Here is a 288358-nt window from a genome sequence, read left to right as displayed (position 1 = left end):
TGCTTTAAAAAGTAAATAATAAGAATCAAAGAAGCTAAGGCCAAAAAAATCAGTACTTTTTAAAGTTGTGATAGCAGATTTCAATATTTTTAGGCTACCATTCCAAATACAAAAGATGGCTCACCATAAGCTTGTATAGTGACAATTTTAAGCTTGGCAGTTTGGAAACACTTTGCTTTTAAAAGGTCATAACTCAAAGTCAAATGCAAGCTTTTTCTGAGTTACTGTAGCTCAGACATTGTTTCTAAACTTTGAAAAGCTTGAAGGAATTGTAAAATCATAGTACTCCTTAATCTTTGCAAGTTTATATACATTTTTCACAAGTACTTTCCCTAGTGTCAAGTGAATTTCAGTGTAATATTATCATATAGATAAAAGCTTTATGTAACAGAATACATTAATGCTAATGCTCACAAAAAGCTCCCAACACCCTCTTTTCCCACCCTGGTCATGCTGCTTCTGGCCCCTCTCACTGCTCCAGGGATGCTCCTATTGGGTGGGGGGATTGGCCTCCATTATTCCTTACCCAGCCCATGCTTCATCAGCCTCATGTTGCCAGCCCCTGGCAGATCTCAGAGCTTCCCCCACCATGCACACTGCAATCCTCCACAGGTGGAATGCACCTGCACCAGAGATGATCACCTTGGCAAGGGATGCATGTTCGACTGGGTCCTTTTAGATTGGACATTAGGAGGAATTTCTTCACAGAAAGGATGACTGGGCTTTGGGGTGGGCTGCCCAGGGAGGTGGTGGAGTCACTCCACTGCTGGTGGAGTTTTTAAGAAAAGGCTGTATGTAGTGCTCTGTGCTGTGGTCTAATTGACAAGGATGGTGTTTGGTCATAGGTTGTACTCAACCACATTAAAGACCTTTTCCAATCTAGTTGATTCTGTGGTTCTTTACTTTACATTCCCTGCTATTATTGTCCTGTTTTAGTTGGGCTGTTGGAAATCATAAATAATGCCTTTTAGCTTCATACTAGTCCTTGCAGTAGGTATTTAATAAAGATAAAGCCTTTTCAAGAAGTTAGGCATCTGATGCTAGGTTTTGTGCAGCCACATCGCCTGCTGATTTAAACTACAAGTAAAGAAATGCCTATTGTATAACTTCAACTGAATGACTTCTACATTTACATGATAATAAATTTTGAAGTTAAGATGATTTTGTGCTCTCTGATTTGTTTCCAATCAATTGTTTTTGAAGAAAAAGAAGAATTTTTTGAATCATGAATAAAAGTCAGTAAGTCTCCCAGTCTGTGCACAAAAATACATTTAAAAGACAGAAAATTACTTTATCTTCTCAAAACAAGAGAAACTGTTAAAATATCCAAAGACAGAGAAAACATCACTTTTTAAAAACAATTTTCTCAGAAAATTCTTATGAGAAAACCCTGACATTATAAAAGCTTTGATTTCTGTTTCAGGAACTCTGGTGTTGATTCCACTTTTTGAGAGGTAGGAAAGAAATAAATCTTCATTTGTACTCATTAGAAAACATTATTATATGAATTTCACTCTCACTGTTGTTTAAAATGGCAGTGTAGCTGCGCTTAAAGCAAATTCAGATTTACATCCTAAGAATTCTGTATTTAAAAAAATTCTTTTTAAGATCCCAGTACTGCAAAACTGCTACATTGGTAGTTTTAAATAGATGTAGTTATGCCTAGCATTATCATTGGAACTATGATAAAGATTTGTGTCAGAAACAACTAGTTTTATTAAGTGATGGTATATAGTATAGGAAACATCTTTCTAGAATAGCTTTGGCTTTAAAAGATTAAATACTACTTTTAAAATAAAAGGTCTAAAATCAATATTTTCCTGCATGTACACTAGGTTTGCAATGGAAACTTCCATGAGATTTGAAGCAGGTTGCTTAGTTTCCTTGACTAAGCAGGTTGCTTAGTTTCCTTTACTATTTATACTCAAAGACTAATTATCATTTTTGTATCATTTTTTTTACCCCAGGACAACTAAGAGACAGCTTAGATATGTTATAGTGCTTATAACTAATAGATTTGTTTCTAAGCATACATCAGAGAGTATCCCACCTCTACAGGCTGTTGGTAGTGTTTCTGCTTTCCTGGCACTTTTTTTTCAGTCCCAAACATCATGACCAAATTAACTACCATTGACAAGATACTTTTGTGTATTTTAATAGCATAAACTGACTCAGTGCTGATCTATTTGCAATGGTATCAGATTAAAAAAAGTATCTTTCAAAGTTTTGTGTATGAAAAAATCTCTCATTTTAATTGGTGGTATGCTAGAGACAGATAAATATCTCCCTATAATATCTTTCAAAGTTGGGAACACACTTTTTTATCCAAAATTATATATTTTAAGTATCAAAACCAGAGTGAAAATATTTTTTAAATCTTCTTGAAGTTATTAATTATCTTTATGGTTTTTTCTCTTGGTAAAATAGATTGTAGCTTGATCTGAGAATATTTACAGATATATCCATATCATCATTAATGACATTTTAAAGCATCTTCTCCAAAAGGTTAATTACATTCTGAGAGCTTTTAATATTTCTGCCACTTTTGTTGTTTTTGAACAGAATGCTACTTGAAATAGTCTCCCTAAAACTGGAATTTTCACATTAAAAAAAAACTTCATTATTTTAAATGAAATCTGAGTTATGATGTAACCTATCATGTAGACATTATTCACACACTACCAAATTAGGAGAAAAAATGCATAACTTTTCTTGATGGAGCACAAATCTGCTTTTATTTACATTTGTTAAGCCCAGCTTTTTATGCAGTAATATACATGTAAAGTCTGTCTTAAACTTGATAATTGCAAACCTTACCTATTTTCTGTCAGCACAACAGTGTGTTTTCTCCACTATGAGGATATGGATTTGAAACTTACTCAGATAAAAGAAAATCCTCCCAGAAATATTTTCTTTCTTGTAGAAGAGGAAGCTGAAACACAAAATTCAAGCGACAAGGATGAGATTAGGAAGAATAAGGAAAACCTATGTGCTCTAGGGGAGAAGTAGAAAGTACAGGTTTAAACCTCTTTTTTTCGTTTCTGATTTGGCACCTGATGTCACTCAGAAGAAACCAGAATTCTTACTTTAGAAGTTGAGCCAGAGTTCAACTTGTACAATTTTTCTTTAAATCCTGGAGTCCATATTGAGACAGTAAGGTCACTCATAGTTTTTTGAAAATAAGGCCTTATTTGTTCCAGAAGCAGTGCTGACCTGAATCGTGAAGTCCTTTGAATATATTCTGGTTATTTTGATGCATTAGGCTTAGTGCAATTTGCTTTCTTAAAAAATAACTTGAATTTACAATTCCCTTTATTGATAAAAAATCACTGAAATTCAAACAAAAATTTGTGGTAATTCTTTAAAAAAATTCAAGAAAAAGAAAAGCAAGACATGTTTCTGTATGATGAAAAATGTATATTAGATCAGAAGTAAAGAATGTGAGTGTAAATTTGGCAGGTCTGTTTGTATGCATCAGTGCACAAGACAGCCTGGAGGGCATTTACCCCAAACAGATCATATTAAAGTCAATTAAATCATCATCCAACAGTAACTTGGAAATTACAAAGAAATTTTTTAATTAAAAAAAAAAAACCTCAGATGGAAAAGTATAAAAATTTGTATCAGTAAATAGTTTTCATAGTGGAAACAGCACTAGTCAATAGTTGGTACGACATTGTCAGAAGACCCAATATTACTCTGCTTTATCCAGAGAGAGACGAGCTCCCACTGGATGCCACAAGCTCCCACGAAGACAGCACTCTGCAACTTATTTTTCTCATTCCCTTCTTCCTCTCTGCTGTTTCCTGGCCACTACCACCAAGGGTGTCATCAACTATTACACCCCCAAGTAGTTCTTCCTTTTTAGGTATCATGGAATTATTCCTGGCACTCTCCGTTTTCTTGATTGTTGGCATTCCACCATGTATTCCATTTAGAAGGTATTGGAAGGATTAAAACACCTCGTAAGAATAAGAATTATAGGTGATTCTTGAAACACAAATGAAGAGAAGGAAAAACAAGCAAACAGATAGCTGGCTTCTCTTAAAGATGTAATGATTAAAATTCCTTTGGATCAATTTCCTGATCTGAACAGTCACCTGTTTTCTGCTCCATAAAATCTCCAGTACTTGGAGAAAGATTTGGACATTGGCTTCAAAGAATATTGTGGCAAAATATCTTAATCTTCCCTTCTTTTTTAACCAGCTTTCTTCTGAGATTCCATAGCAAAAGTCAAGGCACTCTCATAGACAGCTCAAATAAGACATGTTACACTTTCATCCAAGGCTATGATGGGCCCCAAGAGGTCATAGATGCAGAGCATAATGACAGGATATTGAAACTGTCAACAAGTTATCTGGGCATCTCCAGGCACAGCAAACTGTCCTGCTGAAATAGCAGTCAGTTCTGTGACTGTGAGCATAATATGGGAAAAGAAAAAACTGAAGCTTAGCAGAAAAACTTTAGTGCAGTGTGGGAGATTGCTCGAAAGACAGAATAGGAACAGAAGAGACAAGAAGGAATAAGTCTGAGGAGAAGTATAGAAGTGTTTTTGCTATTTTAGTTTACTTGTATCATATCCCTTGTCTCATGCCCATTTTTTACCATTCTGTTTCCCATATCCAGTGCTTGGAAACCATTCTCAAGCACCACCCCCGAGTGACTGATATTTATGGAAGTTTTGTTGGCTTACTTTTCACTTGGAGTGACTCCTTGCTGTGCTATGTGTATAGTGCAGTGTGATGACTCTTGAAAAATGAGAAACATCTAATGATTCTACTTTGGAAGCAGTGAAAAGCTTAGTTCCCTGAGAAAATGAAACTATGGCAGGTAGAGACTGATTAAAAATGAAAAACCAAGTTTGTGAGAGGACTTGAATTGTAGTGGGAGCAGAATGTGAGCATTTGTGGACAAAAGAATTACCAAACTTTTCCAAATGTTCTCCTAATATTCTCACAGCCCACTCTTGCCAACAATCTTCTTTCTCAGTATCACAGCAATAAGACAGCTGAAAGTGTACAAGTTAAATTCAGGCAGTCTTACTTTTAAGACCCTTTATATTTTCTTCTATTCTTCACAGAAAAGGGAGCCTCCTGCTCCTGCTGGTCCAGATTCCCTGGAGTAACATTTGCATTTTAATATTAAGTACTAAACCAGAAAAGCAGGGGTCTCCAAACACTGTTGTATGCATTTGCTTCAGTAAAAAGAAGTTTCCAGCTTGTATCATGCCTTTTCTGTTCTCCAAATTACATTAATTTCTCACTTTCAAGAAACTGCTTTGTTTTGACTTGCCACAGTTGCAGAAGACAGCTCAGCTGATGTCCTTTGAAGGAAAAAGGTCTCACTGGAGGGATTTCTCCCCTTTCTAAATCTATATTGAAGATGGACTGTCCAGTGCTGTAATAAACATACCAGCTTTACAACTTTCACAAAGTTGTGCAGTTTTGACTATCACCACAAAACACCTGCACCTGCCATGCTCATTGTTAATACTTTGGAGTAGAAATTGAGACATTCTGAGGAGGAGTCATATATTATTTAAAAACAGTTAGATGGCTTTTTGCAAAACTGGCTTGCACTGGCAACTTCTTTGAATAAACAAAGACTCACCTTGTGATTCTACTTAGTGAGAGGAAAAATAAACTTTTCAGAAAAGAAAATAAAATCATACAGAGAGTGCGAAATGCAGAAAAGCAGAATGTCAAACAATTGAGAAATAAATGAGAAAAAAAAGACAATTGCTGCCCTTTCAAGGAATGTCTGTGACCAAATGAGGTAGACACTACAATTTGTGTTTAGACTGTTGTTTTCCCAATGGGGAAAATGACCCTTCAGTTTGTTGTAGGACTGAACCCCTGAGGCACTCCTAGAGTCAGACTTCAGAATGACTCATCTGATATCCACCTGTAAGGGAAGGGGGAAAGGCACCGTTCAGCCACCCAACTCTGTCACTTCTGACTTTGTCTACAAAGTCAGTACCTCTGAAGCATTTCTGAATTATTTTTGTTGTCTCCAGTAGACCACCTCTGAGCATAGCCTTGAGGCATCTATGAAGATGTTGCTCTGGTTTGTCAACTGAGGGAAGAAGCCAAGGCTAGAAAATAAATGCCTTGCCACATCTATTTATGTGTATACAATTAGCAAAAAGAGAGATGCTTAACTACTGTTTCACAAAGAGCTATTAACAGACCAACTCATATTGGCTGGAAATATTTCTTAGTAGCGACAAGTTATTTTTGTTATCTAGAGAAAGATTAAGAGAAAGGACATTGAGCAATATTTGTGAAATGCATCTTTGTTAGTGACTCCTTGACTCATTCTAACTGAGAGCTGGGATAACTGCTAGCACAGGTATTATTCAAGACTTTAGGTATTGTCATGATACTATGAAATGTTGAATTTTTTTAATTGCAAGCTTTAAAATGTACATGGTTTAAAGTGCTTTTTAAGTAGGAAAATATAAATCTAGAGAACTAATGGAAAATTTTATATAGATATTTATATTTTAATACCATATCCCACAATGACTATAAAACATTCTTTTTCATCTCTATCTCAAAATGCAATGAAAGACTTGTTGCTTAAACCAACATGAAAACTTTTTGCCCTTGGACATGCATATTGATGAATATAACAGCTCTATTTCTTCAAAAGATAAGAAATATGCTATTGTGCTGCATTTTAATGCTCTGAACTATGAGGTGTTCACCCTGGAATTGATTATTGTGGATTTGATTTAGATATCCTGGAGAGAAGGTGATTTGAAAGTTTGATTAATTAAATGAACCCATAGTTTGTCACCAAAGAGTGATTTTTTTTTTATTAAATTGGTTTTCTACCACCTTCTTTAGAATTTTATTTCTACACTGTTCCTACTTATTAAAAAATGATAATATAAAATTAAATAAAAATTAAAATAAAGGAATAAAGGATTATTATTATAAAATAAAAATTCCTTTGTCCCACTTTTATTCTTTTGTTGAAAATGTTTTCAGTGAATGAAGAGGTGTCTAATAATTGTAAGATTTAGAAAATTCATGGTATTTACAAATCAGAAGAGACCTAGCTGGGAACTTGATAACTTTGTTTCTAGTTTTACAACTTGCCTGACACTTTATCTTAGCTGTGATCTTTTAATTTTTCTCTTTCCACTTGTCCTTTTGCTTTGAAGTGGGAATAAGGACACTGAGAATCTTTAGAAAATGTTGTGGCACATACGGATAAAAACAAATGTAGTGGAGTTAGGCAATATTTTTAAACATAATGCCATCAGATCCCAGCCTGCACAACTAAACCTTTGTGCTTCATCTTTGATGTAAGACTAAGAAGATATCAGAACCACAGGAGCCTGGCTGGTTTTTGTATTGTTGTCATCCAGAAAGTTTTTAACAGTAAAAGAATGAGAAAATATGTGCTCAAATTTTCTTCATATTTTTGCCCTTTACTTTATACTTTTTCCCTGTGATACTAAGAATGCATTGTACACCAGATTTGCATCCTCAGAAACCAAATAGCCAAAGTCTTGAACTACTTGCAAGAGCAATAAATAAAGTTTAAACTTGGCAACATAGGCTGCTGCTTTGAAACCTGCAATGCAAGAATATGCATAATATGCATAATACACATAATATTAATGTGTATTAATAGCAATATACAAGTATATTTTAAAATATGTGTGAAACCTTTTCTTTAATGCCCCCTAGCAACTTTCATGTAAGAAAGACAAGTGAGAAGAGATGCTTGCTAGCACTTGTAATCAGATTTAATATTAGGTGAACCAGATTACAGAAACCAGAAATCAGATTACACGGTCCAGCTGTAGATTATTACTTTTTCTATCTTGCGTTCTGAGTTCTTTCCTTAACCATCAAATTATATATTTGTCCAAGGTACAATATTGGAAAAAAGGGTATATGGCCTGAATCACCCTATAGAATGAGCAATGCTGAGAAAGTTTGTAAGTTAATACAAGACTAAGTACAGAGGGAAAAGGAAAGAAAATTAAAGAGGGGAGGGGCAGGGACAGGATGTGACATGACATGACATACATGAACAGAAAGAAGAAATAGAAGAGAAGAGAAGAGAAGAGAAAGAAGAGAAGAGAATAGAAGAAATGAGAAAGAATAGAATATAAGAGCCGATCCGATACCGCTCTACCTCTCCGTCGCCTCTACGATCCTCTCCCTACCTCTCCTCTCCTCTCCGTCTCCTCTCCTCTCGCTCCGCTCCTCTCCTCTCCCTCTCTCCTCTCCTCTCTCCTCCCTCCCTCTCCTCCCTCTCCTCCCTCGCCTTGCCTCCCTCCGCGCCCTCCGCAGCGCGTGTTTTGTCCTGGTATTGTTTGTACTGGCTCCAAAAAAAACACCTCCACCTCTTATTTGCCATCATCTGACTGAAACTTATTGTCAGCTGTCTGAGATCCACCCAGTACCAAAGCAAGGGCAGCAGCAGCAAAATTCCCCTCCTGTGTTTTATTGCTAAGCATGATATATTATGATATGATATGATAATATGATAATATGATAATATGATAATATGATAATATGGTAATATGATAATATGATTATATGGTGTGGAATATGGTGTGTTGGTGCCAGCTGTCCCAGGTGTGTCCCCTCCCAATCCCTTGTGCAGCCCCAGACCCCTCACTGGTGAGTGAAGTGAGGAGCAGAAAAGGCCTTTTCCCTCCATAAAAACTTCTCAGCTGTGACTAAAACATCCATGTGATTTCGAAGCTGTTTTCATCACAAATCCAAAATATTTCCCCATTCAAGCTACTATGAAGAAAACAACCTCTAGCACAGCTAAAACAATACAAAAAGACTTATTTCCTAGGTTCCTGCCTTATAGGAAAGAAACAAATATTTGCTTTCAAAAGTCAGAAAAGAAATAAATAGAAAAGAAATAACTGAATAAAAAAAATTAAATGCAAGGAATTTACACTCTATCTTCCCCTTTAATTATTGCTATCATATGCATTTGCACAAGAACTCAAGTTCTCTCCCTCTCTTTGCTGATAATACAGACCATGAAAAGATTATACGTCTCCAACTAAATTTCCAGCACAAGAATGTAAGGATGTGGCAACAACTAAGAGCAAAGTAGTTGACATGGCAACAGCAAATAGCCAGAAGATCTTGTGCAGTCTCTCAAGATGGAAAAGTTTGATTTTTCTCACTAAGGGAAGAAGGAAAAAAAAATCTCTACATATTTTGTTGCATTCTAATACAAAAAATTGAATTGTCTCATGGCCTGTTTTAGGATTAGCAGGGAGTTATAATGAAGAGTAGTGTTCACATTGTAAATGAGAAGTTATTTACTTAGTGGGCTATGTTCATTACCATGGTTTGCTGTTGACTTAGGTATTTGAGACATTATATTTGCCTTAATCTCTAAGGAAATATGGAAAGGCAATGACAGATGAAGATATTAGTCTTCTATGCAGCCTCAAAACACTTACTGGACCATTCTGTACTGTGCACATTACTCCTTAATTCTCCTGCATTAAGGATTAAAAAATACCTTGCAAATATTAAAAAATGCTGTTTAATTCCTTTTCTGTCTGTGTAAAATTTGAAAGTCTATTCCTGAATAATGTGTATCAATTTTACTGTATTAAAATAAACTTCCTTTAATGTAAATAAAAGAGTAATCTTAGAATGCCCTTAGAATGATCTCAAATGTCATCTTTTGCCATGATTGAAAATGTTTACTCATAAAATGTCTCCCTTTTTATTTAATTAATCTGCAAATTAAGATACAACAAAAATAACATTTTAATATCCCAAGGAAAATCATATACCTACTCCAGGTTCTGATGCTCACATTGTGTAGTCCTTTCCTATAAGCTTGATCCAAGTCCCACTGAAAGTAGTGGGATACAGTGGATTAAGTGTTTGCTAAATAGTTCTATTGATTCCTGAAATGTTGAAGTTCATCATTAGTGAAAATAGTATCTTAGACAGAATTCTGAATTTAAATAACATCGTGGTGGGTAAAAAGCCTGCAAGCAAGAGACAAATGTATTTACCTTCCTGTTTTTGCAGTACCATTGCATTTAAGTTATATTTTTTAATTGTAGAGAGAAACTATGTCCTTGCCTGTTGTTGTTCTACCTTTTTCTACTCAGGGAAGTAATTGTTAGTAATTGTCATTCTAGCCCAGTTTCCTCTTTCTTTTAACCAGGTACTGTTGGGTTTTAGTCCCCCCATTTTTTATGAAGTAATTTTATCATTATTGCTAATTTCATTATAAAACTGGCTTTGAGAAAACCAACACACACTCCAGAAAAGACTGGAATATCAGGTGTTATGCAAAAAATACCGCAGTTAACAGTTTTGCATTTTTGCAATGTAGTGAATAAATACTAAAAATTCAAACCTTTTGAGTGAAACATAATTTCAGGAAGACTAACAACTCACGAATTTTCTGCTGCTGTCACTACTGTATGCTGTGCTCATTTCTGTTGCTTCTGACAAGGATGATTTCTGGACAGGTATTGGGAGACCCAATATGTCCTGAATAGAATATCTGCTCCTGACTATGTAATGTAAATTTATTTTCAGTGAGAAATACCCCAAAATGAGGAGATATTGTCCTTACTGAGCAATGGTCTGCCACATTTTAGCAGAGAGATTTGTCCATTTCCGTGTATGGATGAACTCTGTTTTGCCCATATTTGAATGTTCATAGAATTGGGAGCTTCTGAATATGTAGGACCCATACCTACACATAAATGATGGTTTTTTGCACAGATAGCAAGTGACCTTCTGAAAATCAAACTCAGGTTGTCCATGTAGTTGCATTTCTAAACTTACTGGACAAATTTTTATCTGAAATCAAATAGTGATTTAATATTTCTTACATTATAGTGTCTATATAAATAATTCTCTTTACTAATGTGTATATAATTATGTATATATATGAATTACATATAAAATTTGGCATTTATATTCACTATTCTACTATTTAGTGTGCAATAGACTAAGTTGACTGGAAAAGGAACAGCTACTGACTGCAAATTTTTCTTCCAAATTCTTCCAAGTGCTTGGCTAGAACCAAAAATTCTTATCTATACTTTTCTCTCCTATCATGTCCTCTCCTTTCCTCCACTGTCCTCCCTTCCTATCTCCTCCCCTTTTCTTCTTGTCAATAAATTAATACTTCATTCTCCCATGAGGAGCTAATTTTATTAAAACAGATACTTTGAAATTCAAGATAAAATAAACATGTGTAATTTATTTAGGTCTGATATCTAAATAGAAAAATTATTTCACAAATGCTTTTAGAAATTGCCTAAATAATTCTCAGTAATATCTAATGCTAGTATCGAAATTGATACAAAATAAGCAAAAATTACTAAAAGTGAGACTTAAAAAGAAACACCTGTCCATGGTGGTCCTCCAATGACATGCTTTGATGAAGGAAATTTTTGTTCACCATGAAGAGATCAGTGATTCATCTCTTGTTCAGAAACTTCTTGCAAGAAATTACTGCTTTATCAATTTGGCAAGCTTCAACTCTTATCTGAAAGAGAATATCTAACATCAGAGCTCAATGTTGCTAGTTAATACTTCTTACTAAAAATTAAAGGGTCAGACCCACTCAGCTTCAGTTATAGCAGTCACTGGCACCTGAAATCCAGGAGCTACTACTGACATTAAAAAGACATCATGGTTGCTATTTTTAAAATTAAACAGATGAGATAATAATTTTTTTTTTATTTTCATAACTGTTCACTATCTAGGATTTGCAGAAAGTTCATACAAAAATGAAGATTTTAATATATATTACATGGTCTTCGGAGGACAAGTTGATTCTCACCAGGGTTTTAGTTGTACATCTGGGGAAAATTGTACTTTTGTGCAACATCTTCATTCCTATGCTTCAAATCAAAATCCTCCATGTCAGGACACATGGATCCGTCATAACTCTGAGCGCTCAACATCTATAAAGGCCATCCTGAGCATTGTGAAATTCTATGTGCTTCTATGGCAACAAACAAATTGAAGCAGTCTTTATATAGTCCTGATTGCAACTACTTGAAAATGGGAGTGCAAAGTAATCCTATGTAAGGAGAAAATCTTACAAGATCTTGATGGGCCACTGTCATGATAAGATACCACCTTCCAATTTTATAAAATTATTTTAAGTTACATTTTCTGGCTGGTCCCTGAGAAACCATGACTCTGACATCACCTGTGAGATCTTTTTCTTTCCTGTCTCTTCAAGTCAGCTTCTTCTTCCTGTCAGCTTCACTCCTTTCATCTCAGAAGCAGATTCCGTCAGACTGAGGCTGTTTATGACTCTGATGAATAGTTTCCGTGGACCATTATTAACAAAGTTAAAGAGGGAGAATATGACAGCTGCAGACAAATCTGCATTTTCCAGTGGGCCTGGCCATTGAGTGGTGTAGATTGAACAGCTCAAAAATTGTCCTTCTGTAGACTGTTCTTCCTCCTTCTCTTTATTTTATCAAGAAAATTGTATATGTTAGAAATAGTGTACATGCAAAAATGTTTTCTCAGAACACATGAAGAATGGAATCACTCATCAAAATCTACTACAGTGCTCTGTGCACAGACTGAAGTGATCGGTGCAGCCATAGAATTACAGACTCACTTACGATGAAAATGAACTCTAAGATCAACCATTAACCCACCACGAAACCATGTTCCTTGGTGCAAATCTAGACACCTTTCAAACATCTCCTCAGATGTTCAAAAGTGATTCCACTCCACCATTTCCCTAAGTAGGATGGAATGTGTGTTGGTGAGCCCTTCTGGCAGCTTTCTCAGTGCCCTTGAGAGGATCCCATCTGGCCCTCTAGACCTGTGTGTGACTAAGTGGTGCAGCCACTGACCATTTCTCTTTGGCCTATGGGGCTTCATGCTGCTCCCTGTCCCTCTCTTCTACCTAAGGGCCTTGGGAAAACTGGTCTTACTGTTAAAACCTGAGTCAAAGAAGGGCTTTAGCCCCTACTCCTCCCTGCATAGCCCCACTACACACTTTTAGCCCTCCTGAGATGCCAGTCCCTTTTTCTAATGGCCATAAACTCTCCTTCTTTTTTCCTGATCTCTGGTCACAGACCTTTGCACAGCCTGGCTGATCTTCCTCCACGCTGACATGTCTTTCAGCACATGCAGACTTGGCTCCTGGACCTTAAAGATTTCTTTCCTGAGGAATGTCCAGGCTTCCTGATCTCCCCTGCCATTCAGGACTGCCTTCCCAGAGACTCTGCCAACCTGTTTTCTAAACAGGCCAAAGTCTAAACCCTCCACAAGTCTAGGGTAGCAGCTCTACTGATCCCTCTGCTGACTCCTCTGACAATCAAAAGCTCTACCATTTAGCAATCACTGTGACCAAAATTTTCTCTGACCCCCACATCATCCACAAGTCCTCCATTCACAAACACAGGTGCAGTGGACCACCTTCCCTAGCTGGCTCTTTCAGCAGCTGCATCAGGAAGTTATCTCCCACACACTCCAGGAGCCTCCTAGGCAGTTTCATCTCTGTTGTGTCGTGTTTACAACAAACATCCTCTAAGTTTAGTCTCCCACGAGACTTCTCCCAGAGGCGTATAGAACATCTACCTCTTTATTTTGGTTGGGTGATCTATAACAGACTCCCACTTTGTTGCTGCTTTGCATTTGATGGAGGAGAGTTCCTCTGAACACCATATCTGAATCCCTCTGGTGTATTTGTGTCCATTTGTCTATGCAACAGCCTTTGGCAGACTAAAAAGTTTTAGTTCAGTGGTTTTCCTGCTGGTTTGCATGACATATTTCCAGATGATTTACCACACAGCTTCCTGTAGTGTGATGAGGCATCATCTGTTACTCTTCAAGCAATTGTACTTCATGCTGGTTGCAACTTCCTGCTGGGTTTCTTGACCAACAAAATTGTGAAGATTCTGAAAAAAATCCGTAAGTGTTGTCTGAGTGTTATTGCTTTATATCAGATTAAATTGACTGTGATTTGTGGGTTGTCTAGGTAGACTCATAATGGTAGATGAGCTACAAAAGGAAAAAAAAAAAAAAGGCAGCAACATACAAAATATTCCGGTAATATTAAAACAGAGAGAAGTAGACCAAGAAGAGAAGAGATTTTTTTTGATCATAGTGAATTCAGAGTTGTTCACAGTGACTGAATAAACAAAAAACTAAGATTTGAAATCTACAATTCAGAATGCAGTAATGCCTCCAAGGAGCAATTGCAAATACAGAATTAAAATGACTCATTGACTCCTGTGTATTGACCTAATATTGACTTTACTAAAGATTAAGCTTCCATAAATTGGCTGGGGAAAGAAATGGAAGCTTAAAGATTTCTACCTGGAATATTTCTGTGTATGCATGAATTCAGCAAAACACTGAATGCTGTTTACCTTTATGCAAAGTTTCTCTGTATCAGTGTCTCGGCCTCTGATGAACTAAAAGAGATTGTTTCTGAGCAGATGAGTTCCTTTTGGTCTGTTGGTGTATATTCAGAAGGGAAATATTTTGAAAGAGAATCCTTATTTTGAGAGATTATCTACATTAACATCCTCATTTGAATGACATGCTGGGGATTTTCAACAGTTCCTTAAATTATTTGAATGAGAATCACATAACATACATTTGAATCCTTAAATAATTTACAACATCATGAATACTTAAATCAGTTAAAATTTAGGTTGGTTTTATTGTTTTATTTATTTGGTGATAGGGAACACGAATTCCTTTATAAGAGTCTTGTTGCATGAGGAGTATACACAACCACAATGAGAGACACAGCAATCCTGTTTTCAACAAAACAGTTATTTCAATAAATGCATTGGAAGAGCACTTAGAAATCATGTGTGGTAGGCAAACTGTTAACTCAGTATGAAATTATTTTACATTTTTTGGTGGGTATGACACTGCTGCAAGCTAGATATTCAAAATCTGTAGCAACTGCAGCAGTGTCCTGGTTCTGGCCCATACCAGCAGGAGGGAGTGTGGGAAGATATCCTGCTGTTCGGCACTGCTTTATGTCACTGCCAGAGGCAGGGAAAAGGGACTCTGTTCTCTTCTCTGGGAAGGAGGTGTGTCCCTTTGTGGTGGAACAAAGGCATGGTAGGGTGAGAAACCTGTTGATTGTTGCTCGTTGTGTTGGCCTGTGTGATGGGCATTTTTGCAGGTAAAATTTTTTCCTTTTTTTTGTATATTTCTTTATTAATATTGTTGTTACTACTGTTAATTTTCTTATCTCATTGATGTTTCCAGTAAATTGTTCTTATCTCAATCTCTGATCTTTGCCCTTGGTGCCAACAATTCTCTCTGGTCACCCTCCCAGTGGGGGAAAGGGGCAGAAGAGGCAGAAAAGGGAGCGAGCCAGTGGTGGTGTGGTTTGGAAAGTCTGAGGGGGAGAACTAAATAGGGGAGCAGCATTCCTAAATCACAACATGCAGTAATTGTTACTTTGAGTGTATTTTACCATATGTAAAGATTTATTTATTTTACGCTTTTCCACACTACCAGAGATTTCTTCATTTTGCTCAGGATGGCACTTTTCATATTTTGAAAATCAAGCAGTATAAGAAATACTGAATCAACTGAAAAACTGAAGTCACTTCTTCATAGTGGAAGGGAACTGCAGTGATTAGTGAGTTTGCATTCTATCATTCAGTTTGTTTTAGCTAGGAATTGCTAAATAATGAGGGATTTAGATGAAAGTAAATGGAGAATAAAGAGTTCTTTATTCCAAAGGTCAATATGAGAGCAACCCTAAAACACAGAAATGTTTAGAAAGAAAATGAAAAGCTCAGTCAGCACAAGGGATTTGAAATAGATCAGAGAAGGAGAAATAAAAGTGGTCGAATGGAATTTAGCTTCATTCATAGTGGAGAAATCAGGTTTATTTTTAGGCAAAACATAAAAGACATCAGAAAAAAAAATAATGTGGATTAAGGTGCAAAGAGGAGATTGCATCAGAGCTACTGTTTACAATAAAAATGGTAGTAGGCCATGAACTCCTTAGCCAATGAGCATCACACAGGAAAAAGTCAAAACTATAGAGCAGGTTGCACATTATTATGATTATCTGCAGACTTTTCCACTTCATAAAGCTACTGTTATAATGTACTGTTTAATAATATCTCTACCATAAACTTCTTAACTGGGGTTACAATACAGTTTATTTCCTCTAAATTTGTGACATTTGCTGTTTACTTCTCTGTTCCTCTACTAGGATTTTGGTAATGGTTTGTACTTTACACCTCTTTTTCCACTCATATATGATGAAGGTTACCACAAATAACAATGTCTGTTTTTAGCATGCATCCTCTTCATAAGACATTTCTCTCAAGACAGGTAAATTGCCATTTTTCATTACTTCTAGAAAAGTGTGTGACTACCCAAAGTTGCGTACAAATACTACCAAATAATCCAGCATGATGTTAGTAACTTTCCTGGGATCTGCTTTTCAAAGGTGACAGAAAAGAAATTTATTTATTCAGCTTTCTTTTTTTGTTGTTTTTTTAATGCCTAATTAAGCCACAAAGTGATGATTTTGACTTTGCAATAAGAGTAGCATCAAAACACCCAAAATTTTACTAGCTGCTTCCACCAATTTAAATTCAACTATTATCTGTCCAGAAGAATGTGGTTTACTACCCCAGTAAAGACAAAACAGATGCAACAGCATAATGCATCCTTGTTCAATGCTAGTACTGTCTAGGATGTGATGCACAGGAGCTGTTGAACTGTACATTACCCAAAAATATTAACAAGAGCACAGTTGGTTTATTCTAGACCCATAAAGCTGAATTCCTAGTAAAAATACCTCATCTATATTTCATCAGTATCAAAAGCAATCAAAGACTAATCCTATCTAAGGGTACAGAATGACATTTTATTCAATGTCTTCAGATCATTAATTCACTCAATCCTTTTCAGTTTAAAAAATCCTGAAATATTTTTTTGCAGGTTCTTAGCTACTTAGCCATATGGCATTCAGTAGCAGGAAGCTGAAAATATCAGTGTATGTGTCAGTACCCATCATTAAGGGTTAAGGAATTTTAACCATTTATCATATCTTATGCTATGCTAAAATTATTGGAATTACTAAATATTTTTTATATCTGACAGTAACTATGTAAAAAAAGGAACCCTGTAGCAGACAACAACTAAAATGACAGCCAGTTCTTTCTATCATGTGCTTGTGACCAGGCTGACTTTGCAAAGAAATACTGTGTCCACTTATAATGAGAAAAACCCAAGCTGATAAAATGGTGAGATGTGTTAGGCAAAATTGTGCTCAACCATTAGTTCACGTAAACTAGTAAGAACAGGATTTCTTTTGAGGAGTCATGGAATACCTGGTATTTGGAATGCAGTATCAATTTGATCTTCAGATGTGTACACACAGATTACTGCAATATAAAAAGAAATTCCTTCAAGAAATCTTTTGACGTACCATTGGACTGACATAATTCAATGTATTTCCTGACTTTTCACATCAGGTATTACACACTTTAAGAAACAATGTCAGTCACAGAGATGATACAGGAGTGTTTTATCTTTAAAGAAGTCCTTCTCACACTGCGGCAAACTTTCTTTCTTGTTACCAAGACGCTGCTTTGATTCTTAATTGACCTTTCTGCAGGTATTGTGTCTGTATTCTTGTGAGCTTTGTGCAGCTTCAATGTACCAACATGCAATATTAAATTAGGATGTCAACTTGTTCATTTCTTTCCTTTTCTGAGCTGTTCACAGAAGAATAATTCCATTGTGAAACACCCTACTAAAATCTTAGAGATGATTTTAAGGCAGAAATTAATCGTTTTTATTATGTAATCTATGTCATTCTCAACAAAACCATGACCACAATTATAAAAGGACCTTGCTTTTCAGTTGTGTTTTCTTTCTTGATAACCTACATACTGCCTTTTGGGTTGAAATGAAGCATGCTGTAAATTATATATGAACTAAACCATGAAATTCTGCTAGAAAATGAGTTTTGGAGGGAGAAAAAAACCTTATTACTAGCATGCTTTAAAGAAGAAAAAAATTAAACTTATTTCTAGGATTTATAATGCTGTGAATAAAATAATGGTACTGGGAATATAAATGAGACTTGATTAAGTAAATAACAAAGAGACTTAAAGCAACTTCTGATGAAAAAATATTGGAACAGATGACATTTTAATAGAGACACCTATAATAGGTATGAAAATATAAATTACTCTACTAAGTATTATCATTCTTTATTATTTACATGGTAGAACCAATCCTAGTGTGATGTAGCTATTAAAAATTGTACCTTCTATAGTTATACAACCAGAGTATTGCTTTCTCCATTAAATTCCTTTAATATGCAGTTTCAAAGAAATTGTAAAAATTATTATAAATTATTATCAAATTATAATAGTTGCTATAATTAATTATTACTAATATATGCATTATTATTCATGCTGTATTACAGCTTTAAGTAAAATTATAGGAAACTTCAAAATCATTTATACTTTTAAAAAAACACTGAGTTTTTTCCTTTTACCTTTACAGGTGAGTATTTTATTTAATACTAGAAAACTATTTTTTAGCTCTTAATGAATACCTAAAGGAGTTGAATTTCTCTTTCTTAAATATGATTATTAGTCTATAAAATGTGCATTTGGATCAACTGAGCATGGCGAGCTTAGGCTTTCATGAAAGCTAAAGTGACTGGTGGTTGAAATGTTGATTGCTAGGTGAAAGTTTTCCAGCTAAATGTTTATTTTTTATACCATCTACCATATGATGCATGTACATATTAAACTCACAGTTTATTACCTTGGCAGGAATGAGGTGTCATGTCAGATTATTTTTCAAAATGGATGTGCAGACTGAATTTTGGTTTAATTCCCATATTTTAAATAAATGATATAATGTTTCACACAATATACTTTCTGTTAAGTTAAACAACATTTACAAACTTATAAGCTAGAGACATGAAGGTGGTATTAATTCTTCTTTTTGAGTATCACAAAATGTAAATCAACACATCTCAAGCTCAAATATGTCTTAAAAAGATACAGTCAATTAAGTTGATTTACCTTCTCAGTGCAGTAGTTGAACAAATTAACATTAAAAGATTTATCACTTAGTTATACCATTAACTGAGAACTTGTTTTATTCTATATTTAAAGAAGTATCTTAAATTTATTCTGGTTCTGAAATAGCAAAGTATTTAATTATATAAGCTTCTCAATACTTTTATAACTTTCTAAATGAGTAACTAAAATATTAGTACTGGAAGGTAGAAGTATAAATATCTATATAATTATTATAATATAATATAATACTATAAAATACTATTTGAAGTATAATATGCATAGGGTTACTTTTGAAATGCCCAGCAACATTATCTGATGTCTATTTGTATCGTATGGCAAAATCTACCCCTTCAAAAACTTAAAATAATAAATATTCTAACTTTAATTCAAGCATTGATGTGATAAATTGTTGACTGTAATAATTTGGAGTACCACAAAACATCTGAAACACTTCAGCATGTCTGTACTCAAATTTCTTGATTTCATTAAGATATGGTGACTTAGCAAATTTCAGTTTAATGCTGTTTAGACACATGATACTGACTCATAGTTAAGCAAAGTGGCTCAAGACGAGTTCACATGCATAAAATTTTATTAAAAGCGAAGCTGTGTTGAAGGAAAATTAAAAACAAGAACTGGGTGAGAAGGTAAGGGGAGAGAGAGGAGGGAAATGCTGTTGCTGCTGACTGGAGCATGATCAAATCCAAGTCAGGTTCTGCATGCTGCAGCTGCTGACTAGGAGATCTCTTACAGCAGCATTGTTGCAGGTGCAAACTCAGGGGAGTAACAGCACAAGAGCAATTGCAGGAGAAAGCAGGGGAAAAACTCATCTTGGTGAAGAGGAAGCTTGGGTGAAGGTTTATGGAGCTGCACCTGGGAAGCAGCCCATGGATGGGCTGATAGAAGGCTCTTACAACACAAAAGGCAAAGCCTAAGGGAATGGACAGCACATCTCAAGCCAGTGGGGACTGGTTGTTAATGAAGCTAAAGCTGTTCCTGAAATAATTCAGATTATCTGCATGTGATTCCTGGACAGTTCATGAACATATATACAGGGTACAGTCATTTTAGTCAGTGAGCTTGGCTTAGAAGCTGTGGAGAAGCAGAGAGGGGCAGCAGGTCGCACCCCTTCCCTACAGACCCATCTCCTCAGCTGTGCCAGCGCTCTGACCTTTCTTTTGAGAAAGCAATCCTCAAGTCTGTTACATATAAGAAGCCTTCCCATGTGTGTGGACGAGAGGTGACTGATTCTGACATTACATTCACTGTCAATAGATAGAATATCTGATATATAGAATATCTGATTTCACTAAAAAATCCTGTCTAGAAAAAACAAAGTATACAAAAAAAACATCTTAGGAGTAAGTGACTCAGCTACATAATCATGTCCTGGTTATAAAACTGACAGTGTTTAGTAATGGATTATAACAAGATTTATTTGTTTTCTGCTTTAAAACAAAAATTTAGGGCAACTTGCTGCAAGGATTTGTGGAAAACAAATGCATCTAATGGTCTTCTGGGAAAAATGTAGAAAGGCTGTTCAAGCATGACATTATTCTGTTATTTTGGGTGATGATACATCCATAAAAGAAAAAGAATCAAAATGCTTATGAGTCTATTTTCTTTAAAACACTCAAGTACTAGTTTCCAAGAAAAATCAATATATCTATACAAAAATACCTGAAAATAGCAAGTCCTGTTGTCTCAATTAAGTTGCAAAAGAGATTGTCATGTGTATTTTCTGTCAAAGTCACTGACATGAGTGATTTGCTCTTTTAGTAAATGAGAAAGCGTGAAATAGGTTCTGAATGTTCAGTTCATAGGAATCAAGACATGTTAGAATGAAACCTTCTGCATGCCTAGAAAGAATATTTTGCTGGTGGGTATAGTCTTAACTCATCATTTGAAATGGAAGTGGAAAGGGACAGGTGAAACTGGAAATTTCTCCCAATCAAAACCATGGGTTTCTGAAGCTGTTCTGCCTGCTAGGAGGTGACCAGTGGCCCAAAGCGCTGCCCATAATTCCTCCCTTCATCAAGCAAACAAAACCAAAATGAGATTAAAAAGCTTTGCCCAGCTTAGTGCTGTGCCCTGAGAGACCCCCCATGGAACTTATGAGACCTATGGGGAAAGGAGGAAAAGGATTAACCCTTCCTGAGATCTAAAGAAGGCTTTGGATTGTTAGGGATTTTGTGGAGGCTGTTTCCGACCTAGGGCTGCAGAAGTCCTTTTACTCTCATGGTATCACATTCAAAGTTTTATGGGGCAGGTCAGGCTGACAGGGATGCTTGTGTCCATCTGCAGCACAACACCTTCTTGAGCTGTGGGCTTATGCACTGGAGCCACCCTAAAATTTTCAATTTCATATGTCATTGCTCAGTGCTGATCCACCAAAAAACAGCTGCTCAGATGTGATGGATGAAAATGGGTATATATATGATAAGGACTGGTCCCAGGAATGATTAACTCTCCTTTTTTACGCTGTGAATGGGCAGTATGTGAGAGAGCAGATCATGCTGCAAATCCTGGTTACATTCATGTCCATGATCTCTGTACTTCTAAGGTTCCAGCAGCCACCCTTTTGCCTGTATCTGAACTTCCCCATTCCAGGAACTCCTTGGTTGCTTTGCCTTAGACAGTGAAATAAGGTGTGCACACTGGGGAATTGTGATATCAGAGAAGAACAGAAGAGAATTTCCTAAAGACAAGAATACAAATAGTCCTTAGTCCTAATTCAAGTAAGCATCTTCTCAAAAACAAAGTTGTAAAACCAACACTGTGTCTTCTAATGCCATCCAACAATACATTGTTCCATGCTGGTTTTAAATAGTTGCTATTTATTCTTTAAAGAGTAAGAAGGAAGGCAATTGATTTAATAATGACTTTAAAACATTTAACAAATATCATTATAGTCATATTGAAATGTGATGTTCAAGTGATACTAACAGATAATTAGGACACATATATGGGACTTTTAATCTACTTTACAGGTCACTTGGACTTAAAACTTGGATTAGATAATTATACTTCAAATCTCTTCTTGGACAAGAGTAATTTTATTTTTGGCAATGACAAGCAAGCTGCTTTTTTAAAAGAAACTTGCTTTTTTTCCTAACATGGGGAGTTGTAAGTTGAATCTTAAGAAATTTTCTTTGACAGAAACTGTCCCCTCTTTGCATGCACATCCTAACTCATATCCTAATGCTTTTCTTGCACCTCTCTGTACAGTTAGATAGCAACAGAGAAAACTGATTTCTTAGAACTCCCTGAATTAGTAAAATTCAGGTAATAAATTATCTGATTATAGTCAGATAACAACTTTTAGCTCTTTTCAATTCTTGAGAATAGACTACTTTTCATTTTAAATTTAGGGATTATGGTGCTTATGATGCTCTGGAGTTTGACTTCTGTAAGATCAGAGTATAAATTTGTGCAGTAAGTGCCACAAACCTTCTGTCACAAACCTTCTGACTATCATAAATTTACAAGGTCAATTTCTTTCATTTAATGGATCTGACTTCTTTTGAGTGTGAAATGTTTTGGCCTAGCTGAAGCCCACTATTACAGCTGAGAATAAGAATAAAAATATCACTATACCGCTTGGTACTTTTTAATAGTGTCTTTCACACTGTGAAGAGCCTAACAATCTTGAATTCCTGTGTCCTTCTGACCTATTCTGAACTACCTCACTCCCTATTTGCTCCTTTAGTCCTGTACTTGTTAGGTGCAATTTTGTCATTTACCAAGGATTTACATATCCATACTTAAATTTCTCAGAAATTAAATTAAGGTCAGGCCCCACAAAGAAGATAGTTTTAGATCAGCTATTTGGAGTAAATTTTTCACTATGAGGATGATGAGACACTGGAGCATCATGCCCAGAGAGGTTGTGGATGCCCCATCCCTGGAAAAATTCAAGGCCAGGTTGGATGGGCCTCTGAGTAACCTGATCTAGCAGAGGGTATCTCTGCACATGGCAGGGCTGCAATTAGATACTTTTTACAGTCTCTTCCAACCCAAACCATTCTATGGCTCAACTATTATCAAGAATTATTTTCAAAGTGGACATAACTCAGAAGTGGACCTGCATTTCTCAGTTCTAGTGCTTTTTTGAAAATCAGTAGGTATTGTAATGGCAAAAAGTATTTTCCATTGTGCCATTTTGCTTGCCGTATAACATTTTATTTGATATGTAAACCAATGCTTAATTTTTCAATTGTTACTGTTTAAAAAAAAATGTTAATACTTTTGCCAATTAGTTTAGTAGCAAGATCCATTTAAATAATATTCAGTGAGAATATTTGTGATTGAGAATCAATATCACAAAATAGAATCCAGAACACAGTAGTTGGAAAGACTACCTCATTTCTCTTCTCTTCATCTTAATTTTTTAATTAAGAATTGTGGCAATTGGTTAGTACTTTCTCTAATGGCATTTTATCTTTACTTTCAGAGTTTAAAAGAACAGGAAATTATTTTTTTTGTCTGTTTGTTCTTTGACTTCAAATATAAAAGATGCTGTATTTCATTTATAGAACCTCACAAAAGGAATGTAGAGTTATAGCAAATGATTATGTAAGTACTTTTAGAAAGAGTAAATCTTGTTATGAAAGGATTCTATGAGATCTTGATATCATGGGATATAACAGCTTTTCAAGTCTCTACCAGCTAAAGTTATTCAAATGTCCGATTAGCATGATGAAATACTATTTTTCTTTTACTTAAAATAACAGTTTTTAAGATTTTCTTAACAACAAGTTAAGAACAGGTTAAACAAATTATGTGATGTATGTTAAAAACTGTGAAAAGAAAATTATCTTCAAAGAAGGGGAAAGACGTTTTATAGCAATGTCCTTCACAATGTAAATACTCAAAATTATGGGGAAGGTGAATGATCCTTCATTTTGGGAAATTTTTATAGGCATTATTTTTCCATTTGCTGTGACTATATGCTGAACCTTTTACTCTGTGCTTGCACTAAATGAGGAATCTGAATTATATGCCCCATGAAGCTTCCTTTAAAGCTGTTGTCACATCACTTCATCTTTTTATGAACCAGTTTTCTGCCTCCATAGAGCCATGAAAGAGCTCATACAGACAAGAGAGGATGTCTCTTAGGACTCGAGTTATTTTCAAGAGTCAAAGCTCTTGAGTAAATATAATGTGTTTTAGAGACACCTCTGCTAAGCCATTTTTCCACCTACATAGTATAGAATGGGAGGAAGATTCTTATGGAGCTGGGAAAAAAAAACATTTAATACAACTAGCAGGAACTCAGAAGGAAAATATCTTCCTAAGGAATCTTTACAGAAACGTGGACTTGCTGTGTGAATCTGCAGTGACATGTTTGCAGTATGTTTATGTTCTAATTAGTTGCTTTCTGTGATTTGTGACAAGCAATTGATGATCAGGTTCATGCACATATCTGAGCCTTAGAACACAACGTTGAGAGCTCAATGCCAATGATCATTTTACAAATTTCAAATTTTCATAGTAGGGATAGAGACAGGAAAAGCAAATCCTGCCTTCAGAAATCCATCTCTATATTAGCACTGTATATTAACTAACCAAAACATACATATGAATGTATGTTTTGGTTAGTTATTAAAAATAAGCCTATACTTCCAAAGTAAAAGGAAGAACTGCTTTCATATGTAATCTGTTTTTCCTGAAAAAGGAGGGGCACCAATTTTATGGTCTAAATTTCATTCTTTAAACCCAAAATTTAGCTATTTCAGAGGTATAATAGCAATTAGGTTCTTCAGCTCTTTTCCTGACTATAAAATGTAAGTATCAATGTGTAGTGATATGAGATGGAATAGGAGAAAGATGAAGTAGAGAAAAATAAATATTAATACTAGAAATATTTTCTTATTTTTTACCATTACATGAAATACCTGTCAGCAAGTAAAATTAATATTTTTTTACCAGAATCATTACAACATTTGATTAATTTTCTGGTCTTGCTGTCGAATTGTGAGAACAATATTTCTGTAGTATAAGTGTTGTCTGCATGGGTATCACACAGAAGCTGTTCACTTAATTGTTCTTGAATAAAGAGAAATAGAATCAAAGTTATTAAAGTTGTATAATATTTTATTCATGCAATAATGACCATATAATTATAACAGTTATGTAATTATATTTGTATTTGAGCTTAGATTTCATGTAAGTGTATGCAGTAATTCAATTTCTTCTGTATGATTATGCAGTGTCATAAAAATTGAAATAAATATGCTACAAAGCAAAATGTGAATGATGTAAGTTATTAGAAAGAGAACTTGTTTAGTCCAAAGTTGCTTAATCATCATATGCTTAGTTTATTACAGCACATTTCCCTTTTATTACTCCCAAGAAATTAGAACAAACTTTACGGGTTCTCAAACCTGTGATTTAGTTTATTATGTAAACTGTGCTTCATATCCATATTCTGTGGACTTTCATTATTAAACAACTGATTCTTGGATTTAATAAGAATAATTTCTTGGGAACATCTTCATGAGCTGTGCTGTTGAGGATGCAATCGTTGATCATGTTCATCAGCATATTGCAAGAAGGTGTGGAGTAAAGAGAGATGATGAAGAAGTCGTACTTTCATTGGACAAGTGTAAGAAGCTGTGGGGTATTTATTCCTGTGTAAACTACAGAAGTTAAAAAAAAAAAAAAAAGTAGAAATACCTAAATTCTGTAGACAGCATAGGCAAATATATCTCTGTTTCAAATTATTTTCATTTGGAAGCAGGTTCAGAAATTGCCTCCTGAAAAGGAATGTTATGTTGGAGGCTCCATGAGCAAAATAAATTAAGAGGTGAGTAGAGCTCAGCGCATGCTAAAACAGCTAACAGGATTTTTGGAGATCATGCTTTTGGACAGCTAAAGTTTGAAGAAGTCCAGTGAGAGTGGTTCAGATGTACCAGCTGAGGAAATACTTCTTCTTACTCCCTTCATTCTTGTTCAAAAACGACATAGTTGAAAGCACATTACAATTAAAAAAAAAAAAGAAACAAAACAAAAAACTTTAGAAAACAAGAGTGAACAGAAACAGAGTTTGAGGATTCTATAAAAATATCAGAAAAAAGAATGCAAAATTCCTTTGTCCTTGAAACAGTTTATCTAGAAACTGATATAAGTGAAGGATCTTCAACATGTTTCACTATTCTACCAAATCTCTACAGATTTCTTAGGAGATATTCTGCAAATATAGTGGAAACATTACGGGAAAAAAAAATCTGAGGCATAAGGACTCTCTTTTTTTTTTTTTTTTTTCTCACAGCTATGATTTTGGAAAATATTTTAATTGACTTTGCTTTAATTTAGCTCACTGCAAAGACTGATCACATTCAAGTAGAGATTCAAGTCACTGACCTTACTAGACTTTCATAAATGTTCTTCTGGTTGTGTGTAACAATTATTTAGAGGGAATTTTCATTTCATGTTGTGATAGATTTTTAAAAATGGCAGTTAATAGCTATAGGGCAGTAGAATTCCTTCCATAAGAATAGTAAAGTGGATCAATTTAAGGTCATTATACTAGAAAATTCTGATAATACTTTCTGTTATTTTACTTATTTAAGTCTTTGTCATTACTTTAATATTTAGAATGTATTATATAATGCTTTTTTATCATATGGTAATTTTTGAGTGTTTGGCTTTGTAATTTGGATTAATATTCTTTGAAGATTCTTATTTGTGTATTGTTTGCCTTATTTTAGGAAAAGCTGCCTGACAATAAGTAATTCCATGGATTGACATCAAAATACCTTCTATCAAAACCATGCCTTTTTTTAGGAAGATCCACCCTTGCTACTGTGCAAACTAAGCTGTTTCCGGGCTTTTGGACCACTGCTGAAGACACGTAAGAGATTCCAATTACGGGAAAAGTGTTTGGTTCATGCAGCTTAAACAAAATTAGAAGTGAAGTGTTTTATTGATTTCTTAATGATACATAATTAACCTACAGACTGTGGATGAGGATGAACATCAACTTAGCAACACGGTCTTAGGGACTTGCAAAGGCTCAATAAACACCTACAGATTTGCAAATCGTGCTTCCATAATTATTTTAAAAAAATTGTAATCTCAGGCACATGCAGAATGATGCTAAATCACTTCTCCTTCACAGGAGAAGTTTAGTTCCTCACTTCTGGGACTGTGGTTTTGCTACTTGCAGATGCCTCCTGTGGGAGACATTAATAGTCTCATTTGTGTCAACCTGTGCAACCTAAGCACCACATCTACATGTTTCTTGAACATCTCTGTTCCTCTGTGTGTGTGTGTGAATTGATAATGGCATGAGTTTTGTAATCAGGAATCTGAAATTAAGACACTGTTATAGCAAATCTCACTGAATCATATTATAAATAGTTACCTGTTCAATGATTAAGAGCTAGTAAACCCTTTTGCACCCTCAACTTTTTTTTTGTCTGTATCCTCTGTACCCTTGCCCTTTTGCATTTCTGGTGTCAGTGTAAATCTTTCTAAATTGATTCTAATCTGATTTTCCTAAGTAATTCATCCAAGTACTAGTAATTAATAGAGTGAACCTCAGCATCTAGCTCTGTCACACAGTTGCACTTTTGCAAATTCATACTAAAACCTGCTTTTTTTGTCAATAGCTGTGATGAGGACTCTTTAAGTAGTCTAACACCTCCATCATTGAATACCCATGGTGGACACTGCAGCCCCTTTCAACTCCCTCCCTCCATTCCTGGGTCCTGTCCTGACCACACCCAACTTTAGTATTTAGACTTGGTGCAATCTTTGAATTAGGCTGAACCAGTTGCTAAAATATCAGGAAGGATTGCCTTATGGAGTGTTCAGTTTTTTATTTTCTTCCCATTTTTGAAGTCCCTAGTTGTGAGAACAGCAATGGTGTTTTTGTTTGTTTTTTCTCTGTGCCAGAGTGTACCAATCATTTTAGGAAGTACCTTCTGCCACTTTAGTGACTGTCACAGATTGAGAAACACTAACTCACCTGAAGTGTCTGGCTTCTGGTTAATTGGGGTCCCTTAAACCCATCTGAACACTGAGGTTCAAAACTTGCTGGTTTTACTCTCAGGAAATGTTTTCCTGTTGTCACCTCATAGAACAGCAGGAAACTCTGTACTCTTTGGAGTTTTTAGCGCAGTGAACTAAGAAATCTTTTATGGGGTTAGTATGGACACAGCAGTCCAATATTTAAACTATTAAGGCCCAGGAAGACATTCAGAATGGTGATCTGTTTATCATTGCAAATTTGATTAACCATGATGGTGCTTTAACAAGGTTAACAAAAGGTGTAAAGGCCAGCTCCTGGCAGGGTTTCAAGTTTCTCCTTGGACTGCAGCAGTGCATAAAAAAAGACAGGACTTTCACAACAGAAGAACAATTTTTAGTATACTTAGCCTTAGAGTGACAAACCATTTTGGCTACACTTGAAAGCATTTCACAGCCTTATTTGCAGGTACTGTAATCCACTACCTATAATCACATTTATAGTGTCTTCACTCTGTTTATCTCTATTTGTTGCATTAACACCTCTAATTGGCAAACCAGGCAATTTTCTAGGCTCATCTGTTTGAGCTGAGGAAGAAACAGTTAGTGAACAATTCATGACCCTCTATCAATAATTGGAAGTGTTAACAACAATTAAAGGTCAACATTTTTTCCCTATAAAATCACCTGCAAAATGGCCAAAATAAAATGACTCAGCACGCTGTCATTTCAAAGGGTTGTTGAAAATAATGCATTGTAAATGACCCCCCTGCTTCAGAAAGCACAATCTCATGCCTTATGAAAAAGATTCATCAGAGAATTTCTGTGATTAGTTTTAAGTTACTCTGAAAATGCTCATCCATCTTTGTAGTTACTCTGAAAATGCTCATCCATCTTTTATATTTTTCAGATTCTGTGCTGCTTCAGTGTGTAATTCTGAGCTTCATATTAGGGGATAGTAAGCTTTCTTCACAGAATAGGCAGACAAAACAATTCCTTCTCTAGCTGGGGACCAAGGACAATTGATCCAAATCTCAGGCCCAGGAGCACAAACAATGATGAACTGAAGAGAGAAAAACAAGAAGGATGGGACTTCATAACCTGAAGCTATAATTGGACAATTAACTCCAATATGCAAATGGACCAGAACCTATAAAAGTGTGTGACCCTGTGACCAGTTGCCCATTTTGTGACCATTTTGGGTTCATTGTGGCAGCTCTTGTGCTGCCCAAGATGGACCCATTGAGGTCTTACAATAAATACCTGCTTTATTCTTTAGCTCTGTCTAGCCTCTGTTCTAGGTCAGCCTTCACAAGGCATCACTTTCAAAAATGTAACATTATTTCTTTTAATTAAATTTAAGATTCAAATGCTACATGAGACAATGTTTAATATTTGTTTTTGGTTTTTGATTCATTAAGATAATTTGAATAAGAAGAATTTTAAAGGGCCTGACTTTTACTCTAAGGTTGTGTTGCTAAGAAAAGTGATTTTCCATGTGCTCATTTACTCCCATTTTACAACTAATTTATTCACATTCTTCTTATACAAGGAAGCATAAAGCATAAATGTTCAAACATCAATGATTGCAATTGACATTTTTCATATATCTGGGAAAATTAATACTTTTTATCCATGTGTAGTATATTTTGGAAAAAACATGCCCTTGACCAGACTTTCTGTTTCTAACATTCATATTTAAATTCCATTTGGGATCACAGTCTTGATCACAGTAATCTGTTGGAGATAATATACAAAATTTATATATTGGGGCAATACTGTACTGAAAACAAAATTTAAAAGGAAATAATACCATCAGAATGAGGAAAGTTTGCAATTTTGGCCTGCTTGTTAAAAACATCTGCCAGCAATGAATCAGGACTAGTTGAAGCCTGTGAATGAAATTTAATATTTCCGTAGCATAATTGGTATTTGGTTTGTTTTTTTATTTTCAGAGGTGGGAAAATGGCTGATGAAAAGGACATGAAACATGGTGTGAAAACTTAGTATTATTCCCTGACTGCATTCATAATAACCTTCTGAATAGAGGAACATTGTTGCAGTGTTTTTTCTCTGGGTTTAAAATTCCTAAATCAATTACATTTATTTGCTAGTATGCTCAGATCTACTCCATTATTGCAAGGTATAGCAATTAAAGTATAGAACAACCAATAACTTCTCGTATATAAGCACAGAGTTCAGATCTTGCAAATCACAGGTAAAAGTATACGTACAGTTACTGTGCCTTTTTTAATTCTCTTAAGTTTGGGTTTTACTGGCTCAATGCTGTCATTAGACACAAGATAGACAACTTGGTCATATTATGTTCCAAGATTTTTTCAGATATCGTGTAATAGTTATTTGTGGACTACTCTTTTGTTTAAATCGCATCAATATTCCCTACTTAAAAAAAAAAAAACACAAGCCAAACAAAAAAACCCAAGCATTTTTATTTATTACAGTAGGTACATGAAATCAGTGTTTAGGACTGAGAATTCAGTTATGAATGGGACAACATTTCAAGACACACATGACAAATCCTTACTTCTTTCTTCATGTAGGAGCACAATATGCCAATACTACAATGCTATTCCCATTCCAAATGTGCACATCACCCAGGGATACCAAGATTACCACCTGCTGCACTGGCACATTACTGTATAAATTTCCTTTCACCTTCTAGAATTAATGTTCATCAATCACAAGTGCATTTGTTACAATGTGACCAATGAGTTTAGGTGGGTCCTCTGTCCTTCCCTATATCCACTAATCCGAGAGTAGCACAGAAGCAAACAAAACAGGTAGGCAGAGATGTACTCAGCATTAAAACTGAAGTGATATTAACTCTGTGTTTTTCACTTCAGATGAACTCCGTTCTGAGCTGTCTTCTGAATTCAGTTGAGTAAAAGGACTATTTTCCCTGCAATTATTCTTACTTGATGAGTCAAAAAGTTGTAAGTGTCATCTCTAGATTAATAGAAAATGTTTAGTTACACACCATGTGTATTTTCTCCATCAGATATGGAAATAAAAATAGGCATCAGCAAAAGGATAAGTAAATTCGATATCCTCCAGGTGCTGGTTTTGTTTGGGGTTTTTTCCCCTTCTGTACATAGCCACAAAATCTATTTTAATTTTATAACTCAATCTACATTTTAAAGGTTCTATGTGAGAAAAAGAAAAATCACCGAGCCTGTAGGTAGATGCACAAGACTCCAGGAATGGAAATGATTCCTCTTAAAAGATAAGAATTTCTTTTAATAAATGCCACAGCTGACTAACAGTTATGCATGAGAATACAGACAAAAAAAAAAATCCAGAGGAAAACATCCAGTCTTTACAATACCCTCCTTAATGTGCATGTAACTGGAGAATTTGGAATAAACAAGCTGCCAGTGATAAAAACATATTTTGGCTTACCAGCATCTTGCTGGTATGGTGATTACTAAACACTCACCATCATCTTACATCTATTCAGCCCTTATCCACTCTTCTAAAGAAACTTTAAAATCTGAGCATGGCAGAGAATTGATTTTAAGGTGCTGCATTAAAATTTTTAATCAGATAACTTTCACATGCATGTAGAAGTGCTTAGAATTTTACTGTTAAGTAGCTCACCAAACTGTTGAAGAACAAAAATAAGGACCACTATGGCAAATTAATGTATTCCTTAGTGATTTCAGCTCTCACATTTTTCTGGGTTTGGTACTGGCAATGCTAAAAGAAATAAAAAAGTACAATATATGAGTGACTGCAACAAGGACTGTAGTAACAGAAAAGTAGATTACTACCAAGACAAGAATATGTGTACATTACATTTTGGGAGTGTAATAGAATTCTAAGTAGTAAACATACAAATGTCTACCCACAGTATAAGAAACTTGCTTTATTGCTACATTTAAAAGTTAGAGGAAGAGAAATCCTGAAGATGCTATTTCATTTATACAATGTAATAAATAAGTTTCTAGCAAGGTATACAAGATTAAAATGAAGGTGAAGATTTAAAAGAACACTGATTATGGAGTGGCACACTTTCCACCTGGAAGAAAATATTAGTTGAAAAGAAACTGAAATTAAAGACAGAAAGACAAAAACATTTGATTCAGAATTCTGGGTTATGGTCTCAAAACTACAATTGTTGAAAGGCATGTGGTTCAACAGACTGTAATAGGAATCTGCTGATTTCTATCCATTAAAGATTTGGTACATAAAGTTAAACAGCAGGTTGTCATAGAAAAATGAAAAATGTTTGTCTGCTCCTTTCCTCTTGCTCTTACAGACATTTGATGTTGATAATGAGCCTTATGTGAAGTACAACAAATAAATATTGTAACCAGCTCCTTCTAAACAAAGATAAAAATTGCTACTCTTTCTGGGTTGTGTGCTTTTTGAAACATATGGCTCAGGAATTCAGGAGTTTCAGCATGCTTACTTGTCTGAAGGGTACTAGCAAGGGTAAATCCAGGGGGATGTACATGAGTCAGTTGTTTAAGACAGTGTCCAATAATCAGTTTTATGATAGCAAATATGTCAGATTTTTTGTAATTTCCAGTGCTTGTGGTTCTTTCTTAAGTGATTTCAATATATGATATCAATGAATCATAAACAGACCACTGAGAGCAAACACATGGCCAGAGCATGGTCTTGTAGGTTCTCTTCAAATTCTGTCCTGAAACCATGACACAGGTAACAGGTGAGCAAAGGGAAGCATGAGCATTACCGGTGATCTTGATTTTTTTAAGATGAAATATACTGGGGTTATTTTTCATTTAATATATTAGTGATTCCTCTGTGCCTCAGGCAAAGCCCCAAACACTTATGTCAAAAAGGAGCTGTGTGGTATTTTTAATTTTAAGTATTTTCCAGAGATACATAATTTTCCTTAACAGGGCATGTTTCGTTCTCTTTTTCCTACTTCTTACTAACCACATCTCAACAAGCTAAATGAGTGGGTCCATGGGAATCTCATGAGGTTTAACCAGAGCAAGTGCAAGGTGCTACCTGGGTTGGGAAATCCCCTACTATCAAGAGGGGCTGGGGGAGTAACAAATCAAGAACAGCCCTGCTGAGAAGGACTTGGGGCTGCTGGTGGATGAGAGGTTGGACATGACCCAGCCATGTGCACTCATAGCCCAGAGAGCCAGTCTTGTCCTGGGCTGCATCCAAAGCAGTGTGGACAGCAGGGGAGGGCGGGAATTCTGTCCCTCTGCTCTGGTGAGACCCACCTGCAGTGCTGCATCCAGCTCTGTGTGCCCCAACATGAGAAGGACATGGAACTGTTGGGGTGAGTCCAGAGGAGGACCATGAAGATGATCAGAGGTCTGGAGCACCTCCTGTGAATAAAGGCAGTGGGAGCTGGGATTGTTGAATCACATGAATTGCACACAAGCTGTTTCTAGAACTTGCCAAGATCACTTTGGATGGCATCCAGTCTCTCAGGTGAGTCAGCTGAACCACTCAGCTTGATGTCACCTCCAAATTTGCTGAGGGTGCACTTGCTGCCAATGCCTCTGTCACTGATGGAGACATTAAACCGTACTGGCCCAGTATGGACCTCTGAGGGACAGCACTTGTGGCTGATCTCCATCTGGACATTGAAACACTAAATTCTTCTATTTCATTGGTTCTTCTGTGGTAATTGGAGGCCTCAGACACACCATTTTCATCCAAAATTTCATTATCTTCTCTTGCAGGAGAAGATAACATTTCTCTGACAAAACACATTCTATCAATTACTCATCAAATAATCTCACAAACACTACTTCATTTGCTACTATGATCATTTGTTATATGAAAAACTAGAACAAATTTCACAGTATAAGTGAAAAACTTTTTAGTAAGACCCCTTCCATTATTTTTAATCTTGTGGGGTGCTGCAGGGCTTTCTATCATTTCTTAGCAACAACAAATATTTTTTTTTTACTTTCTGAGAATAATTTCATTTTTGCTCTCTTTCTGCATATCCACAATCAACTGAGACATGTCTGTAAGTACTGATACTTTTGAAACACTGTAGTAGATATAACTGTTCCCCTCTTAAGTACTGAAAAAATAGTCTAAATCCTCAATCCTCTTTTTCCTAATGAACCCTGAATTTAGATAAATTACTATCTTTGCAATGAGACATATTTTTCATTAATAATAACTGCAGTGCTTATATTTGCAATTCTGCAGGTTAACCATTTTTGAAGCATTTTTCAAATACACTTATTTAGCATTTGTCTGCAAAGCAGTTTGATGTAGTATTATTGTAGCACAGTGGAACATACTGATGGATTCTGATGGATTTATTTTGTATTTTTGTCTTTTTCATAAAAATTTATTGTTTTCAACTGAATTTAACATTGAGAACAAAATACAGCCTCTTGTTACTGTAGCTAGTCTCTTTTTCTAAAAAAAAAAAATTAATATAGGCCTTCAATTTTATACTAAAAATTAAAACATTTAAAACTTGGGATTTCAGGAGTATAAGTGAGCAAGACACTCTCATTCTTCAGTAGAAACAAGTAATCTTGGAAGATAACTCCACAATACATAGAGCAAAGTATATATAATTTTAAAAGTACTTTGGATATCTTGAAAAACATAACAAATTTCCTGCAGTATAATTTACTGTGTGTGGCTTACCACAGAAAAAGGAACAGGCAGATCTAATAATCAGTGTCATCACAATTGAATAGCCCTCAGCAGGTCTGAACAATGTAATTCCACAATTTTCTGTTTGGGTACGGTTCTCAGACTAAATCTGTCAACTTTTAATAACAATAATATCCCTTTAAAGCAATTCCCAGCAGAGATAATTCAAACCTGTATTTTTTGTGGACTTCAAGTCAATAAATCCTGATAGCATGACTTGCAATTATCTTTGGTGAGCCAAGAAAGGTTTCACCCTGAGAACAAAGTATCTTGCCACTTTATAAACCAACATCATTATTTTTCCCAAAGGATTCAAGAAGAACAGAAGCCATGACATTCCATACATTTGTGAATATCAGAAAATCTGAAGTGGTACTAAAAATGTGCAATTTGTAATTAAATGTATGACATTTAACAGAAAATTTGCCATTCACTTATAGAATAGCAGGTCTCCACATTCTTCTACTTGACTAATGAAAGCCCCTAAGTTCAAATTGTACTTAGGAAGCTTTGTATTGACACCATCACATGATTCTAGTTGATAAATTTCAGCATCAAGACTCTTAGCTTTACACTTACACAATCTATCTTCAAAAGAAACTTAGGAAAGCATAAATTCCTTTGCTTACGAAACAAGGAAACAAATCTAATATTGCTGTTTTGCCTGGTTCTTGGAGTAACTCTTGCCACCACTCTGGGTAATTCCACACTGATACATTATTGACCCTTTAACTGTCAAATAATGTAAGTCTGGGTTTTGCATCAGGGTTTCATGATTCCTTGGGATTTGCTGATTTCCCATTTTTCCAGGAACAGATAGTGTGTACTGCTATAGTGAAAGAAGCAAGTAATTAAAGATCCATACAAGCAATGAAGAATTGTTTATTTCACAGCATTCCAATGGTACGTTGAATAAAGTGATCCATGTAGGAAAAGAAAAATTATTTTACATAGAAAAAACAGCTGGAAAGTTCAAACCCATTGTGATATCTCAAAAACCTCAAAACTCTTCTGTTGCACTTTAGGAAGAATTGCCAGGAACCGAAATAAATTTTTACAAAATATTACATTGCTTCTTGAGGGTGGAAATCATTGCTGGTTTCATTTTTTTTCTGGTGTAAATGTGCAGCTTTCCTCTTTTCTAAGGAATTGAAGAAGCTTTGCTGGAAACATCAAACTTAAAGACATAGCGTAGAGTGTTGACATTTCCAATTTGTCTTCTCTTTTTATTACAGGATTTATTTATCTACTATTAAAATTCAAGAGGTCATGGTAAAATTTTCTTCTCCATCATGAGATACAATATAAAAACCATATTCTAAGAGGTTAACATTAGGATGAAAACTTGTTATTAAATGGCATGTTGAAAAGTATGCAGGTAAAAACTGAGATCCCTCCTGGTCTCTTTTTCTCTATCCTTTTACATGAAACCTATTACTGATAGGCAAGTAATGCAGAAATGACATGGAATAGTATTGTGAAATCACTGCCTTACATCTCCAGATGTAATCCAACAAAATTTGCTGTTGTCAGACAAACAGATATTTGCTTCAGGATTTCCAAGTGAATTTAAAATTTACTGTGAGAATAATCAGCTAAACATATGCACCATTAAGAAGAACAGCCAATCATATGCTGAATATTTTCCATGAGCAAGAACATACCAGAGTCTTCTTAAACCATACATGTCCTGTTAAGTTGTTCAATATGAGAATTACCTATCATTTCAAATTAACAGAAGATTGAACTGGCTGTAATGTTGGACCAAACAAACTTGCATTATATTTGAAATTCAGACATTTACTCAGGAATTTACTTAATTAATATAATATACATAAAATATGAAATATTTAAACAGAAGATACTTATTCATAAAAAGAAAGGTTTTTTAATCTTCCAGTCACAGATTGGAAGATTACAAAAGAATAAATGTGGAAATGAAAATTGATTGCTGTGGGAAATATTGATGCAGCAGACAATAGTACAGTAGAATAAGAAAACAATAGAATTTGCAACACGAATGATACCAGAAGTTCAGATTCTTATCTTCACTTGAAATTACAGTACAAAATTTAAAATATTAGTAGAGCAGTAAGTTAAAGTAGGTGAAATTTAAAGAATTCATAATATTATATATCTTAGTTTATATAGGTAAGAATCAAAAGTTAAGCCTATGAGCACACTTGTGGACTATTCTATCATCCCCATTAAGAAAATTAAATATTCTTCTTTGGAGACACTAAGTAAACAAAGCTTAATAAATGCGGATTTCATACTGAACTGAAAGAGACAGCCATGGATCACAAAAAACATAGAAAAAAAATGGATTTTAAGGGCTTCAGCCTTATAGAGCAGCTTGGTATTCACCCTGATGAGCCAAAGCTGGTGGAGCTTTTAAGATGACACCTCCAGAGGGTGCAAAGCACTGCAGTCAGAGAGGTAAAGCTCTGTCTCCCTGCTGAGTGGGAACCCAGTCACCTCTTTCAGAGTCCTTCCTTGTAGAAGTTCAAGCAACTATCTTAGATGAAATGCCTTATTTTTCTTCAGCTTTCTCCTGACTATATTAACTGGGGCTTTTCTAAGTATGGACGAATACTTCTTGCATGGTTCTGCCTCTTGAGAATCCCCTAGGAGCTATTTAAATTTCTACCTCCCTAAGCCAGTAGGGTACTATTTTATCATACTTTCACACTATTTACTCTGAGATTTCACTGAATTTCTATTTAAAATTCAGATAGTGCAACTATTTTTCTTTCAATCCAAAAAGTCTGACTAGATTTTAGTTAATCCTACTAGATTTTAGTGAAACTGGTGTCTCGCTAAACAAATGAAAAGAAGCAAAGTCTTGTCTTGGGTAATTGCATGCCAAGAAAATACAAAGAACACAGTAAGCCTATGAACACAGTAAGCCTATGAAGCCTGTGTCCAGTTCTGCAACCAAAGAGCATCTAGAATGAGAGCATGAGTATTTATGATATCAGCAGAATGCATACAAATACCAGCTATTGGAAAACCTCATAATATTAAGTGATGCACTTTTCAAGGATCTATGTCAGAGTAAGGAGACTTGAAAACCAAAAAATGTTTGTTCTTTCAACAATAGGAAAGAAAAACTGTATTATAAAATTGTGGTTTAAAACTTGATATGTTATTTTAATTGGGGTTTCAAGATTTTTTTCCTAACTTAAATTTATATGACTTTTAAGCAGGATTTATGGTTGTCCAGGTTAAAACACAATTCTTTCTAAAGACCAGAGTACTTCCTAAAATACAATATTTCCACCTTTTTTTCATTTAAATCAAAGCAGCAAATGCAGTACTGTAAACTCATCCTTGTAGTTCAAAAAGTTCCACCAGAAACAAGAAACTGAGGCTACAGGGGTAGCAAAACATAAGCAATTACATAGACAGCAATTATATCTTAATTTAAATGCTAAAATATTCTCCTGCTATCTTAGAAGCAAAATTATTTTGCAAACATCTGTTCTCTACAGGACAGAACATGAATTTTGGTCAGATTATATTTCATTTAAGTGTTTATTATGTGTTATTTAGTACAATCTGACTCTTTAGGAAATGAGTTGTGCTACAGCACTGATTTTACATAGATGTTTTATTTCTTTATTCTATAGAAGCTTCTTTTATTCTCTCAAATTTGCCCTAAACTAGGACTCTATGTGAATAAATGTAAACTACGATCTTGCTCAAAATTAGAAGAATTGAAAATGCAGTAGTGTGTTTCTCAAGTCAGGTAGCATTTAGAATATTGGAGGCTGCTTTAAATTAAGTCCTTCATCAAAGCACTCAAGGTACCTAAAGATCTAGCCAGTCTGAAAAAAAAACTTACAAGATGTATTCCAAGCCTAAGACTGGTGTTAGACAGGATTTAGTTCTTCTGAAGAAAAATTTAACTTGGTTGCTTGTCATAGATGCATAAAAACTTAAATGTTAGAGAACTTTGATACAATACCACTAAATCTCAGTTAACTTTGCAAGACAGCACTGGAAGGTAAAACCAATCAGGATATATTTTCTTAGGTCTGTCAGTGTGAATTAATGGATATCTGATATGGCTTCTCTTAGTCCATCAGAAAAAGATAATTTAATAGTCCATTAAAACAAAATGGATTGTTTCAAACTTTCCATGAGAAAAGAGTATTCATTTGTCAGTTGAGTGTCAACAGATTCTTTTGAATAGGAATCAGTATTGATATGAATTCACCCAGGTAAATTAATTTTAGTTTATATCTTCTGAACAGAGAATGCCAGCATGAAATTGACCATATAATTAACAAACATTGCACTTTACAGAATCAATCAGCTTTTTAAGAGGATCTCTTATTTTATTTTTTCACTTGTTTGTACCTTCACAATCAGAAAATTAACGTGATTATACCAAAAGCACAGCCTCATTAGTCCCCTCTGGAAATTAATTAACCTGTTTTAACTAGGAAACAACAATAACCCTCATAAGCTATTAGTGGCTGTGTTTAATATTGCCATGTCATTCATTATATTTTTTTCAGTCCAAAAATGTAATGAATGATTAAGTCATGGAAATGATGGAACAACTTTATCTTCTGTCTGAATGAAAGCAGAGACTTCAGAAAGTAAAAATTGTTTCCTTTCAAAGGAGGATATGCATGAAGGTATATAATATCCTTCCCATATAATATTTGAAGAGTTTAACAGAATTTTATTACTTAACTCCAGCTGCTGTCAATTTCATAAATCAGTAATCTAAATTCGTGGGAAAAAAAAAAAAAGCTGGTTTATTCATTATTTAAAAGCTTTGGAGGAAAACTGAAAAGCTAATAATTTTGCAATATTAATTTTGGGTTCTTCCCAGAATGCTTGACCTCGCTGAAGGTTACCTACATTAGGTAGGTAACAAGATGTGAGCAAACAGTCCCTGCAGAACTGTGCTTTGGCCAGTGTAGCATGCTACAGAACCCCTCTCTTTTCCTGGGCAAAATAAATTATTATAATTTACTTAATAAAATAGTTATTTAGAAAAAGGGTAAGCTTAGCAGTGGATAAGATGAATCTTAAATCTTTGGTTTCTTGCACTGTGGAGAAGTACAAATTATGAAACCTCAAACCAGAAGCAAAATAGTCACAGCAGCAGAAAGATGTACCTACCAGTATTTAGTACCTATAGCCCCCTGCCAATGATGTACTGTGGCAGAGCGCCTTGCTTGGCACTAACTTGGATGTCATCACTCTGTGCTTCTCGTTGTTACTGTAGAGGAATGACCAAAAGCAGCACAACTTGCTCTGAATGACAGCATAAATGCTGAAACAGGTGTGGATCTAAAATAAAACAGAGAAAAGAAGAACTGAGACAGAAGACTTTGCTGGCTTGTGAGCAACTGGTTGTGTAGGGGAAAATGCATGAGAGAAGAAATGAAAAGGTGTCCAAGCATCAGAGCAGGAAGCTGCACAGTTATACTCCCAATTCAAAAATCAAATTTTAGCCAAGAGCTCATTACAGCCAAGATGTCTACCAGGAGCTGTCACCCCTTTGACAACTGATGATGAAAGTACAGTTATTAAGTCAGCTGGCATTCATAAATCTCCAGAAAATTCTACTAGCTTATCAGGTCCATGCCACAGGGAGTTCTTACTGCCTTCTTTACAGCAATTCTAGGAAATAATGAACTCAGTTTCATTCTGGTGCTTTCACAGCAATTTTTGGTGTCCATTTCTAAAGGCATAGAAAGATGCAACGTGCATAAATATTCTATGACTGAATTCAAGTTGAAGAACTGTGACTCTTGGCTCAGGCTAACATAAATATCATTCATATTTATAGGCAATTCTTGATCACCCATCTAAAAGCTCAACTCCTTTTCTTCGAGATCTGCTAGTATGGCACCATACAGACACATCTGTAAAACCTTATATTGTACCTCACAGTTTATGTTCATAGTACAAGCAAATTGTGAAATACTTCCATTCTGAGGCTGCATTTTTTATAAATTTTCAAATATTTAATCCCATAGCTCCAGTAAATTCAGCCAAGTACAGGAAACCAAACACTCAAATACTTCTGATACACGGAAAAAAATTACCACTGAATCTTTAGACTGCATTAAAATCTTGCTTGAACTACTGCTAAGAGTTAAAATGATGTTTAACTTTATTTACATACAATGTCACTCAGTGTAGACAAAATTCGAACCTCCTTATTTTTTCTCTAAAAGCATCCATCCATGACTTAGTTGTCTAGATAATCTACTTTAAATTCATATACAAATAATTTGAGTTAAAACTCTTCACACTGTTTAATTATATATACTAATACTTTTCTTTATTTCTTTCATAAATTTTAAAAAGCAAGCTAATTAACCACCACTTGACAACTATGTTTCATAAGCACACATATATACACATTTATATTAAACTGCATTTTTTCCTCTATTAATAAATAAGAGAAAGAAATAAATCTCGTGGACTAATAGCACTGATATATTACCTGTAAAATTCCTTTAGGTGTTCTGATTTCACCTTGAATAGCATTTTCAGGATTGCAGATATCTGAAAGAAATGGTGTATTCAGATTCATTTCTGGAGTTAGTGTGCTTCAGTGCTGAAGCCATAAAGCTCAATTCTGATCCCTAAATTAGTGTGGATTTCTGGAAGCGAATTTTCACAGAGAAGAATCCAGCAGTAAGTGGGGCAGAGATAGCTATTTCCAAATGGAGAAATGAGCCCAAAATAGAGCTAGTAATTAAAGCTCCATTAGCTCGAAACTTGTTGTGCCATCATCATTAGAGAGTTTATAACAACAACAAAGAAAATTCTGTGACCAAGAGCCCCATCGGTGTTGGCTTTGAAAAGTAGCCCAAGGTAGCATTTGCTCAGACACAATCTTTTTCCTCTAAACAAGAGTGATGACCTCTTCAAGAGTAGACTCATTTGTTCATCATTAAGATGGCAAAAATTGCACCAATTATTCGTCCTGTTGCAGAAAGTTGTCATTTTAGTCACAGCAACTGCAGCAGTAATCACAAGCTCATATAAACTGTGTTTATCTGAGTTATCTGTGAAATGATATATTAGATTGTCTAATAAGCTATTTACATTTTTAAAACAAATAAAAAAATAGATGTGAATGTAAAAAATTAAATATCAAACATTTAAAAAAAAATTTTCTTATTAATAACTACAATTAAATTTATTATCTATCTCTTCCAATAGAAACTTAAAGGCAAAGCTGACAAAACTCAGCTTTGAATAGCAGGTTTGATGGTAATAAGAAATAAAAAGAGGAATAATAAAAAAAATCAAGGGAAAGCCATTGTTAAACCTTCCCTAGTGAGGACTCTGCCTTAGTAACTCATTTATACTGTTCTACACTGATGTTTTCTCCTATTACAACTCTGTTGGGAGACTGTTTAGCATGAGAGTGGGTGGTGATATGCAGCACTTTTCCCTTTTTGATTCCCTTAAGACTAGGGAAAACTTGGAGTCTCTTTGATCAGTCTTGATTCATGTGCAAATGACAGCCCTCTATCATTCAGAATTCATTCATTCATATCACATCTTCATCTCCTCACTGACATTAATATCTGCACATTAATGTTCAAAAAAACCAACCTAATAAATGCACAGGCTTTGTGTATGCCACATTAGAAATTTAACAAATGTTAAATTCACTTACATAAAACTGCTAAGGACTTTCTAAAGAAAAACTCAATTAAATTAATATGAATTCCAGTTAGTGATCTAGCAAGCCCTTGAACCATGCATTTTCTCAAAAGACTTCCTACGTCTCTACTGATTCTGAGACACAAGGAAGTTCCTGGAAGATAATGATCATAAATAATGGTGATTCACTAATCTCCACTAAGAATAGCAACTAGTTTTAACAAAAAAAAAATTCAAAAGGACATCAGAAGAATTCCAGTAGAATATAATTCTTCACATTGACATAGGTTGCTGAGAGAGACTCTGAAACCTCTGCCCAGGAGGATTTTCAATGCTCAACTGGTTGACACCTAGCATGATTGATCTTACTGTGAAGCTAGCCCTGGTTTGAGCAGGGGATTGGTAAAGATGACGTGCTGAGATCTCATTCAACTTTTTTTCTTACTTCGAGTCCTCTGATCTGTTTTTTTATTGAAAAATACTGAATAAGTTTTAAAATAAAAAAAACCAATAAATTGAAGAAATTGACTGTATATGAAGAAGTAGGTATGTGTGCAAAGCAAAAATTTTCATTCTTAATTTCCAATAGAAATAGCGTGTTTTAATACAAAAATAATCCCACTGCTGACAGCTGTGTCTGAAACAGAAGTTTGAATAGCTACAAACAGAAAAGAAGTGTATGTACTGCTGCAAAAGTTGAAATGGTGAGCATGAAAAAGCAAGAATTCAGAAATCCATTCCTATTCAATATATGAAGAAAAAAAGTAGATCTAACTAAACAGACATTTCTGCAATAGGTGAATGGAGGAATATGCATGTGTTGTAGACTGCTTCATAGAACTGAGCTTGTGAATGAAAACATGGAAATTGAATTAATATATGTGATAAAAACATGAACAGACCAAAGATAACACTTTACTTTAAAAAATACATTTAATTGAAGTAAGGAATAGTAGAATACCATGGACTATGTCATGTCAAACTGGGAAAAAATATTAAATTTAAATAAATTGTGGGAGGCAAATAATGAATTATATAAGAAAAAAAGCACTCAGACTTTCTGTTTTCTCTGTTACTCAAAGATTTCTTTTTCACAAGTATTTTTTTAAAAGGGTCAGGGCATTTGCTGAAAGAGCAGTACCAAACTCCTCTTCATCAACTCATCATGATGTTGAGCATCAACTGATACAAGTGTCAGAGCCTGAATAGAAGAGGACATAAAATAAACAGAATGAAAAAAGAGATAGATATCAACGTCAGCCAACATGAGTATGCATGAATGCCTGCTCTTGAAGCAGTGGGAGTTAGCTAGCACTTATTCTAACTGCATATTAGGACATCTCTCTGTCTGTTGGTAAGTGTAGCACATATTTTTGCATGAAGTGTATGTAAACCAGTCCTATCCCTTTTAGTATGCATCAGCACCTTCCCCTACACTTTGCTTTCCCAGGCTATCCAGATCTAGAAGAGAAAGAGGCTGGAAAGGTATTTAGGCCAATTTGGTTTAGGTGGCATGTGTTATTTAATTCATCTGACATATGCTACGCTCAGGGCAGTAGCTGTGTTTCAGGTGTCTTGACCTAATAAATTTTTATGCATACTTAGTCTTGGCCTAGAGTTTCAGCAAAAACTTATGCTCTATGTGAAAAAGAAATCTAATCAAGTGCATTCACTTCTTAAATGTATATAACCTTATTAAGGCTTTATTACCAGCTGCAGGTTATTGTCAATAATCTTGAACATTCCTAAGACATTCATGACTAAACATCTCTTAAGCTGTAAGTTGATTGCTACCAATCAGCAAGTTTGCAAGGGGTATGATTTCAAAATTTTCAATAGGAATAATAAACTCTTCCCTGAGATCTATAATTACAGAGGTAAAGTAAGCCTCCTACATAAATGGCTTTTATTAGAACTTTTAAAAAACCCTCGCAACCCAGTAGTAAGATTATCATGTATTGCTTTTACTCAGAATAACCCAGACACTGAGAAAATAATTAGGTGGTCTTCTGCTCTTTTACAGTATTATCCTCTTTCATTATACATACTGAATATTGCATTAAATGTAAGGGGAGTGGTTTTATTTTGGAGTCTGTGGAGTTTGGATGTTTCTTTTGTTTTCTCTTACCATACTTGCAATGCATACATGTGTTAAGGAATTGTTCTTTAGGATTTTTTCTTTTCTGCCTCCAAAGTACAGACAAGCAAAACTCATAAACAATTCACAAATGGGGAACAAAGCATAGATATTTTAGGCTACTGTTTGCAGAACAACTATCTCCCTTAGGTGGTTGCCAGGATGAAGAGCTAGGCCTTGATATTTTGTTTTCTCTGTTTTTTGTATGTCTTATTTTCACTGGTTGTATATTTGATTACAATTTTAGGCATTCAGTTCAGCCAGTACAACTGCATCTCATATCAAAAACCTGACCCAAAAAAGACCATTAGCTACAGAAAAATTAGGAATAAATCCTACTATTCTGGACAGCACATGGCCCTCTGAATAATATGAAGGTCCTTTCTCTCTCTAAAACCTTGTGCTTTTCATGATATGTACATTTCAAGTTTAGCAAAGAGAAAGCAGAAGTCTTCTTTCACATTATAGAGTCTTCTATTATCTTCAAAGCTGATCTAATTTATCCATTATAAGTGAAGCAGAAAAACATGATATCTGATGGTCTAATTAATATAATCACTTCCTAATAACATGGTTTTGCAAGTTCAGAGTTTACTTTCATCATCCTTTGTGCAAATAAATTTGATAGATCAAATGTTGACATGAATCCACAGAAATGGTGATCTAATGAAAGCCTTTTAAGCAAGTCATGAATTATCTGCTTGAAATCTAATCTTGGAGGGAAAAATTCTGCATTTTTTTCCCTCTTTCAGGATGTGAGCTGAAAGCAAAATGAAGCAAACATATAAAGAATTGTAGTTACTGTTTTCAGCTGTCATTTTTCACCACTTAATGCTCTGCATTAAGTGAAAAACTATGAAATAGCCTCTTAAAAAACAGAGGAAATGCCATTATTCATTTGAAATAGTTCTTAACAGAAATAGTTGTACTCAAGTTCTAGTATGGCAATGTTGTAACCAGCCTTTCAAATTATATTGAACACAAACTTTACACGTTAGATGCATCTTGGATACTTAGTCATCTTCTGAAACTTCTACATCACATTTCCAACTCTTCCCAGGCTTATATAAGTGAAGTACTTTGCATAAATATATTCCAGGAACTGAGGGAATTCTGAGGAGAACATTCACTTTGTTATCCATGTATTCCTTTGACTGTCCAAACTCATCATTTTGACTCAAAAAGATCCACATGGTATTCAAACAGTGGCTGTCATGAAATTACACTTTAATGAAACTAATACTAAATTATTTTAGTCAAAGCAAGGAAATATATTTATTTTTATTAACCCTCTGTCGTTGTTTAACCTTAGAGAGCAACTCAGTCCCACAGATTTGCTCGTTCACTCCCCAAGCCCAGCATCCACTGATTATGTATTCATAAGATTGTCCATGTAACGTCCATGCCTTATAATATTATAATAACAAGATTTGCAGTTAGTGAAGACTGCCTGCCTTTGAGCTATTATCAAGGTAGTCTCAAATTACTGTGAAATAATACGCAGTGACAAGGAGAGAAGAGGCTGGGCAGACCGTGATTTGTGAATGAGGCCTCCTATTCTGAAAATCACTGCTTCTGTTCTTCATTCTTTTCCTTCTTCCAGGACTACAAATGAGCATAACAAGGCAGGTTTTAACAAACAGCTCCTTCAAATATTTGTTATTAAGGCCAGATTACCAAGGAGAAAAAGAAAGGTAGCAGGGCTCTTTAGAGACCACCCACTTTCTCTGAAACATACCTGGAACTTACTCTAGGTCACAGTCCTGCCTGCACTCTGAGGACACATTCATTTGAAATGTCCTTACTTTACTGTGGCAGGCCACTGGTCTCTAGCATCTTGACAATCAGATGCACGGAGCTGTATCTGTAGTGCAAAAACAGGTGAAGACAGTACCTCAGCTACAATAACCTATTTCTCAAATTTTAATGCTTCATGCTCCTTCTTTTTCCACAATGGTTTTCATTGACACAAGGAATTAAATAGAGATTTTCCAACTTTTCTCAAATCTGAAATTTTGTGTTTACAGTCCCTCTCAAGACTTAGATTTTATACATAAAATGTGTGTTTTATACAAACTTTCAATGCAATTATAAACTACACATAGATTCTTCTAGTCCCAAATCTCCACAGTAATTTCAGATTCTGCAAGAAACTTCATGCAGCTCTTTTGACTCCAGATATAACACATATCATAGCACCAAGAACAAGTGCCTTGTTGAAAGAGACCAAATTCTGACGTGTCTTGGGTATTCCTCATCTCTTTAACTACTGTCATATGGAAATCCAATACTATTCAGCCTTTAGGAAAGGTTGACATATTTATGTCTTCTTCATCTAACATTAGTTTTATTTCACAAACTTTTATTTGCTTTTCATGAATATTTCATTAATTTTTCATGAAAGGGAAATAATGGAGAAAACTCTGTCAAGTACATAAGGCTGTACTTGACAGCTGTTACTTATTGACAATATTGACTGCAAGTAAGTCAGACTTATTTGCTCAGTCAAAAGCTGAATTTTGAAAACCATACGAGCTGCAGGATCCTGTGATTGAACTGAGCAAAATGTAATTGACATGGATCATTTAGCAACAGAGAGTTACAGCACTTCAATTTGCAGAAAGGAAAAGGACTTTGATTCTCAACACAGCAAGGCACCAAAAAAGCTTTACTTACTTAGGGGTCAGGAGGCACTGAGGTCCTTGATAGTTCAAGTGATTTTTTTTTTTTTTTTAATCCCTACTTCCACTAGCCAATGCATCTAGAAGATGCTTTTCTTCTCCATCTTTAACACTGGAAAGAAAACACATTGCTCTCAGAACAAAAACTGTGTCCAGAAATCTTGAATATATAAGAGAGATCAGGAGAAGAGCTTAGTAATTAACATGAGTATGCTGATGGTTCATGGCATGAGAATCTACTAGTAAACACAAAATGACAGAAGCTATTGGCACAGGTCATGTTTTGACAGTATAAATGAGAAAATCTAGAATCTCCACTGTCTTGTATCACTGGCAATACAAGAAAATGGACTAATTACCTTTCTTTAGAAAGAAAATAATAATTGCAAAAGTTTGTGGAGCTCATTAAATGCTAGTTGATCCCCAGGAAGCCTTGACTGGCTTACAAAACTTTTGAATTCCTTGAATGTGCCTACAGGAAGGAAGAGAAAGCAGACTAGATAGATAAATTTAAATCTATTTTTTCTCTCTTCATGATTATTGGGGGGGAAGTGGTTTTGTTTGTTAGTTTATTTTGTTTTTCCTATGCCTTCGTTTGTGAGGGCAGCCAATGTTAAGACCACTGCTAATGACCAGTGCAAATGACAAGTGCTACCTGTTAATGATATTGTAAGAGCCTTTTACAGCTGCAATATTAATGAGTTTTCCTTATTTTTGAAGGCATTTGATATCTCCCTCGTGCGTTACCATCAACCCTGAATGTTTGGAGCCATTTGTACCTCAGACCATATATCTAGATTTTTTAGAGTGCTTTCAGGGCCTTAGAGGTTTCCTTTTCCCTTTGAAGATTCTGGTGTGTTAAAGACAAATGGAAGTTTGGGAAAAGGATAGCAGTCAGAGTCTGAGCCAAAGCCCACAGCCTCATTTAAATTTGGTCACAGACCTGGTCCCTGACCAGGTCTAACTTCTGTCTCTTTCCAGGCTCTGGTGTTCTCCCCCTTGTCAGCTAGTCCACTTTAAGATATGCTAGTGAGGCACACTACACAGACAGCAAGACCACACAGAAGAGAGTTCAGAATAGAGTTTAAGAATATAGGACAGAAGCAAGTTAAAATAGGACTGTGCACTTTTGTCCTCCTTGTTTCCATTTTCCCATGCTTGTTCCTCCTCCAACCCACCTCAATCTCTGCCTTTTGCTCCACCCCTAACATCATAGAATAATTTTGTACATTCCTACATTGCCCCTATAACCTCCCACTATAAAGTTCATATAATCCCACAAGCCTTCTCAAATATCTCAGATATAAACTTCCCTCACTTATTCACAAAATATTCATCTCCAAGACTTTGAGTTGCTCCCTCAGTTGTGTTTCCTCAATCCCTCATCTGAGATGTGCTCCTTGATCTCCCTTATCTCCTGTGCCTTATTGTCATGTATCTAAGTGTGGTTTATTAGTCCTTCTTTCTGTGGTCTTTTTTTTTTTTTTCTTGACTAACTATTAACCTTATATGTCCATAAACCAGGTAGTCTTACCTTCCAAGTATCTACATATCCTTTGTATTCTGAGTGTCCATAAGATTTTTAGTGTCACCTGAAAAATGTACTTAAGACTAAGAAGGCTTTGGTAACATCTCTCACTCTGGTGACATCTCACGTTTGACACATAATCTTTAAATACCCATTCCAGGTTTGTTGTCAGATGCCATGAAGTTTTCCTAGGCCTTTGTGAACTCAAAGTCTGTGATTTGATATGGCACACTGACTTATAATGCTATAGCATTCTTTTCTGCAGGTATCTGCTGCAGACAGAACAGTGATTTGTACAAGGATGTGAAACAAGACATGGAGATAATACAGAGAAATAAGGTTTGCCTTAAGCAAGGGCGAGTAACTAATATACATACCAAAACAGAGGGAAGTAGGAATATCAAGATGTCATAAGGCTGAATGCTAGAGAAAGCCACAAATTAGGTCTAATTAAAACAGGCTCAGAACAATGCAGTGTGTTACAGGGCTGTACTATTATCACTGCCATCAGAGGCTCTCTGCAGGCCTGAAACCAGTCTTGTGTTTTACTGTCTCTCCACTCAGTGTAGAGATTGATGCTGTAGGATTTCATTAATCAGAAATAACCTCAGAACACTCTATCTTTCATATAAGAAATGTGACTAACACAGTCTCAAGTCCAATTTGCAAACAGGTAAAGGAGGGCTTTTAGCAACTAAACTTGAACTTGATGATACTAATTCCATACCCAGAAAACTCTGATTCCCACAGTATAACCTTACCTATCTTCTATTTCCTCAGCTGAGCCCACTAAGCAAAATGACTGAGTGCTCCTTTGCTGTCTGCAGTTTCCCAGTTGGTGGTTTCAGTCTCATGCTACTCAGTGCAATACTTCAACCTCAGCATAAGAAAAGTTGCTTCAACACTTTAATGTCTTTCATTCCCAATACATTCCTAGCTCAACAAAAATACCCTGTGACTGTCAGTATTTCAGTCCTGAGAATCCTGCAGCACTCCAAAATGTTGTTGTTACAGTTCATACCTTGCTGCATTACACATCAGACAGCAAGACAGCAAGCATCTAAACAAAGTCAGAAGCCACAGATATCCATCAACACCAAAGGCAATATTGGCCCCAAACAGAAGGCTGCCCAGAGGAGTTACATTTTCAGGTAACACTGAGTCCAAATTTTGTCTGAGAATTAACTAATGGGGCATTAGGTCCAGATCTGCCAATGCCTTTTTTGAGAGGGTAGTGCTGGATAAGGTTTTGAAAAAATGGGCTAATCTGCAGGTGCCTTTAACCCTCTGTGGTCCAGCTGTAATTGTGGATGTATACAGAATGTATTTCACAAAGGCCAGTGTATAAATTGAGTGCTGGCTATCTGCAGGTTATGCCAATTCATTCCTAATCAGATGCATGTTTTGCTATGTCCGTTTCAAGGGCATAGTCATCAGCATGCATGATTACCTTAATGATTCTGTGGAGCACTGTAGTCCATCAGGATAATTGGAAGCACATTCATATTCTAGAGTGCATTCCCTCACTATAGAAATATTCTTCAGAACATTTAAGAAAAAAAGAACAGTGCTGTATCCATCAAATGCCTTGATTCAAAAACTGGAAGAAGATCAAACACCACACACTTTGACCTTAAATATCAGGGGATGGAAGAGATTTATTTTATCATAAAAAAATTCTGTCATGGAACTGTAAAACACTGAAAAAAAAACCTATGCAATAAAAAAATCCTTTTTTTGGAAATCACCCTAACATGATAACAAACTGGAATCTTTATGCTAAAAAGTATATTGACAGCTATCAGAAGGGAGTAGCAGGAGTGGGTTGCTCAGTAAAGAGAGGCGACCTGGCATGTGAGTGTGACAGCAAGCCTGAAAGGACAGTACCCTCACTGGCATAGGCACAGAAAAATGGTACCACATGGTACCCACAGAAGCTGAGCAGAGTGGGCCTGAGGATGGTGATAAAGCTCAGCTGAAGGCCAGTGATCTCCAGGGAAGCCCATGGTGATGAGAAAAGTCTAAGGCCAGCCAGGAAACCAAGGTGCAGCAAGGCCAAGGCCAGACAAAGGCACAGCTGCTGCATTGCTCAGACAGATCCAGTGGGAAGAGCCTGAATTTAAAAGCATTGCACAAGTGAAGGGGACACAAAGCTTTGGAAACCTCTTGCGTAGATCTGGCAGCTGGAACAGAAGGATATGGAAGAAGGGTGTTCACTGTCCTGACAGGTACAGTCAAGAGTAACATAGTGCTGTTATTTTCCCAGTTGTCTCTCTTTTAAGCTAAACAGTCTATGACAATAGTTTAAAAACCATTAGGAATTTTTTTGTCTTCTATAAACTGCTTTTGCTAAAGGCAGAAGTGACAACAAAGCATTTCCATCACTCTGGTCTTTTTTAAAAAATCCTAGACCTTCCTCTGAGAAACAGGTGCTGTAGATTGGGCAGGACAGAATATTTTCTAGTCATTCCAGTGACTGTTTACCTAACAGAAACAAGAAATATAACTACTCTGCTGGCTTCAGTTGATACAAATGTTCTATTCAACACTTCAAGACACTAGAAAGCAGGACCAGTAACTATGATTTCTCAATTGTTCCTCAGACCAGCACTACTAAGAGTCGATATTAGCATGTAATTAACATAAAACCAAATAATTTTTATTACAGTAGCAATCACTCCCTTAAACTCATACATACCACAAGATAGCAAGATGATGAGAAAACACTTACTTTGTTTCTTCTTCTTCTGCCACTGGAATCAATATTAATGTTGTCCCTTGAGTAGGGATTCTGTCAAAAACCTCTAAGAAAGCTAAGGGATCCCTAAGAAACTTAAGAAGCTCCTCACAAGCAGTAGTTTACACTGTTTTTATTACCTACACAGTATAAAATTGTCCAGAGTGGTCCACTCATAATCTATTCACTCATACTGTTTGCAGCTCTTTGACCTTTTCATATCCACTACTCCAGCTGTTATGCTTTGAAATTTTGACATCATTGTACCGCAGCCTTAGATTTCCCCCAGCATTCATATGGCAGTTAGTGACTGTCATGAATTCAGAGTTATACAGCCGAAAACAGCTATCAAGAATTTGATTTAATTCAATCTTTAGAGTCTGAAAAGACTATTTTTTCCCCCTGAGTTTAAATTTGTGCCACAGTAGAAACCTCAACACCATGTAAGCTTTATAAGCACTACCAATGATGAAATTAAATAGGATGTAAATATTGTCTCTAAATGCATTTAGAAATGAAGCTACTCCATCAAACAACAAAGAAACAAGCAAAACCAGCCAAGAATTAATTTAATATAGAACATGTCATACAGCTAACCATCAGAACACTCAGGTACCAGAACAAATTTGCATGGGGAGAGGCAATACAAAAATACCCCATAGCTTTTGAGAAGATCATAAATTAATTTATTTAAACAAACATATAAAACCTGACTGCATAATAAAAACTGGATTTAACTGACAGGTGAAACTTTTGAGTCCTGTCTGACTAAAATATCACATAACACTCTTCCCAATTTCTGACAATAGTGCTGGAGAATTGAGTCCTAAGAAAATTTCAGGCAAGGAGTGAAGGGGCTTGTCCTCTTAATATTTCATCTAAGTGGCTAATGCTGACCCTTCCTCTTGCATGCATTAGAATACCTCTAATAGGCTTATTTTAAAATTTCTATAGTTTTACAGAAATGGCTGAAAGTTTTAACTCATTGTGAAAACAACTGTGATTTACCCTTGACTCTAATACTATCAAAACACACATCACCACAGCACTATTGGCTTTAAAGTATGACAGTAACTCTGAAAAAAATGAAAATTTCAGGCCAGTTTCCTAATCCAAACTGTACATAATAACCTTCCTCCAAATCACCAGTGGCTCAAATGAGATAACCAATGTGTATGTTCCAGTCCATTTCCATAAATATATACATTCTTACAAAACCTATATGAATATTTCCACTTAGATATATCTCCATTCCTCCACTGAACTTTCTGTTCCTTTTGGCAAAAGTAGATGATGAAGGTCAAAAATGATGCTCCTAGACAATACAGTATTTTTCCCCTGTAGCTGTGCAGGTTTCACAGCATTTTATTAAACCTTCAAAATATTTAATGTTTGCCTGCATCTGCCAACAATTTTAAACACTATCAATTTGTCAAAAAGTTTACACTATAAATATTGGAAATTGAGGAACCAGAAGAGAAAAAAGTAAGAATAGTTTGACATTTCCCACAAAAGCTAGAAAAATTTTTAATAACATAAGGCTAAAACTAAATTAAAAGGTAATACGACAAGTTATTATTAAAGCATTGCACCACAACTTCAAAATTTTAATTTTTAATCCTATTCTTCACCAACTCAGCTAACAGAAACCAAAACCGTGGCGGCATTATGAAGGGATGTCGTGGTTTGAGAGGAAATGAAGTTTTTTGTGATGGTGTGGTCAAGCCAATCGGTGTTCAGATTTTAATATTGGCACCTGGTTTGTCCACTGAGGGCATGGATACGCCTCTGAGAACACAGGGGGTAAGAAACTGTGAACTCCCAGGGGAATTTCTTTTTGAGTTCCAGTTTGGGACTGAGCAGACCCTCCCTGCCCAGCTCTGGCTGGGCAGGGGGGGAGGGGAGCCATGTGGCCGGAGGGAGGTAGGCCAGGCCTGGGCCCAAGGGTGGAGGAGAACATTGCAAGGGCTTCGGGCAGCTATTCCCCATTTCCCCCCCTGGAGAGAGGGAGAGAGCCAGAGCCGGTGCCTGTGATAGCGTGGCCAGCGTGAAAGAGAAGGGGGGGGGTGGCCAGCAGGGCAACCAGGCGTGGGAGTTCATGAAGCAAACCGGCAGAGCCTGGGACTTTTAACCCTTCTGGGGAGGATGGAAACCTTGCAAATGCTGATTCCTCCTGAAGTTGATGAGATTGAGAGGATGTTGAGAAGAATCCTAGGTGGGAGGAGATGATGGAGTGGCCTTTGGCTGGACTTTTCTTGTATAGCCACAGCAGAACCACGGGTGTTCCCATGACACAGAGACTGCATTCTAGGGGGAGGCGATGGCTCAGAGCCAAGAGAGTGCTGTGATGTGGAGGAGTGTGAACAGAGACGATGGGTGAGGAGGGTGGTGGTGGTGCCCTCCGTCTTCGAAGAAGAGGAAGAAGAAGATGATCTCTGTTCAAGAGACCCCTCGGCCCCAGGGGGTGAAATTTGGGGGGGACAGGTGTCCCAAAAGGAGAGGGAATGTGCTCTTTTTGGAACTGGACAAAGTATCCTTAAAAAGAAAAATCCTAGAAGCAGCTCTGATCCATGTGCAGTGGTGAGAGCACTGGACATGGAAGGAATGTGGTGCAAGAGGGACTCCTCTCTTCTCGAGGAACTGAGAATTGGTTATCTAAGGGTGGTAATGAAGTTGGAAATTTGGTGGGGGGAGGAGGAAGAATTTGGAAGGTTTTCATCTTGTGTTCTATGTGTTTTGTGTGTTTTCCCTTGTAGTTTTAGGTTAATAAAGTTTTTTTTTCTCTTTCAACCTCAAGTTGGAGCCTGCTTTGCTCTGTCTCTGATCACATCTCACAGTGGATGCCAGGGAAAGAGATATTCTCGTGGGGGCACTGGCATTACGCCAGGCTCAAACGATGACAAGGGACAACAATCAATCAAAGTCTACATATTTAAAAAACAATAGTATTTGAAAATCAAAAGAAGCCACAACCTAAGTAGAGTTCAAGCAAAACCTAAGACTCCGGAATTTTAATTAGAGATGGGAAGGTGGAGAGGGTCCTTGTTCACATTCCAGACATTCATGTCAAGCTCTTCTGAAGCAGCCAGACAAGTTCACCACCACTTAGCTGGCACGATGCTTAGGGGAGCAATAGACTGCTGGAAATTCATCATGTTGTCCACAGTGAAATGCTAACATCAGACAGCCATATGCTGCCATAAAAAGTTTGAGAGCCAACAAGTGCTGAACAAAGCAGAGGGAACACGAAGTTTTGTTGCAGCAGGCGTGTCACAGGATTCCGAGACATCGTGCACCTGTGATATTGGAAAACAGTGCAGGATGGAATAATTACATCATTGAGCAAACCGTGCAATGCCAGACGGCCATAAAGGAGCATTTCCTCTCCTTCCCCATACCTCTTCTTCCCTCTCTTCCCTTGGGAAAATTTACCATTATCTTTTGCATAAAACTCCAACTGTTTTATGCAAGATACAGCAACAAAACAAGCTCCTTCTCTCATCAAAAAATATGGGCTTCAGCTGGTATCTAAAGAGAAGATGAAAACTCCATTTCTAACTGAAGTATCTGCATTTACTGGAGCAGAACCACCCACAGGGCAAAGTTTTTAACCAATCCACAAGAAGAAAGCCACATTTATAGCAAGCCCAGCTGGTCTCTATTAGTGGCATTGCCTCTATCTGCCCTACTTTAATCACAGGGGTTCACAAAAGTTGCTATTAAAAACAAATCATTAACATTTGACACAAATTATGATGCTTATTTTTTCAGACCATTTCCCAGAAGACACCAGGCAAAGCCACAATTCTAATTTTCCTTTTAAATTGCAATGTCATATCAGTCAATGCAGCAAGCAAGTCTAACATTGGATCAAAGTAAAAGAAAACCCAGAATTGCTGCCTTTACCTTGGTTATTGAAAGAAAATTTAAAGTAAACATTTAAGTAAGCAAACACACATTTTAATTATTTTAAGAACAAGGAGCAAGAGACAAAAATCTCTGTGCTTTGTGGTTCATTAGAGGCTGATATCTGAGGGGGATTTTTATGGCTTCTATTTTCTTTGGAATAGCACATAGCATTTTTGCTTGAGTAATTATTGTTTGCAAGAAGTAAACTAGGTATCTGGCAAAATAGGGAAGCAGGAATAAGTGCTGAGATTCTTCAACAAAACAAAAATCTAGTATTTTATGTGAAGATTTAGCAAGTCTTTTTGTATTTAAAAAGAAAGAAAAAAAATATGTTTATGTCTCTCTATTGGGGTTCTAGAAAGTTCTTTTTCTGAGCTGGCTATCCAAGAAGCCATTGGCTAAAACCAGCACTTGTTTGCAGATATAATCTGTGAAGACATTGAGGTCTGGACACTTGTCTACAGTTTTTCTTATTACGATGTTCCTAGAATCATCATGTTTAAAAATAGGACTCTGTGAAATTCCAAGGATCCAGTTCCATACATAAACCCCTTAAACACTGATTACTTCCTAGATGTATAAGGATCTCTGTCTTTTAATTCAGAGTTTAACACATGGCAATAGTTATACAAATATAGAAGATATTCACTGCTCTGAGAGAAGAAACAACAAAGTTGACACAGATCATAGAATTATTTAGGTTGGAAGGAGCTTCTAAGATCATCAAGTCCAACCACAAACCTAATACTGCCAAGTATAACACTAAACTATGACTGTAATTTATCTACACGTCTCTTAAATACCTCCAGGGATAGTGACTCAAGCACTTCCCTGGGCAGTCCCTTCCAAATATGTTATAAAAGAACCACTGGTAGAGCAGCAAACAGAATAATAGGTGCTCTAATGTCAGCAGCATAATACATGGGAATTTAGGTCTATGAACATGGCAGAGGAGTTAATCACAATCTCTAATCCTGTGCATCCTGTTATTTCCATGTCATCTATTGAGATACTCATTCAAATTCCCCTCTATGTCAGGCTTCAATGTGGGATCATCAGGTAATTACATTCCTTCTCTAGTGCTATCTTTGTAACTATTATTCTTTTCTGGCAATAAGTAGGAAATGGTTTCTTTTTAGTCTCCAAATATGGTTTATTAAAATTCTCAATTTTCCATACTATTACTCTGCAGTTTCATGTGTTTGTTGGTTTTCTTTCTGCCAGGATATTAGCCTCATCAGTTTGAATTCCTAAAAGTGAGGCAAACAAGATACAGTACCACTGCTAAAATGATGTTTTTTTCATTTTAAAACAAAACTCAAGTTATGTTGATTTAGCTAGAGAAGAAAATGAAATAGAAATGCTGCTACTCTTCTGTGTAGTATTCTGATTAACTTCAGGAGGTGTAAATTCTTACATTTCACTGTTGAGAGAGGGTCTTCATGTATCAACCCAGATAACTCCATTGATTGATCCACATTGAATTAGCAACTTTTGAGTACAGCAATAGCAAAACACTGATGAAAAAAACAAACAGAATTTGTGGATTAATCAAAGGTAATTAATGCTGAAAGTTATTGTCATCAAAAAAGGTCAGGAGAAAGGCTCTACATGGAGGTGTTTTCTCACAGGACAATTAAACCAACCTAGCAGGTAGCTGCTGTGTAAAGTGGTGGTCCTGCCCCCTCACTGTCCCACACTCCCACCAGGAGATCACCCCATTTTCCTCATACTTGCATAGGTATCAAACTGATTGTATGGCAAGACAATCCTGGGAGCTAAATTATGAAAAACTGATATTAAGAGAAAAAAACAAACAAGCAACAACAAAAAACTCAAACAAAATGAAAAAGAAACTTGATAAACAATGTCTTCAGAAAATAATTGTTATATTCTATATATAGGCTTTGTAACTTCTGGAAAGATTGTTCCAGATGATCACATGATTTTTCAAAGGTCTTAGGAATACAGACAGGTCCCAGCTGACTGGAAGTAAATGCCCCAGTTTTCAAGAGAAACAAGAAAGCTGACTCTGGAAAATACAAACTTGTGTCAGTCTCACTTCAGTAAGTCTTGGTGGAAGATTATTCTGGGAATCACTGAAAAACACCTGAAGGTAAGCACAACAATTTGTCACAATGCAAAGTTTGCCAACAATATGAGTTGGGTGGAGCTGTTGACTCCCTTGCAGGCAGAGAAGCCCTGCAGAGGGATCTCAACAAATTAGAGAGGTGGGCAATCAACAACCATATGAAGTTTAACAAAGTGCCAGATTCTGCACCTGGCATGGGGCAACCCTGGATATATGGACAGACTGGAGAACAGGAATCTGGAGAGCAGCACCAGAGAGCGACCTGGGCAGTCCCAGTCAATGTCAGGCTGAACATGAGCCAGCAGAACCCTGGCAGCCAGGAGGGCCAACCCTGTCCAGGGGTGCATCAGGCACAGCATCACCAGCTGGGCAAGGGAAGGGATTGTCCTGCTCTGCTCTGAGCTGGGGTGGCCTCACCTTGAGTGCTGGGGGCAGTTCTGGGTGCTACAATATAAAGATTACATTAAGCTCTTAGAGAGCAGCCAAAGGAGGGTTAAGGTGGAAAAGGACCTTGAGGGGAAGTTGCATGAGGAGTGCCTGAGGGCACATGGTCTGTTCAGCCTGGAGAACAGGAGGCTGAAGGAGACCTCATTACATTTACAACTTCCTCATGAGGTGATGAGGAGGGGCAGACACTCATCTCTTCTCTGTGGTGACCAGTGGCAGGACCTGAGGGAACAGCATGAAGCTGTGTTAGGGGAAATTTAAGATGAGCTTTAGGAAAACAGTCTTGTCCCAGAGGGTGGATGGGCACTAGAACTGGCTCTCCAGAGAGGTGGTCACAGCACCAAACCTGACAGAGTTCAAGAAGAATTTGAACAATGCTCTCAGGGACATGGTGTGACTCTTGGGGATGACCTGTGCAGGGCCACAAGTTGAATTCAAGAATCCTTATGAGTCCCTTCCAATCCAAGGTATTTTATGACTCTAGTAGAAATTTGCAGCCTGGTGACAGAAGTTGAAGCATTGCTTCAGCAAAGAATTGACACTCAGAGTTCTGGCGAATGCTGATGTTCAACATCTAGGGCAAAATGCTATTAATTTATCTAAAAACACCCTAAGAACAAATATTTTTATTATTTTCAGGAAAGATCTGGCACAAAGATTTTCAGAAACCAAGTTTTATGCAGTAAACTGTTTTTATTAGAGTATGGTGGATGAGTTCACTGAAAAGATTTGGAATTACAATGAGGAACATTTTAACTCATAACCTTTTCTTGACATTCTGTTTGCTCTTAATCACCTATACTTCATTTAATATCAGAACTATGCTTTCTTAAATATCATGCTGCATATTCTGTGGGGGAAGGGGGAAAGAGAATGTACATTCTGAAGTGAACTCAAACAGACACACTGGCATTTGCACAGAATGTCAGATGTTGGGAGAAATCAAACAGTACATTTCTTCTTCAGCTGTCAGCCTGGTATTGGTACTGTTTCTGCTGTAAAGATATTTCTAGGAAGTCTACAATTCAAAAGGAAGGGAAAGGGTGAAATCATCTTAAAATACATGAAGACTGTGATAATCAGATATTGGTTAGTCTAAATGTTCCTGCCTCTGTTTTTAGCATGGCATTAAAAGTCACAGGGGGCACATTGGCTGTCACAAGCATGATTCTGCTGGTGCAGAGTGCTGGGCAACAGAGAAATCAGCTATTGCTTGGCCACATCCCTGCACAATAGCTGCTGATGGAGATTCTCTTGCAGGAGATGTTTATCTTCATGTTTGTTGTACCTGGGCATTAGTCAGATTGTCAAAACGACTGGCTACATCTAAGCTGCAGTGATAGAAGAGGTTTCTGTTCAGCCACTGAGAAAGAATAATAAATGAGCAAAAGAAGAGAAACATGGAACTGGCTCTCACAGATTACCACAGCACACTCAGGCTGTCAGACACGGGATGATTTGCCTTATTAAGTATTCATTAAGGTACATGGGGGGACTTGCTGGAAGGAAACTCAGTTGGACAGACAATCTGCACACACTACCTGAAAAAAATGCCACCTAAATTCTCAGCAGAATAGAGAACTTGGAATAATAAATTGTTGTTTACACATAATTTCTTGTATGAGTGATCCCAATGCCTGACAGTCCACATCCATTTATACATTTACAGAATAAAAGGTGATAAAGTACTTTTGTATGCTATAAACATTTGCATACAAAATTAAATCAGTGGATGATAGAGAAGCAGTCCAAAGGATATCACTATTTTATCTCTTTTAGTACTTAATTGCAAGAGTATATACAGAAAATATCTCATGTTTGAAGCTGCAATTAAATTGCTCTAAATGCAAGTAGTTAAAGGATTTGTTTTATTCTTCTTTCAATAATTTGGTGGTTAAAAAATGGTTCTCTAATAACGCTTTTAAGGCAGTATTTATGGATATATGAGTACAGGTTAGTACAATATCTTAACTGCTACTGACACAGATGACCAGAGGCAAGGAAGCCAACTTCTTTCTATTCATCCAATATTGAAATTTGAATATTCAATATTTGTACTTGACTACCTTTCACAAGGAACAACTGTTCTTCCCTGAGGCCTCCAGCAGCTTTGCCTCAGTTCTATACCAGACATCCCTGCTCTAGTTCTCAACTCCTCAAGGAATTACAGCTTAAATGAACTGAAAGGCTTAAAAGAAAACTTCAGATATGTATCACCATTTCTCTTGCAGACCCCTACAGCTATTATTCCATATGGTTGCTTGTTCTATAATCAGACATGCATGCACTAAAATTACTGTTAAAACTGTTTTCAGTGCCTCAGCAAATTTTTGCTATAAAGTTTGCTGTTCAGTTCCATAAATAGATAGTTCACCAGATACAAAGAACTTGCATTTCCAGTGCAATAACCTAAAGGATTCCTTCTAATAAACAAATACTCACACATACCCCAAAATCTTAATCTATCTACATAAACCTAGTATTCAGTAACTTAACTATAAGACTTGGAAGAGTTGCAGAAAGTGATATCCTGCCATAAGAATGTTTAATTGTGTCTTGAAAACAATTAAGATGCCATCTGTCTCCTACTGAAATGGCTTCTTTATTGTTTCCTCTATTTTTCCCAACATTTAAGTTGGTGAAGAGAGGAAGCAGGGGTTGGAATGGCTTCTTTGATTAATTTTATACCAGCATGTCTTAGGGCGTGCCCTGATCTATTGAGTTCCTTCCTTTTATGATTTCAGCTTTGCTCTTGCAAATCATTCCCACACTTTCCACCAGTGGAACAGTAACCTTTAGCTTTTTTAGAGTAATGCTGTACAGAATCAAAGAACAGGCAGCAGTCAAACACTGCACTGACATTTAGGAAGCAAATGACACCACTGGGAAGCAAAGGCCCTCACAGCAAGAGTAATGCTGCTGAAGTATCTCTGGAAAGCCACCTTCCAGCCACTTTAAATGGATAATCCTGCCCAAGGGCATGGTTGCCTGGACTGTGGTTACAGCAAATCTGTGTTAAACCATTATCACACTGGCTATCTCTCCTCAACACTGGTGGTGGCTGCTCCATCATATCTGTTTCACCATTCTCTTGACACAGGGCTTTGTTGTGGTTTGTTTTTTCTTCCAGTCAGTTCATTTCTGAGAAATTAAGCTGCGAACTGGTAGACAAAGGTTAAAGATAGGAAAACCAAACATATTGAAGGGACATTGTTTCCAGTGTAGCACAGAGAAAAACAGGAGGACATGGGAAAGGAAAGAACAAAAATTACCTTAACTATGTCTGTCTTATTCTTGATAGAATAATCCATGCAAGCAAAGAACTAAATCTCATCCGTGAAATTGTACTTAATATGCCCAACACTTCAGGGAAACTACTGGGCAATACATAGTCCCTTATATTTTCCTAAAATAAATTACTTTTAACTGTTTCTTTTCACAATATACAGAGATACAAATATTATAATCTTATTGACTATGGTTCATGTCTGAGTCATTAAAGAACTACAGCAATATTACTGAAAATACACCTTTCTTCTGCCAATGGAAGGAACATGCCTGTCTCCATATCATAAGCTGCATCTTCATGTTCCAATGGCTTTTACAACAGTAAAAAAAAGAAATCCTTAGTGAGAAGACCAAGATTTAACATTTAGTAACCTCCTAAACTGCCACTAAAAATTTTACAATAGTATGGCACAAGACAGAAGGAAACAAACAAAAAACCCCAAGCCTCTATTCATGTCAAAATATGTACAAAGGGCACAATTTGTACGCAATCCCCTGATATTAAAGTGCCACCTTTGGTATTCCACCACCTTGGAATATTAGGACACTTTGCCTAGTTTTTTTATTCACTCTAAGCAGATAGACAAAGGTTTTCATGTACAAACTTCCTTGGAAAGCACTAGAATAATATTTGATTTAAGATTACCAGTCTACCATTTAGTCCTCAGAAATTAAAGAGCTCTTGTCAAAATCTGTTCATTCAAAAGCTTGGTAGTTATGAAGAAGTCTTGCAATATTTATATTACTGCAAGGCTGTTAGTCAAGTGGAAAAAAAAGAGTTAAAAACAGGTCTGGGAGAATAATAAATCATTGCTTGTCAGTAGAGGAACAAAAATTGAGAATGACCATGCATCTTTAAAAAATACCTTTTCATTATATGCAAGTTTCTTCACGTATGTACATGTGAAGGAATCCCAGGATTATTTGCAACTGTATTTACAAATCAGTTGTCTATCCTCTTTTCTTTTCTTTTCTTTTCTTTTCTTTTCTTTTCTTTTCTTTTCTTTTCTTTTCTTTTCTTTCTTTTCTTTTCTTTTCTTTTCTTTTCTTCTCTTCTCTTCTCTTCTCTTCTCTTCTCTTCTCTTCTCTTCTCTTCTCTTCTCTTCTCTTCTCTTCTCTTCTCTTCTCTTCTCTTCTCTTCTCTTCTCCAATTTTGGTCAAAGGTGACAAAAGAGCAAACACTGTATAAGGAGATTCATCTAACGAGCAGATGTATGTGAATTTACTCCAAAAATGGAAGAAGTTAACAGAAACTTCTCCCTGGAAAATCCTTTTTGACATCACATATAGCAAATGAAGTTTTTTCCAGTCCGACACACGCACAAAGCTTTTGAGTTCTGCAGATTGCTAGAATTGTTAGAAACTAAATACCTTTCTGAGAAAAAAAGTCTTTTCAAGTGAGCCTTTCTGGATACACAGTGATATATGATTATCCATATGCACTGTACTTTTCTGGTGTTTCTATGAAATTCTTGGGAAATTAAAATTTCAAATGGGACAAGTATCCATTTACTATTTGTATATTAGCCAGTCCTTTCATACAATTTTCAGGCTTACCTTAAAGTTTTCACTCATAAAAACAACAGGCTTTTACTTACTCAGGCAAAATCACCTTCCTAAAAGTCACATACACAAAGTCACAAACTGCATCCAACTCAAAAGACAGCAAATCTTCACCTATCCTCAAAAAACACTCTTTTGTAAAAATTATAATGTTAGTTTAAGAAAGAATTAATCCCATTAGAATACATTTTAAAAGTTACCTTTTAGCATCCTGAAAGGAGCATCCACAGACACAAGCACTGAGTTTTCTGGAGTCAGCAAATGCCTCTTGCTGTAACTTCCAGGTGCATAGTTAGTGCATGGAAATAGGGCAGCTCTTCTTTTGCAAAGTTCTTCAAAAGCTGTCTAAATCATCATTATCATCTTGCTCTCCTAACTGCCATCCACAGCCTCATCAACACTTCCTAAAGTGCACACTTATCCCTCCAAATTAAGAGGATCAGAGTATTGTCTCTAGCTTTTTTGCCTGCCATCTTCCCTTGACTCTTTCCTGTCTTGTGAAAGAGGGCTCCCACATTTCAAGTGGATGAATCATTCATGTAACAGCAAGTTGAAGCTTTTATTCATTGTTTCCCATCCAGAGTCACCAAAGCCAAAACAATACCAATGATTTTTCAAGGACAATGAGTTCCTGAACGAAAGAGATTCAGCAGTAAGACCAACTAAATCATATTAAAAACACACGCACAAAAAAAGCAAAATTAAAATCACTAAACTCCTTCCAAGATATTCTGATCATTTTGGTAAAAAGTAAGGAAAGGAGAGTGCCTGCATAAGATATGACAGCTATGTTGTACCTTGTGAAATATGAAAAGTGGCATTCAGCCTTCCCTAGATGTTGATAGATTAAAAAGCAGCATTTCACATCAAAATGGTTAATTTCAGTGACCTTTCCACATTTAGAAAGAAAGATGAAAAAGCCTACATGAAATACACTTGTGGGCAACTGACAAAACCAAGGTTTTCATTTTATGAAACTCCAGTAGCTTTCTTAACATGCAATCTCCTCAGTAAGGATATGAAATTCACGACATTTGCTGCCATTTCAGGAATTAAATGACAGCAGCTGCAGAGAGAATATCTGTTTCTGTACTTTATTAAGGTCCAAATCTAGAGCTGACACAGTGCAGTAAGCTCTTGACAAGAGATGAAATTGCAAGGGTAAACCAGCCAAGGAGCCATGTCTGTTTGCTTCATTTTTCCAGGGATGACTGCTGTCATGAGTGGATCATTTTGTTCTCCTATCAAACTGAGTGGCAGTGGGATGCCTGGTTCCATATGTGGAAGATGTTCACACTGGGAACACCAGCAAGCCACAGCAAGAAAATATTAGCTGTTACAAAGATTACAAAGAAATCTGGGGGGAAAAAATGGTTTTTTATCACAGTTATACTTTTAATAGCTACCTCATATCAGGCATAAAGAAAAATCCAGGTTATTGCTGTATTGTATTATGTAACAAGAAAAGTTTGTTACTTAAATACAACATCAGAAAAGAAATTAAATAAAACCCAAACTGATGATGTGTCCCAGTCCTTCACTTAGAAAAAAACACATTTGTGCATCTCAGTCCTGAAATAATCATAACAATTACTAGGCATAGTGTAAATACGCTGTTGATAGCAGAACTCTCAACAAAGCAAGGAAAAAACTAAGACTGGAAAAGAGTTTGTCAGAAACACAGGCACTCACACATACATATATATGTAAATAAGCACGGAACTTTGACTACTGTAAAAAACCTCTGCAGCATTAATGGATGACACAGAGTACAGCAAGTACTGTGAATGAGAGATTTGGCACCATTAGTAAATCAACAGGTCATACACTCTACATTAGAAAGGGCTTGTCCCATACAAATTTCAGCAGTAATGGTGACTGAAGTGTTCAAGTCCATAGATTCCCCCAGTTCAGGTTCAGTTCCTGTGACTAAGCTCCCCAGAAAAGACAATCATGTCTGTAAAAGCATGCTGCCACCAATATGTAGTAGAAATTCAGAAGTTACTCAGGAAAGAAAAAGAGATATCTCCTACTGCTCAAGAGGAAAGTATCAATACTGAGAGAACAAAAAGAACTACATAACTGTTTCTCTTTCCCTGACATAAAATGGCGACTTTATGAACTTAGTAAACTTCTATGTGAACCTTTTTTCTAAACTTTTGTTTGAAACTGAAATCAAAAAATCTATCTTCTCCACTCTGATATACAATTCTTTAGAAAATCTGTCAGGAACAATGCCAAAGTTAATTTGCATGCCATGGTTCTCATAGTACAAGTATCTTCCCTTTTTTTTAAATTTGCCATTGCCAGCAAAACAAGTATTAGCATCCCTGCAAAAGCCTGTTTTAAAATAATAGCTACCTCATCCTTCCTTCCTTCCTTCCTTCTCTCTCTCTCTCTCTCTCTCTCTCTCTCTCTCTCTCTCTCTCTCTCTCTCTCTCTCTCTCTCTCTCTCTCTCTCTCTCTCTCTCTCTCTCTCTCTCTCTCTCTCTCTCTCTCTCTCTCTCTCTCTCTCTCTCTCTCTCTCTCTCTCTCTCTCTCTCTCTCTCTCTCTCTCTCTCTCTCTCTCTCTCTCTCTCTCTCTCTCTCTCTCTCTCTCTCTCTCTCTCTCTCTCTCTCTCTCTCTCTCTCTCTCTCTCTCTCTCTCTCTCTCTCTCTCTCTCTCTCTCTCTCTCTCTCTCTCTCTCTCTCTCTCTCTCTCTCTCTCTCTCTCTCTCTCTCTCTCTCTCTCACTCTCTTCCGCCACTTCCTTCCTTCCGCCTCTTCCTTCCGCCACTTCCTTCCTTCCGCCACTTCCTTCCTTCCTTCCTTTATTTTTACTCAGAAAGGAATATTTTAGTCATTGAATTCTGACCTCTGCTGCTCCCCTCTCATGGACCAGCTGCCATCTGCCTGCTTATTGCAATAGAGCCAAAGATGTTTTTAAAAATGCAGCATACTTTAACTGTGGAAATACATGGAAAAAGTAGAACAACACTTGACATTTACTTTCCCTCCATGGGTCCATTCTACTGATCAGACAAATAATTATTCCAACTAAATTACTGGAAATGATCATAAAGCTGTTTTACTAGCCATTCAAACCCCCTGTGACTGCTAACATGTTTAATTAGGTCATTTTGACCACAGATGAAAAATCTAGTCATTTTGTTGAGATTGCATATAGCTCAAAAGTGCTTGTATCCTGCATGTTCTGTGTGTTATGTCTCTGAAAGGAATGTAAGCAGCATCACTATTAGGCTTCTGAAGAGAGGCATTCTCAGAAACACTTCAACACAAGGAGGAAAAAAAAAGGTCAAAATGGTTAATATACTTTTTTTTTTTTTTAAAAGGAAGCAGGTAAATGAAATATTCAAAGATATAATGTCCAATTATATATAATGTAAAACCTTACTAAATCTATAATAACTAACTAAACTCAAGTTTAAAATATCCTAATAACTTCTATCACGTGTGCTGAGTGTACCAGCTCCTCTGGGATGTCGTTTAAGTCATGTGATCTGTAATTAATGGACTCTACAGATGTTTTAGATTTCCTAGCTATTTTTTTGCACAGCCTTCCTCCCCTTATACATTCACCCATACAACTGGAACATTGCAGTTCCACAATAGTTCCCTGCCTAACTACAAGGACAGATATTAAGTATGTGACTTTTCTCCTGTCATTTAAGGCATTTTATAGTCACTCCCACAGCACTCCTCTGCACTATGCAAAGTCATAGCTTTCCTTTTTTTGAGGACAGCAGCAGCAGTTTCACATTTAAAAGCTGCAGATAATGAAAGAGGACAGGTGGTGTATCGTTGAAATAACAGAAAAAATGTTCTACCTTTGAGATAATCCATATTTTATCATAGGTTTAATGGGCTTATATATTGTTTTTAGATAGGTACTTAGTATGGACAAGATAAAATATATGAGCATATGTGGGAAACACTCAAATTCCCTCACTAAGCAAGCATATTCCAAACCAGACAAAGTTGCTATGGAAGAAAAATTAAAAAGTACTACAATGCATTTTTCTGAAGTGACTGCTTTCAGCAACATGCAAGAAACCCCTACAGCAACAGTAGTTCTGGGGTTAGGGTGGGAATGGAAGCCTAGGAAACATCTTCACCGTTCAGCAAGGTCTGTTTATGAATCAAGGAATTGCAACCATACCTTAAACCCACTCCCAAACCCATGGAGGGTATCTGCAGTTTTGGGCACATCAATATAAGAAGGACATCAAAATATTAGAGTGTGTCCAGGTCAGCACAGACAAGGTGGTCTCAAGGACAAGACTTATGAGAAGTGTCTGAGGTCTCTTGATTTGCTCTGCCTGGAGAAAAGAAGGCTGACAGTGTCCTCATACAGTGACACTGTACTCTCCTTCCTCTGTAGGTCTTTGTGAACCTAGCTAATGCCCAGCTGGACAGGAGAGAAGTACAGGGAGAGTTTTGAGTACCATCAAAGTGCTTTCAAAAGCTGGATCTTGGCTCTGAGGGATTTGAGGGTGTGGGAGAACAGCTCCTGGACACTACCAGCCACTGGTTCAGCTATGTGCAACACCAGACACCTGAGAGTCATGATGTGCATGTGTGTGCAGGTTGCAGCTGGAAAACTCCAGTCTTGCTCTGATGGAATTGAAAAGCTCCTCTAACAAACTCATCTAACATGGAAGCATGTTTATGATAGTGCCATGGTTATGAGGGTGCAGATAAAAGCACTGTTCTCTGTTTAAGTCTGTGTGCCCAGTCATAGGCACAGTTTATGCAGGGGAGGGGGTGTTTGCCTCACTACAGCCTGAAGAGGCAGAACTGCAAAAGCCTTATTGATACATGAGGAGTTCCCCAAGCCCAGACCCCTGTGGGCATGGTTACCTCTAACAGAATACAAGACACATGAGTAAAAAGGCAGAATATAGAGATGAATGGAGTCACAATTAAATATATTCTATAGAAGAGCCAGAGCTGTTCTATGCCAACATTGCTAAAATTTGGAAATGCATATTGCAGCCAAGCAGCTTCACTTTGCATACCACTGGCAGTGAAATAATCTTCATTTACCCAAAACAGCTGCATAACAATGTCATTCCTTACAGGATACCAACTTGCATCTTGAAAAAGCTTCTGAAGTGTGGTTAGGAGCAGAAGTCAGAGACAGATTGGGCTGGGTGTATGCACCAGGAGTCGTCCTGAGGCATATATTAACATGTAGAAAATCAATGCTCAAACACTTGGGCAAATATGTAGAAAAACACCCTCTGTTTCTAAATATATGGGGGTTTTACAGTCACTTTAAAAGTGTGTATGTTTCATTTCATCTAATTCTTTCAATTGTATTCAGAAATATGAATAATGAATAATTTATCCAAAACTTACGTATGTTGACTGAGGAATATATTATAAACTGGCATTAAATCGTAAGTATGGAGAATAGATTTGTCAATTGAACCCTTTATAACAGTAATCTTAATCTTTAATCTTAAATTTTATGAGAAGTAAATTAACTTCCTAAGTATAGTGCTGTAGAGTGAAAATTTTAGGTCTTTAAAATCTGTTTTGAACAAAACAGCTCATTCATAATGACTTAAAGCTTTTTTGGCATACAGAAAAGTTTATGTTAGTGGAAAGAAGAAGTAAGAGCACATGGAAGCGTTTCTATGTCTTGTTTCTTAGGCATGAGTAATGTGTGAGACAGCTGAAATAAACATTTTGATGGATTTTCCTTTGTGCTGTTACAGTGTCTTGTCACTTTTGCTATTAATATAATCTGCTATACAAAAAGTGAAGGCAGCCACACGGACGTTTTTGTATCTCTGCAACTTGTGACGACCCCCTGCCTTCAGGCTGAGTTGAAGAGACAGTATTTAACATTAATGCATCTTTATTACACTACATTTATAGAGTAAACCAAGTGGTGCTTAATAAAACAAAGCAGCTGAAGCTGAGGACTGGAAACCCACCATATGCATTAAGGGGACTTAGTCTAGACTAACTCTAGTCTGATCTGCAGTCCAAATTGGACTGCATCTTCTGCTTTAGCCCCATGAGAAAGAAATGCTGCTCCCCAGTAAAGCACAGAAAGTGCTCCAAGGCATAGAAAGCGGGGACAATCAAAAGATTTGTTTCAACTGCACAGCTGTGAACTGATCTGAAACAATAAACAGGATCTGCCTTTGAAATTCTTCAGTTAATGTCAATGTCCTGATAAGATTTTTTTCTCTATGATGTGGACAGCAAGCCTGTTTTCCATTGAAATGAGAACATTTTCTGTCCTGTCCTAAATTACAATATCTTCAAGTTGTCATTTAGATGGGATTCACTTTACCTACTTTTAGTTGAGTGAGATTAATTTCCTAATATCTGTCATCCAGACTCCGCTGTCTGCTAGAGAGAAACACACCTCAAGATGGAGATTAATTTTAGGATGGAATGGATCACTCTCAAAGTGCTGCTTTCTCTACAGGATAGAGTGGGAGCCTCAGCCTGAAGATTTCTAAATTTATAAGGGTAGGTCATGATGAAAACATTTTCATAGTAAGTCATCAGAGCCAGTTTTGAAATCCTTCCTTATTATAATAGTTTAACATTAACTTGCAAGGTAATCTTTGTTATTTTCTTAAATTAACTTGAATTATTTATTAATTAGAGTCATAAATTCATAGAATAGCACAAGTGGAAGGGACACATACTGATCATTGATACAACTCCCTGCTCCTTGCAGGACCACTATCAACAAAAAAATATGACCCAGAACATCATCCAGACACTCACTGAATTCCAGCAAATTTGGTGCCATGACCACTTCCCTGGCAAGCCTGTTCCAGTGACCAACCACCCTTTCAGTGAAGAACTTTTTCTTAATGTCCAGTCTGAACTTTCCCTGACACAACTTGGTTTTATTTCTTTGTGTCCTGATGCTTGTCACCAGAGAACTGAGATCAGCTCTTCCCCCTTTACTGCTCCCCTTGAGAAAGTCACAGAACACAGAATTAGGATTGAATGAGAACATAGGACAAACAGTTCAAGCACAAGAGCTGTCACACAAGTTTACTAAGCAGCAAGCTGTTCAAACATGACCAGACCTATTTAGTCCTTGACCCTCTCTTTTCCCATGCCTGTTCATCCCAGCCCATCTGGATCCCTCCTCTTCCAACTCTTTGCTCTTCCCTCTAAGCCTCCCATAATTCACCATGCACTCCAAAATCCCCTTCCATAAAATCCCCAGATTTATGACTGACCCATTGAAAATTGTTTTTTTTTTCCCTTGCATCCCCTAGCAAATCCTATTTGTCTATAAGCTGTCAGTTTAAAGGGTTCTCTAAGGAGAGCATTTCTGTCCTTATGTCATCCTGGGGGATTTCATAACATTTTTTATTCCCTCTAGTAAGGTGATACTGTGCCTGTGATACTTCCCATGTGTTTGTGTTTAATTTCCTTAGTAAACAGTCAAATAATTGTAAATATCCTACTGCCACTAACTGCACAGCCTTTTCCACACAATCACCAGCTTTAAATGCAATCATGTAAACCTAGCAACTGGTGGACCAGCTTGCTGTAGAGTGAGATGCAGCTCTTCGCTCTTCATGGGCTGTTGTCACAGTGGGTGCATATTACTCAAAAGATTTTTTTTTTTCCTTTTCTAGGCTCCTTAATTCTAATGATCAGATATTGAGCAGCAAAAATCCCCACACCAATCCATATGACTGCTGCAGCATAGGCTCCTCATCTCTGACATACTACACCACAGCACTTTGAGTTTGGGAGGAGCTTGTGAAGGCTGTCAGGGCTGGCTGCAGCATTTCAAAATCAGAACATTAAGTCCCATTAAACTTCAGGAGGCCTTCTGAGTGCAACCTTTCTGGTTTGACTGACCATGACTATTTATTTAAGATTACCAATAAAATTTGTTCAACAGAAGCTAATCTTGGCATTTTTATTTTTAGTATTTTGAGGTTTTTGCTAAAACAAGATCAAACAAGTGAAATACCAACACCCAATTCACTGTCCTACCCAGCATCTTCCTCTTACACACTGTCTTTAATTCCTAATTTACTTTATCAACTCAGATAATTATTTCATTGCTGTGGAGTCTGACTCATTGACAGAACATATATCCCAAAATCTACATAACTTTATGGTTTATGATCAGCTAAGGAACTTTATTTCACTTATTCCAAGGTTGAAAAGACATTGTGAGAATGTCTTTTACATTTATTTTCATTAAGACATCCTGGAATAAATTACCGATATATCTGTATAGTGCAGACGGGTATTTTGGCTTGAAAATAGTTTTTCAAAATGAATCTGCATAAGCAAAATAACTATTTATTTTACATAGTTTTATTTCATGGTGGATTTTTAAAATATAGTGTTCTAAAAATGAGATTAAGTGCTATAAATTAGGGTTTCAATATTTAACACCTCAACAAAAAAAAAATTAAGTAACCATGGTTAGAATTACATATAAAACTTATGATTCATTCGAGTAAAATCCTGTGTAATCACATACTACAGCATTGTACAGACCTTCAGAAAATATTTTAAAAATACAATAGTATCTTAATTTTAAGATTAAAAAATTTCCAAGTTTGGCAGGGGGTGGTGGCGCGGAGAAAGAAAAAGAAAAAATTAAAGCTCTGAAAGACACTAATGTCAGGGTCTAGCTTTGTATTGAGATATGTGTTATAAATACAATTAGCTCAAAACCTCTTTTTCCAAACAAACCAGACACCACCTTTTGTTCACAGTTATTTTGCCTATAAAATAACAGTATTAATGATCATTCTCTACGGGAATAATATATGAGTTGATATATACAGCCACACTTTTCAAAAAATAATTGTTTGAATTTGTATGTAATAAGGAATTTAAAATTAATCTTTGTACTTGCTCTTTTCAAATGTTTTTTTAATGTGGTACTTTTTCTTGTCCATCTGTAGCAGTTTTCCTCACCAAAAAAAAAAAAAAATGTGTGTATATAATAAAGAGAGGGACCTTGCTTTACACTATAAATTTCACTAATGCTGTTGAAGACACGCTTGAAAAATTGTAGAGAATTTTTTATTCCCCTATAAAAAATAAAAAACAGTACCACAGTTTAAAACTGAACATTCAAAATAAATATTCCATCCAACATTTAAGTGATCAGCCAACCGAAAGTTTTTATCATACTTGTTTCAATGCTTTAACTACAGTGATTTAAATATGAAAAGGAAAAAACTTCTGAGATGTGATTTGGGAAAACATCAGTCAAACTATTCTGACTGCAGAGATTTCAACAAAGTCAGATTCTCATGGTTTTCAATCTTCCACCAAGGTAACTTGCCTCTCTCCCAAAAATATTGTTAAAAATGACTGATAACATTAAAATGTGCATGCAGCCAGACTGTTTAGCACAGGGTTATGCTTCAAGCATCAAGCAGACATACATGGTTTTACCTAGGGTGAGCCAATTGTTTTATGATAATGACAATGAAAATGCTCCAAGAGTTCAAGACTCCTCTAGGAAAATGTTGATACAGCAGGAAGTTGCAAAAATGCTCAAATAGGACAGTTCAAAAACAATATTTGACCAACCTTCAAGATGACCAAGAATGGGAGAAGCTTAGAAGGCAGCTCTATGTTGGAAGAAAGGCTACAGTCAAGAGGGCATTTTGGAACAAGTTGTCTGTGCTGCCATTGTTGCACAGCATTCTGTTGGCCACTGCAGTCATGGATTTGCACATGCTAAGATTCCAATGCAGCAAGAAACATTTAAGCTTTTATAGCCACCTAACAGCTGGTGCAGCTGAGAGGTGTGAGTCATTTCTCAGCTATACAAACACAGGCTATAACATGGAAAAAATTCACCCAGCTTAGCCTTCTGCAAGGAGCTCCCAGATAAGCTGGGTAGTAGAACAAAAACTGACTAAATGACGTATGTGTGGGCTTCCAGCAGGCCAGTTTAAAATAAAGTGGATGACACCACCTGAGGATGGTCAGGCCAATAAGCTGGGTACAAGTTGCTTCTACAAATCCTCTGAAAAACCATTATAATTTCCCCAGAAGCATAATGTCAAAGTGCTGTTGTTCCTGCAACCAGCCATGGGCAAGAGGTCATTTTACACACCATGCTTCCACTTTAGTGAGCGAACCAGCCTTAAGGCAAGTCCTCCCACAGAAAACATTAAAAATTCATGAAAGTATTAAATAGGGGATCAGACCAGGAATAACAGAATCCATAAAAGCTTTCATTCATTCATTCATTCATTTATTCATTCATTCATTTCAGTCCCCCTAGTTCCCCAGTAACTGCCCTGTGCATTTGTATAATACATATTGTTTTGATATTTTTTTAATTTTCCTATAAATATCTTTGGTTTTAAATTTTTAATTCTGTTCTGTTTCTTTCAACATCACAGCTAAATTTGTAGAGATTAATAAATAAAACGAACATATAACATTTTCAGCTTTGATTATAGTTTTTCCAATAAATATACAGTGGGAAAGAAATCACCTAGTAAATCTGTCTTTGTTTTCATGTTAGTATATTATTATTTGCAATTTTACTCAGAAATCACTAGTAATAGGTCACACCTATTATGTCTCATTATTTGAGCCACAGTTTCATTCAAACACTTCCCCCTTCTCATGCTCCCACACAATCAACAGCCCATTCCAACTTTCACATTTTTTAGTCCTGCACAAATTGTTCAGCTGAAATTCACATTAGTTACCTACATCTAATTTTTCATGGCTAGGATTTGGGTAAAACTAACACAAACAATCCTAAACTCAGTGAGCTCAGCAATATATATCTCAAAAGAGCTATTAGTTTGTGAGAATATGTGTGAGGATAGGCCTTACACTGGAGCCACGGGTACTATATACTTCTAGGGCTGTGAACAGCCTCATGTCAGGCTGAGAAACACAGGAATAACAATTATGTAACTATACTAATTACAGTCATTTAAACTGCACTTTCAAAAGTAATGGACAAAATAGCTGCTGCAAAACGTCTTCCATCTAGTTAGTGCACCTTCCTTTTTACAAACTTTCTTGTAGACTGATTCTTTTGCATTATTTCAGTGGGTATTTGGATGGTATTTCACATTCTTGGCAGACACAAGACTCAAATTCATTTATTAGAACACATTTCTGACTTGTATTTTATCCAATAATACTGTTATTCATCTAAGATTCTTGGATGTAACAGTCATATATAATTCATGAATCCTCACCACTTCACTGACTAGAACTGCTGCAACAGTAAAAAGTCCACATTGGATATTGCACACATAATCCAAAAATAAAATGGAAGAAAAATTCAAGACGCATAAGGAAGAAAAGGTTCTTAGAAAGCGAAAGGAAGAATGCATTCTGCACCACTATTTATTAAAGGTCTGCCAAATCTATAGAAAAGCAACAGAATTTTTTTTTTCTGGGTGGGACTGGGTAGAAGCTAAACACAGGCAAAAGACTAAAATACTCCCCCTGCTTCCTAGCAGTTATGCTTTTGCTGAGTGATAGACTCAAAACCTTTTTTATGTGCAAATGAAGAATGCCAAGAATGATCACCAATGATCAAGCAGGGTGAACTTACATCAAAACAAGGGGGAACTGGAGGGTCACCTTTGTTTTGGATATTTGACTGTTCCAATGAGTCACTAGTTTCTATAAACTGCCTTTCCTGAGATAACGAGTAGAGAGCAGGGTCCTTCAGTGGGTGACCAACCTGGTGTGTGCAGGGGAAACTGTGTATATGGCTCAGCCCAGCATAAAATATAAAACTGGACAACTAACAAAACAGTCTTTAAAAACAACTAAATTTGGGCTGACTTCAACTATGTACTTCTTGCCTGTGCCTGGAGATATCCAGCATCTGGTCACAGAGATGGAGAATAGGAGTCACATTCTTATCATCATTAAATTATTTATTGTGATTGTTATATTTTGGTGTGCATTGCTGTATGCCTCTGCTAAATAAAAATTCCATGACATGGAAAATATATCACATTAGTAAATTTTACAGTAAACATTAAAACCTCTTTGTGGAACATCTAAAAGAGCCTAATCTAAAAGAGACAATTCCCTCTGTTTGTCAACAGCTCAGCCCTTACCTGGAAAAATTGGATGAAGAGGCAAGGAGTCCCAGCAAATGAAGAACAAAAGAGGGTCAATGGAAGAGAGAGCCAGGCCAGCAGCTCCTGCTGAACAGGGCAAAACCCTCAGTCTGGAGCTGCGGGAGGAAGTGAGCCGGCTGTGGGGCATCAGGGAAGTTGAAGGGCTCAGGACCAGCACAGCAGCCCTGCAGAGATGAACCCCTCCATCCCCACAGCACAGCTCAGAGACAGCCAGGGTCTCTGGCCCCGGTCCCTGCTGGGCTTCCCCGTGGCAGCAAGGGCATTACCAAGCTGCAATGAGTGCCCAGCAACGTGGGCAGGTGGAGCACAGAGCCCATGGGGAGACACTTACAGAGCTGCTTTAGATCAATCTGGAGAAGAAAGACCAAGGAGGCTTCCTCAGCTACATGCTCTCTTCAGGTACCCTGGGGAGTGCAGGAAAGGACACAGTCAGGATCTCTTTGCAGCCACGCATTAAAAGCACAAGAGATCTTCACTGCACCAAGGGCAGGACTGTGCTCCTCATTTTCCCAGGAGATGAATTCTGCGTTATTTTACAATTTTCTAGAAATTGCTATCATATTAGAGAAGATGCAAAATAAAATCACAAAGGTTTTTTATTCTCGAAAGCATTAAAAAAAAAAAAGTAATTCCCTTAATTTGAAAAACTGGACATGAAATTTCTTAGATCTGAAGTCTCATTCATCAGAAAGCATACATCCCTCTGGAACTGCTTCCCAGACTGCAACATCAAACTTAAAGAGTCTTTCCTAGAAATTTACCTAATATGCTTACATCCTTCCGTATTTCCTGAAAACCAGAGGACCCTTGATCAATGTGATCAGGGTATCGACTCATGAGTCCCCTGCTAGGGTAAGGCCACCTGACAAAACACTGGTGACATGCAGAAACATTTCTGAAGTGCTGATTGCCTCAGTAACTGGCCTCTATTATGAGTTAGCTTGTCAGGGCCTTTATGGGGCAGATATATTCCTTCTGGATAATCTGGTGAGAAAAGGAGACATTAATCACCTCTGAGTTTATGAGTCTCAATACATACATTTTTCATGTCATAAAAGTCTAGAAATACTTATACAAACACACTGGCGAAATGAAACTCAGCTAACTGCTGCTTTCATAGTGAGACCAGACATAATGGGAAGCAAGTGATTTATGGGGTGACTGAATGATGCACATAGCTGCTCAGGACTCCCCAACTCATTAAGGAGACATTTCTTTGGGAAACTGAGCAGGCTGAAGAGAAAGCTGCCTAGAAGCCAGGAACTGCATCACTCTGTAGTTAGGTTCAAACAGAAACAGAGAGCGTTGGCAGGACCCTCCTGCTCCCCTGACAGCACAAGGGAGCAGCATGGCATGAAAAGTGACAAACAAGCAGGCAGGCCAGTATCTCCTGAGAGCAGAGAAAAAAATCAATATGTTCCCAGCAAAACAGTTCCTCAGAATCAGAAAGTGTTTTTCTTATGGAAGGTTTTCAGTGGTTCTTCCTACAGTGCCAGGCCATTAAATTTGTCATATGTTCCCTCACTGTTTTCACACACAAAAAAAAATTCCAAAAACCATTTATTGTAGTTATTCCCTTCTCTCCTTCTGTTTTTACCCTCCCTTCCTGGATCTTGAACACCTCTCTGTATAAAATGATTCATAAATATTTATCAGAGGAACTACATGGGGAATGAGAGGACAGTTAATGACTCCTTAGAGAAAGATCTATCTTATGGGAAAATAAATTATTTCATTACATTATTATTACAAGTTGTTAAAATTAAAATTAATTTTCATGAGTATTCTTGCAATAATAAAACAATGTCAAAATGTGTTTTCTTTGCATTTTTTTAATACAGCATGAAAACTTATAGCTAAAATGGTCTCTCCAACACCAAGGTGTGGTTTTGTGCTGAGAGAACCAAAATTTTTATATAGATGCTCATGAAAATGCAGTGATTTCCAACAGTCAGGAAAATGCCAAAAGTGTATTTGGCAGGGACTACCACACATTTCCCTTAAAAAACCTATTAAGTAGTGGACTTAAACTCCTTTCTATGCAGTCAATCAGAAGAAAATCTTTACCAATATTCTGGAAAAGAAAGACAGTATCAAAAAGCCTATAGACCAAAGCAGAGGAAGAAAACACAATATTCCATTTTTATTTACTTTATTAATAGTGCTATTGTACAAATCTCCAGTAGTAAAGAAAAAGAGCTAAACCACAAGAAATTTTATTACTCATTAAACAGTATTCTCACTCAAATTCTGATCCATCAAGCCAGGTCATAGCTACAGTTAGCAAGTACTCACTCTCCTGGTCCTCCAAAAAATACCTCAATCCTATAGAGGAGTCATCATTTTTTGTTACTGTTCACAGAGGATTTTGCTCATTTACATTGCCACACACAAAAACCTGTTTGCATTGGGAAGTCAGTTTGCAGAGAACACATGTTATGATGCACAGCTAGAGAAGAAAGAGCATGGCACAACAGACAGAGTCATCCTGAAAGAGATCTGTTTCTACAGTTTGTCTCAGTAGTGAATGAAGATCAACATTGGAAACTCTTCTATTTATACATGGCATGACACTAATTTCTAGACCAGAAAGTAAGAAATATTTCTGGTAGAAATATCCACCCAAGATTTACAATGTCATTGTTTGCTGACAGAAAATACTGTGAGACAGGGAAAAATGAAGAAGGTGTGATATTAGGCTACATGGCATAAAGAAAAAAAAAAAAAAGAAGGGAAACAAAAAAAGAGGCAAAGAGAAAGAAAGAAATGCATTTTAAAGAAAAATATAACAGAAGCACAACTGGCAGCTTGTTATGCTACTGTAAACAGACAACTCTCAAGCATTCAGGCTGAAAATCCAGTTGCTCTGCAGCAGCAAATGCTATCTATGCTTATAGTTTGCATTTCCACTGAGATCATACTCCGTTTTTTCTTTCCTAAACTACATTTTCTAATCTTAAATGTGACTCCAATGTCTTACATTGTTTTCCAAAGAAAAGAGGATACTAAGGGAAAGGTTCACTCTTATATAGTTGTTTCTTTTGCTTGTTAGTTTTCCAAATTTAATAACTAAAAATAATCTTCCAACAATTTCAGCATTGCAAAGTCATCTTATAAAATCCTTTTTCTTCTGTTAAAATTTGATACATGTTTAGAGTACAAATGCAGTCAGTTCAAATCAAGTTATCTCAACTCAAATCAGTTAATTCAAGTTCACAAACTGCTAATCTGACCTGAGAATAGGATGATGGAATAGGGATGACCTTGAGATAGGACATTTTCTAATGGTTTCTCTGACTACAGAAGTTCTATGTATTTGAAAACATAACAGCTTGAACCTAGCATGCAAGGACTATATGCATTTTGCATATAGTACTTCTTATTATTCATAGAAGAAATTGAAATTATGCTGACAAAATTAGGAATAATTAGTCCTCAATGTAAATGTGCCTATGTCAGCAGCTACAAAGACTCTTGTTCCTAGCACCTTACCTTCCATGACTTTTATGACCCTAAATGTATTAAGGATTTTTGGTATTTAGCTGAATTCAAACTGACTTCCAAAACTTCCTCCATAGTTACTTTTCACTCAAATGCAGCAATTCAAGACAGAAACAAAATTACTAAAAAATGCACATATACTCTATGATCACAATTCATTGATACTGCAACAAGGCAATGTCTTACTCTATTTTCCTTTTTTTAATCCATGAACTTGCAATGCAGTTTCCATAAAGAATGAAGTATTACTATAAGAAGTCTTTGCATTGCAAAGGGCATTTTCACATTATCAATATTTTCCTGTCTGACTCAACAGTAAAACATCATTCGACATCCCACCAAAATCGGTTTTATAATACTCATATATAAGTGTAGCCTTTCCACTGAAAAATATTCTGCAGTGCTAATAACAAATAATAACTTCTCATACTTTCAAAGAAGTTTTAAACCTTTGTAATCAGAGAGCAGATAGAGCCATTTTTTGCATCTTATTTACTTAAAGCAATATTTTGATATAAAGACCTACTTGAAAAACTTTTTATTCATATGATCAAATCAAAACCAAGATATCTAGGACTGACTCTGCTAGTAATGGTGAACACTGCAATATCTGCTATTGAAGCAACAGAAAATAGCAGACCAGAAGTTTGAGTTCTCAGAAACATGACCAATTTCTCAGTAATTTTACACTTACTGCCAACTGTGGTTCTGGAGGGAAAGACTGGTGTGATAGTTAATGGTTTTAGCTTTTAAGTGGCAATTTAATATTGGGGCACACTTGTCCTGCTGAAAGCATGCAGTAGCTTATGTCATTAATTTGAAAGGCAAATGGTCTTGCAGTTACTGGACGGTAAAAAAAATCCACAAAGGCAGCGCTACACTATAGCTAAGGGACAGAACACAATATTAGAAACACATTGTTTCTAATGTTCCATTAAAGTTTATGACAAACTTTGCTCATTGTCCTTTGCACTCTCCTTTTCTCTGGAAAAAATATTTTCCTTTCCAAAGTTCACACTCAGGAATTAAGAATTAATAACACTCAAAATCCTGTTGAGTTTCAGGTGGGAGAACATTGAATTAATGGGGGAACATCTTACTCTGGTAACAAACTCAGATTGCTTCTAATTAAACATGATTTGACAAGAAGACTAATTAGTTGACTAATCTGAAATAAATAAGACTTGTTTGCCAAATAAGAGAAGCCATAGGAAGTTCTGTCTCAAGAGGCCTCAATGGCATAGACCAGTGTTCAGTAATTTTCTTACTGCAAGGAGGTAGTCCACTCTAAAATAATGACTATATACTTTAAAAAAGTCCCAAACAACAAAAATATCACCCCAGCCTCAGCCAAAGACATTAAAGAAGAAGCCTGAGGAGATTCATTATTGAGTATGGTAGAGTCACTGGTATCTGTGTAGCCAGTGGCAGGATGCATTTAAGGAATATATTTCATTTAATAGAAGAGTTGCTGAGACAAACCAACAGCTGCCCTGTGCAATTCCTCTCCAAATAAAAGTGTGTATTTTGGTAGGGAACTAGGTACATTCAAGTGCTATGAACTTTAAAATCTTCCTTTTTACTTTTTTTTACTAAATCAGTATTCCCAAAGGCATTTCCCTCTCTTTGTTCTTTCAAGCTCTCATCACTCATCTCCTGTGTAGAATACATGAAGTAGTTCAAGAAAACTTCCACAGTGATTGTAAACAGAATAGAAAACACATACCTATAAATTGAAGAAAGCCACGACAGATTTTAAGCTGCTAATGAATCATGTTCTTTACAGGATGGGACTTGAAATAAATGTTCCATTTAGTAAGGAGCTTCACTTATCTCAAATAACTGTATCATGACCACTTTGAAAGTGAGAAAGGGGATGGAGGAAAAACAACACAATTGATTTGGAAAGATCACTTTCAATAAAGGGCAGCAAATTTACTGGTGTACTACACCTTTTGCTTTTGAGGGTGTTGTAGGGAGACAGTATTGAGAAGTGAAAATGAAATTCTGAAAATGAATATTTAAAAGATGGATAAATATAAAATTGGACTTCATTTTTTTACTTCAAACAGGCCAGATATTCAGGGAGTTAGTCAAGTTGAAATTCAGAAAATTAAGTCTCTTATCTGGACACACAGACTGCAACACAGGGCACAAATGTAGGGAGTGATGTGGACTCCACTACTCAACAGTCAAAGTACTGAATATTGCTCAGAATCAACTATTTGGTGCATGAAGATTTTCTTTCCCACTATTCACTTAGATTACAAAAATATAAATACCCTGTCCCTTCATCAGCACAAGCCACAAGGGCAGGTTTATAATTTTGGTATCAACAAACCTATGTTTTTCTTCTCTCAAGTCACCTTGTTAATTCCCTTTGAATATGAGCTAAAATATGCAATAATGTTTCATTCGTCTGTAACTCATTACAGGATTCTTCATAGCCTGCACAGAGCCAGTCTATTGGCACAGATCTGACTCTGTTTGTCAGCAGCTTCTGCACAGCATCCCAGCTGCTGTTGTCAGCTCCTGTGTGAGTCTCTTCACCCATTCAAGTCAATAGTCACATAACATAAAGCTTTAAATATGTATTAAGATACTTCTCACACTACACAACTCCTCCACAAACTGTGTCAGGTTCTCAAATGTCTTAAAGACATTAGCACAACATTATAGTAAGATGCACTTATTTAATAGCCCTCCAAGGTCAGTGACGTGGGAACATTGCAAATTCTGAGGCCACTGTGCCAAAGAATTCTTTGTGCTAATTATTTATATGTTCTTTCAGTTAAAAAAAAATATATAGGAAAGAATCAGCTTTATCATGATCTAGCCATTAGTCTCATAATAATTATTCATCTAAGTATGGGGATTTTTTTAAAATAAATCAGTTTACTGGCGACTGGGTTCCAAATTCAAATGAACAAATGACAGATCCAGATCACTTGGTAAGTTTATAATTCATTCATTTCATTTCTACTGATTCACTCACACAAGATCTTCCTCTGTGCTAACAGAGCAGCATCACAGTCATGCCAGCTCATGCAATACAAACTGCTCACCTCAACAAGTTCTTGAAGAATAATTGAATTTTGCTTTTGTTTTCTTTTCCCATCCAGCACGAGGAAACATAAAACATGACAAACACCATATACAACTCCACATACTACTTTTCATCCAGACTCTGAACTGCTGTATTTTGCTTTGGATCTCATTTGATAATACTTTATTGTAACATTTTGGATTTACTTTACTAATGGAAGAACCAGCTATTAGTAATTTCACCTATTTTGTCACTGATTAATTATGGTCTTTTCAGTGTCCTCAGAATTTTATACAAGAGGCTAAAATAACGTGAACTCCAGTTGGCATCCAGGCTGTTAAAAGCCTTCAGTTGTCAGTCTTTTAATATATATGACATCATTTTTTATATTAATTTTAGAAACATGGAATACATGTTGCATTTTTGCAATGCCTATAGCAATTACCTTCAGCTCAGTAATAGTTTTTCTTACTGAGCTACATGAACATTATTCAAACTGAAGTGCTCCAAATCCTAGCTCTTGTCCCTAATTCACTTGATGGCTGTTTTCCTTCCCGCTGCCACCTGTTGGTTTTAAGCCCTACATCAGTTTTGATTCACATTTAAAGAGAATTAATGTTCCTGTGGGACTTTTAAAAACTGTATTCTTTTCCTTAAGCTATTTACTTCATTTATGTTATTATTGGTAGTACATTCTGTTGAGAAATAATTCAGAGACAAAAAATCAGATGGATCTTCTATGCTGTCTGGATTTTACTGGTCATTTTGAGCCTCTGCACAAAGGAATCTTCCAGATAGCTTCCTACAAGCTGCCTTTACAAATAAAATGCCCTTGTTGTTGTTTTTTTTTTTTTAATTATCAAATCTAAAAAAATAATAAATGATAGTGATTTTTTTTAATTATCAAACCTAAAAAATAATAAACATTAGTGATGACAGGCCTTCACAGAAGATGAAAAAGCAAATGTTGCTGGGTTTCATAGCCCAGGAGGAAATAATGTGAATATGATTGCTGCTGCTGTGAAGAAAAATAGCTAGAAATAGGCTGCATGCACACCAGGTACCAGCACAGGACAGGTGCCTTTGCTATATTGAATCTGGAAAACTGTATTGATTCACAAGTGGTGCAGAAGAAAGGCAGTGGGTCACACAAGCTGCCTCCACAGAGAACAAGCACAAATTTAATACTGTGTCACTATCCATTTGAGAGATAAGATTTTGAAAATTAATTCGTTGACTAATTAAAACAAAAAATATGTGTCTGATACTTTTTTCTGGAAATTGGACTTTCTCACTCTCTGAAATCTTACTTTGTGATCCTGAAGGGAAAAACAGAACATTAGGACAGTACATTAAAGAAATGGTAAATGCTAGTCAGAGTACATGAATTTAGGAATGCCACCAAGATTTGATTATTATAAAGAAATTGCTGAATTCTCTCACATAAAAGACAGTTCCCTGCATCTAAATTTTCCTCATTAATATAGCATGATTCAGTAGCCCCCATCCTGCTTTTGTGCCACAAAGTAATCAGGAAAAACATACTATGTTTGGAGGAGAAAAAACACAGTTTCTGCTGGAAGAGCTTTTTGTTGAGAAGTACCTCTTTAGATATGCAAGCCATACCTAACTGTACTCTAATGGAGACTTATTTATAAGTGGAGCACAGACAAGTAGCCAGAAAGATCAAAATGTATATTAAATACTTCCTAGATTTGTCACATATCTCCTAAAATCATACATACTTGAAAACAAAATGTACAACTTATTTTCGTAAATATTATTTAAAAAATCAATAATAAGATTTAGTAGACATATATTACTATTTCTCTATCATAATCTGGTCCCAAGAGCCACAACATGAAATTTAGACAGCTTTGGAAAGGAAGCTATTGTAAACATACACAGACTGAGAATGTAGTTTCCCTGGCAACCAAAAGATCTGAGAACTCATTCCTTCAGGTTGCAATTCTGATTATGAGCTTCCACATCTGCTTGCATAGGAATGAGACACCTGGGAATACATTTCTAGAGCGATGAGTGAGAAATTAGAAAACAATAGACATTAAATAGCTAATTTGGTGCAGTGATGAAAATTAGTCCTCTGTTGTTCATTGCCATGGACCACCCAGAATATCTGAGGACGACAGTATTCATACCCTGATTAAGCATCCAGCCTTTTCCCTACTTCCCTTGACAGGAGCAACACCTGTAAGGAAATCAGTGCAGATGCTCTCCTGCTTTGTGCTAACATGGGTTAATGGACTATTTTGTTTAGGAGATTGTAAGCAATCTTTTCTGTTAAAGCAATATATAAGCCAGAGAAAGGAGGAAATATTGCACATTAGATGGTGATCAGGAAAGAGCAGGCACTTCTGTTGGCTATTTCCAAGAACAACAGCTGCACAAAAAATTCATTTCCTGTAAAATTTAATTTACTCTCAACATGAACGAAGCTACAACTCAGATGGCTTAGATGGAGGGAATTACTGCAGCAGGATGCTTTTATTCCCTAATGTCTTCTCTACAAATACTCAGTGTTTGCTATATGCAAACGACTTTTTATGGATGCTGTCACACCAGCAGGGTTATTTTGTTCAGCCCAATATCTACAGGGAAGCTACCTCAGCTTAGCTGTGACTATTGTGTCTGAGAATTTTCAAGACTTGTATTCAACATAATTGACGCACTCAGACAATCCTTCATTAGATCAGCTGAAGTTATTGGATTTGTTATCATAATATCATAAATATTTGATTTGATATCATAATTATCTTAATGACTTTTACAGACAAAACAATTTTTGAAGGGGTTGTGGCTTGGTTGGTTTCTTCCAAGTTCATTTAATTCTCTTTCATGAGGCAAGATGGTTGGAAAAATTATTTCAGGAGTACTCCTTTCTCTACTAAATGTGTTCTGCTACTCTCTGAACACTTTTTTGTTGTAGATTTCTAATGTTGAGAAATGTGTGGTAAGTTTTTGAATATATGACCAGAATTATCCAAAGAAACTGTCTTGTGAAAAGTATTATCCCTAAAAACCATCAAGGTTTGCTTTTTAATTTCTTTCACTTCTTTTAGTCCAATTTATAACATTTTACAAAGAGTTTTTGAAAACTGATGCTAAAAAATATTTATGATAGCACCTGTGAAAGTTCAGCAGCAAGTTTTCTAACATACACAGCCTTCCATGCACTCTACCAAAATGAAAAGATGACCACTGAAAAATCCACATAGATTTATAGCATGATTTAACATGACTTTGAATTTTACTCAATAGCATACCCTAAGTTTTCCCCTACTTTCATGCTCAGACCGACTGAAAATTTCAGATTTTCAGAGTAAGAAATGCATTCAAACTTTAACCATCAGTAAATCTCCACTTGCCACTCTACTTGATGGCACGCATTGAAACTGAATACTGATCTTCTTTCCATGCAGCAAGTGGAGCCTTGCACACAAAGCCCAAAGTTTATCTACCTGAAGGTGCTTATCAAGTAGTTTTTCCTTCTTTGGCCATAAATACAAATTAAGTACTTACAATGAGAAAAATGGCTTCCCATTATACAGACTACACAACAGTGCTAATAGAAACAATTTTTTTTTTTTTACAACAGAATAAATATTCTGAAAATTTGACTGCTTCACATTATGCACCAAATTTTGCTTACATTCTCAATATTTGAACCTCCAGAATTTGTTTCATAGAGCAGTGTAGCTCATGTCAATGTGGGAGGAAAGGCAGCTAAATCCAAAATTTCTAGGAAAGACTGACCCAAAAACTTTGCAGGCTCTCACACTGAGCCCTCTTATCTGTATGCCACTTACATAACACTTCATAAGCTAAGAAAACACAAATTCAATCAACACAAAAAATTAACACTTCTGGTTTTTATTCTCCATCTTTTAAAATCCTATTTCTCAACTATACTGCCCAAAAGTGTAGGCAAACTTAAAAGGAAGAAAAAAAAAGATTCTTAATAGGAATCCCCTTAAGAATGTTGTCTTAACATATTAAGCAATTTAAAAGGAAGAAAATAGTTCACTGTCCTCATTTCAGCCAGGATAAAGTTAATTTTCTTCCTAGCAACTGGTGCAGTGCTGTGTTTTGGATGTAGAATGATCATGATGTTGATAACAAACTGATGTTTCAGTTGGTGCTGAGCAGTGCTTAGCCTAAGTCAAGGATTTTCCAGGTTTCCATGCTCTGCCAGCCAGGAGGTGCACAAGAATCTGGGAGGGAACGTGGCCAGAACAGCTGACCTGAACTGGCCAAAGGATGTTCCACACCACAGATCAACATGCCCAGTGCATAAACTGGGAAGGCTCAATCACGGCTCAGGGAAAGGCTGAGTATTGGTCAGTAGGTGCTGAGCAGTGATGTTGTGCATCAAGCATCTCTCTGGAGTTTTGTTACTCTCTATTTTTGTTATATATTTTTTCATTACATTATTGTGATTACTGCCGCTGTTATTATTATTATTAAATATAATTTTTATATACATAATAGATTGGTGACAGTAATTGTGACCATGTAATGGCACAGGACATATTTGCTAGCTGGGTTTAAATCACAAAAAGTTCAATCAGCTCGGGCTGAGTATGTGAATAGTTCAAATATTATGTCTAAATTTAGTACCTCTAAAAAGAGATACTTTTGTAAGAGCAAAAAGATTTTTAAAGATTGCTTTTAAATGTGCAAGCCTTTGAAAGTCTCAAATAAAACCAGGAACATCTAACACTGAATATATTAATACATATATTCATATATTATATAATTTTTATATAATTTATTTATATATTATTAGATATTTATGCTATATAAACTTATGCTATTACATTCATTTCTGTAATAATGTAATATTTTTATCATATATATAAATATATATCTATATATCAATATTTCAATTTATACATTGCAAAGAACTGCTCAGAGCTTAATTTCATTCTTTTAATTAAGCTGAGATAAAATATTTTTTTTACCAGCAGGAAAGAGCAAGAGGAGTACTAGTAAGGGAACATGTGAGGTTCTTGGCACATTAGACAGATGGGCACACATATTGCCTGGGGAACATTGAAGTCTATGCTGAAGTTTGGAAAAACTACAAGGTATTATAAAATGAATAAGTGTTAGGATGGCAAGAAATACCCTCTAGGTGCTCCCTTGCCAGCACTGGGGAAATCATCCCAGGCCCCTCCAACCTTGGAAGTCATACACAAATGTGGCTGGAAAAAAAAACAGATGTTCAGAATACATTTATCAGATACAGGACTTTCAAGCTATAGTACTTTTCATCTCAGCCCTCAAACAATTTCACGGTATCAACTCCATTCCTTCCCAAACACAGAACACATCCATTTCTCCTTTTTCCAGTGGCACTCGTTTGGTTGATTTTCTAGCATGATCGGCTATTTATGATATGAATTGAATGTGCTGGATATAAATATTACCCTATGAATTTCTGTCCTGGACATTAATTTTTCTTAGATAATTGCCCCCCACCCCCTACCTCTTGTTGTTTACAGTATCCTGACATTTTTGGGTCACTATCTTGTTAGTGATGCCACAGGTGAAGGTGGGTCATCTGCACAAACATGAGTCTGCCTTTTTATGCTACAGCAACCTGAAACTCCTCATGTTGTTACCTTGTTAGTTGTGCCACAGGTCAGGGTGAGCCATCTGCATGCAAACCCTAATCCATTACTCAAACAAGTTCCTGGATTTTAGAAGCAAATAAAGGCAAATTTTAGCAATGGATGAATTATTAGTGACAAATGCATACTTTTTAATGACTTTTCTGATAATTAGATATTATGCAGGCAATATCAAAAGATTCAACACCTCAGTGTAATCATTCCTACAATGGTTTGTTTTTCCAGCAGATTTGTCTTACTTGGTCCTGTAAAAAACTGCTATTCCTTTCCCTGCTTAAACACAACTTCCTTTAGTTATATCAAGTGCAAAGATCCATCTAATGCAAAAATCTGTTCACATCATGCTGAGTATGGGACATACCAAAAAGCAATGCTGTTTTGCAGCCTTTGCATTTAAATTTAGGGGTGGTTTCTAAAGTTTTGGTGACTGAAATCTACCTGCTTTAGGATTTCTTCAACCCATTTCATTGAACTGCTAATAACATTTTTTTTTTTACTGCAAGCTGAGAAAGTCTTCTCATTATTTAGAGAGCAGAGTTTAACTACAGCTTTGGTTTTCATGGCTGCTTTTTAATCACCATTTTAATCATCTATCCTTGCTCTCTACCAACCTGTGCACAAAAACCTCAACCTGAAGTTATAATCAGCACATTAAAAAAATTTGGTAACAAACAACTAAAATAAAATCAATGGACATGGCAGAAGGTATCAGTCAACTGCTGCTGTCCCTGGGCAAGAAGAAGAATTGTCTGCATACCTGTCAAATCCTGTGCATGCCATCATAACAGCTAGTGTTGTTACAGAAACTGAATAGGTGAATTTCTTCTTTTGAAGTGTATCTTTACTTCCTTCAATATACATGTTGCTAAGTTTCAAGATCTGAGACATGGGATAACACGAGGTCCTCAGCTTTGGCAAATCACTCTAATTCTTCATATTCAGGGAGACTGAAGGTAAAGCAAGTGAAGTCCACCAAAGAGATGTCCACAAAGAACTTTGGTGTTAAAGACATCTAATTAAATCATTAAGCCCTTAAATTCTCAAAGGGACAGTATCTGACGTCTTAGACAGCAAAAATATCAAATCTAGAACATTCATATTACTGCATACAATTTTTCAAAACATATATGCATAAAAGGGGGGAAAAGTCTGCTTATTTATTCATGTTGGAAAAGTGCAGCTCAGGCTGCCAAGTGACTCTTTTAATGGGCTTTTTTTGTGGTTGGATATTTTTGCACAGCTTTATTAGATGTTTTCTCCTGTATCCTCACTTACTATCATAGTCCAATTTTCTCTGATCAGCTTCTTTTAGATACTTAAATATTTTTACATACACCCCTAGGATTAAGTTGATTACACATCATACACATTTTTTTGCTACCTATGTGTGTACCTTGAGAGACATTTTTAATTTTGCTAATGTGACAATATGAATTATACAAACATTTGCTTTGTTTTCGTGTACTGTAACAATGTTTACCTATGTTAGGAGGTTGTAGTTTGGCAGCAGGAGGGAAGCTGCCTGTTATCTTTGCTCTAGCTGCTGTGCTCTGAATTGGGTTTAAACTTCTGTAAAAGGAGAAGATGGTAACTTGCTTGAGATGTCTGAGCACAGGTAATTGCAAGGTATTTTGAGAGAACAGATTGAGGAAGCAGGGAGAGAAGACAGGACAGATGGTGTTAGCCCAAGTAAGGAAGGCTAAAAAGCACTAGCAGAGGTTTAAATACTTTCCATAGACTTGCTTGTTCAGTTGCTGTAACTTTCCCTCCATAGTACTTTGGTGTACAAGAACCTAACAATGTCTTTCCAGTTTACACAAAAAGGGATGCCAAAGATGCCAGAGTAACTGAGTAGGCAACTCTTTCTTCATTTTTCCAATCTAATGGTGTAAGATCTATAAGTTAGCAGCATGCCTAGTCCTTGAGAAAGTGCTAGATTAATTCAGGAAATTTCTATCAAAATTGATGAGTATCTAAAAGGAAGCCTTCAACATCATTCTGGGTACTTAGACAATCACCCATAGTGTCTGTAGAGTTTTCTCCTGTGCCTACCTTTTAAAATTTTTGTCTTAGAGCTCCTCATGGAAAGCTTCTCAAGGCTTTTCATTTTGGAAAATTCATCATTCTGGATGGAGTTTTGCTTTATAGCTTCATAAAAAGGCATGGAGACATGTCTGGTAACTACCAACTTCTACAAATTTTTGGGGGTCTTCTAGTTCAAAATTACATTGCTTGTGGTTCAGTGAAGACTCATAACCAGGGCAAGCATTTCTGAGCTAGTAAACCTCATCACATCATTCACAAAAACACAGCCTTTGACATTGCATCCAACTTTGCATTTCATACTTTGTACATCTAATATTCATATTGTTTTGCACATATTCTTATTCTGCCTTCACAAAAGAGAGTCATGTTAATTCACCTGCTCTGTTGATCAGCATTTCCCAAGCCTTATAGAGACAAACCAGCTTTGAGTGCCCAATTTTAAATGCTGAATATAATTAATAGAATATTTCAAAAGAACTTACATACTCCATCCTATAAAGCCTGAAATGTCATCTTTTTTTAAGAACCCAGATGGTAAATTTAAAAATTGTTCCATTATGACTAGATCTTACTATATGGCCAAATTGTTGCTGTCAAGGTTATTAATCAAGGTAGAAAGAACTGCACTGTACAATTACACAAGGGTCAGTAGAGGTCAATTCTTTTGCTCTGTCATTATTTTTGCTTCAAATACTGCAAATGACAACACACAATGTGTATCACTGTCTAATTAAGTGATTTTAAGGGCTCAGTAGCATCCCATCTCTAGGGAAGGGAATTAGATGACCAACTGATTTATTTTGTGGTTCATCACTGTGCATGCTGATTTCAGTGCATCCTTATTAAAAAAATGCAAAATCCAAAGATAATGAAACAGTTTGTTTTGTCATTGAAATAAAGAGAAGACATTTTTCATGGAACAAAGGGCTGTAACTGCCATCTGATGTGGCAGGAAAGGGACTACAAGCTTTAATCCAGCTGCACACAACCCTGAAAAAAAGGCAGGAACTGTATTAGAAAGCCAAGAGTATGTCTTCCTCTTACCATTTTAATAAAGCTCCATCTGTACCATAGCTTCAGCAGTTGCAGAGATCATTTCTAGAGGGACAAGAACACCACCTACACTGGCAGAAGCAAAACATAAAATCACATCTGGAACCTTTAATCCCTCTCAGGTACATAGTTTGAGGCAGTCCAATAGTCATCCTTCCCAAAGAGAGAGACAATAAAACTAGAAGGAAAAAATTAAAATATCCATTGAAACAAAAGCAGAGGAAAAAATGATCAAAGATGCAGCTTTATTTTGCTACTTTCACAATAAAAACTGAATTCCTGCATGCTTATGTTCTAAAACATGCTTCAGGAATGATATATAACTTAAAAGAACCAACATAAAGATAATGAGAAACCAAAAGCAAGAAGTTAATGGAGCAATTCAAAGAACCTTGTTGTATCTAAAATTCTTTGAAGTTTACTTAAGAAAATGGTATCTAGTCCCCTTTTGATAACCAAGTGATCTTTCTTCTCAAAATGAAAAGTCACAAAAAGCATCATTTCCCTCTTTTCCTTTTTGAAACACTAAAACTGCCCATTTACTGATTCTAATATAAACATGCATCTTTCAGTTTCCACCTCCTAGACTAGATAAAAAGCACTGTAAAGAACTTTCAGAAATGAAGCACAGACCATTTTGCAAATAAACTAAGGGATTTATTTGCACAGATATCCAAGTGTCTATATCAGCTGATCAATTTTTTTTTTGCTGTTAAAGATATTAATGCCTGTATTTCATTCTAGTACACAAAAATATTTTACTTATTAACCTCCATTTCACTCAGAATTATTTCAATGATAACATAGTACAAAAGTCTGGTAGACAAATAAAATAGTGTCTTCCATAAATATTTATATAAATAGGTATATTACATGTATACAAATACCCCAAAGCTAAATGATTTACCATGTTAACAAACCACTGAAGGAAAAAAGGGCTTTCATTTAGCAAAAAGATTAGTGGGACCATAAACTCTGACACTTCAACCACTTTAACTCATGCCAAATAAACAAGACCTTCTCTCCCATGTCACTTTTACAAGGATTTGCCTATTAATTATTTCCAGCAAAAGAACCTCAATGAGTTTTTTTATACTAATTTGATTTTTTAGTGTCACTGATGTAGTAAGCAAACCCAAAATCTGAATTTAAGGAATGAGTAAATGAATACATGAGTACTTTACACAGCAAAGCAGTTCAAACATTTATTCATTTGTCTTATTCATAGTCTCTCTGTCTTAAAATATGAATCAAAGTTTTTGTCATCCCAGATATTAAAGATTTCATTTTACCTCTGTATGAATACCAGTAATTTTTATTTAAATTTAAATTTTCCTGACAGCATTTCCATAGCATTAAGAGCTATTTTATGGGTCTATAAATACTTTATATGTTTTACAACAATATTTCCCAGTGGCTGATTTCTTATGTGCTCTCCACTTTTCCACAAAGCTTTTAAGTACATGGTATGTGTGGGTAACTTACAGTTTATTTGTTTCCTCAGGTTGGTAGCTAGTTTAGTGGCAGTATTACACTAAATGACCGAGTAGGACATATTGATGTCAAATTATTAGACTGGAAACAAGCCTGAAGATGCCTAGAGAGGATCTGCAGCACTACATCTGGATAATTGCTCTTTTGAGAAGAGTTGTTTGACAAGCCTTTGACAGAATGGCTTCTGAAAACAGCTCTAAGTTATTAAGCAGAACAAACATAGCCAACCCTCCATGGGATAGGGCTCTTTGTTTGCTGTTTTCCTCTGCTCTGCAGACATGGCAAAAGAAGCTATGTGCCATACATGGCATGCAGAAAAGATCTATTTGATACAGATTTTGTATGTATGCCTGCACAAGTTAGGAGTCTCTTGGCACCAGCATAGTTAATTTTTACACATAATAAGAATTTATAGGGAAAAGGCAGAATAGACTCTGACCAGTTTCCCACATACTAACAAATATCAGTTTTACAGAAAGCTAGATTTAGATTCAAAAAGCTTGGAGATCAGAATTAAGCAGAACTCTCCCTATAGCAAGTACATCCTTAACTTTCCCGACTGAACTGGATTTACTTTAATTTTGCTTCAGTTCTCTAGAAAATAGCTTGGAACTATAGAAAAGGTCTACTGATTTTGAATGAGGGATTTTGGGGCTTTTTAGAGTTTTAACATTAAAAAAAAAAAAGGAAGTTAAAGGTTGATTCACATAAAAGCTTAATAATACAGGGTCAATAAAACACACACATGATTCACACTGGTTTCTCCCACTGCCAAAAATTATTAGAATCTTCATTTTCTCCCTCTCAGGAAACTCTTCATCTCATCTTGTCTATTGATATCATTCAATTTTCTATGAGTGTCTAATCAATAACTAACTGGATTTCCAAATCTCCTACTTCCCTACATGATCCCCTAGCCATGAAACTAGATCATACTCATTTTTGCTGCTCGGATAAAGGTACTTTATGAAATGAGGCAGAAAGCTAATGACACAGGTTGAGAGAATTCCATTGCACAACCAATGGATCCAAACTCAAGAAAAGCTGGGATACACTTTTAAAGTGAGGTATACTACCTAAAGAAAGAGAATGACCTTGAAATAAAAACCCCCATATTCTGGGAATTAATGCAAAAAAAAATCTGAGAATTTAAGTAACATGTAACACAATGTCTCTAAAAACTCAAATTCTTTGGAAAATCCAGTCTTAGCTTACATTTAGTTTCAGGATGACAGAACACTTTTTTTTCCCAGCAGCACTATCATTTCATTTGTATCACATGGCACTGTGGTCGGTGTGGTTTGTCATGTCCAATCATGTCATCTCTTGCAATAGTGATGACCACATAACACAGTACTGCCACAGTTGTCATTCCAGATCTTTAACAGGACATGTTCTAAGCAACATTTCAAACTCACACCGCTGTTTCCAGCCTTTAAGGTTTACCAAGCTGCCTGCCTCAATGGCAATTGAAGTACTTGAAGGAAAAAAACACTTGCTTTCTCTGCTTTAAATATGCATACAAATATGCAAAATTCGAGCTAAAATCAATCAGAACACAAGAGTAATAGACTAAATTCAAAAATTCTATTTGTAGGTTTCATTTCCTCCTATATTGAAGGAAGTTCAACCCATAATTTTTTGAAGGTTTCAACAGATTTAAGTCAATCAGAAAAAAAAAAGGCAAAATAAACCACAGTATTTATGAAACAGCTATTCCTTTTGCAAATCTGTATTTTCACCTCTTTTTCTCATATGATTAACTACCTTGGATACTGCATAACTGAATGGAATGAACATCATGAAGAACAATAATGAAAGAAATTAAGGTAAATTATTCTGAAGAAAAAGTATTTGTATTACTGATATTTTGAAGAAATATATCCCTATTCCCTACCTCTCACCACCTCCATCTCTAAACAGCAGTGTTAAAAACATGACTAGAACAAAAAGAATATTTTATTTCCACCAAAGTAGCTAATTCTAGCTATTTCTGTTTAGTGACAAGAATGGATTCAAAGTAGAAATAAAGGTTCTGAAGAAAATTGGACTTTTCCTTTTAGGAAATGACTGCTAAATGGGGATATTTGGCCATGATTATATAATGCATTTTTTCCTGCATTCTGTCCATACCCATTCTGAAATGAGGTTAAGATATGAGTGAATTGTCTCTGTTAATGTAAAAATAAGGTTTCTGAAGCTGAAAATTATGTCATAGGAATCATTACCTGAATTGTGGAAGCTACCGGGGCTTGGAAAAAACTGAAAATTACAATAAAGTAAATATAATAATCATAGGAAAATCATAACATATTTTATGACTGTGTTTTGCAGTGGAAAGTAATTGCAATTACTGTTGGACAGGAAACATACAATATTTGCAACCTGTATCTCATATTACTTTCCACACGCAAAAAGATACCTAAAGGCCTTCCAAAGATCTCTTCTATATCATCCAGTGGCTGGACACATAAAAGCAGTGATTACAGCTCAGAAAGACTTTTCAAATGCAATCTGAAACCTGTTTATGATTGATTGTCATTAACATTACATTGAGTGCTTGCCATACATTTTAATATTGAATTGGTGGAAGTAGCCTGAACAGATCAATACCGCAGCTCGCTCATAGTCATAGGTGTTATGATTGATACAAATAGTAAAGCAGTTGTCTTTTTTAGCACATAGTCTTTCCAGGCAATCCAGGAACAAAGAGCACTTGCTTTCACATGCTCTGCATATTAGAGCAAGAAAGTGAATATCAAGTTCAAAAGGTGTCACTCCATTCTTCTGCTGACTGACCTCAATGAAGTTCATTGGAAAACTTTGATAGAGAGAAAATAGCATAGAGGAAATATAGCAGCTGTTTATTTGGACAAGCAGAGGCCTCAAACTACTCTGAAGAAACATCCTAAGAAACTATTGTAGTCCAGCTATAGTCTTATCTCAGTAAACTCAATTGTTGGGGAGCCAGGAAAAGTATATGCTGTACATCGAGCAGCAGCAGTAGAGGTCAATATGAGAATTTTTATATTGCCCTGGGATCTAACATCATCACCCAGCTCTCCACCTTTTTCCCTCATGCATTGAAACTTCCCTAAAACAGTCTGCAGGATATTTTGTTCTCTCCTTCTTTTCTCTTTTTTTTTTCATTGGACATGTAGGGTAAAATCATCTCTAATTATGTGGAATGATTTTTTATTTTATCTCAATTTTTAGTATTTCATTCTCTGCATCCAACTTCCTATTAAAAATAAACATGTACAACCTTTTATATATATGTTTACTTTTTACTTTTTTTTCCATGATACATTGAGGAGCTTCTGCCAAAAAATATGGCATTAGTAAGTGTTTCAGATTCAATGTGACCTAAAACTGACAGAGGTAGAAGGAGGGACAAAAGGTAAAAAGGGAAGGGATTCCACTGATTTCAGCTGAAGAACTATGTTCTACTAATAACCCTGGTTTTGAAAAAGTCTTTAAAAATATAACTGATGTAGAAGACCTCAAACCATAACTATGACCAATGTTTCCAGACTTCTCAATTTGTTGAATCAACAGCACATGAACAGTGACAACTATTCCTAGCAATACTGTGGGCAGAATTATCGCTGATGATAAAATTTTTAAATATTTTTTGTCATTGGTTGTATTCATAGAAATGGAAATAATATTGCCATAATCATAAACATAAATAATTTCAAAAGCACCTTTAGTCCATTCTCCTACTTGGTTAGTCCATCAGCTGGTCAAGTCAACTGGTGCTTTATCTATCAAAATCTTGAAAAGTTCTGGAATCAAGATACTTCCACTGCAGCACTAGTCTACTGTGTAAATGTTTTCTCGTGATGTCCAACATGAACCTCTCAAGGTGCAGCCTGAGAGTGTTGTCTCTTGATTATTGTTTGCCTCTGAAGACGAGAGTTTATGTCCACCACATTTGTCACACTTTCAAGTAGCTATAAGCCACATTGGTAGGCTCCTCTTCAGTACAATAAACAAGCCCACTTTCCTCAGCCTCTCCTCATGGGACATTTGTACCCCAAACTACAGTAGCAGTGTCTCCAGTGGACAATCTACAGCTACTCAATACTGTGCTTCAAGCAGGGAGCCACATATGGACCCAGCAGTACCTGTGTGTCTTCATCAGGGTCAAGCAGAGAGTACCTTCCTTCAAAAGCACTAGCCACACTCACCCTAAGCTGCTGGAGTGCATGGTTTGCCTTTTTTAGGATGAGAATACCCTGTTGATTCATATTCAGTGGACACCTACAAGAGTGTCCTGTTCATTTCCAACAGTCCTGTTTCTCCAACAGTCAGTCATCAGCCTCTAATGCATGGATTATTCTACTGCAAGTACGGACTTTTGTCTTTCTTTTGTGCTGAAATTAATGTTCCTGTTTTTGCAAGCCTCAAGTTTCCCAAGTTCTCTCTCGATTGAAGTTTTGGAGTTTAGTATGTCAGTCATTTCACTCCATTTGCTGTCATCAACAGATCTGATAAAAGGGCAGTCTGTGTCAAGGCACAGGCCAGGGATAAAGATATTCAATTACCTGAGCTTCAGTACTGACCTCAATAGCTTTCTGCTTCTTACCAGGAACCAAACAGATGTTCAGTTGTCGCATTTTATATATAAGGATCCAGCCAATGTTCTGTCCACTTCATTATCCTTATTTCCAGTACATACTTCATGAGTTCCAAGTGAGAATACTGCGGCAGATGGCGTAAGAAATTTAACTGAAATTAAGGTATATTGCATGCACCGCTCTTTCAGCTTCCTCATTTCAATGCAGAAAGTAATTATGTCAAGCATGATTTAGCCTTCATAAGTCCATGCTGGCTATTCTTTACTATCTGTTTGCCCAGACATCCAAAATTTAGACAGATATTAACAGGATGCAAAATTACTTCATGCAGAAACTTACTAAAACTTGGACAAATTTGCCACTCATTTCCAAAGAATGGACAAATCCAGACAGGTTCTGAACACTGAGAAGAGATAATTAAACCATGAAATGTGTAATGGACTTGTGGGATGTGACTATTAATACAGGATTGTTAAAATGTATATCACCTGAGAGAATACTTTAATGCTAATTAAGGTTTATTGCACACCATAATTCTAATGACTCATAGCTCAGTTACAAAAAAGAAGAGCACTTGCTAACACAGGCACTTACTCATGCTAAATCCATCACTCATCTTAGAACCAGAACCATTTACTGCTAGCGTTAATTATACGCTCAAATGATCCTTTTCAACCTAAAACTCTCTTTTAAAACCAAGTTTCACACATACAGCTGCATGGAAGGAATTTTTTTTCAAACTACTTAGATATCAGTCCCAGATCAAGTTGTGTCATATGATTGCATTCATATTTTTCTCCGTGAAAATCTATTTTCACCTTAAACTAGGTGGTCTACCTGGTAGGGCTACCATTTATCCTAAAGCAGTGAAGATAATGAGCAACAATTAGAAGGCAGGGGCTCAAATACAGCTTTACTAAGCTTCCTGACTATGAAGACAAAACTTGCTTGCTTATGCAGCTCCACAGACCATTCCAGAAATTTTACTCTGATTTCACAGTGAAATATTTTACCTGATTTCACCTGAAGCATCTTTATTTTTTGCATTACTCCATAAGTGAAACTACATATGGCACATAACCAGAATAATAGTGAAATTATTGGTAGAATAACTCATAACTGCAGTTATGAAGGAGATTGCCTTGTTCTAGGGTATAATCCTGACCGAAGAGGAGTTAATGTCCTATTAAGTGATAGGATTGAGCAAAATTCGGGGTGATCACTTTGGAATAAGAATGACAGCTTTCAGAACTGAAACTTGAAGCAAAGGGAAAAAGAATAGAGCAAAGGACTGTAGTGCAGGAAAACTACATTGGCACAAAACTGATGCCTGTCTTTTCTACAAGAAAACAGAGTTATTGAAATAAAGGATATATTTTTCTCATTACAGAATAATGAGATTCACTACACTGTGAGTAGATGTGGAAGAGAACAATCATAGATCAAACCTTTAGCAGAGTTAAAATCCCTAAATCTTCAGGCATAAGCAATATGACTTCATGTGACTATATGGCAAGGCCAACCAGGTCAAAACACACATAACAGTAGGAACAGCAGCAAAACAGCAGCACACTGTCACAAGGAGATTTTGTAACATTAGAGAGCAAAGGCCTTATGAAGGCTCCTTGGTTTTGCTGATATTTTTCCAGAATAATTTTAAGAATTACAGATATTTTTTCTTGGTTAGCAAAGGAGAGAAATCATGAGAAAATTTTTGACATAAGAAATTTCTAGCACTAAAAGAAGACTTTGCAAGATAGATGCTGGGAGTTTGGGAAGTGGGAAAATATTGTATTTCAGAAGAATTTGTACATTTTACCTTCTAAAATGTATTAAAATATATCACTGCATAACCTGTAGCTTCCAGGTTTATACTCATTTAGGAGGAAAGTTCTACTTGTCAAAATATGATAGTTTGGGGTGGAGTATTTTTTAAGGAACCAAGAAGTTAATTCATTTTTCTAATCACCATCTCTAAGTATTTAAATATGTAGTTTTACTGAGCTAATCTTTGGCATTCCAGTCATAGTGATGCTACGAGATGTTCCTGTGAACAAACTGGAAGAGAAAGAAAATAAAGAGGTGTAAGAGGAGCAGAGGGATGAAGAATGACAAATAAAACTCAAGTAAGATGTGATAAAAAAGTTTTGAGGAAAAAAAATTGGTCCAGATTTGAAAAAGGACTTTCAAATATTTTTGTTCTTTCTAAAGACAAGGAAGTAAATAAAAGTCTAAGTGAAACAGTAGAGGGGGAACAGGAAAGTTTCATGGTTTGTTAACAAAAAGTTTCCAGTAAGGAGCTGCATGCTGCAGTTCCTTCTAAAGAAAAAAAAACACATGAAATAATCTACATTCTACCATCTGATTAAAGTACTGATCAGTCAAGAATAAAACACATTTTATCGATTGCTAGTCTGACAAGTGTTAGACATTTAAATTTACATTTGTTACCTTTAGCAGTGGCTCCAAATTGCACTGGAAAACCAGAAAGATCATAGATAAATTACCATTAAAAATTAAATTGTCATGATAACAATGTTTACAAAGGTCATGTGCATTCATTTGGAAAAAATACTTCCCAATCACCGGTTTAGGATTTCCTAGGCTTTCAATTTCATGACAAGAATGAATGACATAAGAATCTGGATGGTTTTATCCTCTATTCTTATACTGGATGAAGAAGCATTACTGCTTAAGCTACCAAAATCTACATGTCTATTCCTCCTTAGAGACTTCAGTCATCAGGTAGACCAGCACAAGACATTTTTATTAGTCAATGAAAAGAACTTTTTTTGTTGTACATGTAGAGTCTTTATTCTCATTTTACTTTTCTTCATTTCTACAAGACATTTTTTTCCTAGTAACTAAAAAACCCCCAATTCTTAAAGCTCATGTAACAGGAACTTTTAGAAAGTGGTTTGGGTTTTTTTAACACTGAACTGTCCAACCTTTAAACATAACACTTTCATAAATGACACTTTAAAGATGGTTTTTTCCTTATACAAGCATGTTTGAAACATACAGAGAGTGCTGTACTTTTTTCTTCAATGAAAAAAATCTACAGAGGAAGAGTATGAATGCCTCAGTTCTTCATAATCTTCCATACTGCTTACTATTAGTAAGTTTCCAGCTGAAGTACCATGTTCAGCTCTGTTCATTATATGGAAAAGACAGCATGTAAAAAAAAAATCAGAATTTTTAAACTGTCAGAAAAAGCCAAAAATTATGTAATATTTTTTTATTAAAGAAGATAAAGGACAGTCAAGATTAGTTAGTTCTTCAGGGTTTTGCATAAAATTTATATATATGCATATATATATATATGCACACACACACTAACAACTCTAACACATATGAAACACTGAAAAATGTTCCTGTGTATCAGATAGTAATGTCTCCAACTGCTACAGTTTTTACATAGTAGATAAATTCTGCCATGAGTATTGAGGTAGATGATGTGTCTAACTAACATCCTACTGGATAGGAAATTTTAGAATTCCATTTTTTGTTTTGTTAGCTGCATGAAAGAACAAGAATCTCTAATACATGGTTTTCACTTCCACAGGGTCAATTGATCTCTCAGTTCCCCTCAGTAATTACTTTGTGACTCCGAAACCATCCAAATAGAAAAATAAATAATTTTTTTAAATATAATTTAAAGCCCCACACAATCATTTTATCTGGATTTTTAAAAAGCTCCATTCTCCTAAGGTGACCAATTTGAAGTGTTAGGACATAGTAGAAAGACTATCATCAAAATCATCAACTGATCCCTCATTTTTGAAAAAACAGCTAACACTCTAAGCACTTCTATCTCAGTCCCCGGTCATTCCAGGTGAGCAGATCAAAGAATCACCACCACAAACTAATCAAACACCACCACAGGATTTAATATTACACCTAAAGTTCAATTCATTTACCTTATTAAAAATTGATAAGCTTCCACACTTGGTAATGTGCACCATAAGAGCTCAAACTTTACTTTTTATATTGTTCCGTTCCATTCCTTACATTATTCCAGTACTTCATAAAAACTACTTCCTTTTCTATGAAATCCTAGTTTATTAATGCAGCCTCTTTTTCTTCCAAGAGAGAAAATTATTCCCAAAATAATAAACAAATTTTACTTTCAGTCTCATCACAACCTGTTATCTCCATTGGAATGAATTCAGTGATCATTTTAAGGCCAAAGCTGGGAAACATGATTTTCAAGCGGCAATTTGGAAGTTTCAGAGCCACTTGTGAGACCCTTTGATTTTATAACATTCATGTCTGAATGCTGAAAGACAACCCTAACATTTTATTGTACATAGATGACCATATTTTACTACAATGTATGAATTTCATGTATGCCACATGGTTTTTCTGTGTATTGTATTTAAAAAAAATAAAGAAAAAGAAGCATTATTAGGTGGATGCATCTCATTTAAAGAGCTTCACAATATAATTATGGTCAGTTGAGGGAACTCCAGTTATTGTGCTGATAACAGTGAATAAACCCTTTTGAGGGAGCTGCAAGTAACACAGCATTTGGGAAGGTGACTAATAGACAAATATAAATCTGAAGAATTTGTTTTCAAATATATTTACTGAATTCAACATACACTGTAAAAAAAATTTTAAAAATTAGAAAATAATTTCGGCAGCCCAAGTTCATAGTAAGCAAAAATTGGTTACTCCTTAAATTAATGGCAAAATGGTATATAAATAGTTTATTGATTGCAAGCCCATTTCACTGGTGGAGCAGATAAATCTGTTTATTCTCATTCTAAACTTCTGGTCCAGTCTGCAGTCATCTTATTAGGACAATACACTCCTATAAATTTTTTAATACTTAATTATTTCAAGTAACCCATCACCATTTTGAAGGAAATAATACTCAAAGTTATTTTAACTTGTATTTATTACTTATTATAATTCGTTTCAAAATAAAAAACATTATGGTTTACCCCAGAAAATTCAGAAATCTAAAATAGTTTTCTTTTTTATATTTCTATCAGACACATAACAATCATGAAATCCAGTATACTGATGATATTAAAAGAGTTACTCTTTATCCCCTATCTGTGTTTGTTATTTTTTACACACAATGAAGGAGGAAGATTGATTGCATTCACTTCCTATCCATTTTGTTCTGATAGAAGCAAACAATTTTGAGGCAGAAATGCTGAGTTTCATAACAAATATTTCAGCTATGATGAAACATTTTTATTTTTATACGACATGCAACATAAACTTGCCAAACATTTTTAAAATTTTAAATCTATGACTGGATCATTAGATTGATTAGAATATAATTTTTTCATGTCTTTCTGAACAATTTCCTTGTAAAAATAAAGTTTAGATAAGTCTTAGTATGAAGAGACCAATATTATCTCTTATTTTGCTGTTCACCCATCTACAATTTTAGTGACTTTACTTTACTTTAAAGAAGCCATAATCTGGAAAACAGATTAAACAAAGCAACTGTCTTGCAACCTCTACATTGCACCAAAATAGCTACAAAACTTGATTCCAAAGCATCTCTGTCTCCATCCTTTCCTTTATCAGGAGAGTATAATTCACTTATTTCCATTAAATCTATTAATTCATGCTTCTACTACATGGTATTTACGACTCTGTATAGTGGTGTTTACATCATTTCATTGATTTCCATTTGCTTCAGGAAAGTAGAATTGTGCTGACCTTTATATGTTCAATATTTTTATTTTTAAAATGAAACCTACCATTTCAGCAAAGGCTTCCAACATCCACCAAAAAAAAAAAAAGAAAAGAGTGAAGAAGAAAGAAACTGAAGGAAGTTGCACCAGCAGAAACAACAGATTAATAATAAAAGTGAAGGGGATATTTCATAGCCTTCTTCAATGTAACGAGTGCTGGCCTGGCCTGCTGACTGAGGGAGGAGCAGTTTCTATTATTTATCCTGGCTTCAGCAAGGCATGCAGAACTCTCTCTTTCAAAGTGATCACTTAAAAAAATTATGAAATACTAAATACATTAGTGAATGGTGAGATGGGTTGGAAACTGGCTGAACTGCCAGGCCGAGAAGGTGATGATCAGTGGCACGAATTCCAGCTGGAGGCCAGTCACTAGTTCTGTGCTTCAGGAGCCCTAAAGGGGGCCAGCACAGTTTCATCTCCTCATTAGTGACCCACGTGACGAGAAGAGGGCGCACCAGCAGCGCCTGTGCGGGTGACACAGAACTGGGAGAAGTTGCCAACATATCCAATGGTTTTGTAACCATTCAGGGGACCTCAACAGGTTAGAGAAAAGAACCCCTTGAAGTTCAACAGAGGGAAATAATGCACTGCTCTTGCAGGCTCACAGTGCAACCAAAACCCTGGCACCTGCACCTGGTACAACGGCAAATGAGCTGCTTGACAGCTGCTACTTCTCTCTCAAAGACCTTGGAAAACAGCTTTCCAAGGAGTAACTTGCCACTCAAGACACAGCACCCCTAGGGACTCATTACAACATGGAATAGAGTAAGTTTACAGCAGAATATTCTCAAAATCAATCTGCTTTATTGTGAAATAAGTGATTACGTTTCATCTCAAAATACATGCCATAGAGTCGTGTAAAAAACTTTTCTAATTCATAGCACTGTATTGTGAGTGCTTAACTTTTAAGTAGTGCATTGCATTTCATCATGGCAGATTAGACTTCCAAGATATTTTAATCTTGGAATAAAGCTTACTCCTTTTGATTCATAAACCTTTGTTAACTGAACACACACACCTTCTCAGATGTTTCTATTTAAAATCTGCAGAGAGTGTATTCCACTTCAAACATTAAAGATAAATTTAGGTTATTTTGATTTCTGCTCTCTTCCCTTGGCAGGTAGTAAAATTCAAATTACCAAAAATATTACAAAAATTAGCTAAATGCTATATGGTTTTTCCCTAATATATAAAATTAAAAATGTTTTACATATTTTTGGCATTTAAAAAAAGCGTCTGTAATAGTTTAAAGGATAAGCATCAACTTTTATTTGTTGTCTAATTTTAAATTCAATATAAATGTGTAGTCAAATATTTACACATAATTGAAGAGGGATGGCTTCAATATAGTAGTAAAAACCACTCAAGAAGAAACTATGTTTCCTAAAGAAGATTAGAAACATGCATACAGAAATATTTTGAAGTACTAACAATGTTTAATTATATTCACATTGCAGTGCAGCTGAGTCTTTTATCACGTCTCACTTCGATGGGCTCTCACTTGAGGGCATCATACTTACTTCATTAGCAGCAAAAAATAACCAAGGAAAAGCTGTCATGGAAGCTCAAACCTTCAAATGAGTGACTAATAAATGATATTCAGTATATTTTATTTGGGTGTTCAAATTCATTATTACTTGAGTCTGACACAAGAAGTATGGTTTATTATTACTGCTTTATGTAAAACACAGAGAGCTACATTTTTTAAGATATAATCTTATATGTACCAATATGTTCATATCCACATATGCACAAAGAAGCTTAAGCAACAAATTTTCTCAGGTTTTCTAGAAAACCAACTGGACTCTACAATCATATTTCAGGAAAATATATATTCAAGTACCCTAGCGCCAAGGGGATGCCAGATTCTACATTTTATCACCCTCAGATTGCCTCAAAACCATACAAAATAATAATGTAAAAAATCTTTGCAGAGGAAAATTATAAATTGAAATAGGTAATTAAAAAAATATTGTCTAGAACTGAATGAGGCTCAAAAGATGTAATCCTTTTTCTGGCACTTTTATATGCAAATTTGGGGTCAAAATCAATTACAACTTTTTAGACTTGGTATTTTGGAAAATTCTGATGAGGAAATTTTTTTCCATCACTTTTGTTTAATGCAACCTTTTAAAAGAAAATGTCTTGGTACATTTTTACTATTGTCCACATCAAAAACTAAACAAAAGAAAACAAACAAAAAAATAGCCTTACAGTGGCTTCCTGGACTTTATATTGTGCAACAAGAAATGCAGCAATCAAGTTTAATGTAAAGAGAATTACTGAAGTCACAAACATAATGTGAAAAATCTCATAACTTTTAATGGGTATCATAAAGCCTTGTGCGTGCTCACCTTCTGCCTCACTACATATGCTCAGAAATATTTAAGTCTATCATGGTATCCTAACTATAAAGCAGTGACATAAATGTAATCCACTATTGCAGTAGTCCCAAATAAGTCAATTTATAACTGCCATTACTTCCAGTAATTGTCCTGGTCTTGCCTACTTTATGAGTCCATAAAGCACGTCAACTCCAGCGCTAAATGAAAATAAAAATTTTAGGTACTATAAATCAACTTTTGTTGTCTGGAATGAGGTTAAGGGATCCCAGAAAAGCAAACTTTTGAGAAAAGTCTCTTCAGAGGAATATAGATCAGACTGGACAGCAGGCTGCTTCGCTTCCTCTCTAATAACATATCCCACCTGCTAAATAGACTTGCTTTTTCTCCCAGTCATTAATACCCCAGAATAAAGTCTCAGGAGTAGATGTCAAGACCTTGGGACTCTTTCCAAGGTAGATGAGGAAGACATAGAGGAAAACTATGTTTGTCTTCAAGGTAGAAATGAGGATATCAAGTTCTACATTGGCTGGTACCAATAACTGAGATAGATATTTACCGTATAGTATTGAAATTAAAATAAACCCTCAACTAAGCAAAAACAGACAGAAAAAGTCTAGTAGTGGGTGGTGATGCTTTCCTTGAAATTAATTCCAGCTGGCTCTCTGGCTAAAGAATGCTAAACATTCCAGAGACAGTGCATATGTGCATGTTACAAAACAAAATAATAATTTTCAAAAACAAAACAAAATAATAATTTTCAAAAACCTAATAGTCACTAAATGCTACTGTCCTTCATTGATTTCAGGATCAAAGAGATGATCTCATGAATGGAAAGACAAAACTGGAAAACTGAACATTCATTTGAGTCAATCACCTTGGCCCATGACAAAAAAAAAAGAACTTTGGGAGTCCTAGCTCCAGGACAGAGGCCATTACAGCTCGTTGAAAGACACTTATTGGGAAACTGAAGGTTCTGTCTTGTGAGGACAGCACAGCAACACAAGATTTTAAGTGCTAGCAGATCTAGAAGACCAAAAAAACAGAGACAAATCCAACAATGTCAGATTCAACGAGAACTTGCAATCTATGGAAAATGTGAAAAACCTTTTCTTTTCATTTACCTCACAGGAGTCAAAGAAAGACAGCATAGTGAATCACACCACAGATTCAGAAAATTTAATTGGTTTTGGACATCAAATTCTCACATTCTCAGATAGTATAGGTTTTGAGAATGACATCTCATGGCCTGAATAAAGAAAAAAGAATTTACATTACCTACTCTCAATTTTGAAAAAGATGCCTTTCAGTTAGGAGAAAAAAGTGCTTTTGCTTTTCTCACAAGATACAGGTTCAATAAGAACATACCATTAGTGTTCAAAGTCAGAACCAGACCATGATAAATTGGTGATTTTTTTTTTTTTTTTAAGTATTGGAATGCAAATAGGGTATTAACCAGGAGTAAGGAATAGTACTTCATTTACAGTCTTATTTCTATCACAGACTTTAACTGAGCATGGAACATGCAATCTCATCCAAGGAAAATTGACATACATCCCCTGAAAGGAGAATTTTCCTGGCCAGGAAGAGCCTTCCTCTTCCTCTTCTTCTCTAGCTCAAAGCAAAGAGAAAGTGCTGAATATTTGAAATAATTGGTAGAAGAAAATAAAGCAAACAGTTATTGTCAGGTACAAGTACTAAACAGCAAAAAACATATGTGAACTCAGCCAAAAATAGTGTCAATATTCTTATGTGGTAAATTTTTGCTAGTCGTTCCAATTTTTTTTTAAATTTTTTTTTGGTTAAATTATACCTTACAAAAAGATTTCTGCAAATACACCATTTAACATAATAATATTTTAAAACCAAAATAAATATTAATGCTTGAAAAAATAAGAATTTTTAACACAATCACTTAGCAGGTCATCAAAATCAATTGATAAGTGAAAAGAGGCAAAAAAAAATACCACATAATAAAATCATGTCTTATTTCAAATATATTTCCAATATGGTCCTGACATACCATGTATATCTTGACCAATACTCTCCCAAATAAGATTTTGTTGTCACAGTGCCAACCAAGGTACAAAGTTGCTTTTCTTCTTTTCTCCCCAAAGTTGAATGAGATAGTGGAACATGAAGTCAAAGGACATTTAATGCATTAAAAGCCTTGATTTCTATTAGACATTCTAAAAATCTCTAATAGAAGTTCAATTTTAAACATGATGGCTAGCACACCTGAGGAGGAAGCAAGAATCAAATTGAATCTGTTGAAGGCTTTTATTGTTTTGGAAATGTAGGATAAATTTCAAAAATATAGAAATTAAATAGTCAACAGATGTCAGATGCATATAATGACAAAGCAAATCATTTTCTAGTGTACATTATTCATAGCAGAGAGTCCCCTTCAAATATCTTTATTCAGTTATTAAAAAAAGGAAACATTTAAGTTTAATTTGAATTCCTATACAAATTTCAATTATACAGTAAGGACAATTTAGGCTAACTACCCATGCTGAAAACCCTGCATCTCATTGGAAGAGATGGCAAGATGAAGAAAAGCAACATGTAACATATTCTGCTAGGAATGCTGTCTGACCTGTTGTGTTGTAAGGAAAGGGCTTCATTTAGCCTACGGAGAGCAGCCTTAAGTGTGACAATATATTATTTAATTTATGGCAACTGTGATCAAATTCCAGAAAAAAATACTCCTTTCTGATTGCCATCATATTAGCTAAGCATTGTTAGGTGCAAAAACAATTTAGAAATTAAAATCTGTCCCATTCTTTACTACACTAGACTGTACACTACCACTTTCTCTCCCTTCGCTCACAGTTAAACATCCCACCCCTCAAGACATGTGGGATGAATTTTAATTTAAAGTTTGCACAGCATCTGTTTTGATATTCAAGCAAAGGGCAGGATCCACTTCCATTCCCTCCCACTGAGTCTATAATTTCAATATCTTATCTAGGCCAGAAAATTCACAAAATCTCTGACAATAAGACCATAATTATTGACCTATCTAAATTTTTGTTCTGCACTTGGTACAGCATATCTAATTTACTTTCAGAAGAATGGTTGTGCATTTTAGTTTTAACACAGAATTACTCAATTGTAAAGTTTTTGAAGCATCATATATTCCATTTCCTTTCTTATGAAGATGCCAAAATTATATGTCTAATTAGTTAGCTGGAAAGCAAAGTTAAATTTATGGAAAGTGAACTGCTAATGTGATTTTGTAGTGTAAATATTATCCAGTGTTTAGTTGCACTCACAGGGTTAATCAACACTGTCAAGCTCCCTGTTTCTTAATGTAACAGCTTTTTACAATGACTGCAGGAGTGAGTAGCAATCAAGGTTTTGGTTTTTTGTGTATTTATTTATTTATTTTGTTATTTATTTAGACCTTCCTCCTACCAATCTTCATGACAGAGTGAGGAAACTTTTTTTAAAAAGACATTATTTCACACTGGGTTGCTTCAGCAGAATAAATCATGTTATTTCTTTTCAATCTATATAAACTTGTAGGAGTGAAATCTACTTGTAGGTAGAAATCTACCCAAAAAGCATTAACGACTTTGCTATTCTCTGTTCTCTGATGAAGAACTAGTTTCTTAAAATAAAAAAATAAGTATTTGACAGATCTTCAAATTTTAAAAGACAGCAGTTACAATCATTGTCAAAACTTCTTACTGATAGGCCTAAATAACATTGCTAGTCTAGAACTGTAAAAGCAAGATAAGACTTACTGCCTGAAAAATGCTCTTAATGACATACATTTTAAGAAAAGACACTACTGTGCCTTTTTTATGTAAATGGTATTTATGTAGGCTTTCATTTTATTATTGTCATTTTCAAACTGAACAGAATACCCTGGAGACACAGAAAATTATTTTTCCTTGCTTACTCTTGTGTTTTAATTCAAGAAAAATACTCCAGTGCTATTAGGCTTATTTCAATTAGATTACTAAAGCTTTTGGCATGAGAACTGAGCAGCATTCTGACTTTTGTATTCTTTTACTAAGAATTGACCTCCACATTTTTCAATATTGCTCACCTTGAACATGAAATGTACTCCAAATGTGACTTGCAGGCAAACATTCTTCTCAAAAAACTAGAATCACATTTTAGAAATTTTGGGTTTGTTATTTTTGTTACTTTCATAGCAGAAAAAACTGAATTGCATTCTGGCCTATTGAACTTGTATCATGTATTTTATTTACACAGTTGACAATTTTTACAATCACTTTTTATTTCTTGAAAATGTCAAATTCTAGTAAGAACATTAGTGTCATTTCAGACTAGATATAAAGAAGAAATCATTTATGTTGAGGGTGGTGAGGTATTGGAAAATGTTGCCCAGAGAACTGATGTATGTCCTATCCCAGGAAAGATTTAAGGTCAGGTTGGATGAGGCTCTGAACAACCTGATCCAGTTGAAGATGACCCTGCTCTGTGTGTGCCTGCCCTGTCCCTAGGCATTGCAACAAGCTCTTGTAGGTCAGACTGTGCTCAGTTGGAGGCCCCTGTTTTACATCTGGGTAAATTATGTAGTAGACAGCACCTTGAAGGAGCTACTCACATCTTGCTCTGCAGGCCTTGAAAGATTTCACAATAAGGAAAACAAAATCTAACCCTGGGCCAAACACCAAAGCAAGGTTTTTTCAGACATGTTCAGGCCTTTTCTTATTCCTTAGCTTCCCTTTTCTTCTTGAGTAGCTATCCAACCACCAACACCAGAGAAAGAACTGTGTCTGCAACTACCTGGGAGAAGGGTCTTCTCTCTAATCTTTGTCCTGGACAAGTCCCTGGCCCCCTGCTACAAGGCTTTACAGTAAAACTCTTTATCCTGCAACACCTAGTTGGAGATTGATTTGTGGATGTTGCAGAGCACATGCTGCACTCAACAGATCTTGAGCAAGCCCCTCTAAACACACATTTTTGTGCTTTCTTCTCTGGATCTGCCCCTGAAGGCAGATCATTGCCACAGACAAAGTGAGAGACAAACACTACTGGGAAATATTCCTTTCTTCCAACTGTAAGCCCTCATCCAGATTTGCTTGAAGATTTACTTTTTTTCACAGTAAGTATTGTAAGAATTTCAAGAGTGTTTCTAAGTCAGCACCCAATACATTCCAGGGGTTCACATGCCACCTACTGAAAATGACCCACTGTGTGGGGGTATACTGTGATTCATAGAACAGAAGCAGAGAGAGCCAAAAGTAACACCACATGACTTCCTAAAACTGACAGAAGTGGTAATTGATGGCAGAATGGAACACTGTAGTATCACTCTTCTGGCCCAAGCACTGGTGTGGTGACCTCATCTTTGTAAGACAGGTAGAAAGAAAACAGAGCTTTTGCCCACATCATGCAGCAGCTCATGAATTCTCTTTCAAACCACTGATAAAAAAACCACTGATATATGGACAGCTTGCAGACAGCACTGTGAACTAGCACCAACCCACTGTAACACTCAGTGGGATAGGAGCAGTTAGGCAGTAATTGTTCCCTGCTCAGTGATTCACCTCATAATGAAAAAGAAATGTATACGGTAAGTATATCCAAGAACATTATAGTTGCCACCAAAGTGAACAGCCTTGAAAAACATCTGCATTTAAGTCCTGAAAGAGTTATTAATTTGTCAGCAGGCAGCACATGTGACAGAGTGAGATATGTCTGTGCTGAGTTACAATTTCTATTTGCATTCTGCTGAATACCAGTCTGACCTTGTCTAAAGACTCTGCTCTACTGCATTGCGGTCACTGCGCCTGGAAATTCATTGAAGGAGTATTGCTGAGAGGCTTCTGGGACTGTCAGCTTCACTACTGGCCTACCTCCAAGAAACATTTTTTTTTATGATCAGGAGAAGTCAGTAGGGGAAAAAGAGAAATTACAATTAGTGGTGCTGCTGTTTCTTAGACTCAGCATGAAACATCAAGAGGACATCATATCTAAAAACACAGCTCATCTGCAACAGGGGCAACCATTGCAACAAGTAAAAAAATACACAAAGGAAAGAGCACAGGGGAACCATCTCAAAGCCCCAGTCAGCAGTGAGTCATGCTAGAGGACAATCTCCCCCAAGATTTTAATAGTTTTCAAGTGCATACATGAACATTCAAATTCAGACAGAACTCTCAATGAGCAGGAGACTTATTCCTAAGCTTTAAATTACACCAAGCCTGTCACACATTCCCAAATAGATTGCACCAGAAATTCGAACTACCAACAGCCTGAGTAAATAAACCTTATAGAATGCAAAGCAGATTAGTTCAAGGTTGGTTTCAACATCCAGAGGCAGATATCAGCCCAAGAAAGTGCAAAATTTGGGTGTCTGCTAGAGGGTCCCAAAGCTATCAACAGTGACTGCCCTTTTTCTGAAAGGGTGAAAAAAACTGACAGGCTGTATAAATAGAAATATGAAAGGTGGAAAACATGTATGACATCAAGAGCCTGAAGCATCCAGCTATGCTCTCTCTGATGTATCAAGGGAGGAGAAGGAAGAACTGTGGAGATATGATAGGGTTGACAGCCTGAGCTTTTGCAACAGTGGATTGGATGGAATTGTAGGGCTGGCTCTCGCAGTAGGTGGGACTGAGCTATGAAATTTAAATGAGTAGTGGTGGAAATACAGGTCTGGGAGGCCTTGTCACAGAATATCAGGAACTCAGAGGCATGAACATACATGTCTTAGAAACTGCATTTCAGCTCATCACACAAACTCTGACATTCTAAAATGTTTTTTACCAGCTTTAATCTTTATGTCTAACATCATTTCACCCTAATCAACATTGTCTTCCATAATTCCTCAGTTACTGCACTCTGTGCTGAGTACAGGCTCACTTAGGTCAGTAGTTCTGCATCTCACTAATAAACTTTTGTTATTTAAGCCTATGGGATTTATTTAATTCTCCATTACAGCACTGAATCTGGAACAAAAAAAAATACACATCTGGCTGATATCTCAATCCTTTCATTGAGCAGATAATGTTCAAACACAACAAGGTTTTTGGCCTAGGAAAATTTATACAAAATATTCACTTTATAAAATTATAAGGAATTTTTTTTTTCACTTCATATACGGAACAGAATAAAGACAAAAGGAAAGTCATATTAATATCTATGTTAATTGGTCAAAGAAACTATGATTGATTAATAAGAACTTCATCAGCTATAGCAATCTCTGATATCTTTCCTCAACCATGATTCTGAAAAGTTCTAAAGAAGGGCTGAAGTACTGTGGTGAGAAATATCACACGAATATGCATCCCTTTTTTTGTCATAATACACGTGTTCTAATGATACATACATTACATTGTACAATACCACTGTAGATACCAAGTCCAAAAAAAAAGTAAGAGTAGATGTCAAGGCCAGTCTATTTCACATTTATTCTAGAATTAATCTGCTTCATCTAATGCATGATTTAGCATATAATCAGATGAGAACACATGAAAAATTTCAGTGTTTTGAAAAATTATCATTACTACCTTGCCATGGTTTGAGTGCCTATAAAGCAAATATGAGCAAATGAGCAGCAATATAAAGCAAAATATGTCTTCTTTTAAAAACACTGGTAACACAGAGAAATTGCTATATTTTAGTTCAAGGACTAAAGACTTTTTATTTTCTGCTGCATTAGTTACCATTTGTACAAGCAGAGGGCTGCAGAGATGTTAATCAGAACTTTAAGGATTAATATAATTCTCCTTCTGCATGCTGCTAGCATTTCAGTGGGTGTCTTCTCTTTTGAATAACAAGATTGCTTTTGCCACATTTCAAAGAGCTGCAAATTCCTATACCTAAATCACCCCAGTTTTTCATGTAATAACTTGGACAAAGAATTTGTTAGAAAGTAGACCTTACATCCTGAGCCTAAGAGGCTGGATTCTGAGGCTTTTTCTGTCTCTGCTTTCTACACTTATAGGCATAAATAGGCACCTGTGTTAATTCTTTTTCCTCCCTTGTCTTAAAATTGCCATAAGGAAGCATTTCTGGGCACTGCACTCCGAAGTCTTTTCAACTCTGTTAATTTAGGGAGTCCCAGAATCAGGAGCAGAGTTAGCCCCAGTACCTGGCATCATTTTTGCTCTTCATCTGCCCTAGAAGACCAATGAATTCTGATTTGATAATATTCTTTCCTGGTTTTGTTATCAATTAACTCTGATATCAATACAGCCTGTTCAAGCACTTTTTAAGTATGAAAGTTAACTTCCTGGCTTCTGTGGAAGCCAAATACCACCTTGCCTTCACTTTTTTAATGGCCAAGTGCCATAAACATTTTTCTTCCAGTTTTAGAAAAAAGATCCAAACAAAAAAGCACAAGGTCCTGTCAGTGTCATTTGACAGACTTTCATTTCTCCTTGTATGTGAGTGATTTATGTTAAATAATTTGCTTTTACACCATCATGATTTACCAACATGTGCTAAATTTTAGTGCTTATTAAAAAAAAAATCAAAGGGAACCAGTTCTCTCAAAATAGCGGGAGGGTGGAGACAAAATAAAACTATAAGTGTTTCATACAGCATCTGAAATATTTGTGACATTTGATGTTTCTGCCATATCACAGCTGTTCCTATATAGGGTAATGTACATTTTTTCTGGAGGAGGATTGTCAAGGCTGACTGAATTAATCTAGAAGTATTGTTCCCTTAGGTTATAAATTTCTGCAAATCTAAAGCATGAAGCTGTTTGAAAGAAAGAGGAAAATCCCAGAACTGTAAGCTCTCTTGGTGCCAGTAAGATTGCTGTTTGATACTATCCTTGAACAAGCCAGCCAGACAGAAATAGGATGGAGACAGAATAGTCTGGAGAACTGGACAGAAAGAAACCTAAGGAAGTTCAACAGGAGAGTGCAGGGTCCTGTACCTAGGGAGGAAGGACCCCAAGTACCAGCACATGCTACGTCTGACCTACTGGAGAGCAGCTCTGTGGAGAAGGACCTGGAGATCCTGGTGGATTACAAGCTGACTATGAGCTGGTAGTGCCCATGGGCCAATGATATCCTGGGAAGAGTGTGGCCAGCAGGTGGAGGGAGGTGTTCCTGACCCTCTTCTCAGCCCTGGTGAGGCCAGATCAGGAATGCTGTGTCTCGTTCTGGTCTCCTCAGCACAAGAAAGGCAAGGAGTAACTGGAGAGGGGGTAGTCCAGCAGAGGCCACAAAGATGAGTTGGGGTCTGGAGCATCCCTCATGTGAGGAGAGACTCAGGGAGCTGGGCCAGTTTAGTATGAAGAAGAGAAGACTGAGAGTCTATCCCATTAATACATATGAATACCCCAAAAGCTGGTGCCTTTCTTCCATCACCATCTTTTTGGTGATGCCCAGGTACATGATAAGGAACCATGGACATAAATTAAAATACAAGAAGTTCCATCTTAACGTGAGGAAGAACTTCATTACATTGAGGGTGGCAAAACTCTGGAAGAGGCTGCCGAAGGATGTCATGGAATCTCCCTCTCTGGTGACATTCAAAACCCACCTGCACACAGTCCTGTGTTACCCGCCCTAGGTGGCCTTGCCTTGGCAGTGGGGTTGGGCAGAATGATCCCCAGAAGTCCCTTCCAACCACAGCAATTCTCTGATTCTATGAAATACAGCCTAGAACTACACAGAGTCTTGACAGTTAAGTCATACACTTTGCATTAATAATGTCCAGGTATCAAAGTCAAGGTCAATTATTGCTCCTCTTATGATTCACAGTCTTAAATGGGGAACAAACAAAGGTAAAAATGAAAGGGGCGCTCCAAAAATCAAAAATCAGAGAAGCACTTAAAAAAAAATTCTAATCAAAATAATTTTATAATCACCCAAGCTAAGAGGACACTGAAGAAAGAATAGTCCTTATCTGACACCTTCCCAGTTAGTCTGTAACTTCATGATACACACAGGAGCAGCCCTGGAGAGTGTGACATCTCTGGAGTTATTTTGCTCTTTTCAAGCTAAAGACAGATGGATCTATTCCATTTCTTAGTAGGGATACTGAGTAAGTTGCATGAGAAGTAACCTCTGGGGGACTACACTAATCTAATAGAGTTTTTAGCTGGTCATTTGATTGTGGTTTGGGGGAGTGAGGGGGGCTGTGGGGAAAAATGCTGATGTACAAAAGCTTTGTCTACCAGAGACTAAAGGAAATTTACTCTCTGTTAAGACAGAAAACCTCTGGCAAATCTTATAAACTGTTCCTTTCTCATTTATTCTCCACTACATAGCGTTACTCTTTGCCACCTATCTTTTCTGATGAAAAGAAAAAGGCAAAATTACAAACCACAAGCTCGTGCTCAGAGTATTCACTCACCTCCTCTCCTCATATCACCATAGAACTTTCCAGTTTGTGTATCAGAACAGCTGAATAGACCTCTCTGTGCAGAATTCCATAGTGAATTTTTGTTGAGGTTTATTTTCATGTTTCTTCTTCCCTATGTACCAACTGGTAGCACCTATTAAGAAAAGTTTTAGTATTGCAAAATTAGCATATTGCAGTTCACCATATTGCTAGTTTTAATCATGCCAGAAGTGAAGCTGGTATTAAATAACTAAAGCCAGGTTTTACATGTTTTCAGTTTTTTTTCAAAAACCTGAAAATTGGTATTTGGCTAAGGACTTTAGTAGGGATTGTCCTTCAGAGACAGTTAATTTTGTCTTTGATCAGCTCCCTGTGCATCAACTCTTTTTCCAAATGTGTTCATTACACTTCCAAAAATGGATTAACTTAATTCACAAAGAAAGGATATGACAAAGAAAGGATCCTGCAACAAGGTAGGCAGACATCAAAATGAATCAAAAAATGAAGAGGAGGAAAAAAGGGAACAGAATTGACTGGGATCCAAAAGCAAGTTAAAAATAGATCAGAGAGGTTTTTCCACAGAAATGGCAAGAGACAGGTGAAAAAAAAAAAAAAAAGAAAATTGAATAAGAAATGTTATTGCTTAAGCAAAGAGGATAACCTCTTTGATTTCCTGGAAAAGTGACTTGATTTAGAAAAAGGATTCACCCATGTGACATGAGGGTGGTAGTGACAGAACTTGTTTTGTAACAAAAGCCCTATTTCCTCAGCTGTGTTGGATAGTGCAGTCATCCTGACAGAGAGGTACATGTGAGGAATAAACAAACTCCTTGTAGTAAACAGAGCAGTCAGGATTTGGCTGTTCTGAATTTTGCTATCAAGCCTTTAATTAGGTTTTCCACAGATGACTGGCAGCTGATCTGGGTGCTTGTTAGAGAGCACAGTCTGCAGAAGGGCATTTGGGAAGTACTCTCAGTGTGAAGTGTCACAGAACACTAAACACTTTCCCAAATCAGGTTCCAGACCCTTCTGCTGAGTATTCCAGAAACTGGAATAATTTTAATTTAATGCCCTAGAAAACTAGGAAGGGTAAAACTTAGACGTCACCTCATAAAATGACGTGCTTCAAATATGTTTGTTGATATTTATGAAGCATTGTTTACTATTAGAGTAAGTGCCATAGAAAAGCCAATTAAAATTTCAGTCTTTAAATCAAAATTTGTAAATATTACACTGCAAAAAAACCTTAAAAATCGGCAGGAAAAACCTCTATAGAACTTACCCAATACACTGTAACTGTCTATAAAATCAAGGAGGAGAAACTATCAGTAAATATTGATAATTCAATTATTTTTTCAGCACATTTACGCTTCAGGAGTGGATTCCAGATGCATGGATCATCAATTAAAAGAGATTTCTAATCTCAGTCTGATTTATACAAACTTGTTTAGAAGGTGCATTCAGTGATATCATTCTGCAAGAAAAAAATTATTTTTCATTTCTACTTTCCTCTTGACTAATATATAATTTATTGTTCTTTGCTTTTCTTCACTAGAAATTGCATTTAATTCCCCTTCTATTTTCAACAGTCACAAGTGCATATTAAGAGTATAATTATCCCAAAGCTCATATGTTGTGGTACTTAAAAAACAATCAAAAAAAAACCCACAACAACAACAAAAACAAAGACCACACCCAAAACTGAAATTGTAATTTGAAACAGCTACAAAACATAAAGGGTAAAATCCAGTTGTCATTCTCGTTCCAAGCACATAAACAAGCAATAGTTTGTAGCTGTAGGACTACCCATTATAGTCACTCAGATAATTGTTTTCTACCCAGTAATGATCATTACAATATCATTTCTCAGAGGCAACAAGAATTAAGGCACTTGCTCACTTCTGCTGACTTTACATGACCACTAGTAATTAAAGAATAATGCCATAACTCCTAGGTATCACTGAGCCACCACATTTCTGCTCCACAGTAACACTCTCTTTTAGCCACTAGAGTATTTAGCAACCTTAGGAAAAAGTGTGCCAAATGCAGAGATTCAATGAAAAGGATCTGTGTTATTAACAAAGGAGGCTGACTCTTTTGCACAATGCTAATTTTAGAATTCTGCATACAATTGTACAGTTAAGCACAATTAATTGTACATTTCAGTCATACATTGGCTATGTCCATAGAAATTTTATTTCACCAAGAACTACACACAAAAATTCACTCCAAACCAGGAACTTCTTTCCCTGTGCCCTGGTTTCAGCTGGGATAGAGTTAATTTTATTCCAATTAACTGGTACAGTGCTGTGATTTGGATTTGATATGAGAATAGTGTTGATAACACACTGATGTTTCAGTTGTTGCTGAGCAGTGCTCAGCCTAAGTCAAGGATTTGCAGTTTTCCATGCTCTGCCAATGAGCAGGTGCACAAGATGCCAGGAGGGAACCTGGCCAGGACAGCTGACCCAAAGTGGTCAAAGAGATATTCCACACCATAGATCATTCCCAGTATATAAACTGGGGTGTTGGTCAAGAGGGATCAACCTCTACATAGGGACAGGCTGCATATCTATCAGAGGTTTTGTGCATCATTCATCTTTTTTGGGGTTTAATTACTTGCTTTTTTTGTTATCTCCATTTTTGTTGTAAATACATTGCTGCTGTTGCTGTTGTTAGTAGCAGTATTTATTTATTGCAATTATTAGACTGTTTTTATCTCAACCCATGGGTTTTACCTGGTTCTGATTTGATTCTACTACACATAAGACTCTCCAGGGGGCAGGGGAGTGAGCTAATATCTGTAGGGAACTTAGTTACTGGCTGAAGGTAAATCATGACACCCTAGCTGTTTATCAGAACCTTAAAAGAGGAAAGTTATTTTATTATCTTTCTCACTTAAGAGGAGAACAGCTTTCCTCATCAGCTAGTGATTAGATTGCTTAATCTTTTGGCAGTTGTTACACAGACACTTAAAATTGGTTTAGTGCATTTGTAAATTCATGAAATGAAAATACAAGAAGTTTAACATTTAACATTTGAATTGGAAATCTGATCAGGGCAGAGATGAGTAAATGCTCATGGCAAAGTTTAACAAGTTTTGTGAAAGAAGAATTTATGTATATTAAACTTGCCTTTTAAAAAGAAATAAATATCTCAGGAAAGTACAAGTATTTTACAGGATATACTTGTGTGATAAACTTTGATTTTTAAAAAATGTCACCTCTAAAAATTGTGTTTAAACCACGTAGAAGTTGTTACAAATATATCTTCCTTACCACAACCTGAATGTGCCATGGCTGAGATCCTATTACCCATGATACATGGAGGATCCACGAAACAGTTTAAAAAGAAACATAAAAACATCCATAAATTGTTAGGACTGCCAAATCAACACTAGGTTGCCTACATACCAGTTAGCCTGGCCTGATGCTCACTGGTGACCACCACAAACACACACCCACACAAACAAACAATGTGTTTGGTGCCTCTTCTCTCCCTTCTGCTGCACAGATCCATGGGCTCTGCAACCCATGAAGAGCTCTCACCAGCACACATTCCTTTTTATATAGGAAAAAGGTGTCAGAGAAGGAACAGTAGAGAAACCTCTATGCACTGAATGTGATCCCCATCACTGCCTCACTGAAGAGGCAGAGTGTGACCTGTGGCAGAAACACGGAATTTTTGTCCTTAAAAACTCTCTATTAATATTTTGGATTAAATTTATGGAATTTGCCATCTATAGGTTATTCAATTTTTTTCATAAAACCCTGAGTCAGCACGACAGGAACAAAGCCCAGCTTCCAGGTCTTGGAGGCCAAATGGATGTCACTGAAGTACCCACATCAGTGAAAAGGGAGTTTCTAAAATAAATTCTTAGGTAAAAATAGTTTATTAAATTGAAAATTTCCCTTTTCTAATTATAAACTGACTATTCATTGACAATTTTGATGTCACACAGAAACAAAGAATTGAATAAGCAAATTAAAACATTGGGTTACACGAAAACATCCTATTGTTCTTCACTGCAACTAGTACTTACCCACAGGGTTTGTTCCAGCAAAGGCCTAAAAAATAGGTGCAACCACATGCATCTTAAGTAGAGCAGATTATGGGTTTTGTACATTGCGTTATATATTTACAGATTAGAAGCATTTTTAATTTTCCTGAATTTACATGATCAGGTTTTTTAAGCCTGTAGAATATATTTTTTTTTGCATACACTAGGACTGGACTGTGCATTTATTGAATTTTGAAATATTAACATTTACAAGATAGTAATCTATTATTTTTTTCATATAACTCTATTCAAGAGCAACCCAAAGTTAGACTCATTATTCAAAAAGCCTCCTGTTGTTTCAAGTAATCATAAAATTTGTTATTAAGTATTTGTGGAGAACCATAAAGCTCTTGATTCAGGGAGTTTTGCCTTCTTTTTGACCAGGCAAATTAGTTTCTTTTTTCCTTTCTCTGCTATTTCTGTGTATTGAAGAGAATTTTAATAAAACCCTGTTGTTCTGTTGGAAGTTAAAAAACTCTGTGTGGATGTACACAGTGCCTGGACATCTTGAAACTGAACGGCCAGAATGGGATCTTATGCAATGTAAAAATAAAATGACATTTCTACAATGTAAAACCAAATGAGACAATTAGGAGATAGTAAAGATTTTCTACACTTTTTATCTCAGGAAGCCCAGTCTGTAATGATCACTAATAAATCCCTTTCACTGTCAATGCTTGTAAAAAGTCTTCTTCATAATTTATTTTTTTTAAAAAACAATTACCTATTTCCCCCTACACATCCCACAGTTTGAAATGTACTTGAGGACAACATCCCTAGGAATCTCATTTACAAAGAAAAGAATTAAAGAATCATCTGAGATCAAACACTGTCAGGAATACAATTGAGGTAGCAGAAATTCTGCTTTCTTCCATACTGGAGAAAGCCATTTCAGAGCCAGAAAAATAAGTTTCCCATGTAGTTTCTGTTTCCAAGTGAGGTTAACATACGAGGGGGAAAAATTTTTTAAAAGAGAAAAAGAGAATGACTTCTTCAAAGAATGGTTCCAAAAAAGAATGACCACAAATTTAAAAATGGTCCTGAAGTTTTAAAATCAAACTAGTTTCAGCAGCTGTGATGTCTTTAATCTTTTTCTATGAAATTATATTAACTTACAATACTGGATGCTCAAGAAAAAGATAATAAATACACCTGGAATGCACTTCAGCACTCATAACAGAAGCATCATCCATAAATGTATCAATTATAAAAAGATATTACTATAAGCATTTGTCACAATTTCTCATAATTTTTAATTTCAAGCTACTGTTAGCCATTGCAATTCATTTTATCAATTTGTCTTTTAACTTTATTCAAAATACATCACACATCAGACACAAAGCTACCATCATAGAATTATTTAAAACACAAATAATTACAGTAATAAAAAGGAAAAGGCTTATGAGCTGTTACATTTATGAAATAGGGAAGCAACATTATTTTTTTCAGTCAGCAGTAACATAACAATAAACAAAACCCAGATAAAACTTACCAGAGACACAGATGTAGGACTAGCACCAAATTATTTATGAATGGAAATGTGAACATGTTTCTTTCTGTCTTTCTAACAGAACCTGCATCTCTAGGTTGCCAGAGCACTGTGGAAAACACCTCCAACTCTGATTTGCAGATCATTGGGTAAAGAACAAAGGCATTCAGGAAGCAAATCTTTCAAAGGCACCCAGTAGCACCCTGCCTCACAGACATGTCCAGAAACAACTTCAAGTGATGTGTTATTGGTGGACACAGTATTACAAAGCAGTCTTTAGGTTAACATGTATTGTATCTGCAGGGCACCCCCAACAAGGGATGGAAATGACTCCATGTTCTCAGAAGGCTAATTTATTATTTTGTTATACTATATTTTGTTAAAGAATACTGTACTATACTATACTATGCTATACTATGCTATACTATACTATACTATACTATGCTATACTATACTATACTATACTAAAGAATACAGGAAAGGTACTTTGAATGCTAAAAAGATAATAATGAAAACACGTGACTCTTTCCAGAGTCCCAACACATCTTGACCTTGATTGGCCAAAGAGTCAAAAAACAACTCACACCAGAATCCAATTAGGCAATCACCTTTGGGTAAACAATCTCCAAACAGATTCCAGACTAGCACAAAGGAGAAGCAAATGAGATAAGAATTGTTTTCATTTTCTTTGAGACCTCTCAGCTTCCCAGGAGAAAAATCCTGGAATTTTTTTCAGAGAATGTGAACGCCACAAACCTGATAATTCTTAGAAAAGGACAGTAGCTTCTCCTCTAGGAAGCCTCAAGCTACTTTTTCACCCTCCTAAATCCTGCACTGTTAGAATTAAATCAGCTGTGGAAAACTATCAGTGTCATATTTCCTAAGAATATTGGCTTCATCATGAGAGGGATTAGCACCTGAATGTCCTTCGTCTAAAATTTTATTTGTTTGCAACTATAATTATGGAGAGAAAAATTGAAAGGTCAAAATGGCCTATAACTAAGGAAGTTGTTATTTCCAGTCAGCTCCTCAAAACAGACTGGGTGACCTTTCCTAGCAAACATGCTGTTAGGTTTATCTCATTGTAGGTCATCAATTTAATAATTTATAAGTACTTGGCCATTTACTGTGTTACAGGTGAAGAAAAAAATGTGCTGCAGACAGTGACACTAAAACCAGTAGCAACAGCTACCATCTTCAGTATGACAGAAATGCCCTAACCAGGTGTTTGCTCTTTGATCTCTGACGTATCATCAGTGATCTCCTTTTTGGTGATGAAGACTGATTAATAAGTAGAAAGTCTTTCTCCCACATCCACAAAAATAGAAGTCTACTTCTCCGGTATAATAAAGCATTTAAGGAAACATTTGGGAGTAACTTAGAGATATCAGTTTGTGAGTTTGAGCTATATAGTTAACAATATTTTTATATAGACCACAGATGAAATACAATGCAGAATCTTACAATGTTTTGGTCAGAACTGAAATATGGTATTATAAAGACAGGTGTCAGTCCTCAGTTGCTTGCAGTTTTGACAAACTCACATAACCTGAGGAACTTTAAAAACACACACACCAAAATTTCTGTCTGTATCAGATAAATTTTAGGTTATGGCCCTCTCAGTGCACTGCTGAAGCCAAAATAACACATACAAAATCTTCCATAAGAAACAGAAAGTGCTAAACTTTTGTGAAAAGTTCAGGGGAATTGAACACAAAAGGAATATCCATGAATATGAAGGTAATGGGGATGACAGAAAATGGGATTTCCATTGTGACTTAAACCAACTGTAAATTGGTGAGACAAGAAAATAGATGAGGGAAGACATAACTTACCAGGGTCTCCTGAGTCACAGGCTCCTCTTCAACCTCAGCCCTTTGCTTGTGCAAAAAAACTTTTGTGAAACCGAACAGTTGTCCCACTCTGTGGAATCTTTAAAACTACTTATATTTATTAAAACAATTCTGAAGATATTTCATCTATATATGGGGGGGGGGGGGAGGGGGCAGGGGAAGAGACTGAGAAGAAAAAACACTTGGTTCTTCTGATTCTTTACCCAATAGAGTACACTGTGTGATGACATCATCAGACTTTAGAATTCAAATGGCTCTTAGACAAAGATCCTGTCCAAAAATTGTCAAAAAATATGTTCCCCCACTGTATATTGTGAAACTATGATAGATGAAAACTCACTGTGATTTTTTTTTAATTACACTGAATTTTGTCATTCCTACAAATCTTTGCAAAGTTCAAACAAAAAGACCTTTTACTGTTTTTTAAATTAACACTCTAGAATTATCCAAATATAACTCTATGATTCAAGCTGACAGGACTAATAAAAATTTCAAGGGGTTACTACCATACCACTACCTTCACCATGACTGTTCAGTTTTTCTCTTTTCTCTGTTTTGTTCTTCTTCCAGCATTATATTCTCAGAAGCTGAATTTTGCTGTTACCATGGAAAATAAAACTGTTTTCAGCACTTTATTTACCTACCCACTCCTTTTATTAGTTTAAGTCTAACTAACTGTGCCCTTAACCTCACATATCTTTAATAGTGTAGAATCTACTTTGAGAATGTGGCTACTTTAGTTCATTTTGTTGACCATCTCCTTTCCATCAAAGGAAGGTGAAGATGAGAATTTGTTGTTGGAGTTCAAATGTATGAAGTTGACTCACTGAAGATAAAGCTAGCACAAATCATTGCCTAAGTGATAGAGTCTGTATAGATCTTTTTCAGCTGTGGCAGGACTGACTGAGAATCTAAACTCAAAAGCTGATAGTTATACAGAGTTTTCCAACAGTAGCACCTGAAGATGCTCATCATATCTCAAAATAGAGTGTACTCTTCAGTGCATATACATAACAGCCTTTCTGCCAAATGTAGCCTTGTCCTTCTTTCTTTAAGCAACATTCATCTTTATGCAATCTTTCTGGATTTCAGAAACAGTGGAATAGCATTTGAAGTTTGCTTCTGCTTTAGTAACCTTAGAAGGATTCTTTTTTAATTTATCATTGTCTTGGTTAAATACTGCAATGATTTAAAAATTACTATGAAAAGTATGCCCCCATAGATAAAATAAGATATTCTATTGCAATATTTACAAGCTAAACTTTGAATTTCCCTTACCAGGTAAAACTGCATTTCTAAAGTGTAGCTGACAAAATTAGCATACTATCTCTGCATCTTGTTTATAGCATAAAAGTTGACTACCTACAGAGATAAATAATACCTTTCATCTCTGTCTCTACAAAAATCTGAATATCTGGTTAAGGCATTTTTAAAAGTATTTGCTTTCAGAGATTGACATTTCAATCCTTGAAAATAAAGGTTGGGGATTTGACTAAAAATCAAAGGAATGAATTTCAATTGTCAAGATTTTTGAGGTAGGAGCTTTTCATTTGTTTTTCCAAGCTAATAAAAATAAATTAATATGAATAAAGACTTGGCCATGCTGCAAATAGCATATGCTCAAAGATTTACAATGGCCGCATACTTCATGCATATCCTTATGTTGCACAGGGAATATGAGAAATTCCTTCATATGTATTTACCCTGAAGACCAAAATTTGTTTAATGCACTTCATGGCACAATATGCTACTCTCAATATCTTATGCAAAAACCAATAAGAACAGAAATTTCTAAATTTGCATCACTGACTACTGCATACACCCAGATCATGCAAATAAGTGGCTTCATTTCTTATTCATATTCATATCATACATTCTATCTTCAGTGATAATAAAGCATAAAGACAAACAGTAATAAAAAGTTCAAATCCAATGTTTCATAAGGCACACCAGCAAGGCAGGTTAAAGGCAAAACAATCTTAACTGGGGTAGTGGTATAACTCCTTAAGAATATGCCTCATACACACTTACTCAAGAGGGTTTCTGTTGCACTTGTAATGAGTTGCTTGCAATTAATCCATGAAATAACAATGTGGTTAAAGACATGACCAAAACAGGCACCAGGCTGAATACTAAAAAATTCTGAGAAACTTCATATACAAGACAGATGGGAGACTCTTCCCTTCTTTCCAATATTTCTGGTAAGTGAAAGCTCTTTGTGAAAGATCTGTGGCACACCAGTCCAGAAAACACTATGGCATAGAACTTTGATGTGTTCTTCAAATTGTATATGTGCAGTCATGTATATGAATTTAAACATCCAGTGTTTGAGACACACAAACTGGACTACAGCTTGAAGCAAAGAAATGCCAGAGTGTTACTGAATGTATAATTTTGCCTATCAACTGTGAAGATTGATTTGTATGCCTCCCCCTTTTTTCTCCTCCTTTTTGCCCATTCCTCACTTTAAATGTGAACAAAAGGTATCAAGGCTTTTTTTCACTGAAGCAAAGATACCTCTCTTCAGAGCACTGGGAAGGAAAACAACAAGTGCTATGAGTCAGTCTAAAGTCTACCTCTTTGACACATGGAAAAAAAAGAGGGTTTAGAAGAAGTTCACACATCTCCAGGGCCTGTTTCAAGCTTTTCTGACTTTAACACCAAGGTCAGCATTGTATTTTTCATTCCGTAAATCCCATTCCTAGCCTGAATGAACACTGAATGGTTTTGTATGCTGCAGTATCACCATGATTTATCCACCACAGGCTTCTTTTCTCACTTATCTGGACTCAACCTGGCAACATGACTAGGCACTGTCTTTACAAATTTGCATACATACTCAAGGCTTTTTGTCCCTGGGGCTTGTGGTGAGTGTCCATGAAGGTACTGAGGCTGTTGACAGCCAAGGTCTGATGATTTAGTCAGGTTTGAGACTGAGGATGTACAGCAGAGCTCCAGCTGATGCTGTCTTGCTTGCTGCCATTCTGGCTTTGCTGATCAATTTGGAGTCTGTACTGTTAGTTAGAGGTTGATTTAGCACAGTATCATATGATCAGTATATTCTGAATGGCAAAGGCTTGTAGAAATTATACCGGTTCAAATTATGGCATGAGCAGGGGTAAAGTAATTTATACTGTGTTTATTTTTCACAGGGATTAGAGTCTGAAACCTGCAGATTTTGAATTTACCCCAAAGTAGCTAAAACGAGCTTGCTGTACTGTATGAGATTCATTAGCAGCTTTTCATTCAGGTTAATAGAAGGTATGAAGAAAGGAGATAGGTTTATACACAGGATATAAGAAAAGAAGTTTTGAAAACGAGTAAAATTATCCAACTCTAAAATTTTGGTTTGATAGTTTTGCTAGAATAATCCCTTTTCATTATTGAGGTAGATGGGGATATGAAAAAAATGTTGAACCTCTTTGTGGGATAAGTACAAATCAGGTCCAAAGCTGCTCTTGAAAGGAAATATCAAAGCCACATAAATAGTAATTTGAAACTCCCAAGACTTGAGCCAAAACTGAAACAAAGTCAGACTTGATATTGTGCTGGGTCCGTTTTCCAGAAATCAGCTTGTGGCAAGTATGACACAAGGCAAAGAAATCTACAAGCAAATTAAAACCTCCAAATATTAATTTGAAAGGCAGAGAACTACTAGTAGATTTATTTTGCATTATTATCAAAGCATCCACTCTCCCTTTTATAATCATATTTCCAAAACTAAAAAGACATTGCTGCCATAGTCACAGAATCACAGAATCACAGAATGGGTCAGGTTGGAAGGGACCACAGTGGGTCATATGGCCCAACCTCTCTGCTGAAACAGGGTCATCCAAGAGCATATGGAACAGGATTGTGTCCAGACAGTTCTTTAATATCTCCAGCGAGGGAGACTCCACAACCTCTCTGGATAATCTGCTCCAGTGTGCAGTCCTCTACACAGTTAGTTCTTCCTCATGTTCAGGTGGAACTTCCTGAGAATCACTTTCTGCTCGCTGTCTCTTTTCTTATCGTTCAGCACCATGGAGAAGAGCCTGACTGCATCCCCTTGACATCGGCCCTTCAAATACTTACATGACTCTCACTCATCTTTTCTTGAGTTTGAACAGGCAAAACCTTCCCAGCTTGTCTTCTTAAAAGAGATGCTCCAATTCCTTGACTGTTTTTGTCACCTTCTGCTGAATATTCAACCTTTACATGGCTAGAAACAAGAACTAGCAAGGGAGAGGAGAGGGGCAAATCTGACAGAGGGACAAATTCTGCCTCAAAACTTCTAAGCCTTGAGGCTGGATGATCAATAATGACCTAAAAACATCAGCTGATACCAAATCACCCTTCATTCATTAGAATAATTTACTCACATTTGTGACCATCAAGAAAATACAACATACATATATTTTCACTGGGTGTTCATCAGGAGAGGAAAGTGGTATTACAAAAAAATGAGTTGCACAATTTCCAGATGTCTTTTTCTTTTTCTTTATGTTATTTGTACACTCTTTTCTTATTTGCTGTCCTGGACAACCTACTAATTTACTTCCCAGGAAGTTTCATCAGTGATTTCTAAGTACAAATGCTCTCACTAATGCTGGGCACACATCTTTTCATTCCCTGAAGAATTTTATGCCCAACTTCAAATTTATGCTTCCAACCCAACAGCATTGTTTAGTTATGACCAGAAATGCAGTAACTTATTTTACATTAAATGAAGGTCCTGCACAGCCAGGTAAGAAAAGATGGAGGATCAGGTGAAAGGAATAAAGGGAAAACACCTGGATGGCCAGCAGCTGCTAATTATTAAAAGAAGTAACATATATAGCAATAAATGTGCATACATTGCTTTTCTAAGTAACATGGATGCCAGGAAAGACAAAGTTGCTGGAACCTTCATAGCCAGCAAGATACAGGCCAAGCACCTTTTAATGTATCAGCCCAGCACATTCATTTATAGCAAGTTTGACACTGCACTGTTTGAATAGGCTCTTATGTCATAGATAAATATTCCATGTTTGTAATACGAGGTACCCTATAAAGAGAGACTTATTTCCTCTTTCAGTGAAAAATGAGTAAGTAAGACCTATTATTCACCACCTAAATGGCCACCAGCCAGTGACTAACAGCTAGCCTATTTGATCATGAAGTTGTAGCTTACTGATATGAAGTCATATTTCATGGCAGCTCTTGACTGAGAAAGGGAAAGAAAATGCAGGGCTCACAGGAGGGCTTTTGACAGTTGCTGCCATGAAATGTTTTCATTTGTCACTATGACAGTGAACAACAAGATGCTGACTGAAAGAGAGGGCAGGAGGACAAAGCTGTCTTCAGCCAACTTTCACTGAGCCTTGACACACAGACACATAAACACACTTGGGGTTACTTAAATTTTCCTGATTTTGCTCAATAACCTTATTAGCCATTTGTATTTTAGGCAAAATATACAACTGCATGTTACTGATGCTGCAAACATGAATAAAAACAGTTGGTGCAGTCAAAATGTCATTAAAAACTGTCTAAATTTAAAGCATTGGGATCTTTAATAACAACTTTTATTATGATTCCAGGCTTGTTTCCCATGATCAACAAAGTTTTCCACAATCTTTCCCTTACCATTCTTTCCCTTGCTATGATCAACATCATCATTCTTATACATCTCAAAAGCTGTTGCTTTTTTTGACTAAAAAAGAGGAAGTTAATTTTGCATTTCTACAGAACCATCTTTCCCATTCGAGTTTATCAATCCTTGTTTTCTGTCATCTGAAGTAATTTTTAACAGTTTATTGTCCAGATAATGTTTAAATTAATGAAATAATAAAGAAAGCAGTAATCTTAACCAGATATAAAAATACCATGAACTTCAACATGAAAAAAACAGACCTATTATCTCTTGAATATCATCAGCATCATGACAAGATAAGCACAATATTTAAAAGTTGTCTTACATGTTCCTTCCACTATACTTTGCATTATGCAAAACATAAAGCTAATATAACCCCAACATTTCAGTAATATTTTCTTCTCAAAAAATCAGTTAAGGTAGCAAAAAAGTGAAGCATTTGATAAGCAATTCTTGTGCTGTAAAATTGCAAAGAATTCATTTTAATTCCATAAGGACAAAAGCCAGTGTCTGATGTCATTTTTTTTCAGCCTTATTTCTAAAATATCTTTTGTGCTCATCAAACTACTTCTAAAAGCAATCCCTCGCCTATCTCCATATTTTTTGTTATTCTTTTTCACCAATTGGATATGATCCTGTTCTAAAAATGATTACATCTTATAAACATTCAGTGCCACATCACTAGTCTTCTTAAAAGCTAGAAACAACCTTAATTGTTTTCCTGAAGACTTTCAAAAATGCAATTTATAAGCTTGTTAACAGAGGCCTAGGAGAGTAAAAGAAGTCCTGTACAGAGTCACAAAGAAAATCAATTGAGGTGTTCATCTCATGAAAGGGAAAGGAATGACTAATGAGCATATCTGAAACCTGTAATTAAAGCTTTGTTTACAGAGATTGGGGGAATTTCAGTTCTAACACCTTAAATTAAAAGGAAATTGTCACTAACCTTTGAAATTGTAAAGCTACATGAACATCTGAGCCAATTAAGTATGCCCAAATAAGCCTAGGATTAATATTTGCCCTAATCTGCAATATATGCTGCAGACACGGAAGACAGAAGATCAAAATGAAAGCAGACTGCTTAAGAGACATAATTTGGAGGAGCTGGGTCTTCTTTCAGACAGGATTTTCTTTGGTACAGGCATATTATTTTGATCTTGTACATTACAGTGTTACAAAAACTGGATAACAGAAGAGCAGGGCTGTGAAGGCTGTCCAAGCAGGTAGCTGGGTTTGGGCACAGCTAGATGGTGACAAACAGAGCTTTAAGAGAGAAGCAAGATGAGCACAAGTGACCAGCTCTCTCTTGGTACAAGTGATACCTGGGATAAAACACTGGGCCAGTCAGAGGACATGGAGCATGACAGACAAAGTTTGACTGCTTGCCTTGCAGATGAGTTACAGAGAAGAATTTTAGATATACTTTGGAAGCAGAATATTCACTAGATCCTTTATCTTCCTGCTAAATGTACTGGAAAGAAAATAAAAGGTGGGGGGTGGGGGGAAGTAGATGTCAATTGAGTTATTTGATTTTCCTTTTGGAGGTGGAGATGAGGAAGATTATCTCACTAGTGTCTCACAATGTTCCAGTTTTCCCAAGATGATGAATAGGAGTGCAAAACAGTGTTTATTTTGAGAGTTTCCCTTAATAAAGAAGATATCTGAAAATGTGAGAGATCTCAAAATGTTCCATTAATAATATGTTGTTTATAAATTCTCCTGAACTCACCCAGCAGAATTTAAGTCTCATTCCACTACCACCATGCTTGGCAAGAAGTGGAGGAGCCTGATTCCCTTTCCAAGAAGTTGATCCACAAAAGGGTCAATGTAAAAGTACCTAAAACGTGGTGTGGCATGGCACTTGCCCCAATAACTTTCAGATTGTCATCATTACTCTGCCAATGAAAAATGTGGTCATCACCATCTCTTCATACAGTTTCACTTCATGTTCCTATTTCCTCAAATGATTTTACTGTCTGCTTCCTGAGCCTGTCTCTCCCACACTTTCATCAAAAACTCTTTTGCTCTGCACTCTTCATTTCCTTGGATCATTCATTGTATTAGAGTAGCTTTCCATTCCAAATGGATAGAATATGGGGAATAATTTCTCCATTTCAATAAACACTTCAGAGGAAGTCATTTTAGAATAGCAAATTGCTCCCAGGAGCGCAGACCACTTCTCCTTCAAATAAAATCTGATTTAGTAAAGGGGCTGGAATTATCTTAAATAACTTTATTTAGAAGCTAATATGGAGGGGGGAAATGGAAAAAAATTCTATATGATCAAATAAATATATCTCTACCTTGATTTTCATTTATCTTACCTCCATAAAGAAACTGGGCTTGGTGCCAGCATTACTGTGTGGAATGGCTTTTCTTCACATTCACATTCAGCAAAATCTCTCTTGATACAGAATCTCAGAGGAATATAATATGGATTCAGTCTTCCTCATCCGTGTTACTCATAACCTGCAGACATTTTCTTTTCAATAGTGCCAAAAATCCAACAATGCTAATAAAAGGAATAAATTCCTGGTACAAGGTGATGTGAAGTCTAAAACACATGTACACAAAACCAGCCCACAACACTATAGTGTAATTTATGATTCCTTACCCTGGGTCTGTGATTAGCCAATATCTGCATGTGATTATGGTGGTGTCCTTAGTTATTGCTACTTGATCAAAAGCACACTTTGAGATTTCTCATCCTCAGATTAAATGCAGGTCAGTTTCAAAAGAGGATTGAGACCCACCTTACTGAATTATCCACGTTGGGAAAAAAACTCAAAATTAAAAATCAAAGGGCTTGACCCCGCTAAAGCTACTGAACAACCCCTAAATCTACTGAACAGATGATGTCTTCATGCAGAAGCTGCACTCCTGGTGAGCAGCTTGAACTTCCTAGTCAAGGGCGCACATGTGCTAGCAAAGGCTTACCCTACGCTTCACAGAGCCAAGACACTGCAGGGTCTGTGGCTCCCTGGGACTAGGAATGCCACAGACTCACCAGGGTGGGTCATGACAGGGTCTGGAAGCCAGGATTTTAAACCTACTGGGTTGTTTTAAATGTTTATAATTCATTGATGCACTTCCAGTTTCTCAGAAAGAGAAACTTTGTCAAAGTTGAATGAAACAAAAATGTAAGGTAGCAAGCTACCTTTTGCTCCACAGAGCCATTGAAAATCCTTTAAATGTTCCATCAATAAGCATGATTCCAAAACAGATTCAAGATCTTCTGTCATGAAAAAGCTGGATATCTGGATCACAGTGCCATGGCACATGCTATCTCAGCACAGAGCCCTATACTTGGACGCTGTGAATGGCAGCTTCTGTTTGAGGCCAAGCAAGGGTCAAGTTTCTTGCTGTTAACACACCACAAGTCAAACTTCTTGAACTTTGCCCTCAGAATTTTAAGCAATAGTCATTATCCATGTATATCTGCCTGGTTTCAGTTTATACTCTTGCTTTGTTTGCCATTTTAAACATTTGCCTCATTATTAGTATCAATATCAGTGGTGGTAAAAAATTCAAGCAAATTCTTCATCCTCAGAAGCTACCTACATTGGTGTAAGCAATGGTCATTCAGATAACATCAGATTGGAACTTCTTCACTAGATTTAGCTCTCTAACATAGTATTTATCCAGTCAACATGCTCTGTGTGTTGGATACATGTTCTAAGATGCCCATATCTGCATATGAATAAAAGCATTTTCACAAAAGACAGTAAGACTTTAGTGCTAACACAACTGCAAGAAATACTGAAAAGCACAGACCTTTTTCCTTACCTATTTATTGCTAGCTACATATATTTAAAATATTTATTACTGCCCATTTCTTTTCTGTTTAACTCTAATATTTGGGTTTTATTTTCAAATACATATGCTTCATTTTTAGGGTTACATGAGAAGTGCCAAGAGTCAGTATGTCATTTTTTAAAAGGTCTAGCTAAACATATACTCTGAGAGAATGAAAGCATTTTGCTTAAGCCTCAGCTAAAGCTACTTTTCTTCTGCAACAGTGTGTAGAAGCAATACAAGAGGATTATCTCCAACACATTCAAAAGTGTCACACCCTTAATACTGACAGAAGTATTTTTCTTTAGCTTCTACAATACAGCCAAATGACAGAGGCAGATTTTTTGAACTTCTGATTGAAAGATAGGCTATTTAAAGCAGCCTGGGTGTTCTGGATGTGTGAACATGCACCTGTGCTACAAGCAGAAATGTTAAATCAGGAGCTTAATGCTTATAAAGGGATTTCACCCACTTAGATTGGCTTGTTGAACTAGATATATGTAAGCTCAGAGGTTAATGAATCTTGAAATGGAGCTCCCCATGACTCAGCAGACAATGCTGTGCCTGTTAAAGCCGTGTAAGCAATTTCTTCAATACATAGCATGCTTTTCCTTTTTACTGTGTTTTATTACTACTGAATGAAGATGCTCCTTCTTAATTGTTGGTTCCTCTTCCCAAACTTAGCTGGCTGTGTCTCTGTCCATCTGAAGAAATGGGGCAGCTCTCAGAACCATGTGAACCTCCATACTTTTTCTCTAAATCTGCATAGCATAAATCATCAGAAATTCAGTCCCCTGCCCTTCTTCTGGGGTAACAACAGGAGTCACTGGTGACACTCAAGCACATATAAACCATACACATATAGGAAATATAAAAACTCCTTCTGGATGCAGTAAGCTTGCAAAGTATGCTTGCTTCTCTTCTTCTGAATATCTATCATGCAACTATTTCTGTCTTAGAAATAAATATAAACCATCTGTTTTTACTCCAGTCATGTTGGTTTCTTCATAATATACTGATGTTGAAAAGAAAAAAAATCAAATCTTGCAAAATAAAAGTAAATACAGGCCAGTTCTGATGAAATCAAAGCATCAATATGTGAGGAAGAGCATTAGGCTACTGAAAACATTGAAAAATTCAACTTCCAAGGACTATTTCCTCACACTATGCCTTGATTTAAAGTGCACACAATTTTCAGTCTTTCATTTACCCTTCACTTGCTTTCTTCTGCATTAGAGAAATGTTAGCAATATTAAGCCTTTTCAGTTTTTGCTGTGGTTTAAATAAAGGTTTTCCTGTGATAGGTCTACAAGAAAATGGCGTGTTTTCACTCACCTTGTAATAAAAAAGGAATTTGTTGTAACTATTTCCAATTTTTTAATACAACCACTTGCTTAGCTTCTCACATACATGGCACCTAGTTAACAACTGCATTTGATACTCAAACACAGCAATAATCACTAGCTTTTTTAAATCCCTATCTCTCTCCTGATGTAATAATTAGTGATGTTCATGATAACTTATGCACATGTTATTCAAAGTATGTAAGACACATGTTATAAAGAGCAATGTAATTATACCAAACCTTCCCTTCCTCCTTGTGGCAGTTGAGGCCATCATTACAAATAAGCACTCAGCATCAGTATCAGTGTTCAGTGGCACAAACACCAAGAGGCATTATGTCGGCAGCATCTGATTTTCGTTACTGCATGCACCATTACTCACTTAGCTTGTTGCTCTTGCATCTAAGCCTTTAAATTTGCAAACTTGCCTATTCCACTGTGCATTCCTTGCCTTTTGCTGTCACTTCAGCCTTGTTTGGTAAGCCCCAGCACTAGATAATTGATTACTCTCTTCACTATCTCTTTGTGCAAAGAGTTATACCAAATCGAAACTGCCACCTTTAAATTATTGTGCAGCCTTCACACTTAGGTATTAGTATGTTAAAGTGCTATCTCCAATCTATACTACAGTTTATAGTTTTAATTAAAATGCTCCCCATGCTCTCCAAAGGAGATGATCCTTGCTTTCCCTTTGCTGCTCTTTTATGAGTCATAAAATTTTCTAATTATCCCATATGATTTTTTGAATTAATTCACCTAATTTGACTCACTCAGTGCTACAGTGGCTTCATGTATGTACAAGTGTACAGATGGTTCTATTTCATCATTGAAACATTGGCCCTGTCTAACCCAAGGCAGCAGCCACTGGCCCACTCCTCCGCCAGCAGGATCAGGAAGAGAATTGAGAGGGTAAAAGATAGAAAAGCCAGGAGTTTAGATAAAGACAAATTAATGAGAAAAGCAAAACCTATGCACAAAAGTAAAGCAAAACAAGGAATTAATTCACTAATTCCCACAACCAGACTGGCATTCAGCCATCTCCATGAGAGAAGAGGTGCATCAAATTTAATGGTGACTTGGGAAAACTAATGCCATCACTCCAAAAAGATATCATATAGTCATATGTGTCTCCTCCCATGCACCTCCAGCCCCCTCACCAGCAGGGCAGTATAGAAAGTATAAAAGGCCTTGGGTCTCTGTAAGCCCTCCCTGCTCAGCAATAACAAAAACTTCTCTATTACCAACACTGCATTTGGCACAAATCCAAAACACTGGCCAACATTAACTACTCTGAAGAAAATTGGCTGTACCCCAGCCCAAATCAGTAAAAATTTTATTTAGTGGGACATGCCATAATTTCCTTTTCCAGGTGGGACATCAACAGAATTTGTCACCAGTATGTGCTAACATTACAGTGACTATGATTTTTCACCTTGCCTTTTGGTTTGGTGCTGAGATTTGACTCTTCCTGGAACTCACTGGCTGAACAGGTTAAGTGAAGAAAATAATTTTGTTTTTGAAATTTGAAACATACAAGCATTTTTAAAAGTAAAATTTAAAAAATTATTATCCCATTCTTCATTATATTTAATAGCAGCACTAGTGTAAAACCTAGAAATTTGCTGCTGTTAATGTGCAGACACCAACCTCTTTCTACAGTGTTGGGTAGTAAGAAGCATCTAGAAACTGCTGCCTTTTACAAGTGCTTCAAGATATTTTTTCTCCCTTAAGAGCACTTAACAGTGCTGAACAAGCGTTCCAGCCCTCAAGAACAACGGAAGTGAATTTTAGCAGAGACATTCAAAGGTGGAAGAGCAGTCAGTTACAGCACTGAAAAATTTACAGTAGAAAAGATAATAGAGCCAAAATTTAGAGCAAAAGGAATTTTTACCCCTATATGTAGAATCCTGCTCAAAATGAAGCCTTCTTGAGGAATAGTTTTGCTTGTTTTCTTCGTGCTGGCTTTTCCCCCCAGCAGTTTGCCATACCAAACCAGACTTGTATGTAATCTGTGTTCCACACAATGAAATGCAAGAGCACACTTTCATAACTTCAGAAATCACTTATTTGAGACAGTTACACACACAGACCTTACAGTTTCCACTCTTCCTAGTGTTATGCTCACCTTTGCACTGCTTCTCTGGGTTCTAAATTTGGACACTTCAGTCTGGTGGAGGTTGGGGGCTGTATGGCAAGGTGTCAATATCTGGTACACTTCACAGATGGTAATATCATTTTGATCTCCTAAATGTGATTACTTCTTCCTTACCTAGAATCCATTTAGAGTCACTTCTCTGTGTTTATTAAGACTTTTTACATCATTTCCTTTACTGATTTGCAATTCCATGTTACATACATTTTACATTTTTTTAGATTCCAGTTCTTTGTTCTCTCAGTCACCCTTGAGAGATGTTTTGTCCCATCATAAGCCTGAATTGTTTCAGCTGACCACTGGTGACTTGGCTGTAGCCATAAGCAGTTCCAGACTATGCCCCATGTCTTATCACCACTGAACCTGGTTGCTTCCCTTCTTACGATCTCTGCTATCATGTCAGGCCTATATATTTCTAAACTATAACCATTATTTCAAACACAAATGTCTCATTCTAAAGTTATTGTTACTATCTCTGTAACATTTTAAAGTGTAATTTTTTAGTTTTTTTAGCTGGTCTGTTTCTGTTTTGCAATAAATGTCCAAAATATATGGCCAAGAGATTACTGTTAAGATAGGGAACCCTGTGAAGTGTTTTTATCATGCATGTGGTTGATAGCAGCAAGATATGGAGACAGGAATCACTGCCTGTGCTGGAGAAGCTTTTGAATCCAGCCTTATTGGAGAAACAAGACAATGCTCAACCTCTTACTTTCTTTTCCCAAGCTGTGAAACCTTTGACTGGGTGAAGTAAGCCATCCTGCTTATTATGACTCTGTAAGGAATTGCTTTTTTTGTGCAACATGCAATCATCACAACACACTCCAATTAAACCCTTTCTAGATATTATCAGCATCACAGTTCTGATTAAAACCTTGTGCTTTGAAACACTGTACTGTTTCAGCCAGTATTTGTTTACTAAATCAGAAAGAGAAGCCCTCAAGTGAGATGAATTACTTATTTACAGATAATCTAAACAATGCACCAGTAGGATCCAAAGTTGTTATTACCTAATCAATCTGAAAATACTCAGTGATGAATTAATAGAGCAACTTCATGTTTTTCAAGGACAAGTGGAAATGAAAAAGAATCAGCATCAGCCTGAAATTTATCAGTTTAGAGAACTTTTTTTTCAAATTGCTTTCATATTCATCAAATTTTAATCTTCTCTACTATTGTTGAAATATATCTTTTTCAAGCACAGTTATGTTTAGCATTTTTTTGATAATGGAAATATTTTCTAAAGAAAAGGATAATAATTAATTCCCTTCCACAGAAAACATTGTTTGAATGGATTTATGAAGCATCATATCTGTGTTAACTAAATGATAGGATATTTTTCTCCAGTTAAATAAGCACTTTGTTTGAATAAAGGAAAAAAGTTATATTATGGAAGTAGTACACAAGCTATTCTAACTTTGAGCTTGACATTCTTGTCTATTCCTCTTGAGGATAGTTTCTTCTGAATGACTACTTCTGCATATTTCAATTTAGTTAATAAAAAGTCAAAGGTCCTTAAACTTCAGATAATACTTCTTAAAGTCTGCTTTATTTGCTCCTTTCCTCTATGCTCTCAACTGTCACTTACTGCAAGAGGAATTATTTGGGTAAGAAACAGCTCTAAACACCAAAATCTTTTACTCCACAGTCTCTGCAGGTTCTTTATTTGCTTAGTACTCCAGCTTGCTTTAAAAACTTCTGTCTCCCACAGTTTTCTCTCATAGCTCAAAATGCTTCTGCTAGGCCATTTGATGAAACAGGGCTGTTATTAACATCCCAATAACAGGGATAAATCTTGTCATTTCTCACTACTTTCCCTTCCAGAGCCTCAAATATGCCTGATTTGAAATCTGTCAGACTACTTATGTTTCCTCTTGACCACTCACAGTGGGCATTTTGTTGGTTCATTCAATGTAGATCATTCTGCTTGATTAGAACTTGGAATGATTTTTCCTGCAGCACATCTCAAGATATGCAGCAAAGAACATTTAGGGTTTGTGTCCAAATCTTTTCCCCTCTACTTCCATTGCTATAATTAATGTGCCAGTACCTCCTCTCTGCATTTCATACTGGTTTGAAAGAGCTCAAACAATGCAGAAAATTGTATATATTTGTAATATAAATATATATATAAAGACAGACAAATACAAACATCTTTTTTTTCAAATAAGCAGTAGTAAACCACTTTACCTGGTAAAACTGTAGCCACCATGACTTTGCTCTGTAGTTTAAGTATACTGCATGGTGACTCAGATCTTGGATCATACACCATGCTAAACATGCTTCTACTGCAGAGACAGAGGTATGCCATCTTCAGAGATCCCTTGTCTGCCTGTATTTCGTACTAATGTTTTATTACTTCACATAGGCTTTGGAAGGATAAAGACAGTGACCAAGAAGACATTTCTGGTGCAAAAGAAGCAGCTTTTAATATGTAACATGCTTTTCATATATTCTGGCACAGACATAGGGAAGTAACATCTACTTCCTAAAATACTGACTCTTTTCCCATAGCCAAACTATTTATGCATGCACATGACATAACATTATCCAAAACTTACGGGAGAGAGGAACAGCAACAGCTAAAGCTGAAAGAGTGCTATTTCCAGGCTCTTGTCCTCACACATTATGCCACAACCTGATTATGTCATTTTATATTCTTTTGGCACAGGTTCTGTGCATCTGTCAGCAGAGGATTAGGGCTTGCAAGTCAACAGCACATTGTCAAGGAGGCTGAGAAAATGGAGTGACAGAGTATTGCATTCTCTTGCTGCTGCGTAGATTGAACACAAAAGATATACAACACCCTTTTTCCAGAAAGCTCCTCAGAAGATGGAGGACATGTTTAATGTCTGGTGGCCAACAAAGGAATTTCTTGAAACTGTTAAATACATAGTCCACTGAAGGAGGAATGGAAGCTCTAGAAATTTAAATAGATTGAATGACTAGTGACACAATAAATTTTCTTCACTCCAGTGTTAGACTTGGCCACAGGCCACATGCAAAGTTTTTAGTCTGATAACTAACCAGCATATCCCAATTCAAACTGAATTTGGGCACCAGAGCACAAATTTAAAAATACTACAAGATAACACTGCCTGCAGCCCTCACACAGAAGAACTTCACCAGACACTGCGACCTGATCCTCACCCCCTTTTCCCCGACAATGCTCAGTGCTGGTTCACTGTTCATGGCAGACTAGGCACTGCCATTTTCAATGCTGCATTTTCCCAGACTAAGCACAAAACATCCACATACAAGTTTCTGACAGCCCAGCACCTAGAAAGTTAAGGTACACATCACTGTATACACTAACTATATATATACATAATATATACATAAGGTACTTATCACTATATACACTAACACTTCTGCACTTCCCACATAATCCTGGAAAATCAAACCCAGCAGCTAATATTCAAAGAATATACTCTAAGAAATGTTACCCTAAGTAAGTCACAAACCACCAAAATCTTACCATAAAGGAGAGTATCTTTTAGCAAAGGCTATAGTGTGTAGAGAGATTGAATATTGCAGTTCACCATAAAGTAAATCCCTGTGTACAGATTTTGTCAAAGCAAGCTTAGTTTTAAATTTACAGTTGTATCCATATTTTGCTTTATACGATCAGAGGTTACCTGAAAAACAACAAAAATTTACCTCAGATTTACTGATTTCTCTGCATGACTTTCCATGGCCAGATTATTTACCTTTTAGAATGAAACAAACAAGGAAAAAAACAAGCAAAAGAAATCTCAATCCTACAACTCATATTTTAAGGTATTTATGAAAACTGTGTTGGTAAGCATTATTTTCATTATCAATGTAAAAAAAGAGATTCTCAATTATATTTGACTTGGTCAGTAAGTATACATAAATTTTTAATCTATACCTTCAGTAAAAACTTGTTTTTCTCTTGGAATTGTTAGATAAAACACATTCAAGTAGAATAGAAGCTGTCCTTATTGTTTTTCCTTCCTCACCCTTGTCCAACGCATATATTGTCTATAAATATTCATTGCATTGCTTTCCATCAATACAAAAATATCTAAAGAATGAGTGAATTTCTAAACTGTTGAAAACAAACCTGAAGACTGATGAAAAATATGGTTGTTATGGCTTTACAGGATGTTAGCACAGTTCAGGACAACTCCATAATACTTTCACCAGCCCCTTCAGAAAATAAGCAAAAGTAATTTACTACCTGTCAAAGCTGTCATATGTCATGGTCATGTAATTAGCTTTTGTGACTCATTAGAGTAACCAGAGGCAATTCCATTTCCATGTCATAAAAGCTGACTGGGATTCCAAGTCAAATAGATCCAGACATATTTGATCTCTGTTGATGTTGCAGGAAGTTTCCCAATGTTTCAATTCCTGCTACCATATTCAAGACAGTGGGACATCTTCTAAGAGACAAGCATATTTGTCTCCAGAGGTTTCAAATGGCTCCACAAATTATAAGCAAAATAAAAGAGAAAAGAACATTACTCCCTCTCTGTAAGGGAGGATCACAGAACAGTGATTGTTGAAAACCTTTGCATGGAACATCAATACTATAAACCTACAGCCCCTCTGGCTGTCAGTGCAACCATCACACTTTCTCCATCTTCCAGATGGCTAGGGATGGGAAGAATGCTGGGGAGGGATGTATTTCTTAGCTGCAAAGTAATATTACAGCTAGGATACGTGGATAGGGAACCAACAGATATTTTCTTTCACATTCATTTCTGAAGTTTCAGAAAGTTAAAAATTGCCGTATTATCCCTAGTCCTTGCTAAAAAAGGCTACATCGCCTACAATGGAACAGAAATGCTAATATACCTTAAGTACTGTGAATGGGAAAAAATGATACTAAAAATCATCTGGTGTGCTTTAAGAAAGAATTCATGCTTTTTTCACACTGTTACATTTCCAAAATATAAACTTGTTGATGGGGAAAAATCCACCAGCTGTACTTTTCAAATATCCTAAAAGAATTGAAGAGAGATAGGGAGGAATGTTGTACAGTGATAGTTTCAGTAACATTAATGTTCTAATGCTAAGGTGCAGCATTAGATCATTAGCTTTTCCCACACACTTCATTCATTGTGACATTTTAAGGCATAAAGAATATAATGTACACACAATGTCTTTATTGTCTTTAAGACTAACTGCATACCTCTTGCCTTCAAATTTGCACAAGGGCTTCATAAAGAAAAGTTTTCAGGAGCATAAGACAATGTGTTTCTGATTCCACAGGCACAGCTTCTGTCTGTTAAATCTTTCTAATGTAAATTTAAAAAAAATTATGTTACCTGAGACTGTGTAGTTTCAGAAGCAGATTGACATTATGTACCTTTTGCTCTGTCTCTCTTGCTTTCTATTTCAGTGAGACAGGTTAAAAAAGAGAACATCCATAAACTTGCAGGATCAGTTGAAATTAAAACTTCCTTTGCTTGCAGCCTTAGCACTCAGGTCTCTTTCTAGTCATTAGGAATATGTGCATCTTAGCTCAGATAAGAGGATGTACTAGTCACATGTTTACCCAAAAACTGAATTCACAGCTTCCCTCCTTGCTGTCATTTCTTAGCCATAACCCCATTTCTGCCACAGTTTTCTTGTCAAAATATGCCTTCAACCTGTTTTCATTACAAAGATCTTCACAAGACAATATATTTGTCTTGTTCTGATGCTGACCACAGAGCAAAACTATATGAATATTTAAATATTTTTAGCTTTAAATAATTTGTTCTAGCTTAATCTTCAGCTGCTATAATTTTAGCTCTGTAAAACCTAGGTAAGGGCAGACTCAAGTGATATTTATTTTAAGAAATATTTGCTACCAAGCATTGTCCCTGCCAACATTTTAGGAGTTCTTCATGTTTCTTAAGGTTAAAGATGGAGTTGAAGTAATAGTATGACCATGTTGAATCTTCAGCTCACAGCAGGTCCTTTACTTCTCTGTCTCTCAACTCAAAGGCCACAATTGCACTGATCCAAATGAATCCACTCATCACCTAATTTTAATCTTTCTTTGTCCAGCAGCTTTTTATCATTCATCAGCTTACCATGAAATATCATCAGTGATGTCTTTGATGATATTTACAAAGTAAGGATGCATCACCAAAAAGACTAAATGTCTGTGAAAGTGAAATTTGGTGCTAATTTTCTTTCCCTTAAAAACTGCTTCTAATGATCCCTTCATGCCAGGTTCTTTCCCCAATTTCTCCTTCTATTTTCCATTCAAAAGAGAAATTTTAATGAAGACAAGAGTTTCTACCAGTGTTCAGGTGATCTCAGAAATCTATTTGCATTAGGTGGACATGAATTATCCATACTTCACAGAGGAGAAGCAGGAGTAGTATCCCATCAGCAGGCAAGGACACAGTGAGCATGAAATAACATGTAGCAAGTGAAGTCAAGCATTATTATGCCTAGTCACATTTTGGGGGGAAATAGAGCAAAAACCCCATGTTCAGTACAAAATCAGTAACAGTGATATTGCCAGCAAAATGTATTACTAAAATAAGCTCTACTGAAGACAGTATCAGGAGCCAGGCTTATGAAGGCTGGCTATCCTAATCATGAGCAGAGACATTGTGCAAAGCAAATAACCTTTTTGTCATCAAGGACAGCATGTGAGTCTCCATTTTAATTTCCATCATTCTGAATAAAGATACATCAATCTGCCATTTTCACTCTTACCAGGACTCTGCTGCTTCCAAAAGGTTACATTACAAGTAACAGTAGGAGGCTTTTGCTGGCCTAACTGTATTTTTCGTGTTGTCAGTTCAGAATTCCTTTCATGGCTTGTGAATTTCTATTCTTTTCAAGTATTTTCTGAAGCCCACTTCATCAAAGAATGATTGAGCCTAGACAGTGGTTTCAGTTTTTCTGATTAATGCTGAGGTGCCTTCATGGTTGTTGTACATATTTCTTTTCCCAGTGTGTCCCATTATTCCTGTTATAATATATGATGAGGGTCTCACTTCAAAAAGAATTTCAGTTAAGCTGTGCCTTCACAGATTTTTTCTAACTTTCTAAACAAGTATCTGTCATCTCTTGGTTTATGAGAGCTAGGAACACTGTGTGTTAACTGGATCTGTAAAACTACAGCACATTCCTAAACCTACTTTTGGCAACTCATTTTTTAACATGCATCATAACAAGCTTGTCCACATTACAGTTTCTTCCAAGCACAGAACTCATTTGAGAAAAACCATCAAAATATTGGAGCTATGTAGCAAATTATACCTCTCAAAATTCTAAAGGTCACATTGTAGCTTTTTAATGAGCTTCTAAGCCTAAAGCAAATGGCATATAATAAACAGTGGATAGAGAGTATTCACAGTTTAATAAGGAACTTCAGATGCCCATGATCTTGGTACTATGTGGCCACTGTATTGCCAGAAGTTCATTATACATTTGGCACAGGATGGCACACTGGCAAGGCTGGCAGTGAGCATTTGTTTCAGCTCCTTTGCTGATATTCCTCAGCCCTGTTATTCCTAGTCATGCACAGTTATTTCTATTGTAAAACTTTGGCTTTGTGCAAACAGCTGATCTTTGGTCCTGCTGTATAACTAAAACAATCTAGGCTACAAACACTCTTCTCAGACATGCTTTCAAAGCTGTTTCCTGCACTGAGGTACTAAGTTTGTATGTCTTCTCTTCAGAGAAGGGGATCTCTAGTAATGCAGAGGCAAATCTGTATATCCAGAAGCCTTCATTAAAATGAACACTGGAGGTGTGAATTTTTTATGCTGGCAGGACATTCTTGGCATCCATGAGGTTTCATTGAGCTGAAACTGTGCTGTGCAGGGGTCAGAATTCAGTCACAATGGCACTTGGTGGTGCAAATCAACTCCTCTCATCTCTGAGCTTCATCTCTATGCTACATTCTGTCTTGGTTGCATTAAGAATTTTCTGGAAGCCTTTTCTCCATCAACAAGATATTTGAGATGACGAAATTCAGTTTTGTGTTGAAGCACATTCTAAACTGCAAAGCTGTGGGATCTGATTGACTAGGAGATTCTGCAGGCTGTGAATAAAAAAAAAACCAAGAAAGACAATTTTGCTGTTTCGTTAGTTTATAAATTACATTCAACATTCCTCAGAAAAAATAAAAGGCAACACATGCGGCCAAAATTCAAATCTAACACAGAAAGTGGGACAAGAAGATATAACATGCCAGTTTTCACTGGCGGTGCATTCTTCATTTCTATTTCTCTCACATCTTTGAAAAACAGCCCATTAACTGTTAAAATTTTCATTACTCAAAACACTTCCCAAAAGCTTGCTGTCAGGCATCTGCATGCCTTTTAGGTGAAAGTGCATCCATCTGAGTGCACCCGTGAGAACACAGACTGAAAGGCAGTTCTTTTCATCAAGTTTAGTGAGCTATGGCAGGAAGCTACTTAACCTGTCTGACTGTATAATATCGATTAAAATAATTAAAGGATCACTGTTCCATTGCGCCAGAGACTTTAGATTGATATGCATAGGTGCACACTTAGCAGCAAGGTTCAGGACATCACCATACCAAATATTGTTTAGATTTACCTCCATTCATTTTTTCATTGGACTTTCTTTGCCAATATAAGGTTGTTACCTGATCACAATTAACCGTGGCTTGTTTAGCTAATTACTCATGATTATGCCATTGCTAGGGAAATTTAAATATTATAGGGATTTTTCTGTCTCTTTAGAAATCTGTTTCTAAAATACCTTCTCTAATCAAGAAGCAATTATGTTACTCCCCACTAAAACCATGAGCATGTTGACCCAGCTAGTCATGTTCTGGCAAACACAAAGAGAAAAAATACATAGCAACAGTGACTATTCCATAGAAACAACAGGAACAAAAGGAAATCCACAGAAACATTTTAAATGCCAGCATTTGGTCATTTCACTGCCAGGGGTTTTATTACTTCAGCAAAAGAGATTCTAGAGGAAAAAAAAACAAACAGTTCAGTTCTGACTGAAAGAATAAATACATTGTTCGTATGAAAATGTTTAAAACTATCTCTTTTTTTAAAAAGCTTAACACTAAAAAGCTTAACACTGATAACAGATTGGGAAACTGGCCCGGGATAGGTTGTCTGAAAGAAACAAAGAAGCACAGAGCTCATTACTAGCTCCCAATTGAGACTACAGAACAGCAGCAAACACTTCAGGGTAATTAACTGCCCAGAAATTATCTTCAGGGACTTCCACAGTAATGCAAACATATGGGGGAATACACTTATGACTGCTAAGTTTCATTTCCACTCTACTTCCAATAAATTCCTATAAAGATACAAGACTCATTAGAGCAAAGTCATGCCTTGCAAAGGCAACCTACAGTTGCAAAAGGCTATTCTAGTTTCTAGGCTGATTCCTCTGCTGATTTTGTTACCTCTTTTCTCCTCTTGATTCATCTCTTAGTTATCTTTCTCTTTTCAAGTCTTAAACTTTTATGTTCCCCAATCAGCTCATATCTCTTCCTTCTTCCTCTACTATCACCTGCTTTTAACCATATCTGGGTTTTCCTTTTGGTGTCCCCAATCTCTTCCATATACTAATGTTAGCTTTACTCTCCAGTCCCCAAGAAGTCACAAGAAACTCTTTATATGGTGAATAAAGAGTCTCCAGTCAGCACAGTGGAAAAGTCAGATGAAACCTGAGGACTAAATTATCTGCAAATGCTAATAATAGCCCTGACAACTCTGCACAGCATTTGTAAACCACAATTATATCTCAACAGTAAAAACTTTGCCAAGATATCTGCAATTGCAAAAGTTGTAATCTGCATGAAGTATCAAATAAATTTCACTATCAACTATGACTCATGTTGCCCTTATAAGTGGAACCAGCTGGAAAGAAATGTGTTTAATTACTATATTGCTTTCTCAGTCAAGGTAGTTCCAAGATCTTCTATCAAGCCTAATACCTGCTGTGCAGCTTGCATACACTCAAACAACCACTTTCTCTTAAACATTCCTCTTGTCTTGTGTGGTCAGCTGTATTCAATTTCTGTACTCCCTTCCAATGTGCTATCATCTTATGCAGTGCTTCTTAAGGAACCCATACATCTTCTTTTAATAAAATACAAATTTCCTGCTGTTAATTGCAGTTTTCACACATAATATTCAGCACATTATGGCTTAAACCATAAAGCTTCCAACTCGTGTCCATTTCAGATAAAATATTTTTAAGTACTGCACCAACTGCATTACTCTGCTTTTAATTTTCATAAAAATACTAAAGGAATAATTCTGTCTTGCAAGTTTTCCATAGTTAAACTGCCAGTGTCTATAAAATTTCCTATCTGTCAGTACAATAGCATTATATGCCTCTCAAAGATAAGCTGAAGCTAAGCTGTAGTGGACTGATTTGAAAACCATATATTTCTTATTTATTCAAGTACATATCGCTTGATTAGAGACTACCCAAGACAGGGGTTGGACTTGTTTTTATGTATCCCCAGATAATACAAAATGTATTCCATACTATCTTACTGTAAAAATTACTATTTTTCAAGCAGATCAAAATTAAGTACTTTCATTTTTATCAACACTTCAGCATGTGCCCATAAGAACACATTCAAGAGAGGTTACATCAAGGGGGTTGTCCTTTTTCTTTTTACACAGATGTCATAAAAACATTCAGATGTTCTCTGTTTCTGTTACTATATTTTTTTGTCACCCTCTTGCCATTAAGGAGAGGAAAATGATAGAAACATGGAACTTTGACACTTTGCTTTAAAACTTAGATTTCATTCTCAAAGGAATATTCAGTTTGGCAATGATACCAAGCTCGGAGCAGGTGTTGACTTTCTCAAAGGCAGAGAGGCCCCACAGAGAGACCTAAACAAAACAGAGATGGGCAGTCAGCAGCTGTACAAAGGGCAGCAAGGGAAAGTGCTGGATTCTGCACCTGAAACAGGGCAGCCCTGGATGTGTGCACAGACTGGGGAATGAGATGCTGGAGAGCAGCACTGTGGAAAGGGCCCTGGGGGTCCTGGTCAGTGGCAAGCTGAACATGAGCCAGCAGTGCCCTGGCAGCCAGGAGGGACAACCCTGTCCTGGGGGGCATCAGGCACAGCATCACCAGCTGGGCAAGGGAGGGGATTGTCCTGCTCTCCTCTGCTCTGCACTGGGGCAGCCTCACCTCCAGTGCTGGGGGCAGGCTTGGGTGCCACAAAATAAAAAAGACTTTAAGCTCTTAAAGAGCAAACAAAGGAGGGCAACAAAGATGGTGAAGGGCATTGAGGGGAAGCTGCATGAGGGGCAGCTGAGGTGACTTGATCAACTCAGACTGGAGAAGAGGAGACTGAGGGAAGATCTCAGTCAGGAGGAGAAGAGGAGGGGCAGGCACTGATCTCTTCTCTGTGGTGACCGATGACAGGACCTGAGGGAATGCCCTGAAGTTGTGTCAGGAGAGATTTAGGCTGGATATTAGGAAAAGCTTCTTCACCCAGAGGGTGGTTGGACACTGGAGCAGACTCTCCAAGGAAATGTTCACAGCACCAAGCAGGACAGAGTTCAAGTGTTTGGACAATGCTCCCAAGACATGGTGTGACTCTTGGGATGTTCTGTGTAGGGCCAGGGGTTGGACTTCAATGACCCTTGTGGATCCCTTCCAACTCAGGATACTAAACAAAATGCAAAAAACATGCATAATATGAAAAAATAACAACATACCCAAAGGTTTTTAAAAACCAATAGTTTTAAAATGAAACCTTTCAAGCCAATATCTCTGCAGAAAGTTCTGCTGTATTCAAAGGTGTGCATGATTCTTCTGAATTCTTCTGTTTTGTTTTCATTTTTGGCTCAGGGGAGTGTCTATAAAAATTACATCAATAACTTTTATTATTCCAAAGAATCAATCTGCAATGTTAAGACACTTCTGCATTAATTATCTAGTTTATTTTTACAAAACGTTTTCACTTTCTTTTCTTCAGAACTCTTACAAAAAATTGTAAAAAATAGCAGCAGAAGCTTGAGCCATGCTCTTAAATCACCTCAATAAATGCTCTTATGAGTAGAAGTAGACTTAGAACTCAAACCCCAAGATTTTATTCTACTATTGAAGTTCTCCATTATGACTAACTATAGCAGCAAAATCAATTTGAAGAGCTCAGGAAGTGAGAATATGCAGCATTTAAGACATATTTTGCATACAAAATTACAGTTGAACCAGTTAAAGAAATCAAAGTTATTTAAAACAAGTCAAAACTTAATGACTTTATTGCAGTCAGTCTATCTGCTGTGAGATTTTTCCTTCTTTTTTCAAAGCCCACCTGCTACAAAGTTACACTCATGAAACCATTACAGGGTACCTATGGAAGCACAAAATCCCTGAAAGATGAGGAAAAGCTTGTCACCTTAAAAAAAAAAAAAAACAAACCAGAAAACATTTTCTATAGGATGTCCCTCTGCTCATCATATTCCTGAAACTAGACGGATGCTTCACAGAATGTGTGTGGCAACGAACTGAACCTGTGGGTCCCCAGAAACCTCCCTAGCTCGGTATGCCTGATCTCAGTGACAGCTGTTCTCTTGCTCAGGACCTCCTGCACCTTCTCTATAATTAATGACATTAACTCTGACACCACAGTGTTTCTACACATCGCCAGCCAAATGGGCATCACACAGCTATCATGATACACCTGCAATCTGTCGGGGTTGTTTTTTCCATTTGCCAGCAAAATCGATTTCAGACTTCTACAATAAGCCCTAGAACATTTCTTACAATATTAGAAAGTATTTCATATGGTGTTCCATATGAACATTTGGTGTTCCAAAGCTAACTATGGAACGATAAAACAATTGCACTGTCACTGCTATTATTCAGGGCGCTTGCATCAATGCTGGACTTAAAATAATCCCTTTGTTATAAAATAACCAGTGTTAACATGATTTGAAATCTAATACTGCCAAACCCTACTACAGGCCACAAGAAACACTGTGCTGTGCACAGCACCTGACACATTTGCAAACAAGACTGTTAGTGATGTTTATCCCTAGCGCAACTCATTAAAAATCTCATGGAGAATAATTTGAGGGATTCTGATGGTGTTTATTGTATTGATTTGCATGCTGTGCAGGAAACACTCAGAATGTAACATGCTACATGAAGCTACTTGATCTTACTCATTAAATTTAAAGTAAGGAGTGGCCATATACTGATGCCCAATCTGAGAAAAAAATTAACTTTATCAAAAGTTAGCATAGCATGAAAATATACCTCTTAGCACAAGCTTCTGAAAAAGCAAGTAAAGATGCAGTCAGTTATAGTGGCTTTCAGGATATTTAAATAAGATTCTTAAAAACATTATCTTCCACCTATAGGAAGATTATCTTAATATTGTTATTGTTGTTTTTATCATTATTATTATTACCACTATTATTCCTGTATTGTTATGCATGTCATTTTAAAAGAATTGTGACAGTCCTTTCACATGCACTTATCAATTCACAGTTTAAGATGCAGAAGATTCCTCTCTTGTACTATTGACAGTGATGCTCACACCATTTTTCACATTCTGAAAAATCACCTTCACTAATTTTTATACTATGTCAGTTATTTATAGCACAGATATTATTTTTGCTTAAAGAAATAATAAGCTTTTTTTCTCAAGTTAAAAAAATGAAAAACAGTTTAAATCATTATAGAAACAAAAGGAAAACTCATACTGCTTCTTTACTGAATTACCATTGGAATAATTTTGCGGTCTTGGGTTTCTTTTATTTCTGGACAAATATTCCAGATATGGCAAAGGCAAAAGACATTTGTTCTCTGTCTTATGTACTTTATTCCACTATTAAAATTCAATGTGACCCATAGCTAAGATCCACAGGGCTCTTCCCCCAACAGAGAAGTTAAACGCTGCAGTGGTCTTGTTGAGCACTATCTTTAAAGCCATAATTTAAATGAAACATATAAAGGTAAAAATAATTATGTTCAGTGTTTTATTTCTTTAGAGGATACATACTCATGAAAAATTGCAGTAGCTAAATATTAGCTAGCAGTTTCACACATTTAATACTGCATAGCCTTAGATCCGGCCAACTCATTTTTATTGATATTTTTCCTTGAGCCTCAGAGGCCATGATTTCTTGCCTTGTAGCATCACTCATCTCTAACTCAACAAATTTCATCAGACACCGAGGATGAACTTTTCAGCCTCCTCAATAAGCCAATACCTATGCTTTCCTGCTTAGAGGCTGAATCAGATCCATAAATAAATACAGAAATAAGCCTCACTTCCCACAGACAGTTAGTTGCCTAAGTCACTTAGCAATTGCTTCCACATGGATACCAAGCATCCCATTGTCTAAAATAAAGAAAAAAGCTATTCAAGGGAGCATCATACACCAAGTATTTTAGAAACTTATATTTCATATCTGTATAAATGTATAAATGTATATTTCATATCCATATAAATGTGTATATATTGAATTGTATAAAATAATGCACCCTATGTGTGGATCGTATCAGTTACATTTTGTTGTATATCATGTAGTAGAAGCTGCTTGTTCCTCAGGAGCAAACTATGGCTAGTGTTTGAGAAGTTCCAGATAGAGCTAATTTTTGATTATAAAAAGGCTTTTCTGAGCTGTTTGGTTCCCCACTGTTTGAGAGGCAAGGCAAGCCTTTGCCAACCACTCGAAGAGAAAGCCGAAATGTTTAAAAGGCAGTAGGAAAGGAAATCAAGGTTCTGAGAAGTTGATCTATCAGCTAGGGCTTGTAAAACAATAAAATAAAGACCCACTGTTGAGCCCAGCATTTGCCAGAATGAAGCATGCCAGTGGAAGATGACATCTGAATGGCTGGCAAGCATAACTCCCTTGAGTGTGAAAGCAGATGCTATCTTCTGTGTCAGACCTAGCTGAAAGCCAGAGAAAATACATAAATTTTTTATCAATTAGTAGAATAAAGCATAAAAATACAAATTTAAAAAGGCAGAATTTCTGCATGCCTTCAGAAAAAGCAATAAAGCAGGGTAACACACAGGAAATTGAAGAGAAAGATATTGATGAGAGTCTGCAGACCTCATGTCTGAGCAGGTTGGATATTTTGAAAAGTTCACTGAGTGATCATTTTTCTCGCTTACAGCCTTTCTCTTTTAGTGCCTGAAATGCAGCACGCAGTCACTATTCCCTAGACACACAATGAGACTCTGTACATATGAAGAGAAGCTTGACAATGAGATAAAAACAGAGCTGATGGCATGGGAAGCACAACAACACTGGTTTTCTAGGTCAGGTTAACATGGACTAAACCAACCACCTAATATCTGATATAGATATTAGGTGGTTGGTATATCTGCTACATGCATGAACTTTTAACTGTTACCTGCAACTTCCTTTATGAATTCTCAGGGGAAAGAAGGCTTCTTTTTCTGGACTACTCTGCTGACACCTAGTGTGCAGAGCCTCGGTGACAACAGCTTCAGAAAAAGAGAAGTGGCATCAGAGCAGCTGTTCTTTTCATTCCACTGGCAGTAAAATGTTTTATATGGCCATGTCTGTGATTCAGCAGAATGCTGAATCATATATCAACTCGGAGAACACTGTAATAGTAATGAGAGGAAAATGTAGAAAGATGGTAAAGAGGAGAAAAGGAAAAGAAGTGTAAAGAAAAGTGGTAGGTGAAGTCTTTCCCTAACAGAATAAACACTTTTAACAAGGGCAAATAAAATTTGTCATAGTTGTGACTTTCATCTTTTGCATTCTGTGTTTAACATCATTTACTAGGATATCTCAGTGTCTGTAACTTCAAGTTAATGACTACTTTGTTGTTTGGTTTTATTATAAAACATAAACAACCAGCAACTCCTTATTATTGTCTTAAAGTTAATTGCAATATAATCCTCCATTACAATAGCATAAACGTGTCATTTTATCCTTGGATTTGTTTGGGAGAGTGGCAATTTCACAAGAGATTCTCAGCTTTACTAAAGTGGCTTAAATTGCCTGGGAAACAGGCATCAGTTAGATGAGATGGCATTTTTTTACATCAAGGAATTCTGCAACTTACAATAGACACAAAAGCAATTCAAAAATAAAAATCAAACTTCCTCTTTTCAAAAGAAATTGAAAAAATGAATGTAAGTGGTGGCCTCTGATAACAAAGGTGAATAAGATCACATTTAACTTCCCTGAAAAATGGCTCCAAGAGGTCACAGTCATTACTCCTGCATAAAAAATGTGAGAACACATACTGCCACCAACTGTCATTAAGTTGGTCTCTTGAGTGCTGCTGGTCAGGAATTTTTAGGTTTGCCTAAGAGAATTTCCTATCTGTCTTTCTGAAATGGTTTATCTAACTAAAATCTTACAAAATGCACAGGAGCTTGGATGCTTAAAAACACCTAAACAGAGAGATTTAAGCTTCTCCAAGCTTACAGTGTAACAAATTTAGGGTAATTAAACTTCACTTCAGCAATATGAAAGAAGCCACCAAAACACTGTCGAGTTCTTTGCATCAGAAGCACAACCAAGATACTAAAGATTGCATAAGCTGAAAATGACCACGAAACAAGAGAGAATATAGAATTCTGTTTGTGAAAGAAATTAGTGCCTGATTGAGTGTACTTTTCTCATAATGCTGCTCATGACAGCAACTGGGCTCCTCCTCAAAGACACTGCTCAAGCTCTTCACTGTGGTACCAAAAGTCACTGCAACTTTCCTTCCTCTTCAACCTGTTTTCTTGGCTGAGACACTTCAGTCAGGCAGAACTTAATCCTGCATTTAAATGGGAAGTTCGGTCACTTTTTTTCTTTTTCCACAGCATAATAACCAAAATTAATATTTCCAGATAGACCAGAGGATATCTCACTTGAGCATGCACTGGGATTATCATTTTAACTTTCACATTCTAGGCGCTGAATCTCTTGAGACTAAAAGCTGATTATGTCCAAAATACTTATATATCTATATTTTTCATTTTATGTAATGTAAGGTGCATGTAAGATTACAAGTTATCAGGGGAAGATAAAATTGTTCAGATGAAACATCAGGGATTTATATATTTTTGCCTTTCCATTTGATTAGGAGTAGTGTAATTAAGCATTCAGACACAGACCTTAATCAAAATCTCAGTCTTTAAACAGCTTTCTGATAACTGCAATTAGCTGTCTATAAGTGTAAGAGACATTTTATTATATAACTACATGTAAGTGTGATTAACTGAACTTTTTGATATATAGGTCAGAGACTGCCACTTGATATATTTTAACTCTGTGAGAAATTTCAGACTCAATGTATTACACAACTTAAAAACTTTACCTTAAAGTTCTTAAGTGGTTTTTTTTGCTGCTTAAGTTCAAATAAGTTCTCTGTCATCAACAAGTAAATTAAAATTTTCATCTTGTAAAAAGATTATTCTTATTACTAAAATAATGCTTTTACCCTATAATAATTTAGTATTTTTCATAACTTCTTTGATTTGGCCTGAGATACTAAAGATTATTGTTATTAGTTTATAAAAAAAGTCAATAATTTACTATATCTTTTACTAGACTTGTAGGAATTGTAATTGATATATCCAAAATTATTACTTCTACATTTATAATTTACAACAATAACTATGGAGTTTAAATAATAATCGAGGAAATAATATATTCCCAAAAAAAAAAAAAAAAGTGAGAAAAACAAATCAGGCAAGATCATTTTACCCAAAAAGTTCAGGTGCACTGCTACTTTTCTTTCTAAAGCTTTCACTCCTTAGCCTTAACCTTGTTTAGATGAACGGCAGAAACTTCTTTGTTCCCATTTCAATTGTCTTGATCCCTCCTCAGATCTCTCTTATCTCCACTTAATACAGGGAACAATTTCTTCTTGAGAAAAAGCAGGAAGGTAGTTTTAATCATCTGTCTCATTGCCATAGCTTGGCTTGTGAATCCATCAGGTACAAGATACAGTAGCTGCAGCAAAGCACTGAGCTGCTAAAAATTAAAACATTTGTAGTGTTTTGATGCTTTTAACTGTCAGAGCCTTTTACAAATACCACCAATATAATCCTTGGAACATACCTGATTTCCATCTCTCCAATGCACTGATACAAGGAGAAGGAAAGAACCTGATGTGACTTCATTTGCTGACACCATCCAAATTCCAGACTGGACCAATTCCTGAACACAAACTGTCAGGTACTGCTGCTTTCAGTCATGGGCAATGTGAAACTAACACACAATCAAGCTGTTAGGACAATTTGGAATGGTAACAGAATTCTCAAAGCTTTGGTTCAGTAATTGGAACCACAGTAAGTGTACTCCTGAAATTTTCATATCTGGTGTGAGAAAAATACAATATAGATTATACATGTCTAACTTCCCACACCTGCATAACATATTGCAAGTCTCAGTAACTGTCTTGTAGTTCAATACCCAGGTGGCATTACAGACAAATTTTATATCAAATTTAATTTTATATCAAAGGAAGTCATTTAAACAATTACCAGTCTTCATTACAGTGCAACCAACCAACAGCACATTAACCAGACTAAAGAGGCAGGCACAGGACCTCTTTACAGACACTTTATACATACAAAAAATTCACTTTTTTAAATTCACTTGAATAAATGCTTCTGGTAAAAGCACAACAGTATGAAACAGGGAATAGGAAAACCAGTTGTCCTATTGTACTTATAACACCTGCTCCTATAACATATGCATTGTTAAGAACCAGATATATGCCAACCGTTGTAAAAGAAATCTGTCATAATATCAACAGCAATACTTGGCAGACCCCAGCTGAAGGTCACTACTATAATAAAGAGACTGGAGTGTCTCTCCCAACAAGATACACCTGAGAGAGTAAGACTGTTCAGCCTGGAGAAGAGAATGCTCAAGGGGAACCTTATTAAAGTATGTAAGTACATGAAGGGATGATGTAAAGAGCACAGAGCCAAGTTCTTTTCAGTGGCACCCAGTGACAGGACAAGAAGCAAAGAGCACAAACTGAAACACAGGAGGTACTGCGTGAAGACCATTTTCACTAAGAGGATGACTCATTTTCACTAAGAGGATGACTGAGCACTGGCAGAGATTGTCCAGAGCAGCTGTGGAGTTTCCACCCTTTGAGAAATTAAAAATCTACCAGGACACAAACCTAGGCAGCCAGCTCTAGGAGACCGTGCTTGAGCAGGGGATTGAACAAAATGACCTCCAGAGCTCCCTGCCAACCTCAAGAATTCTGTGATACCACAACGTCCCTTACAAGTAATAAACTGACAGAGCATTTTCCTTAAACTTATTTTAATAAGTAGACAATTCAGTAAAATATTGAAGTGATTCTGATCCATCCCAGCTTTCACACATGGTCCTCCCTCTTCTCTTTTGCCCCAGGTTTTTCCTTCTTTTCAAAGTCAAGGACTCATTCGACACAGTGCAAAAGAATTTCCTATTAGTGAAGTAACATTCTGAGATCTCTGTATAAAACTTGGTTCACCAAACACATGGGTTGGATATTTACAGAGCCTGGCTTCCCATCTGACCAGTTTAGTGAAATGAAGACCAGAAACTACTGCTCATCCAGCAAATACAGCTAGCTCCAGTAGCATTATTATTGCCTCTTAAATTTTTAAAAGGACAAAACAAGAAGAGATTCACTGAAATCTGCCTAAAAACAAAGCTCAATTCAGTATTAAATTTCTCACTTAGTATGATGGGATCAAGTAGAACTTTTATTGTGCTGACATGACACAGTCTAACACTAATACAAATTGATCAGATTTTTGTGATCCAAAGATCACCAATCAGCATGTCTCTTCATAAGGATTTCACTCCCATTATGTTCTGACATACTTCGCCCCATTGTGAAATGTCTTCTATTTTGCATAGATCATGTGTTTCTTAATTGGTTTCTTCTTTTATTCAAGTAACAAACTCATTGTTTGTCAAACATAACTCACCTGAAACAACTTTGAAAGAATAAAGAACAGTTTTATTTGAGAAGTAAGGATTACTATGTAGAAGTTGGAGACCAAATTGCAAAAACGAAATCATACTGCAAGCATTTTTGAGATTTATTACACAACAATGCAGTGTCAAGAAAAATGCAAAGCAACTTATTTCATGCATAAAATGAAGTAAATATTTTGTCTTGGAAGGCACCGTCATTCGAGCTTTGGCTGCAATAATTATTATTTTGACTCATCTGCACATTTTACACAAAGTATTTTAAATGAAACGATACTGATCTATGCAAGTAATAAAATTATAGAATGGCGGGGGTTGGAAAGGACTTTTAAAGGTCATTTAGTCCAACCTCTCTGCAGTATTAAACTAGATGAAGTTGCCCAGAGCCCCATCCAATCCAGCCTTGAATGTTTACAGGGATGAGGCATCTATCACCTACCTGAGCAATCTGCTTTAGCGTTTCACACTTTTATTATAAAAATATTTCTTCCTTGTATCTAGTCTAAGTCTACTCTCTCCTAGTTTAAAACCATTATTCCTTGTCTCACTACAACAAGCCCTACTAATGTTTTTCCCCATCTTTCTTATAAGCCCATTTTAAGTACTGAAAGTTAACACAAAGGAATTGATTTGTGAAAATGATGGCCTGCGGAAAGGACTTTTATTGAGCACATCTTACTTCACAAAGCATTTCTTCTAAGTGTGCACACGCTCTTGTCACAATCTTCTACAGTGTTTATGAGCTTTATAATCAGTTAGAATTTCCTTTCCAAGTATATATTAATCAGATTAGAAAATATACTGAAAGATAAGATGAACTACTCACAGTGCCCTTCCCAAACTAAGCTACTACTATTTTGCTGGGAAAACAAATTCAGCTTAAAGAGAGGAGAGCATAATGTGGTATTTAGTATAGTAAGTTAAATAGGTCAGTTAAGAAGAGATTCCAGGTTACATTTTTCTGCAAAAATTACACCTTTTATACTCAAGAAATGGGAGGTGGTGGGGGAGACACATTGCAGGAGGAGCTATATATATTGGCTGCCATTCTTGTACTTTAACAGGGAAACTGAAAACTTTGTTATTTGCAGGCAACTCATGTAAAAAAAGTGTCTTAACAAGTTACTCTGCCTTCTGTTCAATCGCGTTAACCTCTTTTCACAGACGGTTCACAGAGTTTCCTAACTCTTCTTTTTCTGTGTGTAGATTTTCTTGTTCTAAGATAACACCTTTGGAGAAAAAACCCATGTTTTTACATCAGCAAACATCTGTTGTTTTTCTTACCAAAATAGGATAGCTCATACCCTCTGACAGCAAAAGCTAAAATAACTTCTTCCATTCTCCAAGCAATTGCAATGCAAATAACTCTACTAAAAAGCTAAAGGCCAGTATACATTTTAAATACCATCTCTATCTAAAGAATATTTTAACTATGCCTTTCTTCCCTCTTTTTCTTCTGCCAACTTATCCCGTGTTGATTCAATCCTCTTTGTTTTGGATATTTGTTTAAAAGATTGAATGTGCAAGCAAATACCAATAAATTTCTAATTTTATGTGTAGACTTCAAGGGCAAAGTGAGATTGATATCATATTTGGTTTTTTAGTTTTAAAAGCTCAGATTTTAATTAGATTTTCCTGTATTAAGATACAGACTCATAATATATGATCACTTACACTGGATGTTTTAATTTTATTATAAGAACAAAAGCTGTAGAGTAGCATAGCCCTTGGAAAAGCTGCATAGTGCAAATTAAATGCCAGAAGCTCCAGTAAATGGTACATCTTGGGATCCACAAACACTTGAAGAATACCTACAGTGTTGGTTTTCTAAGTGTTGTCTTCCAAAAGCCTTTAGATATTTGTATATGCCTATAATATCTGTGTAATATGAATGTGAAAGCTAAAAATTAAAATGTGGTAATATTAATACAAGTCAAGCTTTATTTCAGAATTCATCAGGAAACCACTTAGTACATCCAGCTCTGGTACTTAAAATAGGATAACTGTCCAAGCAAGGAATGAAGAAAAGAAACCCACATAATAAGGAAACACTGGATTTTCTCCAATTTTGATTTAAATATGAAAATAATTTAATGAAGTATATTTCAGAGTAAGATGCAGTTTCTTATTAAGCCAATTTTGTACATATAACACAGCAATGTACTTCTGATAAAAAAAATCCTTTTCAGTGATGACAGCCACACTTACTGCTAGTTTGGAATTGCATTGCCTACTGTGTTTGAAACTTGAATTTTTCTTTTTCTTTATAACATCAAAAGTGCAACAAACAGCTGTGAGAAAAGTGACCTAGGAGCTAAGAGAAATGAGTGTAGGCATAGAGTTTAAATAAAAAACCTTTTCTGAAGAGAAGCTCCTATAGTAGTACTATACCCTACACAGCACAGTACATATTTGAAAGATTAAGTTGCTTATTTTAAATACTCTAAAATTTATTAGTGATTTCAAAGCTCTGTGATGAAATTCTATCTGCAGCTGGTTCAGAACATTGTTTTACTAATAATTTACAAGAGAAAATTGCATACTGTTTGGTTTTAAATATTCTCCAAAATACACGTATTTATCATGCCCAATAGCAGAAATTCATATAGGGAATACCTTCTGTAATCCTGAACTCCTCCAGACCCTTAAATTTATAGTCCTGCATGCTTAATAGCAGCATAATTAAAGTCTGTGAGTGGTATTTCTTGACTAATCTGTTCAGTACCAATAGCAGAGCCAAAGAGTCCTAGACATCCAATTCTACAATACACAAGGTTTGGTTATTTTATTGATATTCCTTTCCACTGAAGGATTTAATTACCCATTTCTACTATGAAGATGAACAAGAAACAGCTAATTTTTCCCCCTGTTTAAGGCATATGTCAGGGCACAGTAAAGGCAGGCTGCTTGGACTGGACAGTGGAGCTGGAAGCCAAGAGCCACAGGAGGGTGAGCAGGGCAAAGCTCTCTCTGACAAGGACACAGTCCCATGGCACCTGAACAAGAAAGAGAGCAACCAGGGCCAGCTAATGTATCAATGATTGCCAGATGGGGCTCTAATAACAGGGCAGATCTGAGGTCAAGCCAGAAAGATGGGTCAGCAAAGCAGGGCCTGAAGAGATGATGATAACCAGACAGTGCTGCACAGAACAAGGCAGGCGTGATTTGAGCTGCACCAAGTGTTGTCCCAGCCCAGGCAGTAGACCTCTGGGAGAGCAGGGAATGCACTCTGGCCCTTGACATAATACTACATTTCAATTGCTCATTGAACTTTCCCCTGCTTCATTTTTCCATCCCTCATGGTGATTTTGCAGACACCAAAAGAGACTATGCCAAACCTTTTACAAAAAGATAGCTAAAACAACAGAAATAACAGGCCAGTATCAATTGTTTCACTGACCTAACAGCCTTTGGAATAACTAGAATCACCAGAGTGGGAACTATTCCTTGCCTTACTATTCCCGTAGAAAATCACACTCCAAAAAAAAAAACGTGCACAGTCCCCTCACTGAATTACTATTGGGTTTGATGAATCCATTGTATCTTCAGCAATGATAGTACAAAAAAATGCCCATTTGAAAAGTGGTATTTGAAGTGCATATGGCTTGTAAATTCTTAGTATGAATGACTTACACAAGGATGAAATATATTCATCTTCTTCAGAGAGGAAGGTCTTGGTGAAAGACAGGAGTCCATGACAACTCTGAACTCCAGTGAATACCTGGATATCTCCTGGAAATTGGAACATGGTGCTTCGAGGTTCAATAAAGAACATTTCAACCCTTCTAACTTAATTTATTGCCATGCCTAAATTAAAAGTATTTCCTAAAAATTATTTTCACATATTTCATTTGTATCATTGAGAGTTATTTAAAAGAAAAAAAAATACAAATTCCAACAGGGAAGGACCTCTACAATCAGAATTTGTTTGACAGAATCATATTCCACCTAAGTTTTATAAGTGATTTGACTGTGGAAATGAATGTTGAAGTCTTCTGTACTGATTTGACATAAAATTGAAAACAGTTTCTCCACTGTAGCCTTTATGAATGACAGATGCAGCAGGAATACTCATTGTCTCTGCTTCCTCTTCTGAACAAGCAAACTTTGGGAATGGTTAGAGGGCCACTAAGACAGATGACCTCCTGAACTCAGCAACAAAAATACTTTTTTTTTTTTTTTTTTGATGACTAAATAAGTGTGCTTGAAGTGTGAGGCCCATAGTGTCCAATGAAATGGAGCTGATAATATTTCTCTTTTAAGATTAATTCCTCCATGAAAGGTTTTCTATGTGACACATCAAAAAAGCTGCAGCACATAAGCAAAAAAAGGGGGATTTAAAAGAAAGAGGAAGAAGGGGAAGGGGAAGGAGAGACCCCCATCCGCTAATAACTCTGATGACAACAGACTCAACTCTCATATAGTTGCACACAAAGTATCCATTCATTCTTATGTATTGCTTCTTAACCATTATATATTTATAAGTCCTGAGCCAGATAGTAAGGAATTTTGGCAGCTGTCAGATGCTTGTTTTCCTATGCAGCACAATGAATTTGTTGTCCAAGTAGTGAAAAAAGCATGATATTTTTTCAGCCTTACCTTCTTCATTTAGACAGCAAGCAAACTATCAACTAGGAAATAAATCTTGGAACATAATCTTGAGGAATTTTAACTAATTTGAATGAGCTTAGTTTTCTATAGATACACACACACACAAATGCCCACACACATATTAAAAAAAAACCCACTAGCTTTGCATTTAGCCTCTTGAATGTAAGTCCTGACATAAGAATATTTACTTATTTATTACCAAAATGTAACAATGTTCAAATCAATTAATCTTTATTCAAGGTAAAATTAAGCACACAAGAGGAGTGCTTATGCACAGTGATAAGTGATAACTGATTGGAGCACTAAATATTTGTCATGATTTTTCAAAGACACCAAAGTTAATGTCACTATAAGATGTAGCATTGATAACCATAACCATAATGGAGTCCATGATTTAGAAATAATATTTTTTGAAGTGTTCCACTGTGTATCTAACTACACAATAATGTTTGCATTTGCATTTGAAATCAGAAAAGAACTCCTGGAAACCTTTTTTCCTTTTTTTTTTTAGCATTACTTGACGTCACACAGAAGTGCTACTCCACGCAGTACCCAGTGCTCTGGAGGCTGGCGGGTTTTAAGATCCATAGCAGCAATGTAATTAAGGTCTGTTCGACTGCTCTTTTTGTAGACTGGACATGAATACAGACGTGGATCTTTTGCAGCTGAACAGACAGAAGAGACATAAAGAGCAATTAAACTAAGTTGAAAAAACGGGACCCTAAGGGAATGATCATAAGGCAAATGAAAAACTGAATCTGAGTTCAATAGTACTCTGCTCTCTATTTGCTATTGCCAGCTGAAGAGCATACATGGTTTAAAATGTCTTTAGGTTTAACATGAGCACCTAGGAACTGATACAAACCAATAAATAAAAAAGGACACTCTAGAGTTATTAGTGTTCTTATTGGTTCAATCTGCCCACTGAACATTACTTCTTATCAATGTATTATGCCAAAATAAAATTTCCCTACTTTTGACCTGGTAACTTTCAAACTTGGTTTGAAACGCATTTAGTATTTGAGAGTACAAGTCATCAACTATTTCATTGCAGAATTAGAACAGTAGTCTAATCATGCTCAGTACTTCAGTATTCATTATTTAGTATCTTAGCTGCTGATCATGCCTTTTATAAAACATTAGCCATGCAAAATAGCATGTTAGCAAGATTTGCTTTTAGAGGTGGAATGCTTTTCAACAAAGTTTTCCAATTTTATGTTCTTCAATGGATTATTCTATTCTGTTTTATAACCCTATTCAATGGCATGTCCTATTCTATATGCAAAACCCCATCACATTAAGACAAATCACACATTTTCACAGCACTCTCCTTAAGCCCCATAAGTTTTCTTTCCATTACTTCATTCCTTTACTGCCTCAAAAACAAAACATCTCCTGTGACCTCACTCCACCTCTTGCTTGCTTCCATGAGCTCAAAATCAGACCAGGGAAAAAAAAAATTATAAATATACACATTATATATATGTATGCATATATATAAACATATATCTATAAACACAATATGTATATGTATATATAGATGTGTGTGTGTATATAATCCATGAGTATCTTGTATTCTTGTATATACACACATCCATATATATATATATATATACATATAGCATTTATTTTTGCATGAGTGAAAGAGACTATTTAGATTTAGGTTATGGGGGCTACAGAGATCACAAAGTTTAAGTATAAGAAAAATGGCATTTTAAGTCTGGGACACATATTGTCACAATGTACAGTTTACCTGTTATAAAGTTCTTAACACTGTTAAGACCACATATAGAGACCTATCTAAATATTAGGAAAAGTGCCTATTATCAATTATGAAGCAAGTCTGAAACACATTTTCAATGGAAGCCTAGGAAGCCTTGCCCATTGAGAGAGATTTCCTATGCATACAACGATTAACAACAGCCTCAAGAAATCCCTACAAGCCCAAAAGATTTCAATGCAGTTAAATAAAATACTACGTTGAATTCAATGGAAATAACATCCTTTACAATACTGTTACTTACTGTTATTCTCTGCATATATCCTTAAAACTGGCATCAGCTCGAAGAGCACCTTAGCCTTGGATTCTGTCAGTCTCATGTTTCTTCTGTCCCAACCAGCTCCTTCTAAATACAGCCCATACACGTAGACACCTTCTGAAGGAGGGCTTGTGATATCATCCTTCATCCATTTAGTGACTTCATTGCACAGCACTACACTGTCAAGAGCCCATCCTTTGTTAGCTCTCGTTATTTCCTGCCCAAACCAGACAAAAGTTAGGTGGTTACATTTTCACATAAGCTCAGAACCCTTTTTCACAGCAGTTATTAGAAATAAATTTTTATGGTCATAAAATATCCTCTTCAGTACAAAAAAACCCACCAATCCTTTATGATATCCATGTTCACAAAAGTCTGACTATTCTCTAAGGGAATGATGGCATGGCACTACAAGAAAGCTTTCAGTACTTTTTCCACTATATTTGATTTTAATTTTTTTCTATTATATAAAGTATCTAACAACCAAACCAAGTAACATAACCACTGAATGCCAATGGTAGCCAGCTCTTGTGAACACAAAAGCTTCACATATTTGATGAGATGAGAAAACATTACCTGCATGTGGTAAGTGAAACATATTTTCGGGGTTACCTTCCTTTTTCTGCACCTCTACTCTTCAGTAACTGTATTCTTAATGAGTAAGAACTCACTCAGCTATAAAGCTATGTAAAGAGACTGCAAAAAAACCTGTCAGTTAATGCAGTGGACAACACTCAACTCTCAGTTGCCCAGTTCTTTACTATGCCATGCAAATAAGTTGTGGCAAACCCAAGTTTTATCCTGGTCTTCCAATGGCTTCAAAAATCTTTCTTTGAAGAAATTGGAATCAATGCTTGCTCCGTACTGCAGTTACATGGATGATCTAAAAGAACTCAAGATTTATAGCTCAGAGATCATTAAGGGTCTTGCTCTTTCTCATTTCTATTTGTTTTACCACACATCAAAGCCCAGAATCTCACTTTGGTATTTACTTGGCATATTAGGTTGTTACATACCCACAGCTCCTTTTTATGGAACCAGAAAATTCTGTAGTTTCCAACTGTTTTGGATCTTGTTAGTAAACCTTTTCCACAAGCTTGGATGCAAAAGATAGTCCCAGTTTAGGACTGTTCACTCAAAAGAAATATTTTGTTACGTAATTCCAAGGCTACATGCCTGAAATTTTAGAATCCACTACCCAGACCTCAGAGTAAGAGGGGATATTTTTCCTACATCAAAAATCTTCATTCTCTTCTCCAAAAGTTTGGGCTTTTATTTTCCTGAGGTCCCATTGTATTTTCACCTGAGTATTCCTTTATAATTTTACACATTCCAGACGCTTACTGTCTCCAATATGTCCCTTTGTGATGATCAACACAGGCATTTATTATTTCTTTTTAAAGTAAAAAAGTTGCTGAGCAGCCAACACAATCACCAAGTCAACATACATACATTAGCAAACACATCAAATATCATACTTCTATGCATTAATAAAGGATAGTCTTTCCCACTTCCTGAAGAAAGACTTAATCAGCTGCTGAACAGCAGCAGTGAAACATAAGGCTAATTCTGAAGAGCTTTTCAGCCCAGTCTGCAGTCAGGTAAGTACTGAACACAGAACAAAAGAGAGGGGGAAAAATGCAAATTCATGGGCTTAATGGCCATTCTCAGAGATATTGCAATGGAAACATGAGACTTAATATTTTTCTAGTCTACCTTAATAATGTTGTGGGGTAGCCTCTACTTATTTGGGCCTTGGTCAACACAGGAAACATAATTTAGCACATTAGTGGTTGTTATACTAAAAAAGTATGTGTGAAGGAAGAGCAGTTCACTCAGGAAATGTTAGACAGTCACACATCTTCCTTTGTTTTTAAACTCATCCTTCATCAGACAATACACTTTATTTTTTAAAGTACGTGAAAAAATAAGCAGAGGAAGACTTCAAAAACAATTTACCTGTCTCACTGCAGTTAAAAATCCTTGAGGATTAAAAAACCCTGTCATCCAGAAACAGTTGGGTCGACTTTCAAAAATCCACTTGTAAAACTGGTGGTTTCTTTCTAGAAGCTCAGTAAACCAGAAACCAAGTGTACTGGAAGGCCAAGATGCCTAAAAACAGTAAACATGTTTTAAAATAGCTGTCAAGAAAAGCTACATTCTCCCATAGTAATAAACAATATAATATTAGCAAAGCATATATGAAGACCATCTATCATATCTTAACTTTAATCTGATGCTTAAACTTTGCATCCCACTGAAATCTGAAGGAAATTCTTTCTCTGTTTAAATTCATGTCTGCTACTGGATTTACATCTTTAATACTCTCTGTGGAATAGTCCATTTTATGACATTTTTGCAAGGTTAGACAGATGTATAAGCTAAAAATAAAAATTGCATACATGTCTTTACAATTCTAAGGTCAATATATCAAGCCAACGTGATTTGTGTAAGACTATTCTGCATTTTTATTCTTTTGAATAAAACCTAAGGAAAACTGAAGTTGGACTATGGGGAGATATAGCTGTGTTGTGAAGCATCTGGTTTACATCTAGGTTTTCTACCATGAAAACACTTTGTCAGTTGAAATAAAACAAGCAAACAACAACAACAAAAACCCCAACTTTTTCTTTAAAAAAAAATTAACATTTTTCTTTCCTGCAGTTGTTGTTAACAGGTCTAATTATCCCTGAAAACAATTTCTATGGGGGGAGGCTGAGAGCTGGGATTGTTTAGCTTGGAGAAGAGAAGGCTTAAAGGAGGCTTAAATATGTTTATATCTCATGTGGAGGACAGAAGAAGATGGAGCCTGATCCTTTTCAGCAATTGGAGAGAAGGCAATGGGAACAAGATGAAATGTCAGAAATTGGGTTTCAACTTAAGGAGTTTTTTGTTTGTTTGGCTGGTGGTTGGTTGATTGGTTGGTTTTTACTGGGAAGGTGATCAAACAGTAAAATGGGTTGCCCCTCCCTGATTCTGAAGACTCCTGGGAACTCTGATTTAACTGAGCCTGCTTTAGAAAGCGTGATTAAACTACACAGTCTCCATAGGTCCTTTCCAGCCTCTTCTATTCTGTAATTATGTGGCTATTACTCCAACTCCAAGTGCACTGATTTTGTCCAAGATGGACAGGCCACCTTTACTTAACCCAGAAAAGGATGCCCAATAATTATATATGTCCAATAAATTATACCATCTTAGTCACTAATGTGGGTGGTAATTTTTAAAATCCATCATCACATTTTAAATTTCTTTCCTCTCTCTGGGTTTTCATACTGCCAATATGTAACAGGTTCTTAAAATGGCACATATCTGCATCCTTCACATTCATTTCAATTTTCATAAATGAAAGAAGGCTTGTTTTGGGTATGTTTATTTTAGCACAAAATCTATTCCAGCAGTTGCACAGATCTTGTTAACACTTCTGAAACATAGTTTGAATAAAAATGTTTACTCTAAGTCTAGCAGTTTAATCTAGTCTTCAGAAATAGCTTTTTTATTTCTTTCCAGAACAAGTGCTGTACGCCTACCTTTTTCCAGCTAGCAGGAATCCTTCCATCATACATGCAGTCTAAAGCATCCCTCAGATTTTCACTCATAACTATTGTCCCTTCAATGGCAAGTTTTAGATCAGTCAGAGTGCTTCTCACTAAAGAAATAACTCTCTGCATTTGTTCAATCTCCTGTCGCAAAAATATGTGCATAGGCTGAAAAGGTCCCATGTTCTTTAGTTTTTCTTTTACCTGTTGGTAGAAAGCCAAAGATCCTTCAATAGAAGTGAAAAAAACAAAATTGGATTTATGTCAATATTAGGCCCCAGTATGATCTTTGAGACGTAACATAATTTATTTATGAGCTTAAATGGTCAGTTTGGCACCTCTCTTGAATTATCTACAAGAGAGAAACATTTGTTCCAAGAGAAATCTGTGATGCTAAGACTGGCTATGTTTTCAGTCCAAGTCATGATTTAGTCTTTGAGCTAATGCCACTTAAAGAGCTTGTAGGCTGACTACCTTAGTTCAAAGAATTCAGCTTTAGTTCCAACAAGCAGTTCCAAGGTTCTTCTTGAACAAACCAATCAAGTAATTGCCCCAGCTACTTTGCTTCAACATAGCAGCAATGCCTGGGAACTATCACAATTCCAGGCAGTCGTGTATTCTAACTAAACTCACTGATACATCTTTAATCAAAAGTGTTAAATTAGCAAATAAACAGCTGCATGAACATAACTAGAAATTTTATTATTAAAAATATTAAAAGCTGATGATCATACCTCCCTCATAGTGAAAATGACAACTTCAGCATTAACAGGTTTAATATTTCTAAAAAAGATCTTACAAAAGCACTTCAGCACAGACTTCATTATGAAGATTAATAGCTTGGCCACACTTCTTTAAAAAACAAAGTATCTCCTGCATGAATTATTTCAAACAGGCTTTTAGAAAAGTTTTTGGGGTTTTGGGTTTGTTTTGTTGGTTTTTTTTTTAATCCACAAAAGGCAAGATGGAGCAAATGTTTTTGCCAGAATGTCATTAACTCACTTCAAATGGTACATAGTCAGCAGGAAGTTTTTCCAGCATATCATCAGCCAGTCTGGCTACAACTGCCTCTCGAGTTTCACCTCCTCCACCAGAGCTATCTTTAGGCTGAATACTGAGGATGGTGTCCAATACATCTCTGGAAACTTTACTTTGGTAGGTGATATCTGCATTGGGGTGCAAACCAAACACCTCTGGTGTGTCATAAGCAGGAAGGCTCTATATAATAAAATATAAAAAAAAGTTCAACTGGAGATTTAGAAACTAATCATTAAAAAAAAAAATCCCCCCTGAAAAAATCCCTCTCCAAAAAAAAAACAAAAACAAAAACAAACAAACAAAAAAACCCCAACACACAACCAAACCAAATAAAAAACAGTATTAAGTAACAAGCTAGGTTTAAGTAACAAGCTAGGTTTCTCCAAATAGTCTTAAGCCAAATAACTTGCTGTGGTCTGTTTGTCATGCCACAGTCCAAATCACACCAAACAAATGGTGTTTTAACAACTATACACTATTTTAATAAAAAAAAATTCACTTTCATATATCTAGACCTTTTATTTCAAAGAGGTTATACCCAATGTCTGGACTTCATTTGTGCCTTTAGGTATGTCCCTCAAGAAAATCACATGAAGAAGAAAATATATATTACTGTCATGAAGATTATAACATAGATAACAATAATTAGTAGTCAATAATAGATGTGCAAACTGCTAGAAATCATTTTAAAAATCTGTGAATGAAAGACAAAATACAGGTACTCAGAAAAAAGAGAAAAATTCTAGGGAATCGGGAACTTGAGAAACAAGTGATTAGCTGTCATTTACCAACCTGTATGTACTGAAGGTATTGATCCACCGCAGTGCATTTTGGTATGCTGTATCCTTTGTAGAAGCTGAATTCCTGACTGAATGTGTTTTCACTGAACCAAATCTTTACAAAGGTGTTCATGAGTCTTTTGTCAAAGTCATCTGTCACACGACCACCATACTGGATCTCACCTATCATGTAACAAACAGTACTCCAAGAAATCCCCTAAAACCAAGCAGAAAGCACTGACTTCAGCTAATTCCCTTCTTATTTACTTAGACCTGCCTTAGTAAAAACAGCTGATGTACCATGTCTGTCCCATTTGGAAGAAAGTTACTTTCCTATTACTCTTTTTTTCATTATAGTCTTGCATTCCCAGAACACCTGCAAGGATTTCTCAAAATAGAATTCACCGACAAATTCAAGAGCATTTTGAAGATAGCAAGAAGGTTACAGATATATTTGAATACTCCTTTTACTTAAAATTCGAACTGCAAATTGCTCTGCCACAGACCTCTCTGTATGACAAATGACCATATGAAAGTGAGAAACATAGGAGACATTCTTGTATAATCATTAAAAAATTTTTTTGATTTCTTCATGCTGCAAAGTCAGGTGTGGGGGGCAAAGGTTATTTTTACTCGAAATAGATTTAAACAAAAGACTATTTGAAATATCCCTTTTTAATTTATTGACTTAATTAGAATTGAAAAGAAGGTTGATACTGCTAAGGTTTATATTTCTGATTTGGATGGAAAGGCTTTTTTTTTTTAATGTAGAGGTTAATACAGAAATTAAACATGCACTGGATTAGAAGTCTAAGTCTGCTGCTGTAGAGACAGATACACTTGAAATATTGAATATTTGTGGAAAAAACAAAAAGTTAAAATCACTCTTGTAGTTCAGTTATTAGGAAGCATTTACATACATTCCACTACTAGAAAGATCCATGTTCTTAATCCACCTTTCCCACAAAATCATTCATTACCTTCTTGGTATCCATGCGATTCAAGTGGTTTCGAACGAACTGCACCGTAGCATTGAAATCAGCTTGATTAAACTCATAGGGAATATTCCAACCCAGAGAGCCAAACTTGCGTCTTTCCTGAACGGTGGAGTGCAGAAAGGCTACAGCATACAACAGTGGTTTCCATTGCACCACTTTACTGGCATCTAATAAATCCTGGCTGACACCTATTGATTCAAATGGGCTTTATGAGAATCACTGTAATTGTCTTTTTCAAAATTACTTCAAAGCACTGCTAAAATATCAGTCTAGAAATATTCACTTGGCTCTCTGCCCCTCCCAAGGGTAAATTATTGTCCCACAAAGTGTTCTGTGCTGGAGACAATTTATAGCATGTTATTAAATTGCTCAAATTAAAAGAGTAAACTTCAGGGAAAAAAAAACCCCACAATTTACTAATAGCTGGATTCACATCTAGTTGCTTTCTGCACAGACTCTTTGTCCTTTATTTTATGTAGTGTAAAGAGCACTTGACAGCCATCCATATCATTTTTCTGCCAAAAGACAGAATATCAAAAATTCAAACACTTTGAATTGAGATACTAGACACCAACGTGTGAGAAAAGAAAAGGCATTGCCTGTTTTGCTATTCAATTAGTTCTGACCACAGAACATCAGCAAATCTTCTTAATTTTCAAAACAAAAACTAAGATGTGCCCTGGCATCATTGTGAACAGTTCCTCATACTAGCTTACACTTCCTACCAGTTTAACATGACCGCACAATAGCATCACAGCCCAAAATGTAATTTTAAGTCATTACCATTCTAGTACTCACCACTGTATGTTCTCTTTAGTCCAGCTCTGAGCCCTTGTGGTGGTTCATTGGTAAACTTAATTGACATTTGAAGAAGGGTGATGGGGAATTGTTTGTGAATGTCAGTTGTCATCCACAGTCTAAAGCTTTCATGAACAGTCTCTGTCTCTATTACAGTGTCCATTAACTCATCCAGAAAGTCAAGTCCAAGGTGGCAGTTTTGCAGAAGTGCCCAACCTCCCTAGTGTCAAAAAATAGAATTTTAAAAGTTATCAACCTTGTTCAAAAACTGAAATCACTCCTTGAGGGGACCTAAGCTGTGGGCTGTTTCTTCTGAAGATGGTGTTAGCTTATTTGGTTTTTTTTACCTGAACAAGTGGCTCCTTCTTGTCTCATTTGGTCTTTTCAAATAGTCTCTACCTTTTCCATTTCAATACATTTAAAACACACCTTGTCATGACTACAGTGCTGATAGAAACTGATAAATTTTGACTTACATAAGGGAGCTCAGGAGTAGCTGGATAGAGCAACCTGCTAAACCTTGATCCGCACAAGGGTCCCAGGGTTAGAAAATAACCAAATGAGCATACATAACTAATCTATTGCTATTAATCAATAGATGTCAAACTTTCTTATATGAATTACCATATTTCTTACATAGGCATCTCATATACCTCTTCACTAAAAGGGCTTGTAAGACAGTGAGGGAGTGTAACTGCATTTCTCTAAACTAAACAAAAGGTGCTCCTTTCCTGTTTTTGAATGGTTTTCTTCCAATTTGATTGGTCAATTAGTTCCTTATGAGAAGTTATCAAACAAGAATCTGAAGCAGAACTAAAACAGGTTATAAAAAGAAGCTCATAGCACAGGAGAGTAAAATCAGTATTTTTACATCAGCAGGCATAGCAGTAGTATCACCTGATGTGCAAAGCATGCCAAATTGGAACATCTCACCTTTCTCTTATAGATAGTTTTGTTCTTTAATTCCTCTTCCTGTAAAATGCCTGTGCTACTAGGCTGTCCCTCAGAAGTACAAATTCAGACTACACCAATATGAAATAGCTTGCTATACTACCTTGTTTTTTTCAAGTTTATGTAACTATCAATAGCACATTTGGAATTCATTTTCTTCATTTAACAAAATACATCCATATTACTAAAAATAAAAAACTGAAAATATAATCTGAAATGCCTACAGAAGAATATTTACTGGTAATATAACCAAAAAACAACCAAAAAAAAAATTTAGCTATGTATCATCAGTCTGCAATCAACTATAAAAACTCCATTTTATATGAAAAGCACTCCATTTTCAATGAAAAGCATCTGCAGAGTATCAAGAAGCTTGTTATGGCAAATTGAAGGAGCGTGAAAATACAGTTCTCTTGCTTAGGACTCTTATATAAATAAATGTAGTGGTTTGTATCAGCATTAAGTACCCACCAAACAACATTATCTCATGGCAGGATTTTTATTTCTAAGTGTTTAGTACAGAGAGAAAAACATTCAGATTTTTGTTGCTTACATGAGCCATTGTCTGCTGTAGAAGTTTACGAGCGTGGATTCCTTGCCCCTGGCCCATGGAAACACAACACGTTTCTGTCTTCAGTCTTCTTCCCAAAGCAATAATTGAGTCCGTAGGATCAGAGCCCATGGAAAGGAAGCATATGAGGGGAGTACGTGGATCTGACTCTTCCCATGTTTTCTCCAAGTCCAAGATGACTCCCTCTGCATATTTTTCCCCCATAGTGTCAGTGATATATTTTCTTGCCTATATTAAAAAGGGTAAATTTAATTGGTGACCTAACCATTTTAGACTGTTTTCTTCACAGTGTAAATCCTTCCAAAAAGTCAACTGAAGACCAAAGGCTGCTAAAAATTTATATCTAAGATATACATACACAAGTTATTTTTACATGTCAACACATCATACTGTCTTTGAAGATGGTATTTCTTATAGCCTATTACAACCAGCTATTTTTAAAAAAATATATTACATTACATATATGTAATATATGTAATATAATAAATGTATGTATTTTTATATAATAACTATAATTATATATATAATAACTATAATTAGAGTATAATAAAAATAATCACTTCTCTAAAACTTTAGAAGATTTTTAATGATTTAAGGATATCTCCATTAGATAGTGTAACTTTTAGCATCAAAATCTAGAAAAATTGGAGAAAAAGACTACAGAAGGGCTTCAAAGTGCTTAGGCCTTTCTCACTTCCACAGTCAAATAAGCAATGAATTAACAGTAGTAATGATTAAAATAATTATTACTAAGTAGACGATCCTAGGGAACAGGTGAAAACCATCTCTTATCCCTTCTTTATTTATCTTTAAAAAATCTAGATTATTGTTCTTTTTCACAAAGAAATAGAAAAGGCTCTTTCAAACAGTCTGAGATTATCTTTCTTGTACTCTTTCCCCCCCCCCACAGCTCTTGTCTTAGATAAATCTTTCCCTTAATAACTCTGGCTTACCTCTCAGAGACAAAAGACATTCAGCAATAAACATTTGATAAACTATCAGTTTTCATAAAACCGTCGAAATATGAAAGTTTACCTTTCCCCATTAACAGTAGGGAGGAGCTAATCTTGTGCAATCTGTTTCAGACACATAGCAGACATCACAGAGATTCTTTATACAGTACTGCTTAACCTATTGACTGCAGTTACACCAATAACTGGTAGATTTTCTCTATCACAATGTCTAAAGATATGCATCAATAAAATTAATACCACATTTCAAGTGATGCATTCCAATTTCAGTAAATCACCATTATTTCTCTGAATTGCCTGTAATTTTATATTTTTTGTTCTTTTGTACTGGAGAAGAACATAAAAGTTAAAAATAGGCTCCTAGAAGATTATTTGTCTTTAAAAAAGGTCTATTTAATAAACTTCACTTCAGTCATTTTTAATAGATGTCTTTAATTTGAGACTTTATAAAAGATTTTTCTAAAGTGGCTCTAATTCTTCCATGCAATAAATAGTTTCTCAATTAAATAGTTTTCAATGTTCCCTCAGCCATTCAAGTTCATTAAAATATTTTACTTCACTCTAACATGGGGACACTTCTAAAATTCTAGTGAGTAAGCAAGGACAGCCAAAAGTATCTTCTGAGCTAATAAAGCAGATCTGGATAAACACATATTTCCAGCAGAAATCACCACAGTGGATAATATTTGTTCAATATATTGGAATAATTTTTTATCACTGCCCTTGTAACAAATACATAATGGTCTGAAAAAATTTTAGAAAATACAACATAAAGGTCCATTACAAAAAGGTGTTTAGCATTATATAAGATAGCACGAACTTGCAATCTGAAAACTATTACTCTAGTGATGCCTGAATAGACCATGTAGGCTATATAAATATACCTGAGCTATGGTCCTGTCAGGACACCAAGATCTGATAAGAAGAAGATGTCTGAAGGAATCCAGAGATTGACCATAGCCACTAGGAACCAATTCTTCTTCAGGATTCTTACTATCAAACCAGACTTTCCACTGTTTCTCTTCTCTGGAAATCTGCAATTATACCATCAAAGAAGCAAATATTACTAAATAGACAAGTCCTATTTACAGTGCCACTGGGTTACAAACTTTTAATGAGAGTCAGAGATATGAAATCTACACCCAGGCATTTGTCTAGAGACATTCTTCCACAGATTTAATAAGGCTATTGAAAATTATAGGTTAAAATTTCAGATTATAAGTACGCTATTGTAGAATGCAGCACCCTGGAGTATTCATATTCTGAAAACAGAAGCTACTAATCAGTATGTCATATTCTGATCTAATAGCATAGCTATGTCAGAATAAGGATAGCTAGGCACAGACATAGCTTTGAGAACAGCAAGTACATAACTGCTCTCCACATTAATGTACCTACTCCCTAATATTTCCTCCATGTAGCCAGAGACACACTGGGAGGAGCATCATAAAACACAGTGTAAGAAAGCACAACAGGGATGCAAGATAACGTAATAACCAGAATAAAAATAAATTTGTAAAGTATTAATTGGTTAATGGCAAGTTGAATCCCAATTGAAAAATATAATTTTATAAAGTGTGAACACTCTACACTCTTATTTTCCTGGGGGTGGTTGAGTTTTTATAACAACATAGGTTGCTAAGCAGTCAGGGCCATAACTGTGGCTATCTGCTGTCACTTTTGTTTCTCTTCCATAAAATAAACCAGTTACCACCATATGGGCTTGATTACTACCAGACAATTACTTCTTAAACAAGAGATCAGCTTTCAAAAGCCCTTACGTACTTGATCAAGAATATCTGAAAACTCTTCAAGCTTGCTGAGCTCCACCAAGTTCAACCAAGTCATATCCAGAATCCATTTAGCTGGCTTAGGAGGACAAGCTTTAAGGTCTAGGGATGCACCACCTGCGAGAGATTGAAATTAGTTACTAGTACTGTTGGAGAGACAAAGAAAAATAAACAAAATAAGAGGGGAAAAAACAAATACAGTAATCCAGTTTTTAAATCATGATGTTACAGGAGTTTTCTACCATACAAAACCATGCCATATTTGACTGAGCTGAGTTTGCAGTTTGGTTAGTTTGTCTTATTTTTTCAATATTATGTAGCTTAAACAGAAGTATTCCCAACTTATATTTTGAGGCTTTACTAGTTTTTTGTGCAATGTGGCTGGAAACAAAGGCTTTTTGGGAAAAGATACTCCAAAGATTCAACATGGAAAAATTCACACATATAATCCATAAATAAAATGCTGCCTGGAAAACTAAGTCTCTTGAAAAAGCAATAAAAAACTGATCCAAACCTTCAAGCGAACTCAGTGCTTGTATGTAGTAGCTAAAACCAAACCCATGACCTTGTCACATGCAGCTGAGACTATTATGTTCTTTTAAAATGTTAGCATCATTTTCTGCTCCTATTTGCTGCAGTTACCCTAACATGTTAATACAATAATGGTTTTTCTAAGTTAAACACATACCTGATGGTATTTGAGCAGCAGACAACAATATTCCTTTCAAATTCTCATGATTACAAAGATATTCAATATTCAGTGTGCTGCTATAAATTAGAATTGCCATACAATGTTGTCTGTCACCAGATCAGAATGATAAACATGCATTCTTACAATTGACTGTTTTCTCATATGAGAAAGGAAGGAGCATGCTGGCTAGGAGATACAAATACATAACTTTTCTATAACAATAATGTGCTCTTGTTATAATTTATTCACAGTTCCCACCTTTAATAAGTGTCAGAAATTCTTCATGCCTCACTCTGTTTCTTTGTATATCAATCTTCAAAGTAAGCAATAATGTGAAAAGAAATTTATGCTCCTCATAGAGCCCTCGGGCAGTATATTTGAATACTTCATATGTCATATGTTCAATAATATTGGTAACCCTCTTGCTGGTTATAGGGCTCTTGGTAGACCTGTTAGAAGAAACATGTGCAGTTGAAAGATTATTTTCTTGGGCTTTATAAAAGGGAAAACTATGCAAAAGGAAAAAGGCCATAGTTCAGTATTTTCAAAACATGAAAAATAATAGATCACAAACAGAATATCAGCCAGCAAGCTGACAACAACTTTCAGATTGAAGGAACAGCAACAACAGAGAAATCCTTTCTAATCCAGTCTTTTTGCCCAGCTGAAAATCAATGCATTATAATGGTTTTTAATTATCTAATTAAAACTTTGAAGGACTGTAAGTACATTAGAAGGGTTTTTACCTTGCTAACTGACAAAGTTTTATGGGTATTTAAGGTGACAATTCCTGGTCAAGATTGTAAGAAGCAAGAGTCTTCTTTCTGATATTAGTTTACAATAAATCTTTACTGTGCTACAGGCACCTGCAGGACTGGGTAAATACAAATTGTAGTTATTGCTAACTAAATTACCTGGCTAGGGAGAGGTCAAAAAGCCCCAAAAACTGTCGAAGTGATGTCTGATACATGACATTGACCATGCTCATCTCAGTGATAAGGAAGTACAAGATGCTGCCTCGAGTTGCAACTAAAGAGCAGGAAAGAAAAATTTGTTCAAAGCAGAAATGCAGAGCAGAAAACTTTAACTCTCCAAAACATATACACTGATTTTAACACTAATGATAACTGAAGATCCTCGAGTTTCTCCATTCTTTACTGCCAGAATAATAATAAAATCATTCATTTTATCCTCATGTATACATTAGGGGAAAAAAATCCTTTCTGTAATTAGTACAAACTATGTAAAGTCCAGTTTTTAAATACAAGTATGTCTGGAAATCTGCAATATTGAGATCATCAGCAGAACACATAAAAGTTATGGCTGTTTAAAATGCTGTTTAAGTGTCCAAACAAATTTCTTTTACAGACTTTTACAAGATTCATATAAAAGTCAAATGAGCTATATTGATTTAACTTACCCAGCACTGATTTAACTTCTTTTCAGTAGTCATTCAGTTTTAAATGCAAAGGTTTTACAAAATCTGCACTGTTTCTCATACCCTAACTGTACCATCTTATGCATTTCATAGAATGAAGACCATTACAGAGAGCTATTTTTTCCCCTGTTTTTTTTCACATTATTACCTGTCAGTTAAAAGACTCATGAAACTTGTTGACTATAATAACCAAAGGATAAATGCTGAAGCATTCATCAGAACAGATATAGAGAGTACTTAATGTTATATAAGGTCTGTAAAAGAATGTCAACATGTTGAACTCAAACATATATTTACCTGAACACCCTAATGACTGATATGCTTGTTTATGGAGCAATGAGAAGTCTGCAGAGAAAGCAATTCACTCAATTTTGTAAATTCCACATGAGGCATAGCATTGAATATTTTCTCCTTTATAGCTCAATATGACATCTCTGGATACATTTTACTTACAGGAAAACACAGGCTTCTCCCACCAGTTTTGGTCTTCTTAATCTCATCCTACAATTTCTCTTACTCTAAGTATTGATGTTTTAAATATATGGTCTAGCTGTTTGTCTTCTCTGACTACTTTCACTCACCAGGTCTGTACTCTTCGCGGGCTGAATTGATCTGTACTTCAGTTTCAGCAGAAGTTTGCAGTTTCTGTGTTACTTCTTCAGCAGTCTTCTTAGTGTTGCTCAATACAATTAGTAGAGTCTCATCATCTGCCAGAGAACTCTTAGTGCTTGTAAGTCGAAATAGAAGGTTATCTTCTAGGTCTTTAATCCTCCTTTTGTTCATAGTCACATCTTCAATAAGGTCAGTTCTTTCTTTCTCTAATTCCTATTGGATTACATGGTAATATTTGGGAAACAGAAGAGCAATCAAAAATAATAAGAAAAAAATTTAGCTTAAAAAATACTGATCCTACTAAAACAGTGCAGGTCAAGACTAACTGAATTAATTTGGGGAAAGAATTCCAGTGGTATTTCTAACACAAGATATATTGCCAGAATCTTAACCTGTTACTTAAGTAGGCATTAACAAATCATTTCTACAAACATTGAGGAAGATGCATGTATAATGCTCTAAAAGAATAACAAGTTCACAACTGTTTGTCTTCTGTTTCAGAAAAGACAAATGCAAACACCATTCCAGACATGGGATTTTATTCCCCTCCATGTAATCTTATCCTCATTTATGATTTGCTTTACAATTGCTATATTGAAAACTTAGTCTCAACAGCCATGCTTAGTCATCAAATCAAGCATCATATATTTTAAGAAGTGCCAATACTCCTCCATCAAACAGGGATAATTTCAGCCACTCACTAAAATGCTTCCATTATTAAGTATGTAGAACTTGAGTTACTTCACTAAAATTATTTATTTTATACATTTATTAATATAATCTGGATGGTTTATGTACCTAGATTTTTTCCCAGTTCCCAAATATAGAAGATGGATAACTGTTAATCAAGAGTTTTACTTTAAAAAAACAGCTATTTGAAATCTCTAGAAAAATATTTTTCAGCTATAACAGTCTTTCAGTTCCTTCTTAAAATTAACCTTTAAAAACTTAATATAAATTAGTCCCTCAGAGATAAAAATCCTTAATTGAAATATAACTAAATGTTTCAGTACAGTGAAGTAAAAGAAAGAAAAGAGAGGGAATAGGTTAAGCGTTTTTCATAAGATAAGGTTAATATGAATCTTATAAATTAACAGTAAGTGAGTCAGTTGGTAGAAATATTTGCTCTTTAGATAAATACTTCACAAAGTTTACAAAGGTCAGCTAAATAATTTTAACAATGTCTCTCCAAACTTGGAAGTTCTGTGTTCACTCTGTCACTGCCAGGTCCATTTCCTGGCTGCTAATATTCCAAAGAAATAGGGACAGCACTAAGAAATACATGACCTCTCATATGGCACTGGAGACATAATGGACCTGAGCCCCTATCAAGGCTTGAGGAAAGGCTTTACTCCCCCATTGGAGTAGCCTTCATTTACACAGCTTTGAAAAACTATTAGAACTTCTGAAATTGTTTTTTATTTTTCCACATTCTAAACTTCCGGTATTCTCAACCTACATTCTCCTCCTTCATTCCTAATTCAAGCACTTATTTGTTTTAAAGAATGACCTTTCACCTTAAAAAATAAATTAAGAAGAATCATCTTATTATCAGATTTAGAGTTTTTTCTTGGTATATTGAAATATCATAATCATCATCATGTAGAAAATATTTAGTGGGACAATCCTTTTGGAAAAACGCAACTACAACATAACTTATTAAATAGATTCTGACAAAACCTGATGAAAATAGACAAGAAAATACAGTTAGCTGCATTTCATTCAACTGCTGCTTCATGGAACTGAAGAAAAACGGGTAACAGTTTCATGAAGCATTTTTTTCATGCAAGTTAGATGAAGCAGAAACTTTTTTTTAAATAGCATAGGAAGAAAGTCATCATCCAATTAAATATAATAATTAACACGCTGCGCCAAATTATCCTTCATGTTTTGCTGAACTCAGTTCAAAAATTTAAACATACTTTAGAATTCAATGCTTCATAAAAACAGAAAGTAATTCTCCTCACAAGAAGAGCCTGAGAAATAAGCTGGAAACAGAGTTACCAAGCTAAAGGAAAGTAACCCTAGATGAAAACCTTAATGAAAAAAAATCCATTTATTAAGCTCTTACAATGCTTTTTGCAGATCAGAAAGTGTAAACAGTTGAAAGCTTTCTTCATATCTTCAAAAATTTCCAGTCATAGCACCAAGGATGCAGAAAAAATAAGCCGAGTTACCATATACATAAATTCAAGGAACTTGCACCAGAGGCTATTTCAAATCCAGTTTTATGAAGTTCCTTTCAAAAGCAGATGACATTTTACCAACTGTACCAAAGAATGCTATTTCTTGTTAATATTCATAAAATATGAAAGCTGCTACATAGCTTATATCATCCTGTCACAAAATGATTCACAAGTAAAGGAATTTGCATCAACTATTCCTTACAAAACTTGAGCCTTTTTCCAGCAAAAATCTTGATATACGAATGCAAAAATTCAAAAAGCTGTAGAGTTCTTGCATATTATAACTCTACTGCTAATCTGATTTACCTATGACACTAAATCAACAAGATTTTTTGTCAAATTAAATAACAGCCAATCTATCAAAATAACGATATCATTAAAATATCATAACTTATACAACCTTCAGACATATATCAAATCTCTCAAATCCTATTATTCCAAGAAATATAGTAGAATCAAATTTAAAGAGATATTCCAGCTGCCCTTGACCTTATGCTTCACTTTTATCTTGCAATTGGCATCTTGCAATTCTGGTGGAAAACAAGAAATCAGTACCAGTGTTGCTATCAGTAAACAATTAATTCTGTGAGATATATGTGACAAAGATTATTTTAATGGGCATAGTAGACAACAGAGAGTCAGACTTGGCAGAAACTTTAAGTACCATGCTGTAAACACTTCTTTTTCTCATTGGAGGTCTAAACCTCATTCAGTCTAAGACCAGAACCATATAAGAGATGGTAGAATGGGAAGAAGGATAGAAATGTGCATAAAAGTCTTGAAGAACTCTCATTTCAAATAAATAATCTCTTCTTTTTCTGGGACAGAAATTCCACACGTGCATTGTAACACTGGATATCAACAAGCAGTCATACTTCTCCATCTACTTCTTCACTCCTCTGAGAAAAGTCAAGCTCCTCCCTTTTCTGTGTCCTCCAAGCAAGCACACAGCAAGAGCAATGACTGGAAGAATTTGATAAACTATCTCCTGGAGGAATGTACTGTATTTCATGGCCCAGGAAGTGAAGTTTGGCATAAGGCTTTGTGAATATACACATCACAGTGTGTTTTAGATAGACAGTGATAATTTCATTACATAGTGGGTTGACAAGCTGTCAGTGGTTGAAGAGAAGCTGATGGTGCAATGAAGCTGTCTGACAAAAAGCAGACCTTAACAGATTGAGTGTGATTTCTCTCACGAGGTCCACGCACTGTTTGGGAATGAAATGCAACTACTCAGTGTGAGCAAGACGACTGAGTCTATTAACAAGAAAAATCTTACACTGGCGGGGAAGAGGAAGGTGTTGGAAGGACGGGAGAACCTCAACAGATGCCACAATAAGAAAACAAAGATATTCCTGTCATTCCTCTCTAGTGAAGGTAAACTGGAACTATCGTCAAATACACCAGTCAATACACAGTCACAGCTGCATAGCGTTTCTTATGATAGGATCATTGCCTGACCTTATAGCTACAGGAATTAGCTGTTCCAGAGTCAAAAAAGTACCAATCAGCCTCCCTCCAGAACCGCATGTTGATTGGGACTGGCATTTTGAACCTGGACTTCCTCAACTAATATATCTGCTATGTCAAAAGGTATGTCACTAGGTAGCCCATTTTCCCTTGGAGCAAGGAAGTAACTAAATCTGAATTCTTTGTATTAGATTATGTTGCCATGAGCTCCAGGGTTTGTAGACAGAAGAACATCAGTTTTTATTTCAGGCCCTTTTGCTTTTCACAGGCCATTTTCATGAGGTTGTAACTCATTGAGGCAGGAAAAATAAGGTTAATACAGTAAAGTTGCAACAATAAAGAGACAGAGAAACTTCCACATGAATGAGTCAATTGCTTCTGTGCCACTTTTTAAACCATTACAAATAGGTTATATTAAGAATAATCACAATAGAGAGAGACAGAAAGTTACCTTGCAATATGGGAATAGAGAGTAATAAATTAAAGCAAAACATTCTACAGGTAATATAAAAACTACAGACAGGAAAAGAGATACAATCAATTCTTTTACCTGCTTCTCTGTGAGAATGACTCTGCCTAAGAGTTGATTTTCAAGACCTTTCATTGTTACAGTAAAGTCAATGATGGAGGTCTGAGCACTAATTTCAGGAGAGTAACATGGATTTGGCAGTTTTGTAGTAATGTAAAGTCTGAAGCCATTCATAACATTCACTTCCTTGTCACCAACTTTGACCTCAAGAAAAATGTTAAAAACAAGTCTTGAAATATTAAGAGCCAATACACACTTTTTCAGATACTGTATATAGGAAAAAAGGTTACATTTTTCTGCTTAAAGGCATAAAAATCCAGTGTTAATCATACATCTGATGCAAGCAATTTGTTGAGAACAGTCAAGGACCACCTTAAATGGCCCATTCAAAAATTATTTCAACTTCTAAAAATTGTCATAAGCAAAGGAATAAGGAACTCTATGCATTAAATATATTAACCATTTGTGACCTTAAACCCCACCTTATTTTTTCTTTCATTGGTATTAATCAAGTTTAAATGAGTTTATTTTTTTACAGTCCTATATTTATTAGGAGTTATTTTGCTAAGGAGAGGTTGTGGGAAGGGGAAAGGAGGAAAGGGGAATTTCCAAATGTTTGCTCACTCATTTTATTTTTACCTTGTTGGCTGAACCTGTTTTAATGATGTTTCTTTCCAAAACATTGTCAAGTGCTGGGTCTAGCTCTTCTCCAACATCTTCTACTAAAAGAGGTCTTCCCAAAGAAAGGCTGTCTTCTAAGTGGTTTCTAAAATACTTGTGATTCAAAGAAGTGATCTGAAAACATAGATGCAATACCTTATGCCCTTTTACCAATCTTTTTCTTAGTTTTATATTTATAATTTATTTCATTTTCTTTAGAGTACTGCCAAAAGCAATGATCCTGTGAGTAGACTAGCATTAATGCAGATTGTGAGCTCGAGGAAAGGTAACATCAGCATAGCCTATTGCCAGATCTCACGGAATGCAAAGTTCTATTTTTCAGCTGCAAAGGTAGAAGCAAAGCAGCCCTGAGCACTTCCAATTCTGATATCCTATGAGTGCAACTACTCAAGAATTTCGCAGGAAAAATTCACAGGAACCTTTTAGCACCTTCAATTTTATCTTGGATAACATCTCCAAGTCAAACTGCATCAGGGTCAATTCCAAGATAAGTATTTTTCTGTGGTTTTTTTCACCCTTGAAAAGTAGAGGTTTATATGGAACAGGACCTTAATAAGTCTTTGCTTTAAATAGTCCCCAGTTTTTATCACAACTAAACCACAACCATTTGTATCATAACAAAGCAACCATTAAAGGTTTCCGCATCTAGGTAGCAATCAGCATGAAAGTGGTAGTTATATTCACAGAGCCACTCTATTATCACACCTCAAACTACTTTTATGGATTTCAGGTTGTGGGTTTTTTTTAAAGCTGGTTTATTGGTGTAATCATAATTGCAGGAATTTATCATATTTTCTTGTCTGAATTGAATTTGTGTATCTTGCCTCAGACTGTACGTTGTAGCACTACATCTTCCCTGTATATTTGCAAAGCACTTAGCAACTGACATCCATACTAAGACAACAAAAATTAATAATAATTTCTGATTAAAAGATGAAAAAATATCTTGCCGTGATTTTTCATTTATAAACACTGACATGAAATTGTGTTAATCAACTAGTTGGTGTTTTTCTCCTAACACATTATTCTGTAAACATGTTTATTACCAAACATTGCCCATCCAGCCTATTTTACAAAGTTTATGTTCCATTAAAATAAATTCATTAAACAAATGGAGTCACTGCCACTAAAGGATACACTTCCACTTCTAGTCTAATCTCAAATCCACTAAAATATATCTGAGATATTCTTTATGTTCAAAACCAGAATTTTGTATAAATATCATTTCCTAATTTAGGCAAATCAATGAATTGTAATGCTTGTATGCTAAGAATTTTCAGGGATTATGAAAGCACAAGCATTTCTGTTACCTGAAGGTCATTTCTTCCTTCCTTATTTTTAATCCAAATTTTACCCTGTGTTTGCGGATCAATTAATAAAGGATAACGAGATGCTTTAGTGACAATGATTCCATTCTGTATGGATAAGTCGTCATTTGGCAATCCTTGCAGGTTCCATTCACTGATAGTTGGAGCATCAGTCAACATTTCTATGAGGTTCAAGTTGTTACAGAAAGGAATTCTTCTGCTTTTCATTTCCTTTTGCCAGTCATTTAACAGCAGACTGCGGAACTCTTGGTTAAAAGGACCAGAATAGGACAGAAAAGCTGTAGCCAAGAGTACATCACCTCAAAGAGAAAAGGGAAGAAAAAAAAAACAAAACAAACCAAAGCATTACAACCTTGCCAATTCTATTAATGAACAAGCTGTTTCCTTCACTAGTTGCTACACGTTTTGGCTGGCAACTGAAGAACACACTTTGACCCATAAAGAAGACAAATCAATCTTTTTTACCAAGGCTCACTGCATGGCATGGCAATGGTACATTTCAGTGGATGCTGCATTTACTTTGTTCTTACTATACAATTGCAGGAATCAAGAGATCAGCATCTGGCAGCTTTTTAAGCATGTGTCAACTCAGCACACATGTAAGGCTACTCCAAACAACAGATCCTGCACAAGCAAGGCATGGCAGAGAGGAATTAGTCAAGAACTTATAGTTCCATCATTTCCTTGTGCATTCATAAAAACAGGCTTAAACAATTGGGAGTGCATGTGTTGGGGAGGGTCCTGGGTGGGGTGGAAGCCCTTATAAGTACTAATTCAATTAAATTGCTGTAAATCAATTACAGTGATGGGTACTGGTAATAAAAACTGTAAGAGACATCATTATGGAGGTATTAGGTGTGACAACATTTAGTCTTCTGTTCAGTTTCAAAATTTTCCCCCTGAATTTCACAACACCATAATTTGAGGGGGTTTTGTACCTCTGAGGTAAGAATGCAAAATTTAAACCGGAGAAGATATCATACTTTTATACTGAGCCATAGTATTTTTTAGAAACTTTCAAGTTATCTATAAAAGAAATAGGATGAATCTGAGGGGAAGCTATCCCAGATTTTTAATAAGTTAATACACATGTATGTATTATAGCAGCAAATAAAACACCACCTAGTTACTATAATACAACCCATACAACAAGGCTGCTTTTTTGCAGCCTTTCAAAGTAAAAAGCAGAGAAGAAAGTTCAGCCCACAGTAAATGATGAGATAAATTTCATTTATTGATCTAACTAATGAACCAATTATTTATTACAAAAGTAGTTTAGTTTACAAGTGCAAATTTAAAAAATAATAATGACCTTCTAAGAAGCAAATTCTTATGAACATAAGTAACCACAATTAAAAATATTGATTTCTACATATAAATGCCAGTTCCTGAGTATCAGTCTTCCTCACCTCAATATATATTCTCAGTTATACACATTTTATTGGCGCTAACACATCACTCTCTTTGGACTGTTACCTACAAATATCAGTCAAGTTAAAATTTTAGTGCCACCACATTCACAGTGTCCATTATCTTTTCTTTTTTTGATATGAACTTTAGCCTTATATTTATTTTTCACCTAACAGGGCTTTAGCAAGGAAATTAAAACAATTACCTTCATTTTTGAGACAGGGATCTAAGATACAAAGGAAAAGTTTGACACTTCAAATGTTTTCAGTTTCACTATTCATAATTAAAAAAACTTGCTTCCAAATTTAAAGGTTGGGATAAAAACTTACCAACCAACCTCTTGGTTTGCATGGCAAATTCTTTACTCTGTTCTGTCCACCTCTCTTTTTCACCTGCTAAACCACTTATAAGACTCGAGGCAGTTTTCATTTTATGTCGGCAACGCTCAGCATCTTCCAGCAAAGTCTAGAGAAAACCATGCACCAAGAGAAATTGTTTACAGTCATATTTCTGATAGGCCAGAAAAAATCTCTACACCTCATTAAACCAGCACATAAACAACAGGTTAGAAATGTATTCTTAAACATCTCTATCACCATGCAGAGGAGGGAAGGTGAGATGGAAAAAATATATCAGGACAAACTATCAACATCTCCCAGAAACATGATTCAATATTTCTTTTTAATATTTCTGTTCTCAACTTTTATTTTGGTGCAGTTGTTGAATAGTATGTAGAATTCTTGATACTTGTTCATTCTGGGGAATTCTGCTCAGAATTTCAAATACATCATACAAATATAGCATACATGGAACTTGAAGTTACAGTAGTAGGCACTGAATTAAGAATACAAATAGATTTTGAGAGGGTGGGAGGGAAGAGGGGAGAGGATCAGAAGCAAAGGAGAGAGGTAGAAAGCAAAGAAGTAGTATTCAAATACTATCTATCTCATATCTGCTGTCCATCAACAGGGAATAATAGTGAAATTGAAAGCACACATTAAGTGCTCCTTAAAGCAAGAGTAGAAACTTCTTTTCTGTGAAGGGCAGTTCACCTGTTTTTCTCTCATTGCATTTTCATACTCTGCCTGCACTATATCTAATTCTTCTTGCTTGGCTCCCAGTTCTTCTTGAGCTTTCTGCAAATCCAGCATAGCACTGGTTAGGCGTTTCTCCTGAATTGCTAAATTAGCCTACAGAGAATAAAAACATAGAAATGTATTCATACATAGAGAATTTCAAAGTGTTTGCTATATTTCTGAAAGTTTTTCTCTTCTACATTTCCAAATCAAAGTCTTCAGTAGAGATTTAATAACTCAGCAAAACCTTTTATTTGAATATTACAACAAACTAAATTCTTATTTCAGATAGCTGTACTTGAACAGTTGGCTTAATGTCAATTAGAAAAAAAAATTAAAAATACTTCTGGAATTGCCAGTCATTCTTCATGTGACACAAAAGTTAGTCTGGCATGGCTTGCAGAAGAGAATGATGCCTCTAGAAGTCTATTTGATTTGTCCATCCAACATGCTAGGCTGAAATACAAATCCTGCTCCCTTCTCAGTCATTCGCATTATAATACAAGCTATTCTCTGTTACCATGTTCTTCCTGACTTTCATTCTAACCACTTAGGCCTGGTTTTTTTCTCTACATAACACTGATGAAGAGTATCTGTACAATCTTCTTATGAACTGAGATCTGGAACATTAAAAGGACCAAATTTCAAGGGTTTTTTCTACTTAATTCAAAATTAATGTAGAGCAACTGCAGTAGTGTATTTAACTGGATGACAGACGCTTTAATCCCATCCAGAGGCACAAACCCACACCATCTCTTTCATAATTTTGACAACTCATATGTATGAGTGGAAGTACATTTGAAATACATTTTACTTTTAGAAGTACAGTGTTCAAGGTAATAAATTTCGAGAGAGGGAACCACCAATTAAAATAAGGCAAATGAAGTTTCCCACAGATTAAATCCTCAAGTGCAAACAGGTGAGGATGAGAAGGAGCAGAGGATATCTTTGACTGACAAACAGACATACCTTCAAAGGTAATACTTCTTTGTTGATGGAAAAAAATACCGCCATAGCTTTCGTCCATGAGCAAAGGCCAGCAACATTCCCACATACTCTCTTAGCTGTCTCAATGTTGTAGTCCACCATTTCAAAATAAGGGCTCAAAAGTTCTACCACTTCTTCATTAATTGTATCCTTCTGAAATTGCTGAAAAAAAATTTTGAAAGTGCAAGATACAAAATGTATGCAGTAAGTGTAAATGATATATACATGTATTTCACAACACATAGAACACTAGAAAGATCACAAGTGTTACTTACAAACAACTTGTATGAAATTATTTGTCACATGTATCTTTGAGACCTTTACAAAGTTATTCCACTGTTATATATACTTACAATAAGGAAAAAAATTTGCTTTCATTTATGATCTTTGCTACCTCACACTCACCATTCCTGTTACACAGCTAATCATTGTTTCAAAACATCACTGGTGGTCCTGCTAAAAATTTCATTTTGTTTAATACAAAAAAGTTTTAACAATCTTCAAAAAGAAAATGAAGAGCTAAACTCTAGTTCCAAAACATACATTCTGCAAGACAGTCCTTTCAAAAGTCAAGCCATCTATCTTACCTTTAAATCACCTTGTCTAATTACTGGAATGTATTTCATTTTTAAAGAATTTATTTTTACTCTTTTCTTGAAAAAGCATATTTTTCCTCTTTCCTCCTGAAAATCTCTCAATTTTCTCCCCCAAATTTATTTGCAATGTATAATGAAACCCAATCCCAGACAAACTTGAAAAAGAGCTGTTCTCTGAAGCACAAATAGGTTTAATTAAGCAGAAACAAAATGAAATGTCGAAGTCCATTATAAAATAAAAACCTTTACAAGTAGATGCAATGTGAATACTGCATAAATAAAATCCATGCCAACCAACCATACAATGCTGGTCAAGCTTCCTACTAGACCAGTGACAAATTAAGTAAATTCAAAATGCAGAAATCAGAGATTATAACACTCAGTGGAGCAGGAAAACATACAATTTATTCTAACTAGATAAATCATAATATTATTAGTTTTAGTTATGAAAAGGGATTTATTTATCAGTTAGTTAGTCTTTCCATTTCCCTAGACAAATCCTGTGAACCAAAAAATTCCCAAATTTTAAAAAGTCCTGGTTGTGTTCATCCTAATAACCATCTATGCTTTTCCAAACCAGCACACAAGCTAAAATGTTGAAAATTAATGAAAAGCTAAATACCAGACAAAAAGATGTTTGTTATCAGCTTTAATGAAACAGGCAAGTAACGGCTATCCAAACCAAATGCTTCAAGCTTTGAGTCATTTGTCAAATAAAACAATTTCATTGCCTTACTTCGGAAAAATTATAGTTGATTTGCAAGTAGGATTAAAGTTTATGTCATTCTGACTTATTTATTCTTAAGCCCTTAACATTTCAGATCTATTGTTTGATTCCCCTTGCACATTTGTTCTCCTATGAACATCAGAGAAAACATTGTCCCTTATTTTCTTGCATTATAAAAATTTAAAAAAATAGAAAAAGGGTCCACAAGCACCTGTAGGCTCTGTAAGAAGTTCCCTGTTGTCATCAGCTTCTGTGATTCTTGCCACGATGGGACAGTACAGCATTTTTCCTGATCAATTTTCACGTGGTTGACTCTGCGCTGGAAGAGCAGCAGCACGCAGTCCATGATGCGCATGATGAGGTGAGGAGGCCGGCCCAGGGTGCGCACGGTGGCAATGTCTGCAGGCTTTATTGTCTAGCAATTGAAAACACAGGGCAAAGCAAGTACTTCTTCTGTTTAGTTAATAAAACACAGAGCATAAGCTCACCAACGGTATTAATCAATGGGAGAAAAAAATAAAAATATATATGCTCTTTTTGCCTCTAAAAAGCATCAAGCTAGAAGAACCCCCCATCAGATTTTCACTACTAACTCCTATCAACTCCTAGGAAACATCAGCACAGCATCTCTACAGCAGCACCTTAAAACTCAAAACTACCATGAACTCTTTTGACAATAAAAAAGAGCAAACCAGAAATAAATTGAAATTTTACTTGTTCTTTAAGTGCAAACATATTGACCAGAAACTGTGCTTAGAAAGAAAATACTTTTTGTTGACATCCAGCAAACGAAGGTGAATTAAGGAAACCAGTGAGAAGGCCTGGTATATGCATATGTTTGTACCTTCTAATACATCTTACCAGGAATATTCCTGGCATAGAAGCAGGCCTACAAGAAAAATATATTATAGTAAGGTATGAAAACCCAGGTCTTAATAAGTAGGGCTAAATAAGTCTAGAGTGTAAGTCTAACACTGTAACTCACAACTCTACATCAAGAATCGGAAAAGACACCAGAAATATCTGCTGAAGATGTCTCCTTAGAGAAGAATTGATTTGAGCAGCAGTGCTTACTGCACCCCATACAAAGCAACAAAACCACTGAACAATGGGAACAGCTGATGGGCAGACCTGCTTCTACAACACATACAACTCTGAGCAGAAGCTTTGCTTATTTACAGGCAGTTTAATCAGTCTGAGTACACAACAGTTCAAACAGTAAGCAACAGATTACTTAGTAATCTGAGTACTCAGAGTACTGTGAGCATCGTGACATCTTGCCTCTAGCCTAGCACATGCCTCACTGGGAATTCATGAAGGCAGATTTTAATTACTTGCGTCTATACTTCAATAAAGGGACTTCAAAGCACTGCAGACTACCCAGGTCACCTTCCCTCTGCCAGCCCTTTATTTCCCTTCAATATTTTGCTGCTTGTTGGGTTCTGTGTGCACCAAAAAATTCACCAGAGATCTTACAGATATCTGCGTGAAAACTTTAGCCAGTGATTCTTAGCAACTGTTAGGAAATTCAGCTCAGCCTTATTTTTGCTAACATACAAATTGTGGCAAAATTGTTACATTTCAATTTTATTTATTTCTTTACTTGTCTATAGTTATGCATTTAATGTGCTATTTTTATTACAGGGCAAAGTGTAACAAGGTTTTACTGAACTCTGACAATTCTTACTCAAGAATTGATTCTTACTTTAAAAATCTAATCTCACTATATGTTTAGAAATGCTTATAAGATGTTGTGTACCAACCTTTCTCCTAATGTAGCATTTATCATTCTTAAAATACATTAAAAATTGACTAAAATAGCTAATAAAGATTTTTTTTTCATCTGGTAATGACCTTTCTGTTTATCAAATATTTTAATAGGCATTTATCTACTCTACAAGCAGAATTCTACTATAGGAATCCCTAGCTCAAATTTGCAAATCTGTAATGATTATGAGATTCATTTTTTGAAAGATACAGACACATACAGAGAAGATTCTTGCTTAAGGGAGTGAATGAATGAATGAATGAATGAATGAATGAATGAATGAATGAATGAATGAATGAATGAATGAATGAATGAATGAATGAATGCTGAGAGTAAATAGACACATTCTGCTAGGTGTCTTTTTATGATAGTTTGCCTTTCCCCTTTAGACATAGGCAAAGCAATTTATTATAGAAAATGCAAGAAATTCAAGATTAAGCCCAAATGCTTTTTCCCATTGAGAAGTTTTACAATAATGCCAGCATCACTTTTTCTTGAAGTCAGGTTTTTATTTATTAGCACCCTACATTTCAAGAAGAGCAGTATTTTATTGGTTCAACCATTTTAGTCAAAAGCAATCTTTAATAAGATACAGATCCAGACACACAATACTGGTGCCCTCTTTATATTGCAGATGCTGACTAAATAACATTGCTTATTTTTTTCACCTGTCAGAATGCTTGCCCACTACCAGGTTTGCTGTTTTGTTGTTGCTAGCTCTTTAACCTTTTTCCTGTGGTTATATATCAGGGTCTTATAATACAAACCTTCTCCCATATTTCACTCTTCCCAGTTGTCAGGTCATCAACCTTCCTTTTAACTTTTGCACTCTGTCCTTTAAGCATCATGGCAGAGGCTGTTAAACATCTTTCACTCAAAGTGAAGTCCTACATCCAGAAGATCCATAAAAATTCTTCTACACTAGATTTCAAAGCTAATCATGCCATTTCTTCAAATCTGTCTTTAACCATCACAACTGCTGGCAGCCTCTCAAATGGAAAGGTGTCATTTCCAGCAAATCTACATAAAACCCTTTGAGGTTTGTCTATCCTTCAGGTTTTTTCTTCATCCTTTTCTGTTTCTTGAGATGTGAGCTCCCTGCTAGCATCTAACATGCATATTTCAGATTCCATTAGTACTGCTCACAGCAAAATGTCTTGAGGCACATCCTCCTATAAGTTCAGCTGAGCAGACAAAGACAAATATATTCAAATTACAGTTTCAAAGAAAGTTAAAATTTGCCCTTTTCTAAAAACTGACTAATTAGGGTTGGTACTCATGTGAAAAAAAAAAACAAAACAAAACAGAACCTAAAAAGCCTCAAAACACATATATTTATTTTCTGTCAAGTGAAGAGTTTTGCAATGCACCTGCAATTTTGTGTTTCAAAGACATCCACCTTCTTAGTGGTAATGTTGTACATGGTCCAAGTACTAACCTGTAAGGCTGCCTCTGCCTCTTCCAAAGCAGGCTTGGCAGCCTCCAACTTCTCTTCAGCAATGGCTTTGTCAACTGTGATACTGTCTACAATAGCTTGGGCTTTGTCTTTCACTTTCTGAACATCACCCTTCACATTCTCAGCTGCCTGTGCTTTCACAGTAACTTCTTTCAATACCTAGAACGTGAGAAAACCCGCATGCCATAGTTAAAAGAGGGTTTTTTTATAAAATCATATCATTTCAATTCCAGAAAACTCAAATAACATAAATTTTCCCCAAGACCCTTTCTCTTCAACACCTAATTTCATTTTAATTGATTAATCTTCTCAAAATAGAAGGAATAAAAGGAGAAAAAAAATCAAACAGCAATACACTTTGAAGGCTGTACATACCATGTCAGCTTTTTCATTGGCAATTTGAAGCTCCTTTTCTTTTACCTCCAGTTCTCTGCTTAGAGCAGCCACTGACTCAGAGGCCTCTTTCAATTTCTCCAGACCAGTATTTATTCTGAAGTTAAAAAGCAAAATAAAATGCATCTCATTCACTATGTCATTTACTCTCTACTTTCCATCTATAGAATAAATCACATCAATCAGAATGAATAATTGCAAATGATATTTTACACCAAAAATAAGACTTGGGCAACTTTTACCTTTCTGATATCTTCAGAATCAATAAAGTGGACAATAAAGTACAATAATAAAGTTTGTGGCTGGAAATTTTACCCACTTCTGATCAAACAGTATGCAAGGCATACTGTTTGATCAGAAGTGGGTAAAATTTGTATCATTGCATAAAAATCCTACATGTTGTTCTATAAATGTCACTGTCTCTCTTGAGCCAATAACCAAAGAACTGAGTTTTGTACAGCACAAAGCATTTCCTGATAATCAAAATTCTGAAAATTATAACCAATCAATATTTCTTATTTGAAGTGGAAACTGAAAACAAAACGAGACCAAACAAAAGAAAAGAAAAATAGTGTTGAGATAAGACTTCTCTGACTCAGCATTAAAATGCTACTTAAATAGTGCTTTTTATTCTATCAAAAATTCTTCACTTGGGACTTTTCAGACAAGTTTAAAAGGCCTCTACAGAGACTAGTATTGCAAAGACTATGCAGTACTTGGACAGCTGAACAAATGCAGGAGAACAGACAAAGTGTAACCCCCAACAAGTTCAGACAGAGGGACTAAGTTTAAGTGGAAGAAATGGGACTTCATGAACTGACTTGGTAAATCCGAAGGTAAAAACAGGGCAACACCCCTCTGTTTTACAAGCCTTCACCGCTAATATAACTACAGGTTTCAAATTCAATTTGACTTTGAAGACAAAGAATGTTTCAAAGCCAAATAAACAAGTTAAAGCCTTTCTTTAAGGTTTCCAGCTCTTTTTAACAATCTTTCAAAACTGAGAAGGCAATTTTTCTTAAGGGTGATACCAACTGATACACTGTGTTAATTTTACATTATAGTTGCATGCTCCTGACATGAACATGTATCTGCAAATAGATATCATTAGTTTAATAAAGCATCTGAAAATAGGAACAAGTGTATCAAAACCACCCTAATAATGTACAAGTAAAAAGCTCAGGAGTCTAAGTGAGACTCTGTGTTCACAAAACCACTTAGGATATTCCTTACATGTTCATAACAGGAGGTTACAAGTGTTCAGCAAGAAAACAAAAGCTGGCAACTGGCAAATTAAATGTTATTATTAATGTATTATGAAACTACATGTAGATGTCTTCTTTTACTCTTTGAAAACACATGGCTACAACTTATATTCACCTCGTATTCCCTCTACGTCTATTTTTCATGCACCACTACTCTTCCCCCCCACCAAATATATATAGTCTTTATCTTATATGACAAGAGTAACTATAATATTTGAATGAGTTACACCTTCACATAATTTTAGGAATTAAAAATACATTTTTTTGCTGTGTGAGGAGACAAGCCCTGCATTGAAATGAAGCATATCAGAATATACCTACCTGGGGAAGAAAACTGTGGAAAAACAGAAGTAACCTGACTAGTTTACCTGTTTGATAATATTTGCACTTCAGCATGCTTTTCTTTGTATGTCGTTTTATATCCCTGAATAAAGGTCAGGTAGGATTTGGGAGTCACATGTGTAGAACGTCTGTATCTTTGAAAGTAATCAGAACACTTTTCTGCCACTCCATCCTGGAATGAGCCCATACACTGCACAATTTCCCTCTTTGTATCAGCAGTGCAGTCCATATCAAATGAGGACAGAAAGTGTTCAGACACTTAGGAAAGAAAGAAAGCCTAAATGTTAGTAAATATTTATAAAAACATCTTAGCTAATAAACAAGTCACTATAAAACAAATCAGCATGTAGTATCTTGGCCTTCACCCAGCTTCTGGAAACCCATTCTTCTTTACTCTTCACCATCAGATTCTGAATATTATTCCACACCTGTCAGTAAAAAGTATAGCCAAGGATCTGTCATTCTTCATCTCCAAAGTGTGCAACTGCTTTTTCACTCCGAACCTAGCTGCTACCTACCAGGGACTGGGTAATCACAGCCTTCCTTTGTATGTCCTATCAGATACATTCACAAATAATCCCATTCTTTACTAGCATCTTTGCCTTCTTTACAAATACTTTTAAGACATCTTCATGGGAAATTTTTCTTTAAACTGTGTTCAAAACCATTCCTCTGTAGAAATATTTCGACAGCTTAATAAAACAGGCTTTAAAGAAAAAAATATCTATATCAAATTTTAGAATCAAGTAAGTTTCTTCTGGCAAAATTCAACACAATTAAAACAGCTACATGACCACTGATCAGAAAATTATGTCTCTGCAAAGGTAAAACCTACACGTACCTGCCACCAGGGCATCCTTAGGCCATCGGCTGAACCAATCTATAGTGCATCCAGAAATGAGAGCAGGGAACTTCAGGGCCCTATTTCGGAATTTTTCACCAACTGGTGAAAAGCAAAGAACTACATGGAGGTTCTGACGTACTCTGGCCATGAAATATTCATACAGAGCTTCATTGGTTGGAGGTCTTCGCGGATGTTCCTTTTTGAGGAAGGGAATGAGGTCACTAATGATCTCATCTATCTCATCACGTGCAAATAAGTTTGAAACCTTTGGGAAGAAGGAAGATTTTTCATGCTTTTTGAGATGATCCAAAACAGAGGATATAGCAGAAGGTTCTTTTAATACACAGCATTGTAGGAAGGGGCATAGATCTCAGACACTGAAGTTATTAGCACCCCCCAACTCCTTTCTTTAAACAAGAAGTTTTAATGAAGTGATTCCATTAAATAGACTGAAATCTAACTTGCTGTAAATTTTAAATCCCACCCCCCAATAGCTTTCATTCCTTCTCTTTATATTCTAATAACTAGCAGCAAATACTCTGAAACATAACCCTAAAATAACAAATAAGTAAATAAAATCAATAAAATCCGTCAATTCTGGACATGAATTTACCATACAAAAACTAACTGTACACTAATAGTTAATTTAACAGGCAACTTTTCAGAACATCAGTAATAGTTCTCAAGCCTAAATTTTATTTTTTTAAAGCTGTTCTCATTTCCCTTGAGATAGCTTTGCTCAGTCTAACCTAGGATTCTGTAGTAGACTGCATTCATTTTTAAGAATACTTTAATGACAAAAAGCACTTGAGTTCTAGTTTTTGGAAGTGTACTCTTTGACTTATAACAAAATATTCAAATAATTTCTGTTATTTTACCTCAGAATTATGAATTTTAAAAAGCAGAAAATTGATAATCTTACCTCTCCTGATGACAAAACATTGTTCAAGTACTCCAAGAAAGACTCATCTTTGATCTCATTGTCTGTAAAAAGAAAACAGGTGCCTTTGCCTTGCAGTCCTGCTGTTCTGTATAAGAGTTTCAGATCTTCCATCAAGTTTAAAGTGCTGTATGATCTACAAAAATAAAAATGTTAGTTGAACAAATACTCATCTCTTTTAAAAAAAGTCTTCCAACCAAAATGGTAAAAAAAACCAAAAAAATTTAAGTTAGAAACAATGTCTTGGAACTTAAGACAAAAAGGTACCTATTTCAGATAGGTCCTCTGATGAGACCCACAATAAGGGACATTCCCACATGTGAACATACAACTTCTTCTGCAGCCAACACACTTGCAAAAGATTTTAAATCATTTCCCTTCTCTAAAATCACATTTGAGTACCAAAACTGACTTTTCCTACAGACAGCTGGGATGGTATTCATTCTGAGACATTCAGAGAAGTATTTATAATTTTTTTAATATTTATTTCTAAAGAAACCACACTGGGTTGAACAATGTGAAATAAAGCAAAAATGTACTTGGAAAAGGTTGTCAAAATACTGATAGATACCTAAGATCTACCAAATTAGAGGACAGGGATAAAGATTCAACATCCTCAGATGACAGTATTTCAAATATTACAATAATAATTCATAAAGGACTTTTGGATAGATAACCACTTGAAAATATTTTCAGTACCATTTAATGTACTGTGCAAAGATGAAAAGATAGAATACTGGTAGTGTCAAGTTTTCTCTTTCTGTGAAGGAAATAAAATAATTTCCTACTCCAAAGATAGAAAAAAATTCACAATCATTGTAGAAAATCAAGCAAATCTAGTAAGTTTCAAAGGATTGTCATGTCCTTCCACTCTATGTGATGGTGATCAGACTACGTTAAGCAGAGAATGTGAGCCTGTTTTATTTATAGGAAGACATAAAACACAAAGTACTTATTTAGCTAAATTTCAAGTAATGCTCACCTTGTCAGCATTATCTGGAATGTGTCATAGCCAGCTATGAAGGATGCCAGTCTTGTCAAGCTCTGCTTTCCGGATCCACCAACTCCAACTAAGAGAGCATTTCCACGAGGAGTGCGAATCACACGGGAAATCTGTGTAATATACTAGTCATTTATTGCTACAATGTGTAAGAGTCACACATTTAAAATTCTATGCTACAGCATTGAAGAAGTTATATTAGAAATTAAGAACAAATTACAATTTTAAGGTTTAATTAAAGGAGTCTATATGACTATTAATATATTCTGTGGACATTTGTACTTTGCAATATTTCCTGTTGACCTGTCAAATAGTATAGCAACCATTTGATTCTATCACAATGTATGTTCAGTTATCAGTAGAATTATATGTCCCACAAAGTACAAGTAAATCTCAGCTGTGATTTCTTAGTGATGTGCTATCACAGCATGAGGGATTATGAAAATTGGGAAGGAAATAATTTCCCCAATACCATGACCTCTGGATAACTTTGTTAAGACTCATCTAACCACATCCTCTCATTGTGACCTCAAGGACAGGATGTCCCAGGCATGTTAAATGCAGGACAGAGTCTTGAGTATTCTCTGCCTTTATAAAAAAACTGCCTTTATGTTACTCTTCTCATTTACTTGACTGTAAAAATGCACAGTACCAAGTATGAATATTTGATCACAGTGAAACATCTCCCAGTTAGATCAACATTTCTTTCCCTCTTCATTATTTATCTTTTAAATCAAAAGGCAGTAGCTTCTTACTGCTCCACACTTCCCTTCAATTCAGGACTGTGCAAGATAAACAAACAAAGCCTTTAGAATTCAGAGCCAAAAAAATTTCAGCAGTAACGGTGAACTGCATACAGCACTTGTCCTACTGCCCACAGCCAAAAACAATGCCATGAAACACGGCAGCCCATCAGGTGCAAGTCGACAGACCCTCAATGTACCCAGAAGAGCATACATTAACATCCAGAGCAGCACAGAGCCAATTCCCTCTCAAAGACACAACAATACCAGCCAGCTGGTTAACAGCTGGTCTCCTCCGTACAAGCAATGATGCACGGGATTGGCTTCTGTTCTTTTTATTATCTTGATCAGTTCTTTGATGACTCCGAATTCCATCATGTCAGTAAACAACCTGGGACACTTATTTACTTACCCTTCCTCTGAGTTACCTCTTTCCAAGCTCTTAAAGATAGTCATGCCAATTTCCCCTAATTTGAAAAGCATTTCTTTCACATATTGAATGAAATGTATTTGTTGTTTTCCATCAGGTAATGTTTCATAAGAAAAATAAAATCAAGTATGAAGGCTTAGTCTAAGCTTTATTATTTAAGCAAAGAAAATTTAATTTGCACAAAACCCTTGCAATATCAATGATCATTTCAATAATGGCTATTAGATCTGTTCCAGGCACACAATTGGAAACTTTGCTCTCTATTTAAGATATCCCTCAGCTTTGACTCATTCAAGTCATATTATGTCAGCTCAGATTAGGCATTACCTCAACTGTGCCTAGCTTCTAAGAGAAAGTTAGATGTCTCAGGTCTACACAGTTGTTCCTGTTTTCAAGAATTTAGAATCATAGAAACACTTTTTATCCAAGCAAAGCATTTTTCATAAAGCATAAAATTATCAGTTTATCCAAGAAAATACTAATAAATTTTTTCAGGTATTTACCATCTAGCTACCCAAAGATATTTTAGATGACAGATGGATGTTCAGTGAAAAAAAAAATTATTATATCCTAAACTTATATAGTTTTTTCCTAGAAATAAATGAGAAACTTATTGGTAAGTGTGACGGTTATTCACAATTGTCCTAAAGAAATCCAGAGCAGAACATTACTAATTTTGCAGTGAAGCTTAGAATGAAAGAGACTAATTTTGTGAAACAATAAGAATTCACCCAAAAATTTTGAAAACCGTACATGTAATGTGTTTGTCAAATATAATTAAATTAAAATTGTTTTGATATTTGATGTTGTATTTGGGGGGATGATGCAATTACACATACAGTTCTTAACAATTTTTAAAAATACCGAAAACCTCAGTATTCAACTTAGACAATAGGGGTTCTAGTGTTAAAAAAAAAAAATTAAAAAGGCTCTCCTTTGTATGAGGCCTATTCTGTGTGAACAATCATATCAAGCTGTGCTGCGTTGAAAGTTATGGTCAGCTCCAATCCATATTCAAAAGAACTTTAGAAGTAGTGAGCATACTGTGGATCTACAAAGGAATTTTGGACTACATTAATTCCTACTCTGCTGTGCATACTCCTTCAGAAGCAACCAATTATGTCTTAACCTGAATTTCATTTGACTCTCCAGAGAGAGGAAGGGCTCCCAGAAGAATTAAGGAGGAAGGTTGAAATAGAATTAGAATAGCTAGCACCATGACCCCACCAAACATGAAAGATAGGTATAAAAGAATAGTTCCCTCTGGTGTATTTTCTAAAAATTTTTTAATAGGTTTTAATACCTAGTCACAGTGTGATAGATCAAATATTTGATAGCAATAAATTAGTTGCTGCAGTTTCAGAAGTAATTTACCTTGATTCATGCATATCTCTACTCAAAGGAGATGCAGGCAAGTGAACAACAACAAATGGCAATCCAGCAAGACTGTACCTTGACTAAATGAACCATAGCATCCTCAAAGAAAACCAGGTCCATTCCAGCACCACGAACATTCTCATTGTAAGCTTGCAAAAACTTATTTAAACGATCCCGTAGCTGATGAAATGAGGAGATTGGTTCATAGATTTTGGGAATATCTAAATTAGCTTCCTCTGGTTTCTCATCTAGAACAAAAAGCAAGTAATAAAACCTTAGCAGTTTAAATAATTGACAAAGGTTCAATGAGGGGATAAGTAAGTGAAGATAACTAGAAGTTTCACCACCCAGAAACAGGTTTATTATACACATTATTATATATTATATGTACATTTGAGAGTGCTGAGTACACCCTGCCTGCAAGAAATGGTAATTTCAGCAATGTAATTTTTAAAGACAAAAGAAGAAAAAAACATAAATAGCCATCTTTATTGGAAACTTGAAAGATGAAAAATGATATTTTTTTAGGTGCTTGGAAAAAAAGAATCACCAGAGAATGAAGGTAAATAAATACTGCAGTTAAAAATTGCAAATAATCTGTTCTGTAAAAGAAAAACAGTCAAAACTGATCAAATAATTGCACGAGAAAAAACATACTCTTGAAATTAATAACTGCCACAACAAAAAAATTCATTCAAATGAATTAGAATACATTTGCTTCCTTAGGTGATATAAAAGGCACAATTTAACTCTCAAAGAAAGGAGGTAACAGTGCTGCTGCCTCATTTTTCTATTCATACCTTTAATCATGCTGAAAGGTGACATGCTTTCATTCATAAGAATTCTTACACCAAATAAAATTACAGAAAAGTTGAGATCAGGGACCTCTGAAGGTCGTCTGGTCCAACCTCTTGTTCAAGATGGGCCACCCAGAGCTGGTTCACCAAGACCATGCTCAGTTGGCCTATGAATACCTCCAAAGACAAACTCCACAATATCTCTGGACAGACTGCCACAGTGAGGGGGAAAAAAAAAAAAAAAAAAAAAGTAAAAGTCTGATAACTGATGTTCAAGTTCTTCACTAGATTTTATCCAGTATATCTACATCTTTCCTGTATTGGGGAGCCCAGACTCGGACACAGCACTCCAGGTGTGGCCTTACTAGTGCTGAAAAAGGCAAAGGACAACCTCCCTTGGCCTGCTGGCTGCATTTCTTCTAATGCAGCTTAGGATGTCACTAGTTTTTATTTCCTGCAAGGGTACACTGCTGGCTCATGTTCAGGCTGGTGCCAACGAGCACCTCCAGGTCCATTTCTGCAAAGCCGACTTGCAGATGGGTGACCACCAGTGTGTATTGGTGCATGGGACCTCTCCTGCCCAGGTCCAGGAGTTTGCACTTCCCTTTGTTGAACCTTATGGAGTTCCAGCAGTTTAGTTATCTGGGAGCCAGCACAACCTCTGGCATCTCAACCATGCCTCCTAGTTTTGTGTCAGCTGGGAATTGGCTTGAGGGTGCACTCTGCCCCATCACCCAGACCACTAATGACAGTGCTGAGGATGGCTGGACCCTGTGCTGACCCCTGGGATACATCATTAGCTACTGGTCTCCGATTAGACTTTGAGGCACTGATCACCACTGTCCGGGCTTGACCATTCAGCAATTTTCAATCTATCTCACTTCTCATCTTTTTTTCATTAAAAAATACCTGACAAATCTCATTGAAACAGTGCCAGCAGGCAGATATCAGGGGGGTTTTGGTTGGTGGTTTGGATTTCCTCAAAAATAATACTAGTACAGTAAATTTTGCTCTATTTACATACATTTAGCTCAATTAGTTTCAGGATTTCATGATCTATATATACTACAGGATGTATTTTTCCAGTTATCCTAAATCAGGCATTTTGCAAAGCCTCTTCTAACTTCCTGAAGAAATATATAATTCAGAACATTATCTCTAATAGGTATAATTAAAATCAATTAAATAAATCATCCCAGTAAAATAAGTATTTCCCTAAGGCTTAGTAAAGCACTAGAAGCCTGTGTGAAGGTAAGGGACCTTCTAGATTTTGGAAAAGAAATCCAACCCCCATCCAAACTCTACTGTACTTAGAATACTGTCTGTAACTTCTTTCTTGTTTCAAATTTTTTCTCCATTTCCTTTCCATTGTACCTTTCTAATGCTCATGCAGTTTCAAAGGAAAAAACAACAACAGAAAAGAAATTACAAAACTAAAACTCAAAAATACATATTTAAAAACATCTTTTAGGAAAAACATATTTTACCACAGAACCTCTTTCAAAATACACAAATTATTCATTATCTTTCAGCTGTCCTTTATATTGCATTTTTTGTTATCTTAATTTCTGAATTTTAGCTCAATATTGCTTCTGCATATGAATACTCCTCTAGATTAAAATCTAATTAAATCAATTGACTTATTTTAACCTGTAAAAGCACTGGTTAAACTAAAGGAGTATTCCAGGTGGAAATCAATTTCTTACAAGCTGAATAAGATATTTAAACAAATTACCAGCTGATAAGAAACTAATAAGAAATATATCAAGGACTTAAGGTGCAGCGATACTTTTAAAATTTGGAAACATTTAAAATAATTATATCATCTTAATTCTGTTCCTGCAGTTTTATTATTAATGTCCAAGGACAGTACAATCAAGTACAAAATCTAAGAAAGGGCAGACTTTTCCATTATTTAGAGAGGCAGCCAGAAAAAAGTATTATTTTAAAGTCTTGCTCAGTCTCAAGATTCATAATCACAAGTACTAAACAATGTCAAAATCAACCAATAAAAACACCTTTGAATAGGTGGAGGGTCTTGAGATCACTAGCACCACCAACAATTCCTTTGAAGCTAAGATCTAAAAGTTGACTAAGATCTAAGTCATTGTGTATTTCTCTCAGGGACAAACATATTGTGCTTTTGCAATCCAGAGACAAAAAGATCAAGTAGTAACAGCAAACATATTACTAATCAAACATATTACTAATCTGAGGGCTCTTTGAAGTCAATGCCAGATGCCATTTTTAATATTTCAGAGCTTAGAAATCTCTAAAATCAAGGTCCTGCTCTTACACTTCCACGATTATGGGAAATTCTAAATGCCATTATAGGGACAAATAAAACAAAATTTCGCTTGTTATTCTTTTCATTAAAGCCAAAAACAGAAAGGGGGTTCTCAAGGCTCAGGATTTAGGTTAGGTCCTGAAATCTATTGAGGGCAAAAAAAAGCCTTTCTATATGAGAGTCTCCTGCTTTGTATTTAGATGAAGTTCCATGCTAAAAGGCACAGGAACGTTTAATCTGTCAGGACAGGTACGTTTAATCTGTCACCAAAAAGGCAAATAATTTTGAGAAAGACATTTATTATTTACCAAATGTTGAGAAATACATTTAATTTTCAGTTCAATATGATGGTTTCTAGTACGGACTTAAATTTTCACATTAAAGATCACTCCTCACCCTCTCAGTATGCATTCTGACTTACATTTCAGTTTTCTCTACACTGATGAAATTTAGCAAGTTATTTAAGACTGTAATTATTTTCTTTCTTACACCAGTTTACTTTTACTTCTATTTTATTCCTTCCAATGAAATAGGTCCTATCCTTTATTCTCCTTTTGTCACTTCCTTCTGTCTACTTCAATTATTCAAGAAAAGCTTCAAATAGCCTTGGCCATTCATGCCAGTCTCTTACTGCTCCACTCTCCACCATTGCAGTGATACCAACACAGATAACTGAATCATCTCATGATCTTCCCCTAACCACAAACAAATATATTCTGGTTTTTTGCAACAATTGATAAATATCCCCACGTCATTTAGTGAGATCAGTGACACCACGTTTTTGTTTGAAAGACCTAAAGGTATTGCAATAAGTCATATGGGTTTTTAAAGAGGTTTAACTAGCATTCAGGAAAATTTGAATTAAAATTCATTTGTAACAAAAACATGTAACAGTTATTTCCTAAAGAGTATTGGATTAGCCCAGAGACAGAATTTTTTAAATCAGATTTCTAGGGCATGTTACCTACATTGCAGTCCTTTATCTGCTACTGCAACCCCACCATTTCAAGTCATTGATAACAAATTTCCTTCATCATTTTGAAATTAAAAAGACTCATGCTCACTATCTGGCAGTTCTGTCTGTCTGCCACACCAATTTAAATGAAAGCAAGACTCTCCTAGACAGACAACTGGATGTCAATACAGACTTAGAAATCCCATTAAGGTAAAAAATTTGCCACAGCTGGTAACATAGATTACCTTCAAAGCCACTGGACAAAACAAACACTTTTGATACATAAACTTACTATGAATTTTTACAACATATTCTTCTTAGTATCTATGATTATCATATCCCCTTGCCTATTCTTGTCATTTCTGTGATTATTAAAGTAAATCTTTACCAGTTTTTGCAGGTGCATCCCTTAAGAAGTCAACAAAGAATGCATCTGTTTCACGATTCAGCAAAGCTTTTGGATCTTCAAATTCCTCCTCAATGAGTTTTGCCACAGCTGTGTGAAACCAATCAACATCTTCTGAGGTTGTGAAACGATCAGCAATAACACACTTGCATTCATGCTTCCACAGTTTTATCAGCACCTACATACAAAAAGAAAAAAAAACAAAAAACAGGCATTTCACAGAATCACAGAAGGACAGAAGGAGAGTGGGCCAGTTTGGAAGGGACCACAGTGGATCATCCTCCCTGCTTAGGCAGGGTCACCCTAGAGCACATGGCAGAATCACATCCAGATGGTTCCTGAGTATCTCCAGCAAAGGAGACTCCACAACCTCTCTGGACAACCTGTTCCAGGGCTCCATCACCCCCCGAGTAAAGAAGTTCTTCCTCATGTTCAGGAGGAACTTCCTGTGGATCAGTTTCTGCCTGTTGTTGCCCCATTCCTTGGCACTGCCGAGCAGAGCCGTGGCCTGTCCTCCTGACACTCTCTCTTCAGATACTGGCAGACATTGATGAAGTCTCTCCTCAGTCTTCTCATTCTGAGACTGAACAAGCCCAGCTCCCTCAATCTCTCCTCTTAAAAGAGTCCCTTAACTGTCTTTGTAGCTCTCTGCCAGACACGCTCCAGGAGCTCTGTGTCTTTCTTGTACTGAGGAACTAATTTGGCTTGCAAAAAAATTATACCAACTTTAAAGCTTTGCCTTAATTTCTTAACTTAAAAATTACATTAACATTAGAAAAGAAATAGTATTTGGGTTTTTTTTTTCAGAAGAGATACCTTGAGCTTCTTATTCTGCCCAATAGCAATTTAAAAATATATTCAGTTAACTATGGAAAAAGCTTTAATCTAGTGTTCCAAAGTGAGGTGTATGAAGATTTTATTTCCTCAGCCCTAAAACCATATCCATACCAATACATTACCAATGTATTGATAAACCACTTTTCTAACTGGTCATTAAGTTGAAGATACATGAAAATATAAGGGTCATGACACGAATTATTTCATGCCAAACACAGATAGCAGTCCCAATGCTACAGCCAAAGTAGTTAGAGAATAACAGCAAAAGAAAATGTTTAAGTGTTTATATTATCCCTTCTCCAAATTCAATATACCTTTAAAGTCCCCCCATTTTGTCACAGGATGAAAAAGGAGAACCTGTCAGGCTGTTGATACCAGCAGCACTCGTTTTAATCCTATGCTATTACCATACAGTAGTAGAAAAAAACCCAGGTACTCCTTGAAGACCTTTTGTCCAGCCTACAGAACTTCGTACAATTGACGCATACTATGTCAAGTCTCAGAACTAAAATGTAAATTTATATAATAGTATTTGGCCAATTGGTTTTTACACTTCAAAAGACATTAATTGTGTATCTACATATATACATAATCTAAGTGATCCATGATTTTGCTGCAGAAATTAAAATCCATTCTGAAGTTTAAATTTTAGATGCCGTAGATTTCAGGAGCTTATTCAACAGAGATGCACATTTTACATGAAGTGATTATATAACCCAAATATTTAATAAATTTTCCATGTTTACCATAAACACTGCTTTTCCAGCACTACATGTTTCACAGCTTAAAACTCTAAATGACTTTTCCTTAAAATACTTAAAAGAGAAATGATATTTTACTGGAAGAAAGATGGATTATAGAAAAAAAATATCACTAATCCTTGTTATTACTTCTTCCTATTAAACCATAAGCCAGGAACCAATTGTTAGACAGAAATTAGGCAGTGACTGAAAGTCTCAAGACAGTAATGGAGAGGAGGAACTATTCAATTTTTTAATCAATAGTTGAGCATTTTCATTGGGTTAAAGTAAGTTCATTGCCTCTCGCTTATTTTCTCACTTCTTTTAAATAAACTAGCATTTGTCAGTAATAAGAAAAGCAGATGGAAGCAAACTGTTGTGACAAAAGAAGTGGGTTTTGTCATCATTTTGAAACAAAGTTGACATTTCAGTTTATATACTATAAAAGACTAAAACAACTAAAACACCTTTTGCCTCAAAAAACCCACTAAGGTTGCATTTTTTTAAAGCAAATTCAAATGCCGAGATAGACTCTCATCCCCTTTCCTACACAAATAATAACAAGGTCACTGATGTGCTGCACTTACCTGTGGTTCCTTGATCACTTCCGATGAAGTGTTCAGCATTCCTTGCCAAATCCTCGAGAGGTCTCGAAGGTTGAAGACATAATGAAACTTGGCTGGCGTGGGCAACATCTTTAGCTTGGTAATCTGCCACAGCCTGCGTGTCAATGGAACCAGTTTGGCTACTGCTTTCTTCACATCATCTGAAAATCCCCGCTCACTACAGTAGTGTCCTTCTCCAATTACACCTGTGGAAAGAAAAATTGCCAAATCAAAGACGTCAGCGCAACACCAAGAGCAATGATTATCTGAAGCTTCTGTTTCTTTTCTTTTTCCAATCCCAAAGACCTTATCAAATTTGTTAAAATGGCTTTCCAGTGTACATTCAAATTTTTATTCAGCCATTCTTAATGCCATTCTGCCATCGGCTCAGTGGTCATTTAGCTTTTCATTAACAGCACATTAAAATGTTCTTTTCCTCATAAAATAGTTTCCACTGGCCTTGAATAACTAATTTCCTGCTGAAATCAGTATGATCCCATTCTTGGTGAAAGTCTAGTCTTTAGTCACTTAGCAGCAGTGGCAACTGAGCAACTGTCCAGCACTATCACTAAAACAATACCTTCATGTCATCTTATTAAATCTGAGCATACCAAGAGTTTCAGAGATGTGACTGGAACCAAAAAATTTACAAATTGATGACATTGCAGGTGGGGAGTGATTACTGAAGAAAAATGTGCTTGTAAATAAATCAGAGGGGTATTAGGCCTCAATTTTAACAACAATGTGTACAAAGAGAATGATAAGGAAAAATCAACTAATATTTTAAAAAATGAGATGGATACAAAGCTAATTTCCCTTTACCAAAAATTTTGTCAATGGAAGAATTGGAAGGCAGAGTACAGTTGAACACCGAAAATTGTCTCTTCAGCCTCTGTGGAATATCATTGCGACCTCCCCCAGGGTGGATCATAGCAGCCAAAAACTGAATGTCCACAATGTTGGTAAATTCACCAGGTTTTTCCAGGTTATACAGTCCTTTCTGTTCCATCAGTTGCCTAACTATCTCATTAGTCACCTGTAAAGTAACCAGATTTTATATAAGACATTATTATACATACAACTGAATGAAATACAGAACATACTTAAATGTTTGAAATACCTAACAAAGATTATAACACTATCTTGTCCCCTAACCCTCTGCTTATTTACTTCAGGATAAAACTGCACTGCAAGGAATAAGCACTTTTGGTAAAATCTAAGGATAAAAATTGTGGGAGTAGAGGGGTACCCTCGTTTAGAACTAATCATTCATATGAAAATTCACTCTCACTTGAATGCTGCATGATTTCCATTTCTGTTGGAAATACTTCTGCCTTTCAAAAAAACTTTCCAGTTTTTCTAATCAAGCCCAAACTAACGCAACCATGCGTCTTTTTTCAATCAAACCCAAACTAATGTATCATGTTGCAAATGATACAAAATATTTGTATTAAGTTTCATATGCAACAAACACAAACATGGTTTTCAAGCTGAAATAAAAGAACTACTTCCATACAAAAACATGCAAGACCCTTTTCTTTAGCCATAAAGGGATACCCTACATTTCTGTTTCAAAAGCTGAAAAAACTCCACAGAGAGTACATCTTATAGCTTTACTCCTATAGAAATTCTAACATTAATTTCCAAAGCAATGTCCTTCAGAAGAACTTTGTCAATATACATAAAGATTACTTCCATTTTGTCTGAAGCAGAGAAGACACTTCTTACCTCTCAGATTTCACAGTATTTTAATTATTGCCCACAATGTCAGTTTGGTACCACAATTTGTGTACCAAAGACTTATTTTTAATTATAAACTGAGTGTTGTTAAAAAACACTACTAAAATTATACAGGCATGTTCTAAGGAACACTCAAACTGCTTCTTGCTGTCAGCATATTTATTTTCAATTAATTCCTAACAAATTAATGTAGATGGCTTCTTTTAAAAGACTGTTTAAAATTAAAGTATTACATATCAATTTTACCCTATTCTGCATGACTGAGAAGCCAATTTTACACTGTAGCATAAAAACAAAGAAAACCTTTTGTCTTTTTTTCTTCTTTCACAAACTGACCTGATCTCCCCATTCATTGATTATGGGCATGTTCACATCATCAATGAAGACAGTCATCTTTTTGCCTGCAGGTGGACCATAAGTCGGGCCCATGCGCTTATCCACATAGCTTTCTACTGTACGCTGGTAAAAAGGCACATAGGAGCACAGTCACAAAGAGCACTTCATTTCATACATGATTCAATTTCTTAACATCTCTTGATGTTCCTGTTACGTAGAATTTTACTAAGTGAGGTTTAGACAAGGCATTTGCTGGAGATAAATTGCACTAGTTCAACTAGAATGTCTAAAATCTCAAGGTATACAGCACTAGGATGGTGTCTACAGTAGAAAAATATGCCTAACACTTCTATAAATCTGAATAGGTTTCAAATTTTCCTTCATTTTATTCATTTATCAGCAAAATGATAAATTGATGATTGCTAGCAATAAAGATTAAATTGAAGATTAATTCTGGAACACCTTTCCAGCAGGTATCAATGTACTTCAAAAGTATACACCAATAACTAAATTATTCTGGAACACCTTCCAGCAGGTATCAATGTACTTCATAAAAGTATACACCAATAATTAAACTCACATATATAAATACATTTGATTAGAAAATTTTGCCTAATGGTGGACTTGCCTCTACTATTCTTATCATCTTTTCATTTCTCTGTTCTTCTTAAGTTCCAGTTTTTATTTACTCTATCCTAAGTGAAAGTTCACTTAACCATACATAATTATTCTTCAGTATAAACCTAAATATCTGCATTCTTACACTATGCCTAGGCTCCAATCTTGCACAAGTGGCATCAGGTAGACCAAGATTATAAGAAGCTAGAGTAATTTTAAAGCACGGGTCATGTTTTGATCTAGATTGTTAACAGAGAATTGACTTGGTCTTGCACATCTGTTTCAGATGTCCTGATGATCAGAATCTCACCTATCACCAATTAAATCTACACTTATTTTATAAAAGCATTTTACTTTTTGTTCATAGCCCAATAAATACAAGAAAAAATCCTAAGGAAATTAAGACCAAAATTACATGTTTGTATATTATATAAAATGCTAGTAGTTTCTACTATACTATACAGGCAGATGATAGGTAATTCATTAAGCCTATACACAGCACTTACAGTCGAGACAGTGCTTTGGCCTGGCATACTGTATTAAAAAAAAGTCCCCAAATATATTGCCAGGAGATTAAAGACACTTGAAATAATTCAAATTAGATTGGTAGAAATTTGGACAGGCAGTACAGTTCAGGATTTAAGCATTCTAATTGCATGTAGAGCAGCTGCACTGAATGTATTACTTTTTTAATGAGTTACCGTAATGACTGAAACTTAAATTGCAGACAGCACACTTTTAATGACAGATTGTTGTGGGTAGCACTTATTTTACCCATGGTGTTTAGTGAAATCTAACAGCTCTTCCCAGTTAGTGAGAATGGATATACTTGACACAAAAACATAATAAGATGAAAACAATAATAGGCATGTTATTGTAGAAGTCCAAGAACAACTCAATAGCTACTGAAGGAGATGAAAGGAACAATTTTTTTACAGAAGTCTTAAATCATGTGTTAGAACACTTGGACTATTTGAACAGGTGCTTTTTTATTGTTCAGAATCACTTTCAGAAGCATCCTCCTGGCAAATTATCAGAATATTCTGTGAATCCAACTATCTTGTATGAGAAGATTAATCACTACTATACCTGAAAAATTAATGGGGTTGTTGCAGATGAAAAATTCAAACTCTTAGTTATGTGCCTTTCAGGGTTATATTTTGACATAAAACCTTTGATTATAACAGTCTTTGCAGTTCCTTGCTCACCAATTAGCAGGACAGCCTAGACAAAGACAATATCGAAATAAGATGAAACACAAGAGCTGAGAGTCTTGGCAAAGGCTCAACAGTCCCATTTAGCTTTTAAACAGAAAAGAAACTAGAAAAGTTATGTAAAGTGAACTTTTCACAGGAGACATGTGGAAGTGAAATAGCTAATGTCTCATAGATTATTGCAGGCCTGACAAGTTAAAAATATTTGCAGTTAATGGTCATGTCATCCAGCACAATCACACTAACAAGGAAAGGAGTCAATTATTTGAAAAAGGGTTTAATCATCTAGAGACTCAGTATCTGTAGAATTTCAATTGCTTATGTGACACAGTTTTGGTGAAGAATAGCCTAAAGCTACATAAATTCTGTAACTGCCCCATGCTGGCAGAGTTCAATCAGCAGTCAGATATGAGCCTCCTGACCTTCTCCCTCTCCCATCAGTACATGAAAATACTGGTTCCATTCTGACTGATCTCAGCTGTAATTACAGTTATTTCCACTACAGAACAAAGGAGTGAAGGGAAGACAAAGTCTCAAAGTCTGGAAACAGTGGCTATTCAAGAGTTCAAGCATATTTGCATGAAAGTAGTTTCTGGAAACGCCATCTTATATCTAAAAAAAAAAAAAAAAAAAAAAGTTCTTCCTTTTCAATAACTTATTTCACTGCTACTCCAAGACTTTTGTTATGTGTTCTGTTGGCAGTGCTTTGATATGAACTATAGAAAAAGTACCTTGCCCTGTTTTGCTATGGTTTCAATAAGGAAATCCATTCTCACATTGTCAACATTAGGCACAAGAATTGAGTCATACTCTGGGGTGCCACTGCTGGGATATACATATTCTTCAACGTGTGTATTCCAGTGCATCCAAGTACCTAATAAGAAAGAAATTAATTCAATGTTTTAGAAATACTAGGCATCATCACTTCCTTTATTTTCCATTCAGTTCCCTGATCTGTCTATGCTTCTGTCTCACGTATACAGCAATCCCTCTCTGTGTATTCAGACTAAAATTTACAGAATCATTTAATCATAGAATCCCTCAAGTTTTATCTAAGAGGCTTACTCCTCTTTCCTACATAAATTTTGGCAACAACAAGGATTATGTTCACTTGACAGTTCATCACCACCAAGTCCATGCAGCTTTTGTATCAATATATCCACATTCTGACTTTTCACTGAAAACAGGGAAAAAGCTAAACCACCACCAGTAAAGTATAGCCATAAAACAAAATTTTCTAAGGGACACAAAAGAAGGTAAGCTATAAAGGACTTCTGAATTACTTCTCTGAAAAAAGCACAATTATAAAATAAATTATAAATTTTACCCCATATCACCCTGCTGAGTTACTAACCATCAGATGCCACATAATAATCAAACATTGTATCTTCACTGCCTTCTGGGATGCAGGGAAGATCAAGCTTTACTGTTGCATGTTTTCGAAGCCAGTATTCCATTTTGCATCTGTCCTCCAGCTCCAGCAATGCTCCTACACTCCACATGAGAGAGAAGATGTACAGCCTTTCCAAGTATTTTGGAGTCAGTTCCCCACCTTGCTCCTGAAGGATTGAGTTAGGTTTTAATTTTCAACAGCCTGAAAACTCTACTTGATAATCATTAGTAACATGAGGTTAGAAGTCTTTGGTCATATATAAATTTAGAGATGTCTTCAACATTCAGACAGAATCAATATAAACTGATAACAAATCACCCAAAAATAAAAAAAGGAAATCTGACAATGCATGCTTCATGTGCTTAATGTAAACCAGTGCTTAACATCAAATCCAAATGAGAGATTGTGAAAGAGGTCACATCCCAGCTATTACTTTCTAAAGAAATAGAAAGCATTCCTTACTAACCTGCATCTTCTTTGACATCCCAAGTCATCAAAGAATCCCTCCCCACAAAACTCTCTTACTTAAAATCATCTACAACACGTTAATTACATGTAAAAACATGAACACTACCTACCTTAGGTGGGAGAAGGCCCTGCAGCATATTAATGCTCTGCATAATGACAAAGGCTTCCAGCATCTCAGTCTTGCAATGCAGAGACTGAATGCTGAAGCGGTACAAGTCTGGGAACGATGAAGAATACAGCTGACGTAGAATTTCTGCCTCTTGGAAGGAACATTTTTTCAAAAATCCCTGTTGGAAAGTATAAATTTAGGTCCTAATGCAAGTCTCAGTGAATTAAAGTACAATGAATTCAAAAGGTTCAGGAAGCATGGAATGTTGATTTCTGGGGGGCAGAATGGGAGAAGGAAGTGTGGGGGGGGTGAGAGTCAAGTTTCCCTGCCCATTGGGAAGGGTTTAATTAACAAAAGGTGAAATTTTACCCAAGTGTGCATAATTCCTACAAGATGTTAAAGATGAAGAGATGTGAAAAGTAAAAACTGTGTTCAACAGCACAAAAATCATTCTTTTCAAACATTTTTAATCACAACAGCTGTGAAAGGGATCCAAAAACTCTGAAAAGAAACCAAACAATCTGTACTGAACACAGATTTTATTTATTCTACACGTTATTTCAAATGGGAATAGAGGACAACCTGAAAGATCTGGCAAGTGTACAAAAAAAATGAGGCTATCAGAGGGGAGGTGTGCTGGCGCGTGAAGTGTTCTTATTGTGTATCACGGTTATCTGTAATGATGAATAAACAAAACCTAAGTAAACTACCCTTTTCTTAAGATCACATAATAGGATTTGTTCTTTGACGCCTTTAATTCAAAGTAGAAACATGATTCTTGGAGTTACCTTGAAGTTTTCTCTCATCTGCTGAGTAGAATACTTCTCACTGACATCCCACAAATTTATTTCCTACATAAAACACAATCACCAGCAGAAACACTTGCAGACTCTTCCCCAAACCTCAAAACAAAATTTGGAACAAATTGAAATCAAATGAATTTGCTTTAAACATAGGATGCTTTTCTCTTGTGGGAGTAGTTAAAGCTGGAACAGGCTTCTCAGTGAGCTCCTGGACTCTCCATCTCAGAACTCAACAGGACAGAGACTTCACCAACCTCCTCTAGGTTCACTTGACTAATGTACTCAATATTATCTCTAGAGGTTTTTTCCAAACTCAACTACGTTGTGCTACTATTATTCTTTCTTCTACCCAAAGCAAATAAACTTTGAGACTTATTACAAATAAGGATATATATGAAAAACCTTTCTAGAAATGGGCAGATGGAAGACAAAGTGATAGAAATTAAATGGCAGTAGGACTTAAAATAGATATCCAAAATTCACTGATTGTTTCAAAAATATTAGGGGTTAGTAGAAAATCTGATAAGATGCTTTTTCTTTGGAGAAGGTTGATGAGTCATGGATCATACCTCTGATCTCTTTGCAAAAACTGCTTAGGAAGCATATTTCATGAGATTAGCAACATGAACAGCACATGAGAACAGCCAGATGAACTTGAGAACTATATCACTAAACTTGGAAGGTGCATATGTCATAACAATGCATCCAAGTAGGCAGCTATATTTATTTGTTTGCAAATGGTAAGGATTGAAAATAAAAATATATACAGCAAATTCCTGAATTACCCATATTTGCCTTTGATCATGTTTTAAAATTCTTCTGAAATATCAACAAATACTACATTTCATTCAGCATCTGATAATTAGCAAGGTTAACATCTACCCTGACCTGATGGAATATGAAGTGTATTGCATTACAAAATAGATTTAAAGGGAGGTATACTGAAAACCCCATCAAGATATTTTATTTATGATGTAAGACCAAACCAAAAAACAAAGAAATGCTATTGGATCAAATTGTAAATAACAATAGGCTGCAATTTTACACCAAATTTTATAATGTGGAAAGAAAGGGAAGTTGGAAAGGTTACTTCACAGTGAAATGAACATAATTTTCTTTATGTAATCCAATTTTTTTTAAAAAAAGTTTCTTTTCTTTAGTCTGTTTCTATCACTGAAATATAATAAAACCATATGGTTATGGATTAAGGAAAAGTCGTTTCATACAACTCTTTAACACAGCTAATTTTAGCCTGCATCTCACTTTAAAGTGAGGAGGTAAATCATGAGTGACAATGCAAAATAAAATTCTTTTCTCTGCAGCTGAATCTTTAGCACAATTTTAACATCCAAGAAGTGGCTGTCTGCAAACTAAGCAGTGCAAGGAGGCAGAGCTGTGAGAAACTAACATCAGTAGGCCCTACATAGTGTTGTAAGCACAGAAAGGAACAAGTGGAATCTCAGGGGAGCCACTGCCCTAGATGCATAATTTACAGTTACACTTGCCTGAGTATCCATATTAGTTTAAAAAATAAAAAAATATAGTAAAACTTGGCAGTAACATACATAAGGCACTTGTGTTGACTGCATTTATTTGCATTAGTAAAACTGAAGTTTTACCAGCCAATTTTTTTAGGAAACTTTTTAAAGACTTTTTTCATAACAAGACTAAAAATATTTTCGACTTGGCAAAGTAACTCAAACAAATTCATGATGATTCTCAAGTGTGGCAGAGACCTGTGACCAAACAGAAAATTCTACGTGATTTAATATCATTCTAAATGAAAAAAACTTCAGACACAACTAGAAAAATATAGTATCAGCCCTCTGCAGCAACCCTTAGTTCTTCACAAGCAGCAAACCTCCAAGTTTGCAACAAGTCAAAGGACACGAGTGTTTCCAAGACAGGAAGGAATATCTGACAACAATCCCATTCCTTTTCCTCCTAATGGGTTAAGGCCAAACAGGATTCTGGTGACTTCCCTAGAAGGTCTTGCTGCTCCTCACCTAATTCCAGGGCATTATACCCTACCTGCCATTTCAGATCTCCAGGTGGAAAAGAAACCTTGTGTCTGTTGCAAGAATTCACAAGTTTACAGCCTTCCTCCCCTTGGTAATTTCTGCTCCCCAAAACACCTCCCCTGGCTTCACATTTCCCAGAGGAGCTCCACTGCCTCCAGTCCCAAAGAGAGGCAGCAGGCACTGCCTGGCACTCAGGGCTTGGACCACAGCATACTGTCTCTTTTGAGTTCTGTGTGGGCTGAAGCCTCTGATTTGCTAAGGACACCAGTTCTAGACAGTGCCACAAGCCAATTTTCCTCTCTTGCCAGACAAATCCTTGATTTAGGGACAAGGAATCTGGTTATAAACAGCAAGCTATATAAAACTTACAAGCATGAGAACTTTACAGGTTAAAGAAATAAGAAATCTGAGAATAACATAATCACTATGAAAGGCTGACATCTGAAAGTTAATGTGAGGCCAGCCGTATTTTCATAGGACTAGTTAAGCAACACTAACTAGGTGAGGATTAGTTGCATTTTCTGCTGGTATACTATTTGATTTGGAAAATGAAATGACTGAATGAGACTGTGAGACATTAATTTTAAGGAAAATTTTTAAAAACTTGTTCATGAGATGCATACTAGAAAGGAAGACAGTAAAATTTAGTCTGTTAGTTCATAGTAACCTATAAATTCTTGTCTTTTCGAGTCTGAAAAACAGGGAAACAAATACACAACAAAATCCTGGATGGTGATCCAATTTCCCAAACAGGAAATAATTCCTATCTTAAAATTAAAGTTTAAAGCCCATATAAAGTAATTTAATTTGGGATCATAGTGAAATATACCAGATATTACTTGGGATTCAGAGGAAAGTAATTATCTGTATGATCACAGCAATCAGTATCTTAGCCATGAAGGAGAAAGTTTTCATTTTTGATATTCAAGAGACATGATCATGTTTATCAAAGCAAAATACTGTTGACCAAGCATTCTCAACAAGATGGCCTAGACAAGAAAAAAAGTAGAGAAAAAATTAATATTTATTTTAATTTATTTTTTAAAGTGTTAATCCTGAGTAGTGTACTTCACTGATAAATTTTTAAAGGCAATATAGGGCTTAAGGGAAGAAAATGAGAAACAAATTTTTTTAACTGCTATTGTCTCTTTTGTTTTCTTAACAGAAAAGAAAACTGGAATAAAGTGCTGAAAGCTTTGTTTAAATATATTACTATGGAACATTAGGTAGATTCTTGGGAACTCTCATGTTTCATCTTTACCAAGATTCTTGCAACATGAAAAAAAAACAGTATGCTCAAGTCTCAGAATTTGTCATTCACTATATTGTTACAAGCATTCTGTCAAGATTAGGAATTATTTTTACTGGGTTTTGGAGGATGAAAGACGACATAGAAAAGAAAAAAAAATACTTTAAAAATCACTTTGATACATTTCAATATGTTATATGCTGGGGTTTGACTCTAAAACACACCTGAAACATGTTCTGCTTTTCTGAATTATTCATTCCATGCCAGAGAGACAGTAACTACTGCCTGGTTCTTCAGATATTTTGGAATGTTAACAGACAACCAAGTAACAACACCAATTTTAAAATTACATGTTTTGATGCTGTATTGGCTTTATTTCTGGTTCTAAATCTCAAGTGCAATTAATTTTAAGAAAAATCAAGAGAATTTCTATTTTCTTGAGGATTTCAAGTTCCCTGAATCAACTTTGCTCTTTTCTCCTCCTTGGTCTGAAGCTGTACTATGGGCTACCAGGTAATTAGTGTTTTAAAAACTGAGTTGTCCTTCAACTGTATAAAATACTTCTAATTACAAATTTGTCCCAAAGTAAAATTACCATGTTCTTAAAAGTGTTAAAAAAGTGTTCTTAAACATGTTAACTATGTTCCTTTAAAAAATCATTCATTCTTGTACAAACTACCGGAAACATTGCTATTTTAAGTACTGACCTAGAAGTTTATGCAGTGGAAAAGGGATTTCATAGCAAAAGGCACAAAAAGAGGGCCTGCAGTAATAAGAGTGAAGTGTTGAAGAAGCATGCAGTAAAACTTTCAATGCATATACAGATACTTAGCTGTTCTACCTCAAGGATAGGACTCCAGGTGAGAACTGATGAGCTCATGAACACCATGCCATTTCTTGAAACTGTTGCTGGAGAAGCATTATCAATATTATGAGGCTCAAAGACTATTTTGCAATTTGGCGCCATAGGTATCCGATCACCGTTCGCTAGTGTTAGAGTTCTGTTGTCATCCAGGACAGAATTAAGGTTCTCAATCCAAATAGCATCAACTGGACCATCAAGAACTAGCCAGATGTGGTCACCTATAATGCAACATAACAGATGAAAGCACCTATGCAGGAAGTGCTAGTTTCTTTCAAGGACCAGTTTCTTATTTCTGCAAACAAATTTTTAACTAGTTCTGAATTCATGCCCACAGCTACAATCTCAGCTTTTTAATACAATTACCATTTCCATCACTCAATTTCACTTGGGTACTTCATTTTGTCACCTAATCATAATAATTATCCATTCTTCAGTATATAAAGTGCCATCAGCATAAGTCACCAGTTTTTAATACTCTGAAAATGTTTTATGGATCCAGTCTTCAAGACAGTAACAAATTAGGTTTATCTCAAGTTACATGAAACAACATAAAGAAGATAACGACTATAGATATATTTAAACACCATTCATTTGTTTTCAATGAGTCTTATAAATGCAGAGAAAATAAATGAAAGGAAGACTTGAAAAATCACCCTTTCAAATAGCATGCACACTATCATAAGTAAAAGAGGCCCATTAGGGGAAGATTCTTGTCATTTGTTCTGTTCTTAAACTTGATCCAGCTTCCTTTTAAGTTTTTCCATTGCTTTCCATTTTCTAATAGAAAGGTATTTTAAAGCCTGCTTCTGTTTCCTAGGAGGGTCTGTGTCTGTTTTGCTTGCCTCACTTGGGTACAGAGCAACAGATCCTGGCTGGAAAGAGATCCCACCTTGGCTCCTGGCTGCCCACCCCTTAGGGAGCAGACAGTCCCAGCGCGCATTGTTGGACAGCTCTTTAGCCAGAGATGATCCTTCTGCCTCCAGAGTCAGTGTTTATTATGAAGGCCTAGGTGGCTTGGAGCTTTGCTAGCGTTGAACCAAGGAGATATGAAACAGATGATAAACTTTTTATATGAGGGTTTTTATAGCTACAGTTCAGGCATCTCAAGCATGAGATGCTTGAGTCTGACTCATAAAGTGATATTACAGAACTCTTACAGATTAAATCTGAGGAAGTCATATGAGTGTGCTAATACATATTTCATCTTGAAGGAAAAGATAAAAAAAATCAATAGTTAATGCCATGTTACAGTCTCAAGGGTGTTCCATTTCTAGATTTGAAACAAGCCTACCAAAATTAAATTGAAAAGTATTTTCTTTTTTAAAAGTATCTGTATTTCTGAAGACTAAGAATTTTTATATTAAATAGTGCAACAAATGTGAGGATTTTCTTTCTTTTTTTTCTTTAAAGGCATAATGATAAGATGACATACTAATTTTCAGACAAAAAAAAGGAAGCTACAGTCTAGCATCAAACTCTCAAGGACATTCATTTAATTAAAATAACAGTCTAAGAATATATGTCAGCATAATTTTAGGCAGAAATTGGCTGCTTAAATAGAATTATCTAGTGCCATTTGAGATGGACTAGGATATGTGAAGGGCTAGCTGTTATGACACAACTGGTTCCTTTTAATATGAGATAGAGAACAGGTAGAAATCCTGACAGCATCAAAATTTTTATAGGACAACACTACTGGGGCAACTGACTTTTACCTTCCACTTTCCTTCCATCTGAGGGCCTGATATACAAAAAAAAGAATTCAGTAAATGCAGTGAAGTAGTATTTGTTACACTACACTGTTTGAACACAACACATTTAGAATAGAGACTGTAAAAGGGACAGAAGTTCTTCCAGCAATTTTCCAGTGCTTCCGTGTAAGAAAACCAAAAAAAATCTGTTACTGTGCTTTACAAAGTTTTCCTGAAGCTTCTTTTTTTCTTGTTTTATTTTGAATGGAAGCTTTTTTCATTATAACTGTATTAGGTCTGGCAAAGCTGGAGTTCCTTTCCCCATAGCAGCCCTAAACAGTGCTGTGCTCTGCATTGGTGGCTGGAAAGGTGTTGATAACACACCAGTGTTTTGAGCACTGCTGAGCAGCACTAGCAAGATCCCAGAAGGGGACACAACCAGGCCAGCTGACCCAAAATATCCAATGGGATATTCCATGCCATATGACATCTGCTCAGATATAAAAACTAAGGAAAGGAGGAGGGTGGGGCTTCTATTGTTTACAATGTTTGCTTTCTGGAGCAACCTTTATGTGTGATGAAGCCCTGCTACCTGGGAAGTGGCTGAACATTACTTGCTGATGCAAAATAGAGAACAAACCTTTTTTTTTCTCTTTGCAGATTTTTGCTTTTATTTTAGTAAACTGCCTTATCTCAACCTATGAATTGTTTTCCATTTATTTTCTCTCCCCTATCCAGCTGGGCAAAGGAGTTGCAGTGCAACTTGGTGGGCACCTGGAGTTCAGACAAGGTCAACCCACCACAATACCTTTCTTTGCTCTTAAAGTTTTTCTCCAGAGGGCTGAAAATATTCCATCTGTCCAATCATTTGTTGCCACATCAAGGCGTCCAAACATTTGTGGAGCAGTTATAGCTTTAGGATTCATTCTCATTTCACGATGAGGCTGTCCACAATCTATGAAGGCAGGCCACCAGTTAGCTTTTACATTTCTTATCAGCAGAAAGAGAGCTTTGACAAACTCAAACTCATTACACCCAAATATATGCTTTAATATGCATTCATGATTATAAGAACATGGGGATTTACTTGAAAAACTTCTCTTGCTTTACAAAATTCATTAATTGGAGACATCAAAAAAAGTAAAACAAAGTTCTGAAACTTTTGAATATTCAGTTCACATTTCATACCTTCATTGGGAACAGAAAAGCAACAAGATGAAATTTATTCAAGGTTTAGTTTAATATTTTGAAGGCTTATCAATAAATAGAGCTTTAAAACATTTGGTGTGGATGCACATTTTTAAAACCCAATGGATAAATACCAGACAGATGATTGATTATTTTGCCCTTCTGTGCACTTGCCTACATCTTAGAACAGGTAAAATATACAATATTGGCATATTCTTGTGAATTCTCTTAGACAGACAAATTCTAACTAGCCATTCCATAACCATATAACCTTTATTTTTTATCTCATTAGCAACACTTTAAAAACTACAATCCTGGACATATTTAAAAAATCCAATATTAAAATGTAAACTGGAGCCAGTAGTAAGATGTTGAAAGAAAGAACTGAAAAAAATTACTTATTTTAAAATACCTTCATTATAATCAGATTTCACTAATATGTAAGATAGAAGCCTGACAGATTAGTTTAACATTTCAAGAGTTTGTGTGAGAAGATCAGCTTTGAAAAAAGTAATGAAGCAACTTTATCTTGGTAGTAGTTCACATCTCAGTGCAAGAAAAAAGGATAGGAAAACTGTGCAATGCAACTTTGTTTTTATGGTTTTTTTTTTTTTCTTAATGGAACAATGGAACTGCAATGCAGAGCTTACAGTGTTTCTTAAGCACAGCACATTACTGCATGTATGAGACTTGCTCAACTATTTTTTGCAGTAAATATTCACTTCCTGAAAATCATATAAGCAACTTGTGAAATGAAGTAACACATGCTTACCTCAAAAGAGATGTTTTTCTCCCCAAGCTATGACCTTCTATTTTAATAAGATCAAGCCGACATTCTTCAACTAATATTTTTGTTTAGAAATACAGATGACAAAAAAAAAAAAACCAAAAAAACCCACCAAAAAGAAACCAGTCTTCAAGCCTCCAGCCAGGACACAAAATTAACACCCTTGAAGACTTTTTAAAGTCTAAACCAGGAATTTATGGTTATAAAACCAATTATTTTACATTGCAAAGACCCTGTCTTATGCATTATGTTCAAAAAGACATAAATACTTCTGATCAGCAAAAGGTTCCAGCATTACCTCAGCAAAACCAAGGAGATGCTTTAATCACTTGTCTGAGTTGCCTGCCTAGACTGTATTCCTCTTTCTTAATCCATCTAGAATAAGAACTTCTGATAAAAGTATGATAATCTGGACAAAAGGACATGAAGCACATGGTTTTGAATGTCAGATATTTTTAACCTACTAGAATAATTAGTATCTCAACATACAAACTCATTCTTCCAGTAGTATATTCTCACAGTGAAGCAATTGAAGCTTTCTGAGAAGAAACAATGGGGCTTAAAATTTACAGTGTAACAGTTCAGTAACAGTTTACAATATAAGTACTAACATTACCTGTCATGGCTTTCATTAAGGTGTGGATGCAGGTAGTTTTTCCTGCACCACTAGGTCCTAGGGTCATCAATCCATGCCTTACTCTCTGGGTTTCAAAAAGCTGGATAACTTTCAGTTTCCAAGGAGGATGACAAACAAGGCCAGATTCCTCCACCTAAGAGACAGTGACAGAAAACCAAATTATTATTACTTGAGAGCACAAAATATATTTTGATGCCTTTAGATAGGGATAGATAAATAGACAGATAGATATAGATATCAACAGATTACTACACTCTTTGTAAAGGCTTTGTGTATATTAAAAAAAATTGTTGGAAAAAGGAGATATATTTGGTATTCAAATACGTATTTAGAAAAATAAGGTAAACCAGCCTCTATGTACATTATAATCTATCTATTAGATATACCTATAATATATCTCTAACATATATACACATTGTATTCTTAAGTTGGCCCTACTGAAGTATTACAAACACCTAATGGGCAATTAAAGATATGCAATTTTAAGTAAATCTTTTCTTAAGTTTATATTCTAATTGTCAAGATTTTAGATAAATAATAAATCCTGGGTCATATAAGGCAAGCTCATATAAATGGATTTTTCAAATAGGGCCCCAGTAACCATGACTCAAGAAAACTCCAGGACACTATAATACCAATTCAGTGACCTGAAGAATAAACTTAATAATACTGTGCCAGTGGTAAAGATTTATGGAAAAGTTTAAATAGTAAAATATAATATTGCCAGCTGGATAGACTCCACAACAAGAATTTTCTTAGATTTCACTTCATGAAAATTATACCAGAGTGCCACAAATCATAAGAAACATCACCTGTTTGTCAATGGCTGCTTCAAGCTCAGGATAGCCTGCTTTATCAAGCTGGATATCCGGAAACAGATCTTCAATTAAACTCAGAAATAAGGGTTCGTCTTCGTCAATCTAGTGAAAATCAGGGAAAACAAAAATCCACACAGATTAAAACCAGTTCTATTTAAAACCAGTTCTATTTATTTTATCAGCTTTAGAAAGAACAATCCCCAAGTCCTGAAGACCTAAAGAAATGCTTGAGAACCTAAGAAACCAGCTATATAATCTTCTAGGTGCTAAACATTAGAAGGACACAGCAGAAAGAGATCATGTGATGCTTCTATTTGTCAGAATGAATCACTAACATGCAGACTGAATTTCCTATAGTAGATTTTAGCAATACCATTTAGAAAATTGTCTATTTTATTTGGTGTAAAAAAAAAAAATGTATCACAGAAACAGAAGAGGGTTGTCAGCTATTTATACTCATTACAATGAATACCAGATTCTTTCAAAAGAGTGACTAAAGCACAAAGCTTCTAAAGAAGTTACTGCATAGACATCTACTTTGCTACTTACTTCTAACAGTAACAGGGACAATATGTAAAAAAATTCTTAACAATTCAAGGTTAAACCTAGGTAGAAAATCAAGCAACAGAAAGCTCACTCCCTCCTCAGTCCCACACAAGGTACTACGAGAAATTTATCTCCCTTCCAGCTAAAACATTCCACTCAGAGAATGAAACATTTCCAAGCTAGCTTCCGTGTAAAGGTCACACACAATCTTCTAGAGATAACGTAGCTCCAAAGAGCAGTTTAAATTATTTATCAGGTTCTCAGAACCTACCAGTTTAGACAGGTTCATATCTCTCAGAACACGCATGACGATGGTAGATTCAGTATCTTTGGGATTTGCTCTTTTTGCTGCTCCCAGCGTACGCAGCACCGACAATATATTCCGCAAGCCAAAATCATAATGCACCTAGAAGATATGTGAAGTTTGGGAAGATTTTCCCCAAGTGAATAGGGATAAAACAGTTCTTATTTACTATTTAAGACATGGATGAATATGTAGGAGAAGCGGTACATGCGTTTCAAATACCTCCAAACACTCATCAACTATTCTTTTGCTGTATGACTATGGGCAAATTCACTTTCCAAATCTGCTACCATCCATTAAAATCTAAGATGTGATAGAAAAAAACATTTAATCATAAGTCATTGAATCAAGACAGGGTTCCCAAGGACTATTGAGAAATACTTTATCAGTATTATTTTGAATTCTCTGTGGCCTTTGGAAACTGAGAAATATCTGTAAAGCACAGGCAGCACAAACCAAATACATCTTACCCACTCTATAAGATCAACAAAGGCTATAATAAAGCTTTCATTTGTCTCAGCCATCACCATTCACTAAAGCTAAATCTTAATAATAAGGAGTGCTCTGCATGAAAGCCTCATCCTTGCAGTGACAACCTGCAGCAGGAGTTAATCCAGGACAGCAGAGGGCTGCATTACTAAACTGCAAGTGTCTCTTAGCTTACTTCATGAGCATGAACCTTTCCTTATTCTTCACACAAATCTTTTGTGACTTCACAGATAGTTTTTCCCTAAAATAATCAGGTTGCATCATATGAATATAATCACCTGCTTTGACAGCTGCTCTTCACACAGCTTGTACAGTGTAAAGAATTTCCTTGCCAACACAACATTATCAATGAAACCACAACTAGCCAATTTAACACGAATTATGATCTGACGATCAGGAACCATCATAGCCACTGAACGGAAATTGATCTTCAAGTTTTCAGGAAGTTCTTGCCGTCCAGCATATCCTGGATTCTGGAAAGGAAAAGCAGGTTGAGTGTACCTTGCATAAACAGAAACATCAGCAAAGGAATATGCCATCTTGGTAGGTAAAAATAGTTCATTGGCTTTAAGTCACTTGTCAGAATTAATCGCCATGCAAACTTATTACCATATCTCTACAGAATTTTTGCCTCTTTTATAACCATGAGATATGAAAAATGTTCCAGCTAAGCATTTCAAATCTGAGTTTGTTTTATAGGTCCTATTTTAACTGGCTATTCCTACCTATATCTCTATAGCAATTTTTCTGTAATTGTAGCAAAAAGCCTCCTTTGGGAGCCAGAATTTGGGATGTAGAAGGAATCTGAAATTGAGATAACTTGTATTTATGGTGCTGCCTGCATTTGTTAGTTGCATGTGCTTGATGTTCTCAAAACAAGACACTGTAAACTGTTTTTGCAGCAATGCTCCACGTTCTCAAATTATCAGTGAGTTATTTCTAAGTACTGAAAGACATAAGAGTTAGCAAGTACCAAGTTAGACTCAATTATTGTACAGTCATCACTGGTATATTAGAAACTTACTGAATACTTACCATAGTAAGAAAGATGCCAAATTCTGGGTTCATTTCTACATTGTCCCCATCAGTAAAAATAAATCTTTTTTTACGGTTCTTCTTACATGTCAACACAATTGCTATTTGTTGTGCAGCTACTGATAGCACTGGTAAATCAATACGATTGAATTCATCAAAGCAACCCCAGGAGCCAGACTGAGCCAGACCTGCAAAGAGAAAAGTAACTAAGCATATAACCACTTTGTTTTTAAACCTTTTCTGGTGCAATTAATAAGCCAAAAATTATGTTAATATATCTCAGGGTGGGGGCAGGGAGGGGGGGAAGTGTTTCATTTGGAGGGTTGGGAAAGGAAGAAAGAGAAGAATTTTAATGCCTTTTCAAGTAAGAAAACACAAATTCACAAAGTCCTTAAGATTTTCCAGCATACTATGTTCCTTTTTCTCTTTTTTTTATATCTTGAATGTTTTCCTGTCCCTCTTTACCCCCAAAGAAAAATTCCTGCAGGAATTCTATGAAAATGTGACAGGTTGTGAACAGCCTATTGAACATATTAAAATGAACAATACAGTTGCATAAAGAAGGTGGAGGTCAGTCTATTCAAAAACTCTATTTTTCCTTGGATTTTTGAGAAAAACAAAACAAAATCACAGATACAGTCACTTGCAGCAATAGTCAAGAACCAAGCAATAGCCAAGAACCTCCATTTGATCTCTAATTTCATATCTGCCATGACTGACAGGTATAAATTTCAGATGCCTAAAAAATGTCATCTGCATTTAACTTTAGTGAGCTCTGCCAATTGTTTTTAACATATCTAGAACTACCCATGCATTTCCTTTTACTGATAGAAACTTGAATATTTGACTGAGACAAAATACTGAAATCAAAATTCAGCACATCCCACCAGTTCAACAATAAATTTCATAGTATTTTCTCTTCATGGAAGCAGTTCTCCTTCTGACTTTAGGTCATTTTAAGTGACTTTATCTATCCTTTCATAAACTGTTCATAAAATGTTTTCAGACATTTATATTTCCTGAAGACAGTGTTGCAACTGTATTTTATAGGTATAAAAAGATATTAATTACTTGCATTTATGCATTTATAAAAAGGCTGAAACCATCTGCCAGTTATGTGTAAACCTTGATTCATGGAGATGTCCTCTTATCCTTTGAAACTTTTATGTAGTCCCTAAAATATCTCAGAATATAAAGGACTGACTTATAAAGGACTCATGAGGATCAACAAGTAGAACTGCTGACTCCACAGAGGTGTATCTAAAAGTTAAACCATATATATAAGATAGTTGCCTCAGCACTATTTGGACACTAAGAGGCTTGAGACCCCAGTGATGACTTTGGAGAGTTTCTTCCAGTGCTTGACCACACTCTCAGTGAATATCTAGCTTGAATTTCACCCCACATAGCTTCAAGCCATTCCCCCATATCCTGTTATCAGACACCAGAGAGATCAGCACCTCCATCTCTGCTCCCCTTCATGAGGAAGTCATAAACAGCAATAAGGGTATGCCTCAGTCTCTCAAAGCAAAACAAACATAGTATATTCAGCTGTTCCTCTTAAGTCATGTCCTCTAACTCTTTCACCATCTCTTTTGCTGTCATTTGGATACATTCCAATATTTTTTTATGTTGTTGTATTGTTGACTCCAGAACTGCAGAGTACTTGAGATGAGGCCACTCCAAAGCTGAGTACAGCGGAACAATCACTTTCGCTGCCCAGTTAGATTTACTGCGCTTTGTGCACCCCAGAAAACAACTGACTGTTTGGCCAACAGCTTACCTTTGGTCCACATCTTACCTTTGAAGATCCTTCCAAGTCCTCGGAAATCCATCTGGTCTGAACAGTTGAAGACCACTACATATTTTCCAAGGCACCGTCCCATATCTTTCACAGTTTCGGTTTTTCCAGTTCCTGCAGGTCCCACAGGTGCTCCACCCATGTTCATGCCCAAAGCTTGAGCCAAAGTGATGTAACACCTAAAAGGCAATAATCAATCAGACTGCAGCACCAGGATTTCTGCATAGTGCTAGAGGAACTTACACAAGGTCTGATTTAAGGAGAAAAGGGAAGAGCTGAAATTATATTCCACTAATTACAATTTAGATCAGTAAGGACAAAACTCCCTCACTCGGTCTCTGATGCAGGGAGTATTAAGGTTCATTTCATTATACATAAAGTGAAAGAACAGATAATCCTCAATTATCAGCAGCCTGGAAGATCACAAGAAGGGAAGAAAGCAAATACAGAGATGCTGCCTAATCTTAGTTTTAATAGCTTGGATACTGAGTTATTTTATCTGGAGTAGCTTTGAAACACATTATACTGTGGAGTACAATAATGAAAGACATCTAGCCTTTCCTTTTTTCCATCTTTGAAATTTGATCACACAGTGCATTCCATTTTCATAAATGAAACATCTATGCATAATGCAGAAAAACATTATTATAATATATCAAGACTAGTTCTAGATTTTTTTGTACGGAATAGTTTAAAAAACCAAACAAAACAATGCCTTTATTTTGCCAATGATAGGTTATAAAGCATTCTTTATGCTATTTGAGTTAGACAGGTAGATCTCTCTGTTAATAGGATTGGAATTCTTTCAACACCCTTTTTGATCAAAGATCTCCAAACTACTGCAGCTGAATAAAAATTGCTTTTTCTGTCTATTCTTTCTTAGCTCTTTTCAATAGCTTGTCTGTAAACACCTACTTTTGTCCTGTATCTCTACATATTTTATCTGTTGGATATATCAGATCCTCAGGTATGTTGGCTTCATGTACATAAGAATGAAGGTCACTTACATTATGTATGTGGGGACCAGTGCGAGTATGTGGGAGAAAATATGTTGGAAATTATTCACATAATAGAGTACAGAAACAAAAATATTTCAGCATTCCATATGAAAGTACTGACTTTGACAAGACTGTGAAGGATAAACTCTGCAGAGATCAATGTGCATCCAACAGGAATGACGAAATTGCTCTTGTAAAAGCCGAGGTTTGGCAGCAAAGAATAAAGGAATAAAATTAGTCTTTTTCACCTGTCTGTAAGAGGTGTTATGACAAGCCTGTCAGTACAGCCCAAGAATTCGTTCTGGTATGTGAAGCTCACATCAGTGATCTTAATCACCATTTTATCAGAGTCTTCATTAAAATAAAATCTACATTGTTTCAGCCACTCAAAGTCCGTAGGGCTCTTGATATGCATGCAGCACTAAGAAGAGAGGGAAGACAAGGCTGTGGCATCCATGGTTAACATTTACTTTCACATTTATATTATGCCATCTAAGTAGTAGATTCAAAGGCAGCATTGCAAACATAGCTAAATATAGTGGATAGTGGAGAATCTATCTGGATTTTTACCACAAAAATTGTAATGTATTATTGTTCAATCTCAGGCAGAGAACTTCAGACAAGTGTGTCAAAAGTCTAAATACAAATTAACAGTCCGTAAGCTTCAAACAAGAGTCATTTGAGTTTAACCTTAAAATTGCCATTCCTTTTAGTTCTCTCTACCACTTCACTTTTACATGAGTCAGAAGCACATAATGTGATATTTGATTCTATAAGCTGCTATTAGAATTATATGAAAGCATATGCATATTGGGAAAAATGATACTTCATGGCAGTGTCATGGTGCTGATACTATCTAAGGAATTCAATGGAACTGAGAACAAGTCACAGTTGCTCTATTGAATATTAAAAAAGGATTTTAAAAAAATCATTTAGTTTGTATCTAAAAATTGCACTTTACATAAAATGATTGTACTAGAAACAAATGATTCTACAATTAAAAGACAAATGCCTGACTATTAATAATGGGCCAAAACTCAATAATTCTTTTCTTGAACAGCTTAATTTCAGAATCAGGTCCAGGACTTCCCATAGGTAAAAGGGTATGCTAGTTTAAAGTTTGATCAAACTAAATGCTTTCATTTTCCTTATTTTAGCATCCTGTGTCAGCATGAGAATGTGTAAAGTGAATTAAAAAATCCCTAAGTAATAATTAGGTATGCTATTTAAACTAGAACAGAGAGAATACCAGCTTCAACCTTTTTCCTGTACTATAACTTGATATTCATTTTATTTACTTGTAGAAATTCATTATGCAGTACATAAAAAGGAATATTACTTGCAACAAAACGTATAAGGAAAAAGAAGTCCCAAACACATCATGCTACAGAGGCACTATTAACTTTAGCAGACCAACATGAAACATGACTAAATTCTACTGCTTGGGGAGAGGAAAACCCACTGAATTACTTGAAAGGAAATAAAGACTTGGTTGAAGCAACATCAGCACTTTTATAATATTCCATGATACATAATCATTAGAGTCGTGAAATTAAATGTTTATCTTATAAGGCAGGAGTTCATAGATATAATATTTTCTTATCACTTCCCATTGTATTATGTGGAAAACCCCTCATAATTAATTTTTATTTTTTTAATACTTACAAGACCATCAAAAATGTCCCTCTGATGCACATGAATAGTGATTAATGTCTCATATTTAACTCGCTCAAATGGACTAAGGTCTTTTGCTGTCATATCTATCAACACGTTCAGAAGATCCAGGAAAAACTGGTTTGTCTTACGCATAACTTTTTTATCCTGCTTGGCGAGAGTCAAAGCTTCTTCTGAGTCTCTTGTCCAAATCATTTGGATCCCCAATAACCCAACCTTAGGAAACATAGAAGTGTATGCTTCATAACCTTTTCTCTTTCACCTAAAATCTACGTTCACAGACACAGAAAAACTAAAGAAATTTTTCTCCTACTATACATATAAAATTACTTTCCACGCATTCATAGAGGTCATGTTTGTGTGTCCAGCTGCATTCATAAATGCAGTCTCGTAGATACTGCCTACAGTGCATTGCTTATACAACTGCTCAGTATAATTTACAGTATATATAAAAATACTATATGTAACAAATATACTTTATATAAATAATAACTAGCCAGTGAATAATTACTGCTTCAATTTGAAATATTTTTATAGTAATTCACAAAGTCAGTATTCTGTTTCCAACATTCCTGGTCACAAGTGAAGCTTCTGCTAAAAAATAATTTTCCCTCAACACCACCATCAGTTTCAAATCTTTAGCAATACATAGCATTATCCTGAATATATGAACAAACAATTTTACTACTTTTCCTCCAGTAGTCAAGTATTAAGCTTGTAAAGACATAGTGTTAACTTCATTATGTTAACTTATTGCATTCAGCTTCCTTTTTATACAGGAGCTTAAGGGTAAGTTATCCTCTTTTGGGTTCAGCTATGTGAAGCCAAAACTTAAGACTGAGATGATTCAAATAAAATTAAATGCTAGTTTTATATTTAACACTGGCTGCAACTTTGAATGCAAAGACAAGAAAAAAAACCGATACATATCTGTGAATAAATCTTCATTCATTTAACAATGTTATTACCTGGGCTGGATAAGTAGAAAGAAATTCAGTAATCTCAAAACTCGTTTCCTGGATGTCCATAGCTGCCTGGCGAATTACTTGATGCAGGGATAGCTGGGATTCCTTCAACAGAGAGCTGAGCCAAACTTCCACATTACCTTCAGCCATTACAGGTCTAGTCAGCTCTATAGTCTCACCCTCTCGGGAACTAATTGACAATATACGATCATATATCTAAGTAAAAGAAAAAATATCTTGTGTTTATAGATACATTATTCATCTTTACAATAAAGATTTCCCCCATTATTGGTGGGTTAACAGCCTATCAAAATTTACAGCCTTAGAATCAAAAATAATGAAAACAGAAAAGTTAAGGAACATGGACTATCAACAGAATCTCAAAAGCATGGGGAGTAATTCGTTTCTAAGAAAATGCACACATAAGGAGAAAATGTTGCTACCTGTTCTCGTAAAAGGTATGAGAAAAGTGTTCTTAAAACACTGTGTGTGAAGGTACAGTAAGGGCAGGTCAGAAACAGGAGAGACAATATATACGCTTTTTCTTACAATCAAAACATGAATGGAAAAATACAAATACAGCCAATATAAAGATACAAATAAGTTTGTAAAGACTCAAAAGCTTATTTGAGAGGAAGGCACAGAATAAAGTTTCAGTACTTTTGAATGGGTGGATTTTTCTGAAATTTAAGCACTGGTGCAAATTTTTGTTTTGTTTTTCTACATGAAGTTTTACCACGTCATAAATGAGGATATGAAACAAATCTTAAATGAAGTAAGCTTACTCAGCATCAAATAGTTGGCGAATAAAGTAAAACAGTAGAGTGCTTTATGCAACCAAGTAGCTCTCTAATTTAGCAAGTATGACACAGTGCTAATGTGAAGGAATGTAACACTGAGGTGTGGGCAGTACATACCCTTTCATGGAACCCAACAGTTTTAATGTTGTCAAACACGTTCAGCAGATGCGCCTGTATATTGTGAGAGTTGGATGCCTGACCAAGAATTTCTAAGAGAGCAGGATCTGACACAAAGAAGAATCGTGGAAATAGCAGGCGTTTTTTCTCCAGGTACCTGTATTTTTAAAAAATTGGTAGAGAAGTCAGGAGGGGGTAGATGGTAAGTGATTTGGGTTGATTTCTACATCATTTCGTCATTAAAAGTGGTATTTCTCACAATTTATTATACAATTTTTAGCTGCAGCAATAACAATTTTTATCCATCATACACTCATGTTAAGCATCTGCTTTAAAGCTACTCTCTTATTATCAGAAATCATTTCATGAAAAACTTTTACTATTGCTAAAATCTAAATACCAGTAAAAAGAAAAGAAACTAAACTGAAATAAAATATTTTTATATTAACTCTTTTACTTGCTATTAATATATCTCAAGCTGAATGTCTCCCAGGTCAGTGAAAGGTGTGAATGGGACACACAAATCTAGAGTGTCTTCTGGATTGAAACTAGGCTGAAACCAGCTTTGGTTTCAACAGATATAGACAGTGAGTGACACCTTAGCCACAAATCAAATACTTATCCATGAGTTGGTTTCTTTGGAGGTGTTGTATTACCCTGCTAACTTGTTTGGTCAGTTCAACTGCATTCATAGTTGAATAAGAACATGATCTTTTCAAAGTTCATGGGACAGTACTTGAGCAATTGGTCTTTCCCCAGTTACACAACCTACAACCATCTGGCCAAGAACATGGTCTCATAGCAGTCTTACCCTGTGAGCGATTTCTGACAGATTTCAAGCTGTTCCAGTAAATGTGGCAGTAACTGTCCCATCATTTCATCTCCAACACAGCACTGAACAACACTGGGTGTTTCATGAGCTCGGGTCATGATCCTCACCCAGGATTTATCAATGTTAGAGAAACGCTTTGCTTCCTGTTGAAACATGACAGTGAATGTGGAATGGAAGAAATGAAGGAAGAAAGAGAGAAAAGGGAAAAGGCACCTGCTTCCAGAACCAGCACCCAGAAATCTCAACAGCAATCTTCTCACTAGTAATCACATGTCTTCTAGAAATATTTCAGCTTAGACACAATTCTTTATGCTTACACAATAGAGCTTATTTTATACTTGGCTGTCAAGCCTGCCATGTACTTTCTCTTACTTTGCTAGAGAAAAAGACAGAAAACTCATTATACTTGAATTGGAGCTTCAAAGCTAAAGATATTTTTTTCTAAAATTAAAGTTCATTTTTAATTTTGAAAAGCCATGAAAAGCCATGCAGGAAAGTTTAAGATAAGGATTCCTAGGTACTACTATGCTGGTGGCAGGTAGTACTACACAAGGCTACTACGAGGAACAATGTTTAAATACATGTTAGTTAACAGCATTACAATCTAGAAATCAAAAGATCAAACAGATCTTATGATTTTATTATTCTTTCTCACTACATGTCTTTGACACTGCTTACCTAATTTCCTAGCAAGACCAGTTTTGTTAAATACTAAAAGAAATTAAATTTAAGTTACTGCATCAATTATGACATCACAGTACAGTTTTTTTCTTAAAATGTTGATAAGAAAACTGAACAAAGACATGTCTAGAAACCTTTGGAAGCTGCCTTGCTATATCACCACCAACAAAAACAGCTTCTAAATAAATCCACAAGTTCTGCACAGTCAGCCAGTTCTCAATTATATCCATTGTGTTGGAAAGATAGTGCACCCATTTCTGAATCTGTGTCTTGAATGGTGCATTGTATCTACAATTAAAAAAAAAAAAAAAAAGGCATTTCTTTATTTTGAGAAGAAAACCAGACTCTTGAAAAGCAGCATATAAGTCACAGGATGAGGACTAGTTTTTATGGCTACCATTTTTGAAGTGAAAGTATAAAAACATAATTCAGCTAGTTGGCAGCTATAAATCCAATCAGCTCTAAACTGCTGCTGTGTACACAAGGTGCATAGCACAGCTCTGATCCAACAGAAGAAGGGTGGGAGCAAGATTTCAATTTCACTCTCAGGTAAAGGGACTACTCAACATCCTGAAAGGTGTAAACTCAGAGTTCCTGAACTCTCCTAAACTCCTGCTTTTGAGCATCTGCTTGATGATCAGGTTCTGTGTTCCTTATTTACCTGTGCCTTTTGGCATGTGAAACCAGACAAACTGAAGCTCACTTCAATTGGGATTTTCAGCACCTTTGGCATGAGGCAATGATCTATCACAGGGACAGAGTAGCAGTGCCTGTCATGCCCTTAGTATGCCTGCCATATCCAGGCAGTGTTCTCTCTTATGTCCCCGTTTTTTGCATCAATGAAAGCTTTTTAGTTGTTTATTCTGAAAATCCAAGCTTCAGCTACATGAACATGAACAGTTCAAGGACAAACAAGCTCTTAGGCTTTATCTAGATGTTTATTTACCTGCATTTCTGTGATAGATTTGTCCACTAAAACAAAGTCTTTCACTAACATTTTTAATTTCTCCCCCCATTCCCGTTACCTGTTACTCATGAGAGAACCAAGAATCATCAAGCTGTCCTCCAGGGTAGCAATTGTTTCTGATGTGCTGTCACCTCTTAAAAGAAGCTCCCCACGAGTTTTAAAGTTTGCAAAGTTAAACATCTTGTTATCCCATTCAGCTATCACTTGTTTTAACTTCTGCTCAATGTCTCTTTCCTTCACAGCACAGATGCAGATATCCTTGTAAATAAACAGGATGTCAAAACAAGATATGAATCCTTCAAGTCCCTGGAATATGGATCTAGCTCTTATTTCCTTTAATATTAGGTAATTAGGCTCATGAGCAACTATTTAGTGGAAAGGTCTACAGATACACAAACACCATAGCTAATAATCTGTATACCACATCACAGTTTAATCAACTCTGGGCAGGGGGCGGTGGGGGGGAATAAAATAATGATATAGTGATTAGTTTTTGTAAGTTTAATGTCACAAAGCAAGGTACCCTCACAAATGGCATGACTTTAAAAAAACGAAGCTGACACCATGATATATTTGTGTTATTTATACAAAAATCTGAAGTGATAGTCCATGTCTCCATCCTTTCTACAGAAATGTTTTGATTTCCTTCTTGCTAATGATACTTCTATACTATACAAGCAGCTTTTGGTTTCATGTTTCCATATTTCTTCCTTCACAATACCTCTATTTCCTCTTTATATCTTAATAGTGGAGCTTCCATTATATTCCTCAGTTTGAACGTTTCACTCTCCACGTCAAATCTGTGTTCAGTGAGATCCATAATCTGCTTCCAGTGCCGAGGCATCATTGCTTTACTTGACATTTGCTCAAGCAATGGGCAGCATTCACTGAAGTCTTCTATGGTCTTCTTTAGGTCAAGGAAAGGCTGCCATTCCTTTACAGCCCGAGGGAGTTTACGGCACCTACACGGAGATAAAGCAAGTCTTTTCAAAAAGTTTCAAATACTCTTTCTTTAAAGCCACAGTATATGGTTTTAACAGGAGAACACCTACCTTCCAAATTCAGGTTACCTTTAGTTTGAAGTTTATGTGCTTCTCCATGTGGGATAATCTGTTTCCAGTCTATTTCAATAACTGATACCTAGGTAGACAACTACAGCCTCTCCTTAAGGAGTGTAGCTGCATAATTTTAATAACTCTGCTCAAGCGATCTTCAAAACCAGTTGAAATGTTCTACATCGTGGTTTCATCTTTTGTTGAGACAGATGATATGCACTGCTCTGAGCTCTAGAAAGACCCTGTTTCCCAGGGTTTAATCCTTTATTTTTTGATTCCTGGTTTGATGAAAAGTTCATCATGCGTGCGATATAACCCATTTTGTAGAAAAAACTATTCAGCAATTCACTAACTTGCCTTTGACATCTAGTATAAATCTATCTCTCATGAACAACAATACAACAACAAAAAGGGGAAACTTTCCTTCCTACAAAATAAATAATTTTAACATATATTCCAAGCTTATCAAAAAAGGTAGCCAAGAATCTGTCTAAGGAATAATAATGCTCAGCATTTAGAATCTAAATTTTCCTTGATTTTGTGACATTGCTAATGGATATATTTTTCAATTTAAATTCACACTATTCATGCCTCAATACATAAATACATGTTTGTTTATGATTATTGGTGTTAACCAATTATAATCATATTCAAGAAAGACTTTAGGCAACTTTAACACAGCAGCAGTTTCTCACCTGTTCTGAAATTCCACAAGTTCACTGTTAATTTTTTCAATGTCTAATTCTGACCAAAGCATATCATAGTAGCCACTGATTGTGTCCATGACACTGTTATATAGATTATAGAGTTTCTGCAGCAGATTCAGCTGCTTCTTTATTTCAAGCAGTTGAGGACACCGAGTAACTGGCAAACCAAAAAGATCTTCTCCACCTGCACAAGTAATATATTTCCTAAAGAGATTCTCACATCGACTCTAAGAAAGAAAAAGAAAAAAAGTTAAATAAAAAAACTAAATAATGATAAATAAATAAAAAGTTAATAAAAATTACTAAATATTCAAGATCCAAAATGATGATTAGAGCTGAATTTGGCTAAAATCTTGGAAATAATAGAAAGATAGAGAGAGTTAGTAACAGCTTACACTGTCAACAGTTTTGTCAACAATTTTCTTGAGAAAAGTAACTTTCAGCTTGCTTGGAGGCACATCTTTAGAAGCTGACAGGAAAACCATTTACTCCATGTGACACAGTGACAGAACAATAAATGGTAAGACTGCACTTGAAAGAGGTGAAGCATGACACACAAAGAAATAAAAAGATAGATACAGCAAATTCTACCTCTGCAAGTATTCTGTGCAAATCTTATTGACTGTTGAAGGAAGAATTACTACCATTAAAGAAACAAAGAAAAACATAATTTAATTGTCAATGGCAATATAACTCAGGGAACATAGTAGGAAGTCGAATGAATAGCAGTATGGGAAAAGCAGAAGCATTAAAAGTTGTTATTGCAGGAATAGATGTTAATAATGATACAAAAAAAATTAACACAGTAATGAACACAAGAATATATATATATATATATATATATATATATATATATATATATAGCCAAATACACTAAACTTGTGGGAAGGCTCTCATCAGAATATTGTATCTAGCAATCATTACTCATTATCTATGCAGCCTTTAGGTTGACTCCTAAAATATTTAGATTTTAACAGTATTCCTTGCAAATGCATAGAAAAATTCCAACATAGCTTTCACTAAGAGAAAACAGACTTTGCCAAATCAGTAACTCTATCTATCAATGAAAGATCATTCAACTACTGAGATTCCTTTTCAGAGCCTTTATGTGTTAGCTCCCTTGTAGTAAGTTTTAATTAATGTCTTAAAATTAACAGCACCTGGAATATGGTAAGCCTGTCATTGGCTTCCTGAGGTGTTAAGCCAACCACCATTGGCCCATTCTAAAAGGAAAAAGAAAAAAAAAAAAGACGTCAATTTAGAGGGTGAGAATAACCACAACTTATTTCTCATCACCACTTTCTAAATGCTAACCTCAAACATTTTACAGCCTCCAGATCCCCTCCCCAGATCAGATATCAACTGAACCAAGAGATGACAGTTAACCTTCTAGAACAAACACTTTTTTAAAACAGATTTTAAAAAAATCAAATAAGGCAACTACTTGTATTTTTAATGGAGAAATTTTTCATTACATTGCAAAAGCTAGGAAATCATAGCTCATTTTATGAGTAAAAGTCAGCATTACTTAAAAGATGATGCAAGATTAGTTCACCATCATTTGTTCTAATGAAAAAGAATGTGAGAGCTTAAGTCACTTGTACATATATCAGAAAGAAAGGTTTCCTGATGCTAACACAGTTTATCATTAATCCTAGTCTTCACATTTTTCATGATAATTAGATGCTTTTAAAAAACTTTAAATATCTCAATTCTTAATTTTTAGGAACTGATTACCAGCATTACTTACATCAGTCATGTACAAAACATTAAACAAACCTGCCCTGAACTGAAATCCAAACACCATCTTAACAAGAATAAACCTAGTCAACAGTAGAGGCCCATCCAATTAATTAGTCAAATCCAAAAACCTTTCCAAGTTCCCATCGCTCTTAAAGTATTTCTATAATACAATAAAACAGAAACACTTGCCTGATCATAATCTGAGTAGAACTGTGCACAGTCTTCAGTAAAAGTCTTCACAGCACTAATAAGCTCTCCTCTGAAGTTTGGCTGCAAAGCAACGAGCTCATCCTGCACTTCATTTGCACGGATTAGCAGTTTTTCCCAAGTGTAGTGCAACGTGTCCACCTTCTCTGTCTCTTCCTTGGCAACAAGTAGATCATATTTGCTCAGCATAGCATACGATTCCTGCCAGAAATTTGGATCAAGATGCATAAAATGGTAACTTCAATTAACTTTGTAAACACATATGGAAAACATATATTTTAAATCCTAGCATTTAAATTTTTTAAGAACGGAGAAGGACTGGTTAGAAAAATAAATTCTGCTCTTCTTGCATAGCCATTATCAAAATTGGGCAAATCAATACCAAACTGGAAGAAACATCTGCATTTTTTTCTCAGAGCACTGATTTCAGCTTGCACCACCAATGTATGAACATTCTACATAATGAAAACTCTAAGTGAATTTTCACTAAAACACAACTGACATTCACTTTCTATAAAATAGCACAGGGTAGGGTAGCAATAAACCTGTGGCAGTTTCATTTGAAAATCTTTGTATGAAGTGGAATTATTTCCATTCATGCTTTCCAGTTTGATCAAATGGTAGCCAAATTGCAAAAAGAGAAACGTAATTATCTGTCTACTACAAGACTGTGTGGAAAATATGCCAACCTCCTTTTCAAAACTGAAGCATCACTTCTTGTGCCTCGGGACTTGAGGCTCCTGCCTGCAGAGTTGGAAGCTTATGGGCAATCAGGATCATGAACATGTCAGGAATCATGAACATGTCTTAGGAAAAAGAATTCTACTCAAAAATCAAAGGTGCATTTTGCCATACTATAGCATTCTTAAATAAATACTCTAGTCAGGGATGCAGAGAAACAGTTACCATCTGTTTTTAAGCCTGCCATTTGTCAGATGTTCAGTAAATGCATTCTATCACATTAACTTTTTTTTAGGAAGTCAGCTGCTTTTGTTTATTTTAACTTATACAGCTGATAAAACCAATCAATCTTGTGTAGTCTGCCTAATATTAGCTTTTTATTCCTCTTGAGGCTTAGCTTAAAAAAAAATGGAATATCATTCCTTTTCATACACAGACTTCTTCCACAAAGTATGAAAAGATTTCTTGCAATAAATACCTATATTCTCATCTTCCTCTGACCTACATCACTCAATTTCTACACTGTTCACTAAACCACATCTTACCTCAGCAAGTTTACATTTGCCCAAATCAGAATTTCACAAAAAGTTTTACAGGAACACAACAAGCCTGTCACTCAACCCTCAACACATATTAAATCATACATTTTCAAAGTTCACTGTTAACCTTTAACCCAGAAAATAACTGCTCTCTTGAAACAGTACCCGTACATGCAACATTCCCACTAGCTACCTCAATGGGGCCAATTTGAGAGTCAATAGAGATCTGTAGTTCCCTGATCTCTTTTAAAGCTGACATGGCAATTCTGATATCATCCAGGTCCGCGATGCTGCGATTTAGCTTCTTGCCAGTTTCCTCTATAAAAGTCAAAATTGCTTCCATCTGTGTTCTGTACTTCTTATTGCAATGACACCCCAGCAAAGTCATCCAGGCTTTGGTTTCTGATCTCAGTGCTAGCTTCAGATCAGCTAAAAATATTGAACAATTAATAGATATTAGATATTATAAATATTTGTTAAGATGCAATTTCAATCTTTTTAATTACATTAGTTCTCTTCAGTGCCAGTTCTGGCTTTTCAGTCTAACCCTTCAAACAGAGATGATGAAATCACATGGACACCTTGAAGTGGATTATAAAATTGCTTGCAATTCATGATTGCTTTCCTCCTATTCTTCTCAGAATTTATCATCTTTTCTACTGGAAAGATCATCTAAAAATGTTGAAAAATTAATAGATGTTAGATATCATAGATTTTTTTTCAGGATGCACCTACTGGAAAGATGAGGCTGGTCTCCATACTCTTTGTCTTGCTCATCTACCATTATACAAACTTCAGTCCTATACATCACTTACAAATTGATTAATATTCTCATCTAAGCCTAAAATCTTTACAAAAATTAATCTTTTAAAAAAAATATGTGGGGAGGAAATTAGGAGTCTAATTATGAAAGCTGAAGAAACAAAGTTTGATCATAGCATTGGTGAAATTGTTAGATAGAAGGGGATTCAGCTGCCTCACTGCTTGCAGCTGGGCAAGGAGAAAAGTAACATAAACTTATAATCTTACTCCCATGAAATATGTACCCCTGGGAATCAGTGACAGAAGGATGGGCAAACATCTACTATCCACCCCATAAGTAAGCAGACATCTCCAGGTGAGGTAATAAACTCCAGCTAAGCCCCACAGATATTCTTGTGTTAGTGTTTTGTTTGCAGCATTTACGGATAAAAAAGCAAACAGCCCTTCTCTCTCCCTTTCCCCTTTCCATTTTAATCTAGTTCACCCATCCAAAACTGTCACATCTCTCCTGCCTACTGGAGTCAGAAAGTACATGTCTCTGGAGAGAAGCTGAACTCTACCAGTGTACAGTGCAATAGCTCCCACGCAGATGTATTCAGGCTCAGAATTGATTTTCAGGTCCAGGTCTTGGAAATGCAGAATTTCAGATTCAAACTCATAGAGTAATGGGTTTCCCACCACTAATTTATTAATGGTTTCCTCCTTGTCCCTCTGCCATACATGATGGTAACAACTAAAACTCTCCAAAGCTGTAAGAACTTCCTGAAAGACATTGACAAGTTCAAAGACAGATTCTCAGCCTCATGTATATAGCATGCATATAATTTCTTAGCAGCTGCTCATTACACTACAAACTCCATAGTGGAGCAGGTTGAATCATCTCACTAAACCAAAGGTTGCTGGTAAATTTATGCTAAAGCAAGTTCCATTACTGATCACACAGTGTGCCAGAAACCCTATGTTGATCACATCCAATTTGTCAGATTAGTTTAAACACTTGCCAATTAAGTGAATCTTCAGTCAATTAAATCATTTGAATCAGTGGGAAGTAAAGTTTAAAACTAGGATAGAGTACACTTGTCCTTCCCTGCCATTTCTTGGGCTAGAAACTGAAACCTGAGCTCCAGGGACCAACATAACAAGAAAAATTCATTCTGAAATAATGAAGCTATGAGACAATTTTTTTAACATTAATTTCTACACTCAATTCAGGTTTCTTTGATTTGAATATCATTTAATGAGTGTGAAAGAGAATCATTCTTTTAGTTCTCAGGAGTTCAGAAAAATGTGAGAAAGCTAAAGTTAAATCATCACTGCATCTAATTAAACAAGTAAATGAGAGATGAATGCTATGAGAGATAATCCACATCATGACTTACGATAAATATAGTACATGCAGGCATTTAAAGCTGGCTAAATCATAAAAGTTCACAAAATTACAAAATACCAAATACCAAAACACTATGATAACTGTCCACCATTATCAACCATTCAGAACCACTCTGGTGGTTATGTTTTAGTAGCACTGAAGTTACAAAGTCAAAGATTTTCACATGGCAAGACTCTTAAAAGATTGGACCAGCCCCAGAAGAAACTGATGCAGAGCTCCCTAAAGAAATACAATTTACTAAAGAGTGCATAGAATAAGAACAAGGCAAAGAAATTATGCATATCTTTTAAAATATATCCTAACCTAAACTAGCAAACCCTATGCAGCACTTTATAAATGCCAATCTGACAGACAGTTTTCCTCTAAAAACCTTCCTATCCTCTTTGTAATTTGGCAGAAATCATGCTGGCTTCATTAGCTACACACAACACAGCTACAATTAGGGGTTTTTATGATGTTTTAATTTATGCAGTATTAAAAACCTCATATCTTGGGACAGAGCACACTTAATCCATGTTACACTTTTAAAGCATATTTGCAAATTTTCAGCCACATGTTTTCTATCCACCATACTAAACTTTTTCATTATTATATTTAATCACAGCTTTAATTGCCTACCCTTATTACCCAAGGATAATAAAAGTAATACATTAATATCCCTCGGATAGTTATATTAAATTAACATCTCAATTGTCTTACCCCTTTTGTAGAATTGATGGCACTGCTGAGTAAAGACACTAATTTAGTAATTTCTTTGTTCTCTGAAACGTACTTGAAGTAGTTCTGGCTTTGTGCTGTATCAGATGAACTGAGTGATGCTGCATCTGATAAGCTATCTATAAAAGAAGATTCAAATATAGAAGTAGGCTTAGGACAGACATGCTGGTTAGGAGAAGTTAATTCTAATAGACAAAACCGAATGACATATTCTTTCAACAAGCATGCATTTTAAAGTTGAGTGTTCTTAAAGGCAACTAGTGTCAAGGAGGCCAAAACAAATTCATAAATATCTCAATTTTAGTAAAATTGCTCCATCCAGGTACCCTGTCAAATTTGGAACAAGTTCCACACCAATCTTACAAACAAAACCTTTCCTCTTCTCCTTCAAGGTTTATTCTGAATGCTCCACTTAAGTGATTCATTTATATATCAGCATTTGCTTACTTAATATATCAGCACTAAGCATTTCTATTTTCTGAAATACCCCACAACTGACAATTTGAACTACAAATTAACATTACCTCTGAGAAGATGACCATAACCAGTCCCCAAAAAGGAATAAAGTTTTAAAAAGTCCATTGCTTAGCAAATATCCACAGGTTTGACTTTATCATCATTTTTTATTTAATCTCTTGCAAGCCAAATTCTTAGTTTTGAAAGACTAATTCAACTTCTTAACCAGTTCTAGTATTACTGTCCTACGTTTTAGGTGCATAAGAGAGAGCTAACATAAAAGGACTCATACGTATTTTTAAGTATCTCAGTTACAATGTAGAACAAATAACTCGGCTTAATTTTAAACCATTTCAGAGAAGAAAAACCCAAGGAAAGGTACCATATTAAATTTTCTTGAACTAATGACTTCAATAACTTAATGTCTGGTCACAAAACAGAACAACAAAAATCCTTTTAGAAATTCTAGTCTATTCAATCTTTTACACAATCCTCTTTACACCAATATTGCAATTTACATAGGCATTTTTATTCAATACCAGGCATTGTGAAAGTTCAACTTACCCTTCTTAAAGGGTAAGCACAAGTTCTAAGATGCCATTTGAACTGGCCAAATTACAAACCACACTGGCAAATAATGAGAGATTATTCTGGAGCAAAATGACTAGAATTGTAACCAATATATATGTTATACCCCAAGGCATTAAAACTCTTCAAGAAATCCAAAAAAATCCTCTTACTCAAATCCACAGAAGGACAAGTGGCAAACCTGCTTTCTAATAAGAAAGAGATTTCTTCTCTGAGGCAATTTTAAATCTATGAGGTTGTTTAAAATCTATCAAGTCTACTAGTTTGGATGTATTTTGTAATTAATATCTTCCAATACATTCTGTATGAATCACATTTACATAACATTCAAAGTTAGTGATGTCAGAGTTTATCATTACCATGGATGTTTTTCTTTCCAGTCTCTTTCAGTCCATCATCAGAATCACTGTCTTTGCTCCCACTCTGCAACAGAAAAACTTTTCTCTCTAACGCTTTCTCCTGAAGAGAGAATAACATTTATTTTTTATTTGCAGCAGTTTTGCACGATTAGTTCTAAGTAAGGCTGTTAAAGACACCAACCTTGGATATTCTCTCCTTACTCCAATGTCGAACTCCTTTCATTACTTTCACAATACTATCTACAGCTTTATTAAGTGTCTGCTGTACCTCATCCAAAGAGGGTGTCATGATGATATTAGGGATAGATAGGTTAATATTAGTCCTAATTATAGGATAAGCACCTTTTTTCTTCTTAGACACACTGTGATTTTCTAAATAAAATATAAAAACAGAAGACAAACACAAAACAAAAAGGCTGATCATATTTTTTTCAGGACATCAAACTAGGCATTGTTTTGATATAAACCAATAAATATCTCTCTTATTGTAGAGTATTGAGTGTAATTCCTGAAGGGAAAAAGAACTCCTGAGTAATTTATAGGATGTACTGCTAAACTCTACAGCAGCACAAGTGAAAAGTAAGCGCAAAGCCATTTTTCTCCATGAAGCTCCTCTTCAACTTGCTCTGTGAAGCTAAATTCTCTTTAGCACACAATTTTGTGATCTGGTTGGTATTCCCAGTAAGCATATTAAATTGGGCCCAGAACCTCCTTAGAGTCTCATGGTATTGTATGCCTTACAAAACTATAGAGACCAAAGACAACTGCCCTTACTTTCATTTCTTAAAGGCATGTGACAATAATGCCTTCAGGTATTTCCATGCATGGTGATGGAAACTTCAAAAGTGTTCCATCACCATGCATGGAAATACCTGAAGGCAATTAGTAAGAGAAAAAAGACACCTGTATTGGTTTGTTTATACAGTTTTATGTAAAAGGCAAAGTCAAAAAGATCTTGTCAAATTATCAAGGTCTTAATTCATCAAGTTAATAATTGATAAATTTTAAGTGATAATTTATCGAGTTATCAAGGTCTTATAGAAACTTATCTATCAAGTCTAGCTCCAAATAGAATATTGGCTTCAGAACAGTATGGTGAGTCCTAAGAGAAACAGCATTGTAATGACACTTTTTTACTGTCACAAGAAAAAAAAACCTTTGGATATACACAATGTGACCAATTGTAACTTAACAAGATACCTAATCAAAATTCCTTTGTTTTCCCCTCTTTTACACTTGAGAGTCTTATTTATACAGTTATGGGGTATTACAGTTACATTTTTTTTAGATAGCCTAAAAGAGCAATGTACTACAATGCAGCCACCTAAGAAGTTGAGGGTGGAAGATGCATGAATGCGCTTGCGGATGGTCTCCAGAGTGTGTCGAGTGACTTTCAAAAGGGCATCAATATTACGATCATTGAAGTAGGAAAGCAGTTCATTGGCTTCTTCCTCTAACTTTTCTAAATCCATTCTCTTCCTCTTTGCTGTAGGAGACAGGCCAACCCACATCTCACTGGAATTTTGTGAGGAAGTCAAGCTTTTTGATCTTCTTTCCTCTTCTGTTGCTAAAACATAATAAATACATTTAGTTAAATACACATAAGGGACTTGAAAATACCATAATTCAACACCTCCACAAGTGTCAGAAATAATTTTTAGGAAGGGCAGAATTACTCACTTTTAATCTGCACCCCAGAGTAACAGCCCTATTCCTATCTGCCTTCTTATTCAGTACAAACTGGTAGATTATCATCAAAATTTAAATATTATTTCTTATTCTCTTTCTCCAGGAAGTCCAGCAATTAACCAAGGCTACTAAGTAGTTCTATGGCATGATAGATAAATAATACTGACCTATTCTGTAGATGATAAATGATTGTTAGATTATTCATTATCCAGGCAAATTCAAAGAAAAGTCTTTAGACATTGAATAGATGCTATTCAATACTTCAGTCACCTACGCTACAATGTCCCCCAACACAAATTATCAGCATGAAAAAGAAACAAACATCAAGGAATACAATGCCATCTTTTTACCTGTATTTTTGTTCCTTTTTTCATCACTGGGTAAAATTGACTTCTCGTCTTCTTTACTGACCTGTTCCTCAGAGTCAAGTAACATGTTTATCAGATCATTAGCAGCAGCTTCCACCAGTGAGCTTTTTAAGTGTAAAGTACGAGAACCTTTCATACAGAGCTCCTGGTATCGAACCAAAACAATATGCACTTATTGTCACAATTGTCATGTCAATTTCACAGTCACAGCAGCCTTTATTGACACAAATGTCAAGGCCTAAGATTTGTGGAAATCCAGATCTATATACAACATTAATTTTAAATTGGTTTGCTCCAAAACGCAAGATCAACAATAGAACAACAAGGTATCATAAATGTCTTTTAGCATTGTTTTGGCTTCTTTCTCAAATCACATGATTCATTACTTAACATTGTGAATCAATGTTTATAATGCCTAGTTTTACTAAAAGGCTCCCAAAAGCAAGGGCTTCCTGATTTTCTTAACTTTCTAATGAAGACATGGGAGATTCAACACATCTTTTAATCATTGCCACCTTATTCTAATTGGCTTGCCATATTGAGTATTAGCCAATCATATTTCCCATTTACAGCTAAAAAGAAGATAAAATCTACACAAGGTGTACTTATTATTAAAATAAACACTAAAATTATCAGCTGGAGAGAGAAGAAATCCAAGAATGAGATTCAATAAAGTTCACAAATTTATTACAGTACTGTGCATGCTTTTTCTCCAATACTTATAATGAAATCAATGAAGTATGCTTCAGCTAACTATAATTTTTGTCAGCAATGGCCTTTTAATTTTTTACTTCTTTAGTATCTCATATTTAACTCAATTCAAACAAACATTACTACCTTTGTTTAATTAAAAATCAATAATTGGAAATATTCAGCCATTTCCAAGTTTTAAGATAATCTTTGGCCTTCCTAAAAGTTCTTTTCAGTTGAGAGAAAAGGCAGATGTGACTTGTAATATCACAGCAAAACTAAACAAAGTACTCTGGGATTTTTCCACTGGGTAATTATTTTTGTTGCAGCAATTTCTTTAGAAACTTAAAAACACCTGTTATGTGACAGAAGTTATTTCTAGTCCCCTCTAATTAAAAATTACAGTAAGCTTACAAACTGCTACTCTTTTCATTGTACCAATAACTGGAGTTCTTACACCGCTTACTCTGCTAACTCAACTCAATTGGCCATTGTAATTGCAGTGTGTGTAATTGCTGTGTAGCAGTTCAAGTTTCCAAGTTACCATAGTGTGCAGAGAAGATTTTGTGCTCACTCTCACGTATTTTTACCTTAGTGAATATTCATTTTAGTACCTGCCCAATCAGGAAGGTAGCAGCAGGATCAAAAAAACAACATGATGGGTCACAATTGTGATTCACATGGATGTGAATTCACAAATTCATTTTTTAAAATAGTCATACTAATTTCATATAATATTTTTTTAAATTTTACTCTGTATTTAAAAACAAGGTGAGTTGTTACAATGGCCAAAAAAGAAAAGGCCAAAGAATTAAAAGAACTAAGATAATAAAAACTTTCATTTTTAATAGTTATTCCTACAAGAGAAAATGAATGGGGATTATCTGCTTGATTTTCTACAGTCTCTATCAAACCAAATTTATTTCAGGAGAAAACACATTAGACATTACCTAAAATGCAATACCTTACTATTGCCTCACAAAATTATTCTGACATAATTATGACCTCAATCAGCTTTCTAACTAACAATTTACATGTTTATAGTTAATTACCCTCAACATAAGAGTATTTGGATGGGGTGAAGGATGTTTTCCCAGAACACCTTCACCCAGATACCCCTGCATATGTTTTCCACATCCCATTACCAACTCAGGAGAGTTTGGGATACTCATTACAGAATCTTTTCCATAGTATTTACTCTCCTCAGGCAATTGCTGGAGAATTCCCTTATTTAAACAGGAATAATGACAAAAAAAAAAAAAGATACTATCATAGAGGTAAAATTTTTGAGTGATATGAAAGCATAAAAGAAATATCATACACTCTCTGGCTTGACATTAATAATGAATAGAATAGAACACCTCAGCTCAGATCTCTTTGCATTTGGTACTTTTGTTCCTTTTTAAGATCCCAGCCAAGCTAGTGGGGATTTCTGTTGTATCCCATGTATGCTTCATTAATTCTTCATTCAGAATTTTTTATCTCATAAAAAAGAAAAATATCTAAACTCAAAATCATCAATCTATTCTTCATGAAACTTTTATCTACTAACCTTAGTCTTTTGAAGAAATTCCTCACAGCTCTGTGGTTCATCTTCTGGCAACATACAGAGTGGCACTCTATTCATTTCTTGAAGGACAGCATCAATACGAAATTCAACCAAGTCATTCACTTGATCAAGCAATAACTCCAGCCCAGCTTTTGAAGAAAACAGAAGATTCAAGACAAGATTAAAGGTTTGAATTAATCGCCTTTGCAGAGTCCTTCAGTGTTGTGTTACCTCAACAAAAAAGAGTGTTACCAAACAATCCAGGGTCATTTTACCTCAACAAACTGTTATATTCCACTGTATATGAATTCTGCATCTTAACCAATTTAGTCCAAACATCTAAACTTTTATGGCAAGCTTCACCACAAGAACCATAATTAACTTTTGGCATAACAGATACTTACCTAGCATATGCTATCAATATGTTAAAAGATAACTATATTGTTGTATAAATATAAACTATTGTACAAATATATAACTTATAGCTTTTAATATAAAATACAGTATATATTATAAATATACATAAGATTAACTTACAGGATATGTATTTCAAACATGAAGACATTAACATTTAATTGAGTGCCAACAATGTTTCATCTTCTCCTATAGCTTGAACAAGTTACAACTTAGAGAATCTACTACAAACAGTAACTTTCAGCAAATAAAATCTCTATGCTTCAAACAAATGTTAGAGGCCAAACAATAGTTAACAGAAAACAATCACTAGAATTTAAAAACTTTAATAGCAATCTACTCTCAATGCTGAAGCTGAAATAGCAGCAAGGTGCCTGATCCAGACTCAAATTACTTTTGTTATACAAAATTAAATTAAGCATAATGTCAGGCTAGCATCCAAAATGCACTTTAATCTGCCATTTCAACTGAAGAAAATTTCTACTATAAATACTTATGCAATTTCAAGAAACAAAATCTGTTTGCTGCATAAATTAAGCTGAAGAAAAAGGAATTGGCTATTTTCAGAAAAAAAATATATCTCAGTATAACATTGTGATAATCTTTTGAAAACACTACAAGCTCATCTGTTTCCTAAAGCTGTTGTCCAAGATGTGTGTGCATCAGTTTTAAAGAGATAGATGTTTAAAAAAAAATTATTATGAAATGCTATTGAGCAATGACAGTGCCAGCTGATTCAGTGTTTTCTTCCTTGAGAAGGTGTTTTGTACATTATAGAAACAAAAAAGCAGGACTAGAAAAAGTCCAAAACTTAGGAGTTCTTTTAAAAAGTAGCCATCATTCTTTAAATTCAGAATACACTGGGCCTTGTGCACCATACTTTATGTTTGGTGTAATCCCAACTGCTAACATATACATTAGTAAAAATTGGATGAACATACAAGATAAAAAGAAGGTGGTGTTATAAAACAAATGTTTCATTAAATGCAGGACAGGTGAAAATTCTGATATCTTTTATATAAAAATCAATAAGAGCAAATCATGTAAAGAACTGTAATCTCATAATATAACTTGCATACATATAGAACAAATAACCAGAAGTTAATGGCAGCAGGCAAGTAACCTACCTAGCTTAGAAAAAACTGTATTAATGTATTTCTCAATATTCAAGGATGTCCAGTTCAGTAACATTAGACCTGGCTGGATAGCATCATCTACATTTACTAATCGAGGGGCCAGCAGTTGTTCAAAAGGGTGCTGTATTTTCAGTTTAATTCTTTTGTATTCTGCCAACATCAGCTGAAATAAATAATGAAAATATTAGTTAATATATACTAATTTGAACCTCTTCATGTACACACATTTATTACTAAACTAAGAAAATTCATCTATATGCACATTGCTGAAATTCTTAAGAAGTTATAATTAATTGCTTGGAAAAGGTTCTCATTATTTTTGGCAGAAGTTCACTAAGTGTTGCTCTTTATATCTCTATACACATTATTTGTTCTGTGTGAAGCACTACTTCACACAGAAATGAATCTTTGCTTGCACTGGTGCTGTGATGGAGTTAATTTCCTTCTCAATGGCTCACATGATGCCATGTTTCAGATTTGTGACCACAACTGTGTTACTAACACACTGATATTTTGGGTACTGCTAAACAGCACTCGTACAGCATTGAGTCCTTTTCTGCTTCTCACACTACTCTGCTGGTGACTGGGGACACACAAGACACTGGGAAGGAAAGTAGCCAAGACCTCAACTGATTAATGGGATCCCATACCTCTGACATCATGCTTAAATTTCAAATTGGGAGAAGAAGGAGGGAAGGGGACACTCAGAGCTATGGTGTTTGCCTTCCCAAGTAGCTGTGGTACTGCCTAGTTTTACCAGATTAATTCCTTATTTTTTTCCCTTGTGCATGCACCTCTTGCCCTCCCTATTAAATTGTCTTTATCTCAACTCACATGATTTATATTTTAACCTTCAGATTCTGTCCCCCATTCCAAGGAAGGGAGTAAGGAAGCAGCTGTGTGACATGTGGTTTCCTACTGGGTTTAAACCACATAACAGAAAAATCTTGCAATCTTCAGTTGGTAAATGAGTGTTAAAGAAGATAAAAAGCCCAAGGAAGCCCATCTAGGTGAACTTTCCAGCAATTCTAATAAGATCAGCCTTACCAGAACTATATTATACTATTTTCTTCCTAAGGCCTCTTTAACCCTCTGATCTAGTTTCACATGTTTGGCAATAACATTACGACTTAAAGTCATAAAGACTTTATTATTTATGGGGTTTATTTATTTCAAAGTAGTCCTTTGACTACTATAAAGTCATTTGACTACTATAAACCTATAAAGCTATAGGTTTCTGTACATCTATTTTTGAATTCCCATCTTGAGTCACCGACAATCTTGTCTGTTCATAGGCAGATAAAGTTATCCAAAGGACTTAAAAGACAAGAGAAAGGGAAGTTTCACCTCTTTTTAAACTGTTCCACAGACATCTGTGTAAAACACCAGTGCCAGAAAAACACAAAAAAGGCTGCTGCTTGCAGCATGCTTTACACTTATTAAAAGCAGACCAGTTGTTCCTCCCTCCCAAGTATCCCCTCAAAACAAATGCTGACCAATGTTGACTTCATTATTGGATAAGAGATAAATTGCTTATCATTTAGGAAGCAAGCAACAGCACAAGGCATTTTGCAAGCCCCCTTTCCTCCCCATTCTCATCTCTGCCCCAGGCTCTGCAGAGCTTCCCCAAACCCAGGTATCTGCAAAGTAACTTCACAGAAAACATAAAGCCAAGAACATTTTTTAAGTGCCTCAAGACAATCATACAAATAAGAAAATAGATTTGCAGATGTTTTCGTAGTGCATAAGGATCTATCTGCATTTATCCTCTTCCATATGTACTGAACCCAGGCATCTTAATGTACAGCACTCATACATAAAATAATTAATGTAAACCCACACGCAAATTGTTGGCAATCTTCTTGTACCAGTCTCTCTGCTGTTGAATAACACTTGCAAATGGTGGAATTTCAAGGCACATGCGAGCCATGCAATCTGTTTCTCTGATTAAAGTTAATATTTGAGGGTCAAAATTCACAAATAATTCTCCTGTTTCTGGAGCTTTTACCAAGAGAGTTGCTTGAAGTCCTCTTTTAGTTAATTCAATCTGCAGGAAATAAAGTCATCATTCTGATCACACCAGCCACTACAACAAAATACTTTGCTTTGCATATAAATATAACTTTTGAAGACACTAAAATCAAGTACTGTTGACAAAGATTGATACATTATACAAATCCAAAGCAAAAATTTATTAACACAATATCTATGGACTCAAATGCCTAATAATCAAACTGGTGTTTATCTAACAGATATTCTTATGTTGAGTCTTGGATGTTATGAAGCTGCATTCCACAGTCCAAAATCAAATCAAAGCCTTAGATTTTCTTGCTTCAACCATCTTAAATCTTAACCCTCATCTCCTCAGAACTTATTCTGCAATAAGGCTGCCCATAACTTCCTCAATGAATTGAAGTATTCTTGGATAACCTCTTCACATATCATTTGAATAAACTTATCCCCATTTCTCCTTTCGATTGTTTTCCAATAGCTAATAGATATAGCAATCTTAATGATATTCATAATTATAACCAACACCAGGGCAAATCTTTAAAAATACTAAAATCAATGCCTATTATAGATTTTTTTTAATTCTTAAAAGCAAAGCATGATCACACAATTGGTTTAACTGCCTTATTTAAATATTAGAATACCATTTGTTCTCTGTGTGATCACAAAGGACAGCATTCCTTAGACCACCACACACTGAAAATTTGGCTGACACCAAAAAGCAATACTGCCTTAGGTAGGCAAACTTTTCCTACATTAAAAACTTTGCTGCTATTCTTATTTTCCAGTTGTACTTGGTTGGTGTAACTTTCTTGTTCTTTATTCACTCCTCAAATTTCATGTTTCACATTACATTGAGATGGAGCTTATTTCTGGGCCATAGTTCCAGAATCACTGGTACCTTTCAGTGCACTTTTTTCTATTTCTATGGAACACAGAAAATTTGCACGCCCTTTCAATGTCTAAAATATAGGGGAGCATACTGCTTGCTTCAGCAATATTATGTACTATCAAGACATTTTACACAGCATTTTTCAAGAAATAATCTAATCAATTTTCGTGAATGAAGATGTCATCTTCTATCCACTATCATCAGTCTTCTAAGGGAAAAAAAAAAGCTCAATGGCTTTAAAGAGAAGCTGGTTTTTGTTTTTCTGTAAAGTTCAACAGCAAATCTTACTGTACTCATTTTTGAGCTTCATAATTATTATTCCCACTCTCAAGTGTTCCTCTCCTGTTTATGTTTTCTTCTCATGCAGTTTTCATTGTTAAGGTAACAGAAAAAGGCAGTGGAAATAAGGGGTATATTGAAGGCACAAATCTTACACTGCTAAATAATTATAATTAACTTTTACACTTCCAGGTAATTTATTATTTTAATATGTCCAAATTGAACATCATTTGCCATAGCAAAAAAAAAAAAAAATCTTTTCTTATTATAAAAAAAACCCAAACCTGGATTAATAACCATCCAGTAACAAGTAGAAAAAATAGGGGCAAAAATGTTTGGAATACTCAGAAAGTGACACTAAGCTTAACATTTACATTGTACAGAATTCGTCTTCCTATTGCATTCCCCACTTGCCACTCTAGTGGGTGGTTTTTTTTTTGCTCAGGAGTAGAGCAGGAGCTCCACCTTGTGTTCTGTGACCCTCATCTCCACACCCGTGTGCACTCTTCTTGCCTCGAGGGAAGAGACTGCAGAGCAGCAGTCACATTTTTTTGCCGTGCCTGGTAGACTAGTGCATGTATGTTAAAGTGAATATACATTTCACGTCTTTTCAATTCATGTGTGTATGTTCCAAACTTGACATTTTGTTCAAATCCAGCTCTCTTTGTTCCCACCTAACGAGTATAAAGTTGGAGCGGGCCCTGGAAGTTTATAAAGCTGACAAGTGTGATTTGACTGCTACAGGAGAAAACAGACAGGTAACAAAAGATCAGTACAGATTAGAATCAGAACTCAGATGATTTGGACCTCATAAAGGAAGGCACACTTCAGGGGAGATGCCTGGGATGTGAGAGTTATTTCAGAAAAGATGAAATGTACTTGACTGCTCCATGAAGGCACGGTACATGTCAGAAAATCTAATCACTAGATCATCTAGCCAAAGATGCAGCCCCACAAGAATCATACATTCTCCTCAGTCTATAGATGAGACAAGTCAGTGAAAACTATCATCAGTATACTTTGAATGATTCCAGCTCAGTTCTGGAATCAAAAAAGAATCTGAGTCCAAGACAGAAATACTAACCAAATGCAGCAGATTTCCTGGAGCATTACAATTCATTCCATAAAATGTGAGGGATATGCACCAGCTCTCTGCGAAGAGCACATGAAAACATATGAACTTCCTATGCTAGCAGAATAAGCATTACAGACCTTTCTAAGTACAACAGAAGTTTTCATTACTGCCTGGAAGCAGGACCAACTGTATGCAGGTTAATGGTGCCAATTTAGGATGTGGTGTTCCTGAGCCATATTGTAGGATGAAACAACAATTGAGGTACTACTGTTCAGGTTCCTTGAGCCCCAACTTGCACTCAACTCCAGATTAATCATCAATAATATATATTCAGCACTAAGTCTCAATGCAGCATATTTTATGTACTCTAATATTGCAGTCATTTCTCCTGGCTTACTAAACCAAATTGACACCAAAAATTCCCACCTACAGTATCAGACAATCAAATCTGGTGACTCTTCAAACTACGTTTCACACTGCATGTCAAATGCAAGTGTGGCAAAGGAAGGATCAGGAAAACCTTATATATTCAGACTGGAGAAAAAGCAGCTGGTACCTCTGGTCCCAGATCTGGTCCTAGACTACCTTTGAGAGACTGATGTTTATCAGCACCAGAGACTTCCATTGGTGTACAAAAGCTGGGCCTGAGCTCCAAAAACAACAGGCAAATGCATTGACAGGTGTCACACAACCTTTAAAACCACAGTCTGGAGATTCTGATCCTTCTTTTTCAGCTTTGCAAGGCTGACACCAATTTTTCTATAAGGTGCTCTTTGACAAGGCAACAAAGAAACTGGAAGTGAAAATTATGCCAAAACAATAGTAGAAACTTGCAGGGATTTTGAGGCTTTAAAGCAGCCCCTGCAGAAGCCATCTGATAATGTAAAGGTAGTCAGAGGTTCTATGTACAAAACCCAAGAGGGCAAAATGAGTCAAATGAAATTTAGAATTTAAGATAAACCATGCTCTCTGAAGAATATTCAGGCTATCAAGTGTTCTGCCTGTAAGGCCCCAAACAACTTGCTCAATGAGACACATAAAAAGGACTTATGGTTGTTCATGTACTCAGAGTTGCATGCACCGGAGAAACACCAACAAGATATTCTCAAGAGAGATAAAAAGACTTTACTGGCAACTTTAGAAAATCACAGAACTTTGGCAAAAGGTTTAGTACCATATTCAGTCAACATAAAACACTTATCAAAGCATTAACTTGGCCCATCCAACTTTGCAAACTCTAAGCCCACTTGATTTTAAATTACTCCAGAAATTCCAAGAAGAGAGAATTAGAAGAAGATAAAGAAAGACTGAAAATATATAGAATAGCACACATATTGCTGTCAATTCCTGGGTTCCAGCAGTTCAGATAGAAATTCCAAGAGAATGTAGAGTCAAGACATCAGATAGCTTCATATTCAGCTTTAAATACCCTTTGGCTTTCCTAGGCCCTTCCCCTGGGTGGGACTTCCAGTCATTTGGCCACTCAGGAGCTGGGTTAGGGGCCGCAGAGGAGGATGTGGATCAGTGCCTCGGGTGTGCCAGGGATTGGCAGCCACTGCAGGGCTGGGATGCAGGGTCTGGGGGGGGATGGACAGTGCACTGCCTCACCAGGGCAAGGTTCCACTTGCCCCTTCCCCCACACACATGCATCCTAAAATTGTCAACAGGAAATGAAATTACTTTGTACTGGTTCTGATTGTGTTAATTTTCGCTGTCGGCATTTAATTTCCTTCCTAGCAGCTTGTGTGGTGTCATCGGGTTTGTTATCAGAGCAAAGCTGATAACACAGGGATGTTCCAGCTGAGCAGCGCTTGCACAGCATCAGGGCCTCTCATGCTCTCACTCTGTCCACACAGTGACTCGATTGGGGGTTGGGAGTGGGGATGAAGGGTGCAAAAGAGGCTGTGAGGGGACAAAACCAGGCAGATGCCATGAAAGAACAAAAGGATGTTACAAAATAAGCAAAGGGTTATTCCTTGCCATTTAACATCATGCTCAGCAATGCAAAGGGAAAGGCAGGGGCTGAAGGGGTTAACCACCCTCTGCTCTGGAATTGGTTAGACATTGACTGGAAGATGGTGAGAAATTTCCTCTGCAGCCCTTTTTTTCCCCTTTCTTTCTCCATTTCTCCTTCACTAAGCAAACAATTTACCTCAACCTATAAGTTTTCTTGCTTTTGCTTTTCCTTTCCTCTTCCCTGTCTCACTGGGGGTGCATGGAGGGGAAGTGAATGAGCATTCTGTGGTGCTTAGCTGCCCATTAGGTTTAAATCACAACTGGCTCAAAGCTCACTTGTGCACTGAGTATCTGTTCAGACTGGATGCTTTTTACATGTGTATTTACAGAGTGTACCCATGGATTATCACTCAAAATTTGTTTTATCCAGAGCAGAGGAAACCTCTTTGTCTGCTTTCACTTTTGGCCAACCAGCTGATAAAACTCATCTCCCCACACATGATGATCTTGCACCAGTCAGAAGAATGTAGTAGAGACAGAGGGGCAGCTAAGCCTACCACTGGATAGTCATTATATGGTTTTTTTCCTAACTTCTTAGTTATGAAAGGTCTTTCAGTTGTTCCTAAAATCAACTACAGGTACTACAGGCCCTATTTTTTTAACAGGAACACTTTCTTGTGAAATAACTTTTCTTATTCCATCCCTCACTTGAGAGTCATCATAAGTCAGGTTAAGCATACCTGACTACTGCTACTAACCAGGGATAACGCCATTTTTAATTTTTTTTCTCTAAGGAATATCTTAATCAAAATCAGCAGTCTTACCTGCTGAAGCCATTCCCTGTGGTAGATCACCTCAAATTTCATAAGAACTTTTGCTACTTTGTTGTAATTGCGGATTATGCTCTTGCCATCTGGTGTTTGTAGAACTGCTGGATGTCTCTGGAAGGTCTCCATGGGCTCCTTGATCCTATGGAATAGGTGACGTGCCCACAAGATCTTGCCAGCTATTGGAGGCAGATTGCGAGCCAGTGGAGGGTCCCTCTTGTGCCTAGTGTAGATCTTACAGACACTTTCTATGTCATGGCCATAGTTTTGAAATATTTTCTGATACTTTTCATCAATGCCAAGATTTGGGATTTGCAATCTGCTTGGAAAAATAATGAGAAAACTCCTTCAACACTTCTGAAATATACTTCGAATGCATTGTTGGAAAACAGTTGTTCCAGATTCCCTTGCACGCTTTAGAAAATAGCTACTTTGGCAGCAGAGTTTTCAGCTTGAACAAATGCTGTCACAACCTGATTCCAAGCAACAAAGATTTAGACCAGATGATAAAAGTTTCCAAGTAAGCCTACACATTTTCTGTTTTGTCACTGTTTTCAAACACTGGGCTGAAATTATGTGCAGCAAACTGTAACCAATTCACCACTAGCTGTCTATTCTATTAAACAGATTATAATACAAAAACTGACAGAATAAAGAGTGAGGCTGTTTTGCAGCAATGTTAAATTATAAAGACAAATTTCACTGTTTCTTACTAAAAGCACTTTGCTCTCTTCTAACTGCATTGTGGCAACAAATTAATGTCATTGTTCTAGTACAAAGCTAAGGCAAATATGCTAACAGACAAAGTTTTCCTGTACTTAGGCTGATTTTGAAAGATGAAGTTCAAAGTCCACTTATATTTTGCAGTTTCTTATACAAATAATATGGCTTTTATTCATTCAAACTGCTAAGACAAGTCTTAATGGGGCTGAACAGCTGAGAGTAAAGAGGTTGTGTTGGCTTTGTTTGTATTTAAGAAAATGCCTCCTGCTCTCCTCTCCCTCCCTCCTCCCTGCCCTTTCCACCATCCTCAACGTTTTATTTCCATTGCCTGGCAGAGTTTTAGCAATCTAAGTAGGGCATGTTACCTTTCAAATTTCTGCAACGTACTCAGTGCCCTTTCAGTGTTCAGAATAGTTTCAAAGGTGATGTCCATGAACCTCCTTAATTGATCCTGGAGAAGAGTAAATAATTCTACATCAGATAAGTCCCTAAAACACACATCAAATATGCCAAGTTTTATTTGACAGGGTTTAACATGCAATATATTAGAAGATAATTTGTTTATGTGAAACTAATCACAAGAAGTATTATTTCTTCCCTTGTTTTCTTCCCACAATAATTAAACAAATCACAGCCAACTTTCAAGGCATTTTCTTTCCAAGTTCCCTCTGTAGATTTGCAACCAGCAAAACTTCTATACTCTCCAAATGTTTCACCTTGTTGAGAGGGCTCAAAGATGCTTGCTTACCTCTCTAGCAACCAAAGCAAGACAAGCTTTTTTTTTTTTCTGCAGATACCCTTTCCTTTCCCCAGCTTGTGATTTCAGAACTATTGGAAAGTTAATTATCTGACTTATTTGTACTACACTCCTATTCACTCAATGAAATCACCAGTTTTTGTTATTCTTGCCAGCACACAGTAATGAAAAATCCTTTTGTTGGAGGACCCCTATGGCCCATTCCATTAGTCTGAAAGATAGTAAATAGAAGCTTCAAAGTGGAAATATATTGGAATAATTTTTCAATTTCAGAATACAAACTTTGACATTTGCATATATTTTGTGGTAACTCAGAGAGGATAATAAGGATTCCTCAATAAATTAAATTATATTGTATAATTGTATCATAAAACCTACATGAAGATCATTTATGTCTCTGCAAAACTCTTCATAGTCTTGGTCAAAATCAGTCTTCCGCTGATCCAAGAAATCATAATCCTTATTCTTCATGTTGTCAACAATGCTCTAAACAATTTCACAGAAATAGAAAACTATTACCAAAAAATGTCTTATGAAAAAGACTTACCACACCAAACATTTAGCGCAACAGGCCGTGAATGTTCACATGTTACCTTTGCTAATAGTTCCCAGTACTTACTGAGTAATATAAGCAAACCCCTTAAAAGAAATATTTGCAGGAATCAAGTTGGTGTAATGTCCATTAAAATTTCATTTGTATTATTTATTTCTACTTTATGTCAATTGGAACTGACAGAAAATTGAAAATTTAGACTTGCTTTTCATCAAAGACATTTTTTACTCATTAAACATTCTGTCATGCAGAAGTACATTTCTATTAAAAACTTAAAGTTCAACAGAGAAAAATATCTTCACATCATTATTTTCCATGTCCTTTAAACAACTGATTCCATATATAAATAGACTATTCAAAAAGCACAGTGAGAGGCAGCACATCACCAGCCCACAACTTAGTATTCCTGGCTTCTGTTACACAGCTGCTGTCTACACACATGAAAGTATATTTAATCAGCATCTCCCTCGAGGTGCACACACAGATTAAGGATTTCTAATGATAGACTACTGTTTAACATCCTAGTAGATTACCACAGTGTAACTATGAAACTCAACATATTTCCAGCTAAGCTGACTTCCATCATTTTATAGTAAGTCAACTGAAATTCTGTTTCATTGCATTGCTGTGAATAAAAATTCCGTCTTTTCCTTGAACAACAAGCAAATCCTAGATAGGGACTAAGTGTTAAGGCATAAAGAAAAGCAAAATAGTTAATTCCTATTGTAAAAAATTTTAAGATGTTTAATCAGTCACATACTAACTATAGCTATGGCTCATGTCAAATACTTTTGTCACTTTAAAAAGAAGTGTGATCACTTTCGTGCCCTTTGTACAACCTATGCAGAACCTTCCACATAGCATTTTTTACCTAAGCATCCTTCATCCTGAAACACAATTGACTTGAGCTGGGTCGCACACAAAGTTCTTGTTTAAAGACTTGGGTGCTGCAATGGATAATGAGGTGTAGCTGTACAAAGTTTGCATTGCAGCCTGGGCTGATGGTCACTGATGGCAGCTTTTCAGACATAAATGCCCCAAATAAATTAGATTCCTGTGTTCCAGCCTACCAAAAGACTACCTTTATTGGCATGATCTGAAAATTCTCAGCAACCTGGGCTGCTGAGAAGCCTGGTGTTACAGCTTTGAAGAGCAGCTCTTGGAAAAAAAATTTAGAGCAGTCCACACCTGTCCTGCCCACATGGAACAGTCTTGGACTAAGCTATCCTTACAGCTGTGCCCTGGCTTACTCTCAGAAGACTGTAGAACAGAACAAAGTGGAAAACTGGCTACTGTGAAAGATGTATTAAAGGAATAAAAGCCCCAGTCTACAGAGGGAGTAAACCAAACAAGGAAAGACCACAGAATGGCCACATTTTACACTACAGTTATTTCACTACAGCAAACTGATTGACTCCTGACCATAACAAAAAAGCAAAGGACAAAGTAAAGCAAACTAGAATGACATATTTTCCTGTACAGCCACTGACTCATATGTGATCTCAAACATCTGTCCACAAAGTCCACACATTGAAACCTTTTGATTTATTTCAATATTTACAGGCACCATAATTATGATACAGCACTAATAAAGTTACACAAAAAAGTAAGCTAACTCAGGCTCAGTAAAAGCAGGAAAGACTTCATTTGGTAGAAAAGAAAGCTATCTGAGAAAGAAGGAAGGAAAAGAACACAGCATATTTATATTCTCAAAAGATCTCCTTGTTGCTCAAGTCATACTTCTCTTAAAAAAAAAAAAAAAGAAAGAAAACTGCTTAGTAATACTAATAAGCCAAGGGGCACTCACAGCGAGCCCAACATTTGTAGGGATGGAAATGTAGCGCATCTCACTTTTTCTCATGATCATAGCACAAAACCATGCTCCCATTACTCCTGTTACAGTCACCCCACTTTGTTGCTTTTTTCCATCAGCTTTGATTTTAGCATAATTCTTTCACATGTCCACTGTCACCTTTTCTTTCATCTTGTCTGCTCATTTCCCCAGTAATCACACATTTACATTGCTATTACCCAGTAATTTAGCACAATTAAAGAGTTAATTTTTCTCTCAATAAACACTTCCCTAATTTTCATCATTTTCTCATAAAGGTTCAAGTTAGACTAAACCAAGGTATAAAATCTAATGTGTACCTGGAATTTGGTGATCATTCCTTCCAATCCCTCTATCTTAGATTCCTGTAGAACTGAGTAGGTTCTCATAGTATTGAAAACATCTATTATCTTTACCAGACGACGATGAAAAGCTTCAAATTTTCCAAATATATACATCTCACTAAAATCAAATTGTCTTTCAGCTGGATTTTGTTCCAAATTTTTTTTTATCTTGTGGAAGCAATTTTGATACTCCTTAAAACAGAGAATTTAAAAGAATGTCAAGCGCATAACAAAGGCACCCTTTTTAGCTAGAACAAAATTTACACAGATAGGTATTATCCTCACCTGACTGCAAGTAGAAGTTTCATCAATAAACAATCAAGAACACTATAAAGAGAGTAACAGAATTTGCCTCTGAAAACTAACCCATCAATGCCATTACAAGATTACACACTTCATCAAATGACCGAACTACACGTGTATGTATTTGTACATATCCTTAGCTAGCGTGAAATTCTGTTCCCTCCATGTAATAGCAGGTTTGATGTGTTTACTGAATAACCAAGATGACAACCCAGTTTCCAGAGACTGAAAATGTTTGCATGCTGAGCAGTTTTACTGAATCAAGGTTCAAAAATCACTTTCAAGAACAAATAACTTCCTGAAGTTTTAATGCTGCTCCATAGCAGCGTCCACTTTTCATTCTGAATTCATAACAAGGCACAAACCTTACTCCAAACTTGCTAAATTCTTCCCAAAGTCAAAGCACATAGTCAACAGATTTGCTTGAAAGGGTTTGTTTCAATAGTGGCTCTCTTTATTGTAAAATGTTCATTCTTTTTATAACATTTATATATATACAACCTCACTTGGAGATATCAATACAAGGGGTCCAGGATTTCCTGACCCCACTCGGAGATATCAATATAAAGGGTCTAGATTTTGCTATGTTGTTCATGATTCATATTTTAAGTTTTAATCTATTGAATTTATGAAAGTTGCTGGAACTAATAAGACTCAAATGAATACCTAATTTTCCTACATATTTTCATGCAGCAACAGAACAATTTGATAGAAGAAGACAAGTTTAGCGCTTATTGCTGATGGTAAGATGTCATACAAATTGACGTGAATTTATGCTAGAACTACACAAGGTTTTTTCCTTCAGGAGGTATTAGGATAAAGCTCTAGTCATGCCAGCACATATTGGGAATGAAAAAAAAATCATGCAGAAAGCCTGTATGAAGCTCCCAATATGTACAGGGATATTATAAAAGAGAGAATCAGGCTCTTCTTCACAGTAACACATGGACAGAAAGCCAAGAAGCAAAAGGCATAAATTGAAATGGATGAGGTTCTGACTGCATATAAGGAGAGAATCTTTCATCCCAAGGACAGTCAAACAGCGAAAGAGGATGCCCAAAAAGGCTGTGCAATCTCTCCATCCTTGGAGAACTTTAAGACACAACTGGATAAAGGATTGGGAAATCAAGTTTGGTCTCATGCTGCCCCTGCTTTGGCTTTGAACAGCAGGTTGAACTAGATACCTGCTGAGGACCCTTCCAAGCCGAATTATCCTATAATACTATGCTTTAAGGGGAAAAAAAGAACAAAGAAAAATAAAATTTAAAAAAATCACAGAAGTGTATTAAAAAAAACAAAGGCTATCTTCCTAACAAGTCAAGGTCAACTGAACAGCTGGATTCTTCTCAGTTCACTAAATTGCTCTTTCTAACTGTATAGCTTGTCCACACATCTTTGGAATATTTTCAGTTCAGTAACTCTCCTTGTTTTAATTTTTATTTCATAACTCTCCACATCAAGTAAGAAGAGACTCCCTAGAGAAACACAGGCACGAAAATCCAAGCAATTCTCTTATAAGAATAGTTAAGATAGACTAAGCATCAAAATTCTGTTTCCAGAACATCAACGACAACAGACTAAATTCCTTGTTAGCTCTAACATAAACATTCCAGTTCCAGTGGATATTTTTCAGTTAACTCATTTTTCTTCACTATAACAGTGCTTTCTCACATAAAATTTTCCTGTTCCTGCCCTCCTAAATATCACCTTATAATCTGTTTTCTATATGTTCTTCCCACCTACCTGCTTAAGTCTAATAGCTGCTTGTAGCTTTTCCAGAACTCTCTCCTGTGGTTGATTCCAGATGGTGGCTGTGCCTCTGTTTGCTATGTAAGATTTACATGCTGTGATCATCTGATTGGTCACCTAAAAGCAGTTTTAACTTTGTGAAAAAAACAGCATTTCAAGACAAAGCAGGTCTTGCCAGTCTCTCTCCCGTACCTCTGACTCCACTGACCTAAAGCCTGACAAATAGCAATACCAAATACCAGCCACATTGATGGATTGTCTTCCATGCAACATTCAGCCTCCAGAACGTGACATAACAAAAATGTTGTTGGTTAACTATGCTCCTCCTAAACCTACACATCTTGTACCAACCTTGAAATAGCATTGAAGGCTATGAAGTCATAAGACTTTGTCTTGTTTGAAAGCAAAGATAAAATCAAGAGCCCATGACAGTATAAATAGTAAAGAATAGGTTGTCCTTCCAATCTATTTCCTTCTTTATGCAAACATGTGGAGGTTTAAGGGCAATATGAATTTAAAGTATTTAGTTCTACAAAAAAAACCAAAATTCATAACAGGCAAAACTTGTAACAAAAAATTCCTCTCTGTACATCAGAGATGAGATTTAAGTCTGAAAATGTTCCTGTAACTCTAAATTACAGGCAGTAAAATAAGTCCTAAATTTGAAGTAGTTTATCACTATTTCTAATTCTTAAATGTTCAAAAAGCAGCATTACAGCATTAAAGTGACTGAAGTGCTGCCTCCTCAATTGCTTGGTTCCTTTGTGTTTTCTCTTGCACGCAAGCAATGACACAGAAAACAATCTGGGAATATTTCTTTTCCTGCTGAGAACCAACCTTCACAAACAGCGAGGAGATCTTTTCGGAAGTGTTATAATACTGAGAGATGCTCTGAATCATTTTAATTGCATTTATGAGTCCTGGAATAGTATCTAGCATGGACACCTGCAAAGAAACACACAGTTTGAACTCTGCTCAGTACCTCTATTACCCCCCGTTATCATAACCCCTAATTAGTGAATGCAGGAGGATTATGAACATGGTCTTTGGAATGGTTCTGTCCCTATCTACCTAGGCCACTCCTGAAGAGCTGCCCGTCCTACAAAATTCCCCAAGCTCTACAATTTAATTTTGGGGGAAATTTTCACTGGAGTCTTGGCTGGAAAAATCAAGATCAGCAAGTGAGATTTGGTAGAAGTAAAGGCCTCTTCAAAAGAACTTTTTTTCACAAAAAAAAATGTTTATATGCTCAGTTGCTAAACCTGATGTAAGCTTGCATGTAAAGGTAACCCCTTCACCAAGCTTTTACTCTGTTTTTATGGGCATCATAACCAAATAACCTTTCAACAGAGAAACTCAAATAGCAGACTGCAAGCACTGAAAGGACACACTGTTCAAATATCACTCAGTAAACAGAAACAAACATGGTTGCCCAGAGCACTCTTTGGAAACAATTTGGTTTTGGGAGAAGTTTCAGAGGAGAGAGAAGAAGCTAGGACAGGTCAAAGTTTTGAGTCTTCATGGCTACCAGTCAGGTTTCTTTGACTAGCAAGATACACACAGTCAGTTTCAAAACCAGTTTTAATAAAAGCATTATTTGCCACCTATTTTAGCGGATAATGGGACAGGAAGACTCATCCAGTCCTGTACTTTAGGGTGGCTGGTTTTGTTTATTGCATGTTGTGCTTGCATCATCCTACGCATTCTCATACTAGAGCATGAGAAGGTGATTTATAATTTTGTCTTAATATTTACATAATCCTATTTATCTTTTCCCAAACCAAGAAGCTGAAAATTGCCCTATTAATGTTAGTCTAACCATTACTTGGCCACCAACACAAAGCAAAAGATCAAACTTTGTCTTTAGCATAGCATTAGGTTTACTTTTCTTTATTTTTCATCTTAAGGAATTCACTTTCTCCCACAGCACAGAATCCAGTCTGTTCATCAGACCTTAAGCTTTACAGATACTATGGTGTGAAAATAACAAGCACTTTATTTTGTAGCCAGAAATTCCCATTAATCCACTTTTACCACAACTGCACAAAATCTCAGAGTGGAGTTGCATATGTAAAATTTCTTGTTTTATTTCCAAACCCATCCTACAGAATATATTCATGTTGCTTGTCTCAATACGTTTATGTTGAGAATTTAAAAGTTCTGCTTACAGGATCACTATTGTATAATGGGTCATAATATTTTTCCAGAGAATACAGATACTTCACGTTATCTCTGGCTTCATTTGCTGCGTCTGTGATGCGAATATCCAATGCTCGCCACTTCTAAGAACAGAAAGTTGAAAAGAAACCAAATAAAAGTATGCATTTCAGAAAAAAATGTTATGAGATCATTTTGGTTTGCCATTAGCTTCTAAACACATTTGAAAGCACAGATCTTTTACTTCAGAATTATACTTGTTCACCCAAGATGGGGTCCTTGTCTTTTTTCAGTAACTTGACTGTAATCAGACAGTTGGTTTAGACCACTGAGCTAAATAGTCAGTGGTAGTGTGCAGTCAAGCTGCTGTAAAATATATGAGTTATGGATGTATAATTATGTATTTGTTCCCCAGCTCATTTTGATGAGACAAGATTTTTTGTTTTATTTACTTATTTTCTGTTGGTGATGAGATTTTAAATTTATGTCAATGCAAGAAGTTATGATTCCACAAACAATTTTGACAAGAACTATAACAACAGGGGGAGATTCATTTTTTTGTCATTAAATATCCAGTTCATTAGTTCAATATTCTGATTCAATAATCAACTTTTCAAATATTTTAAATTATTTATTTCTGCTGAGCCGTGTGGATGAAGTACATTATCAGCCTTTATACTGAGGGGATTCCCAGTCTTTTTCAATAAATTGAACTAGATTTAAACTTTATCTACTCAAGCTAAGGAAAAGAGAAAGAAAATAAAAGCCAGAAATGTTTCAATGTTTTCCCCACCAGCATTGTTACATACATTATCAAAATGAGCTAGGGTATAAAGAGTATTTCTAGTATTTATATCTGTCATAATTTAAAATAAAAACCTTCAGCAGTTTGGATTTAGCAGCAGTGAGTACTCCAAGCACTGCCTTCACATCTGGGCTCTTCAGCTGCTCCATAAGGTAGTGGAATTTTGATAATTTCTTTTTCCAATAATCAAGCTCTGCTCGTGGTCCAAGGTCGTCTGCTTCTTTTCTCAACTGGTCATTTTCTGCAAGAACCTTTTATCATAAAGTAATGTGAGTGATGCTCATATATTTTATCTGCAGATGTACCATGGATTGATTCGTCTTTTAACAAGTGGTATTAACCTCGCCTGATAAATTACTTAACTTAGCCTCCACCTCATATAAGAAACTTGATTTTGCTTGGTCCTTTCATTTCCAAGTAAAAGAGATTCTGTTCCTTCTGTTCCAAGAGCACTGTTACAGACAGAATCATTTTCTGCAAATAACCTGTAAAGCATATTTCAAAGTACAAATGTGACCACTGAGAACAGTGTTCACTCAATTACTGAGTTCTTTTTGTTTTCATTAAATCCACTGGGAACTACTAACTGTTTTGCAGTTTAATAACGGGTAATTATCAAAGACAGGGGAATAAGCTTCCCAAACTGTGTATCCCATATTAACAAGCAGATGGAAAAAGCTCTCTATAATATTTCCATTGAGAAGTAAAAGCACAAAAAATATACCAACAATACTTAAAAAAAAAGAGATTGAACTCATCCAAATTTATAGAAAGGCAGCTGTAACACCAACAGAATTAAACTCATCTGCCAAGATGCAGATGTTATATTTCACATTTGTCCCATGTATCACCTGTTCAATCTGTTTGGTCCATTCTCTCATGCAGACTTCTATTTTTTCAAGAGCCTCTAAGCTGTCAGCAACCATCAAGTAATCTGAAGGTCCTCTTAAAGTTTTAAGGTCAAATGTTTCACATTTTTTCAGGCTGACCTAAAATATAAGTTTAAAAAAAATTAAATGCTGAATGTTCATGAAAAAAATCTAGGAACTTTAACTCATTGTCCTACTTGGGGTATCTCACTTCTTATTCTATATTAAGCTGGCTTGAGCCAGAAGTGGAAAATTCTAGAATTCAGAATCTGAAGAATTCACCAACCAGTCAGCTGTGCTCTCAAGCCCTTTCCTTCACAAAAGCTGAGTAGAAACTAACAACAGTTTGTCATACATTAATTATTCAACATTTAAGAGCGACCAGAGTCATTGGAGAGTCAAGAGGTTAATAGCTCTAAAGAACTGACCCCAGAATAAACAAGTACAGAAGCACCTACAGAACTATTAAAACCACAGATCAAAGTATAATGAGTTACTGATGACAATAAACAGAAGTGTTGGGTTTTTCTCCAATTTAAAAGAAGCAAATTTATGAGTAATCTACCACAGCAGCTAATTCTAAAGGTCCAGAGCCAGAGATATTCTGCAGCTAGCTCACTTTCTATTTCCCACATGAACATACTACCTTTTCCAAGAGACTTTGCTGAGTTCCTGACAGGACACTAACAAATGCTTCAAGGGCACAAAGGAAGTCCTGCTTAACATTGGGAACTTGCCGAGGTTCAACCCAGACACGGTCCGTAGTCTGTAAGGCTGGAATGAATATTTCTGATATCAACTGCTCAACACTTTTTAATAAGCCATCTCGACCTATATCCATCATATTAAAATTTACTTCCTGTAAAAGAGATACAATACAAGGAATCTTCCACCAGTAAAAACTTCATTATATACAATTTACATATGTACTCTCAAAAGTAAAATATTTTTTGTTTTTCAAATTAATTTGCTAGATTTTTTTTTTTAATTTAACACCTTAGTATTTAGGTATTGACTAATTACTCTGTCTTTATGGATTGTCTTAAATTTCCTTCTCAATATTGTTTTTTCATGTCAATGATATAGATTAAGTTGCTGCCACAAGATAATATCTTTCTTTCCATCACCCTCCCTTTTTTTCCTATTTCATTTAACCCATCTGTGTCCTTTTACTCATTCCTCCATGTCAAGAGCTGCCAAGTTATATGCTGAGAGCAAACACCTCATAGTAAAAACAAATTTTAAACAAGATTATGTAGGGAGATGAGCAGTCACTGACTTACTTGATAGATATTCTCAGTTGTGACTGGTTTAGAAAAACTAGATCTAATGAAGAAAATGCATACACCAGTTAAAGCAACTTCTTTTCCCTCTGTCACAAAAACTTTCCGTTTCTTCTTCTTGGTCAAATGAGAGTTCATTCCTATTCCTGGAAGGCCAAAGTACTCTACAGATTCAAACAAATAAACAATTAAGACCCATTGATCATTTATTCAAAGAAAAGTTTTCCACACAAATAATTCAGTCATTATTTATGTCTCTCTGAGTCCCAGTCTCCTGGAGTCATCTCATGGAACCATCCACAGAAAGTATGCATCATTCAGAGTCTTCATGGCACAGTAAGAAATATTTCATCTAGTTTCTTGCATCAAGAGCCTTTCATTTCTATTCATTCATTTGTTTTTTCTGTTCTTTCTAAATAATGGTTTTAGCTCAAGGTCCTTTAATAGCCTCTATCATGCAGTTGTAGATAATGTTCTCTTGCTTGAAAAAGAAAAATTAAAAATCAGAAAATGTAGTGATGTATTTTACCTCAGAGAAGCTATTATCAACCTTCCTTAAAAATATGTAAACATAAGGAAAAAATAAAAGAAAGAGGATGTTTCTGAAAATAAGGAGAAAGAGGCCATAGCAGATTCTTTGGGGCAAAAGCAAACAAACAAAAACCAATAAGGGAGCTACAAGGGACTTCCTTGTCCTTTCTGCTTCCCACAACATGAATATACTGCTCCCATGTTCAGGCTGCTGGCAAGACCTGTAAAGGGTCACTAAAAGGAAGCAGTGTTTTGGGGGGTAAAATATTTCTCATATGTTTTTGGCCACAATACCTCATTCCACCTTGTTACTAGCTTTTCAGTATTACCTCAGAGTAAAGTTGCATGCATACACATCTCAGTGAGGCACTATTACAATAAGAAGATGAAAAAAGAAGTTGTTGCTACCAGCAGTTAAAGGACAACATCCAAAAAGTGATAGACCCTTCTGCACATTTTTTTTCTTTCAGGTACATGACCATCTGCACCAGGGATCCCTATTTTGGATCAGGTGGCCACCATAAGTTTCCTCCCCATCCTGTTAGCATCATCTTTCTCTCTCCCTTTTTCCACCACAGCTCTGAATAAGTCTCATTTTCATATACCTCAGAATTACACCAAGGGCTCTGTCCCAGCAAAAGACCTGACTCTGTAAATGTTATTAATTTGATGTATTGCCTGCTAATAAACTTGTGCTATCTTTATACTGCAGTAATATTTCTGTTTTGCATGGTTCTTGGCAGTGAGGGGGCCACAGAGGTGCTTCTGTGAGAAGCTGCTGGAAGCTTCCACCATGTCTGGCAGAGCCAATTCCTGATGGAGATGCTGCTGGCCAAGGCTGGGCCAGTTAGAGATGGTGGCAATGCCTCTGTGATAACATATTTGAGAGAAAAGCAAAACAAAGTTTGGGGCACAGTTCTATATCCAGCCAGTGAAAAGAAGGAGGTGAGAACATGGGGAGGTGCCCCTGCTGGAGTGGGTGGATGCCTGGAGGAGGCTGTGATCCAGTAAGGTGGAGAGAGGGATCACTTGCTTCCAGGCTGGAGCAGCCTGTCCTTGGAGGACTGCTCCCTGTGGAAGAGACACTCACACCACAGCAGTTTTGGGAGGACTGTGTGCCTGTGGGAGGGACTCAAGTTGCAGCAGTTTTGGAAGGAGTGCTGCTCATGAGATTGGAACCGTATTGGAGAAATTCACTGAGAACTGTCTCCAATGGGAGAGACCCCATGGTGCAGCAGGGGAAGGACTCCTCTCCCTGAGATGTGAAAAGTAAACCTTGGGTGATGAACAGACCAAAACCCCACGTCCTGTCTTCCTGCACTGTCAGTGGGAAGGAGGGAGGGGTTGGGGGAAGAAAAGGTATTTTTAAGGGCTTATTTTACTTCTCATTATCCTGCTCTGATTTAGCTGGTCATAAATTCACTTTGTACATTTAAGTCAAACCTGTTTTGCCCTTGGACTGTTTTCTCCCAGTCCTTATCTCAATTCATGAAACCTTCAATAATTTCTCTCTCCTCTGTCCAGCTGTAGCAGGGGAAGGTAAGTGAGCAGCTTTTGTGGGTGCCTGGCATCCAGCCAGGGTCAAAGTGCCACAAGTAATTACAGAGGAAAGACCAGCAAAAGGCATCAGAGTTTTCCCACAATCTGTGGAGGTGAAGTAGGTAGTAAAACCTGCAGTCTCTTTGGAAAAGATGTACTCTTACTGAAACGGGTACTAGAAGTTTTTAAAATTCCCATGAATAGTGATCTTCAAAAAACACTGCAAGAAATCAAACTTTTAAATGACACCTTAAGACTCTGAAGTAGACCTTCCTGAACTCAGAGATACAGTCTCCTGCTCTGCAGAAACACAGAATTCCTTGTACACTCCCTTCATAGGATCATCTTCTGCCTTCACACAAAGGTTGGTTGATCCACATCAGGGTCAGAAAACCACCTTGTGTATGAGGTGGCCATAGCAAGTGCCCTTGCCAAGAAGGTCTATGTAATGCCATAAAAATTACTGCCACCAGTTAGTAGCTACCACCACGACTGAGATTTTTGCTTTGACAGTCTGTGAACTACAGCCCTAAACAATCAACACGGATAATTCTTTTACAAACTTTGCTCCACCTACAAAGGGAAAATGTACAGCAGAAGTTTTACTGTCTGACAGTATTACAAGTGGATGCACTCACAGCTGTGGGCAAAGTCAGTCTCCAGCCCACTCACTTAATCCCCTCTGTCTTCTCCATCACTACCTTTTGTTTCTCAACTTTTTTTTCCCTCCTGTGCATGATGTTCTAGGGACTTTTGGTTATTCACCCAATGCACGCCTTGCTGTGAATTCATTTGGGTTTGGCTTACGTGGTTTTTTTCTACTGTTTTCCATATTATCTATTTAGCACCAAACCCCAAAAGGTTACCAAAATCATACCATACTGTAGTGTGATCTGATTGGTTTGTTGGTGGGCATGGGCAACACTCATTACATTCCTAGGCTTTGACCCTTGCCTCACACTCTCTTTGTCATACTTTCACCACTTCATCTCAGGCATGCTAAAACTTACTCCTCGGATTTCTAAATTAGTGGTTGGGTTTGTGTTTTCATTTAACTGTATTTCTATGTGCATTGAAACTTTTTTTATTAAAGTTGCTTGTATCATATTAAATAGTCTTTTCATCCCTTTTAGGTATATACAGATATACTGAAGAAAATGGATACGTACATATATACTGAAAATGCATGATTTTTAAATCCATATTTGTACATCCATCTAGATATATGTTTACCTGTGTATAAACACATTTATACTGCTAAGCATAGATATGTTTACAGGGCTGTTCATGTACATCCAGGGTAGCCAAGTGGCGTGAGCTCCCACCAGCCGGTCACAGGTTCTGAGAGGTCACAGAGCACCTGGCTGGTCCCAACAGCAGCAGCACTGGAGGCTATGGGAGAGGAGCCATGGGCAAAAGGAGGATGTTCTTGTCACAGGGGTCCTGAGCTACCTCCAGGGTGAGGGAGAAGGAGGTTTCCCCAGAAGTGTGGAACATGGGGGCACTCAGTAAAGGGGTACGTGCAGAAGGGACTTCTGGGGTAACACCCTTCTACCCATAATGTGAGCCTCATGAAGGATTTGTCATGAAACAGGACCATCTAGATGGATGGTCATGTGCCAAGAAATGTGGATGGCTTCTAGGGCCTGCGGGTGGCATGACTGAAGAGGAGAGGAAAGGCATCTATCACTTCTCATCTTGTGTGAAAGTCACCTTTTAATAATCAAAAACAAATTGCCACTGGCAAGAGCTGCTGAGCTCACAAGGAAGTACTTTGCTGCTTCATAGCAGCAACATGCAGAAGTGCACTAATAAGCTTTGGTAATTTCATCAATCATTTCATGAGCAGAGATCGATGTCTTGGTGTGACCGAACTTGTCTTGCTTTAAGTCCCAGTTTATAAGAACTTGACTATTTTCTTTTTCCTTGCCCATTTGCTTGGCACAACTGTAACACAAGATGCTTTACCTGTATCCATTACTTCCACATCTTGGTAGTAGAACATCAAATGACGCAGACCTCCAGGGGCCAGGAACCTGTTCATGCGCTCTATCTGTTTGAAATCATGTTGAGATCATAATGTGTCATTCATTTGGTTGATATCACAGCAACAGAGGAAGACTTTGCTTATTTACGTATTTATAAGCATCAAGACAATTTCACAGTTCTTCATCAATTCAAGGCTGCCATCAAGCATCACTGAAGCATGTATTGGTAGTGCAGTCCACAAATCTCATGTATAGGCCATACAGGCTGAGGAAGAAATTGAGTTGCTTTGTGCTAATATGCTGATCCATGTCTCAGCACTTGAAAGTCTGGCCCCACCCACTGTTTTTCTAGATCTGAGTCACTCTTCTATATGTAGTCCCTAACTACATAGCTATCTTTAGCAGAAAAGGCTCCTTCAAGTTCATCTTCAGAAACATTAGGTGGTACCATTTATGCTTCCTAGTGCAGAAAAAGGCTAAAAGAAGCTGGAAGAAAGCCATAATTATCCCTCTTCCATTAATAACAAGCCTCAGTTACACCAAGATAATGAACTGCTATTCCAGAAAATCTTGGCTAAGCCCTCCAAGATAAGGTCAAAACAACTATTTCTCTTCTCTCTTTCCAAGCATAGAAACTGCCAATATTTTCCTCATCTGACAGCTATTCTCAGGCACTATAGTTTGCCAGGAAACCCTTTCAGAGATAGAATGCACAGAGGCTGAAACAAATTCTGCTTTTTAATGTGCGTGACAGTGTTCTGCACTGCTCATTTGCTATCTCATGAACTCACAGAAATGTTGGAAGGGACCTCTGGGAGGTCTTGAGGCCAACATCCTGTGTCACCAACAACAGCTCAGATCGTCTAGAGCTTTTCCTAGCCTGAGTCTCAAAAACCCCAAGGACAGAAATTCCACAAGTGACTTGAAGTGACCTATTCCCATGCCGCATTACCCTCCTGGTGAAGACGGGTCTGGGTCTCTTGGTGTCCATTTTGCAAGATGTGGCTTTATCTTTGAAGTTATCATCTGCTCCCACTGAGAATAGTTCAGATCTGTCATCTTTGCAACCACTCTTTAAGCAGCTGCAGGCTACTATTTGACTGCCACTCAACCTCTTCTTCTCCCTCATCTCATACTTCATGTGCCCTGTGTCCCCCTCTTTCTTACTGGTCTTACACTGGACTTTCTTCAGTTTCTCAACAGTATTAGCACTGAAATGGGAACACATAAATGGAAGGCATGCAGATGGAAAGAGAATACAAGAGAAAAAAAAAACATAAAAACCCAAACCATGGCCATGTTTACTTTAGTGTCAGGAAGTAAAATATCTACTTCCATCTACCTAGCTTTTTAAAAAAGTGATATTTTTCAATGTCTCAATGTATGAATTTGTATTAGCCCTCATGCAGTCACAGTCAGATCACATAAGCCATTCTATTTTGTCAAGTAGCTTCTACCTATTTTAATTTGCTGATCTAGATTTAAATAGAGTCTTACAAATGCTGGCAGCCTTATGGAAACAACAACATGCAACCTTCTGTGGACAGGACTCTTGAACATCTCTGTCTCTGTACTCAAGGACTGGGAGACTTCACTCTGTGGTTTCACTATGAAATACAGTCACAAGTTTTAGCATATTAACTATAACCACTGGAAAGGAAAAATTCTAATCGATTTAAAAATTAGTATTGTTACAATAGGTGCCAGAATTAAGGACAGTTTTGTTCAAATTAATTAAAAATGCTGAAAAAATATTTTTTCAAGGAGAAGACTTGAGTGACCTCAGGCGTGAAGTCTGAAAACTATCTCACCAAGAACTGAATGGTAATATTAGTTCCAAAGTATATTATGAGCTTCACTTTCAAATTCATCAGATTACCTGGTTTCCATCCAGAATAGCATCTTCCACTTCTGCTTTGTCCAGATTGACACAAGAGGCAACAATATCCAGTAAGTAATCATGTCTGCCGTCCAGGAGAGCACGTTTAGCCTCCCTCTCCTCCTTGAGATTTTGCTGTTATTAAATACAAAGTGGTCAATGAAAAATTCACTATCTAATTTGAAGATAAAAATAAAGAAAGCTTTAAATTTTGTTTTTAAAAGTAAAGGCTATTACATTCAAGCAACACTTGTGATTTATGTTTCTATGGCACTCAAGTGAAAATTTTAGAAGCAGCCTTAGTTACAATTTTCCAGTTTGTTTCTGGTGTTCCATATTCAGATTTATCACAACATTTCTATCATAAATAATGTTGTACAGAAAGCTAATTTGTTGAAAGGCTTTGTAGGAAAAAAAAAAGTATTTTATATGTATAGCTCCATTATTCTGCAAGTTACCTTCAACACCCTAAGTCCTCTGTCTCAGCTTTTCAGTCTAGTCACGTATGACCATCAAGTCAAGACAGGATTCTGACTGATCTTTGTTATTCGTGGAAGATATTGTAAGCACTCTCTAATAAAGATAGATGCTGCTGGAGGAAGCTAGGGTTTTATACATTATCTCTTTAATATAATGAGAAGTAAAATAAACCACAAGCCTCAAGGTACACAAGTGTTTACAAATGTGCTTAACTATAGCTATTATACCATTCTTCAAGCAGTAAGCCTACTCTTCTAATTAAATTGAAATCCCATATGTAACACACCTCATTACATTATAGACAAAATAGCCTTCTGGAATAGTTACTGGTATTATTGTGCTTGTGGGTTACAAGATTCAATATAATTTCATTTTCAAAAGAAATTTAGAATGATGTTTCATTGGTGGTAAATTCAATCCTTATTTCCCTGGTGATTAGGAGAAAACTAGTAACTTTACAAAGTATGCATAAGTGATTTATCCACAAGCTTTTGCACAGCCAAAAGGACCTGCATAATATACTTTATACCCTTATGTTTATATCTTTCCTACTTTCTGAAGGCATTTTCAAATACCTGGTAAACTTGTAACTACTACCACGCCTTCATAAATGCAGAATGCATTTGAAATATTTTTCCATATAAAAGGCAAACATACAAATCCTGTTCTTTACACAGATGTGGCTGAAGAACACAGTAGCAGAATAATTCGTACATGTACTTTGTGCTATTTTACCCCTCTCATGCCCTAACATTGTCTTCAGTTTCCTGAAAGAGAAGTGTCATCACAGGATTGGCTTCTCCTGAATGTTTTTAAACATCAGCAGACTTTTTCCTCCTCATCAGACATGCAAAAAGCAACCATTTTATCCGAATAAGCTTCATTCACATTAGATGATAACAACAGAATACTCAAAACTATTGTTCCAGTAACTTGAACACAACTGATAGGGCATCTTTAAAAAATAATAATAATAATAATACAACCCAATACTCTATCAATTAGTTTCTATTTAATGCAGAAAGAAGCCTTTTGTTTTACCTAAACAACATAGAGACTACTCTTGTACTCTGCTTGTGTTTCCAATAGAGAGCTCCAGATATATTACTATACAAGACTACATCTTACACTGGTTTTTAAGTCACCAGCTCCACCTATACAGATGCTCTTGACTTGTTCATAACCTCCATTTATTCTACAAGTTGCTATTTGTATAGGCTGAAATCATGAGCACCTTCATCTCAAACTGAACAATCATGTCCCAGTGTTTGTTTCTGGTTTTTAAATTTTTTTAAATTGCTGTGTCTCAAGCCCTATAACAAATATACAAGCTATTGTGCCTAGCTGTTCATACAGCTCTGGGCAATATTTTTTGCCTAAGTCCAGCAACAAGAATATTCATCATGATATCACCAAACTTTAAAAGTCTAATTAACTTAAATTACTTAATGAACCATGCCTAGAGAAACAGGAAACTATTAACTAAATGGTAAAGCTATAGTTTTATGAAGAATAATACAATATGAAGATAAATACAAGACTTTGACTTTATCTACTGGAAGGCATTTGTTTTGATATGTTGGATATTTCTATTACTAATGCAAGTTCCACACATTTTTTCCTGAGAGTTGCTACAATGCAGTGCAAGAACACCCAATACAATTCAAGCTGTCATGCTTCTATATTTTGAAGAGTTATCATTTCTGCAAACTTCCTTCCCAAATGAAGTGTTGCTTAATCACAAACTTGCACATTAGCTGTTGCAGGCATTAGAAGAGACTTCTGCCTCACTTTTAGGATTTGGTTGTACACAGAAAAGTAGAGGAAACGTAACTTCAGTGATTTCAATAGCAAGTCACTAATTATGTATTTAAAACACTAAGAGGCGATGCTGGAAACTATCTATCTCCCAGTCTATCTTCTGAGCTTCCATTTGCATACTACTAAAAGAACGAATTTTTAAGATATTCTTTACTTAGGATTAGGAATCTCAGAGAACTAATTAGAAGAAAATGCTGAGGTTTCTACCTCTCATTCTTCCTTTTCTCCTTTAGCTACCCTCACATCTCACTTCAAATCAGCATTGTGGTCATGGCCTAAGAGTTTGGGTAGTTTTATACCCTGCAGTATTCACTACAGAAGTACATAGGCCTAAATAGAATCTATACCAAAAAATATTACCCAAGAATAGGCAGTTCTATGTAATTCAGAATTTCATAGAACACTGAAAGACTAAGATTTGAAGATGGAAGGATCCTGAAACACATACAGGATCATTTATGTGTAGAGATCATGAGATCATTTTCTCATTAAAAGAGAAATTGCTGTTACATGCAGTAACACCATCATGCAAACCCTGAAAAGTATCAGCAGCAACTCTGATCGGGATCATACATCAACACCTTTTCCTAATGTCCCATGATGAAGGAGGATGCAGTATTTACAAGAGATAAACACTGTCTCACTTAGATATCTGGAAAGATTGCCCAAGTTTTTTATGGTACAGCTTCAGCTCCGTTTTTCACGTAAAGAACAACACAGGTAATATAGCCAAGTTTAGTTTTGGGTTTCTTTGACCACTTTTGGTTATGAAGGTAAAAAGGGTTTTATGATACAGACCCATAACAGATGAAGGTCCAAAGCTAAACTCATTAACTGAAAAGTCCTTTTCTGATGATTAGTTCAGTTACCATACATAGCTTGATTTCTGTTACATAAAACCTTAAAATTCCTAATACCTAAATACTAAACATTTGGCACAGGAAACTAATTTCAATAGACATTTTTTCCTGAAGCAAGAAAAGGGAGAGATTCCTAAATCTATCTTTCATATACCTAAACCCATAAACATCTCACCATCAATCTGAAGAAATAATTTGAGATTAAATTAAAATTTTCAAAAAGTTTCATAGCTGCTAAAAAAGTATATATATTTAAGCAGCAGGTACTAAAAGAGCACAAGTCAGAGATCCAAGGGGTTCATTTTTTAAAACAAGAAGCCTAGAAACCAGCTATTGACTATTGCCAGCTTCTCTATTGCAGACTGTAGCTGCTGATGCAGACAGACTGAATAGAGTTAGCAAGAATGTTGTTTAGTATGCATGTCACATGCACACAAGATAAAACTTGTTCTGAACACTCTTTATCCAGCAAATAATGCATTTTGTTGTCAGAATAGTGTGCATCACTGAATTTAGACATGCTGAAATCAAAGTCTTATGGATGAGCAAGACTTTACTTGAAGAGTCAAAAAGTAACAATGTTTTATTGTTAATTTAGTGACTTATCCAAAATTTATTTAACCAGCGTGGAATTCCTTCGTCTCTCCTTTAACTTGCTAAGATGTTTTATATTACATAAGCCCTTGCTCATGAATTTCCCTTCAAAAGTAAACTGCACACCATTTCACATATTTTCAAGCACCTTGAGTTTTCAATTTTCAAGTTTCAATGTTTTTATTGCCTCTTTCCAAGAAAATACAAACCTTAAAGAATTAGGGCAGTTCTCTTATCTAACTCTTAAATCTCAAAATCAGAGCTCTGCACGTGTTATCACATTGCATTAACTCAGGAACAGTTTGCTTAAATAACCAGCTTTTAAAATGAGTCTAAGTATCTTAATGACTTCTATAGTCTGTTCCTCAATGCTAAATATTGCCTTCAAAATTCTGTTCCCATCTTAGAAGTATGGGGAAAGTGAAGTTACATTTCTATTTTCCATCATGGCAGAGTCAACCTGTGTTTTGTTGCCACATCTAACATCAAACTCTTGAGTATAATAATATAGCATTTGTGAAATTATACCATTACCAGACTATTGCAATGATCTGGGCAAGATGCAAGCACCACTAGCCAAATGCATAAACACCTCCCAGTGCAAATTTGCCTTTCAAAACAAATTGTGCAACTAACATCATCCACTTACACCTATTTTAAAACATTTTTTTCTATGCCCTCCCCCCTCAGTACACACTTCTTATACAAATTACATATTTTTTAGTCTAAACCTAGTTCAAAATTCAGTTTTCCTTACCTGTATCACTCTGCCAATGCTTCGTTTCCAAAGTTGCTTTCTTCCAGCTCTAAACATTGTACTATTCAATATAAGCATCAAGCACTGTTTTTCAGGAACAATCCCTAATCCATGGGGAAAGCTTCTACATTCATCACTTTGTTCTCCCCCCAACGTTTTGTTCCCACTTGTTTCTTTCCTTTCAGTAGGAATGCCAAAATAACTCTGAAAAATATAGTAAGGACATAAAAGCCCCAGCACCTATTAACCTTATCCCTGTATTTAAAATTCAGTTCTAGTGTGCATACAAATAGCTAGAAAATTAAATTGCACTACCACAGAAAAAAAAGAGGTCTCTAGCCACCAGAATTTACTGCCTATAGATTAGGCCTTGAAAGTTACTGCTACCAACCACAGTGTTGTTAAGGTGATACTGTTTACACACAAACACGGCTGGATACAATTCATCATACTCAAGGGCACCATAAGTATTTGCAGAAGTCAATTTTATAACTGCTTCTCTGATTTGTGTTTAGCCTTCTGAAGCAATCCTTGTGTCAACAGGCATCTTTGTTTCCTTGTCACAGGTGACTGCTTAAATATACAGCAACAGTCAAGCAACTTTCAAATATCTTTTACCTACAGACTTGTAAATTACTGAGCTTTCTATTCATGCTTTTATAGAAGTATGTTCAGTTACACTTATTTTTTGGTTGTACAATGGTTGCTTAATACAGAAATTTTTCTTCAGCAATAAATGTTAGGTTTTTTTCTTCCTAAAAGAGCTTTAATTTTTTTCCACTTCAGTGACTGAACATAATCCAATGTCCTCTTGAAAATACCAAGAAAAACAATCCAATTATCCAGTATTAGTAACAAGAAAACCGACATTTTACAGCTATTTCTGGCTTAAAATGTCCCTAAATATTTCTGCTTCCACTCATATCAATGTGAGTAATGTCTAAAAGCACTTGACAACCTTAGCATTGACAAAAATCACATGAGTAAAAACCATTTTCCTTGCATTATCTAAATTTTTCCACCTACTGTAGTCAAATCCATTTGTGCGTACATGTTTGAAAGAGAAAGACTGAAAAATTGCATTTAGGGTAAAAGTAAACAACCATAGATTTCTCTGAACCCTTTACAGAGTTATCGTTTAAAATTAAACACGCTATTAAATATTACATATAAAGTTAATTCCTATGGATATATTCCAGCCACTGAGGAATTAATTATTTACATTCTGTTGGAAGGAGTCCAGAGGAGAACCACTAAGCTGATCACAGGACTGGAGCAGCTCTCTTGTGAGGGCAGGCTGAGAGGGCCAGAGCTGTTCCTCCTGGACAAGAGCAGGCACTGGGGAGACCTTCCAGCACCAACCATTTCCCAAAGGGGGCCTGAAAGAAGGCTGGAGGGACTTTTCACAACGGCATAGTAGTGATAGGACAAGAGGGAATGGCCTTAAACTGCAGGACAGCAGGCTCTTCACTGTGAGGGTGGTGAGGAACTGGCACAGGGTGCCCAGGGAAGCTGTGGATGCCCCAAAGCTGGGATGGATGGGGCTCTGAACAATCTGCTCTAGTGGAAGGAGCCCCTGTCCTTGGAAGAGGGCTTGGAATCAGTTGATCTTTGTTGATCCTTCCAACCAAAACCATTCTCTGATTCTATACTTATTTGCATGATATATGTGATTTCTAAAGTAAAAGCTCAGCCCAACAGACTCAATAAAAGCACTTTTAAAAAAAAATAAGTAGGAAAAAAACTCCTTACTTAAATCTCTTGAAAAACCAGCTAAAAATCATGGATCTTTCTCCTAAAATGCTATAAAGTCATAGCAAATAACTTACAGAATCTCAAAATTATAAAACTTTTTAAAAATCTCCAAAAGTTATCTAGACAGTCTTTTGCTCAGAGCAGGTCCAGTTACAGTGGGTTGTTCAGAGATGCTTGCAGATTTTACATATCTAAAGCTGGAAATTCTGCACCCTCTGGGGCTATATAACTGTGCCCAACATAACTTGACCATCCAGCATAAAGACTGTTCCCATCCAGCTGAAATCTGCCACCTTCCAGTTTGTGTTCGTTGGCTCTTATTATCACAAACCTTAATGAAGCACTAATCAAGGGCTCAGCTCTGTTGTCTCTCTACCCTCTCATTAGACAATTATAGGCTGCAAGAAGATCTCCCCTTAGCCCTCTCTTCCTGTGGCTAAATGAGCAGAGCTCCCTCAGTACCCACCATTGCTGCTTCCCACTTTTCTGCACAGACATCCATCTCACCACAGAGGGCAATCAGGCTGATCATGAGCAATGTGACACTGGTAAATCTGTGATGGCTGCTCACAATCAGCTTCTTGGTGCTTCGTGTGCCCTGAAATGCCTTCCAGAACAGCTTGCCCCACAACCTTACCAGGAGCAGCTCTTTGGTGTGTCATGCCCAGTATCCTCCCCTTTCTCTTCTTTATAGACAAAAGGACATGGCCTTAAGCTGTGCTAGTGGAGGTTTAGGTTGGACATTGGGAAGACTTTCTTCACAGAAAGGATGGCTAGACATTGGGAGAGGCTGCTCAGGGAGGTGATGGAGTCACTGTCCCTGGAGGTGTTTAAGTGGGGGTGGCACTCAGTGCCATGATCTAGTTGACACAGTGGTGTTCATTCACAGGTTGGACTTGATGTTCTCAAAATTCTTTTCCAATCCAATTGATTCTGTGACAGGTTAACATTTGTCTTTTTCTAGTTATCAGGAACCTCCCCAGATCATTATAGCCTTTTGAAGAGAGATGGGCCTCAAAATGACATTGGTTTCCTCTCTCAGGACCCTCAGGTGTATCTTATCTGCCCTCATGGACTTCTATACAACCAATCAGCTTTAGTGCTCCCTAACACTTCCTTTGTGTGGAACACAGATAATCCCTTGTTTTTGTTCACCTTGCAAGGAGGCTTGAAGGTCTAAAAGAGCCAGAGGGCAAAGCCAGCTCATGAAAACTGATTTCAAAAGTCACTGAAAACTTCAGCCTTCCCATGTTCTTTGCTCCTTACTCTCCTGTTCCCATGAACACTCAGCCTACATTTTCTTGCACTGTCAGTGTACTTAAAAACAATATTGTCATTTCCCTTTGACCTCTTCAAAAGTTTGAACTCCAGCTGAGCTTCTTAACTCTATCTCTCTATTGTGTCTATATCCTTCATGGGTGGCCTTGATCCTATTTCATCCCTAGCTTCTAAGGAAGCCTGTATGTTTGCATTCATACCCTCTGTGTTCATCCGTGCTGGCCTCCTACAAGGTCTCCTTTTCCTTCTGCACATTGAATGGCCTGTCTGTGTGTTCCAATGATGTTACACTTGAGGGTCACAAACCTTTCTTCAGCCCTGTTTCCTACTAGGGAAGTCCTTCATGGGTTCCTGCCAAGAAGATGACCACAAGAAGTCAAAAATCTGATGTTCTAAAGTCTAAGGTTCTTTAAGGGTTTTTAGCTTCACAATCTCATGATCCCTGCAGTTAAATCTTCTCTTAACTTGCCCATCTTCAATTAGTTTTCTTGTTTGTAAATGGCAAACCTAACGGAGCAACTCTGTCAGCTCATTTATCATTTGCAAAAAGAAATAGCCTTCAAACTCCAGAAATCTCAGTCATTTAAGTAACTTGGAATGCGACATTTTTAGAATTGAAATGGCTGTCGATCATGACAAGGATTGATCTAACCCATGAAGAGAACCCTTATATGTGTTGATATCAAATAATCACAAATCATTACCTTACACGGGAAGGTAAGGTAAGCTGCTCTCCTTGCAGCTGTAATGTGGCCTCAGAGCCCTTGGGGCAGCCTGCATTTACAGTACTAGATTATACACTGGTATTTGTTAGAGTCACTCAAAGATCATTGATGTGTATGGAATTTAACTTCCTGTGATCTGCCATCTCATTAAGTTAAAAAAAAGAAGACAGAAAATAATGAAGTGGTTGAGACAGTGCTTAACTGCCATCATCAGGTCATTGCTGTGCTCAGGTCAAAAGTCAGACTTCCAGCAGAGCCAGTTTAATTAATGCAACCAGAAGGCTGAGAAGAAACCTTTTGGTCAACAGTTACATGCCAGACTCTTATAACCTCTACCTCTTCTTTGGTTTATAAGCCACAAAAACAAATAATGTTCAGCCTTAAATATAGTTTAGCTGATTTTGGCTTAAACTGCTATAAAATTACTGCTTTAGGAATTTGCTTTACATCCACTAGAGCATTAGATTGGATAGTGTATAATGGCTATGTAAATGGGTCAAATAATCTAGGTCAATTTTTTTCAGATTTTTGACCAGAACAGTTCTTGCTGAGGCAGAGCTTAACAAAGACTCCTTGTTCTATCCAAGTACCAGATTTGACTTATAATCATTTTTATAATTTAGGGGAAAAAAAAGTTTTCTTGCAGATTTTAACCAACTTAAAAAAAAATTTCTCTTTTACTTTTCTTTTATTGGTGATATACCATCAGATCTGTAATTTGAAGAACACATTTCCTCTCCAGATGCTTCAAGAGTGCCAGATCCATGGTGAAGTTGGATTATTTTTAATAATTTAGTTTATAAATTAATGAGGATCTTGTATTATAACTGAGAACTCTAAGAATAATTTTAGTCTGTCAAATGTCCCTGGCTAGCCTTGGCTCTGCTCTGCACCTAGCAAAGCATTTTAAGTCAGATTTGGGGTAAATTACTGCTGTGCAGATGAGTAAAAAACCTATGAAGTGCACAATCAACTGTGTCAGAGAAACACTTTTTAAACTAAAATATTGAGTTGTTGTACTATTTTAGGAATTATGAAAGTTCATTTCACAATGTCAAGAGATTTTGTTCATGTTCCACTATCAGATTTAGTACATGGGGTAACATCAGGCCAGAGATCAGTCACCAGTGGAGTTCTGCAGGGCTCCATCCCCACAGTGTGATGGCAAAAGGAATGGCAGACACTGCTCTCTCTTCTCTATGGTGGCAAGTGACAGGACCCAAGGGAATTGCCTGAAGCTGAGAAGGAGGAAGAATAGGTTGGATATCAGGAAAAGGTTTTTCACCCAGAGGGTGACTAAACACTGCAACAGTCTCCCCAGGGCAGTGGTTACAGAACCAGCCTGACAAAGTTCAAGAAGCATTTGGACAAGGCTCTAAAGCACATGGTGTGACTCCTGAGGTGTTCTGAGTAAGGCCAGGAGTTGGATTCTATTATCCTGATGGGCCCCTTCCAACTCAGTGTATTCTATGATTCCATGGGGTTTTTTTGTGAGTGTTACATTGCACACTTATGGCAACGAGGGTTCTTTTACTGTGGGCAATTAGGAGTAGTAGACAGTAGTTAGCTACCATCTAGTGGTTAAAAGCTGAAAGTGTAAATGACTTTCATGTTTTTTTCACAAAACAGTCTACATAAAATTTGGCAATTGAAATATTCTTTACAGAGATGATTACTGACAAATCACAGATGAATGTACACTGAATGTAACTGGAGGAACTTAAAGAAAAGGATATTTGACTCTGCTGCATTCTCTCAATACAACTACAATGCAAATAACCAGAGCTAAAGGCAGACATTACCTTGAGCTCCTTCCAAAGTCAAATAACACTGAGGCTTTAATACCTTGAAGGCAAGGATTTTTAACTGCTTTGCTAAGAAAAATTAAACTTCAACATCTTTAGTGATTTTCTGCACTAGTAGGCATAGGCATCCCTTGTCATTCCAAAAACTGCTTTTCGTCTTAAAATATCTAACAAGTGTACAATTTGTCAGCCACCTAATATCTTCAGATCAAATATATTGAAAAGAAAAGAGGAAAAAAAAAAAGAGAAAAATAAAAGCTATCATAGATGAAAACTACACTTCTTACTTGCTTGATGAGGTAACAGATATGACTAAGACTTTAGCCATGTTACATTGCTATTTGACAAGGATTTTATGTGAAAGATAGTACTGCTTAAAGAACTAGCCTACCATGTAGGAAGTCCTAGTGTAATTCCCTCTTCTCTTTAGGCAAAACATTTGTTCTTCAGGCTGTGCTCGCCTATTAGATCCACCACTAATAAAATAAAATTTAAAGATAAAACACTTAATTATATAGTTGACAGATAAATAATTAGCCTTCTGTTTACCAGGACAAACAGGATGTGTGGATCTTACCAAATGACGAGACATTATTGTGAGGAGAGAAAATTGCTGTTCACGTAACCGTGGAAGTGATACATTTTACCATTTTTTAAGGAGCTACAAAACCTCACACCTCAAACCTACACACACTCTTTCTTATTTCAAATTACGTGGACATTATGTCCATCAACTTAGCCCAGCACAAGGATCAAAGGCAAAAATATCCTACCTTTGGATCTTAAAGCATCCCTAGCACCACTCAGATATTCCAATATCCCTAGAAATGCAGACTAAAGAGAATGATAAATTCTCAGCATGCAACTGAAGACCAGGAAAGAAACAAGGCCCAGATTCACCAGAAGATGAGAACACTCCTTAAATTAAAAGAATGGTTTTGGAAGAAACAATTTAGATCAACTTTGTGGCTTTTACTCTTATATATTAGTGAGGAGGTTTTAAAGCTATCCTGAGGAAATGTTATCAGGCCCTAAAGATCATTTGTTCTCAAAATACATATCCACTTGAGTGAAGTACAGGGAGCTAATGATGTGATAAAGCAGAGGGTTCCACCTGTCACACTGCAAGCCATAGCAAAAGGCTGGACAGCAAAAGGTTGCCCTTTTGAAAAAGGTGTGAGAAAGCAGAAAACTAAAACAAATACATAACTGCTTTTACCTAAGCAGGAAAAGTCCTAGAAACAAAGTTGGATGATGTGGGATACTATTTTCAAACTAAAAAATGGCTGTAACAATAGCACTAGAAACCACCAGAATAGCATAAGGAGGGTATCCATTGGTATCCTGTGCCATACATCAAGGTATTTACTACATAGGAAATGTGGGAAAATGCACACAGACTTAAAAGAGTTCAGTGCTCAAACAAGCTAGAGAGTCAACCAGAGTCCAACAGCATAAAATTTCAGTCACAAACAAGATAGACACAGCATATGATATTACTGTCTGCCTAATCAGCCTGGAAGTATTGACTGTGACATGCTGACAGTGACAAGGATGGGGGGGTCCCATGGCAGGCAACAGAATCAGTAAGTAACTTCAGCTGTATTCTTATACACCTGAGAAATACCATTTCAGATTGCCATGCTGATACTAATTTTTTTAGACATCAATAATAGAAGATTCATCATTCAAAAACACATGAGGCCTCAGTGCCTAAAAAGGCACAGTATCAGGTTCAAAATATTAGAGTTCAAATAAAACACTAAATTTAACAACCTCAAGCTCTAGAGGCCCAGAGAACCTGACTGGTGACAAGATGGCTTGTGGTGATGCATCCCCACACTCCACCCAGGCCACACAACAACCTGAGTGGTGCCAGCACATCATGAGAAGGAGCAAGACTTTTCTGGAGAAGAAGGGCCAGGCTGGAGACAGAGCAGCACTTTTCCCTGGGAGGAAACCACACACAGCACAAGTGCAGGAATGTGTGTCAGGAAGTGAGCATGAACTATAACATGGGATTGAGGTATCAATGACCCCCCCAAGGCACTCCAATGTCTTTCCAGAAAGGCCTGCCCATGATAACTAACTTACAGAGAAAGAGAGAAATCTGTCCATCAAAAAGGTGCTTTCCCAAGCCTGGGCAGTGCACCACAGGACCCTGGATGTCTCACTGGCAGACTGACACAGCTAGACCATTTCTTATCCGTTGGATCGATGCTGGAACCAGAAGTAATGATCATTTTCTCTCTTTTTCTCTGTTGCTTTCTTTCTCTAATTCATCTCTTACTCTTTAATTTCTCTTGCTTTTCCTCTTTCTTTTCCTTTACTTTGTCATTTTTTTCTTTAATTAATCTCTCCCTCTTTAAATTTTTCTGTCCCTTCCGCCACACTCTTTCATCCAAGCCCCTTTTGGGTGTTAATATAGTAGGTCAGAGACTTATACACCAATTTCCATCCAAGTGTGTAATTTTTGGGGTTTTTTTTTTTTTTTTTTTTTTTTTTTTTTTTTTTTTTTTTTTGTTCCTGTTGACCAAAGAGCATTTACAAATCTTAGGTGCTTCCTTCCCCTTAAGGGTGGGTCATCACAACAGCACTAACAAAAGCTTTAGAAAAGCCAATGCATCTTTGCATCTTCAAACTGGGGAGCCAATAAAAGTAAGAAGATAGAAATAACCATTCATAATAATTAAATCTTTGCAGACAACATGCAAACTATTTAAAAACACTGTACTGAAAACAGAGTGCAATTGCACAGATTCTACCATGGAAAAACTAGAGAAAAAGCATAAGCCAGTCAGCATAACTAAAAAGTAGAGCAAAAGCCAGCAGGTATCCTCCAAAAAGCTGGAACAACAAAGACATGGAAAAAATCCAGACAAATTAAAACCTGACAGCTTAGACAATGATGCAATAAGGCAAGATGAAGCAGACTGAATAACAGCTGATAAGAAACACAAAGTGGTGATAATGAGGTCCCTGCCATGGTGCACCACAATAATAGGAAATGTCCCACAGTGTCTTCAAAAAAAACATGGCATTGCAAGACTTGGGAGTGCTGGTGGGTGAGAGGCTGGAAGTGACCCAGCAGTGCACTCTTGCAGCCCAGAAAGTCAAATGTGCCCCTGACTGCATCCAAAGCAGTGTGGCCAGCAGGGGAGGGAGGGAATTCTGCCCCCCTGCTCTTCTCTGCTTAGACCCCCACCTGCAGTGCTGCAACCAGCCTAGGAAAGACATGGACCTGTTGGAGTGAGTCCAGAGGAGAGCCAGCAAGATTATTAGAGGGATGGAACACTTGTCCTAAGGCTCCTAAGGCAAAAGGCTGAGAAAATTGTGTTTGGTCAGCCTGGAAGAGAAAATGCTTTGGGGTGACTTAACTGTGGCCTTCCAGGACCTGAAGGGAGTTCACAAGAAAGACAAAGAGGGACTTTTTACATGAGCACATAGGGACAGAACAAGGGGAAATCGAGTCAAACTGAAAGAGGTTAGATTTATATTAGATATTAGGAAGAAAATCTTTACTGTGAAGAAGGTGAGACAACAGAACAGATTGCCCAGAGAGGCTGTGAGTTCCCCATCCCTGGAGGTGTTCAAGGTCAGGCTGGATGGGGCTTTGAACAACCTATTCTACTGGATGGTGTCCCTGCCCATGGCAGGGGGGTTGGAATAGATGTTGTTTAAGATCCATTCCAATCCAAACCATTCTATTATTCTATAAGAAAGCAATAGAAGAGTACTAAATTTGTATAAATTTTTGCTGCAGAATTCAATATTTTCTTCACAGAAACCTCTCATTAAGGAGGCAATATATTGGGGCCAGATGATGAGTTTATAAGCTAAATAAGAAAAAAAAAAGAAAACAAACTTGTAGGTTTTTTCCTAAGTGAATAGAAAGTAATGCCTCAGATGGCTAGATGCCCAGAAATTGCAAAGGAACTCAAAGACAAAAGAGTAAAACTTCTTAATGTGACATGTACTCTGCATCGGTATCAGAGGACTGGGCACTGGCTAATAAAATAAATGCACACCTTCAGGGCTAGTTGAATGAGAAACACCTGATAAGGAAGCCTTGGCAGGTAAAGTAACAGACATTATATTAAAGCATAGAATTAAGAGGCAGCTCAAATTATTTAATATCCAAAGAAAAGCCCAAAAATATTTTAGTGAAAGAAAGGAACACTCATCATGAACTGCTGAGGTTCACTAAAGAGGTTAATAAGCATTAGTGTAAAGAAGATTGAGCTAAATTATATGGATTTGCAAATAAAGCTTTCAAAAAGATCAATTGTCGAGTGCTTTTAGGAAAAGCACAAGGGAAATGACCTTCAAAGATAGAGACTTGATTAAATGTTGGAATGGAGAGGATAGGAAAAATATGAACAGTTAAATTTTACAGTAACAGCTGTAAGGTATAAGTGGAACCCTCCATGCATCTGCACAGTCAGGTGAAAAAAGGAAAAGCTACAAGAGTGACATCTGCAGACAAAAATATGTTATTCCAAGTAATGAGGAGGAGCACAATGAATTACAGGAACTTCCAAGACTGAGCAACTATGATGTGTTAGAATGGCAAATGAAAATTCAGTGTAAGCAAATGGGAAAATAACAAATCTAAACCAAAAATCACATCAAAATGATGGTCTCTGAACTGATCATTACTACCATGAAGCCTATTTCTACCTTTGTGAGCAACTGGCTAATGTACATAAATTAGTAATCATCCTAATTTAAGGGGTCATGATCACTACTAGATAAAATTTCCCTTTTTCATTAAGCCTAAGACAAGTGCACAGCCTAAAACATACAAAAGATTACTGAGACAAGTTTTTACCAACATTTCCATTTTAGGCATATTAGATGATGAAACAGAAATTAGTGCAAAATGCAACTTCTTCTATCACTATAAAGGTCAAAAAATTTATTTGTACTTTTTCTGGATCAGCATGGGAGGCTGAGCAAACTCATTATTTATGTCATTCATCACTTTTTAAGGTAGTAAATACTTTTACAGATATTAACTACTTTCCACAAGCTGTTTTGTTATCCTTTTAAGTGAAGGTAGTGATGCTTTTTTTTTCTGTTCCACTGCCCTTTATCTGCTTTAGTTGGAAGGGGATTCAGCTGTGCAAGCCTTAAAGACAAATGCCTGATTTTTTATTTTTCTGCTATGCATACCACATAAGTAAATCAATAAACTAAAAGCTTGGTGTACCTGAGATGTGTCTGGGTAGCTTAGCACTAATAACAAAATGTCCATTTGGATATTTTTTTTTCCACGGAATAACCAAAAAAAAAATTAGTCAATTAGAAGCTCAAGTTTTTTTCTGGTTAGATATCAGACAAGTCCTTTGATTCAGGCCTTGCAAGTTGTTCCATGTCCCAAAACTATCCTAAACTTAGTTGCCAGCACCAAAAGAACACCTGGATCCACATAGAAGCAACTAAACAGATATTAAATCTTTTTTTTCCCCTTTTAGTAATATTAACATTTGAAGGGGTCTGTTGCTGTGCTGAATTTAGGCTTTTTCACCACACTCATTTGCATTTTCTTAGAGTTGTTCAGGCACAGCTGAACTAAACTGCTCTACATCTTTCTAAATCTCCATTCACAGGTGCACTGAGCTCACAGGAGTAACTCCTCTGACCTGCAGGTCACCAGAAAAGCACTTCCTATGCTCCAGAGACAGAAGCCAGCTCTGCAGCTGAACATGATGGACTCATACTAAGTGACAGAATCATTTAGGGTGAAAAAAAACTTCAAGATACAGTCCAATCATAAAAGTTTGACCACATAGCAAACAGGAGGCAAGAAACCTGTTCACTACATATCTATGTCATTACAGATTTTTAAAAAAAGATATTTCCACAGCACTGTACTACCCTGTTATGCACAATATATTCATTAAAACAGTTCAGCAGCTATGCTGAGCTGGTTTTTTTCCAGTCCCTTAGAAGCTGTTTAAACCTCCAGCTGTCCTTTGGGCCGCTCCTACCAGTCTTAGTTTGAGGTGTGCCTCCCAGATCATCTTTGGAAAGAGCTGGATGCATTAGCTAAAAACAAAAGTTGCATGGCACTTCTTCCACAGTAACTCAGGAAGAGATATTTGTCCAGCTGTGTTACTAGCTCATACAAGAAGCCTTCAGTTTGAAAAAATTGACAGTAAAATGTCTTCTTTGTTTTCTTTCCCTCCTCTAATTTACTAATATATGCACAACTAAAGGAAATTAAATTCTTCCACACATAGATTTCAAAATGTAGAAAGTGATGGAGGAAGTGTTTTTATTTTGCAAGGTTACAACATTTTAAATTAGTATTTACTTCCAAGTAGTCTTTAAGGATGCCTTACTCATTTTTCAGTCTATTGGGCTTATTTACCACCAAACAAGATTCCATTTAATGAATTTCTACTTACTCATTTCCTTAAAATTTCAGTTTGATAAAAATTTAATTAAACAGAGCTGCAACAATCAAGTACATTTAATTCATGATACCAAATCCTTTGACTAATAACAAAAAACACCCACTTGGCAATTTTTAATAGTAGCATGAAAAGCATACTGTTTGCCAACCAGCCAATGTAGTAGTGTTGGCTTTCATACCAGTTCTCTTTCTCTGGAGAAATAAAAAGGCAATAAGCAAAGCTATAGATTTCTATTTCTTTTCCACACTGTAATCTTTTTTCTCCTCTCTTCTTAGTCTTTCATTCTTTCTCAAACCAGTCATCCTCTAACAAGGCACTTCCCTATGCTCTAAGCATTTAGAGATTTTTTTATTTATTGATTAACCTAAGATTTAGATTACTACCTTTAATGGACCTCTGGAGGCTCTCCCCTAACAAACCATTGTATCGAGACTTCTCTTTCACTCACTACTTCCAGTGCCTTTGTCCCCAACCATGATCCCATGACTGCAATATAGCAAGTTGGGGCAGGGGGAAGGTAATATCCAAACACTTTTTTTCACTTTTTTTTTAAGATTTAAGATTATTTGTAATTGAATACTATTGTAACAGTGCTCCTGAGAAAACAAAGTAAGATTTCAAAAGCTTTTCCCGAAAGTTACTGCATTGTCTGCGTGTGGCTAAATCACCACTCTTAAAAAGTCTGCTTCTCAGCTTTTAGCAGGAATTCCCTCTTCACTACAGTTAAATAACTGTCCAGAGGCCTGCTCATATCATCTGGGGGGGATATAAAATAACCTCACCACAGGTGAAGGTTAAGCTCACTGTTTTGTTGAGACTGTTACAGTCCCTTCATGTATTTCAGTAGATTTGAACTTCAGCTTTTAAATTCCAACAAATCTGAAAACATCTTGTGGCATGGTACTTTCAGGTGCTTTCACCTCAATAACACCAAAGGCTTACAGTTCTGTAGTCTGCCACCCAAGCTGTTTTCCAGAGCCTCTGTGGGTAGGGTTTTTTCCCCTTTGCTGCCCTGGTGCTAATACTCTTATGTTGTTATTCCCTATGGCCTGCACCTGCAAACCCCTAAAGTGCTGCTGCCATGTTCATAGGAAGTCATTCCCTCTGGCAAAAGGATCACCCTTCCTCACTTCCTCCTTTCTTTGCTTTTTATCTTTGAAGATTTTAGTTTATATTAGAAAAAAACAAAGATAATGCAAAAGAGAGTAAAAAATGGTCATAGAGATGCTTGATAACTATTACTGGATAACATGGGTGCACAGAGATTTAAAACCAGTGAGCAACATTGACATTTGATTGGCATACTCCAATAAGAAGTAATAACAGGGAGTTTGCACAAGTCCCAAGGAAAAGACAGTGCCTAGTATCATTCCTAATCCTGATCACTGCCACATGCTGCACTGGAGGCAGAGACAGATCAGCCTAAGAGGAGGCTCAGCAGGCACCCATCACCTGGCCACACTGGGGAAGAGCACTCTCACTCTCTCCCTCACCATTCTGCTGGGTTTTATATTTCCCTCAAAAAATAAATGTTCCATCTGTACAGCCAACGAATGCCATCGGCTAAAAATCCTGCTAATAA

At 36.1% G+C, this 288358-nt stretch overlaps 1 protein-coding gene across 2 annotated transcripts; it reads right to left on the bottom strand.

Annotated features, from left to right (window-relative positions):
• Window positions 1–159853: 159853 nt before the first annotated feature.
• Window positions 159854–274848, bottom strand: DNAH5 (dynein axonemal heavy chain 5). Of its 2 annotated transcripts, none has more exons than XM_050970871.1 (79): window positions 274792–274848; window positions 270280–270414; window positions 268376–268465; window positions 264343–264504; window positions 263706–263918; window positions 263042–263179; window positions 262265–262441; window positions 261397–261510; window positions 260066–260173; window positions 259223–259345; window positions 257153–257368; window positions 254827–254934; window positions 254057–254142; window positions 252966–253287; window positions 247770–247976; window positions 245921–246092; window positions 244383–244528; window positions 242123–242285; window positions 241408–241650; window positions 240265–240455; window positions 240084–240183; window positions 238663–238799; window positions 237134–237335; window positions 236005–236240; window positions 234574–234792; window positions 233802–233864; window positions 232630–232868; window positions 231601–231841; window positions 230938–231137; window positions 230047–230200; window positions 229211–229374; window positions 228400–228556; window positions 227486–227698; window positions 226509–226733; window positions 225092–225264; window positions 223846–224024; window positions 222045–222232; window positions 221288–221482; window positions 220488–220622; window positions 219665–219772; window positions 218832–218985; window positions 217049–217195; window positions 214526–214767; window positions 209613–209789; window positions 208996–209200; window positions 208373–208515; window positions 207517–207651; window positions 205810–205932; window positions 204556–204769; window positions 203716–203939; window positions 201534–201729; window positions 197182–197354; window positions 194539–194669; window positions 193539–193692; window positions 192614–192881; window positions 191799–192030; window positions 190148–190262; window positions 189755–189931; window positions 186760–186963; window positions 185208–185387; window positions 184215–184352; window positions 183492–183627; window positions 181735–182051; window positions 180383–180538; window positions 179765–179947; window positions 175525–175768; window positions 174420–174534; window positions 173764–173954; window positions 172810–172931; window positions 171909–172058; window positions 170036–170281; window positions 168532–168751; window positions 167716–167921; window positions 166749–166952; window positions 165921–166136; window positions 164910–165122; window positions 163339–163491; window positions 161365–161596; window positions 159854–160005 (listed from the first exon to the last, which is right to left on the bottom strand). In XM_050970871.1, exons 1-79 carry the CDS (start codon window positions 274846–274848, stop codon window positions 159854–159856), a joined length of 13887 nt encoding a protein of 4628 aa, XP_050826828.1. The 2 variants fall into 2 exon arrangements, with proteins under 2 accessions (XP_050826828.1, XP_050826829.1); XM_050970872.1 differs by having other exon boundaries at window positions 238663–238787; window positions 264343–264506; window positions 268381–268465.
• Between the last annotated feature and the right edge of the window lie 13510 nt (window positions 274849–288358).

The sequence above is a fragment of the Serinus canaria genome, chromosome 2 (genome assembly GCF_022539315.1).
Source record: "Serinus canaria isolate serCan28SL12 chromosome 2, serCan2020, whole genome shotgun sequence".
Lineage (NCBI taxonomy): Eukaryota > Metazoa > Chordata > Aves > Passeriformes > Fringillidae > Serinus > Serinus canaria.
The sequence above is the reverse complement of the archived record's forward strand: the minus strand, read 5'-3'. Positions and strand labels throughout refer to the sequence as shown.

Bases quoted from the DNA above. Each gene is read 5' to 3' on its own strand.
- DNAH5 (XM_050970871.1), bottom strand. From the start codon at position 274,848: ATGTTTAGAGCTGGAAGAAAGCAACTTTGGAAACGAAGCATTGGCAGA. The intron at 231,138-231,600 runs GTATTGTGAAGG...TTTATTTACAAG, and splicing joins GATATAAAGAGGAAATAGAG to GATATCTGCATCTGTGCTGT. The intron at 225,265-226,508 runs GTAAGTATTAAA...CTCTCTTCTTAG, and splicing joins GGGACATTTTTGATGGTCTT to TGCTGCATGCATATCAAGAG.